Below are 288,358 nucleotides of genomic sequence, written 5' to 3'. Positions count from 1 at the left end.
TGATGGTTAGCGCAAGATTGATGAATCAATCTGTCAGTCTAAATTAGTGACGTTTCAGGATTTCACTCCATTTTCTGCATCCAGGTCTCAGAGTTCTCTCCTGACAGAGAACCAACATCCATCAGCAATAACCAGGACAAAAATGTAACCAATCCTTTAGTATTTTTTTCTTTTCAAATAAATGATGAGAAATTGTTTTATCCTTGTACGCTTTTTCACAACTCAGGCTAATTGCTTCTAGTTTTTACCTAAATAGCGCACATTTAAAGTTCAACTTTGGCTGGAACACTGGCTTCTGTTTTCGAACATTGGCTTCTATTTTTGGTTTCGATCGTAGTTTATTTTTCTAAATATACCTTCATTATGAGAAGATCGTCATTATGAGAGGATCGATCCAGTGGCTGTTGTCGTTTTTTCAGTGTCCCCTAAACTCTCACTAAATCCTTTTTGCTCCGCCTTCCGGGCTTCTCTTTAAGCTATCCCAGCACCCTCTCATCTATCCCATCCAACATTTTCTTAAATTAGGTTTTACTGTTTATTTTTAAGACTTTCTTCGTGATTGGGATTTAAATGCTTATTGTTTTGAGCTAAAGACAAACCGATTAAAAACGATGAAAATTTTAGGAACGGAACGGCAGAACTGACACAGAATACGCACTGTATTTTTCAACAGAACCTACAATGAATTTGGATCTGAACATTATGCTGCTCTTGAAATTGGAGTCCATAAAAGTAAATAGTAATAATATTATTTTGATTGATTTTAGAGGAAACTTATTGATTTTCCTGTCAAGCTATCGCAAAATGTGAAAATCAGAGACGCCAAATCTGAACGAAAAAAAATCAAGTGGCGTTCCACAGGAGTCCATATTGGCACATTGGTGCTCTTGTCTAGGTGCCTAAAAATCTCATAGACATATGCTTTGGACACCCAGATGAGTTTACAATCATATTGAACAACGAGAAAGAAACAGAACACTTAGTCGTTAAAAGAAAAACTTGGAGCAAAAGCAGTAAAATGTCACATCAGATCGGCAAAACAATACGTTCGAAAAATGAACGCGATAAAAAACGAAAACGTAACATTTTAACTAGTAACCAGTTGAAAAGACCTTGGTGTTGGTAAAGCAAAATTATTCGTGGAAGGAATACTCTTACCGTGAAACATTAAGTGCTTGGAGATCATTCTACTTCTTCAATAGAAATTGTTCTCACAAAGCCAGCTTTTCAACCAATCTTAATGGTTACATCGGGTTTGTACCTGTACTGAACTACTCTTTGCAAGTTCGAAGAAAAGAAGGAATCACTCGTCAAAAGCAGCTGGAACTAAGTTCCAACCGGTTAAGAAACACCCATAAAAATTCAGGAACAAGACCATAGACCTGATTAATATAAAACAAAAGTTTTTGAAAACGGAAGTAGCAACAACAAAGCGAATACTATCAAAGATGTACACTGAAACTACAACAAATTTGAACCATGCAGATGGATATTATTCTCCTCTGGAGTTTGTAATGCGTAGCATAAACTATTGCCATTTGTACAATCAAGGGACTGACGCCCCTGGAAATAATTGAACGAAAACCTTTCCCCTTACTACTACTAATACATACGCAGCTGTGATGTTTCATAGTGGGGTTTCACTGTTCCGTCAATTCGATGGATCATACACACTTTTCCCAATATAATCTTATCTGTCATAGTGTAAGAGCGGTGCCTGAGTGTGTTTCTGCACTCGCACAATTTACTTTAATTGCCATTTAAAAAATATATTTTAGATGGAGCGATTGGATGAATTATGCTAGTAAAGAGGTTTTCGAACAGAAGGAAATACAGAAAGAGACCGAAGAGGTTGAGAATGGCGCACAGAATGGACCGAAGTTCATTTCCAAGTACATTTGCTGCGTTGCATTTCCAGTTGAAAAATTAGAAACTGTCAAACGAGCAATTTCACATTATTTAAATGAATATCAGAAAATTACACTGAATTTTTCAACAGAACCTACAACGAACCTAAACCAAGTAACTGGATTTATGCTACTCTGGAAAATTCAGTCCTTATCAGAAACTAATCTCAAGTAATTGAATTGTTCCATTGAAACTACAACAAAGCTGAATCATGTACATGGAAGAGGTGCTCTGCTGGAAAATAAAATCCGGATTAGAAACTACTGCAACTGGTACAATGAACGTACTAACGCCCAACAGCATTAGCTGACCAAAATCCTTTACCACTACTACTACTACTACTAAATACGCTGCTGTGATGTTTCAAAGTGGGCTTTCATTTGGTGGATCATGCCTTTTTTCCACAAAACTATGTTTTGCATAAAAAATCTAAAGGACAATATTTTCGATTTTCATAACAAAAACATTGTGCAACTTGACTCTGAACATCAGTTTTAGGGTGCTTTTCGAAAAAGTTAATTTTAAGCCGATGACATTACATTATCCGTCAGGGTGTCAGAGCGGTATTTGAGTGTGTTTCTGCACTTACGCAATTTATTATAATTGCCATTTAAAATGTTAATTTTAGATAGAGCTATTGGATGGAGAATGCTAGTAAGGAGATTTTGAAACTAAAAGAAAAACAGAATATTATCCAATTTTATATGAGGCCAATATTATCCGCTAATCTAATAATTTTGGCCGCCAAAGAGCAAAATAGTATTCTACCTGCTGTCGTTGGTCAAACCCGCGACCATGTTCACTGACTGAATAATAACGAGAAAACGAAGATGTACGCAGCATTTTTCAACAGAATCTGCAAAGACTTTAAACCAAGTATCTGGATTTATGCTGCTCTGGAGATTTTATTTTGTATAAGAAACTTTTCTCCGGTAGAGGTGACCCATAAAAATTTCATCAGAATAATAATCTTAATTGGAATCAAAAGAAACTTATTGAAACACCTCTCAAGATATTGTGAAGGCAGAAAACAACAGGTAACATTCAGGACCACCAAGTTTGAAACGCAAAACAAATAAACTGGTGCTCCACAAGAACCCTTATTAGCACCTTTGATGCTTTTTGTCTAGGTGAACACTCAGATGATTTTATAATCAATTGAACAGACGGAAACAAACAGAATTTTTAGTCTCTAAGATAATTCTCTGAGCGAAAGCAAGCAAATGTCACACCGGATACGCAAAATAACATTTTTGAAAAGTGAAAACGATAAAAAACAAAATCGTATCATTTTAAAAAGTAACCGGTCAAAGAGACATTAATATCGGTAAGCCGAATATTTCATGGAAGGAATACTCTTACTCTTATCAAATGCATGGAGATCATTCTATATTTTCAAAAGAAAATTTTTTCAAAAAACAAGCTTTTTAACTAATTTTAAAATTTATATTGGGTATCCACTTGTGCTGAGCTAGTCTTCGCAAGTTTAGTCAGCGTTCAAAACAGAAACCAAGTGCCATGCAAAGTTCGAAAAAAGGTTTCGGCGTGGACATACGGCGATGATCATGACCACGTAAACCAATTGGTCAAATTGAAGGTCTTCGCGCTCTCGATGCCTTTCGAACTGCACCAATAAACTTCCTGAAATGATGAGTAAACGGAAACTGCATTTTCGGATCAAAAAAGATTCCTCAAAGAAAAGAGAAATCAATCGTATGAACCAGCAGCTGAAGCAAAAACAAATCTCTTAAAAAACCAATAAAAATTTTAGGAATGGGATGGCAGAACTGATGATACACGAATTCGTGACTACTGATATAGCAATAACAAAGCAAATACTAACAAAGATGTGCACTGTTTTTTTCAACAGAACGTACAATTAACTTGGACCAAATATCTGGATATTATCCTGCTCTGAAAATTGTAATCCGTATTACAAACCAGGAATCTCAAATAAAATTTTCCCAAAGCAACTTCACCAATAAGCACGATTTGAGTTCGAGGAAATTTATTGAAACTTCTGTCAAGCTATCGCAGAGGCAGAAAAAACAGGTGGAAATCACAGACGCCAAAATTGAACAGAAAAAAGTGGCGTTCCACAAAAATTCATATTGGCACCTTTGATGCTCTTTGTCTATAAAGAGGACTTGACTAAATATCTCAAAGACAATACATGCTTTGGATACCTGAAAAATTTTATAATCAATTTGAAAAAGGAGAAAGAAACAAATCTCTTAGTCCCTATGATAAAAACTCGGTGCGAAAGTAAGCGAATATCACATCGGATACGCAAAATACTAATTGTGAAATGTGAAACCGATGATAAGCAAAAACGGAACATTTTTGTCAAAATGACATTGTTGGTGTCAGTAAACCAAAATAATTCAGGGGAAGAATACCGTTACTGTAAGGCAGTGAATGCTTGGAGATCATTCTACTTCTTGAAAGAAACTTCATCTCTCAAAGCCAGTTTTAAAACTAAACTTAACGGTTACATTGGGTATATACCTGTACTGACCTCATCATCGCAAATTTAGTCCCCATTCAAAACGGAAATGAAGTGCCATGAAAAAATTCGAAGAAAGGCTTCGGCGTGGATAAACGGCATTGAAACTGATAATGAAACCATTAGTCAAAATGAATGTCCTCGCGCTCTCGATATATTTTGAACTCTATGACCTATTCGTCCGGAACTCATTTGCAAATGAAAACTACAATCTCTGATTGAACAAGCTGCCTTGAAGAAAAGAAGAATAAATCGAATAAACCAACAACTGGAGCTAAAAACAAATCGATTACAAAAACCATGAACATTTCAGGAAGGGAATGGCAGGACTGATTATACGCTAATTGGTGACTACTGAAATAGCAATAACAACGCAAAATGTGCACGGTATTTTTCCACAGGAAATACAATGAACTCTGACGAGTAATTGGAAGTTATGCTCGTCTTGAAATTGTAATCCGTAAAGTAACTAGTAATCTCAAATAAAATTTCACCACAGCAACTTTATCAGGGCAATTATCTTGATTGGAGGAAATTATTGAATTTTCTGTCAAACTATCGCAGAGGGGGAAAAACAAGTGAAAATCAGAGACGCCAACAACAAGAAAAGAAGGAAAATGTCACATCAGATACGCCAAATAATACGTTTGAAACAACACATGCTTTGTATACCTGAATAATTATATAATCAATTTGAAAAAGGAGAAAAAAACAGTACTCTTAGTTTCTAAGATACAAACTGGGAGCGAAAGCAAGCAAACGTCACATCATATAAACAAAAAACTATGTGCGATGTGTGAACCCGATTAAAAATAAAAACCTAACATTTTAACAATTAACCAGTCAAAAGGACTTTGTTGTTGGTGAGCCAAAAGGTTGAACAAAGGAAAAAATCACTCGTCAAAACTATTAGATAGAACTAAAAACAAACCAGTTCAATACAAACGATGAAAATTCAGGAGTAGGATGACAAAAAGAGTAATACAATCCAAAAATTTGTAAACACTGAGATAGCAATAACAAAGTGAACACTAACAAAGATGTACACTTAATTTTTCCACTGTGATTAAAACAAATTTGAACTTTGTACATGGAAATTATGATAATATGGTGCAACTTTCCTCCAAGCACCAATTATAGGTTGCTATTTGTAAAAGTTCTTCTAGTCTGAGAGCATTATCAGCCATGATGTAAGAGCATTACTTGAGTTTGTTTCTGCACTTCAACAGTTCATTTTAATTGCCATTTAAATTTCATATATTTGATTTAACGATTTTTTGGATAAGGCTTGTGAAGACTGAACTTGAAAAATGAGAGGGACCAATGAGGTTAAGAATGGTGCACGAAGTGATTCAATACTTGTTTCAGAGTACAGTCGTTTCGTTGTATTTTAAATTAGGGAGTTAGAACCAGCCAATCGAGCAGTTTCATAATTATTTAAGTTAATAACGGAAAAGTCGGACACTGAATTTCTCAACAGAACCGACAACGAACCTAAGCCTAGTTCCTGGATTTATGCTACTCTCGAAAAGAATTGCTGCTCTCCTTATCAGAAACTAATCTCAAGTAAAGGTGGCCCACAGCAACATCATCAAAATATTAACCTCAATTGGAATTGGAGGAATCCTATCAAAATTTCAGTCGAGATATCACAAAGGCAGAAAAAAACAAGTGGAAATCAGAGACGCTAAATCTGAATGGAAAAACAATTCAAGAGGCGTTCCGCAAGAAATCATATTGGAACCTTTGATGTTCTTTGTCTATGTGAAAAACTTGACTAATTATCTCAAAGACAACATATGTTTTGGATACACAAAAACTTTTATAATTATTTGAACAAACAGAAACAAACAGAACTCTTTGTCTTTAGGAAAAAAGTTTGAAGCAAAAGCAGGAAAATGTCACATCAGATTCGCAAAAGAATATGTTTGAAACAACATATGCTTTGGATACCTGAATAATTTTATAATCAATTTGAAAAAGGAGAAAGAAACAGAACTCTTAGTCCCTAAGATAAAAACTCGAGCGAAAGTAAGCGAATGTCACATGGGATACTCAAAATACTGTGTTTGAACTGTGAAACCGATGATAAGCAAAAGAGGAACATTTTTACAATTAAACATTCAAAATGACATTGTTGGTGTCAGTAATTCAAAATAATTCATGGGAAGAATACCGTTACCGTAATGCAGCGAATGCTTGAAGATCATTCCGAATCTTGAAAAAACTTCTTCTCTCAAAGGCAGTTTTAAAACTAAACTTAATGGTTACATCGGGCATATACCTGTACTGACCTCATCATCGCAAACTTAGTTCCCATTCAAAACGGAAATGAAGTGCCATGAAAAAATTCGAAGAAAGGCTCCGGCGTGGATAAACGGCATTGAACTTGATAATGAAACCACTGGTCAAAATGAATTTCGTCGCGCTCTAGATATGTTTTGAGCTCTATGACCTATTCTTCCGGAAATCATTTGTAAATGAAAACTACAATCTCTGATTGAACTAGCTGCCTCGAAGAAAAGAAGAATCAACCGAATAAACCAGCAACTGGAGCTAAAACCCAATCGATTACAAAAACCAAGAAAATTTTAGGAAGGGAACGGCAGAACTGATTATACGCTAATTGCTGACTACTGAAATAGCAATAACAACGCAAATACTAACGAAAATGTGCACGGTCTCTTTCAACAGAATATAAAATGAACTCGGACGAGTATTTGGAAAATATGCTGCTCTTGAAATTGTAATCCATAAGAGTAACTAGTAATCTCAAGTAAAATTCCCCACAGCAAATTCATTAGGGCGATTATCTTGATTGAAATTGGAGGAAACTTAATGAACTTTCTGTCAAACTATCGCAGAGTGGAAAAAACATGTGAAAATCAGAGACAAAATGACATTGTTGGTGTCAGTAAACCAAATAATTTATGGGAAGAATACCGTTACCGTAAGGCAGCAAATGCCTGGAGATCATTCTACTTCTTGAAAGAAACTTCTTCTCTCAAAGCCTGTTTCAAAACAAAACTTAATGGTTACATCGGGTATTTACCTGTGCTGACCTCATCATCGCAAGTTTAGCACCCATTCAAAACGGAAATGAAGTGCCTTGAAAAAATTTGAAGAAAGGCTTCGGCGTGGATAAACGGCAATGAACTTGATGATAAAACCATTAGTCAAAATGAATTTCCTCGCGCTCTCGATATATTTTGAACTCCATGACCTATTCGTCCGGAAATTATTTGTAAATGAAAACTACAATCTCTGTTTTAACTAGCTGCTTCGAAGAAAAGAAAAATCAATCGTAAAAACCAGAAGCTGGGGCTAAAACCAAATCGATTACAAAAACCATGAAAAAATTTTAGGAAGGGAACGGCAGAATTGATTATACGCTGATTGGTGAATACTGAAATAGCAATAACAACGCAAATAATAACAAAAATGTGTACGGTCTTCTTCAACAGAACATACAACGAACTCGGACGCGTATTTGGATATTATGCTGTTCCTGAAATTGTAATCCATAAGAGCAACTAGTAATCGCAAGTAAAATTTCCCCACAGCAACTTCATCAGGGCAATTATCTTGATTGAAATTGAAGGAAAATTAATGAACTTTCTGTCAAGCTATCGCAGAGGGGAAAAACAAGTGAAAATCAGAGACACCAAAACCTGAACGGAAAAAAGAATTGAGTGCTGTTCAATAAAAACCATATTGGCAACTTTGATGCTCTTTGTGGGGCGCTAAATATTTTTAAATTTTTTTTAACAACAAGAAGAGAACAGAATTCTTGTTCTCTAGGAAACAAACTCGGAGCGAAAGCAAGCAAACGTCATATCGGATAACCAAAATACTGTGTAAGAAGTTTGAACCCAATTTTAATAGAAAACGTAACATTTTAACAATTAACCAGTCAAAAGGACCTTGGTGTCTGTAAGTCAAAAGGTTGAACAAAGGAAAAAATCAATCGTCAAAACTATTGGCTAGAACTAAAATCAAACCAGTTCAGAAAAACCGATGAAAGTTTAGGAGTAGGACGGCAAAACTGAGTAATACAATCCAAAAATTTGTAAACCATGAAACAGCAAGGACAAAGTGAACACTAACAAAGATGTACATTTAATTTTTCCAATGTTATTAAAACAAATTTGAACAATGTACAAGGAAATTATGATAATTTAATGCAACTCTTCTCTAAGCACTAATTATAGGTTGCTATTTGCAAAAGTTATTTCCAGTCTGAGGGCATTATCGGCCATGGTGAAAGAGCATTACTTGAGTTTGTTTCTGAACTTCAACAGTTCATTTTAATTGCCAATTAAATTTTTATATTAGATATAACGATTTTTTGGGATAAGGCGTGTAAAGACTGAACTGAAAAAAAAGAGAGAGACCAATGAGGTAAAGAATGGTGCACGGATTGAGCCAAAACTTGTTTCAGAGTACAGTCGCTTCGTCGTTATTCAAATTATAGAGTTAGAACCAGTCAATCGAGCAGTTTCATAATTATTTAAATTAATGTCGGAAAAGTCGGACACTGAATTTCTCAACAGAACCTACAACGAACCTAAACCAAGTATTTGAATTTATGCTACTCTGGAAAATTTAGTTCTTATGAGAAACTAATCTCAAGTCGCTAATCCGAAAATTCAGTCGAGCTATCACAAAGGCATACGTGGAAGACGCCAAATCTGAATGGAAACACAAATCGGGCATATACCTGTACTGACCTCATCATCGCAAACTTAGTTCCCATTCAAAACGGAAATGAAGTGCCATGAAAAAATTCGAAGAAAGGCTCCGGCGTGGATAAACGGCATTGAACTTGATAATGAAAGCACTAGTCAAAATGAATTTCGTCGCGCTCTAGATATGTGTTGAGCTCTATGACCTATTCTTCCGGAAATCATTTGTAAATAAAAACTACAATCTCTGATTGAACGAGCTGCCTCGAAGAAAAGAAGAATCAACCGAATAAACCAGCAACTGGAGCTAAAACCCAATCGATTACAAAAACCAAGAAAATTTTAGGAAGGGAACGGCAGAACTGATTATACGCTAATTGCTGACTACTGAAGTAGCAATAACAACGCAAATACTAACGAAAATGTGCACGGTCTCTTTCAACAGAATATAAAATGAACTCGGACGAGTATTTGGAAAATATGCTGCTCTTGAAATTGTAATCCATAAGAGTAACTAGTAATCTCAAGTAAAATTCCCCACAGCAAATTCATTAGGGCGATTATCTTGATTGAAATTGGAGGAAACTTAATGAACTTTCTGTCAAACTATCGCAGAGTGGAAAAACATGTGAAAATCAGAGACAAAATGACATTGTTGGTGTCAGTAAACCAAATAATTTATGGGAAGAATACCGTTACCGTAAGGCAGCAAATGCCTGGAGATCATTCTACTTCTTGAAAGAAACTTCTTCTCTCAAAGCCTGTTTCAAAACAAAACTTAATGGTTACATCGGGTATTTACCTGTACTGACCTCATCATCGCAAGTTTAGCACCCATTCAAAACGGAAATGAAGTGCCTTGAAAAAATTTGAAGAAAGGCTTCGGCGTAGATAAACGGCAATGAACTTGATGATAAAACCATTAGTCAAAATGAATTTCCTCGCGCTCTCGATATATTTTGAACTCCATGACCTAATCGTCCGGAAATTATTTGTAAATGAAAACTACAATCTCTGTTTTAACTAGCTGCTTCGAAGAAAAGAAAAATCAATCGTAAAAACCAGCAGCTGGGGCTAAAACCAAATCGATTACAAAAACCATGAAAGAATTTTAGGAAGGGAACGGCAGAATTGATTATACGCTGATTGGTGAATACTGAAATAGCAATAACAACGCAAATAATAACAAAAATGTGTACGGTCTTCTTCAACAGAACATACAACGAACTCGGACGCGTATTTGGATATTATGCTGTTCCTGAAATTGTAATCCATAAGAGTAACTAATAATCGCAAGTAAAATTTCCCCACAGCAACTTCATCAGGGCAATTATCTTGATTGAAATTGAAGGAAAATTAATGAACTTTCTGTCAAGCTATCGCAGAGGGGAAAAACAAGTGAAAATCAGAGACACCAAAACCTGAACGGAAAAAAGAATTGAGTGCTGTTCAATAAAAACCATATTGGCACCTTTGATGCTCTTTGTGGGGCGCTAAATATTTTTAAATTATTTTTAACAACAAGAAGAGAACAGAATTCTTGTTCTCTAAGAAACAAACTCGGAGCGAAAGCAAGCAAACGTCATATCGGATAACCAAAATACTATGTAAGAAGTTTGAACCCAATTATAATAGAAAACGTAACATTTTAACAATTAACCAGTCAAAAGGACCTTGGTGTCGGTAAGTCAAAAGGTTGAACAAAGGAAAAAATCAATCGTCAAAACTATTGGCTAGAACTAAAATCAAACCAGTTCAGAAAAACCGATGAAAGTTTAGGAGTAGGACGGCAAAACTGAGTAATACAATCCAAAAATTTGTAAACCATGAAACAGCAAGGACAAAGTGAACACTAACAAAGATGTACATTTAATTTTTCCACTGTTATTAAAACAAATTTGAACAATGTACAAGGAAATTATGATAATTTAATGCACTTCTTCTCTAAGCACTAATTATAGGTTGCTATTTGCAAAAGTTATTTCCAGTCTGAGGGCATTATCGGCCATGGTGAAAGAGCATTACTTGAGTTTGTTTCTGAACTTCAACAGTTCATTTTAATTGCCAATTAAATTTTTATATTAGATATAACGATTTTTTGGGATAAGGCGTGTAAAGACTGAACTGAAAAAAAAGAGAGAGACCAATGAGGTAAAGAATGGTGCACGGATTGAGCCAAAACTTGTTTCAGAGTACAGTCGCTTCGTCGTTATTCAAATTATAGAGTTAGAACCAGTCAATCGAGCAGTTTCATAATTATTTAAATTAATGTCGGAAAAGTCGGACACTGAATTTCTCAACAGAACCTACAACGAACCTAAACCAAGTATTTGAATTTATGCTACTCTGGAAAATTTAGTTCATATGAGAAACTAATCTCAAGTCGCTAATCCAAAAATTCAGTCGAGCTATCACAAAGGCATACGTGGAAGACGCCAAATCTGAATGGAAACACAAATAAAGAGGCGCTCCACAAGAAACCTTTTTGGAACCTTTGATGTTCTTTGTCTTTGTAAAAGTTTTGCCTAAATATCTCAAAGACAACATATAATTTGGATGTACAACTGTTTTTTTAATTATTTGAACAAACAGAAAGAAACAGAACTCTTTGTCTCTAAGAAAAAAATTCTGAGCGAAAGCAGGAAAATGTTACATCAGATCCGCAAAATAATAGGTTTGAAATTTGAAACCAATAATAAACGAAAACGTAGCCAGACAAAGAGTCCGTGTTGTCAGCAAGCCGAAATTATTCGTGGAAGGACTCTTACCGTTAGACATCAAAAGCTTTGAGATCATTCTTCTTGTTAAATTGAAATTGTTCTCCACAAAACCAGTTTTCAACTAATCTTAATTATTTCATCAGTTAGTACAGGTACTGAGCTACTCTTCGCATGTTCAAAGAAAGGAATGAATCACTAGTCAAAACCAGCAGCTGAAACCAAAACAAACCAGTTAAGAAGAACCAAAGAAAATTTAAGAATATGACAGAAAAATTTAAAAATACATTCCAAAAATTTGTGAACAATGAAATAGCAATAATAAATCGAATACTAACAAAGATGTTCCCTGAATTAATCCATTGAAACTACAACATATCTGAACCATGTACATGGAATTTATGCTCTGCTGGAAATTGAAATCAGGATCAGAAACTACTGCCATCTGTATTATGAATGTACTGACGCCCTATGGAATTAAATTACCAAAAAAATTTACCACTACTACTGCTACTAATTGCGCTGCTGTGATTTTTTAAAGTGGGGTTTCACTGTTCTGTCCATTCAGTGGACCATGCAAACCTTTCCGAATATTTTTTTGTACAAAGGCAGAAAAGAACAGGTAAGAATCAGAACCGCCAAATTTGAACCGCAAACTTGACCATTGTATCTAGAAATTTTTTACTTTCGAAATTGAAATCTGTATCAGAAAATAGTAATCCCAAGTAAAATCTTGCAACAGAAACTTCATCAGAACAATTATCTTGATTCGAATTGGAGACAGTTCATTGAAACATTTGTCACGCTATCCAAAGGAAGTAAAAAAACAGGTGAAGATATGAGACACCAAATCTGAACGGAAAAACAAATCAAAGGGTGTTCCACAAGAAACCTTAATAGCACTTTTGATGCTCTTTGTCTACATGAAGTACTTGCCTGAAACTCTCACAGAAAACCAATGCTGAGGATACGCAGTTGATTTTGTAATCTCTTTGAACAACGAGAAATGAAAAGATTTGTAGTTCTTAAGGTAAAAATAAGGAATGAAGGCGAGCGAATGTCAGCTCAGAAACGCAGAACACTAATCGGAAAGGTTTACCCGATAAAATACAAAAATGTAATTTTTTAGTCTCTTAGTCTCTAAGTCTCTATTGTAAAAACTCGGAGCAAAAACAAATGAAATTTGCATCGGAAAGGCAAAATAAAATGGTCGAAACATGAACCCAATAATAAAGGAAACCCTAACTTTTCAACAAGTAACCAGTCAAAAATACCTTGGTGTCGCTAAGCCAAAATTAATCATGGAAACAGTAATGTTACCGTAGAATATCGAATGCTTGGAGAATATTCCTTTTTTAAAAAGAAATTGTTCTCAAAATTTCATTCTGTTAACTAATTTTAATTTTACAATTGGGTATCTACATGTACTGAGCTACTTTTCGCAAGTTTAATCAACGTCCAAAACAGAAACGAAGTGACATGAAAAAGTTCGAAGTAAGGCTTTGATGTGGAAATAAGGCAAGGATCATGACTGGTTAAATTGAGGGTCCTAGCGCTCTCGATGCGATTCGAACTCTACCGACTACATTTCATGAAATCAGTTATAAACGGAAAATATAATCTCGGATCGATCAAGCTACCTTAAAGATAAGAGGAATCAACCGTAAAAACCAGCAGCTGGAGTTAAAAACAATTCGATTAAAAAACCATGACAATTTTAGGAACGGAACGGCAGATCTGATTGTACGCTAACTCTTTAGAATTGTAATAGCAATATCAACGCAAATACTAACAAAGATGAACACTACTTTTTTCCACATAACCCACAATGAACTTGACCATTGTATCTAGAAATTTTTCCACTCTGGAAATTGTAATCGGTTTCGGAAACTAGTAATCTCAAGTAATCTCTTTTTAAAAAAACTGTTCTCAAAAAGCCATCCTTTCAACTAATTTTAATAATTACATTGGATATCTACTTGTACTGAGATACTTTTTGCCAGTTTAATCACCGTCCAAAACAGAAATGAAGTGCCATGAAAAAGTTTAAAGTAAGGCCTCGACGTGGAAATACGGCAAAGATAATGACCACGTAAACCGATTGGTTAAATTGAAGATCTTTCTGCTCTCGATGCATTTCGAACTCTGCCGACTAGATTTCCTGAAATCAGTTTTGAACGTAAACTATAATCTCGGATCGACCAAGCTACCTGAAATAAAAGAAGAATCAATCGTAAAAACCAGCAGCTAAAGCTAAAACAAGTCGATCAAAAAAAAACAATGAAAATTTTAGAAATGGGACGGCACAACTGATGATACAAAAATTTGTGACTACTGAAAGAGCAATAACAACGCGAATACTGACAGAGATGTGCACTGTTTTTTCAACAGAATCTACAATGAACTTGGACTAAGTATCTGGAAATTATGCTGTTCTGGAAATCCTAATCCGTATCACAAAACCTGGAATCTAAAAAAGATTATCTCAGAGCAAATTCATTAGAACAATTTTCTTGATTGAAGTTGGAGGAACTTAATTGAAAATTTGTCAAGCTATCGCAGAGGCAGAAAAAAACAGGTGAAAATCAGAGAGGCCAAATTTGAACAGATAAAATCAATTGGCGTTCCACAAGAATTCATATTGGCACCTTTGATGGTCTCTGTCTATAAAGAATACTTGCCTAAATAGCTCAAAGACAACACCTGCTTTGATTTTATAATCAATTTGACAGAAGGACAAAGAAACAGAACTCTTAGTCCTTAAGACAAAAATTCGGGGCAAAAGTAAGCGAATATCACATCGGATACGCAAAATACTATGTGTGAAATCAGAAAACGATAATAAGAAAAAACGAAATATTTTAACAAGTAACCGGTCAAAAAAACCTTGTTGGTGTCGCTAAGCCAAAACTTTTCATGGAAAGAATACCGTTACCGTAAAGCAGCGAAAGCTTGGAGGTCATTCTACTTCTTGAAAGAAGGTTGTTCTCTCAAAGCCAGTTTTATAACTAAACTTAATGAATACATCGGGTATGTTCTTGTACTGAGAAACTCCTCGCAAGTTCGAATAAAAGAAGGAATCACTCGTCAAAATCAGTTTGAAATAAAAACAGACCGGTTAAGAAAAACCGATAAAAATTCAGGAATAGGACCATAGAACTGAGTAATATAATTCAGAAAATGAAATAGCAACAACAAAGTGAATACTAACAAAGATGTAATCTGAAGCTACAACAAACTTGAAGCATGTAGATGGCAATTATGCTCTTCTGGAATTTTTAATACCGAGCAGAAACTATTGCCATTTGTACAATCAAGGGACTGACGCCCCTGGAAATCACTGACCAAAACCCTTTCTCACTACTAATACTACTACTACTACTACTACTACTACTACTACTACTACTACTACTCCTACTACTACTACTACTACTACTACTACTACTACTACTACTACTACTACTACTACTACTACTACTACTACTACTACTACTACTACTACTACTACTACTACTACTACTACTACTCAATACGCAGCTGTGATGTTTCATAGTAGGTTTTCACTATCCGTCCTCTTGGTGGATCGTATCCAACCTTCCCAATATATTGTGGTATAAAAAATCCAAAAGAAAATGGTTTCGATTTTCATAACGATAATATAGTGCAACTTGCCTCTGAACACCAATTATAGGGTGCTGTTGGAAAAAGTTATTTCATAGCTGATGGCCTGATCTGCCATGGTGTAAGAGAAGTACTTGAATGTGTTTCTGCACTTGCACAAATTTAGTTAAATAATTTGAGCAAGCCATTAAAGTAATATGTTTTAGATAGAGCGATTGGATGGACCACGCTAGATATACAGAAAGAGACTGAAGATGTTGAGAATGGTGCAAAGAGAGGTTCGAAGTATATTTCAAAGTGCAGTCGCTGCTTTGTAACTCCGGTTGAAGAGTTAGAACCAGCCAAACGAGCAATTTCACATTTTTTAAATGAATGTCGAAAAAGTAGAGACCATCTTTTTCTGTTTCACTCCGTTCACTTAGATCCCTGTACTAATATTGGGGGAATATCCGGGTTTTTTCCTTCCGAGCAGGTGTGACGACAAATATTGCGGAAATCGGATTTTATAGAATAACTTGGAGAAGTTTTTGACCGAAAATGATGTTTCTGCCACGTTTTATGCCAGAAAAGGTGAACGTATGGGGGCCAGAATTGTCCGCTTTGCCAAAAAGTAAGGGTTCAATCTGATAATTACGGCCGCCAATGAGCAAAGTCGTATTATACATGCTGTTGTTTGTCAAACCAGCGACTTCATTCACTAACTGAATACAAACGAAGATGTACAGTGAATTTTTCCACAGAACCTACAACAAACATAAACCAAGTATCTGGATTTTTGTTACTATGGAATTTTACTCCGTATCGTAGACTAATCGCAACTAATTGCGACCCACAGCAACTTCATCAGAATAATGATCTCGATTGGAATATCAGGAAACTTATTGAAACACCTTGCAATATATCGCGCAAGCAGAAAACAACAGGTAAGAATCAGAACCGCCAAATTTGAACCCCAAACCTGACCAATGTATCTGGAAATTTTTCACTCTGGAAATTGAAATCCGTATCAGAAACTAGTAATCTCAAGTAAAATCTTCACACAGAAACTTCATCAGAACAATTATCTTGACTCGAATTGGAGACAGTTCATTCAAACCTTTGTCAAGCTATCGCAAAGGAAAAAAACAAGTGAAAATCAGAGACAACAAATCTGAACGGAAAAACAAATCAATTGGTGTTCCACAAAAAACTATATTAGCACCTTTGATGCTCTTTGTCTACGTCAAGTACTTGCCTGAATCACTCAAAGACAACCAATGCTGTGGATATGCAGATGTTTTTTTAATCGCTGTGAACAAAGAGAAATGAAGAGACTCATAGTTCCTAAGGTTACAATAAGGAGCGAAGGCGAGCGAAAGTCATCCCGGAAACGCAGAACACTAATTGGAAATGTTAACCCGATAAAAAACGAAAATGTAATTTTTTAATTCTTAGTCTCTAAGATAAAAACTCGGAGCAAAAGCAAATGAATGTCTCATTGCATACGCACAATAATATGTTCAAAATATGCACCCAATAACTAACAAAAACGTAACATTTCAAAAAGTAACCAGTCAAAAGTACCTTGGTGTCGCTTAGCTAAAATTAATCATGGAAGCAATAATGTTACCGTAGAATATCGAATGATTGGAGAATATTCCTTTTTTAAAAAGAAATTGTTCTCAAAATTTCATTCTGTTAACTAATTTTAATTTTACAATTGGGTATCTACATGTACTGAGCTACTTTTCGCAAGTTTAATCAACGTCCAAAACAGAAACGAAGTGACATGAAAAAGTTCGAAGTAAGGCTGCTACTACTACTACTACTACTACTACTACTACTACTACTACTACTACTACTACTACTACTACTACTACTACTACTACTACTACTACTACTACTACTACTACTACTACTACTACTACTACTACTACTACTACTACTCAATACGCAGCTGTGATGTTTCATAGTAGGTTTTCACTATCCGTCCTCTTGGTGGATCGTATCCAACCTTCCCAATATATTGTGGTATAAAAAATCCAAAAGAAAATGGTTTCGATTTTCATAACGATAATATAGTGCAACTTGCCTCTGAACACCAATTATAGGGTGCTGTTGGTAAAAGTTATTTCATAGCTGATGGCCTGATCTGCCATGGTGTAAGAGAAGTAATTGAATGTGTTTCTGCACTTGCACAAATTTAGTTAAATAATTTGAGCAAGCCATTAAAGTAATATGTTTTAGATAGAGCGATTGGATGGACCACGCTAGATATACAGAAAGAGACTGAAGATGTTGAGAATGGTGCAAAGAGAGGATCGAAGTATATTTCAAAGTGCAGTCGCTGCTTTGTAACTCCGGTTGAAGAGTTAGAACCAGCCAAACGAGCAATTTCACATTTTTTAAGTGAATGTCGAAAAAGTAGAGACCATCTTTTTCTGTTTCACTCCGTCCACTTAGATCCCTGTACTAATATTGGGGGAATATCCGGGTTTTTTCCTTCCGAGCAGGTGAGACGACAAATATTGCGGAAATCGGATTTTATAGGATAACTTGGAGAAGTTTTTGACCGAAAATGATGTCTCTGCCACGTTTTATGCCAGAAAAGGTGAACGTATGGGGGCCAGAATTGTCCGCTTTGCCAAAAAGTAAGGTCCAATCTGATAATTACGGCCGCCAATGAGCAAAGTCGTATAATACATGCTGTTGTTTGTCAAACCAGCGACTTCATTCACTAACTGAATACAAACGAAGATGTACAGTGAATTTTTCCACAGAACCTACAACAAACATAAACCAAGTATCTGGATTTTTGTTACTATGGAATTTTACTCCGTATTGTAAACTAATCGCAACTAATTGCGACCCACAGCAACTTCATCAAAATAATGATCTCGATTGGAATATCAGGAAACTTATTGAAACACCTTGCAATATATCGCGCAAGCAGAAAACAACAGGTAAGAATCAGAACCGCCAAATTTGAACCACAAACCTGACCAATGTATCTGGAAATTTTTCACTCTGGAAATTGAAATCCGTATCAGAAACTAGTAATCTCAAGTAAAATCTTCACACAGAAACTTCATCAGAACAATTATCTTGACTCGAATTGGAGACAGTTCATTCAAACCTTTGTCAAGCTATCGCAAAGGAAAAAAACAAGTGAAAATCAGAGACAACAAATCTGAACGGAAAAACAAATCAACTGGTGTTCCACAAAAAACCATATTAGCACCTTTGATGCTCTTTGTCTACGTCAAGTACTTGCCTGAATCACTCAAAGACAACCAATGCTGTGGATATGCAGATGTTTTTTTAATCGCTGTGAACAAAGAGAAATGAAGAGACTCATAGTTCCTAAGGTTACAATAAGGAACGAAGGCGAGCGAAAGTCATCCCGGAAACGCAGAACACTAATTGGAAATGTTAACCCGATAAAAAACGAAAATGTAATTTTTTAATTCTTAGTCTCTAAGATAAAAACTCGGAGCAAAAGCAAATGAATGTCTCATTGCATACGCACAATAATATGTTCAAAATATGCACCCAATAACTAACAAAAACGTAACATTTCAAAAAGTAACCAGTCAAAAGTACCTTGGTGTCGCTTAGCTAAAATTAATCATGGAAGCAATAATGTTACCGTAGAATATCGAATGATTGGAGAATATTCCTTTTTTAAAAAGAAATTGTTCTCAAAATTTCATTCTGTTAACTAATTTTAATTTCACAATTGGGTATCTACATGTACTGAGCTACTTATCGCAAGATTAATCAACGTCCAAAACAGAAACGAAGTGACATGAAAAAGTTCGAAGTAAGGCTGCTACTACTACTACTACTACTACTACTACTACTACTACTACTACTACTACTACTACTACTACTACTACTACTACTACTACTACTACTACTACTACTACTACTACTACTACTACTACTACTACTACTACTACTACTACTACTACTACTACTCAATACGCAGCTGTGATGTTTCATAGTAGGTTTTCACTATCCGTCCTCTTGGTGGATCGTATCCAACCTTCCCAATATATTGTGGTATAAAAAATCCAAAAGAAAATGGTTTCGATTTTCATAACGATAATATAGTGCAACTTGCCTCTGAACACCAATTATAGGGTGCTGTTGGTAAAAGTTATTTCATAGCTGATGGCCTGATCTGCCATGGTGTAAGAGAAGTACTTGAATGTGTTTCTGCACTTGCACAAATTTAGTTAAATAATTTGAGCAAGCCATTAAAGTAATATGTTTTAGATAGAGCGATTGGATGGACCACGCTAGATATACAGAAAGAGACTGAAGATGTTGAGAATGGTGCAAAGAGAGGATCGAAGTATATTTCAAAGTGCAGTCGCTGCTTTGTAACTCCGGTTGAAGAGTTAGAACCAGCCAAACGAGCAATTTCACATTTTTTAAGTGAATGTCGAAAAAGTAGAGACCATCTTTTTCTGTTTCACTCCGTTCACTTAGATCCCTGTACTAATATTGGGGGAATATCCGGGTTTTTTCCTTCCGAGCAGGTGAGACGACAAATATTGCGGAAATCGGATTTTATAGGATAACTTGGAGAAGTTTTTGACCGAAAATGATGTTTCTGCCACGTTTTATGCCAGAAAAGGTGAACGTATGGGGGCCAGAATTGTCCGCTTTGCCAAAAAGTAAGGGTCCAATCTGATAATTACGGCCGCCAATGAGCAAAGTCGTATTATACATGCTGTTGTTTGTCAAACCAGCGACTTCATTCACTAACTGAATACAAACGAAGATGTACAGTGAATTTTTCCACAGAACCTACAACAAACATAAACCAAGTATCTGGATTTTTGTTACTATGGAATTTTACTCCGTATCGTAAACTAATCGCAACTAATTGCGACCCACAGCAACTTCATCAGAATAATGATCTCGATTGGAATATCAGGAAACTTATTGAAACACCTTGCAATATATCGCGCAAGCAGAAAACAACAGGTAAGAATCAGAACCACCAAATTTGAACCCCAAACCTGACCAATGTATCTGGAAATTTTTCACTCTGGAAATTGAAATCCGTATCAGAAACTAGTAATCTCAAGTAAAATCTTCACACAGAAACTTCATCAGAACAATTATCTTGACTCGAATTGGAGACAGTTCATTCAAACCTTTGTCAAGCTATCGCAAAGGAAAAAAACAAGTGAAAATCAGAGACAACAATTCTGAACGGAAAAACAAATCAACTGGTGTTCCACAAAAAACCATATTAGCACCTTTGATGCTCTTTGTCTACGTCAAGTACTTGCCTGAATCACTCAAAGACAACCAATGCTGTGGATATGCAGATGTTTTTTTAATCGCTGTGAACAAAGAGAAATGAAGAGAGTCATAGTTCCTAAGGTTACAATAAGGAACGAAGGCGAGCGAAAGTCATCCCGGAAACGCAGAACACTAATTGGAAATGTTAACCCGATAAAAAACGAAAATGTAATTTTTTAATTCTTAGTCTCTAAGATAAAAACTCGGAGCAAAAGCAAATGAATGTCTCATTGCATACGCACAATAATATGTTCAAAATATGCACCCAATAACTAACAAAAACGTAACATTTCAAAAAGTAACCAGTCAAAAGTACCTTGGTGTCGCTTAGCTAAAATTAATCATGGAAGCAATAATGTTACCGTAGAATATCGAATGATTGGAGAATATTCCTTTTTTAAAAAGAAATTGTTCTCAAAATTTCATTCTGTTAACTAATTTTAATTTTACAATTGGGTATCTACATGTACTGAGCTACTTTTCGCAAGTTTAATCAACGTCCAAAACAGAAACGAAGTGACATGAAAAAGTTCGAAGTAAGGCTTTGATGTGGAAATAAGGCAAGGATCATGACTGGTTAAATTGAGGGTCCTAGCGCTCTCGATGCGATTCGAACTCTACCGACTACATTTCATGAAATCAGTTATAAACGGAAAATATAATCTCGGATCGATCAAGCTACCTTAAAGATAAGAGGAATCAACCGTAAAAACCAGCAGCTGGAGTTAAAAACAATTCGATTAAAAAACCATGACAATTTTAGGAACGGAACGGCAGATCTGATTGTACGCTAACTCTTTAGAATTGTAATAGCAATATCAACGCAAATACTAACAAAGATGAACACTACTTTTTTCCACATAACCCACAATGAACTTGACCATTGTATCTAGAAATTTTTCCACTCTGGAAATTGTAATCGGTTTCGGAAACTAGTAATCTCAAGTAAAACTTTCCCACAGCAACCTCATCGGAACTGTTATCGTGATTGGAACTGGATGAAATTTATTGCAATTTCTGTCGAGCTATTGCAGAGGCAGAAAAAAACAGGTGAAAATCAGAGACGCCAAATTTGAACAGATAAACGGAAAACCAAATCAAGTCAGGTTCCGCAAGAATTCATATGGGGACCTTTGATGCTCTTTGTCTATAAAGAGGACGTGCCTAAATATCTCAAAGACAACACATGCTTTGGACACCTGGATGATTTTATAATCAATTTTATCAAGGACAAATAAACAGAACTCTTAGTCCCTAAGATAGAAACTCGGAGCAAAAGTAAGCGAATGTCACAACAGTTACGCTCTCGATGCATTTCGAACTCTGCCGAATACATTTCTGGAAATCAGCTTTAAACGTAAACTATAATCTCGGATCGACCAAGCTACCTGAAACAAAAGAAGAATCAATCGTAAAAACCAGCAGCTGGAGCTAAGACAAATCGATTAAAAAGACAATGAACATTTTAGAAATGGGACGGCACAACTGATGATACACGAATTCGTGACTACTGAAAGAGCAATAACAACGCGAATACTGACAGTGATGTGCACTGTTTTTTCAACAGAATCTACAATGAACATGGACTAAGTATCTGGAAATTATGCTGTTCTGGAAATCCTAATCCGTATCACAAAACCAGGAATCTAAAAAAAATTATCTCAGAGCAAATTCATTAGAACAATTTTCTTGATTGAAGTTGGAGGAACTTAATTGAAAATTTGTCAAGCTATCGCAGAGGCAGAAAAAAACAGGTGAAAATCAGAGAGGCCAAATTTGAACCGATAAAATCAATTGGCGTTCCACAAGAATTCATATTGGCACCTTTGATGGTCTCTGTCTATAAAGAGTACTTGCCTAAATAGCTCAAAGACAACCCCTGCTTTGATTTTATAATCAATTTGACACAAGGACAAAGAAACAGAACTCTTAGTCCTTAAGACAAAAATTCGGGGCAAAAGTAAGCGAATATCACATCGGATACGCAAAATACTACGTGTGAAATGTGAAACCAATAATAAGGAAAAACGGATCATCTTAACAAGCATCCAGTCAAAAAGACCTTGTTGATGTCGGTATGCCAAACATATTCAAGGAAAGAATACAGTTACCGTAAGGCAGCGAATGCTTGGAGATCATTTTACTTCTGGTAAAAAGGTTGTCCTCTCAAAGCCAGTCTTTTAACTAAACTTAAATGGCTACATGGGGTGTGTACTTCATCATCGCAAATTTAGTACCCATCCAAAATTGAAATGGCGTACCATGAGCCATTTAGTCAAAATTAATGTCCTCCCGCTCTTGATATATTTTGAACTCTATGACCTATTCTTCCTGAATCAGTTGTAAATGAAAACTACAATATTGGATTGAAAAAGCTGCCTCGAAGAAAAGAGGAATCAATTGTATAAATCAGCAGCTGGAGCTAAGAAAAAATCGGTTACAAAAACAAAGAAAACTTCAGGAACTGAACGGAACGGAAGAATTGATTATACGCTAATTCGTGACTATTGAAATAGCAAAAAAGGGAAATACTAGCAAAGATGAACACTACATTCTCCAATAGAAAACACAATGAACTTGAGCAATGTATCTTGAAACTTTTTTCTCTCGAATTTGTAATCCGTATCAGAAACTAGTAGTCTCAAGTAAAATCTTCCCACAGCCACTTCATCAGAACATTTATCTTAATTCGAATTGGAGGAAACTTATTGAAATTTTTGTCAAGTTATCGCAAAGGCAGAAAAAAACAGAAGACAATCAGAGACGTTAAATCTGAACGGAAAAACAAATCAATTGGCGTTCCAAAAGAATCCATATTGGCACCTTGGCGCTCTTGTCTATGTGGAGGACTTGCCTAAATATCTCAAAAACAACATTCTTTGGATACCCAGATGATTTTGTAATCATCTTCAACAACGAGAAAGAAACAGAACTCTTAGTCCCTAAGACAAAAATTCGGAGCAAAGTGCAGGAAAAAGTCAAATAATATGTTTGAAAAATGAACCCGATAACAAACAAAAACGTAACCTTTACAAGTAACCATTTGAAAAGATCTTGGTGTCAGTGAGGCGAATTTATTCGAGGAAGGAATACTCTTACCGTAAGACATCAAAAGCTTGGAGATCATTCTACTTCTTAAATAGAAATTGTTCTAACAAAGCCAGCTTTTCAACTAATCTTAATGGCTCCATCGGGTATATACCTGTACTGAGCTCCTCGTCGCAAATTTGGTACGCCTCCTAACAGAAATGAAGTGCAATGGAAAAAAATTGAACAAAATGCAATGATCTTGCAATGAACAACGGCAATGAAACAACAATGAGACAATGACAATGAAACAACGGCAATGACTTTGACCACACAAACCGATTGGAAAAAAAAATTCCTCGCGCTCTCGATGCATTTCAAACTGTAAGACTTGTTCTTGCGGAGATCAGTTGTAAATGGAAACTACAATCTCAGAATGAAGAAGCTGGCTCGAAAAAAAGAAGAATCAATCGTATAAACCAGCCGCTTGAGCTAATAACAAATCAATTGAAAGAACGATGAAAGTTTCAGGAGCGGAACGGCAGAACTCATTTTAAAATAATTCCTGACTACTGAAATAGCAATAATAACGCAAATACTAACAAAGATGAACACTACTTTTTTCCGCAGAACCCACAATGAACTTGTCCAATGTATCAGGAAATTTTATTCTCTCGACTTTGTAATCCGTATCAGAAACTAGTAGTCTAAAGTAAAATCTTCCCAGAGCAACTTCACCAGAACAATTATCTTAATTTGAATTCGAGGAAACTTATTGAAATTTTTGTCAAGCTATCGCAAAGGCAGAAAAAAAACAGAAGAAAATCAGAGACGCCAAATCTGAACGGAAGAACAAATCAAATGGCGTTCCAAAAGAATCCATAATGGCACCCTGGTGCTCTTGTGTATGTGGAGGACTTGCCTAAATATCTCAAAAACAACAATCTTTGGATACCCAGATGATTCTATAACCATCTTCAACAACGAGAAAGAAACAGAACTCTTAGTCCCTAAGACAAAAATTCGGAGCAAAATGCAGGAAAATGTCAAATAATATGTTTGAAATATGAACCCGATAACAAACAAAAACGTAACATTTAACATGTAACCATTCGAAACGATCTTGGTGTCAGTGAGGCGAATTTATTCGAGGAAGGATTACTCTTACCGTAAGACAACAAATGCTTTGAGATCATTCTACTTCTTAAATAGAAATTGTTCTCACAAAGCCAGCTTTTCAACTAATCTTAATGGCTACAACGGGTATATACTTGTACTGAGCTCCTCGTCGCAAATTTGGTACCCCTCCAAAACAGAAATGAAGTGCAATGGAAAAAAATTGAACAAAAAGCAATGATCTTGCAATGAACAACGGCAATGAAACAACAATGAGACAATGACAATGAAACAACGGCAATGACTTTGACCACACAAACCGATTGGAAAAAAAAAATTCCTCGCGCTCTCGATGCATTTCAAACTGTAAGACTTGTTCTTGCGGAGATCAGTTGTAAATGGAAACTACAATCTCAGAATGAAGAAGCTGGCTCGAAAAAAAGAAGAATCAATCGTATAAACCAGCCGCTTGAGCTAATAACAAATCAATTGAAAGAACGATGAAAGTTTCAGGAGCGGAACGGCAGAACTCATTTTAAAATAATTCCTGACTACTGAAATAGCAATAATAACGCAAATACTAACAAAGATGAACACTACTTTTTTCCGCAGAACCCACAATGAACTTGTCCAATGTATCAGGAAATTTTATTCTCTCGACTTTGTAATCCGTATCAGAAACTAGTAGTCTAAAGTAAAATCTTCCCAGAGCAACTTCACCAGAACAATTATCTTAATTTGAATTCGAGGAAACTTATTGAAATTTTTGTCAAGCTATCGCAAAGGCAGAAAAAAAACAGAAGAAAATCAGAGACGCCAAATCTGAACGGAAGAACAAATCAAATGACGTTCCAAAAGAATCCATAATGGCACCCTGGTGCTCTTGTGTATGTGGAGGACTTGCCTAAATATCTCAAAAACAACAATCTTTGGATACCCAGATGATTCTACAACCATCTTCAACAACGAGAAAGAAACAGAACTCTTAGTCCCTAAGACAAAAATTCGGAGCAAAATGCAGGAAAATGTCAAATAATATGTTTGAAATATGAACCCGATAACAAACAAAAACGTAACATTTAACATGTAACCATTCGAAACGATCTTGGTGTCAGTGAGGCGAATTTATTCGAGGAAGGAATACTCTTACCGTAAGACATCAAAAGCTTGGAGATCATTCTACTTCTTAAATAGAAATTGTTCTAACAAAGCCAGCTTTTCAACTAATCTTAATGGCTACAACGGGTATATACCTGTACTGAGCTCCTCGTCGCAAATTTGGTACCCCTCCTAACAGAAATGAAGTGCAATGGAAAAAAATTGAACAAAATGCAATGATCTTGCAATGAACAACGGCAATGAAACAACAATGAGACAATGACAATGAAACAACGGCAATGACTTTGACCACACAAACCGATTGGAAAAAAAAAATTCCTCGCGCTCTCGATGCATTTCAAACTGTAAGACTTGTTCTTACTGAGATCAGTTGTAAATGGAAACTACAATCTCGGAATGAACAAGCCGGCTCGAAAAAAAAGAAGAATCAATCGTATAAACCAGCCGCTGGAGCTAATAACAAATCGATTAAAAGAACGATGAAAATTTCAGAAGCGGAGCGGCAGAACTGAATAGAAAATAATTCGTGACTACTGAAATATCAATAACAACGCAAATGCTAACAAAGATGAACACTACTTTTTTCCCGAGAACCCACAATGAACTTGTGGAATGTATCCGGAAATTTTATTCTCTCGACTTTGTAATCCGTATCGGAAACTAGTAGTCTCAAGCAAAATCTTCCCACAGCAATTTCATCAGAACAATTATCTTAATTTGAATTGGAGGAAACTTATTAAAACTTTTGTCAAGCTATCAAAAGGCAGAAAATCAGAGACGCAAAATCTGAACGGAAAAACAAATTGATTGGCTTTCCACAGGATTCCATATTGAACCTTGGTGATCTTGTCTACGTGTAGGACTTGCCTAAATATCTCAAGGACAACATGCTTTGGATACCCAGATGATTTTATAACCATCTTGAACAACGAGAAAAAAACTTAACTCTTACTCCCTAATATAAAAACTCGGAGAAAAATGCAGGAAAATTTCACATCGAATACGCAAAGTTATATGTTTGAAATAAAAACCCGATAACAAACGAAATTGTAACATTTAACAAGTAACCTTTTGAAAAAATCTTGGTGTCGGTGAGGCAAAATTATTCGTGGAAGGATTACTCTTACCGTAAGACAACAAATGCTTTGAGATCATTCTACTTCTTAAATAGAAATTGTTCTCACAAAGCCAGCTTTTCAACTAATCTTAATGGCTACAACGGGTATATACTTGTACTGAGCTCCTCGTCGCAAATTTTGTACCCCTCCAAAACAGAAATGAAGTGCAATGGAAAAAAATTGAACAAAAAGCAATGATCTTGCAATGAACAACGGCAACGAAACAACAATGAAACAATGACAATGAAACAACGGCAGTGACTTTGACCACACAAACCGGGTGGAAAAAACAAATGTCCTTGCGTTCTCAATGCATTTCGAACTCTATGACCTGTTCTTACTGAAATCAGTTGTAAATGGAAACTACAATCTCGGATTGAACAAGCTGGCTCGAAGAAAAGAAGAATCAATCGTATAAACCAGCAGTGGAGCTAAAAACAAATCGATTAAAAGAAAGATGAAAGTTTCAGAAGTGGAGTGGCAGAACTGAATATAAAATAACTCGTGACTACTGAAATATCAATAACAACGCAAATACTAACAAAGATGAACACTACTTTTTTCCACAGAACCCACAACGAACTTGTCCAATGTATCCGGAAATTTTATTCTCTCGACTTTGTAATCCGTATCGGAAACTAGTAGTCTCAAGTAAAATCTTCCCACCGCAACTTCATCAGAACAATTATCTTAATTTGAATTGGAGGAAACTTATTAAAACCTTTGTCAAGCTATCAAAAGGCAGAAAAAAACAGAAGAAATTCAGAGACGCCAAATCTGAACGGAAAAACAAATTAATTGGCGTTCCACAAGATTCCATATTGAACCTTGGTGCTCTTGTCTACGTGGAGGACTTGCCCAAATATCTCAAATACAACAAGCTTTGGATGCCCCGATGATTTTATAACCATCTTGAACAACGAGAAAAAAACAGAACTCGGAGAAACTCGGAGAAAAATGCAGGAATATTTCACATCGGATACGCAATGTTACATGTTTGAAATAAGAACCCGATAACAAACGAAAACGTAACATTTAACAAGTAACCATTTGAAAAGATTTTGGTGTCGGTGAGGCGAATTTATTCGTGGAAGGAATACTCTTATCGTAAGACATCAAAAGCTTGAAAATCTTTCTACTTCTTATAAAGAAATGGTTCTCACAAAGCCAGCTTTTCAACCAATCTTAATGGCTACATCGGGTATATATCTGTACTGAGCTCCTCGTCGCAAATTCGGTACCCGTCCAAAACAGAAATGAAGTGCAATGGAAAAATTTGAACAAAATGCAATGATCTTGCAATAAACAGAGGCAACGAAACAACAATGAAAAAATGGCAATGAATCAACAGCAATGATCTTGACCACACAAACTGATTGGACAAATTCAATGTCTTTGCGCTCTTGATGCATTTCGAACTCTATGAGCTATTCTTCCTGAAATCAGTTGTAAATGGAAACTACAATCTCGGATTGAACAAGCTGGCTCGAAGAAAAGAAGAATCAATCGTATAAACCAGCAGTGGAGCTAAAAACAAATCGATTAAAAGAAAGATGAAAGTTTCAGAAGTGGAGCGGCAGAACTGAATATAAAATAACCCGTGACTACTGAAATATCAATAACAACGCAAATACTAACAAAGATGAACACTACTTTTTTCCACAGAACCCACAACGAACTTGTCCAATGTATCCGGAAATTTTATTCTCTCGACTTTGTAATCCGTATCGGAAACTAATAGTCTCAAGTAAAATCTTCCCACCGCAACTTCATCAGAACAATTATCTTAATTTGAATTGGAGGAAACTTATTAAAACCTTTGTCAAGCTATCAAAAGGCAGAAAAAAACAGAAGAAATTCAGAGACGCCAAATCTGAACGGAAAAACAAATTAATTGGCGTTCCACAAGAATCCATATTGAACCTTGGTGATCTTGTCTACGTGTAGGATTTGCCTAAATATCTCAAGGACAACATGCTTTGGATACCCAGATGATTTTATAACCATCTTGAACAACGAGAAAAAAACTGAACTCTTACTCCCTAATATAAAGACTCGGAGAAAAATGCAGGAAAATTTCACATCGAATACGCAAAGTTATATGTTTGAAATAAAAACCCGATAACAAACGAAATTGTAACATTTAACAAGTAACCTTTTGAAAAGATCTTGGTGTCGGTGAGGCAAAATTATTCGTGGAAGGATTACTCTTACCGTAAGACAACAAATGCTTTGAGATCATTCTACTTCTTAAATAGAAATTGTTCTCACAAAGCCAGCTTTTCAACTAATCTTAATGGCTACAACGGGTATATACTTGTACTGAGCTCCTCGTCGCAAATTTTGTACCCCTCCAAAACAGAAATGAAGTGCAATGGAAAAAAATTGAACAAAAAGCAATGATCTTGCAATGAACAACGGCAACGAAACAACAATGAAACAATGACAATGAAACAACGGCAGTGACTTTGACCACACAAACCGGGTGGAAAAAACAAATGTCCTTGCGCTCTCAATGCATTTCGAACTCTATGACCTGTTCTTACTGAAATCAGTTGTAAATGGAAACTACAATCTCGGATTGAACAAGCTGGCTCGAAGAAAAGAAGAATCAATCGTATAAACCAGCAGAGGAGCTAAAAACAAATCGATTAAAAGAAAGATGAAAGTTTCAGAAGTGGAGCGGCAGAACTGAATATAAAATAACTCGTGACTACTGAAATATCAATAACAACGCAAATACTAACAAAGATGAACACTACTTTTTTCCACAGAACCCACAACGAACTTGTCCAATGTATCCGGAAATTTCATTCTCTCAACTTTGTAATCTGTATCGGAAACTAGTAGTCTCAAGTAAAATCTTCCCACCGCAACTTCATCAGAACAATTATCTTAATTTGAATTGGAGGAAACTTATTAAAACCTTTGTCAAGCTATCAAAAGGCAGAAAAAAACAGAAGAAATTCAGAGACGCCAAATTTGAACGGAAAAACAAATTAATTGGCGTTCCACAAGAATCCATATTGAACCTTGGTGCTCTTGTCTACGTGGAGGACTTGCCCAAATATCTCAAATACAACAAGCTTTGGATGCCCCGATGATTTTATAACCATCTTGAACAACGAGAAAAAAACAGAACTCGGAGAAACTCGGAGAAAAATGCAGGAATATTTCACATCGGATACGCAATGTTACATGTTTGAAATAAGAACCCGATAACAAACGAAAACGTAACATTTAACAAGTAACCATTTGAAAAGATTTTGGTGTCGGTGAGGCGAATTTATTCGTGGAAGGAATACTCTTATCGTAAGACATCAAAAGCTTGAAAATCTTTCTACTTCTTATAAAGAAATGGTTCTCACAAAGCCAGCTTTTCAACCAATCTTAATGGCTACATCGGGTATATATCTGTACTGAGCTCCTCTTCGCAAATTCGGTACCCGTCCAAAACAGAAATGAAGTGCAATGGAAAAATTTGAACAAAATGCAATGATCTTGCAATAAACAGAGGCAACGAAACAACAATGAAAAAATGGCAATGAATCAACAGCAATGATCTTGACCACACAAACTGATTGGACAAAATCAATGTCTTTGCGCTCTTGATGCATTTCGAACTCTATGACCTACTCTTCCTGAAATCAGTTGTAAAAGGAAACTACGATCTCGGATTGAACAAGCTGGCCCGAAGAAAAGAAGAATCAATCGTATAAACCAGCAGCTGGAGCTTAAAAAGAAATCGAATAAAAGAACGATGAAAATTTCAGAAGCGGAGCGGCAGAACTGAATATACAATAATTTGTGACTACTGAAATTGCAATAACAACGCAAATACTAACAAAGATGAACACTAATTTTTCCACAGAACCACAAGGAATTTTTCCAATTTATCTTAAAACTTTTTTCTCTTAAAATTGTAATCCAAATCAGAAACTAGTAATCGCAAGTAAAATTTTCTCACAGCAAATTCTTCAGAACAATCATCCTAATTCGAATGGGAGGAAACTTATCGAAGTTTTGTCTCGGATACGCGATACGCAAAGTTATATGTTTGAAATAGGAACCCGATAATAAACGAAAACGTAACATTTAACAAGTAACCATTTGAAAAGATTTTGGTGTCGTTGAAGAAAAATGATTCGTGGAAGGAATACTCTTACCGTAAGACAACAAATGCTTGGAGATCATTCTACCTCTTACATAGAAATTTTTCTCACAAAGCCAGTTTTCAACTAATCTTAATGATTGCATCAGTTATATACCTGTACTGAGCTCCTCATAGCAAATTTGGTACCCGACCAAAACTGAAATAAAGTGCAATAGAAAAATTTGAACAAAAGGCAATGATCTTGCAATGAACAGAGGCAATGAAACAACAATGAAACAATTGCAATGAATCAACAGCAATGATCTTGACCACACAAACTGATTGGACCAAATGAATGTCCTTGCGCTCTCGATGCATTTCGAACTCTATGACCTATTCTTCCTGAAATCAGTTGTAAAAGGAAACTACGATCTCGGATTGAACAAGCTGGCCCGAAGAAAAGAAGAATCAATCGTATAAACCAGCAGCTGGAGCTTAAAAACAAATCCATTAAGAGAACGATGAAAATTTCAGAAGCGGAGCGGAAGAACTGAATATACAATAATTCGTGACCACTGAAATAGCAAAAACAACGCAAATACTAACAAAGATGAACACTAATTTTTCCACAGAACCACAATGAATTTTTCCAATTTATCTTGAAATTTTTTTCTCTTAAAATTGTAATCCGAATCAGAAACTAGTAATCTCAAGTAAAATTTTCCCACAGCAAATTCATCAGAACAATCATCCTAATTCGAATGGGAGTTATATGTTTGAAATAGGAACCCGATAGTAAACGAAAACGTAATCATCCTAATTCGAATGGGAGTTATATGTTTGAAATAGGAACCCGATAATAAACGAAAACGTAACATTTAACAAGTAACCATTTGAAAAGATCTTGGTGTCGTTGAGGAAAAATTATTCGTGGAAGGAATACTCTTACCGTAAGACAACAAATGCTTGGAGATCATTGTACTTCTTGATTAGAAATTGTTCTCACAAAGCCAGCTTTTCAACTAATCCTAATGATTACATCGGGTTTTACATGTACTGAGCTACCCTTCGCAAGTTCGAAGAAAAGAAGGAATCACTGATCAAAATCAGCTGGAACTAAAAACGAACCGGTTAATAAAAACCGGTGAAAATTCAAGAACAAGTCGATAGAACTGAGTAATGTAGTCCGATAGTTTTTGAAAACTGAATTAGCGACAACAAAGCGCATACTAACAAAGATGTACACTGAAGCTACAACAAAATTGAACCATGTAGATGGCAATTATGCTCCTCTGGATTTTGTATTACGTAGCAGAAACTACTGCAATATGTACAATCAAGGGACTGACGCCTCTGGAAATAACTGACCAAAATCCTTTCCGACTCCTAATACTACTACTGCTACTGACGCAGCTGTGATGTTTGATAGTGGGTTTTCACTATTCCGCCCATTTGGTGGATCATACCCACTTTTTCCAATATATTTTTTAACAAAAAATCTAAAAGAAAATGGTTTCGATTTTCATTACGATAATATAGTGCAACTTGCCTCTAAACACCAACTATAGGGTGCTGTTGGTAAAAAAAATTCCTAGCTTATGGCCTTATCTGTCATGTTGTAAGACCTCATTAAATAGGTCGGAGACTGCCCCCCGGCCTATTCTATTTTAGTGCCTGATTGCTTGACAAACCCTGTGTGGAACACCTTCTAAACGTAGAAGGGTTTTATAGACAGGTGTTTTTTGTATGAAACGAGATACCACTTAACGATAACGTCAGATAGTGATACAATAATTATTGGTGACTCACTGCTGAAACATCTTGACTTCCCCAACGTAAACATTCTATCGCTCCCGGCTGCAGGTATCAAGGACGTCGTCAATTTTATCCCAGAACCAGTTAATTTTGAAACATTGTTCTATTTATTGCTGGCAGCGATCTTTTTGACGGATACATTCCCTCCTCCACACCTATAGAAGAAGTTGCTGTGGAACTCAGCCGCCCAGCAGACAGCCTATTCGACGTTGCAAGTAGAGTATTTTTAATCGGCATACCACCACGCATACCCCGGAATCGGAGCTTGAACGTCTTAAAGAGACTTTGGAGGACCACGAGTTGACCAGAGAACTCGCAGTGAACAGAGCTTTACAAAGACGGTCGCTTGAACCCTTGTGGGGTTATCGGGAACTGTCGGAAAAAACTGTTGCATGGGCACACTTACCAGATCAAGACAGTGTTCACCTAAACGATTTTGGTCTCAGCCAAGTTAAACTTATCTTGCGAACAAAAGTCCTGTATTAAAATTACTCAGCTGTACGAAATGTACACCCGAACGTTTACGAGTGCACAAGGCAAAGCGGCTGTGTTTGTGGTCTGTTTAGAGGGTATAGATAAACCATAGGTTCCTTTCATCAGGATCCACGGTTTTTTATCTATTCCTATTTTAAATTCTAGTGAGTAATTCCGGTCTTAAGTATTGACCATTGGTTCCTTACGTAAGGATCCACGGTCTTGAAACACTGAAAATTTAAAACGATCTATCTTTCTATCACAACAATCTCTTGTCTAAGTTAACTCAAAAAGTAAAAAAGCAAAATCATGAGTGGCAATCAAGAACTAACTATCAAACGCTGTAAAACTTGCTCAACAAATATTGAAGCAAAGTCTGGTATTGCGTAGCATGTGGTGAATGCATGCGCCTTACAAAGAACTGTACTGGCATGTCCCAAGAGGCTATTATTGGCATCAGTAGTAGCATGCAAACTGTTCTCTTAATATGCGAAAAGTGCCTAGAGCTAAAAAAAAAAAGAAGGACCAGATACTTGATGTAATTGTTAGCTCGACGACTGACGAAACCATCAAAGAGCTAAAACAGGACGTTGTAGAATTAAGAGGGGAAGCAAAATTAATTGGGAACGAACTTACGGAGATTAAAAGTGTTACTGAAATTAAAAGTGTACAACCCTCACCAGCAGAACCAAAACCTATAGATGCTCCACAAACACAAAGAAAAATTCTGAAAAAGGAATACTATGACGTTGTCCGATTAGAAGGCATTCCTGCACTAGTCTCCACCAATAGTAGAGACAGATAGGAACACGATTTAAAAGAGGTGAAAGCTATCGCAAAACATCTCAGAGTCACATGCAATGTCCCAGATCTAAAGAGATTAAGCAAATATCAGGAAGGGAAACGTCGAACGTTGGTCGCTAAAATAGACAGTGGCTATGCAAAAATGCTTATTCTACTCTCGCTTGCAAAAATGAAAGATTACGGCAAACCAGTTTTTATAAGTAAATAACTCAACCCAAGTGAACGAGCTATCGAAAACGAGATTCTCCAAACAAGGAGAGAATTGATCAAAGCAGGAACAAATCCTAAAGAACGTAGAATTCGAAATCTCGTACTGGAGATTGAAGACAACAGAAAAAGGACAAATATTCAAATAAATGAAAACTTCACATATTCAAACGAATGACTTTTGCACTCAGAATTGAAAATATTAACCAATAATTTACGAAGCCTAATTGATCTGAAACGGCGAAGTAACTTTGAAAACTGTGTGTCAATTGAAAAAGATCTAGACATTATACGCTTAACAGAAACTTGGCTCATTAGTGGTATCACGGACGAAACCATTTTACTTGAAGACTATACGATTCATTGGAGAGACAGAAAAGGTGGAGTCCTCATTGCCTTACGTAACATACCTCATGAGAGGGTTACTTTGAATTCTGAAAATGAATACGTTGTTATCAATGTTAAGCCAAAAGATGTCTTAATGCTGATTTCCTGCTTATACAACCCTCCAACGAAAGTTCAATACAGATGGTAATCAGAATCATTGATCTCTTTAATGAATGGAATCAATATGCTAAAACGGAAAACTGTGACTCCATAATTATCACAGGAGATTATTATTTTGACAACACAATCTGGGAAACTTTACATTATAACAATGAGTATGAAGACACAGTACTCGAGGACCTGGGTAAACGTCATTTCAAGGAAATCTTGAGTCAAAAAGAAAAAAATCAACTAGATATTTTCCTCGTTATTATTTCCAGCAACGTAATTAACCGTTCAGAATTAAATGAAATTAACAGATCATTCAACTCAGATCATAAAGCTGGTAAAATAATTCAAAAACTGACACACGAAAACATTCTTAGAAGTAAAAGGCAAAACTATGCATTCAATGAACTTGACTGGAACAAACCAAACGCAATCATAGCTGAAAATCCCTTTAACCGTTACTGTTAGAGTAACGTAGACGCGCTTGTAAAGCAATGTAAGAAATGACTGGAAAATACTTTGGCAAAAACCGTTCCAAGAACAACTAAACACATGGCAAGTGTCCCGCCCTGGGTTAAAAAAAAACATCACAATTAAAGAAATATATCGCTACATTGAAAAGAAAAAATTTGAAAAAGTCAAGTCTGGCGAAACTTCTAGAACTGAAGATAAAAGAAAATCATTTACGAAAAATTTTAGTCGAAGACCGAGCTGGGTTTGAAGAAAAACATTTTCAGATCTACAAAAATATTCGCGATCCATCCATAAAAGTAGTAGGTTTCTCGAGACAATGAAATACAAAGATGAAAAGTGGAATGACGATGCAGAGAAAAGTATGTTTTTCAGCAACATTTATGCAATTGTTTTTCTAAAAATTAATCAAATTGATCAAAACCGAACCTTAGCAAAAAAGACTTATAACCTTGTGAATATAACTGAAACAGCAATCTTAGAAATCCTATCAAAACTTGAAACTAGTAAAGCATGTGGCCCGGACAACATAGCTAATCTTGTGCTCAAAAAACTGCCTGCTCTCTCAAAATCCTTACTGATAGTGTTTAATGCTGCGCTATCACAAGTTTATTTTCCGTCATTTTGGAAAGTAAGTGAAGTTTTTTCCCGTCTTTAAAGACGAAGACAGAGCAGACGTGAAGCAATACAGACCTATACGCCTTCTCCGCAACACATCAAACATTTTCGAAAAAGTTATATTTAACTATCTGTATGACATTGTAACAACGACACTACACTATGCACAGCATGGTTTTCGAACACACAGGTAGGTGGTAACGCAGATAATGTTGTTCCTAAATCATCATTACAACAAATTTGATGGTAATGAAGAAGAACTTTTGGTTCTGTATCTGGATTTCAAAAAAGCCTTCGATAGCGTTCCACATGACATCTTGCTACAGAAAATTGAAATGCTAGGTATTGGCGGTAACTTCTTGAAAATTTTTTCCAGCTACTTAAGTAAAAGAAAACCAAAATAAAAAGCTCAATGATTTTAGCTCTGAAACAGTGCAGGTGACAAGTGGTGTTCCACAAGGATCACTACTATGTCCACTTCTATTCATCATTTTTTTAATGATCTTCCTCTACAAGTAACTAAGTCTGAACCTTTGGTTATGCAGACGATTTCAAGCTTGTTGCAACGAATAGTGAAAACGTGCAATACGATATAAAACAAATAGATCAATGGTGTTTAAACAATAAAATGACATTAAATGAAAATAAGTGTTATATCCTGCTAATCAAAGATCAAGACAAACCCTAGTTATGTTCAAACAACAACATTTTCTTTTACCAGAACGAGCAAAAAGATCTAGGCATTACAATTACGCCAAAGCTGAACAGGAGACCTAATGTCGAAAAAAGGTGCTCAAAGGCACTGAAAGCGTTCTTCTTCTTAAAAAGAAACACTTCAACGTCCAGAATCTAAGCGCAAAACAATGCGTACGCAGGATATGTCGTACCCATTGTTACATATGCAACTCAAGCCTGGTTTGCTAACAAAACAGTGACGAAAGATATTGAGCGCGTTCAAAGGCAAGCTACCAGTTGGATCCTAAACAACTGGGGACTGAATTACAAGAAAAGGCTTGGAAAACTCAATTTACTTCATCTCTCCTTATATGTAGGACTACACGGTCTACTCTTAATTGCTTTTCTCTCAAGAAATTACAATGTCAATATTCCGATCACTAGAAATCAAAACTGTGGTGATCAACCAAATACCAGACAATTTGAGCTAATAAACAAAAATCAAACAAGAACAAAAAAGGCAGATGCAAATTTCTGGAGGCGTTCTGGTCAACTTTTAAATATTATCTGTAAAATCACAAATCTGGCTATTGAAAGCGTAAACAAAAAACCGAATTATACTTGAATTTTTTCTCTAGACATTACCCTGAAACCAATTCTTGTACGTGGACCTTTTTGTGCAACTGCAACAACTGCAATCCAGCACAGTAGTCAAATTATTATTATTATTATTATTTTTATTATTATGGCTTCCACAAACGTGAGGGACTGCTCCCGCAAAAATTATATAAATAGATGAATCATACCAGTTTAAGTTTGTTTGTTAAGTTTATTTCGTTTGAGGACCGTCATTTTTCGCAGAGACAGATAAATGTTATGGAACACGAATTTTCGATGCTGAAATAAATATTATAGTACTTCCACATCAAGTTTAAGATTCGATTTTTGAGTCCGACTGGTTGAAAGAAATTAACAATTGAATCAATGATATTTGCTCTATATGTGGTTCGATAGAAAAAATTTGACCGCTGAAATTCTTTTTTGATTTCAGGCAACACAAACCGAAAACTTGACCGTCTTTGCACAATATTAATGTGCTCGCTGATGTTGAACGCATAATAATTGTTCACCAATTTCGATAGCAAGAGAAGATCTGTTAGCACAATGTAATAGTTGAGAGGTAATAAGTTCAGGGATCTCAGTCGTTCGCAATAATCAAGGTTCGGTAGGATCCATTTCGAAACTTTTTCTTGAGATTTTTCAAGGAGTCGCATGTCAGATTTTGAAGGCATATAACAGTTAGATCCATAGATTAAGATTGGAATAAGCGTACTCTTATAAAGATTTAGTTTTGCAGTAGCCGTCAGGAGATATGATGTTTCTTTTAATTTGGTGGAAGAATTTGTTGGCTTTACCAGTCCGAAATTCTACATGTTCCTTCCAAGTGAGGCTGTCGTTCATAGTGATACCAAGGTCCTCCACAGTTCTCGATTGTTCCAGCGACCATTGACCCAAAACCGGACTTAATTTCGACTTGATATTGAAATTTATGTACTGACATTTCGATAAATAGAAGCTGATGTTATTTTCGTAACTCCAACGCAATATTGAATCTAGATCTTGTTTGATTCCGTGTGCGTTTCCAAGATTTTCATTATATAATAATTTGAGATCGTCAGCAAAAAGAAAGACTTTGGAGTTGAAAACAGTTTCAGGTAAGTCATTGATGAAAATAAGAAAAATAAGAAAATTAGCCAACCAATAAAGGGATGTCAACCCTAGTGCCACGACGCTGAAGCCTAAACTACTACTACTAGTACTTGAGTGTGTTTCTGCACTTGCATAAATTTAATTAAGTAATTTGAGTGAGCCATTTAATTAATTTATTTTAGATAGAGCGATTGGATGGATAATGCTAGTAAAGAGGTTTTCGAACTGAAAGAAATACAGAAAGAGACTGAAGAGGTTGAGAATGGTGCACAGAGTGGACCGAAGTTTATTTCAAAGTACAGTCGCTGCGTTGTAATTCCAGTTGAAGAGTTAGAACCAGCCAAACGAGCAATTTCACATTATTTAAGTGAATGTCGGAAAAGTAGAGACCATCTGTATCTCTTTCACTCCGTTCACTTAGATCCCAGTACTAATATTGGGGGAACATCCGGGCTTTTTCATTCCGAGCAGATGAGACGACAAGTATTGCGGAAACAGAGTGAAATAAAGATTTTACAAGATAACTTGGAGAAGTTTTTGACAGAAAATGATGTTACCGCCACGTTTTATGCCAGAGACGGTGAACGTGCTGGGGCCAATATTATCCGCTTTGCCAAAGAGAAAGGGGCCAATCTAATAATTATGGCCGCGAAAGAGCAAAGTCGTATTCTACATGCTGTTGTTGGTCAAACCAGCGACTATGTTCTGAAACATGCTTATGGTATAACGGTAACAGTTGTTCCACCTGCACCCATTACGAGAGCGCGTCTTCAACGGCATGATTCTGACACAAGTTGCCCCGGAGATCTTACTTTTGGACATCGAAGACGTGGACTAAATTTCTTGAAGCCATCCAGGCGACGATTGCATTCGGAACCATCGGCATTGCAAGTTAACGACCTTATTGAAGAACCAGAAAACGAAATTACAGCGGACAACGCGTGAAGTTGACGAAAAGTGGAGTAATGCAATAGCGTTTTAACTTAAGTGAGCAATGATGGTACTTAATTTTTTGAGGTCACAATGATTCGCTTCAAACGCCCGACGATTGGAGTCTCAGGAAGGCGGTACATTTTAGCAGTAGCTTTAATATAGTAATAATTCCTTTGTTCGCACCTTGCTATTACCATTAATTTAAAGTAGAAACAATTGCCACTTTTTTAAGCGTGTATACTCTATTTGCAGCTAATGTTTAAAGGGTTCTATATGGTTATTTTTGCGGCTTTTCATTTAAAAAATTTTCAGATGTTTGAAGGTTAGCGCAGGTGCAAGAGAGGTGAATCATAAGCTGTCAATCTAAATTACAGACGCTCATAAATCTCACTCAATTTTCTGCATCCGGGTCCCAGAGTGCTCTCCCGACAGAGAACTAACATCCATCAGCAATAATCAGGAAAGGAAATGGAACCAATCCTGTAGTATTTAATTACTCTCAAATAAATGATGAGAAATTGTTTAAGGCATGTTGGCATTTTAACGACTCAGGCTAATTGCTTCTAGTTTTTATTTAGATAGCGCACATTTAAAATTCAACTTTGGCTTGAACACTGGCTTCTGTTTTTGAACATTGGCTTCTATTTCTGGTTTCGATCATTGCTTACTTTTCTAAATATACCTTTTAAGTGTTAGGTGGAACAAGTATTTCTCAAGGTGAAAACGTCATTATGAGAAGATCGATCCATTGGCGGTTGTCCTTTTTTCAATGTCCCCTAAACTCCGACTAATTCCTTCTTCCTCCAACTTCCACACTTCTCTTTAACCTATCCCAGCACCCTCTCATCTATTCCATCCAACACATTCTTAAAATAGGTTTTTTGACACAGTTTATTCTTAAAACCTTCTTCGTGATTGGGATTTAAATTATTAATATTTCTACTGTTTATAGTTTTTATGCTATCAAATTTATGCTGGAAGTACTGGAAAGCTAAATTGTGACCTTGTTTTCTATTGGAGAAGGTTGCTCTTACTTGAGTTTTTTGGAAACTGACAACAAAACCGTGGCCTGATTGCAATTGCATCATGCCAAATTGAATCAGAGCCTTAAATATTCGTTTTCACTTACGCATGTCGTGAACAAGGAGCACATAAGGTTCCGACCCCGCTCATCCACAATTTCGGCATAATTGTCTACCAAATGAGGAACAGATAGAAAACCCCAAAAATTCAAGTATTTTTCAAAAAAAAAAGGTGTATGTTGATGTATGAACGAAAAGATAGCCTCCAAAGCAAATAATTCAGTGGAGTAAAAATGATGCATTAGATTCATGAGATATGGCAATATTAAGAAAGCGAGTCAAGACGAACAGCAAAATCAAACAACAACAACAAACATAAATTACATAAAAAAATTTGTCTGTTTTAAAAAACAAAAATTAATAAAGTCAAAATAGCGTCAGATAAAAATGAAATTAAACAAAATAACTTGTAATTCACCAGAAAATATATGGAACCAGTCCATAATAAGGCTTGGTAACAATTAGACAATAAAGAACAATAACAGTAAATTTGAAAAATCGCTTATTTTTTAAAAACAATCGCAAAGTAATGAAAACCATTCGAAATCAACGAACATATCCCATAGGTTTACAATTACCATTGTTTCTAAAGATGGGAATTAAGAACTGTCGCTAATCAATTTTTTGCGGTTACAAAAAGAACGACAAATAGACAACAAACAAAAAATCAGTTAAATTTTGACAGAAAACGCTTTCGAAGCCGTAAAACCATACTGTTACGCACTGATTTTTAAAGTGTTCCTCATGTTGTTTTCTGAGGTTAATATTAGCAGTAAATAATGTGAATAATTGTCATTTTTCAAGGACTTATTTAGATGTTTCACAGTGCAATTTTTAGTAGATATATTTTGAATAAATTTAGCTAGTAATAGCCTTTTATTGAGCTGTTCGGATGCGTGATATACCTACTAGTTGTCTTGGGTTTTAGAGCTTTATTTAGTCACAATATGACACTAAAAAAGTCTGTTCTAACTTAGTTATTTTAGGAAGAATTTCTAGTTCGATCTTTAATTATTATATCAGAAATAAGACAAAGTTTCAATGATAGAATACGTTTTTTTAAGTTTTTGCTGAGTTTGATTAGCAACTTATCACTAGGCTGGTTCTCCGGTATTCTGGTGATCGTGGGTTCCTCAGGGCTGTACCTTGAGTTGTATTGGTCCTTCGTAAATATTTACTGATCTACAAGTTGGGCAATTTCCCACTTTTGTACGTCTCTTGATGTTTGTTAAGTATACAATTTCCGTATTAGCACCTACTTTATCAGAATAATTATTTCACCAATACATAGTTTCTCATGAAGTTATTTACCATTTATGCGAATGCATCGTCAGGGAACTCAAAAAGGTAAATACTGAGGCTTTTAGGCACTTGATATGTTTATCAGTAAACTCAGTCTGCGGTTGTTTTTAATAAGCATAAACAAATTAGGGGTTACAGGCCTAGATGGAAATACTAGCTATATATGGCCTTGAGATCTATCTGAATATGAACTGAATTATAGCACTTATTTATGGGTATTTAAAGGAAAATCATCACGTAACTATGAGAGACGAAATAGGGGCGTGACACATACTTTATCATATACTTGATATAGAACATTAATTTAAGGTGTAAAACCGCACTAAAGATTGAATTTGATTTCAGTAGAAAGAAGAAGTATACTTTTTTTGGTGCCACTCAGCTCCAAGTTGACCAAATTATGAGAAAAATAGAGGCAAAGTTTAATAAGCCATTATTTATTTTAAAATCAAATATTTTAAAGTCAACGACTATAAGCTTTTATGTAATAAACTAGATGCAATAATTTTCGAGCTAATTAGGAAGCGAATTGGATCTATCAGTAGTGAGCTTTGATTTGATAAGTTTTGTTATTTAATTAATATATAAAAGAGATCGATTTTTTTTAATAAAAAGAGACCGACTGATTACAATCCGAATTCTTTTTTGGGTTGTAACAGTCCATGATTCGTCCAAAACTAGCTCTGCTAATGCATTTCGTTCATTAAAAACACTTAATTTTTCAAGTGTTTTAGATAGAGATATTTTGTTAGTTAAAAAATCAAATATAAATGCTGCCTTTTTGATAATCAACGAGTGAAGTTAGAAAAAAACGGCAAAATTTAAATTACGGAGCACTAGCAACGGAAACTGAAGTAGAAATAGCTCCATTTTGAGTCTACGAAGATTGTTTTAGTGGTGTTTGAGTGTGTACTTCCTGAAAGTTTAATCAAAGTGGACTAAAGAAACTTTTTTTGTGCTTTTTTGATGAAAAATTCTGATTTTTGAAATATTTAGCCAGAATTTTTGACCAAAAAATTAAATAAAAATGGCCTACAATATTTTTGTCTTTAAAAACAAAATTAACAGCACTCTCTCAAAAAATTTAGCAAATTTTAGCAAAATTAGCAAATTTTTAGTAAAAATTTCCGGAAAATGTGATTAAAATAAACGGAAACGGAATTCTCTATTTTCTCAAAAGTTTAAACCTCGATAACTCCCTGTAAAAAACGAAAATAAAAAAAATCTTTTTAATTCCATATTCTACGCTGAACAAGCTTTCTTATGATACCAGTCTCAACTCTCTACGATGAATATATCGATCGGCCGAAATTGTCTGAACAAAAAAAACCATTTAATTATATAGTTCCCCCCCCCTCAAGAGGGGTCGGAACATTAACTCTAATTTTATCAAAAGCCGAAGTTAAGTCTCAATTAGCTACTGAGCTGAATTGTTTCCAATAGGACCACTGAATTGCTCGAACGTCAGTTCTCTTCATGCATCACTAGTGTTTCAGAATCTCAAAGCGCAAATGCGTAACGTCAATCTTTTTTAAAAATGTTTGCTTGAAATTAAAAACTTTAAATTATTAATTTTTCAACCGAGTTGTTTCATGCTAAAAAGTAAAAAAATTTATGTTCAATTCTTCCTTTTAAGGTTTATGGTTTCTGGCTAAACGAATATGTTCAGCAACTACTTCAATGTTTATGCATTGACGGAAATTTGAGTTCATATCAAACCTTGTTTTGATTCCTTTGTCTAATTTTGAACTATTCGATATTTTTCAAAATTATTTAAATAACCGTGAAATTTTTTAACTATCTGAAACAGATTAATAAGTTTTTGATATTGGCTAGTGACATCTTTGATATGAAATGCTCAGCTGGTAATTGTTTTTGTCTCGATTAGAAGATATCGACCTATCGTACTTGCTTTGAAGAAACCATTTCGTAACGTTGCTTTTTTTCCAATGAACTTTGGAGAAAAATGACAGGAAAGACAAAATCGATAGCAGTAAAAATGTGCAACCAAAATTCTTGTTTTAAGGAATTTGGTTTCTACAAATATTTGACCAAGTGGCGGAAGCCAAGTGTTTCAGTGCGTTTTTTAGCTGAATATCAAAAACTAGGTTTTCATCAATTTGTAAACCCGGATATATACTGCTTCTCTGGCCGTTTGATATCTCCTGTTTGTATACAGGAACTGCATAATTGTTTCAAGAAAATTAATTAACTTCTTATCTATCAGATTTCCAAACAAGGCTGTTTTCATTTAGTTTTCTGATTTATTTTAAGTAAAGCAACTTTTTCTGACGGAATGGTTATTGAAGAACAGCTATCCATGACTAAAATGTGACTTTTTACAGCAAATTTCAATTAATTGGTTTCTTTTCTTCGAGGTTGATTTTTGTATTGACGCCGTCATTTGCCTTTTTGGTAGCGATCAATGGTTTTTTTCGTTAGGCTGGGCCAAGTTTTATGCAAGGTTGAATGAGTTTTTAGGCCCAGATTTGTAAACAATTTGTCATGAGAATGTGTGTTTCTGAAACCTTCTGAAAAGTCATGTGCGATTCAGTTAATGAGAATATAATCTCAAGAAAATAAATTACCTGTAGTAAATTATTTCTATAAATTTATTGCCACAGAATTTGATCAATAGGTTTAAATTTTTCAAGTCTTTATTTAGCGTGGAGATCATTTGAACAAGTTCAAAAAGTGGCCGGAAGAACTAAAATTACTTTTAGTAGTTCGAATATATTTTCGGTCTGTCTTACGGTGGGTTTATGGGTCATATTGTTGCACACATTCTATTAGTCGTTGGGGAATTTGACAGCTGCAGGGAAATTGGTCCTGGAAATTTGTCGCAGACCTCGTTTTATTGACAACATTCGAGGACTAGTTAGATTTGCTTGAATTGAATTGAACCAACTACTGTAAGTTGTTCAAAAATGGTTACCATAGCCTTTTGAAATGGCCCGAATTTGCCATGAAGTTCGAAATAGATTTTTAGTCAAGCTATTCCGCAAACAATGGTATGCTTCATGACCGACTGTTACGGAACTGTGCAAGCAATGCCGAAATAATTTCGAGAAAAAGAAAAATTGTGTATTTTATGCTCATTTCTTTATTGGAAAATTATTTCTGGGAGTCCATTCATAGGGCCTATGCTATGAAAAGTCGAAGTGTTCAATTTCAAGGCGACCTTCAAGTTCTGTTTAGAGGGTTAATTGAGAGCTAAGAAGCCTGCACCTCTCACGTGAAAGTTGTGGAAATTATATTAGTCCTGTGTTCTTTTTTATACGATTCACGCCCTCCTCCCCTCCCCTCCCTCCCTCCCCCCCCCCCCCCCCCCCCCAAATCCCCACCCTGCTCATCGTTCCACTCGTAACTAAGCGCGCCTCGTCGTAACCCCCCGCAGCGCTCACCGCACGATCTTTCAACTAAGCTAAAGCTAGCCTCCCTGAACCGTAGCCAGCTACTGACGGAGCCAACCGCTCGCCTGTCGAATTCGCTCGACTTTAGTCGGTTATGTTTGTTTTAGTTGTTGTAATTTGGCCGCAGCAGCCTGAGTTAGTCTTGATAAGCCTATGTTTGCTACCAGATGTCGACATTGAAACAGTTAAGACAGTCCTTACTTACACAAAATCCTTCAAGAATCCGTTACAGTTTAATTTGCGTGTCTGCTTCTCATTAAGTTCTTCAACCCGTTAAAGTATAAAACTGTAGCTGCTGAGTTTTATCAACAAGGTTTTAACGACGTCTTCTTAAGATCTGTTTCAGGAGGTCATTTCTTCTCTTTGTTAGTAAGAGAAGATTATTTATTCGTCGAGATTTTATGCTTAGTTATGCCAAGAACGAACTTGTATGTTACTCTCAATAACCGTTTACTCGACCTTCTTAAATTCACAAATTGCGTCACATGAAGTCATTTCTGTGTTAAGTTTGAGGATGTATGTGTTCAAGCTCAGTTCTACCATCTCTTTGTTTATCTATGCGTTTCAGCGGCTAAGCTTGTTTAGAATTCAAAGGCCTTGCGTGAGTTTTGCTTTAAGCCTGCTCTGTTAGATTGCTGCCTTTCAGTTTATGCTAAAATAATCAGATAGAAACAGCTTTTCTCTCTCAGATTTTGAAGCATTTCAGAATTCTGAATGAGTTGCTCAAATTTTTGAAATTGATGTCAATTTTTCATGAATTTCTGACTAGACTTCGCTTTCGTTTTTTGTGGGTAATACGGCAAATCTAACGCCGTTCAATTGTTCAATACGATAAATAATAATAAATTATGTATATATTGAGCGTTTGATAACTGTGCTTGGTTTTAGCACAGAGAATAATGACGTTACATTGTTATATTTGATCAGTTAAAGCTAATACAGAAAAAAATCGCTGTTTTATTTAGACGTGACTGTTTTGGTGGCATAAAACATGCCGGCCGGTTGGTTGTATTGTTCTCTGTCTGTAATGCGAGTGATTTTGATAAAATGTTTCCATAAAAATTTATGGCTTGGATCAGGTTTGAAGGTTATATGAGTTAATTTGGTGGCTTTCCTGTATGATGAATGAAATCATAAAATGCCAGGATGAAATTTCGAGAAACTTGCGATTGAAGAGATGGTATATTCGTCGCTATTACTATTTAGTATGTTATTCATTTTAAAAAAATTATTTGAGGGTGAATTTATTCAAGTCTCAAATCAGTAGGCTTGAATATGTACCTAACCAGTAAAAAAAATAACTCGTAGAATAACTTTAAAATGTCTGAAAAACAGCGTCGTATATGGTTTGATCAAACCGTATAACTTTGCTTGAGATCCAACAAATTCTGTAGCTGCGTTAGTAGGTTGAGACGAATCCTTGAAGAGTACGAAAGAGCAAAAGCGTGGGTTATTAGAGATACCCAAGTTCGAGAGGCTAACGCCAGATTATGTAATTATTAGCAGACTGGGCTGGTAAAATAAGATAGACGGATACAAATACTGTACTGGTCCATTTTCCCCGTAGTTGCGACTGATTAGACCACCCTAACGATTTAACATTTGACCGAAGCAAAGATGCGGAGAGCTATAGGTATATTTATAATGCGGCTTGTCAAATCCAAACCTTAGTGGGCGTTATATTGTCTTTGGGGAATTTTTTTCTGGTGTGCATTATTCTGATTTTTGGTTTATATTTAAGATATCAAATAGTTTAAGTTGATAATTTTAACCAGTAAAATCTGTTCTAATTTTTGTCTGTGGTTATGAACAGTAATTGATCTGCTCAAAAAAATCTGTTCGTGGACTTGTAGTTGAGTTAGTCAAAGTGTGTCTTTTCAGATCATAGAACATGTCTGACAACCCGGACGCTATAAACGTCGACAGCATCATCACCCGTCTGCTCGAAGTGAGAGGTGCTAGACCAGGCAAGCAAGTCCAGCTCTCAGAAGCCGAGATCCGAGGTCTATGTCTCAAGTCCAGGGAAATCTTTCTGAGCCAACCGATTCTTCTGGAACTGGAAGCACCCCTCAAGATCTGTGGAGATATCCACGGACAATACACTGACCTTTTGAGGTTGTTTGAGTACGGAGGGTACCCACCAGAGTCCAATTACCTCTTCCTCGGGGACTACGTGGACAGAGGAAAGCAATCCCTTGAGACTATCTGTTTGCTCCTGGCCTATAAGATCAAGTACCCTGAAAACTTCTTCATGTTGAGAGGGAACCACGAGTGTGCCAGTATCAACAGAATCTATGGCTTCTATGACGAGTGCAAAAGACGGTCAGTATTATGACCCAACTATTTTATTTGAGAAATTCGGCAAGTGCCTAATATCTTGATCCCTTCGACTCAGCCACCCCCTCCCAGTCAACGCACCCCCATCGAACTGTCTAGGCTTAAGTTAAGGGTGTGTGAAGGAAAATTAAAATTTGGTGGTTTTGGATACCACCTCCATTTTCTATTGTCCCTGCCGTTTTTGCCCACTAATTCTTCTTGCTAAGAATTTGTCTGATCAACAATACCGGTTTTTTGCCTTGAGATACGCATTGTCCCTACCGTTTTTGCCCACTAATTCTTCTTGCTAAGAATTTGTCTGATCAACAATACCGGTTTTTTGCCTTGAGATACGCGACAAACTGGTGAAGCGCAAGGGCATTAAATTGCTGAGCAGTTTTGTAAGAGCCTTTTTAGTCTATTTATGCAATTAGCAAAAACTGCTTTGTAGATATTAAATCATGTTTTGAAGAGCAATTCAAAGTTTTGGACCCCAGCAGCCCTCCCCCACCCCTAGCAGCTCCCCGCCACCAAAATGTGCGGTTTTGACGTAAAAATTTGGGTTGTAAAGGTAATTTTGTAATATTAATATTTTGCCGCCACTTTTGCCCCTCACCCTTGTTTGCACGCTCACATTCCCTTCACCCAATGCACCTTAAGTTGAATCTGCTGACTACGAAAGTGAACCCTTGACCAGTTGTCTGTGAACAATTCGTGCGACGCTAGTCGACAATGACAGTTTTTATTTGCTCAGAAGCAGGCTGCAATAGATTAGAACTCCCACTAGTCGTTCGAGAGCAATTCTTCCGACGTTAGTCAGTTATGTTTTAGTAGCTGGAAGAGGTGAGCAAGCTAGCATCTACCTCCTCTTGGTTTGTTTTTGTAGTGTCGCCAAGATTTTTTGACAATAGTTTTTTCACGCTCTATTTTCCCTCTTAGAAGTCATCTTCCACTCTCACTGGAGTTAGGTTTTTTGTGATTCCTGTGAAAATGTTTTGTTTTATGGCCTACCGCACTACCAAATTCTTGCTTTTGGACGGAGGTGTTAAGGTCAACTGAGGATATTTCACTCTATTTTGAATATTATTTATTGGCAGGTTTTTAAAGCAGTTCCTAACTTAGACAAATTCTTTTCCATCGACATAAGACATTGCAATGAATACAACTTTTTTTATTCTCGCAGTTTTCTTGAGTCCTCTTTTTTCTTTGTTATTTTCGTTGTTATCGTTGTTAAGACAGGTCTACGAAGCAATCGCCGTTGTTTTCTGAAAATCTTCCGGCTATGCTTAGAAAGTTCTAATATTATTTTTCTTTTGTGAAGTTGCTTTTATTGCTGAATGATTCTTAGTTATTTGTTTCTGTTTTAAGGTGACATAGATTTTGTTTTCAGAGCAATTTATTGGATGTTTTGGTTGATTCAATTTTTGCGACTGCTGTTTTTATTAGTAAGCTTTCTTTTCGGAAAAGTGAGTATCATTACTTGCATTTAGGAAAAAATAATTTTGCAGTTTAATGTCTCAGTTTTCTTACGTACATTTTTCAGACACTGCTGCCAGAGACTGCCTGTTTTTTTTTTAAAAAACTTTGCGCTTGTTTTTGCAAAAAGATATCCCTTAACCTTTGAATGAAATTCTGGAAGTGCATTCAGCGGACATGCTATACTGAAACAGCTTTATTTTAGTGATGTTCATTTAATTGATGTTATATTTTGGTTGTGGTTCCAGCTACAACATCAAGCTGTGGAAGACGTTTACAGATTGCTTCAACTGTCTGCCTATCGCAGCCATCATTGACGAGAAAATCTTCTGCTGCCACGGGGGCCTATCGCCCGACCTACAGTCTATGGAACAGATCCGCAGAATCATGAGACCCACCGATGTCCCAGACACCGGTCTCCTATGCGACCTCCTCTGGAGCGATCCGGACAAAGACGTGCAGGGTTGGGGCGAGAACGATCGAGGTGTCTCATTTACGTTCGGGGCAGACGTCGTGTCCAAGTTCCTGAACAAACACGACTTGGATCTAATATGTCGGGCACATCAGGTCGTAGAGGATGGTTACGAGTTCTTTGCGAAACGACAACTTGTCACCCTATTCAGCGCGCCCAATTACTGCGGGGAATTTGACAACGCGGGAGGCATGATGTCCGTGGATGAGACACTAATGTGCTCGTTCCAAATCCTGAAACCCTCCGAGAGGAAAGCCAAGTACAGCTACGGAGGAATGAACTCAGGCAGACCTGTCACGCCACCCAGGAACCCCCAGAAAAAGAAGTAAACAACAATAAGGGTATCAACAAAATAAACAACATCAAACAAGCAAAGAAAATGAATAACACAAAAAGAACAATTTGAGAACTTAGAGAAAAGAAAGAACATGAAATGAATTAGCGTAGTTGTCACATGAAAGAGCAAAAAACTCAGTTCATATGTAGAGTTAAAAGTACGAAACAGAAGCCAGCCGCAACTTGTAACTGAGACAAAACAGCTATATTTACTGCATTAGTATGTGTGTGTTTTAAATTGAACCCAAATGACATCTCATTTTCTCTTAACTATGAAAACGCCGAACCCTTTCCCCTTACATTTGCAGAGCCCGTTTTTTTGTTTTCTAGTTCGTTCTCTAAGGTAAATTGACTACACGACCTGTACCACAACTACAATTACCTGTTTTCTCTTGATAATATTAATCACCTAATTACAAATAGTACAACTACTATTATCACTGACTACCAATTTAGTTTACAGTTGTTTGACGAAGCAAGCTCCGCCCATTTTTAGCTCTATCCATACTCCTCTCTGATCAATTCCTCTCTTTCCTTAGGGACTGAAAAGTGTCCTAATTAGCAACCCAATATTTCTTTGAAACGGGTTTGGAGCTCGCTTATTATTGTTAATTTGATAATCCATGATGCGTTTTCTATAGCTTCAGACCAAGGTGTTATAAATTCCCAGTTATATGTTTGTTCAATGTGATATCGATGACATGCTTTAAAGTTGCGTCAAACGAAAGAGAAAACTAGTAACCACTGCTGTAAAATTATTTAAAAAGTGTCCCTTCTAAAGGTCGTATAGTTTTTGTGGTCGGTTATTACTACGCATCTAGTAAAGCTTTACAATTAGCAACCTGCATTTAAAAAAATTGGGATTGGGTATGCGACAAATTGTTTTTAAGCTATTCAATGATTTTAAACTACTGAAAATATTTGCAAGTTGCTTTTTGTGAAATACGCGCTTAATCATAGGAAAGCTGTACAGCAGAATTGCCATTTAAAAAGTGTTATTGGTAATATTGAGAGTGAAACTCGCCCAGTTTTAGTTTTTCTTGGTGAGGGTTGTTTCTGCTGTACTTAATGTCTAAGTGCTGTATGTCGAGTTCATGTATGAATTGATAGCGGGGTCGTCGTAATGACTGATGATAAAATGTGATAACCAAGTTATTACAACCACCACCTACAACAATTAAACCAGTTCAATAAGTCTATTGTCGCTTTCACTTCAGAAACTCTTTTCAATTTTCTCTCTTTCTTATTCCCCCATTTCGCCTTCTTTGCCCATAATCCCCTCCTCACTATGTGGGGTTATTTTGCATGCTACTATTTCGAGGGCCCAGTTGAGTAATAGAGTTGGTTGCAGAAATTGGGTGGGTAGGCGTTGGAATGTGAAAGTAAGAAGGAAAAGGAAGAAAGGGGAGACCGAGAAGTGAATTTTTAGTAAGAGAGGAAAAAATGGGAATGGGAATTTATCTGTCTAGCTGTCTCTATTTCTATCCCTTGGCTCCAATTTAATTGCTTAACAGTACCGCATGGAATTTGTAAAAGGCATACGAACTATGATGAGAAAAGGAAAGAGAAAGAAAGAAAAGATAACTGAAAAAAATTAGCAGCGGGTTTTAAGAGACGTTAAAAAGTTGAAAAGTCTTGAAAATTGAGCTAATGATGGTGATAATGATTGTGTTGAAACGATGTTAAGAATTTTTAGATTGTTTGTTTGTTTGTAGAGCAAGATTGTGCGTGCACTTGAACAGCATAACATTTCGTGAGATAAGCATACGTGCATACATACAAACTTACCTTACAGTGATATAGAGTACTATAACTACTACCCTTACATAGTGCGCAATTCATTCATTTTTTGTTCAACTGACACCATGGCGTTTGAATTCAATTTTTTATCTATGGCTCTTTTCTCCAGCACGCAATGTGAACAAAGTTCACGATCATTATTGGTGTCGAATTTAGGAATCGAATTGAAGTTGGACATTTGCTTCATTACAGGTCAAGTTGAAAATTAACAAGGAGACACACTGATGTTGGTTTGCACAATATTTGGACTTGCTCATCCATTTTCTTTGAACCAAAGAAAAACTAATTCAGTTTGAATAAAAAAAATTTTGATAACTTTTTTTTTACCATGAGAGTATAAACTGGGAAGTTTCGAAATGTTCAAAAAATGAACGTTGTGTCTGATGCATAGCAATATCAGCGGCCTTTGGCACCCAATTGCCATTTTTAGATGCTTACCTACCTAAAATTTTTATTTTTTGTAATTAATGGTAAGATAATTAGAAGTGAAGAGTGGTTGTCTCTCCACAGATCTGCATTTAGTGAGGCAGATTTCTGTGCAATATAGTCGTGTTGGAATCGATGATTGTAGGTCCTGTATATTAGCTGCCTATAATAGTTATTCCAACAGTACAGTTATCGTGAGATTCGTTGGATTCTTAATGCATTTAATTGGTGCTTCTTCCGATTTTGAAAAACGGTTTTGACTATCATGAAGTTTTGTTAGTTTTCCTTTGGCGCCTTTTGCATTGCGTGATTTTTGAATTTGAGAATTTTATTTCATCGTATGGATCGTAAATCTGGCAAGAAATTTTTGAGAGCGAATACAGAAATGACAGATTTATCCAGGATGGTAGGGAGTGCGGTTTAATTGATGATTCAAACTGAACCGATATTAATAACAATCATCTGTCGTGAATCAAGATTTTCCCTGTGGATCAATATGCGCTTTAAAATAATTGTTAAGATTGCTGTCAAAAATGAAATCAAGTGTTTTTTTCTTCAATGATGTTGCTGAGTTTTAGAAGTGAGATTTGTTATAAGTCTTGCTCTAGATTGCAAAACAAAACGCTAACTGCTGACTCTTCATTTCTGGGCTGCCAATGTGCGTTCTCTTGATGCCAGCGAATCGGTGCGTCTCTTGATAAGGCGATGTTTTGAACGTAGATTTTTTCTGTCTGCGAGCTAGAAGTTAAGGTAACTTTAACAGCTTAGAATGTGTTTCATTCAATTTCAGGAGGTCAATTATCTGGAGTACTTCGATAAAAAGTCAAATTTGTATATTTTTGACTCAAATTTATAAATCTATTTGTGAAAATTCTTAGATAGTTTTCACTTTTTTGTAACTACAAAAATAATTATTTTTTACTCTAAATAGCAACGCCCTGAACAGGTCTTGATATGAAGAAAGTGCACCAAAAAATTCTGCTACTTATAAACTTCTCAACTTATTAAACCATGTTTTGGCTCTGATTCTTTTTAGGTATAGATGAGATCGGTTATATATCTCAATCTTGTTGAAATATGGGATTAAAAAATTGACCTGCTACGAAAAAACATTCCAATTTTTGTAATCAGTTATCTCTCCCAAATTATACTGCTGTTCCTAGTCGCTGCAGTGTTGAAAAGCGAATACGAAAACCATTAGAAAGCAATCTGTTGAAGGGAAAGATATCAGGATGTTAGGCTATCGTGTAGGAAGTGTTCGGAGTCACTAAACAAAAATTTTATCAAGGAGTGTCATTAAGCTTTAGTGCTTGCCCTAAGAAATCGAGAAATGGAAACTGAAGCCAATCGTTGTTCCTCTTTCGGAGATTATCGTATTTAATGATGCATTAGCAATGACCTTCCTCAGTTACACAAACAAATTTCTCAATTCATTTCAAAACAAACAATTTTACAAAAAGGATTTCTCCGAAACTCTTCAAAATTATCAATGATGAACAAACAAGACGGATGACAGCACGCAGAGGACTATTTGAACTAATAATTGCCAAAATGAACGGAACAGGATTTTATTTATGACGGCATATTCAGTTGAAACTAGCAAGGAGGTTGCCAAAATTTAGGAACTAAGAAACAGGATCAAAGAGACGTTGTTGAGCTACTTTTGGCTTCTGGATATCTTTTACGAAGGGATAAACTTTTGGTACGATTTGAAAACCCTATGAAATTGAATTGATTGATGAAAAAATTACTCTCTGTTTCTCAAAAGATTTTTTGAGGCTGAGAGTCGACAAATTCCCGCACTTCATCTCAATTGTTTAAAAAATTATATCATAGCAATATGTTAAAAGCGCTCCCGACCAAGCAATAAAAATGGTTTTTTTTATATCTGCACTTTCTTAAGTAACCCAGCGTAGTTCTATTGTTTTTCTTTTGATTATTGATTTATTATCAGAATCTAATAGTTTTAAAGACTGAAAACTCCGACGTAACTTGAGTTCTGTTTAAGGTTCTTCAAAAATCAATTTTGTTGCGGTACTGTATAACCTCATTCATTAGAAGTAGCAAAATTATCGAAGAGAAGAAAGCCAAATTTAGCTTGGTCAAGCACTCTGATATAGATCATCATCAAAGGCTTTAAGTTGTCTAAAATTGATTATCTTAACTTCAAACCTAAGTGCTTTTCCTCCCACAGATAGATGCTTCCATTAATTCTGTTTATCAACCCATATTTTTTTCAGCTATAGAACCTTTATAATTCATAGTGCTAATAATAAATTTTTATCTTGGTTCTGCTCAGTTTTGATTCTCTGGTGCTGAGAAGTTTTTTAATAGAAATCAGCTAAAAACAATTCGATCTGCCTGCCGAGATATAAATCCACAAAATTTATAGCCCAGTTTTTCATAGGTGTTCCTGAAGCCAAATTGGGTCCAGAGACACTGAATATTGTGGTTCACTTGTGACGTTTATCATCACAAGAACGTCACAATTTTTTTCCGACCAGGAGTAAGAGGCATGGCTGTGGTGCAGACTGAGGGCATCTAGAAATCACTCTGGGGCACAGAGGAACAGCCGGATTAATTTGAGTCCCAGCCAACGAACAGAAGAAGGCCCACAAAGTGCAGAAGGAAGGAAGCTGTTTAGAAAAAGCTGCAGAAATCAGGGAGCCGAGAACTATATATGGTGCCGTTGGGCATTGACTTGAGAAGCAACAGCCGATATGCTGATCAGAGGTGACTGTGTCGGCGATGATGGATCAAAGGTTTTCAGTCTTTTGCATGAGATTGCAGAGTTTGTAGACTCCGATAATTGTCCATTTGTTGCACAGCTGTTTCAGGCGCAGCTTGTGCAACTTGAGATTTTGGACTCTTTTCAGAGAACAAGCTGCTTACAAGGATAGCAGGAGAGAGACAGTCACAGTCGCTCTTTGAATGTCTGTTATTGGGGATCGAATGATCGAAAGCTTTGCCATACAGTGGAAGTTCAGCCAGGTAACAGACTAATCAGATCTGAAGAAGAAGTTGCAGAACTCCCATGGGTGTGAAACGTTCAGAACCAAGCCTTTGTGTGATTCAGTGGTACCAACAGTGAAGCGCAACTTAAATAGGGGACCAGCGAAAGGCAACTGATGAGTATGTTGGATTCCTGGGCATTTTGCCAAGGGCATCAGAAAAGAGACAGCGCAATAAGCACGTGCGGTAAGAAAGGACATCTATACAAGGCATGCAGGAGACGGAAGGTGACAAATATGAGTCAATGGGAATAGGTCCAATTTGGGCTCCAACGTACAAGGAGTACCTGGAGATTCTTAGCCATTGGGAAACTTTGGGCATGCTAACAGACAGTATTTGAACAGATCACGCAATGACTACTGTTGGATTGTTCTTGAATTTTCGTCTCTTTCAATCAGTTGTAATAAATGAGAATGCCTCTAAAGAGGTGGGCAGGGATTGCGTGAGGATGTGCAATCCCTCCAGCAGAGGGAGTTCCTAAGAGAATACAGATATGTTATGTGTAAGATACTGTAAATTTTCGGCTTCCACATAAATGGCTTGAGTTTGAGCAAACTTAGTTCTGACTTCTCCGTAAAATTTTTTATCTAACTAGTCATGATGCGCAGAGGTTCGCATTTGAGAAGAGAAACAACTGCCTGGAAACCCAAAAAGAAGAGTTTACTTTAATTTGACTGCTATGTTGTGAAGTTCAAGACAATCTCCCACAATGTGAGGCTTTTGGACTGGAAGAGTTCCAACTTGAAGTGCTATAGACAACTGTATCACTCAACTGTACCAAGAGGACACTGGAATAGCTGGAAAATTTATATGGAAAAATATAACTGAATATGAATAATAGCAAACTGCTCTCAATGTATTATTCGAGTTGAAACATTCAGTTATTTTGAAATCTTCTCTGATCCTACAATTGATTTCTAAGTTGACATGTCAATGAAATGATCTTTAAGTTAATCTGAAATGTATCAAAAATATTTCGGTTATGCCAGCCCTCTGGTAAACCTTTACTTATGTTTCTACATTAATTTATATTAATGGCAAGAAATCAAGAAGCTAAGAATTTGTGGCAGTTGTTTTTGACCTATCATATAGGTTGTCTGTTGGGGTTCCAATCCCCAACTTCTAACAAATGACCCATAACTATAAACTTTTTGCTTGATTTTTGAAATGACGAAACTCTGTAGCTCTATAAAATCTGAAATTTTAAATCCGATTCATAACATCTGATACTTTGCAAAATTTTGATTATTTAATGCGCTTTCAATACTTGAGTCTAATGAATGTTGGAGAAAAAATAGTCGTTTTGGGAATTTACCGAGAAAAATGTAGTGCAATTATAAATCACTATCAATCAGTCTTTCTGCAGATGATGACTACCGTGATTAGAGAAATTTATTTGTCTCTATACTTTGTTTTTCCCAATTATCATACAGTAGCCAGATGCAAGAGCTGAAACGAAAACAATTATCAGAAAGTTGTGATTTACCTCTTTTGGTAAAGTAACAAAATCTCTCTCCATCATAAATTTTACTGTAAATGTCGCGAAAATTCAATTTCAATCTGAGGTTTTGAGATGTAAGTTTGTCAATTAATTTAGCTGTTTTTTTTAAAAACATCTTTGGATTGTTTAGACAAAAATTGTCCATTGCAACTGCTTAAAGTACGGATTTTAGATTTCGCAACAATTAAGAAAAAAAATTGATTTAAATTGCTTTACGTCTTCTTTGTTTTCCACAAAATTAACACTTTAACTGCTCAACGAATGAACAAACGTTGAAGTTACTTTATTATGAGATAATATGTTTTAGTGTTCATTCAAAAATTATTGAATTAAAGTAACAAAGTTTCTATTTGTCTGCGCCTTTGAACTCTCAGAATTGAACTTAAAATGACTTCAGTGTCGAGACGGGATATTAAAGAAAAAATTTCATTGAGCAAAGTTCTCAAGGATCAAACTAAAAAACCTCGTGCCCTGAACAAATTTGCACCCAAAACGGATTCTATGTTAATTGGTTAGCCCGCAAACGCATGCATATTAAAATTATTTTGAAATTACGTCTCTACATATGGTATGTATCCAGGATATTTTAAGTTTTCCAAGCTTTGACAAAATTTAAACGTGAATGCTTTTTACTGAAAGTTTTCGTTTTTATAGCCAGCTGGCGGACAATATGATTTGGCTGTTTGCAGCAAAATAATCCAACGTATTTGGATTGAATTGGTGTGCTGCCTTGTTTTTAAGATCTGTTCAAATATTCTTTTTTGCATTTTTCTAGTCAGTGAGAAGTCAAAATCAACTTCATCACGTTGTAGCAAAGGGAGCGAGAGCAGCGAATATGTTCAAAGCGTGATTTTTTCCAAGTACCTTTGAATTGTTTTTGAACAAAATTTTGGTTTTGGAAGCAAATGTTTTCTCTACGTGCGACAGTCTGACTGCTGTTTTCAGCGTTTCTGATCTTGAGTGCTTTTTATAAGATACATACATTTTCTAACGGTGCAAATGGATGAACTTCTGATACTCAGTGAGTGTAATTGAGTATTGTAATTGCAATTGAGTTTGAAATGCTAAGAAGTGGATTCGTGCCGCAAATACAGTCTCAAATAGCAATTGAGAAGTTACCACTTTATGAGAATGTAGAGAGAGAGAGGACAGACACACACACACACACACAGAGAGAGAGAGGGAGAGAGAGAGAAAGAGAGGATAGAGAGAGAGAGAGAAAAGAGAGAACGAGACAGAGAGAGAGAGAGAGAGAGAGAGAGAGGGAGAGGGAGAGGGAGAGAGAGAGAGAGAGAGAGAGAGAGAGAGAGAGAGAGGATAGAGAGAGAGAGAGAGAAAAGAGAGAAAGAGACAGAGAGAAAGATTGGAAAGGTAATTGAATTTTAAGATTAAGAGTTTCAAGAATAAAATTATGACTAAAAAACGGGTTGAGTGAAGTGGTGACTTCCTCTCTAGACAAGAGGTAATTTTTTTTTCAATATGAACAGCAAATTGTATCAGATGTAAGGGCACATCAGGAATATAACTTAGTACAGAATTCCCATCTGTACCACATATACGCCTCTTCAATAAATAATTGATTGCATCAATAACTGGAAAAAAACAGAGAGTTTTCAATACCAGACATAAACAGAGGATAAGATTAGCATGAGTAGAAAATAATGAAGGTAATAATTATACTGATAAACAAAGTAACGATATTTGCTGGTTATCCTAGCTAAAAGAAATTATAATTACTGGTTATCACAAGTAGTGATAGTAATAATTTACAAATGTACTTCGTATCGTATCAGAGAATAGCTATAATTATTACTCAGATAAACCAGATGGAAGATACGGGTAACAGCATTGAGTGAAATGTTTAATATAATTGATTTGTATAACCGTTCCACAGTAATTATAACATCATGGTAAGTTACGGTGAAAGTTCGATTTTGAGAGAAATGAAAGCTAAATTTATTGCACAATGCGAACATATGCGTGTTTGGAGAAGGGGAAAATAAAACGACTTTATTTGAATTGTAATCAGAAACAAGTAATGTCAATGAGTTCTATTAGTTTTGAATTTTAAATCTGATGCTCCGCATAAAAAACCGACATGCTGATTTCCCGTTTACAGTCGTCATAATTATAAATTTGTGGAAAAGTTTGGAGAATTCTAAATCGGTGGTCTGGGGGACTGACTATGGTCAGACTGAAATCAGTTTCTTCTTAAATTGCCCGGGCACTCTCTTCTTGTATCACAGTCAAAATAAATGAGTTTTTGGGTCTTTGGACGTTTATGGTTCAGTATTGTGACATTGTCGTTCAAATCATTAGTACGCAGAAGCAAGTCTTTTGAAATTACCTGACGAAGTTGAGTGAGTGGACTGTGTTGCTGATGTGATTGGATTTGAGGTGGTTTTGCGGCGATGTGATAGAAGTTGCAGTCTTACAGCTTTGAGTTTGGCGATGATACCCCCATGTATTGTCTGCCTGTCTATGGTAGTTTCTTCATGTGCTGGCCTTTTTTCCACTCTGTTTATTTTTTGTAAGGGAGCGGATCCCTTTGGGCGTACTGCCAAAGCTCTGGATTTCACTCGGTTTTGCTGCCAAATTCAGAAAAATTGCTTTTACGTACGCGCACATCTGATAAACCGGGCTCCTTTATTACTGAAGCAATTGGAGACTTTCTAGAAACTACATATCTTGGAGCCAAAGTTTCATATAGTCCTCTTAGGTCACGTTTGGATCGCTTGATCTTTTTCCTGACAAGCACTTTTCTGCTGCTATCGACATCCTGCATCTACTTAGGTTTTGGCCAAGGCCGCCTCCCTCCGAAGATCACTTCTATCTGTAGTCAGCCAGCCGTTGTCGTCCAAGTAACCAGCTACTGGTACCGTATCGTTTTCTAAATAATGACTTAAAAATCTTTCATGAGTTAATGTTGTACATTTAATTCTGTGTTTTTATTGCTAAGTGGTGTATTTGATGATCTACCGAAATGTGCTTGGAAAGGTGATACAATTGTTGTGTTTCGTTTACAAATTCGTAGTTTTTATGCTGTTGATTGAATTGAGACCAATTACTTTTTCCGAAAACTTCTTTTGACGGGTACTTCGGGGAGCGACGAATACATTCGAGGAAGTGCATATCATGACTTTTTTCATTTTCTAATGTACCACCAAAACCTAGTTGAATCTCCTCTTTTGGTTCGGATCAATTTTTAAGACGTTTCCTCTTTGACGCTGAATTTACAGGCGTAAGATTGTCATCAATATTTGTGAAGGGTTTGCGCTTCGCAGTATTGTTTAGGATCTTTCTAAGCAAATAGGAACAAAATGCTTTCTCTCAAAGAGATATCAACGTCATGGGTCAAGTGGAGGGATTCCAATACGGCTTCTTGGATAGATTTTGGTGTTGCAACCCTTTCAACTACAGATAGGCGACAAGAGCGTAAGTGACAGTCGCACCCGAATGGCTGTAGGTAAGGGTTCACGTCCTTAGATCGTCGTCGGTCATTTTCAGGAACTTAGTGGCGTACTTATTTAAGTACAGAGTATTTCGTTGTCAGCACGGCAAGAATAAATTTTCTGAATAATTGATTCAAATTTTTCTCGAAGACTTGGTGTTGATTGGAATGTCAATCGTCCCGGGTTTGTTGGTGGGGTTGATGAAGATTAAGTTGTGTTACTCTTGTTTGCTACTGGATTGCGTATGCAAGGCAGGAATTTGGCAACTGATTTGTTCGGCATTTAAGGGAAAAAAGCAATCTGGAGTTTGCTACTTTTCGAGTTTTAGTGGCGCCAATGGAGTGTTTGGTTTTTACTGCGTATTGTGTTTGCCAATAAGAAAATCGTATAAATTTTTGCAATAGGGTCACCAAGTTGGCTAAAAGTAGCAACCGCAAATTCTTCGTCATATTTGTTAGTGACATTTGCTTGCTGATTTGGTTGGCTCGAAACCTAGTAAACTAGTAAAATTTGACCAATGTTTTTTCACGATGAATAATTATGCCGTACGATCAGTAATAACAGTAAATGGTTTTCCAAAAATGTATTGGAACTATTCTACCAGTCAAGTTACTCCCAGGAGTTCCAGTTCGTTGACACCAGATCATTCCTCATTGCTTTTAAAGAAACGCCAAGGAAAAGCTACTGCTTGCCAACTTGTAGTTGAACGCTGTTCTAAATGCAACCCCGTCCTGAGAAACGTGCTTGGTATTTGATCTGGGTTTTCAATTTAAGAATTTTAAAGTGTTTCCTGGTGCCTTTTCAATTTGGTTCGTAATGTGTTAGAAAAGTGCTTATAATTTATCATTCCATTCAAATGAACGATGTGTTTTCATGATAGATAACGAGATAACGTAGTGGTCAATGATCTATAATGACGGTGAAAAGTTTATCAAAAAGATTTGAAGTATTTTGAAGTATTTTACAGACTGGACTCTTAAACGTTCTAATTCGTTAAAACTATATCACTCTTCATCACTATTATTAAGGAAACGTGACGCGAATTTTGCTGTTTGCCAACCAATATGTTTCTCCTTTTTGTTCCGATGTAGCTCCTAGTCCCGGGCCTTGCTTTCGATATGAAACTCCAAAAGAGGATTTTCATTTGTATTTTTGGTTGCTTTTGCTTCTTAATTTTCTCCTTCCATTCTGATTTAGTGTGTATTTTAGTAGACGACGTAAAGTTGACACAATTGTAATAGATTTGGATTGATTTTTCCTAAAGGTTGTACTGAATCTAAAAATGATTTTAACTGCATAAGGTTTTTAGTTGCGGAAGGATTTAGGACTGCTGATGTTTTTTCTAGCGGCGATTTTCCAGGCGGACTAAATATGAAGCCCAGCCATTCGTTTCCTGTTTTTGCCAAGTGACTTTTTGGAAGATTAATTCAAAGGTTTTCATCATCTAGTTTTGTGACGATATTCATAGATTAACATAAGTATTCTTCTTATTAACCTCGACCAACAATTATTTTGTCATCTACGTCACTGTGTTCTCTAATCCAATTAAGTAGTGGTCCATTTGATTAAATGCTGCCGTCAAATCTGTTAGAAAGTAAAAACCTGATATGAAACGTTGAGTACCAGTATGTTCGCCTCTTACCTTATTCTTTTTCATAAGATTGTCATCAATATTTGTGAAGGGTTTGCGCTTCGCGGTATTGCTTAGGATCTTTCTATGCAAATAGGAACAAAATGCTTTCTCTCAAAGAGATATCAACTTCATGGGTCAAGTGGAGGGATTCCAATACGGCTTCTTGGATAGATTTTGGTGTTGCAACCCTTTCAACTACAGATAGGCGACAAGAGCGTAAGTGACAGTCGCACCCGAATGGGTGTAGGTAAGGGTTCACGTCCTTAGATCGTCGTCGGTCATTTTCAGGAACTTAGTGGCGTACTTATTTAAGTACAGAGTATTTCGTTGTCAGCACGGCAAGAATAAATTTTCTGAATAATTGATTCAAATTTTTCTCGAAGACTTGGTGTTGATTGGAATGTCAATCGTCGCGGGTTTGTTGGTGGGGTTGATGAAGATTAAGTTGTGTTACTCTTGTTTGCTACTGGATTGCGTATGCAAGGCAGGAATTTGGCAACTGATTTGTTCGGCATTTAAGGGAAAAAAGCAATCTGGAGTTTGCTACTTTTCGAGTTTTAGTGGCGCCAATGGAGTGTTTGGTTTTTACTGCGTATTGTGTTTGCCAATAAGAAAATCGTATAAATTTTTGCAATAGGGTCACCAAGTTGGCTAAAAGTAGCAACCGCAAATTCTTCGTCATATTTGTTAGTGACATTTGCTTGCTGATTTGGTTGGCTCGAAACCTAGTCAACTAGTAAAATTTGACCAATGTTTTTTCACGATGAATAATTATGCCGTACGATCAGTAATAACAGTAAATGGTTTTCCAAAAATGTATTTGAACTATTCTACCAGTCAAGTTACTCCCAGGAGTTCCAGTTTGTTGACACCAGATCATTCCTCATTGCTTTTAAAGAAACGCCAAGGAAAAGCTACTGCTTGCCAACTTGTAGTTGAACGCTGTTCTAAATGCAACTCCGTCCTGTGAAACGTGCTTGGTATTTGATCTGGGTTTTCAATTTAAGAATTATAAAGTGTTTCCTGGTGCCTTTTCAATTTGGTTCGTAATGTGTTAGAAAAGTGCTTATAATTTATCATTCCATTCAAATGAACGATGTGTTTTCATGATAGATAACGAGATAACGTAGTGGTCAATGATCTATAATGACGGTGAAAAGTTTATCAAAAAGATTTGAAGTATTTTGAAGTATTTTACAGACTGGACTCTTAAACGTTCTAATTCGTTAAAACTATATCACTCTTCATCACTATTATTAAGGAAACGTGACGCGAATTTTGCTGTTTGCCAACCAATATGTTTCTCCTTTTTGTTCCGATGTAGCTCCTAGTCCCGGGCCTTGCTTTCGATATGAAACTCCAAAAGAGGATTTTCATTTGTATTTTTGGTTGCTTTTGCTTCTAAATTTTCTCTTTCCATTCTGATTTAGTGTGCATTTTAGTAGACGACGTAAAGTTGACACAATTGTAATTTGGATTGATTTTTCCTAAAGGTTGTACTGAATCTAAAAATGATTTTAACTGCATAAGGTTTTTAGTTGCGGAAGGATTTAAGACTGCTGATGTTTTTTAACGGCGATTTTCCAGGCGGACTAAATATGAAGCCCAGCCATTCGTTTCCTGTTTTTGCCAAGTGACTTTTTGGAAGATTAATTCAAAGGTTTTCATCATCAAGTTTTGTGACGATATTCATAGATTAACATAAGTATTCCTCTTATTAACCTCGACCAACATTTATTATGTCATCTACGTCACTATGTGTTCCTTAATCCAACTAAGTAGTGGTCCATTTTTTTTGAACGCTGCCGTCAAATCTGTTAGAAAGTAAAAACCTGATATGAAACGTTAAGTACCAGTATGTTCGCCTCTTACCATATTCTTTTTCATAAGATTGTCATCAATATTTGTGAAGGGTTTGCGCTTCGCGGTATTGCTTAGGATCTTTCTATGCAAATAGGAACAAAATGCTTTCTCTCAAAGAGATATCAACTTCATGGGTCAAGTGGAGGGATTCGAATACGGCTTCTTGGATAGATTTTGGTGTTGCAACCCTTTCAACTACAGATAGGCGACAAGAGCGTAAGTGACAGTCGCACCCGAATGGGTGTAGGTAAGGGTTCACGTCCTTAGATCGTCGTCGGTCATTTTCAGGAACTTAGTGGCGTACTTATTTAAGTACAGAGTATTTCGTTGTCAGCACGGCAAGAATAAATTTTCTGAATAATTGATTCAAATTTTTCTCGAAGACTTGGTGTTGATTGGAATGTCAATCGTCGCGGGTTTGTTGGTGGGGTTGATGAAGATTAAGTTGTGTTACTCTTGTTTGCTACTGGATTGCGTATGCAAGGCAGGAATTTGGCAACTGATTTGTTCGGCATTTAAGGGAAAAAAACAATCTGGAGTTTGCTACTTTTCGAGTTTTAGTGGCGCCAATGGAGTGTTTGGTTTTTACTGCGTATTGTGTTTGCCAATAAGAAAATCGTATAAATTTTTGCAATAGGGTCACCAAGTTGGCTAAAAGTAGCAACCGCAAATTCTTCGTCATATTTGTTAGTGACATTTGCTTGCTGATTTGGTTGGCTCGAAACCTAGTAAACTAGTAAAATTTGACCAATGTTTTTTCACGATGAATAATTATGCCGTACGATCAGAATTATAAAGTGCTTCCTGGTGCATTTTCAACTTGATTCGTTATGTGTTAGAAATGTGCGTCTAATGTATCATTCAAGTCAAATGGACAATGTGTTTTCATGATAGATAACGAGATAACGTAGTGGTCAATGATCTCTAATGACGGTGAAAAGTTTATCAAAAAGATTTGAAGTTTTTTGAAGTATTCTACAGACTGAACTCTTTAACGTTCTAATTCGTTAAAACTATATCACTCTTCATCATTATTATTAAGGAAACGTGACGCGAATTTTGCTGTTTGACAACCAATATGTTGCTCCTTTTTGTTCCAATGTAGCTCCTAGTCCCGGGCCTTGCTTTCGATATGAAACTCCAAAAGAGGATTTTGATTTGTATTTTTGGTTGCTTTTGCTTCTTAATTTTATCCTTCCATTCTGATTTAGTGTGCATTTTAGTAGACGACGTAAAGTTGACACAATTGTAATAGATTTGGGTTGATTTTTCCTAAAGGTTGTACTGAATCTAAAAATGATTTTAACTGCATAAGGTTTTTAGTTGCGGAAGGATTTAAGACTGCTGATGTTTTTTCTAGCGGCGATTTTCCAGGCGGACTAAATATGAAGCACAGCCATTTGTTTCCTGTTTTTGCCAAGTGACTTTTTGGAAGATTAATTCAAAGGTTTTCATCATCTAGTTTTGTGACGATATTCATAGATTAACATAAGTATTCTTCTTATTAACCTCGACCAACAATTATTTTGTCATCTACGTCACTGTGTTCTTTAATCCAATTAAGTAGTGGTCCATTTTATTAAATGCTGCCGTCAAATCTGTTAGAAGGTGAAAACCTGATATGAAACGTTAAGCAGCAGTATGTTCGCCTCTTACCATATTGTTTTTCATAAGATTGTCATCAATATTTGTGAAGCGTTTGCGCTTCGCGGTTTTGTTTAGGATCTTTCTATGCATATAGGAACAAAATGCTTTTTCTCAAAGAGATATCAACCTCATGGGTCGAGTGGAGGAATTCCAATACGGCTTCTGGTATAGATTTTGGTGTTGCAACTTTTTCAATTACAGATAGGCAACAAGAGCGTAATGACAGTCCCGCCCGAATGGGTGTAGGTAAGGGTTCACGTCCTTAGATCGCCGTCGGTCATTTTTAGGAACGCAGTGGCGTACTTATTTAAGTACAGGGTATTTCGTTGTCAGCACGGCAAGAATAAATTTTCTGAATAATTGAGTCAAATTTTTCTTGAATATTCGGTGTGGATTGGAATGTCAATCGTCCCGGGTTTGATGGTGGGGTTGATGAAGATTAAGTTGTGTTACTCTTGTTTGCTACTGGATTGCGTATGCAAGGCAGGAATTTAGCAACTGATTTGTTCGGCAGTTAGGGGAAAAAAGCAATCTGGAGTTTGCAACTTTTCGAGTTTTAGTGGCGCCAATGGAGTGTTTGGTTTTTACTGCCTATTGTATTTGCCAATAAGAAAATCGTATAATTTTTGCAATAGGGTCACCAAGTTGGCTAAAAGTAGCAACCGCAAATCCTTCGTCATCTTTGTTAGTGACATTTGCTTGCTGATTTGGTTGGCTCGAAACCTAGTAAACTAGTACAATTTGACCAATGTTTTTTCATGATGAATAATTATGCCTTACGATCAGTAATAACAGTAAATGGTTTTCCAAAAATGTATTTGAACTATTCTACTAGTCAAATTACTCCCAAGAGTTCCAGTTTGTTGACACCAGATCATTCCTCATTGCTTTTAAAGAAACGCCAAGCAAATGCTACTGCTGGCCAACTTGTAGTTGAACGCTGTTCCAAATGCAACCCCGTCCTGAGAAACGTGCTTGGTATTTGATCTGAGTTTTCAAGTTAGGAATTATAAAGTGTTTCCTGGTGCCTTTTCAACTTGATTCGTAATGTGTTAGAAGTTTGCGTCTAATGTATCAATCAATTCAGATAAACAATTTGTTTTCATGATAGATAACCAGATAACGTAGTGGTCAATGATCTCTAATGACGGTGAAAAATTTATCAAAGATTTGAAGTTTTTGAAGAATTCTACAGACTGGACTCTTAAACGTTCCAATTCGTTAAAACTATATCACTCTTCATTATTATTATTAAGGAAACGTGACGCGAATGTTGCTGTTTGCCAACCATTATGTTGCTCCTTTTTGTTCCAATGTAGCTCCTGGTCCCGGGTCTTGCTTTCGATATGAAATTCCAAAAGAGGATTTTGATTTGTATTTTTGGTTGCTTTTGCTTCTAAATTTTCTCTTTCCATTCTGATTTAGTGTGCATTTTAGTAGACGACGTAAAGTTGACACAATTGTAATTTGGATTGATTTTTCCTAAAGGTTGTACTGAATCTAAAAATGATTTTAACTGCATAAGGTTTTTAGTTGCGGAAGGATTTAAGACTGCTGATGTTTTTTAACGGCGATTTTCCAGGCGGACTAAATATGAAGCCCAGCCATTCGTTTCCTGTTTTTGCCAAGTGACTTTTTGGAAGATTAATTCAAAGGTTTTCATCATCAAGTTTTGTGACGATATTCATAGATTAACATAAGTATTCCTCTTATTAACCTCGACCAACATTTATTATGTCATCTACGTCACTATGTGTTCTTTAATCCAACTAAGTAGTGGTCCATTTTTTTTGAACGCTGCCGTCAAATCTGTTAGAAAGTAAAAACGTGATATGAAACGTTAAGTAGCAGTATGTTCACCTCTTGCCATATTCTTGTTCATCAGATTGTCATCAGTATTTGTGCAGGGTTTGCGCTTCGTGCTATTGTTTAGGAAGTTTCTATGCATATAGGAACAAAAAGCTTTCTCTCAAAGAGATATCAACGTCATGGGTCGAGTGGAAGGATTCCAATACGGCTTCTTGGATAGATTTTGGTGTTGCAACCCTTTCAACTACAGATAGGCAACAAGAACGTAAGTGACAGTCGCGCCCGAATGGGTGTAGGTAAGGGTTCACGTCCTTAGATCGTCGTCGGTCATTTTTAGGAACGCAATGGCGTACTTATTTAAGTACAGAGTATTTCGTTGTCAGCACGGCAAGAATAAATTTTCTGAATAATTGAGTCAAATTTTTCTTGAATATTCGGTGTGGATTGGAATGTCAATCGTCCCGGGTTTGATGGTGGGGTTGATGAAGATTAAGTTGTGTTACTCTTGTTTGCTACTGGATTGCGTATGCAAGGCAGGAATTTGGCAACTGATTTGTTCGGCATTTAAGGGAAAAAAGCAATTTGGAGTTTGCTACTTTTCGAGTTTTAGTGGCGCCAATGGAGTGTTTGGTTTTTACTGCGTATTGTGTTTGCCAATAAGAAAATCGTATAAATTTTTGCAATAGGGTCACCAAGTTGGCTAAAAGTAGCAACCGCAAATTCTTCGTCATATTTGTTAGTGACATTTGCTTGCTGATTTGGTTGGCTCGAAACCTAGTAAACTAGTAAAATTTGACCAATGTTTTTTCATGATGAATAATTATGACCTACGATCAGTAATGACAGTAAATGGTTTTCCAAAAATGTATTTGAACTATTCTACCAGTCAAATTACTCCCAAGAGTTCCAGTTCGTTGACACCAAATCATTCCTCATTGCTTTTAAAGAAACGCCAAGCAAATGCTACTGCTTGCCAACTTGTAGTTGAACGCTGTTCTAAATGCAACCCCGTCCTGAGAAACGTGCTTGGTATTTGATCTGGGTTTTCAAGTTAAGAATTACAAAGTGCTTCCTGGTGCCTTTTCAACTTGATTCGTAATGTGTTAGAAATGTGCTTCTAATGTATCATTCAATTCAAATGAACAATGTGTTTTCATGATAGATAACGAGATAACGTAGTGGTCAATGATCTCTAATGACGGTGAATAATTTATCAAAAAGATTTGAAGTTTTTGAAGAATTCTACAGACTGGACTCTTAAACGTTCTAATTCGTTAAAACTATATCACTCTTCATTATTATTATTAAAGAAACGTGACGCGAATGTTGCTGTTTGCCAACCATTATGTTGCTCCTTTTTGTTCCAATGTAGCTCCTGGTCCCGGGTCTTGCTTTCGATATGAAATTCCAAAAGAGGATTTTGATTTGTATTTTTGGTTGCTTTTGCTTCTAAATTTTCTCTTTCCATTCTGATTTAGTGTGCATTTTAGTAGACTACGTAAAGTTGACACAATTGTAATTTGGATTGATTTTTCCTAAAGGTTGTACTGAATCTAAAAATGATTTTAACTGCATAAGGTTTTTAGTTGCGGAAGGATTTAAGACTGCTGATGTTTTTTTAACGGCGATTTTCCCGGCGGACTAAATATGAAGCCCAGCCATTCGTTTCCTGTTTTTGCCAAGTGATTTTTTGGAAGATTAATTCAAAGGTTTTCATCATCAAGTTTTGTGACGATATTCATAGATTAACATAAGTATTCTTCTTATTAACCTCGACCAATAATTATTATGTCATCTACGTCACTATGTGTTTTTTAATCCAACTAAGTAGTGGTCCATTTTTTTTGGTCGCTGCCGTGAAATCTGTTAGAAAGTAAAAACGTGATATGAAACGTTAAGTAGCAGTATGTTCGCCTCTTGCCATGTTCTTGTTCATCAGATTGTCATCAGTATTTGTGAAGGGTTTGCGCTTCGCGCTATTGTTTAGGAAGTTTCTATGCATATAGGAACAAAAAGCTTTCTCTCAAAGAGATATCAACGTCATGGGTCGAGTGGAAGGATTCCAATACGGCTTCTTGGATAGATTTTGGTGTTGCAACCCTTTCAACTACAGATAGGCAAAAAGAACGTAAGTAACAGTCGCGCCCGAATGGGTGTAGGTAAGGGTTCACGTCCTTAGATCGTCGTCGGTCATTTTTAGGAACGCAATGGCGTACTTATTTAAGTACAGAGTATTTCGTTGTCAGCACGGCAAGAATAAATTTTCTGAATAATTGAATAATTGAGTCAAACTTTTCTTGAATACTTGGTGTGGATTGGAATGTCAATCGTCCCGGTTTTTTTGGTGGGGTTGATGTTGATGAAGTTGTGTTACTCTTGTTCGCTACTGGATTGCGTATGCAAGGCAGGAATTTAGCAACTGATTTGTTCGTCAGTTAAGGGAAAAAAGCAATCTGCAGTTTGCAACTTTTCGAGTTTTAGTGGCGCCAATGGAGTGTTTGGTTTTTACTGCCTATTGTATTTGCCAATAAGAAAAACGTATAAATTTTTGCAATAGGGTCACCAAGTTGGCTCAAAGTAGCAAGCGCAAATTCTTCGTCGTATTTGTTAGTGACTTTTGCTTGCTGATTTTGTTGGTTCGAACCCTAGTAAACTGGTACAATTTGACCAATGTTTTTTCATGATGAATAATTATGCCCTACGATCAGTAATGACAATAAATGGTTTTCCAAAAATGTATTTGAACTATTCTACCAGTCAAATTACTCCCAAGAGTTCCAGTTCGTTGACACCAAATCATTCCTCATTGCTTTTAAAGAAACGCCAAGCAAATGCTACTGCTTGCCAACTTGTAGTTGAACGCTGTTCTAAATGCAACCCCTTCCTGAGAAACGTGCTTGGTATTTGATCTGGGTTTTCAAGTTAAGAATTACAAAGTGCTTCCTGGTGCCTTTTCAACTTGATTCGTAATGTGTTAGAAATGTGCTTCTAATGTATCATTCAATTCAAATGAACAATGTGTTTTCATGATAGATAACGAGATAACGTAGTGGTCAATGATCTCTAATGACGGTGAATAATTTATCAAAAAGATTTGAAGTTTTTGAAGAATTCTACAGACTGGACTCTTAAACGTTCTAATTCGTTAAAACTATATCACTCTTCATTATTATTATTAAAGAAACGTGACGCGAATGTTGCTGTTTGCCAACCATTATGTTGCTCCTTTTTGTTCCAATGTAGCTCCTGGTCCCGGGTCTTGCTTTCGATATGAAATTCCAAAAGAGGATTTTGATTTGTATTTTTGGTTGCTTTTGCTTCTAAATTTTCTCTTTCCATTCTGATTTAGTGTGCATTTTAGTAGACGACGTAAAGTTGACACAATTGTAATTTGGATTGATTTTTCCTACAGGTTGTACTGAATCTAAAAATGATTTTAACTGCATAAGGTTTTTAGTTGCGGAAGGATTTAAGACTGCTGATGTTTTTTTAACGGCGATTTTCCCGGGACTAAATATGAAGCACAGCCATTCGTTTCCTGTTTTTGCCAAATGATTTTTTGGAAGATTAATTCAAAGGTTTTCATCATCAAGTTTTGTGACAATATTCATAGATTAACATAAGTATTCTTCTTATTAACCTCGACCAACAATTATTATGTCATCTACGTCACTATGTGTTCTTTAATCCAACTAAGTAGTGGTCCATTTTTTTTGAACGCTGCCGTCAAATCTGTTAGAAAGTAAAAACGTGATATGAAACGTTAAGTAGCAGTATGTTTGCCTCTTGCCATATTCTTGTTCATCAGATTGTCATCAGTATTTGTGAAGGGTTTGTGCTTCGCGCTTTTGTTTAGGAATTTTCTATGCATATAGGAACAAAAAGCTTTCTCTCAAAGAGATATCAACGTCATGGGTCGAGTGAAAGGATTCCAATACGGCTTCTTGGATAGATTTTGGTGTTGCAACCCTTTCAACTACAGATAGGCAAAAAGAACGTAAGTGACAGTCGCGCCCGAATGGGTGTAGGTAAGGGTTCACGTCCTTAGATCGTCGTCGGTCATTTTTAGGAACGCAATGGCGTACTTATTTAAGTACAGAGTATTTCGTTGTCAGCACGGCAAGAATAAATTTTCTGAATAATTGAATAATTGAGTCAAACTTTTCTTGAATACTTGGTGTGGATTGGAATGTCAATCGTCCCGGTTTTTTTGGTGGGGTTGATGTTGATGAAGTTGTGTTACTCTTGTTCGCTACTGGATTGCGTATGCAAGGCAGGAATTTAGCAACTGATTTGTTCGTCAGTTAAGGGAAAAAAAGCAATCTGCAGTTTGCAACTTTTCGAGTTTTAGTGGCGCCAATGGAGTGTTTGGTTTTTACTGCCTATTGTATTTGCCAATAAGAAAAACGTATAAATTTTTGCAATAGGGTCACCAAGTTGGCTCAAAGTAGCAAGCGCAAATTCTTCGTCGTATTTGTTAGTGACTTTTGCTTGCTGATTTTGTTGGTTCGAACCCTAGTAAACTGGTACAATTTGACCAATGTTTTTTCATGATGAATAATTATGCCCTACGATCAGTAATGACAATAAATGGTTTTCCAAAAATGTATTTGAACTATTCTACCAGTCAAATTACTCCCAAGAGTTCCAGTTCGTTGACACCAAATCATTCCTCATTGCTTTTAAAGAAACGCCAAGCAAATGCTACTGCTTGCCAACTTGTAGTTGAACGCTGTTCTAAATGCAACCCCGTCCTGGGAAACGTGCTTGGTATTTGATCTGGGATTTCAAGTTAAGAATTATAAAGTGCTTCCTGGTGCCTTTTCAATTTGATTCGTAATGTGTTAGAAATGTGCGTCTAATGTATCATTCAATTCAAATGAACAATGTGTTTTCATGATACATTGCGAGATAACGTAGTGGTCAATGATCTCTAATGACGGTGAATAATTTATCAAAAAGATTTGAAGTTTTTGAAGAATTCTACAGACTGGACTCTTAAACGTTCTAATTCGTTAAAACTATATCACTCTTCATTATTATTATTAAGGAAACGTGACGCGAATGTTGCTGTTTGCCAACCATTATGTTGCTCCTTTTTGTTCCATTGTAGCTCCTAGTCCCGGGCCTTGCTTTTGATATGAAATTCCAAAAGAGGATTTTGATTTGTATTTTGGTTGATTTTGCTTCTAAATTTTCTCTTTCCATTCTGATTTAGTGTGCATTTTAGTAGACGACGTAAAGTTGACACAATTGTAATAGATTTGGATTGATTTTTCCTAAAGGTTGTACTGAATCTAAAAATGATTTTAACTGCATAAGGTTTTTAGTTGCGGAAGGATTTAAGACTGCTGATGTTTTTCCTAGCGGCGATTTTCCAGGCGGACTAATATGAAGCCCAGCCATTCGTTTCCTGTTTTTGCCAAGTGACTTTGTGGAAGATTAATTCAAAGGTTTTCATCATCAAGTTTTGTGACGATCTTCATGGAGTAAAATAAGTATTCCTCTTATTAACCTCGACCAACAATTATTATGCCATCTACGTCACTATGTGTTCTTTAATCCAATTATGTAGTGGTCCATTTTTTTAAACGCTGCCGTCAAATCTGTTAGAAAGTAAAACCTGATATGAAACGTTAAGTAGCAGTATGTTCGCCTCTTACCATTTTGAAGTTGCAATGATGGAAGTTTTCCGGGTGTAAATCAAGTTGAATGTATGGGTATTTCAAATCCAGTTTCGTGGAAAATGCTGTTTCATTTGTTGCTTGAGAATTTGTATATTGCTCTATCGTGTCTTTTGAATTATGAATGTTCGGCATTCGACATTTAAATAGATTTAAATAACTTTTTAGAGTCGAGATCAGGTTTAACTGTTTTATCTTCTTTTACCGCAATGACAATAGGAGAGATGAGTGTTTTCGTTTAAGCAGCTATACAATTTAGTAATTTAGTTGTTGTCAATGAATTTTTGATGGACTGTCAACTATTTTTTGGAGGTTAATTGGAGCACGGTGACCTTTTGATGAGTAGGTATACAAAAATGGTTAAATGTTGATTTTACTTTGTGTTCGCGTGACTTAACGACGCGTGAGCTAAGTTCAAGGAAAGCATGAGCTACTTGTAGTTTGATTGGACATTAATTTTTATTAACTTTAAATATTTATGCTGACTGATTATTAGAGATGCCTAATTATTGCAACAGATCTCTTCCAATTATTATTCAATGTGCATCTTCCACAACTGTTTTTTAAAAATCTTGTTCAGCTTTCCAAAAATTGCATTTAACTGTAGTGACGATTAAACACACACACAATCTGATTGTTTCAATAGAAAATGTGTTTAGATTGTGCGTCGCTGGAATTCTAATCCATTAGCTGTGTTCGTCTCCGTTTGTTAGCGCACTTGGAAGACTTTTGTTGATTATAGTAAAAAAACACCAAGTTTTTGTTTCAATTTTTTAAAATTGGAACTGACAATTGAGTGGTTTCACCATGCGTAAAGTTTAATAGCTAGAGTTGAGCGCTACAAAATTATCCTCCGTTTTCTCGTAGTCCGAAGCTTAATTTGCATCATAAATGTTTTCTTTCATTAGATTATGGTCTTGTTTGGGCCTAATCATCAGCTGAAATCTCGACACTTGAAATCTCAGAAGTATTGTCCTAATTACTAATTTTTCTCTGTATAGTTTTCCAGTTTTTTTAGGTTTACTACAGACCTTAGCAAAATGGTTTTGATAACACAATTTTTGCTGGTTTTTCCTTATGCATGACAAATTAGGCGATGATTTGAAGACCAAGGGTTTCTACTGTTCGGGCAATTAGTTGCTTTTTTTCAAAAAATTTCCCAGGTGGTGTACGATTAATGCTTAATGGGGCTTTTTAATGTCTTTGAACAATATTCACTGTTGTTGGTGGACGTACAATATTCACCGCTCACAGTGTAGGTGGATGTAACAAAAAGTTTTAATTGATTTTGAATGCCCATTTCTATTTTGAGGGCCAATTCTATTGCCTTTCAACCCTGCGTTCTCCAACAGCTCAATTCTTATTTGGAAACCGCATTCACTTTGAGTTGTACTGTAATTAACATTTTCGTCATAGGCAGATTCAGGGGTTAGTGCAATTTCGTGCTTGAGGTCTTCTCTCAGAAGCTCATCGAAAATCTTTTTTTGGCAAGAGTTGCCAACGTCAGTGTCACACGCCAATTGTCCTATCGCACAGTAGGTTCCAAATTGGCTTTGTCTTAGAAGGGTTCGACTCCGAAGAGAGCATGTTTATTCGATGCTGACAGTGCGTTCGGATACTCGATGAGTGTAATTGAGTATTCGAGTTGTAATTGAAGTTGAATTTCAAAGAAGTTGACTCATCCTGCAAATACAGTCTCAAATAGCAATTGAGAAGTTACCAATTGGTAAGGCTCTAAAAATCCCCCGATGAATTTTTTAATTGGAAAGATGATGAGTTCCCACTCAGTGGCTTCAAAAGAGACAGGATGAAAAATAACTGAATTATAAGATTAAGAGTAACTGTGCGGCGTGAAGTCGTGACTTTCTCTCTCGATAGGAGTTAAAATTGTTTAATGTGAACAACAAAATGTATCAAATGGAGGGGTATATCGTGTCTATAATTTAGTACCAACTTCTCATCTTTACCACAGAAATCACCGAGGGCAGCTAATGATTTTTATTGGACTTTGCCACTGTTTGTTGTCAAAAAACATTATTATTGATAATTTGATTCTCCATTTTTTTGTTATTTTAACTTTTTTTTCTGTTATATTTTCACCTAGTTTCAAGAATGAAAGCATCATTAGTTGAAAATGAGGCATAAATAAATCTAAGTAATTGTTTGAGTATGCGGCCAGTGTTTGAGTTTTTTCTTGATTTGAAACTAATTGTTCTCGAAATTTGATAGTTTTTTGTCGAGTTTTTTTGTATTTTTGTCTTATCACTTTACCCCATTAGAGACAGAAGACAGAAATTATCGTTCTTAATAGATTGTTTTTTATTTCAAAGTTCCAGTTCGAAGCCAAATCCTTTTCAAAATATTTTATCGAAGTTTTGAGTCTTACGCGTTTATATCGCTCAGTTTGTTGTCATATTTCTTCTCCCAAATGCAAGAGCCGTCTGTTCTAAGGATGTCTTAATTAATTGAATTATTTTTTCAGTTTTTCGTTGTTATTTCTTTGACTTTTCATTTTGAAAAAAAGTTGACTGGTTATTTGAGTTCTTGTATTTGTTCTACTTAATGATGTTTGCTGTTTTATTATTTAATGTCATTATTGTCAGTTTTTGAAATTTGCTTTTAAAAAGCTAATTTTTGGGCCTAAGTTGTTCGGTCTTTCTTGTTGTCTGATCGCTTTTTCTCGGAAACCATAATAAAATCTTTTTTGCCTTTTATTCCAGCGTAATTTTAGCCAATTTTTGGCTTCAATTTTTGCTAACGATTTCTTTCAATGAGATATCATTTGTTTATGAAACTTTTAAAAATTTTGATGAACCTTGCATTCATTTTCTCTTCTGCTTTTTTCGGTCACTAGAACTGCAGCAAAAAAAAACCAAGTAAAAAGCGGATGTGATCTTTTATATAAAATTGGCTCTGATCCTAAAAAATCCAATTGAACAGATGTATAGCTGATTAGTTACATTACCTTCAGAGATTGGACACATTGCTGTGGGTTGTGGCACTTCTTGCTACATCTCAACTTCCTAGATGTTTCTAATCGCCCGGATAGCTTTCCAAAGTAACTACATTATGATACCAAAAAGATAGGTACAGCTTAATTGTCCTCTATAAGTTCTATTTCAGCTCAAGCATTACAAAAAGGCACGAAAAAAGTTAAAGCTTTAAAGTATTCACTGATAATTGATATTCGTTTTTTCAGTTTACAACTTTCATGAACAGAAGACAAAAGCAACACAGCTTAAAAATAAGATCCACTACCAAACATGCATACAAATGTTTTCGAAAAAAAACAAGTTAAAGGCATCTTCAGCAATAGAATTGTGCAATTCCTCCTAGTAAATTTTTAGCAGAATATGTCGACAAAATAAACTAAGAATTCAATAATTCGAGTTCAGACAAGCGGAAACTTTCTTTAGGGCACGATGCAATCATATGGTAGGAAACTATTTGTTAGTCTTTCAAACAGTGTTGTTCCAATTTACATGAAAACTGTGATTAAATACCAAAAAAAGAATGCAGTTTCAAAAGATGATGTTGACGAAGATAAAATTGTTGCTGTTCATCTGGATTGGAAGGTGTATAGCGCCTGTTTCCATTTAATTGAGATTTTTAGAGCTTTCTTGCTTACATATATTTGGAATTTTTGGAGTTGGCAGAAGACACTCCAGATGTGTTGCCACCCTGCTTGCATCTAATTACTATTCCGCCTATGAACTTTTTCTTCGGATCATTAATGCCTCGGCTGATTTTTTTTCAATCAATTTTTTATATGGGAGAGGACTCGTTTGAGCATGCACACACAAGTTAGTGTTGTTTTTTTTGGGTGCCAAGTTTCCCTATCTCACTATTGCTAACCGTAACTTCGGTACACCTAGTTTTTTTTACTACTGATGTTGTTGGGGATGTACAAGTAGCGACAGATTCCAGAGCCAGTGCTTTCTACAAACAATGAAGATAGTTTTTTGACGTGTTGAAGATTTTCCTTGACAATTTAAGCTAGGCTTTAGTATTTCCGTTTTTGGGATTGGGTTCAATTTGGGATCGAAAATGAATCTTTAGAAATTGTTCTGGCCGTTTTATCGTCTTCAAGCGTCCAGCTGAGCACGATACATGACTTCCTCCACATCCCTTTGCTCGGTTGTCAACCATCCAATGTCATCCCAGTAATCCGCTACAGGGAAAGGATCGCTGTCTAAATAGTACTTAAAAACTATTCCATAAAATAATTTTACATTTTGGTTCTGTGCTTATGTTGCAAAGTGGTGTATTTGATGGTGTACCAAAATGTGCCTGAAATGGTGATAAGTTTTTCGTCTGTTGTCTGCAGATGCCTAATTGATATACTAGTGATCTGAATGACATTTGTATTGAGAACGTTTAGATTAATTTCCCATTTTAAAGCAACCTAAGCGTCTTTTAATTGTTTGTATTAATCTGTCAACTAGTCCACTAGCTCTATGATCATTAGCCGGTCCGGTCATTATACTGGTATTATTGTGTTTACATGAACTGTCAACTTAAACTCCTATCAAACATCTTGCTTGATCTAAAAGTATTTGTCTAGGGATTTCATGATTCCTTGTATGTAGTTCTGTAGGAACTTCTCCGAATTTGTACTGTTTGCTTTTTCAAAAATTTCTATGGTCGGATATCTGGATAATCTATCAATCCAGAAATATATATATATATATATATATATATATATATATATATATATATAAATATATATATTGTATATATATAATTATATATATATATATATATATATATATATATATACAATATATATATATATATATATAAACATATAAATATATATATTTAATATTAATATTAATATATACATATATATATGTATATATATATATATATATATATATATATATGTATAATTATATATATATATATAAATATTTATATATATATATATATATATATATAATTGTATATATATATATATATATATATATATATATATATATATATATACATATATACATATATATATATATATATATATATATATATATATATGTACATATATACATATATACTTAAATATATATATATATATATATATATGTATATATATATATATATAAATAAATATATATATATATATATATATATATATATATATATATATATACCTAATCGTCAACTCACTCACATCCGGAGCGTACCTGTAAGTCACGCTAATAAAAATTGAGGTACGAGTTAATTGTTTTGCACCGTTGTCTGCTGTCTTTAACTATGCAAGACCTCACCTCTTTCAGAACTTCATGTTTGTCACGAGGACTGCTGGAAAACTTTTTCTGAACAACTGATTGAGAATGAGGTTGTTCTCAAAATTTTCTTTGCGAGATGCCTCTTTTGCTGGTGAATACGGTCTATCATCAGTAGGCACTCGTTCTTAGTTAGAAAGTGTTGCTGTTGGTGGTTCGGTTGTATTGCTCATGTTGACATTAGAAATATATCGAAAGGTGTTGTATTTGCAGAGTTTCTTTGCATCAACTGAATCATTCAACGGCTGCGCGCAGAAAGCAAATGAGAATTGTTTGCGTTGTTTGCAAGCAATACTGGTGCCAGTGGAACGTTTTTTATTCACCTCGTTGATGTGCTTTGAGATACAATTTGACGATCCAGAATTTGTTTGAATTGCTACAATGGCGTCACGAATGCGGCTAATTTTTGCTACCGCAAATTCGTCGTCATAATTTGTACTGACTTTTACTTGTGGATTTGGTTGGCCCAAAAAGTAGTGAACCAGCCCTAATTTAGCCGCTAGAATGTGTTCAACGTCAAAGTCAAAGTTGTTACCTGTTCACCCAACGTTTTGATCTAATTTTGGAGGATTTTTTGAACGATATTCTTTCATGAGAGATAGTAGTGTTCTATGATCTGTAATGACGGTGAACGATGTTCCAAAAAGATAGTATTTGAAGTAATCTGCGGACCGGACCCTTTTTAGAAAATCGTAATATGTATCTCTGGTTGCTTTTGCAACCTGAGTTTTAAAGTTTTGCAAATTTGATTTCAAACTTTCTGTCCATTCTAATTTTTCGTGCCTTTTTATTAAGAAAAAATCAAGAATGAGCTCTCTTAAATTTTGTATTTAACCAAAAAACGATCTTGATTTAGGTGACTTGAAGTTTTGAATTGCTGGTTTTCTCATTTCTAGTTGATATGTACCAGATTGAGTAAAGTTTTAGCCACGTCACTCTGTTTCCGGCTTTGACAAATCACGTCTGTTGAGCAAAGGTGGAAACAATTTTACGATTAGGAATTCGTATGAATTGCTATAATGGCGTCACGAATACGGCTAATTGTTGCTACCGCAAATTCGTCTTCATATTTCTTAGTGAATTTTACTTGTTAATTTTGTTGGCGCGAAATGTAATGAACCAGTCCTAATTTCTTAACTGAAATGTGTTCAACGTCAAAATCAAATGGTAGTTACCGGTCCACCCAAAGTGTTAATATACTATTACAGCCTGGGTTTTAATCTGCATAATAAAACCCTGGGTTTTGAATCTGCACATTAAAACCCTGGGTTTTAATGTGTTGCAAATATGATTCTAATATTCTTTTCTATTTTAATTTTTCGTGTTTTTTCTTTAGAGGACGCAATTGGTGACACCATTGTGAAGCGACAAGGAATGAACTGGCTTAGGTATTGTCTTTAACCTAAAAATTATCTTGTTCTGGTGCTTTTAAAATTAGAATTGCTGGTTTTTTCAATCTTTGTGGAGATGGGCCTGATTGAGTAAAGTTTTAGCCACGTCACTCTGTTTCCGGCTTTGCCAAATCACGTCTGTTGAGACTTTGCAAAGGTGGAAACAATTTTACTATTAGGAATTCGTATGAATTGCTATAAGGGCGGCACGAATACGGCTAATTGTTGCTACCGCAAATTCGTCTTCATATTTCTTAGTGAATTTTACTTGTTAATTTTGTTGGCGCGAAATGTAATGAACCAGTCCTAATTTTTTAACTGAAATGTGTTCAATGTCAAAATCAAATGGTAGTTACCGGTCCACCCAAAGTGTTAATATACTATTATAGCCTGGGTTTTAATCTGCACAATAAAACCCTGGGTTTTGAATCTGCACATTAAAACCCTGGGTTTTAATGTGTTGCAAATGTGATTCTAATATTCTTTTCTATTTTAATTTTTCGTGTTTTTTCCTTAGAGGACGCAATTGGTGACACCATTGTGAAGCGACAAGGAATGAACTGGCTTAAGTATTGTCTTTAACCTAAAAATTATCTTGTTCTGGTGCTTTTAAAATTAGAATTGCTGGTTTTTTCAATCTTTGTGGAGATGAGCTTGGTTGAGTAAAGTTGTAGCCACGCCACTTTGTTTCCGCATTTGCAAAGTCAAGTATGGCGAGACGTTGCAAATGCGGAATTAATTTTACGATAAGGAATTCGTATGAATTGCTACCATGGCGTCGCGAATTTGAATAATTGTTGCTACCACAAATTCGTCGTCATAATTGTTCGTGACTTTTACTTGTTGATTTGGTTGGCGCAAAATGTAGTGAACCAGTCCTAATTAAGCAACTGGAATGTGTTCAACGTCAAAATCAAATTGTAGTTACTGGTTCACCCAACGTATTAATCTGCTTTTAGAGGCTGGGTTTTAATCTCTCGCAAGTCCTTTTCGGAATACAGTTATTTAAATTTTTTTGCAGCCTAATCAATAACTTCACTCTAGTGACGATTACACCAATTCTCTAGATTAGATCGTTCGAAAAAGTTGTTCAACACAGGAGCCTTTAGCCAATCAATAAATATGCTCGTCGACATTAGTATTGAATGTGGTAGGCATTTATGGAAGATTCAGCAAACGCTGTCCGAAGCCATCAAAGCATTATTTTGTATGTTAACCAGCCAAAACTGCAGATTTAATGGTTATACTTCTCTCAATTTTTGATTGTTTGAAACGAGAGATACAGAATAATCTTTGTATTCTCATAGTTTGAGCCATAACTTGCATCGTAAATATTGGTTTGTCGTAACATGGTGTCTGTTTATCTTCGTTATCATTTGTAGTTCCGGCAGTTGCAGCCTTTACGTTATCTACCCTGGGATCAGATTTACAATGGTCTCATTTGGGTTTTCTCCAGACTTTGGCGAAGTAATTCCTAATGCCGCAATTCCTCGTGCAGGAAAAATATATCTATGGGTTGGATACTACTTGTTTCCACAGTTAGGACCATAACTTGGTCTCCTAGAATTCGTTTGTTGAGACGAAAGGTAACTGTTTTCTTCCTATTTGTCCAGTTATATATTCTTAACTGAAGGGATCGTAGCAGAACCGCTCACTTTGTATGAAGAGGTATCAGCAATTTTTAGTAGATTTTGGATTCTCATTTCTATGTTTATTGCCAATTCTTGTGCTTATTTTGGGGTGACGGTCTCCTTCAATAGTTCCCGTTGAACTTTTGTATCAACCAGTTTGATTATAAGTACATCCTGATCTACCGATTCCTCTTGACTTCCAAGGTCGCAATTATAGTAGCCACCCGTGCGCAATACTCTATGTCTTTGGCTAATTGAGCGTTAAAATGCAAGGTTAGAATTTAAATTGTTAGGTAGATTAAGGTGAAGAAAAGTCTTTAAAAGTTAAATAGGTTTTGATTTAATAAAGTATTTATTTCTGATGGTAAGTTTGGTAATTTGTCTGAAGCTTTGTCTAGTCACAGGTCTATTTTCGTTTCTGACACCTATCAACCTTTTGTCATCCATAAATCAGGTAATAAATTATGTTTTAAACTAATTGTTTAATCATAAAACCCAATGTTTTTAGTACACTTTTTTTATACGTGTGACACTCACACTGCCCCCCTCTTAACAAGAATAAAGTTCACCACTAACTCAAAATCAAACAATATTTCTGTTCACAGATCTTGTTATATCAACGTCTAACTATACAAAAAGCTTGTAGATTCATATGGACTGTTTATTTGTCAGTTTTGGTTGTTCATAACTTTTTCTGCCTCGTCAAAATATGTTGTACGCTTCCCGTGCCGTATCATTTGTCAGAATTTGACATATCCTGTTGAGGGTCTTGAAGAATTCTTCGTCTCCACCAATATCAGGCTGCGTCTACAGGCTCAATTTGTGGTCGTGTTTCTTGATCAGATCTTTTGAAGCAAAACTTTTCGCCAACAAATTCTCGTATAGCGTTGCAGGCTGGTTCATAATGTTTTTGTTTCGAATCTCGGATAAATATTTCTCCGTGGCCTTTTTTTGGCTTTTTCGTTTCTAAAAGTACTCTTTTGTCGATCAATGAGAGAAGGTTTTTTCGGCATTCGTTGGCCAAATATTGGTTGTAGTGTTCCACCTGCTCAAGCTCTGACCTCAATTGGTCATTCATTTTCTCCATATTTTCGATGGCTTCGTCCTTCTTAGCAGCTTTGACTTTAAAATCGGCCAACTCTTGCTTAAATATTTCAATGGATGTCTCCTGTTCAGCATTTCTGGCTGCTGCTGCCTTTAAATTATCTCGTAATGCCTCACACTTGGCGCGCCATTTGCCCACAACTTCTTTTGTTGCCTCTTTGGTCTTATTGCAATAGTTATCCAGTTCCTGTCGAAGCTCGACGAGGTCTTTTTGAAGTGAAGAGTTAGTACTCTTCAACTTCTCTAACTGTAAGCACTGGTTTTGCAGTTCCACTTCAGTCTGCAGATCACGCGATTGAGTATTGGCTGATGCCAGATGTACTGGCGTATATACTTTCCGAGTCCACGACAGAGGCTTCTAAAGTTTCTCGGTTTTTTGAACCTTGATTTCAAGATCTTTCCTTTTTTTCTTTCTTTTTTTTGGTCTCGAACTCCAGACGTTCCCGTTTTTTTTGGTATCGAACTCAATACATTTTTTTTGGTCTTTGGTCTTAAACTGAAGACAATTTTTTTTGGTCTAGAACTCAAGACATTTTTTGGTCTCGAACTCGAGACGTTGCCCTTTCTTTTTTTAGTCTTGAACTCAAGACAACTTTTTTTGGTCTCGAGCTCGAGACATTCCTCCCTTTTTTGGTGTCTCGGAAGTTTTCTTTTAGTCTCGAACTGGAGACGTTGTTCCTTCTTCATTTTTTAGTTTTGAACTCAAGACAACTTTTTTTAGTCTCGAACTAGAGACGTTTCTTTTTTTTAATTGTGGTTAAAATGTGGTTAAAGCGTGGTTAAAACAACGCTTGAAATAAACATTTCCATGATTATTTTAAGAATACCAGTTTTCAGTTCTGAACTTTCCTTGGAGTAAAAAGCACCTGAAACCCTTTTCACCTGCTGTCCACACAAACTAATTTCTTTTTTCTCTAGATTTCTAATGCAAAATCTTCATATTTGTTGTGCCAAATGTTACTACATACTCTTTCACTTAAACTGTATTTTGATTTTGGTAGCCTTGAATTTTCCGTGAGAAAAACGACATCGCATCGTTGTATACGTTGCTTTTTTTAAGTGCCGACACTGTATATGCCTAATCATACATGCAAAATTTTAGTTTTATCTAAGGTTGAACCTCAGCATATATTGAACTACCTTCTTCTTTAATAGAGTGGTTAGCTCTCATGGTAAGTTTGGTGTTCAACAAACGAATTTAATTCTTGCTTTGGTCGGTACCCAAAATGGGTTCTATCATTAACGCAAAATAATGCGGCCGTTCATCAATTTCGGTTTCGGTGCCGTTTACTGTTTATTTTCTTTACCACTTCTGAAGTTGTGACAGGAGCTCAAAGTGTTTAACATAATTTTCAAAATAATTCGAACCAGTGAAAGGCTCCGGTAACAGCGTTTTTGAGGAGTGCGGCGCCATCAGTGTTTTTTTTAAAAGCTGCTGTTTTTCAAATTATTTTAATAATTATGTTCGAAACCCGAACTACTTTAACCGACACTCTAACGCAGCATTTTTTGAAATTTATTGACACTGTACTTTTTTCTTGAAAAAATTCAAAAAACGCGAGGTTCAATGGTGTAATTTAAGTCAAGTTATGTGGAACTCAAATTCGCTTGATTTTGAACGCTATTTTATAATCGAAAAAAACATGTACAAACCGATTTACGATTTTCGAAATTTTAGGTAGTACTCACCTGAAAGTTCGAAGATGGCAGTGTTTCCTGTCGAATCCCGACACCAGTTCAAAATTCCTCTTTCGGGTCGTGATGTTGAGGCGTCAGACTCGTGTCGAAAGTTGATTTTCAAACAAAACAAATAGATTTTTTTTAGAAATCAGTACTGCGCTCAATAGTATAGGGTGGTGGTTTTTTATTTACTTTTAATCTCTGTCGGCACTATAGTAGCTGCGCGTGCGCAAAAGTCTATGTCTTTGGCTAATTGAGCGTGGTACTGGGTTAAAAAGCAATTTTAGACGTTAAATTGTTAAGTAGATTAAGGTGAAGAAAATTTGGTTGAAATAGATTAAGATTCAATAGATTGGTTAGCTCGGATTGTGAGTTTGGTGTTCAATGAATGAATTTAGTCCTCGCTTTTGGTCGGTACCCAATATCGGTTCAATCATTGCGGTAAATTAACCAAATCAACAAAGATATGTCAGTTTCGTTGATTTCGCTCGAAGCCCGAGCATTGCCTAATCACATGTCTATCTTCGTTTCTGACACCTGTCAACCTTGTGTCAGCCGTAAATCAGGTAATAAATTAAGTTTAAAGCTAATTCTTTAACCTTGAAACCCAAGGTTTTTAGTTAATTTTTTTTATATACGTGTGACACTCACACAAGTAAGTGATAATTTACGCAAAAATCCTCAGAAAGTTTCAATAGGCTCGCCAGTAAAACGTTTGTGATTGAGAAAGATATATCTGTCGAATGTGATTTTGCGCTGTTTTGTGAAAATGTTCTCCGTACTATTCCAAAATTCCGTTGTTGTCATTATGTCAAGTTTGCATTTAAAATAATGGGAAAAAAATATTTAAGGTCCCGCCTATCCAATTCTCAAATAGGAGGGCGAAACCGAGTTCATATTGTACAGTTTCCAAATGCAATCTGTGCATAGAGTTCCAGCAGCCTCAATCTTCTGACATTTGTTCAAACATGCAATCTCTAATCGTTGGTTCCGTATGCTTAAATGGTCTTCACTTCGTCCAGTGCTATTTTCCATATTCTCTTCCCATACTTGTTTGGGAGGCAAGATTACTTTTTCCGGAGGAGCTTCTCGTAGGAGCTACTCTAACCGCACGTGCAGACCTCGCCTGTAACTGTGGAGGTATGTGTTTATCAGAACACTCATTTATTTTGTCTCTAAGCAGTTTATTAGTCTATTGACACCGCTCTTCATCTACGCTAACAGCCAAAAGACACATCATCGAGAACGGCATCTTTTAAAAAAAGGCTGGCAATGAGGCGTTCTGTAAAATTTTGACAACAGAAAGTTAAATGTGTCAGCATATAAGTCAGAGGAATTGTTGGGTGTTGAAGCATGTTATTTGTAGCTGCTGTGATGGGGGTATCAGGCGTCTGGTTAGTTTGGATAAGGAAATGGTCTTCCACTGGCACAAAAATAGAGTGGATATTAGCCGTCTAGTTTTTAGAGAGTAAAAATTACTGGGATGAAATTGTTTCCTGCTTTTGACATGAACATTCATTCCGTGATGCAAATTTGATGAATCTAGATTCGAGCCAGGATTTTGATTGGTTTGAACATTTAAAATAGCTTCATTTTGCAGCTCTAATGTAGCTTGTAAATCTGCTACATATTGAACCGGGATTCTTCATTGAATATAGATGTATTGGAGGTGCCAATTGAGTGCAGTGGTTTCTCTGCAGCAAGAAAGGTTTCGCCGAGTTTTTAATGATCCAAGTTGAGCAACTAAATATTGGTCGTAATAATTAGAAAAATATGACAAAATTTTGATGTTTTTTAGAGGAAATATATTCAACGAGGCCCATTTGTGTGCCTGGCAAATGTTCGATTTCAAAGCCAAATGGTAAAAAATTAGAGATATTTAGGTAAAAGACCACCACAGAAGTTCCGGTTGCTTATTTGACCAGTTTTCTTTGATTATTAATAGCAAGGCCATGTGATATGTGATCACCTTAAATTTTCAACCGTACAAATATTATGTTTAGAGTAGTCCTCTAATCACTGAATCACCCCTAAAAGATCTTATTCGTTCACGCTATATAGTATTAAAATTGTTTAAACTTGAACATTAGCAATGGTTTTTCATTCTTCCTGGTCAAGTGTGACACCTAGTCCTAAGATGCGACGTTTCCAACTCAGGCTCATATTGTTTATTTTCAATTGTATTTGCTGTATTTGCGGTGTGTCTGTTAATTTATTCCTTGTATTCCTCATTTTTATCTGTCCACAGCACTTTAGCTCATTCCCGAGTCGGAATCGGATGTTAATCTTGCAAGAATCTTGCAAGAATCTTACAAGATCTTGCAAGATTAACATTGGCTTGCAAGAATCTTGCAAGAATAACATCCGTCTTGCAAGAATCTTGCAAGATTAACAACCAAAACTTGCAAGATTCTTGCAAGATTAACATCAAAACACCATCTAAAAAAAGCAAAAAAAAACATCTAAAATTTTTTTTAAAAAATCGTTAAAAAAACGCTAAATAATAGCTCTTGAGACTCCAAAAACCGCAATAGAGCCTAGAAGCCTATCTTATAAAGCCTAGATACCTATCTTATGCAATAAAAAAAGGCTCGAAAATTTTGAATATACAAAAACTAAAAGAGCATCACAAGAAGAGCAATAAAAAGGCATCAATTTATCAATCTAGTGCATCAAAAATTTTTAAGAAGGGTTTTCACAGGGTTTAAAAACTATCCTAAGAAAGACCGGAGCTTTCTCAATTAATTGATGATTTTGGAATTAAAATGGCGCGCTTTTTCTTTCTAGGGTTTTTGATTCCACTTTTAGTAAATTTAAGCCCTAGCCATTCAGTCTCTTTTTGCAGTTTATATAGATGCTATTGCGTGTGACATTTATATTGATTGTTTCTCAGAGTTTTGTTGTCTATTTCTGTTAGGCACTTTCTGAGTAGATTTGGCACGTTTTGAATGCAATGAGTTCGTTAAGCCTATTACAGTACTATCTATTGGTTTCTGGAGATCGGCGGATATGTTTGTCACTCCGCAAAATTTGTTTTGAACTGGTCAATGCTAGTCATATCACAGCTTATTATACAAAAATTATGGTTTTGTGTATAGTTTCGTCTGGCTGTATTTTACGATTTTATGTTTTCCCTTGCGAAGCGGTTTGATCTCCAATTTTGAGATGTTTGTGCAATTAAGCTATGTTTGGAATTTGAGAACTGTTTTGTGCTTTGATTTAATCAGTATTTTGGAATCAAGGGCTAGTTTAAGTGACCCACCTTTCTTCGCAGTGATGACAATTAGTGAAAAAAAAATTTTGTCTGAAAATTATGACACTTTTTCAAGATGTTAATTCAGAATCTTGAATATTGATTGAGAATCTACGGCGTTTTTGATGAAGTATTTGGTAATTCTTTTGAATGGTTAATTTCACTGTATGATTTTTTGACTTGTTAAAACTGAAAATGAGGTCTGGCGATTCTTATGCTATTTGTTGTTTCACAGGGCATGGCAAATTTTTGATTTCACTACTTCTCGGTTGTTGTGCCACGCAGATTCCAATTGCGTGTAAGCCCGTTTCCAACCACGCCAAATTGAGCCTCAACCGCAGATAAGTTGTTGCTTTTGATAGGAGCTTTGATTGGTCCCGATGCTTTTAGAGGTTTGTTGGAAAACGTTTACAGGGGAATCCTGCTCTACAGGACAGTCTAGCCTCTGTCGGGCAGCTCTTCAGGTGTGTCTGTTTCCATACAAAAAAACAGCCTATTTGTGTTCATCCGAATTTTGTTCTAGCCCGGATTGAATACATTCAGACTCTCAATTGTGATAACGTCTTCGGTTTGACAATAAATCCCAGGATGAAGTCCGCGGCCCAAGTCAGGTATTGGCCAGACCGACTTGGGTCGCGGACAGGGAGTCCGGTGTGACCGTCCACAATGGTCTGGAAAAAATTTGGGTCGCGCCTTCCGTCTGGCCGATGGCAATTTTAGTCTGTTCGGTCTGGCGAATACCCATATTTCGGTCTGTTCGGTCTGGCCAATACCCATATATATTAATTTGATTTAAAAAAAACGGACGCTTTCGAAAAATGCGTTCATCGTCAAGTTTAAGAATCAAATTACTTACAAATAATTCGATTTTAGAATCAAATTATTTACAAAGGATATAAATTGTCTTTGACTCTACCTTTTAAATTCTACTAGTTACTAGTTAAATTAACAAATTTTTCAAAATATTTACAGTTAAAATCACCTTTACAATTTTATTTACATTTTTTACACCAAAATTCATTTAACATTTTTTCCCGAGCTTTTGAAATTCCCGGGAATACTGTTTTTTATTCTTGAGAAGAAGTTTTTACTATCATTCCCATTTTGTGTTATCTTTTACTTCTTGGGGTTTGACAAAATTTCGAATTAACATGTACCGAATAATTTTTGAATGTCACAACTCAAATGTTTGCATTTGAACTAAAAATTCAATGTCAATTCCCTCCCCCCCGGTACTCGCCGCTCGTAATTTGTTGCGGTTTCAGCTTTTTGAAGTAGACCGCTTCTATTGCCATTAGTTTTCAACCTCACGACAAGCATCCAGAATTTCCCATTCAATATTATGCGCTCTATCACAGCATTAGACGAGGTGATGTCTCACAGGGAATCTTTCCGTTGATGATCCAAAAGTCGGCTGCTAACATTTCGGCTGGTTTGGCTTTTTTAGATTGAACTGCATCCATAACCTGTATTTTTGTGTACCAAATGTAATTTCACCTTTTTATCAAACGATGATTTCAAGTTGGGCAAGCAAGTCCCTAGTCTTCTCGTGGTGAAAACGATTTGAATATCATATTTTCAGTCTACTTGTAAAGTTTGATTCCTCTGTATTGAGTGATGATTCCTCTGTAGTGAACAAAAAACAACGGTTTAAGCCCATTTGTGTTGAGGATTTTAACAGTTTTTCGCTGTTGTTCATTTTTAGTGGATTTTGCTGTAACCTTTCCTTTCGTGAATATTTTATTCAACGTCTCATTAACAACATTGGATGACCACTCAGTTGGATACTGATGTTCAGGCCAGATTTGATTTTATCAAGAGCTACATCAATTGATTGCCAATCTCTGGTCGCATTGCAAATCGTATGTACAGTTCCTTGAATCACATTATTCTCATTTTGTAATTTTGCACAGTTACAGAAATTTAAGATAATGCCGGTATCAATCAATTTTTTATACGAAAGACAGGTAAATTTTCTATCATCGTTTAAGGTAATTTTCAGATCTAGGAAATTCTGGTCTCCTACCTTTGGGTGTCTCAAAAGTGAATTGTAAATTTTTGTGAGAATTTGCATACTCAAGGTCATCTAGAGGGTTCCTGTCGTACACTTCTTAAATTCGACGGTCACTTGCGATGCGCGTTAGCTTACCTCTTTCAGAAGTGTGATTCGCGGACCGAGATCCGGATTCAATTTGCTTTTGCTTAGTTGAAGTGCGAGTAACAAAGAGAGAAGAACAAATAATTTTGAATTAACAAAAAAAGTATGAACTCAAGTGCTTGTAAGCAAATCAGAAAAGTGTGATCAGAAGTTTCTGATCACGAAGAAGTAAACCAATGAAGGATGTGCTGAAATACTCTAGACAAGAAAATGAGCGAATTTGAAATGTTAATCAAGGGCAAATAAACTGAACTAAAACAAATACATCATATGAAATTTTAATGCATCAAATGAATAAATGAATTATGAGATATGCACGGGTATCACATACCCCTTTTTGCAAATTACATTTTTTTCTTGTAGATGGTAATAGTAACAATATTTACAAAATAATACTTGGTCCCCGGTTAAATAGATAACATCAATATATGTACTGGTAGAAATAATTATTCTGACATTTCTTGATTTTCAGCTTCCAGAACTGTGTTTGATCGCACTAATGTTGGGATGTCCTGTTTAATTATCGATTGTACTCGCGGGGCAGGTGGCAAAACGTCTCCATTAACCGTAGAAATGTTTTTTTTTCCTCGGGCTGTTGAACTGCAATGTTCTGTACAGTCTCTACCACCAATGCAGGTGGGGGCTAGAAATTCTCAACGTCTCCCGCTCGGCGTGGGCGTTTCGGAGGAGCTGTTATAGTTGAGTGCGAAAATGAAATGTGGAAACAGTAGTATGAAGGATTACGATGATTCCTGTTTTATGTTCTTTTGCCTTGCGTAGTGGAGGTTGCTGGTAGAATTTGCTGCAAAGCGAACGATAAAGCTGACTGTGGCGGAAGTGTCAGTCCGCTAGTTGAGACCGTAGGTTCTTCTTGTCGTTGGTTTTGAAAAGTGGGAAGTTCGGTATCTTTGGTATGCGCCCTTGCATCGCGCGTGAAGTATTTGCTTGAGAAGATAAAACCCTACTACCAGGTTCCCGCCTGCGGTGTTTCATCTTTTTATCACCCTTGAGTTTTCGGGTGAATTGTTTAATATGGCTTTGGATTTTTTCCTCCACCAGCTTCTCAAAAGTTCGTGGTCCCCGTCAATCAGCATAGACCTTTAACTGGGTCTGTCTTTTCTGGAGTGTTCCAAATTTTGCTATTTCACTATTGCGCACATTGACAATGGATTTCCCAGGTTATTTTATAGTTGAAGTTGTAGGACTTACTTTCAAAATATTGGAGCTTGGAGCAAGAACCTCGTGCAAGCCCTCCAGATTCTTCTTCGAGCGTCGTTTGCTAAAATCTTTCTGGCCAATTTGAGCTATGCAGCTCGTTCCGTGAGCGGGATTGGCCGGCATGCACCCGAGCGAAGAAAGCGAGACTCGCCGTCCGTGTTCTCTTGTTCTCTTTCGTGGGCCTTCCGCGTAGCCCGAGTCATTCCTATTTTTACTTCTATACCGCTTGTGTAACCATTTACCCACTTAACGTCCGATAGAATTTCCTCTGGGTCTTCATCTAAAAAGTGGTTTGCAATATTTTCATATGAGAGATTAGACAATTTAGGTTTAGTGGAAATTACGCTCAGCGGGGTATTCGATTTTCGGTCAAAATGTGCTTTGAAAGGCGAGATCTTTTTTGTTTTTTGCTTACATATTGGCAATTTGTGAATAAAAATGTATACTTTACATGAAATGTGCTATCTTTGATACAGGCCATTCTACTCTTAATCGTTTGAATTAGTCTTTCTACCAAACCAATAGCACGATGGTCGTTTACTGGAGGTTCAATAATTTCAGTATCATTTTAATTGCAAAAGTTCTTTATTTGATTTCCAACCAAACATTTTGCTTGATCCAGTCGACTAGATCAGGGGATTCCGTGATTTTCAATGTACATGTCCAAAAAATTTAAAATATTTGGTTCATTAGCTTTTTCATAAATACATGCAGTGGGATATTTAGAGAAGCGATCTATAGCAGCTAGGAAATATATTCCTCATTAGCCTTTTAGTCGAAAATTGGTCTTCCAAAATCAATTTGAATTTCTTGATTTGGATCGACGAACAATACATGAGGTCGAAATTGTTTAGCAGGAATTACAGGTTAAGGTTTTTACCAATTGCTGTGCAAGGTTTGCCTTCCGTCGCTTTGACTATAAGTTCACGATTCATGTATTACCACCAGCAGCGCATGGCCATGCAAATCATCCCACAGGTACCTGGGTGGCTAGCGCGTATATCGTCGACTAGGGCTTCGCGGAGGACATTCGGTGTAGCAACTTTCTCATCTATGCACACACGAGTTCTTTTAGACGACTTTCGTTTTTGTTGAGTATGCAATCGCGCACCTCTTTGAGAACGGCGTCTTTGCTAGTAAGTGTTGCGAGCAGTGATTCGCTAAAGATCTTATTTACTAGGTTGTCAAAATTAGGAATTTGGGGACTAGGTGTGAGGGGGAGTACTAATATTCGACGACAGTGCTGGTGAAGTTGGGGTTTGAGTTGGCGAGTGCGAGTTGCACTTGGGGAATTTAGGGGCCGATTTGCGGCGCAGGATGAGCTTGGGGAAGTAGGTAGTGGGTTTACGGGGCGCGAGGCGTCAGTGAAATGAACTCTTTTAATCGTTTTTTTGAAGGCATGTTATCCTTATTTGAAATGATATGAATAATATCAGAGTAGTTTGTGATAATGTGATTCAAAATTTGATGTAGATTTATGCAAATTAACTCGAGAGTGATTTTGGGCAAAATAAAATGATTCCTTTTTGGGTAATGACTTTTAGAAATTTTTTTGGAATGTCTCCTAATAGGCGGGGAAATTAGATTTATTGAATTGAGTTTCGCGCTTTGAGAAATATTTTTCATCTCAATTGTGGAAGGGTTGTTTAAATTGAGTTGAATTTCTTCGCTTAGCGAGTGAAGGGTTAAGGGGTGTTTGTGACGCGGGGTATGCAAATTTTAAATTGTTTAAATTTTAGTTTGTAATTGCGGCTCGATTTCGCGGCCTGTTTGATAAATAATAATCATGCTTATATACACGGGTAGCGAGTGTGCTAATTAAATTAGTCGCTTTAGATGTAGATTTATTTTTAGGTGTGATTTGAGGTGCGGGATCATGTGCTTGTATTAAATTGTGTAAATGAGGTTCGAGTTCAATAGGTTTTATTTTTAATGAAATGACTGATGCTGAGATAAAATTCAATTTGGCCACAATAAATTCATCATATGCAGACACTTTTTTAGCTTTTTGATTTGGGTGTCGTGAAATATAATTCATCAATCCTTTTTTGTCCGTGGCAAATGTTCAATCTCAAATTGGAACGAAACTAGCCTACCAATCCAACGAGATAGACAACTGTTATAAGTTTTCTAGATCAATTTTCCTTCAAAATGGAAAGAAGAGCTCAGTGATCGGTAATTACTGTGAAATGTTTGCCCTACAAATAATTTTCAAAATATTCGATTAACCAAACTACCCCTCGAAGTTTGAGTTCATTGACGCTATTGCGTTCTTCACATGATTTTAAAAATTGGGATTTAAACGCAATCTGTTTCCACCCATCCACTGTTGTTGTTCAAGCGCTGCCCGAGACCTAAGCAGAAACCGTCAAATTTTACGCGCGTCTTGAGTTGTGGGTTGTAGTGGCTATTTTCCGTAGCGTTCGCGATGCCGTTCCTTAATTCAATAAAGCATTTCTAATACACATCGGTCCAGATAAATTCAGATGATTTTTTCAACATCGGACAACGGCCGGAGTGGATGACTAATTTGGGCTAGGTTTGTAATAAATTTACTGATATAGTGCACTGAGCCGAGAAAAGAACGGAGTTTCTTTAAAGTCTTTGGGGCTTTGAGAGCCAAAATAGTGGAGGTTTTGCTCTCGATAGGCGAGATACCCGATTGTGAAATGTCATATTTGAGCCAATCAATTTCTATATTAGAGAAAGGACATTTTGGGACGTTTATTTTAAAATTTTTGTCATCTAGCTGTTTAAGACAATTCAGAATGTAATGCTTATGTTCTTCCTCCGATCCTTCACTTACAATCAAAATATCGTCAGGAAAACAATAAGTATAATCACTGCTTTTCGAAATTCCGCCGGCATGTCTGTTAACCCATTAAATCTCCTTTGAAATCTGTACGTGCCTATCATATCGCTCGCCGCTAATTAGATTAAAGTTTCAGTGGTTTGCTGTAAAGAGTTCAGGTTTAGTTAGCTGTACGCATACTTCAAGTCTGAAAAATACGTTGTCTTTTGCGATGAGGGAGCACTAATTTGTGGAGAAATAGATTCAATATGTGTATCAATATTGGGCTTTTGATATTTGTTTTTATGATTGGCTTTATTTAAGATTTTCGGTTCTAGTGCAAGTTTAATTGTTTAGTCTTTCTTTACGGTGACTACAATTGGGGATGTAAAATACTTATCGGGGAAACTAGAACGTTTTATTTTTTATTTTTCATCTAATAGTTTTCTGAGTTCAATACTGACCTTATCTTTAAGGTTAATGGGTATGCGTTTAATTTTTTGGTGTCTAGGTTGGAAATCTTTCTGAAAGTTAGATTTAGCCGCGTGATTTTTGGATCTTCCAATGCCTGAGATTAGATTAGGAAAGTTTTTTGCGATATGTTCTTTGAATTCTGACAACGGGGAAATGTTGTTGACAAGATTACCTTGAAGCGATTAAGATTTTGTCACAGCTAGGCCTAATTGATCGAACAGGTCTCTGCCAATTAGGAAAGTGGCTGAATATGAGTTCCAGTCGTTGCTTGTAATTGGGGACTGTATTTTTACTTCAATGTGAATTGGGTCATTCGAGAATGTTCTGAGTTGTGGGTTCACTTTCTCGTGGATTCAGAAGGTGTGTGGACTGCTTTTTACCACTTGCGACGCGAGTGATCAATTGAGATTACTGCATGGTCTCCCGGAGTTCAAAAGTAGTGTAGTAGAAATATTACCAACTTTGCTGGGCAGGTTGAGAAATTCTGTCTTTGCTAAGTCATTTTCGATGAGAGCAACCTTATTGTCCTCCCCGCTGCTGTAGTCAGATTCGTAGAGTTTGGCCGACTGAAGCAATTTCACCAGATCTTCCGGGTGCGGCTCTTCATCCACAGTATTCACGGTCCTTTTTTGGCGTTTTGGAGCTTCGTGTAGTGGGAGCCAGTTCCCAACACAATTTGAACAATATAGTGAGGACCGATTGTTCGGTTTCTGGAAATTGTTTGGGAATGACCGATTTGATTATTGGGGTTTGTTTGCAAATTGAATTGCATTCACGCTGGCCGGGATGAGGGTCTTATTGTGTTGTTGAATCTCATGTTGGTTTCGCATCCCGAGTTCCATGCTAATTGCCAGATCTAGCGCCTGACGCGGTTCTACTGTTTGTTTAAGGAGTTCTTCTGGATCTCAGGGTCAATCAAATAAGTGATGAATACATCCTGTATTAGATTTTCCTCCTTATTTTCAAAATCGCAACTTTCAGCTGATTCTTTTAGATTACCGTTGAAGTGCTTAACAGTCTTCCCACAAAGTTGTTTTGTTATCATGAAAACGGGACAATGAAAGGTGATGTTCCAGAGTCGTATGAAAGCCGCCTCCACATTTTTCCAAAATTCCGCAGTCGAAAATGTATCGATCATTATATGCGGGTTTTTTGCAGTTTAGGATCCGTCATCTTTCCACCCTGACACTCAACTAGAGAAATGAGTTCACCAAGTGGTCATGGTTTGTCTCCACACATTATGCCAATTTCGATAAGTCGTTGACACTTTTTTGTCAATTCATATTTTGCTGAGCGTTGCGTGTATTTCTTCCTCCTTCCGATTGTGCCGATGAGCCAACTTTTGTCTCCTCATAAATAGGTTCCAACGGGAGATCACCATCTCAGGTTTTGGTCCAAGTTGAGTGTCGAAAACGATATTCTTCTTTGCAATTATTGCCAGTTTGTATTGCACCCTCCAATTCTCCCAACGAAGATGAGGTTTGGGTGTCGACTTTTCTCAAAAGGCATCTATACCGAGCGGTGTACGCTTGTTTGCTGACTGCGCCTTGTCGTACACTTCTTGAATTCGGCGGTCTTTTGCGACGCGGGTTAGCTTACTTCTTTCAGAAGTGTGATTCGCGGACCGAGATCCGGATTCAATTTGCTTTTGCTTAGTTGAAGTGCGAGTAACAAAGAGAGAAGAACAACTGATTTTGAATTAACAAAAAAGTATGAACTCAAGTGCTTGTAAGCAAATCAGAAAAGTGTGATCAGAAGTGTCTGATCACGAAGACGTAAACCAATGAAGGATGTGCTGAAATACTCTAGACAAGAAAATGAACAAATGTGAAATGTTAATGAAGGGCGAATAAACTGTACTGAAATAAAAACATCATATGAAAATTAACTGCACCAAATGAATAAACGAAATATGAGATATCCACGGGTATCACATACCCCTTCTTGCAAAGAATAATTTCAATTCCTGAGGGTCCTCTATTGTACCTTTTTCCGCGCAATGGGAAAAGAGTATAACAATTTTCTGCATGTTATTTTCTGTCACGGTGATACATTGGCATTTTGCAAAAAACGAATTTTTGCAGATTAACACCCGACTCATTTCTCTCGGAAACTGACGCGTCGCTTACAATCGATCCAATTTCCTTTCATGCCAGTAGTTTTTTTTACCTTCCCTCGTTTGGTATCTGCAACAATTTTTCAAAAGATTTTATCCCCAAATTTTCCGCCAGCAAAGCTCCAATGCCTTCAACCCCCAATTGCATTCTCATCCGGCAGGCAAACCCCTTTGCTAAACCGTCCGATTGAGGATACCACATTTTACTACACTTAAACTGAACATTCGTTACGGCTAGTCTCAAGAGGCTCTTCATAGCTGTCTTCGGAGTTTCAGGAGCTTCCTCACTGGAGTACATTTCTTTAAGCGCAATCTCAATCGCATTCTCATCCGGTACATTAGTGTACAAGCTCTTAACGTCGAGAAAATATACTAGCTCTTCGTAAAAGAAGAACATGGGTAATTGCCTCTGATACAGATAAAAAATAAAAGGCAAATTGTAAAAGAGGCAATGTAAAGTTAAGAATACAGCATTATATAAAACTATGAAATCATAGTGATATAATTATAATTATAATCTTGTAATTATAATTGTAATATTATAATCATTATAAAACCATTAAATTAGTTAACTAAAAATTTGACCTTAAATTAGTAAAAAAGGGCTTAAAATTCGAGCAAAAAATGTCCTCTCAGTTTTTATGTACATCATGAAGATTAGAAATAAAAATTAAAATCTAATGCTCTCAATGTCATCTTTCATATCAATTACTTTTGGGTCCTTCAAAAATTCTTTCGAAAATATTCTCTCAGTTCATTTTTTAAGGAGGCTTTTGATGTTGTTTTCAGTCTAATATTAGAAGGCAGACTATTATAAATTGGAATGGCTTGTGCAATAAAAGAATCAGTTAAAAACTTATTGTTCCTTCTTATATCGAACGTCATTTTCATTTACCTGTAATTGTTTTACTCTTATAGTATAGAGAGGTTCAATTTTATGTGCTGGAAGGTCTTTGTTGAATAAGCGAGTAAAATAATTTGCGCAATGTTATTTCAAGGGAAAAGAGACTGGTAATATTTTGTTGCGAAGTTTGAGATCTGTGGACCAATTTTCTCCTTTTAAAAATGGTTTTCATTCCCCAGTTCAATCGTTTTTCTAAAGTTGAGAGTAATGACTTTTGCAGCCCTATCAAAATTAAAGCGGAAAAATGTAGATGACTTATTACTATTGCATTAAGAAATAAGATTTTCGTTTTCTCAGGTAAAATTTTACTAAGTGTATTCAAAACTTTTGTTCCAAAAGCCATTTTCTGAAAAATGTTCTTCACTTTTCCATCAAATTTTAGATTGCCATCAATAATTACCCCGAAATACTTTACACTATTTGACTCTGCTATTTTTTATTGTCAACATTCAGAACAGTATTTGTTAACTTCTTCCTGGTGCTGTACACAATATATTCTTTTTTTTGTTTGTTTGCCATTAAACGGGACTTTGCCAAAAAATATCGATAATTTTTCGAGATATGAAAAAATATCGAGATATGTTCAGGTTTTGTTTTTGTCGGTATTACATCAGTGTCGGATGTAAAAGAAAAGTTTTTTCTGCACACTCGACGACCGCGCAATCATTTTCTACAATCTTTGCTAAATCGTTGACGTAAATGTTAAATAACAGAGGTACTAAGATAGTACCTGGTGGAACTCCTTTATGAAATGTATCCAAATTCATTCAAATCCAATTAGGACAACTCTTTGCTTTCTGTAACTCAAATAATATTTTATTAAATTGGTATCATGTTCGTCAAAACCTATATTTGCAAGTCTCCGTAACAGTATTGTGTAATTTACAGTCAAAAGCCTTTCAAAGACTTAAAAACGCACCTCATTAGAAGCGTACAACAACAGCAGACTGATCCCACTCGACAAATATTCAGATGTACGACCGATTGGGATAGGAGAAATTCTTCGCCGAATTATTGGGCGATGCATCTCAAGCTGTCTAGGCGCAGATACGCAGAGAATTGGAGACAATTTTCAGCTCTGCCTCTGGCAGAATGCAGGAATCGGACATGCAATCCATGATCTGCACAGAGAATTCAAAAACGAGAACTGTGAAGCTATTTTACTGATAGATGACACTAATGCCTTCAATCTACTAAACATAGCAACCGCCCTAGAAAAAACCGCAGAATGTGCTCTTCTCACCACAAACCTCTTACAAACTCCTACCAGACACCAAGCCAACATTTTGTTGAAAAAAAGCCATCTTATCTCGCGAAGGTTGCACTCAAGGAGACCCACTAGCTATGCTAAAGTACGGAATTGCAATAAAGCCTCTAATCCTGAAACTGCAGACGTCAAAAACTGTACAAAAAGGGTACGTTCACAACGGCAACGCAGCCGGGACACTGCGGCTACTGCACGAACTCTTCAAGAATCTTTCCAATCAGGGGCCTAGCTTTGGCTATCACGTAAACGCGCCAAAATGCCAGCTAATCGTCAAACCTTCAACAAAACAAAAGGCCGAAAAACTTTTGCAAGCACCAATGTCCCAATTCTCAATGGTGCGAGAGTTCTCGGATCAGTTTTTGGCAGTGACGAGGATATGCAGGAGTTTTTGAAACAAAAATCAACGACTACATAAAACTGATTCAAAAACTCTCAAGTTTTGGCAAGTCATCACCCCACGCAGACTACCACTGCTACGTCAAAGGACTTCAGAATAAAATGACGTTTCTTTCCAGAACAACACCTAAAACAACAGATTTTTTTTCGCCATAGTGAAGAAATCAGCAACAAGCTCATCCCATCCTTGACGAACGGAGATAGTCCAGACGAGACGGTGGGCTGGCAAACAATCAACCAGATGATTACAGTAGAAACTATTCAGAATCCCAGAATTTTTCAGCACAACCTGACGACCCATGTTTGACCTCATAATTCTGGAGCAAGACAGAATGAAGAAAGAGATTCACAAAGAGCGCCTGAAGACAGCTACACAAAAGCAAAACAAAATTGATGCGACGAATCCCGACCTTTCAGACGCCCTGAAAATTGCAAGGAAGAGTGGAGACTCCTCCTGGCTAAACGCCTTTCATATCGAAAAGCACACACTGGCTCACCAAATCGGAATTCCGCGACACCCTTTGTATCCGCTCCGGATGGGATTTCAAAAATGTGGCATTAACATGTGCCTGTGGTTCACCTTTTGTAGTCTCCCACGCCCTTCACTGCCTCAAAGGAGGAAACCTGATTATCAAGCACAATGAAATACGTCATCTCTTCGCTAATTCGATGAAGAAAGTTGGTCACCAAGTCGAAGTCGAACCACATCTGCAGCTTCTCGACAACAAGACTTTCACAAACTCTTCCAGCACCGAAGATGAGGCAAGATTCGATATCTTCGCCAAAGGAATCTGTGATAGTCGTTTTAAGCGCTCCTTTTATGATGTAGAGATCTTCAACCCCTATGCTCCAACAAACAGAATTAAAGACACCAAAGATTCATATTAACTGCATGAAAGTTAAAAACGCCCTAAAGGTCAAGACAGAATTGTGGACATCGAACATGGATCTTTTCACCTTTGATATTTTCCACCACATGTGGAGCCAGCCTCATTACACACAAACTCATCAGACTCATTGCTTCCCTCATAGCCCAAAAATCAAGCGAACAATACCCGGAAGTCATTAACTTTATCCGCAACCATGTCAGCTTCAGTTTTTTTAGAGCACTATTTTATGCATTCGTGGACGTTGAAGTCAAAAGTCCCAAAGCGCCAGAAAACATCAGCATAGAAATTTTCAACGTAGAATCAGATCCTAGTTATCTCAACTTTTTGAATAGTTGCAACCATATGACCTCTAATGACAGACACAGTCTTCGCATTCAATGCCAAAACGACCTCTAAATGACCTGATGTTGACGTCCAAAGACTTAAGCTAAGCTGCATGTTCCAAAACCATGTCATAGATAACTTATTCTTTTCATGGCTGGTGCTGCTGCGCACACATTACAATTCTTTTCAAGATTTAAAAAAGGATTGTTAATTTAAAATTTTCTAACGAACGTTTTCGAACTCTGAGTTCGTCGTCAGGTTATAAACAATACAAAATTCTAAAATGAAAAGCCAGAAAATAAAATGCAAGTCACTAAAATCAGTCATTCAAGGAAATATCAAACGAATTTTTACAATTCTACAATCGTATCTACAAAACATTTACATCTGAGTAAAAATACCTTTTTGACTTGATGTAGCGGATGCATATGGACATGTTTTTTATTAAAAAACCTACATATATTGCTTTAAAGTTACTTTGGTTTATTCAATTGTAATGTTGAAATTTTCGTTTCTTGACGTGTCTTTCAAGTTGAGTTTTTATCTCCAAACTATGCTTTCAGTGTCAATTCTCATGTTCCGTATTCGTCGGTCGTGTTGATGGCTGGTTTCAATGTTCTTATATAGAGCGCCTCTAGTGTCATTAACTTAGATTGGTTGCTGCATTGGTCTAATATCTTTCACTGGAAAACTGTTTTATCACCGTTGCACTTGATTGCATGTACTCCCATCGGTGAGTCCGCCTTGGCCTGCTCTGCAACCCTTGTGGTAATATGTCGGCATGTCTGCCCTACATAGATGGATTTGCATCAATTACAAGTGAGTTCATAAACCACGTGGGATTTGAGATCCTTATCAAAGCTAGACTTGAGGCTAGGTAAACAGCTCTTAAGTTTCGTAGTTGTGAAAATTGTCTGTACAGGATGAATTTTGTTCAACTTCTTTTCAAATTCATTAGAGATGTTGCATCTATACTGTAATACAAATTGTTGTTTCTCAGTATTTTCCTGTTGTTTTACGGCTACAACCGCGTTATATCTAAGATTTTTTCTTTGTTCTTTCATTCGCAGCTGGTTAATTGTATCCTTGACGATATTTCCTACCCAATGCCTAGGATATTGATTACGTTCCCAAATTTCTTCATTTTTTGTCAATACTTCATGGAACGCTTCCCAATTGCTGGTGGCTCGGAACAAGCGGTGTATTGTTCCCTGTATTTTGCTTTTCTTATGTTGCAGGGGTACACAGCTACGATAGTTCAGAATTGTTCCAGTATCTGATGGTTTTTGATACCATGTGCAAACAAAGTTCTCCTCCGTTTGTACGTTAATTGACATGTCCAGAAACGGCAAACTGTTTTTATCATCTGTTGTTTCTAATGTACTTGGAGAATTGGATGGAGGTTATTGACCGCATCTAACAACTCTTTCGTGTCACCTCTAACTGTTCTCACAATATCGTTGACATATCTTAGAAAAACTTTGATTTCGGACGAATGGTTAATGTCTGTCTGATCATTTTCACGACAGAGTGAGCACATCCAGAACTGGTTTTCCATGCTATCACATTCTGTGTTACTGATTTGCTGGTATTTTGCGTGGAACCATCTATTACAAATTTCACACTCAACACAACCCCCTGGAACGTGCTGTCACACGGTGTTCGCAATTGCGACAAGTGCTAGATTGTGTGTTGGTTTTACATTTCATCCAAAGGTTTGCCAAAATCACCGCCGAGGATGCACCCATTGCCAATCCGTCTTTCTGACAGTACCAACTTTCATTGCATTTGAAATGGACGTTGGTGACGGCTAATTCAAGCAGACATTTCATTGTTGTTCTAGGTATGTCTGGTTTATCGTCCCTAGCATAAAGCGATCGCAGGGCAATGTTAATGGCTTCCACTACGGGAACGTTGGTGTATAAACTTTTAACATCTAATGATAGGATTTGTTCGTCTTTTTCAAGTTTTTTTTGTTCCAGAGTTAGGAATGAAAGTAAAATGAAAGTAAAAATGAAAGTAATAAAACAGATAGGAATGAAAGTAAAAATCCCTTTCAGGAATAGAAAGCATTATACCCGGAATTTTCAAGAAATCCGGAATATAAGATGAATTGATTTTAGTGTAATAAGTGAAAATAAAATGTTGTAAATGTGATTTTAACTGTAAATAATTTCAAAAATTCGATGTTATTTTAACTCATTTCTTAGAATTATAGTCAAAGACAAGTTTATATACTTTGTAAATGATTTCATTTAATTTTTAAACCTGACGATGAACGCAATATTCGAAAACGTTCGTTAAGTTAATCAATTTAAGTTTTAATTTACAATTATTTCTCTGCATCTTGCTCCAGAGTCTTTCGTGCCTCATTGGTGTTAGTTTCTGTTTGCTCCTTCAATCTTTTGGAATAAGGGTGTTAGAAACTTGTTAAGTTTATAGTAACAACTTCCCGGGATAGAGAGAACAGGTCTCAGAGGGGTTTCTTTGTGTACTTTAGCTAATCCATACAACCTTGCTGGTTGCGCTCCAGTGGACCTTAAAGCTTCGTAAACCTTAACCGGTATCTTGCCTTTTTAGTTCTTTTCATTTGCGAATAAAATTCTTTTCATTTGCTGAAATTCTTTTCATTTGCTTTCGCCTCAACCGTCTCGCATTCAGTGCCAATCAGTTTGCCCTTTCTTTTTCTGTTATGTTATTTTGAAATTTGTTAGCCATACGACATTAATATTATTTTAATACAATATAATTTATAATTCAAGTCTTTTCTCCAAATGCCTGAAGCCTCCACTACTGTTACTAGTAATTCTACTACAAATTAGTATTTCTGATTCGGACCATGTACTCTGACTTTAACTTCTCCCCGAACCCTGACTTCTATTTTCGAACAATCGGATTTAGAAATACTAACTGTCTATAATGTTCAAAAGTTATTAACCTTTTATAATATTTAAGGTGAAGTGGGTGTTTTGACTTTTTAAAGTTTTATGTCATAATTTTCTAACGATGTGATTATCGTCTACAATATTTTTGACTCGTCAGTTTAAAGATTGAACTGCCTGCCTTAGTATTTGAAAGTCGCAACCGAACCTCTATATTCAAGGATTGATGAGGCACACGTTTGTGCCTCAGCGTAACCAAAGATTATGCCCCTCGCTATTTTCTGTTGACCATGACTGCTATAATAAATGAGAACTACTTTTCGCTATAATAGGAATAAATTAGCGGTAAAGCTGAAATCTAATAACTATCAACTATGACATCAATTGAGCGTTTAGATGCGGATATTGTGAGTGCTTTGTTAACGTGGCTGTATCAGTTGGAGGTGAATATGTCGTGTGGTGTATCTTCCTGACCAGGTATGTTATTGCTATTATCATAATCCATACTTTTTACGAGCCCTTTGTTGCACATATTTATGATGTGATTTGTTTTTAGTTGATGCTTTTTGAGACGAGCAAGTTTTTCCAGATGCCCTGCAACTTTTGCCAGACTTGCACATTTTGCTGTTTTTGCGCTTCCAGTGAACGAAGTTTTCGCCCTACCAAGAACTGATTTTCGCTGCAAATTTTTATAATGAAGATTCGGCTGTTTGTTTTACCAGAGGAAGAGGTTTTCATCGCAACCAAGGAGCAATCATTTTCGAAATCAGTTTTTGATGCGAAGATCCAACTATTGCTGTAGAGCTAAATATTTGCGCAATTTTGAGTGATGGGTCACGTCAACAAAGTTCTGTTATGTTTTCTGATCATTTGTTTTGTTTTTACTGTATTTATTTACTGAATCATTTTTGTTTATAGTTGGTTTAGATTTTATTTTCAGCTTAAACCGATCAAAATACAGCTAAATTTTTATTGATGCCTACCTTTTCGATATTTTTCATTGTCAAAGAAAAATGACAATTGTTTTGATTGTATTTTGATCTGTTTTTGGTAGCTCATTTTATGCATTTGAAATCAATTTTTAAAGAACTGAGTTTTTGGACAACACATTTTAAAGTCTCTTTTGTAATCTTTGTGTTCTATTTGTTTATGAATACTTTTGAATTTTAGTGTCTCATCAAGTCTTTAAATTCTAGTTCGAAATTATGGGTACATCAGGAACTGGTGCGTACGAAAGGCTGCTTAGCCTCGGCCTTGAGAGATACGTTGCTCAACAACTAGATGATCTCATCGCTGAAGGGTATTATCCACCTGAAGGGTTCGTCAAAGATGTCGCACTGTTCTTCAAAGGGATTAATCCTAATGTACTCTCGGAAATCATTGTACAGTATAAGTCAAGTGATTTCAACGGAGTGACCGACTATGGAGCGCTCTTGATCAGCGTAGCTCGACCAATCATGGGTCCACCCGACAATCGACCATTCAAGCAAACGCATCATCATCAACCACAGCACCATGGTGGAAGTGGTGGTGGTAGTGGAGGTGGAGGACGCCAGATGCACCAATCCTCAAAATCTGAGTCTGGACCCAGATATCAGCGTGGCAGTGAGAACTTAGCAGCGGAGTCCCGAGCTTCGGCTAGCGAGAGGATGCAGCGAATTCTGGACCGAACCCAATACAAGTACGAAGTGACGTCTGGCCAAAGATCTTACGGCCCCGGACCAGGTCAAGAGGACTTCAAAGCTCCAAGGAACTCTCAATGCTACTTTGGAAAGATCCCGATGGAGTATTTAGTGGAAGATTTGGTGGAGAAATTCGAACAGTGTGGACAAATCTGGCATCTGCGGTTGATGATGAATCCTGAGACTGGTAGGAACCAGACATACGGATTCGTGACTTTCTTTGACGCAGATACTGCAAGACGATGTGTAGAAATGTGGGATGGTCACGAGTGTCAAATGTCAGGTAGGTTAAGGGCCTTGCTTTCAATTTGTGCACTTTTTGGTATTGCTTGGGTCAAAAAAGCATAGTCTGTTTTTACAATTCGGATTTTTTTAAATGTGCCCAAAAATAGGTATAAATTCCTTAGATTTTGAGCACTTTCATTCAGAAATTAAACGAAGGCATTCACAATGCCACATCTGAACTTTTTGGAATGGCCTTTTTTGTAGTTGTGTTCCGAAAAAACAATGCATTAGATCTCCATCGTTTTAATTGTTAATTGCTCTCAAACGAAGTTGTAGCAATTGTATTAGTCATGCTGGTCTTTTTGTGCCATTTTTCGTATTACCAACTCCTGGTTGTTTTTTTTTTCGTGTGACCATTTGATTTTTCATCCCCAAAAACGGGATAAATAAGTAGAGCCCGAAGGGATCAACTTCTCTTAGAGCCCTACGGCTCACTAGACTTTAAATATGCGATTCACCGAAACTATTCAAGAAACATTGTGAGAAGAGCGGCTTTAAGATTTGACCGTCGTTGGAGACTCGCCAGGCGTTTCAGAGCAAATCGTTCAACGTTACTCGGCTATGTTCATCTTCATTGTTTATTTTATGTAGGTAAACTTTAGCCTTCCTGGTATCGGTTTTTATTATTTTAGGTGGTCGCAATCGATCAATCCGAATGAATGTGAAAATCAACGAGCCAAATAAACGACTGTTTGTTGGTCCAATTCTGAAGCAGAAGGGCGAAGAGGAGATCAGAGATGCTTTCAGTGCAGTAGTTGACGGAATCGTGAACGTCGAGGTCCAGGAGCCGGCTGACCCGCACTCTAATGCTAAGAATAAGGGCTTCTGTTTCCTTGACTTCGTGGACCATAAAACGGCTGCTCATGTAAGTGAAAGTGTACTAATGATTAATTGCTCAAACGAAGTTTGTAGCAATTATATTAGTCCTGTCGGTCTTTTTTATGCGATTTTTCGCTTGACCGATTTATCGTCTGACGCTTATGACTTTTCGTCCTCAAAAACGGGATAACAGGTGGAGCGAAGCGGGCATAAAGTGCTCTTAGAGCCTTTCAGCTCAAAATGTTTTGCAGACTTATACTTATGATGTGAAGGGCGGTTCTTAGAGGTTGACCCCCCACTATTACCCCAACAACCCCCCTCCACCGCGCTGTTGCCCCCACCCCCACGGTTGCCCCCTTCCCATCAGCCCCCGGTGAACCCCCCCCCCCCCCGCTGTATACGTTCGAACAACCGGTCGCTAAAAACGCGCAATTTTATACTTATTTGCGCAATTTTTTTGAGCTTTTTGAAATTTTTGTCATTTTTGGAGTTCTTTCTGCCCTAAGTTTCAAGGAATCTCATCTAGGGTTTTATAATAGGTTACTGCATAGTTTCTAATAGTAGTGGAATTATCTCAACATTTTAACATTACCAATTTTTAGTTTTTGACAAAACGTTTAATTTTTTTCAATTTTTTTGACATCTATTTTCCATTTAGGTCTTTCCAGACGCAGGGGCCAGAAAACGTCCTTAAGGGGTTGATAAAAAGTTACTAAAAATTTGTTATTTGCCATGGAATAGCTTTCATTTTTTAATATGTCCAATTTTAACGATTTTTTAGATAAAACTTGCTTTTTTTCAAGGTTTTTGAAAAATTTTATCGGTTTTTAGGTTTGTCCAGCCTCAAGAGCCGAGGAACCTCCTCTACGGTTTGACAATAGGTTACTCTTTAGTTTCTTAATGTAATGGAATGTTATTCAAGATTTCAACACCACGAATTTTGAGCATTTTTATTTTACAAAACTTGTAATTTTTTTTTCAATTTTTTTAAAAATTTTTTGTCATTATTCAGGTGTTTCAGCATAACAGAAGATCTCCGTTGGGGTTTGATCATAAGTTACAGGAAAATGTTTTTTCTGACCATGGATTAGGTCTCAACTTTTATTATCACTAATTTTAGCAGTTTTTTTAATGCAACTTGCAAGTTTTTTTGTCTTTTTTTTACGTTGCTCCAGCCTCAAGAGCCACATAACCTCCTCTAGGGTTTGATTTTAGGTTACTGCATAGCTTATAGATGTAATGTAGTGTTTTTAAAGATTTTAATATCAGTAACTTTTAAAAATTATTTGCAATTTTTAAAAGTTTTCTGAATCTTTTTAATTTTTAATTTTTTTCCGGCACCAGGATCCTAGGGACCTCCTGCAAGGTTCGATGATAAGTTGTCTCATAGTTTTAAGAGTCAATGAATTGGTTATCAATATTTTGATGACTCCAGCTTTAGCAATTTTTTGATAGTTTAATTTTTCACTTTTTAGAAAATTATTATGTTCCAAGTGTATGGATCTTTATGAGCCAGTGAAACAATTTAAAGATTGAGATAGAGATACTGGATAGTCTCTTGAGACAATGAGGTGGCTTTGAAGATTTTAATATCTTGATTTTTAGCAAGATTTTGTTAAAATTTGCGATTGTTTTCAAAATTTTTGAATATTTTTGTCCTTTTCTGAGTTTAACGATCATTACTGGCCAACAAAGCTTTTCAAGTCTTGCAGATGGTTACTTGACATAACTCCAGCGACAAAAAAAATGTTTTGAACATTATCACTGCGAAATCTGAAAGCTTTTCTTTTAAATTTTGCAATATTAGAAAGGCTAGAAAACTAAAAGTTGCAGAGTTGAATCAAGCTAAAGATAGCCTCAAAAAGCCGTGGCTAGCTACTGACGAAGCCAACCGCTTGTCGGTCGTTTGAGAGCAATTCGCTCGACGTTAGTCGGTTATGTTTCATTTCTTTTGTTATGAAAGTTGGTTGAAATGAGACCGTTTCCCGTTTCTATTAAAACAGAATCTGCCAAATTTCGACAGGGAAGTTTTGTTGAAATTTCGCTAGAAATTAGTCATGATATGCTCATGATAACAGTGGCTGTCAATTTTTTAATACTTGTTATATTTGGCATGTACGTATGTGGTATGCATGTTTTTCTTGTTTTCTTGTGAGATTTCTTTGGCTTCTATACGTCACATTGTTTGCTCATTTTCTTTTACTGTAAAGCACAAATAGACCTTTGTTATTACAAATTAGCTGAGAGCATTGACATTCATTAATATGGTTTTGAAATGTGGGTTTTTCAAACAGGCTAAAAAGAGGCTGGATGCTGGCAATATTCCCCTGAAGGCCTGGAGCAATTTCACTGGGTACGGGTGTGCCTGGTCTGATCCTCTAGACGACCCTGATGAGGAGGTGTTGGCTAAGATCAAGAACGTCTACATCACAAAGCTAACTGACAGTGTCACCGAGACTGACTTGGAGGAGAGATTCAGCAGACATGGTATTGTGGAGCGTGTAAAAAAGGTGATTTAGTTCTTAAATTGAGAGAAAGCGTTCAAACCTTTCAGACGCTTCAAGATTTTGGTATCTTTTCCGTTTGTGCTAACACCCCCCCCCCCCCCGTATGTTATGCGCCCCCCAATTACAGAGAATGAACCATAACATGGCTAGTAATTATGCAAAAATATGGCACGTGCCCCCCGGTGGGGGGTGGGTGCAAATAATTTGAACCCATTAAGCTAAGCTGGAGGCTCAAACAGAAAAGATCGATCGAGATTTTGAATTGCTCGTGAACAAAATTTGAAGCGATCAATGTAGTCGTGTAATTGGGTGGTAACCTTTTCTCCCCGTTATTCAGAGTTTGTTTTGCTGTAATAATATTTTTAATTCCATTCTAGTTTATCTGTTCTGTTCAGACCTGGATTGGCTATTTTTGAAAGCATGATTTGCTGTAGATAAACATTCGTTGCTTTGTGTGAGATATGTAGATCAACATTTTTCGTATTTTCCAGGCAAAGAATTATGCCTTTATCGACTTTGCGGAGAGAGACGACTGTATGCGTGCAATTGAGGCTGAAGACGGAACCCAGATCAGAGATGCAACCATGAAATGTGCCCTGGCCAGACCAGTGCCCCCAGATAGCAAGACCAGGTTGCAGCAGATCAGGTCTGTAAATCCAAGATCATAAATACTTCGTCTTTGTGGTATCAACGACGTAAAAACTTAGTTTAGCGACGAAATTTTTAAAACATTAGGCAAGATTTGTGCTATAGTCGAAGAATTTCTGGTATGTTTCCTGTTGTAGGTTTTAAAATGTTTGTTTGTGAAAGATTAAAAAAGATCACAAACTTTTTTGTATGATAAAGGTCTGCGATAATGAGCTTATTCCGATTGGCAAAAGTGGGTTTAAAAATATTTGCAAAAGTGTGGAGATATTTAATAGGCAGTTTTGATTGTGTTGCTATATGAACAGATGCACAAATAAAATACGTAAATTTGTAAATTTAAAAAGATGTTTATGAATTGTTTTTGTAGAGAGAAGCAACAACTGAGCGCAGCTGATGGTAGCAGTGCATTTGTGAGTGGAATGAGAAGCGGAGGCGGAGGACAGCGAGGTGGAAGGAGGAGTGAGGGAAGAGAAGGAAGCGGTGGTGGAAGTATGTTTGATTTTGTGATCTTTTTGGCTAGTTTGTAGAAAACAGATTTATTGAACGTGAATGAGATTTCGAATTAATTGAAATTTTGAATTGATGTTCAAATTCTATGATTCTAAAGTTCAGAATCTCAACAAATTATCTATAATTCAGAATCTCCGTAAGATATAGTTTGTTTTTGTTTTTTAATATAAAATTCAGAATCTCAACAAATTATCTATAATTCAGAATCTCCGTATGATATAGATAATTTGTTTTTGTTTTTATTAATAGCCGCACAGCGATAGCTGGGGCTATTATTGGCCTTCTCTTGGTTTTTTACAATTCAAAGAATTTGAATTGTATTGGGGCGCTGTCTTTTTTTTTAAGATCTGTTCACACATTTTCATGATTTTTGAAGTCAAATTGGAGTAGTGATTTTGGTCACGCCGAAACAGGAAATGGAGCGAAAAGCAAGTGGTTTTGCGGCGTGAATTTCGTTTGCTCTAATTTTAAAGTAGAGTGAGAAAACGGTGTTTGAACAAAAATTCGGTTTCTCGGTAGTGGTTTTTTGTTCACATGCGGCAATTTCACTCTGATTTTTACTGTTTTTTTCGATTTTCTGCATCGGATTTTTTCTAAATGGTTTTCCCAATCCATTCACAGCTCATTCTAGGCCTAGTTTTTTCGTTTGAATTAAATTTTCCTGTCTCGCTAGGTGTTTTTTTGTTCACATGCGGCATTTTGACATTGTTTTTTTGTTTTCTTATTTTTTATCTGATTTTTAAAAGATTTTTTTCTCAATTCACTCATAGTCCATTCTAGGTCTATTTTTTCTGTTTAGTCAATGAAAATTCTTTGATTTGTACGTCAGGACTTGTCCTGCTATGTTTTTTTATTTCGTTGTCATGATTTTTGTTACGACCATATGACGTCACAGCCACTTTTTGTTCATTCGTTCATGCAATTTCAACTGAAGTGCGTGCGTGACGTCATTTTTCGCTGTTAGTGGAGCGAGTTCTTTGTTTATTCGCGTGAATAATTTTTTGGTCACACTTGACTTACCTCACTCTCAAAAATGACTTCCTCACTTTTAAGTTCACTTTTATTTACTTTAATTCAAAGAGATAAGGTCAAATGGGTGTGTGTCACTCTAAATGAAGGTTAATATAGAGCAGCTAATAGAGGCAGCAATAACTTATACAGATTTTTAATCAAAATATAACAGATCAGCCTTCAATGAAAAGAGGAATTTTTTGGTCTGTCTTTTTTACTGTTTTTTTTAGACTGCAGATCTACGAAGCTATTGCGGCTATTTTCTGGCAATCTGCCAGCTATGTTTTTTTAATATAAAATTTAGTATATCCACTTTTCATCCGCTTTAGAAATCCATTTTTTCATTTCGGTTACCGTGTTGGATAGTTCTTAAACGAGGCAAACCTGAGTTCAAACGAAGCCCTAAAATAGCCGATAAAGCGCTGTTGAAGCAAATATTCCAATTGACAAAAGAACCTCGAATTTCTCTGATTCGATGACTGCAAACGCAAATATGGGATGTAGCCTACTGAGTTCTGTTTCAAATAAAAGAATTTTGCTGTTGCAGGATATTCAGGTGGTGGTGGTGACTTCGGCACGCCAAAGGGAGCCTTTGGAGGAAGTGCATATGGCAGTGACCCCTATGGCGCCGGAGCAGGGGCTGGAGCATATGAAAGGTACCCACCGGCATATCCTGAATACCCAGCATATGGGCCACCCCGTGGCGGAGATCCCTACGGTCGGTCACCGTACGGTCGAGATCCTTACGATCCATATGGAGCCCCGGAACCCTATGGACGAATGCCACCAGCGGGTGGTTTTCCGAGAGGAGCGCCCCCACCGCCAGGATACGGAGCTTACGATAGATACGGAGCACCACCCCCAGCTGCGGGTTACGGAGCTGAATACGGGAGACCCCCTTTTGGTGGACCCCCTCCCCCGAAACGAGGCAGGGGAGGTTTTTAAGGGGAGGCGCCAAAGCTAAACTGGACTCGCGAAGAGGCCACTACCATCCACGGATGCAATACTATGTGCACTCTTTGCGTTTAAAGCAAAGCATGAAATGATTTTGATGTGAATTTGTCAAACAAAACTCAATTGTTGTTTTTTAACATGTGATCTGATGAAAGCTGTTGTTAGTTTTAAGATGATCTATACATCAAAGCAATCAAGCATGGCAGTTGTCATTAGCAGTGGCTTAACATAATCCATTGCTCCAAATTACACCAGCAATTTACAACATCTTTTTGTTCTCTACATATTTGTCGTGTTCTTCTCGTAATTAAACGTTTCGTTAAACAGCATTTTTTATTCGACTAGCTCATCGCTACCTCGAAAAGCAGTATTGAAATATCTACTACTGCTTTTCGACGTATCAAATTAAGAATGGATTGAAACGAGGTCCAATTAAGTCAGAAATAAAGGGTGTCGAATGCAGTAGTCTAAGTATATGTTAGGATATAATTCTACTATGCCTTAGGCAACTAGCCGTTCTTTTATTTCAAGAAAAATTTTTTAAACTTATTTCGATTTTGCTGCTTCAAGTCATTTAGGTGATTGATTGCTCTTGGACGAAGTTTCAAGCAATTATTGTAAACGCGTGTCTGTTTAATGCAAAATTTTTGATGCTGTTTTTTGGCTCTAGAACATACTTTCAATTTCACCTCTCGAGTAACTTTTTCACTCTTCGCTTCTTGATTTTTGCGTCTTGTAAATTGTTCTTATCCAGAAATTATGACTGTTGCAAAATTAAAAGTGATTGTTAGATTAGCAGGCACAAGGCCCTGATAGCCGAATTATAAATGCTTTAGTCTCTTGCACTGGAGTTTGGTTGTTTGAACCCGTCATTGGTCGACAAATTTTTTGCGCTCGCAATTTTTACAGGCCCCTCTGAATTGAATTGCCCCTCCTGTTGTCCGAGAGCAATTTGTCCGACGTTGGTCGGTTTATGTTTCGTTTATTAATAGCCACCGTCAGCCTCTCAACGGCTATTATTTAGCCTCTCAACGGCTATTATTTAGCCTCTCAACGGCTATTATTTAGCCTCTCAACGGCTATTATTTAGCCTCTCAACGGCTATTATTTAGCCTCTCAACGGCAAAAATGAAGACTCTCTCCTTTTAAAAATTCAAAGAATTTGAATTGTGTTGGGGCGCTGTCTTTTGTAACAACTGTTAGTACATTTTAATGATTTTTGAAATGATGATTTTGGTCACGCCGAAACTGGAAGCAGAATGAAAAAGGGAGTGATTTTGCGGAGTGAATTTAAATCGAATATTAAAATAAAGTGAGACAACGGTGTTTGGGCAAATTTGTTTTCTCGCTAGTGGTTTTTGTTCACATGTGGCCATTTGACCTCGACTTTTTAATTGCTCTCAAACGAAATTTGTAGCAATTATATTAGTCCTGTCCGTCTTTTTTATGCGATTTTTCGCTTGACCGATTTTTCGTCTGACGCTTTTGACTTTTCGTCATGAAAAACGGTATGAACAGGTGCCGCCCAGCGGGCATTAAGTGCTCTTAGAGCCTTTCAGCTCTGTTACAGCTCAAACGGTTTTGGAGACTTATACTTATGGTGTGAAGGGCGGTTCTTAGAGGTTGGTTCTAAGACACCCCAATTGTTGAACCCCCTGTTGCCCCCACCCCCCACCGCGCTAATTCCCCCACGCCAGTGATGCCCCCAATCAACCCCCGGTGACCCCCTCCCCCTCCTGTGGCTAGCTACAGACGAACAACCGCTTGCTAAAAACGCACAAAGTTTTACAATTTTGCAATTATTTTTTTCAAGCTTTTTAAATTTTTGATATTTTTTGATTTTTATCAGCCCTAGGTGTCAAAGAAACTACTCTGGGGTTGGGGGGACTTGGTTGCACAATGCTACGAGGAAAGCTTTCTGAGGAAGGGCCTGATCCGTAGGGTGTAACCTTGGTCAGTAACCTCCACGTGGTGCCCCCTGGGTAACAACCACTAGCTCAGTTAGTGGAAGTTAGCTAAGCTGACAGTCTGAGGATTGAGCCCTGAACAAGCCACCTACGGACTTAAAACAATTTGTTCTAAATAGAATTCCTTGCCAGTCCGATTCACATCAGCGCAGGCAAGAGCCTGAGATGCGAGGTGTTGAGGCAGAGCATCGAATAGCGCCCTTGAAAGAAGGGAGAAAAAGTGGTTGTCGGCGGGACCCTGTGAACGAAAAGTTCCCGCTGACTTCAACTGTTGGAAATGTCTCCAATAAGCGAAAGATGGTCAAAGTTAACTGATTCGAAAGTCAACAAAGTAACGAAAGTGAAATCGAGACTAGTAGATGACGTTTTGATCGTTTAGTAGCGAATTGGCTAGACTCCAATTAAAGTCTCTTGCGAACTCTAATCGACCAGAAACCCCTGTTAGTAGGCAACGAACGCAGGGCTAGTAAGGTTGAGATGTGAGGGAGCTTGAGATGAATGCTACACTGTATCCACTGAAAGTTGATTAGTAGTGGAAGAGAAAACTGTGTGTGATCCCTGCGCACAATTAGTATCTGAAATGAAAGTCTTCTAGTAAGAGGTACTGTGTAAGGTCCAGACAAGACAGATGTAGTGATAGTCACAGAAATAACATCACAGAGTAGTGTTGCAACTGTGATCGCAGAGCTAAAAGATAAAGAGTGGCTACACTACATGTTTGGTCCAGACAACACTTGCTCTGCTTGTCCCGAAAGATGGTTGAGATACAGAGAGACTTGAGGCTCTGGGACACAACACCTCAATGAGCTGGACCCCAGATGGTCTTCGCACCGAAGCTCAAGTTTACTCTGGCTTGGAATTCATTCCTCTAAAGGTCAGTAGACTATATACCTACGGCTCCGGCCAAAGGGGAGGTGCACTCTGGGGTTAGATAATAGGTTACTGCATTGTTTCTAGTTGTAATGGAATGGTTTCAACATTTTAACATCGCGAATTTTAAATTTTAGCAATGTTTTGACAAAACGTGCATTTTTTGTCCTTATTCAGGTTTTTCCAGACCCAGGAAACATCCTAAGTGGTCCGATAATAAGCTACTGACAAATTTTTGAAGGCCATGGAATAGCTTTTGATGTCAAAAATTTTAGAAATTTTTTGATAAAACTTTCTTTTTTTTTCAAGTTTTGGAATTTTTTTATCGGTTTTTAGGTGACTTCAGCCCCAAGAGCCAAGGAACCTCCTCTAGCGTTTGAAAATGGGTTCTGTATAATTTCTAGATGTAATGGAATGTTTTGCAAGATTTTAACATCACGAGTTTTAGCATTTTTTGACAATTATTGTCATTCTTTTCAACTTTTCGACGTTTTTTGTCATTATTCAGGTTTTTTGAGCCTGAAGGGACAGAGATCCCCCTTTTGGGGTTTGATAATAAGTTACTGAAAAATAGTTTTGGTCATGGATTATTTGTCAGCTTTTTAATATCACAAGTTTTAGTAATTTTTTTTTTCAACTTGTATTTTTTTTAAGTTTGTCATTTTTTAGGTTTCGTTAGCCTCAAGAGCCACGGAACTTCCTCTGGAGTCTGATAATATGTTACTGCATAGTTTATAGATGTGATGGAACATTTTTCAAGATTTTAATATCACGAAGTTAAGCAATTTCTTAAAATATTGGCAATTCATGTTTTTGAGTTTTTTCGGCACCAGGGGCACTGTAACCTCTCCAAAATTTGATAACAAGCTGCTGCGTAGTTTCTAGAGTTAATGAGATGGTGATCAACATTTTTATGACTCCAATTTCAGTATTTTTTGAATAAAATTTAAACTAAAATTTTGTTTCAAGTGTATGGATCTTTATGAGCCTGTGAAACTATTTCAGGCTTGAAACAGGGATACCGGATAGTCTCCTAAGACAATGAATTGGCTCTTAAGATATTAATGTCTTGAAGTTTAGCAAGATTTTGTTAATTTGCAAATTTTTCCAAAATTTTTCAATTTTTTTGTCCTTTTCTGAGTTTAACGACCATTACTGGCCAACAAACTTTTTCAAGTCTCGCAGATGGGTTACTTGACAGAACTTTCGAGACAAAAATTGGTTTTGAATTTATTTATTGCGAAGTTGAAAAGGTTTTTTTTAATTTTGCCTTTTTCAGTTGTTTTCTATATGATCTATTTATAAACAAGGTTAAAAAACTAGAAGTTGCAGTGTCGAATCCAATCATGGAAGATATTCCTGTCTCTTGCTCTCTCTTTGGGTTAGGGTTCTTTCCTTCTCTTTCTCGTTCACGTTTCATCTCTCTCTCTCTCTCACCCACTCTCTCTCACTCTCTCTCTCTCTCTCTCTTCGTTGATGCCGCTCTTCAGCTGCTGTTATGTAGCGTAATGTCATCATCTCTGATTCTCATTATCAATGAAGTATAGTTGAAATATTTTGTATCATAAATGATCTAACAGGCACTTTTTAGGAAACCATTGTTAATTGCTCTCAAAAGCAATTTGTAGCAAATATATTAATCCTGTTTGTCTTTCATGCAATTTTTCGCGTGGCCGATTTTTCGTCTGAACCATTTGACTTTCGTCTTCAGAAACGGGATAAAGAGGTAGTGCCCTGAGGTCACTAAACCGTGGCTAGCTGTTGACAAAGCCAACCGCTCGCCGGCCGTTTCAGAGCAAATCGCCCGACGTTTGTCAGTTATGTTTTCTATTTTTTGCTATTCGGATTTTGTTCTGAATGCTTTTCCCTTTCCACTCTTGTCCATTCTAGGTCTAGCTTTTTTAATTAGTCAATGAAAATTCTGTGAATTGTAGGTCAGGACTTGTCGTGCTATGTTTTTTTTAAATCCACATTACCGTTTGATGTTTCTCCATATTAATGGCTGTTCATTCGTGCTGACACAAAAATCACGCACTTCTGTAAACTGGCATCATTTTCTAAACTATTTTGAGAGGGTTAAAATAGTATTAATTTGTTTTGAAGAACCCTGAATTGTAAAATTTTCCTCAAATGAAAAGCAACCTAAATAGTTTTGATATTTGATCTACGTTATTTTTGTAATATTGGTTTAAGATGATTTATAATATTGGTTTAAGGTGCGGTTGCTCATTTAATATTTGGAAAGTTTTCATTATTTGTACCTTTGAAATAGTTATCATAACTAAAACAGTTGATTAACTGAAAGAGTTGAATATGAATCTGGATCTTTCCTGTATTGAAACCCCTTTGAAAACCGTTTTTCAAGGATTAGAATGAAAGCGGTTGGAAAGAATAAAAAAGGATATCTGATTAATTGCTCTCAAACGAAGTTTGTAGCAATTATATTGGTCCTGTTGGTTGTTTAATGCAATTTTTCGTGATAAACTGGTTGCGCCCAGCGGGCATTAAGTTTAATTAGAGGCCCGTAGCCGCGTTTAGTAGTCCTTCAAGTGCTTAGTGCGATGAAGCTACCGGGAAGGCCGTAGTTGAAGGTTAAAAGGTCATTTTTAGGAGTTTTTGAGCCCAGTGATGCAATTTTTCGTTTTTTCCTCATTCATGGAGTTTTTTGTTGGACCAGTCTAAAATTGAGGCTGGTTAAAGTTGATGAAGGTCATTTGCAAGACATAAGTACTTTTTATGACCACTTTAAGAGCTTTATGTTTTGGTAATCCAAACCGAAACACGCAAATTTATACTAATTTTCACAATTTTTCAAGCTTTTTGAAAATTTTCATTTTTTGAGTTTTTTCAGCCTTAAGTGTCAATGAACCTCTTCTAGAGTTTGATGATAAATTACTGCATATTTTATTGTGGTAATTGAATGGTTTTCAACATTTAAAAGCACGAATTGACAAAACTTGAAATTTTTTTGTCCTTATTCAGGTTTTTCCAGACCCAGGGGCCAGCAAACCTCCTTAAGGTTTTGATAAGTTGCTGATAATTTTTTATTGGCCATAGAAAAATTTTCAGCTTTTTAATCGCAAATGTTAGCAATTTTATGATAAAACTTGCAATTTTTGAGATTTATTGTCATTATTCAGGTTTTTCCAGCGTCAGGTATCAGAAAACCTCCTTGAGGATTTGATTATAAGTTAATGAAAAATTTTTATGGGCCTTGGAATAGTTTTAAACTTTTTTATCGCAAATTTTTGATGGAACTTGAAATTTTGTTAATTTTTTTGTCATTTTTTAGGTTTCTCTAGCCTCAAGAGCCAAGGAAACTTTTTGGACAAGACTTGTATTTTTGCAATTTTTTCGCGATTTTTTGTCATTATTCAAGTTTTTTTCAGCGTTTAGAGATCAGAAAAGCTCCTTGAGCGTTTGATTTTAAGTTACTGAAATTTTGTGGACCATGGAATAGTTTTAAACTTTTCAATATCACAAATTTTTGATAGAACTTAAAATTTTTATAGTTTTTTGAAAATGTTTGTCATTTTTAGGTTTCTCCAGCCTCAAGGGCCAAGGAACATCCTCCAGGGTTTGATAATTGCTTGCTGCATAATTTCTATTTTCTAATATTTTTGATTTTTTTAATAGGGGGCCCCGGGACCTCGTCCGAGATTTGATAATAAGCTGCTGGATAGGTTCTAGTTAAGGGAATGGTTATCAATATTTTAATGACTCGAGTTTTCGCTATTTTTTGATAAAATTTGATTCTTCATTTTCGGAAAATCACATGTTCCAAGTGTATGGATATTTATGAGACAGTGAAGCTATTTAAGGCTTGAAATAGCGATACTGGATAGTCTCTTGAGACAATGAGGTGGATTGAAGATTTTAATATCTTGAGTTTTAGCAAGATTTTGTAAAATTTGCAATTGTTTTTAAAATTTTCGATCATCTTTCATCCTGTTCTGAGTTCAATGATCACTACTTTCCAACGAAAATTTCTAAGTCTTGTAGATGGGTTACATGACAGAACTCCCGAGACAAAAATGGTTGTGAACATTTTTTACTGGGAAATGTCGAAACTTTTTGAATTTTGCACTTTCAGTTTTTTCTTTATGATTTAATTACTAACAAGGCTAGTAAACTAGAAGTTGCAGAGGCGGATCTCATCATGGAAAATGTTCCTAAATCTCTCTATCTCTCTATCGGTTGGGGTTTCTTTCCTGCTCTTTCTCGTTCACGTTTTATCTCTCGCACACTCGATCTCTTTCCCTAACTTATTTGTTGATGCCGCACTTCAGCTGCTGTTGTGGCATCATGTCATCTTCTATTACCCTCACTTAATGCCCCGTTAATTAAGCTGAAGCTAGGCTCACTAAACCATGGCTGGCTACTGACGAAGCCAACCACTAGCCGGTTGTTTGAGTGCAATTCGCCCGACATTGTTCGGTTATGTTCTTAAGGTTTTTTTTTTACCGTAAGTGCTCTTCGTTCAGACGGCGTTTTGATCTAAAAGCGAAAGAGTAAAATTGCTCAGAAATTTTTTTTTCTGAGCGGGAAAAGATTTTTGATCATGCGCTACGATCAGTGAATGACTTTGACAAAGTGTTTTAAGACTAAATGCCGCATATAGATGACCATTTTTAGCAGTTTTTTGTCCAATTTACTTTTTTGTGGAAATTTTTTTTATAGGAGCTGGATTATTAGGTCAACCTCTGAAATTGATACCGTCGTTTGAGACTCGCCAGTCGTTTAACAGCAATTCGTCCGACGTTAGTCGTTTATGTTATTAAATTTCTTAAACTGTAGGCATATAATAATAGAAATCATGGTTGTAAAGAGTAATTATTAGATAGTTTATTTCCAGATCTGAAATGGCGTTAGAGTACCTCGTTTCAAATGGGAATCCAACATGTGACTCGTCATTCCTGTCGAAGCCTCATTCATTTCTCATGCCCGATCTTGGTCGGGGTGAAGATCTCATCAAAGACGAGCCAGGAGAGATGGTATTACCTGCAGTAGAGCGACCTCTTGAGTTTAGCAAGTCTGTGTGCAAGGACAATCCGGCTATCAAGTTCAACAAAGGTTGGTTTAATCCGTTGAAGTTCTGCGAGGAACTAAGAGGAATGAGGGGGGGGGGGGGGGCGTTATTGCCCCAAATCAATACTCACCCCCAGTTATAGAACACATTGCATCGGATAGCAAATCAATTTGGTAATATTAAACGTTATCTTGGGTGCATGGGTGTTACTATTATGCACCCACTAGCTAGTGGGACACAAAAGGAAACTATACAAAATTTCTTTGGAACTATCCTCAGCTTAGTGGAAATGAAACAGATGTTCCGAAGTATTTGCTCTGAATCATTGTGGCCATTCTACTCAGATAAGCATTTTTTGCGAATAATGGATTACATGCTGATACTGTTTTCAGGACAAAAAAAAACATTTTCGAGTCTCTTTCCAACTATACCCCCCCCCCCCCCAGCTTAGTGGTCAAATAACCTATAGCCCCCCCCCCCCTAAAAATGGTAAATATACCATAATGGGGGGCTATAAAGGGACAGACTCCAGTTTTCCCCATATGCATAACTAGATAATAGCAATGTGCCAAGCAGAGAATGAATTGCAATATGTCATACGTTTTATACCATAATCTTTGATAACCAGAATTGACCGTATAATGGATTGGTAGGAAAATTTTGGGTAACTGCGTCGTATTCCGCCTATACGGGTTGGTTCTTGGCGGGCAAACGTTTTATGTGTTAAAACACGTGCACATTTTAAAATGCCGAAAGTCTGCAGTGCCAGAAGTCAAAATGCCAGAAGTCGCTACTTAGCCAGAAGTTGAATTCCCCTGACTTCGCCATTTTAAAACGTGTGCAATTCGTGTTTTAAGCATAGTTAAGTGATTCTGCAGAAGTCACTTCAAAATTCTGACCTAATATCTCGAACCGATTCGCGGTTCTCGATAATCGCCAGAAGTTATCAGTGACTTCAAGCAGAGTCACTTAACCATTGCTTAAAAATGATAGCAGAAAAAAATGGACCTTTGATCCCCTAAATGGAGTGTAATGAAAAACACTTAATGCCACATTTGAGTTTCGTATAGCAACGTTTAGCAACGTCAGAGCACTTTGTGTCCAGTGAAATTGTTGCAATCTCAGTTTGAGCGGTGATGTATTTTCAGGTACAACAACGTTGGCTTTTAAATTCAAGCACGGTGTCATAGTTGCAACTGATTCCCGTGCTACTGCTGGGCCCTACATAGCTTCCCAAACTGTCAAGAAAGTGATACGAATCAATAAGTAAGTGGGCAATTTTACGGAATATTCTGCTTGTTTAGCAACTGATGTATCATAAAGCTGTTTCTAATTTTTAAGACAAAAAAATTTAGTTTTTGAGCTTTTTGAAATATTTTGACAGAAAGTCTGGTCACATTTTGATGAAATTTTTTAGGCTACTGCGGTTTTAGAAGATAAAATGCTATATTGGAGTTTCGTTAACACCAAAATGTTTGCGTTTTTTGCGAGTTTCTGTTTTTCTGAATCAACTTATGTAGGTAAATTTTGCTAAACTTTATGTTGAGTGCTGTTGTGAACAAGAAAGATATGTGGAAACAATATGTATGATTTTCAATCAAAATTTCTATCAATTTGAATGGATGATTTTACATACTTGTTGTTTTTAATACTTCTGGTTAATGGTGACGTATTCTTCTTTCAACAGTGTGCCAACAGTATCATCTGATTGATACGCCTATTTGCGTTTCCTATTTTACCGCAGGAAAGATTTGAATTGTCTCGCCGACGTGTTTTCCAAAAATATGATCAGTGCATCAAAATTTTTTGAAGTTCGTTATTGCAGACCACTATATCCAAGGCATTACCTAAAGGCTGTACTATTTATGGTTTTAACAAGCTCAAAAAATCACTGCTCAAAGTTACTTGCTCTATTTCTTTGCAGTGTTGCCTTATGCTGTAGAGGCCTCAAGGTCGTTTTAACTGCTCTCGATTGAACTATGTATCAATTATATTCGTCCTGTGGTCTTTTTTGCGTGCACGATTTTTTGTCTTACGTTTTAACTTTTCGTCCTTAGTTGGACAACCAGGTAAAGCCTAGAGGGCAATTATTGGCTGAGTGGCTCTCTTAGAGTTTCACGCTTCGGTCATATCTGTGTGCGATTCGGCAAAATTATTTTGAGGAGACTATATAAACTATATAAATTCATGGTGTGAAGGGCTGTTCCTGTTCTTTAAATAGTTTGACCCCCCTCCCATCAGTCACCCCTGAACTCACTTCACCCCCGCTACTCATTCGTCCCACCTCCTGCACCCGCAGATTTTAACCCCCATTCTTGTCCCATCTAACCCTTAATTCCGCTCACCCCTCCGCCAATGCCCATCTTAATGAAAGCAATCTCTAGGCGATAGGGATCTTTTCAGGATGCATTGTTGTCAATCTTTTACGAAGTTGCTGACTGTTTTTCGATTCAGTTTTACTCCTTGAATTTTTGATATCCGATTGAGTTCATTATTAATTTTAAAGCTCAACATTTATCTTTAAAAGTTTTTAAAATTTCCGAGCTCAATTGGTGGCAGTTTTTCCGGAATCAACTAACTCTCGACAAAGTTGTTTTTAAAAAGATTTGAAATATCCAATTTTGATTTGTTTGGCCTTTTGTATGTGCCTGGATTTTTCTTCTGGATTAATTATAAGAAAATGTTAGACCTAGACTCTCTGTTTTAATTTTTGCTCTGTTTTAATTTTTTTTGTGTCTTGTTTGATCTGAAGAAATATTGTGAAGGGTTTCGGTCACTGCAAGTTGTTGTTTCATTAGGTTAAACGTTTTATACTTTATTTGTTAATATTTGACTTTCAAATTAACTCAACTTCTATGTTGTTGACAACTTGATGTTCAAATTGACTCGACTTCTATTTTGTTGACAACTTGATTCAATTGTTATGAGGCAGAGCCATGCCAATTTTTCATTGTAGTTGAATACCCAATGTTCGAAGGTTGTGCTATTTATTATTAAAACAATAAAGAAGCACTGATCAAAGTTACTTGCTCCATTTCTTTGTTGTGTTGCCTTCAGCTGTAGAGGCCTCCAGGTGGTTTTAATTGCTCTCAGATGAAAGCTGTTGCTATTATATTAGTGCTGTTTTTAAATGCAATTTTTTGCTTGGCCAACTTTGTATCTGACCATTTAACTTCACATCCTCGAAGAAGGGATTAAAAGGTATAGCTTGGAGGTCAGTAATTGGCTGAGCAGCTCTCTTAGAGCCTTACGTTTTACTCGTCTCTAAGTATGTGATTCAGCGAAAATGCTGAGGGCATAAATTCAAGGTGTCAATAGCGGTTTTTGAGTTTGACTCCCTTCCTTTGGTACCCCACCCCTACTCCCTCGTCCAGCTTCCACCTGCATTTCTTGACGCCCCTAACGCTTGACCCCCTCCCGCCTAAATGCACGCCCTAATGCTAGCAGTCTCTAGGCGATAAGGATCTTTCCATGACGCTTTGTTTTTAACCTTATTTTAGCTTACAAGAAGTTGCTGACTTTGTTATTTGACTTTTGTATATCCGACTGATCTCATTAAAATTTTTACAGTTTAATATTTCTACTGAAGTTCTAAAAAAATTTCAGCTCAATTGATGTCAGTTTTTTTTCTGAAATCAATTGAAAGGTTTTCTTTGACCGTGAAATCGTAATATGTGTATAGGATGCAGGACACCCACTTCCCGCATCGTCCTTTGAATCAATCAATTAACAAGAATTGAGTCGCCGGAATTCGTAAACAATTCGGCTGATATTTGTTGGTTAAGCACCACTCTCTACAAATTGGTTTTAAAATAATCAATTTTGTGTTCTCCTATTTTCTCATTTATAGACGTCTTCTGATTAATAGCCGCCTCAGATTCTCAGCCGGCTATTATAGTGCTGCTTTTTTTACTTCGTCAAACTCTAATTTTTTCGCTTTACCTTAGTTCACAGCTTGCTCAACATTTTCCCTAAAATCTTTTTGACTTCTCTGATCTTGTTTTTCTTTTTTTCCTCATTCTGCTTAAGGTGTTTTTAGACAGCAGTTGCGCATCAAGGCAATTCAAAATGAACAGTCAGTATTAGAAAACGAAATCCGAAATAGAAGTGGGATCAACCCATAAAGCCCATTTTTAGATGCCCGTTACTCGAACTTAAGTCTTTGTTACCATCTCTAATGTGTATTAATAGCCGCCCTCATCTTCTCAGCTGGCTATTATAGCGCTCCTATTTTTTTTTTACTTCGTCGAACTTTTTTCGCTTTACCCATTTTGCCGCTTTTTCGACATTTTGCGTGAAATCTTTTTGACTTCTCTAGGCTAGTTTTACTCTTCTGTCATTCTGCTCAAAGTCCTTTTAAACAGCAGCTGCCCAGCCAAGCAATTCAAAATGAAGAGAGAGTCAGTAAAAAAAAAATCAAAGTCAGAAATAGAAACGGGATAAACCCATAAAGCCCATTTTTAGATGCCCGGTACTTGAACTTTGTTCTCATAAGTTTTAGTTACTATCTATAATGCTTATTGGTATTGATACTAGACCCTGTAGCCTCTCACTGAGAGACAGGAGTATGTTCAATTACGAAATGACATCAAAATAAATTGCACTTGAAAATGTTTTTATACAAAAATCAATTTTTGTTGATATTTTTTCTTTCAATCCCAATAGAGTTATGGGAATCAACGGCGGCCATTTTACGGCAATCTGCCGGGTATGTTTGGTATTGATAATAATTCCTGTATTGTATCACTATGAAACAGGTTATGTTCAACTACCAAATGACATCAAAATGGTTCGCACTTTAAAATTATTTTCCTACAAACTTTTTTTATTTTTTTTCTTTCAATCCCAATCGTGGTTATGGGAATCAACGGCGGCTAATTTTCGGCAATCAGCTGGATATATTTTAATTTAAAAATGTTTTGATAGACCATTTTTTTTGCTTTTTCGATTTATCTTTGTGCCTTGCTTGATCTGAGTAAATATTGCGAAGATTTTGGTCAGTACAAGTCGTTGTTCCTTTAAGGTAAACGTTTTAAACCATTTTCAAATTTTTAGCATTGAAATTTCAAATTGTAACTGAACGCCTATGCATTGGTTTTTGCAGCTTTTCGTCTTATCCATTTAGTTAATAATTGAATCAGTTTCGACAATTATATCCAGGTGTTTTAAATTGGCAGCCATGGGACCCTTTTACTGTAGTTGATTATCAAACGTGCAAAGGTCTGAAGGTGCTTCTTTTTGTTTTCCGACTTAGTTTGTTATTATGTGTCATAGAAGCAAGTATTTGATGTTTTGAACCTGAGCAATCGTTGATGTTCTATTACGGTTGGATTTCCTAAAAACATTTTTTTTTCACTTCGTTTTTTTTTGCAAAGGGGTGTCCTGATTTAATCATCTTCTATTTTGAATTTTACCTGAGAATTTTTCACCAGTCTGTTGAGTCTCCATGATCGAACTGTTCTTGTTACGTGAATTCTAATTCAAGCTTTTTGTAGCTGCAGTTGGTTTTGCATTAACTTGTTTTCAGTTAGTGGGTAGTGTGTTTTGCGGACACTGAGATTGAATGTGGTTTTTGCGATGGGTATTGAATTGGGGGTGTGTATTTAATTTTTTGGACGACAGTTACAATCTCGCATAAGGGTTCTCCACTTTTTAGTGCTTAGTATATGCGATAATGCAATTTAGTGATCAGTTTTAGAATTAGGTTGTATGTGATCAATAGCACAGGATTAGAGCACCTTATATGTAGGGTAATTTTGGTCCTAATGCTGTTTTTAGTTGTTCGGCTATATTAGGGGTCTTGTTACCTTTAGTTGCCAATTTTAAAAGCGACGTTTATCTCAACCTAACAATATTATAGAAATCAGATAAAGTATTCCCATGGGCTGCTAATAAATGAAATTTAATAAAATATAATAATTGTTTCAGCCATGTTTTGGTTTTCTACATTTCAGATAGCTCCTTTTGTAAGTCTCGTCGTTATTTTGGTGACTATGACCACTTTTATGCGTGGTAACGCCTTAGCACCCTTGATTGGTCAGCATGTTGTCAATCTAAAGTTGTTTAAGTGGAGGCTTGGTGGCTTATTTTAACATGCATAACTTCAGAGATTTTTAAAATTTTATTGGCAGTAACAGCGAAAAGTGTTGTAACATGCTATCAATTTTCAATTTGAGTGTGATATAGACGTATTTTCCTTGACCTCTGATTAAGGCTGAATTTTAAAGATATGAGAAACCGCTTCTGTTTTCTGAACTTAAATAATTAATATCTTAGGTTTTACTGAACTTAATAATTTTCTGTATAGATTTCTTCTGGGTACAATGGCGGGTGGTGCTGCTGACTGTCAATACTGGGAGAGAGTGTTGTCACAACAGTGCAGACTTTATGAACTGAGAAATGGACACAGGATATCTACAGCTGCTGCTTCGAAAATGCTCTGCAATATTGTGTACCAATACAAAGGTGCGAATAGCCTGCTATTAATCTCGGATGACTTTTTTGATCCCCCTTAAAAAGATGTCAGAAAAGTTCTGAACAAGTAGTTTTTTTGCACTAGTAACTGGCGGGGTTAGCGTTAATTTATTACATCAATTTAAATAATGTCTTTAATAGCTGCAGAGTGATAGCTTGGGCTATTGTTGGCATTCTCTTGGTTTTTCGCGACTCGATGAGTGGTTTGTTTTCTGGATGTTTTTTTAAAGGAAGTACTGTGTTCAGGCGTTGTTTTGACCTAGAATCGAAAGTGAGTAAAATTTAGGTGTGAACTGATTTTTGCTGGTTGAAAGAAGTTTTGTTCATGTGCCGCATTGAATGAATGAATTTTTGTCTTTTGGTTTTAACTTTGGTTTTTTCGACATAATCGAGCATATAGCTAACAGTTTTAGCCATTTTTCCTCGATTTGGCTTGATTTAGCTGCCATATGCCTCTCAACGGCTATTATATCGGCGGTCTCCTTTATAGCGTTCGCTTTACCTTTCTTTCACGTTTTTTATTCACATAAGTATACCTAACTCACTGTTTGGACTGAATGGATTTTTGTTTCATTTAATCAAACAATGTAGCAAAAACGTTAAGTCAAAAGAGCAAGTATCAAAAGAAACGGGAGAAACAGATAAAACCGGTCGTTGAGTCACAGTGCATCAGAGTGATTGCGCTCTAAAATTTGATTAGAGTGATTGCTAGCTGTCATTAATATTAAGCTTAATAAAATTCGTTCTTTTTTTAAATTAAGTGCAACAAAAAAGCACACATTTTAACACTTACAAATAAATATGCACAAATTTAAACTCTTCTTTTTTTCTGTTTCGGTTCCGATGTGCGTCAACGGCGGCTTTTTCCAACAATTTGTCTGCTATTTTTTATAATTTTTGTATCTTTCATTGGACTTTTTTGTTTAACGGTTTTCTAAAATCATTCGTTGAGTTTCTCAGTTTTTAGCCTGAAGTGTTTTGTATGATTTTGGAGAACTGGTTTGGGGGGGGGGTTTCTTCAAGGCAAAAATTTTAAACAAAAAATTCCTATTTGGCAATGTTTTTGATATTATTTGAATCTTTGAATTATTTTTTATTAATGGCCGCACAGCGATAGCTGGGGCTATTATTGGCCTTCTCTTGGTTCATTCGTTCTTGCATTTTCGACTGAAGTGCGTGTGTGATGTCATTTTTCGCTCTTAGTGGAGCGAGTTTTTGTGTTTATTTGCGTGATTAAATTTTTGGTCACACTTGATTTACCTCACTCACAAAAATTTCTTCCTCACTTTGAAATTGACTTTTATTTACTTTAATTCAATGAGATAAGGTCAAATGGGCGTTATTAGATAGCAGCTAATAGAGGCAGCAAAAACTTATACGGATTTTTAATCAAAATATAACATATCAGTCTTCAATGAAAAGACGAATTTTTTTGGTCTGTCTTTTTTTACTGTTTTTTTGAGAATGCAGATCTACGAAGCTATTGCGGCTATTTTCTGGCAATCTGCCAGCTATGTTTTTGTTTGGAAATGAAGATAGTTAAACAAATTCAATGGGAAACCATTGTTTATTATCCTGGTATCTTCTTCATTCATTCTCACTTTTCAAAATTTTGCTGAAGCCTACAATTTTTCACAATACATCTCTGGCATTCTAGCGTTTGGCTCCATTTTCCTCAAATTATCTTTAACGAGTTGTTGCCATAATCTGTAGTTTTGTTTGGTCTGCTCATATAGGTTATAGAGGGTTTAACATTTTAGCCCTTTTTACTAAATTTTTTCTCAGTTTTATTATTTGTCGTAATTCTCATATCAAAATCTGACAATTTGTAGGAGCAGTTGTTGAGATATTCATGAGTAATCTACTATTATTTTTTGAAAGTTTTCTTGGGTGAGGTTTTTTGGTAATAAATGATTTTATGCTGATTGTTAATCTGTTACCTCTGTCTTTTTCCTGATAAATTTTGATTCTAAGACTGACCGATTTCTGTTCCTAATGTCATCGTAAACCACAGGGAAAAACTGCCATGTTTTTGGATGAGTGCTGTGATGTTAAAACCAAAAATTTGTTAAACCTGAATCTGTTCGTATTTTTGAATTCAGTTGATTTTCTAAGAATCTCCATTATGTATTTCCAATATATCAGCTTTGTCAATGTATCTTTTAGGTTGCAGAATTATTTACAGAGTTTCGAATTTTTGAATTTGTTTGCTTCGTGAGAATTATCTGCTCAGTTTATCAGTTTTTGTTCCCCTGAAAATGTTAGATTCTTTCCAACGTTACCAGATATGTTTAATAGTACTAAATTTTTCAAGGTCAAGATTTCACGTGGAGTGGTTCGTCGTAAGATTTTTTCTGATTGTCATGTTGCTACGGTTTCTGAACGGCGTCGTGATTGTTTCTCTTGTTTTTTTTTCTTAGACTGTTGATCTACAAAGCTGTTGCGGCTATTTTCTGGCACTCTGCCGGCTGAGTTCATTTTACATCGTCTAACTTGAGGGAAAAAATTGTTCTGATTCTTTTTGATCCAAAGTACTTGCATGTGAACAACTTCTTGAGATTTGCGAAAATGCAACGGCAAAGATGCTAAGATTTTTTGGTGTCCAGCTTGGTTTAAGAGTTATTTCGTTTAACATGAAATTACAATGGAAATTTAATTTTAATACTCGTTTGTTTAGAGCGTATAATTCGTCCGTTTCTTGTGTAACATAGAATACATGATTTATTTTCAATACAGGCTATGGACTTTCTATGGGCACAATGATAGCTGGATGGGATGCATCTGGACCTGGTCTGTTCTACGTTGACGATGACGGAACCAGGCTGGACCATCACATCTTCAGCGTCGGATCGGGGTCCCCCTTCGCATACGGAGTTTTGGATGCTGGCTACCGGTGGGATCTATCGGTAAAAGAGGCGTACGATCTGGCAAGCAATGCTATTTACGTGGCCGGGTTCCGTGACTCGATGAGTGGAGGATTTTTGAACTTGTGGCATATGAAGGAAACTGGATGTGAGCAAATTGCTTGGAGGGATCACAAAGATTTGCACGCCGAGTATGAAGCTCGTGAAAGCACCGCTTAATCGCTCTCTGATTGGTGTGTACAATTGGTGAAAATTGACTGTGGCTTACTTATGATTTTTAGCTGATATTATATCTTATGACCTTAATTGATGTTATTTGAACACTATCTTTCACGAGGTACGGATTGTCATAATCGGATCGTTACTTTTTCTATCCTCAAAATAATTTTGTGGCAAAAAGACAAAGTGCCGTCGAAAGTTTGATATTTTGAAGCTGGAAAAGTGCGTATGCATTGAGTGAGTTATGGTGAGTTAGCGGAGGGCTAATAATCATTTGTCTGAACCATTATTGAGGTCCCAGGTAAAGAATTCTCAGAATCGAATTCAGCATCAGAAGTTTCAACCGATGAAGTTACCCATAATTTACTGTAACATTCAGATGTTGAAATGAAAATGCCCTCCGCCGATGTGAACGAAACTTACAACACAAAGCTGTCTCAATTAAAGAAGAGGCGAGCAGCTGTTGGGATCTCATCAGGGAGGTCCAACGGCTCCTCTTACTCTGCCGATTCTCTGAATCTGAATGAACCCCCGGATTCTGCAGCTTCATCTTCAACTGTAACCACCCTGAGATCTGAAATGGGCGATGACATGGGACTTTCTTTGGCTCCTCGTCAAGTCTCAACTGAAGGTAGGCAGGAAAATTTATGGGCCTGTAGTTTTTTTTTATATGAAAGCAAAATCCTGATAATTTTGTCATGTGGACTCCCAATTGAACGATGGGAATTATTTATTAATAGCCGCACAGCGATAGCTGAGGCTATTATCGGCCTTCTCTTGGTTTTTAATTGCACTTGAAAGAAGTTCATAGCAATTATTGTAAACGTGTGGGTCTTTTTATGCAAAATTTTTGCTTGACAATTTTGACTTCTCGAGTGACTTTTACGCCCTTGACTTTTTGCGTTTCGCGTGATCTAAAATTCCCTCTCAATCAAAATTTCAAGCAGCTGAACTTAATTGGCGGCAATTTAATACTAAAAGTCAAATGAAAAGTGCGCCGAACCTGGTGCCATTTTTTATAGTGGTATATGTTAACCTCTAATGTGGTTATTTGAAGCCCTCTATTGAACTTCTTAGTCCCATTTAGGCTCCCTCCCCCCGAACTGAAGCAGGCTGCAGTTCATTAGAGCTCCCACTAATCGTTCCAGAGCAATTCTTCCGACGTTTAGTCGGTTATGTTTTTTACAATTCAAAGAATTTGAATTGCATTGGGGCGCTTTCTTTTTTTTTGATCTTCACACATTTTCATGATTTTTTGAAGTCAAATTAGAGTAGGTCACGCCGAAACAGGAAGTGGAGCGAAAAAGCGAGTGGTGTTGCAGCGTGAATTTTTTTCGCTCTTATTTTAAATTAGAGAGAAAACGGTGTTTGAACAAAAGTTCGCTTTCTCGCTAGTGGTTTTTTGTTTACATGCGGCAATTTCACTTTGATTTTTACTGTTTTTTCAAATTTTTGGATCGAAATTTTTCCGAATGGTTTTCTCAATCCATTCATAGTTCATTCTAGGCCTAGTTTTTTTGTTTGAACCAACTTGCAATTTCTCGCTAGTGGTTTTTTTTTCACATGCAGTATTTTGATTGATTCTGTTTTTTTTTAATTTTTATCTGATTTTTTTAGAGATGGTTTTCGTAATTCACTCATACTCCGTTCTAGGTCTAGTTTTTGTTTAGTCAATGAAATTTTTTTGAATTGTACGTCAGGACTTGTCCTGTTATGTTTAATTTCGTCGTCAAGATTTTTTAACGACCATATGACGTCACAACCACTTCAAATCTGTTTTTTTTTTATTCGTTCATGCATTTTTTACTGAAGTTTGTTCGTGACGTCATTTTTCGCTCTTTGTGGAGCGAAATTTTTTGGTCACATTCATTCGCCATTCGCGTGATTAGTTTTTTGGTCACACTTGAATTACCTCACTCTCAACAATGACTTCCTGACTTTGAAATTGACTTTTACTTACTTCAATTCAAAGGGATAAGGTCAAATGGGTTTGGCACTCTAATTGACGGGTATTTGAGAGCAGCTAATAGAGGTAGCAAAAACTTATCCAGATTTTTAATCGAAATATGACATATCAGCCTTAAAAAAAACAAATTTTTTTGGTCTGTCTTTTTTTACTGTTTTTTAGACTGAATATCTAGGAAGCTATTGCGGATTTTTTTGGCAATCTGCCAGCTACGTTTATGCAATTTATCGCTTGACCGATTTTTTGTCTGATGCATTTGACTTTCCGTCCGCAAAAACGGGATAAACAGATAACGCTCGGAGGGTATGAAGTTCTCTGACATTCTTACGCCTAAGCAGTCGCTAAGAATGCGATTCACCAAAACTATTTTGAGGCGGCAATTTTATGGTGTGAAGGGCGGTTCTTAATCTTCAGAGTTTGACCCCCATTCAATCACCCCCCCCCCCCCCCCCCCCCCCCGCCTCCCCCTGAACTCAACCACTCCCGCCCGCCCCCTCAACTCAACCACTCCCCCTCCACTCACACCCCCGTTCACCCCCAGTCCACTTTGCGCCAGGTGTGGACCCCCTTCTCGTCCAGCCCCCACAACGCTACACCCCCCTCAATAAATCAGTGACCCCCCTCCCAATGCTTGCATCTCTGAGCCCCATCTGGGTACTATCGAAGCCAACCACTCCCCGGTCATTTGGGAGAAATTCGCCCGACGTTAGTCGGTTATGTAGTAATTTCAAATGTCTAAAAAACTGGAGAAGGAAAATATTTCAAGAATAATAAGATCTGTGACATAAGTGTCGCACTGGTGGAAAGTTCCTACCCCTAATGAAATTTAAAACAATAATGGAGTTTCATACAATTAAAAGACCCTTTTTGCTTGTTTTTAGGACTGATCCGCGCCCCATTGTTTTGATATCTGACCTACCGTTATAATGCTTACCTCTTCATTATTTCTGGTGAAACTATTCTTTAATATGGAAATTTGCTGCTCACTTTTACCAGGATTGGATAAGTTGTTATATTTTGGATCACCAAAAACTCAAAAAAGACGGGATTGGTAATCAAACAACTCCTAATTGGTTCAGAATTGGTTGGAGAAAAGTTAGTGAAAATCGAATGATCGAATATTTGTGCTACAAGTGTTTAAAGATGGCTTTTTTTGTCCGAATCTTCTTTGGAAATCGTGAAATCATTGATTAATTTCTGCGAGTGTGGTAAAGGAAGCTCAATACTATTTTTAGTACAAGTGTGCTTTTTCTTAGTGCTTTTACTGTAAAGAAAATTTTTAGCGCAAGAAGGGGATGTCCGGAATTTCTCCAGTTGTTTGAATTTATCCAGCTGTTTGAATCCAGATGTCTTCTGACATGATATTTGAATTGTTATTTAGGTGAAGTGAAGTTCCCTAAATACTGCCTATCCATAGATTGGTACATCATTTTGTACACGTGTACTTTTTGATAAATAAATGAATCTCAATTCGTACGAAAACCCGCGTTAGATCTAGAATTCTCGTATGCTTCTCTTGGATTTCAGACGAGAGCTCAGTTCTACAAATGGCCGCAGTTGAAGAACAGTTACGCTCCATAGCTGATGAAAATGGTCGACTTATGAAGCTGTTGGCTGAGAAAGACTACGAGATCAAGAAACTGAAAAAGAAATCAACCGCTGCTGTTACTCCAGGAGGTTATGGCGATGCAGGTTAGTTTGAAGTTAACTTGTTTGCCTAATGAGGTTTTTTATATTTTTCATTACATAACTCTTGGTACTATTTTTTTTCGTGATATTACTCATTTTGATTACTCTTTGTTAACGTCGAGGTTTTCAAATTGCGCATACTATTTGGCAACCCAAAATTTTAAAGAAGTGGGCATGAATTTGTTCTCGAAAGAAGAAATAGGGACAACACATTTGAGAAAATGCGCTATAATCATACTTGGACAACAAAGCTTATGTCACACGATTAAGTTTTTGACAAGACCTTGTTCAGGAATGCCAAAGATTTCAGCTCAAACTTCCTTTCTCGTGTGAACAGTGAACATGTTGTTAGCATCTTCATTAAAGTATTGTTAGAGCAATAAATTTAAATTGGGGAGGGGGCAAAGACTGTTGATGAAGTTATCGAAATATGTCAAAGTGAAATGGTGTTCACAATAGGAGTGTTTGTAGACTCGAGATCGGAGCTTAATAACCATGGCAGTGGCGGTGGTGGTTCCGTGTCGGGTGACGTTGCGGCTGCCAAAATAATCGAGTTGTCCAAAAAGATCAGAGAAATGACGGCTGAGCTGCACAAAGAACAGAACAAGAGCAAACAATATGCCAAACAGGTAAAACTCATTTTACAACAAAAACACTACGTTAATTAGTATTACTGTTTGGAATGTTGATGCTTCATTTAAAAGCCACCTGTTTAATGTTTTAAGAACGCGAAAATAAACTTACATGTTTAGCTCACTGGATCTTGATTTTTATCGATGTGCAGAAACTCCTAGATCGTTTGTGGTGGCCTAATTTTGGGTTGGGCTTGAACCAGAAATTGACTTGTCCGTCACTATTTTATTATTAGCTAACATTTTTTGATATCCATAATTCTTAGACGTGATATATGTCTAGTATTACTTTGTGTCTTGCGAGTTTTGAATGATAATTTTTAGATTCTGAATTTCAATTAAACTCCCCGTGAACAATTTCTTATTATTTGTGAATAGTTTTGCACTGATAATAAATCGTATCAGGTGATATTGGCCATAATAGTTAATGGTTAGCCTCAAAGGCTATTTTTATGCGCTATTTTTTACAATCCAAAAGATTTGGATTGTTTTACAATCCAAATGATTTTAGTCGCACTAGAGCAGTGAAGGAGCGAATAAAGTGTAGTTTTAAACCTGAAGTATTTTCAAATGCCACGGGGTAGCTAATGGCTTTTAATTGCTCTCACACAAAACTTTAAACAATTAAATTAGTACTGTGGCCCTTTAATGTGATTTTGCGCTTGACCGTTTTTCGTTTGACGCGTCCTTAGAACGGGATAACTAGGTAAAGCCCCGAGGTAATTAAGGGGATCAGAGCAATTCTCTAAGAGCCTTGAGCCTTACTATTTCCTTAAGTATGCGATTCACGGAATCTTGAGGAGACAAATTCATTGTGCCATGCAAAATTTTCACTTTAGACTTTTCGAGTGACGTTTACGCCCTTGACTTTCTTGGTTTTGCGTACTCTTAAGTTCTCTCTCATTCACAATTTCAAGCAGCTGAACTCAATTGGCTGCAATTAAATACTAAATGTCAAATGATAAGTGCGCCGAAACTGTTACCATTTCTTAACTTGTCTTAATCTTAATTGTGGTCTATATTGACCTCCAATGAGCCTATTTGAAGCCCCCTAATAAATTTTCAGTCCCATGCAAGCTCCCCCCCCCCCGCAATTGAATCTGGCTGCAATTGATTAGAGCTCCCACTAGTCGTTCGAGAGGAATTCTTCCGACGGTATTCGGATATGTTTTCAAGTCTGTTGGTCTGGTTTGTTTTTCGCCATTTGTCTTTTCACTTTGTATCATAAATGTCAAGTGTCATTGGTTTTCACTTCAAAACTACTTGTTTTTTTTATAAAAAAGAAAACATGTAATTTCTGAGCTTTTTCTGAAGTTGATTTTTTTTAACGGTGATAACGGTTTTTATTTTGCTAAATTGTTTGCAGCTAACGGTTGTTTTAACTTTTGTTTATGAAAATTATCAGTGAAGTTTTGAATCCGGCCTGCATTTTTTCTTTTTTCAGTCACTTGGTGGTATTCACAATAGATTGGTTATGCATTTAATGGGGCTCATAGCCAGTTCTATTATTTATATTTTTGGGATTGTAGTTCAGGTTTTTTAAATTTCTTTTAGCCTCTTTTTGTTTTTACATAATTCACCACTTTCACGTTTGACTTCTGACTAACCTGACTCTCTGTTTCAGCTGAATGGAATTTAGCATTCATTCAACAAATTTGCGCAAATACAGTCATCATCAAAAATGAAATGAAAAGAAACTTGATAAACCAATAAAGACCGAGCGGCGCGAAGGTTTAAAGACTTAGTGCATTAAGTTATCAAGTTCTTTATAGTGAACGTCTATTTTTTTTCTTTTTCAGCAACGTCTGTCAATGCAGACTACGGCGGCTTTTTTCTGACAATCTGCGGGCTATGGTTAATATCTACCATTAATAAATTGAAAGTATCCTCTGAAACTTGAAATCGTTCAAATATGTAGTTTAAAAAGTTATCGACAATGTTCAATTATTTATGATGACGTTATAGGTGTCAGAGAAGGATGATGAGATAAGAGTGTTGCACAGTGAGCTGTCCAGTGTCTCTACTCTCAAGATGGCCGCTACTGTGGGCAGTGGAAAGAAGAGAGCAGTGGCTGGTGGGGGTGGAGGGATTGGAGGAAAACAGGGAAAAAATAATCAGCTGACAGAAGACGAAATTTCACAGGTATCTTGTGAAAGTTTTTCCGTTATGGCATAGGAATGCTAAATTTAGCTTTTATGATGATTGAGAGTAAATGCTGGGTGGTTTGTTAAACTGTGAAAGTCTTTTTTAACTCTGAGAAAACTATACAATTTTGCAAAGATAGTTTTTAAAAACATTTTGCCTGGAAATTAACCATCTGTTAGTAAAGAAATATGCTCGTCGTATTTAAAACATCTAATTTATAATATCTGGATGGAGCAATGTGTTGAAGAAGTGAAAATAAGGATAACCGTTTTCCTTGATCTTTCACTTAATAATGTGACCAAAAGTTTGGAGCAGGAGCTATTTGTGTTGTATGAAATGAAAAAGATTTGGATCGGTAATGGTCGCTAAGCTGAAGAGCCGTTTGTTTGAAGGTCATGTCATCATTTGGTCTTCAGATTATGTTTACAGTTGAGTACCGCTGAATAATTAGGTTTTTAATCTCTTAGATGAGAGACAAGTTGGAGTCCACGACCGCCAAGATGCTAGAGTATCGGGCGCAGATGGAGACTTGTAAACTGGAGCTGAAGAAGACCCAGAAGGCCTTGCAGAGTGAAGTGGGGGAGCAGTACTCTGTTCATGACATCATCAGTGGGAAAGGGGCGGCTAACTGGAGAGGCAGGCAACAGAAGATCATAGAGCTGCAGCAGAAGTTACAGGTCAGGGCTAATTTTTCGGGAGGGACTTCGGGAGTTGATTTTTCAGACGAACTGGATCAAATCTGTGTCAGATTGTTTTTAGATAGGTTCAAACTAATAGAAGTTCATTAGTAGAGGATGCAATTACGCGCATGTATTGAGAAAGTGGACCAGTACTGAATTAGAACTGGTTCTCCAATTTACTGCAAGTTACATCACGGCTGCATCCCTTACATAAGGGCTCTATTTAAGCTCTTTGGCCTAAGTCTTGCATACCAAGACGACATTTAAATCTCAACAATATTTTAATTTTTGAGAGTCGCACTCATGGTAGCAAATCAAGCTCTATATATATATATATATATATATATATATATATATATATATATATATATATATATATATAATTCACATTACAATTCGCGCCATGGGGACACAAGTTCTGGTCAAAAATAGGAAATCCCTTGCTATAAATAATATTGGAGGTGAAGGTCAACCACTTCTGACTTCTTCAATAAATTCAAATTCAATCTGGAAATTTAGTTCTGATTTACCAAATTTAAAGGGGTTTGGGGGACGGAAAAGTATAAAGGAACTGGGTTCCTTTACAGGCTCTTAAGTTCTCGGATTTGGGTATCTCCTATGTTCAGTTCTTTCATTCTTTCTTGTCCAAGGCTTCATATTTCTTGGCGAGTACAGAAGTAGTACTAGGTGGTGACGTTAACCACAATAAGGGGGCAATTTTTACAGTGACACCCTCAATCCGCATCATAATGGTGTACAACGCTTTCGTAAATGTCCTACAGATTTTATTCAAGCTCATTGTATGCTTAAAGCTTCTAACAACATTAAAATAAGTGTTTTTTGGAAACGTGATAGCTGCTCCAAGTTGATTTGGTAACATGTCGGATAATTTTTATCAGCAATCTTATAATTAACGCTTATGTTATAGTAAGAATCATATCTTTATAGTAATGGTACTGGCCATCGCTAGACTAGGACCTCTTGGACCTATTGATGACCTGTCGAGTAGATTTGTTATTATGGTACATAATTTATACCATGTGTTGCAAACAAGTGTACATACTACTCGAGAACAATTTATTATTATTATTATATTAATCATATCTTAACTCGCAGGAAGCTTATGACATTGACGTTTCAGGAGTACAAAGAATTTGCGGCAAACAGTGGCCTTGTCTCCCTATCCAACACTAGCGGCAGTATTGCCAGTCAGCACCTCTCAAATCTGACCTCGAGAACCACAGATACCCTAGAGGACGAAATGATGATGATGTTGATGGGTAACACCTCTTCGAATGTTGGTCTGAACAACTCAAACAGCAACGTGAACACAAAGGACGAACGCAACAAAGCTCATATAAAAGCGATTGAGAAGAAACGACAAGAAGAAATGGACGATCTGAAAACGCAAGTAAAGAATCTTGAATCGGCGAATACAAGACTTCAGCAGAACTCAGAAAGTAGCAAAGCTCGGAACAAAACTCTCTCAACCGAAGCGAAGAGTCTAAAAAACCAAGTTGCGCTTCTCAAAGAGAAAAGTCAACACGATGACGAACTTGTAGCCGCACTTATGGGTCAAATTGATATTTTAAAAGAAGATTTAAAACGGGCGATTGACGCTGAAAAAGAAGCGTCTGGTTTTGCCCCAAGCACAAAAATGACTGCAGCACAAGAGCAGGTCGAAAAAGCGATAGTTGACCAATTGAAACAATTGGTTACCGAAAAGGAATCTAGAATACAAGAGCTGGAAATGCGGTTGCTAACCATAAATGCTAGCGGCTCTCAAACTCAGAGCTTTGCGAGTAATTTTGATAACGATAGTTTGAATTCACGTAATGCTAGTGCGAGGTCAGAAGTTAGCAATATTCCGGTACAGATCTCAAAGGTCGCCAGCTTGGCGTCTATTGGGAACCCAATGCGACCGGGTTCAAGCAATCAAAGACGTCCTGAAAGTGCCTCGAATGTTGTTGAAGTTGAGCTCAGATTGCAAGAAGTGTCTACTCTGTTATCAGCGGCAAGTGTCGAGAAAGAAAAGCTTCGGGAATTTTGTGCTTTATTGCAAAAGCGAGTTGATGAATCGATTGATTACAAAGTAAAGTTGGAGAAAGAGCTATCTCACCATAAGAAACGCAGCGTGATGTTGGAAAAACAGCTGGGAGCTGCGAGCGTTTCCACAAATACAAGCGTCAATGTTTCGACCCAGGGTTTACCACCGACCGGGGTAGCTTCAAAATCAAGAACTTTCGTGGGTACAAGTTCAAATTTGACCTCAAGCTCTGTTTCTTTACGCGACAGTCAAATAATTGGCACAGGTGCAGTTTCTAGCAACGAAGAGTTATCGTCCAAATGTGAGTTACTTCAAGAAGAAATTGTCAGTTTGAAATTTAATTTGCAGAGTATTATGAAAGCGAGGGATGAGGATTTCATGTTGTATAAAAATATGATTGAGGAGACAAAAAATGTCTTTTTAACAGCCTTGAGACAAATCAAACAGCAAAACCACTTACAGTCCAATGATGATCCTGCAATTGTCAACATTTCATAGGAGTTTGGAATTATAAGGTGCAAGTTAAGAATCAAATTCACTGCTTATTAGTTAAAATTAGTTGCATAATTTTCTATCATTGTAGTTATTGTGTACATAGTGTTCAGATATGTAAATAGTAGTCGTGAAAATATATTTGTTGTATGTTCATTTCAAAATCTTCGAATTTAGTATTTTCAGGATGTTTTGTACAATAGTTGGCAACGATGGCTTAAGGGTCTATAATTTGGCACTATAAGGCAATAAGAGAGTTCTCAATAGCTGACACACAAAATTTGCTTATAATTTTGGATGTTTTTTTAGTCAATTAAGTTTTTAATTGCTCCCGAATTAAAATTAGGGAAACAAAATTCGATGTAATTATTGTAAACGTGTTAGTATTTTTGCGACTTGAAGAGGAGTAATGGTATTCTACAGGTTTTTACGACTCGAAGACGAGTATTGGTGTTATGCGGCTTTTTACAATCCAAAGTATTTGGATTGTATTGTTGTGCTGTCTTATGAGATCTGTTCACATTTTTTTTCTGTTTTCACGTCAGCAAGAAGTCAAATCGGAGTGGTGATTTTAATTAGGTTGAAGTAGTAAGCGGAGTAGAACAACGAGTAGGTTTGAAGCGTAATTAATAGCCGCCGTCAGCCTCTCAACTGCTATTATTTCGGCGCTCTCCTTTAATTCGCTTTACCTTTTGATCACGGTTTTCGTTTTACATAAGTCATGATTTTCACGCTTGACTTCTGACTTACTTCACTCCCTGTTTCAAATGAATGGATTTTGGATTGAATTACGTATTGCAGTGAATACGGTCAAAGTCAAAAGAGCAAAATCAAAAGAAACGTGATAAACATAAAGCCCGGTCATTAAGTCAGTGCATTAGGTTATCAAAGTTCATTAAAGCGATTGCTAGCTGGCATTAGTAATATGCTTAAGAGTTTTCTGTTTAGAAGCTGAATTAAGTGATATTGTAGAATCTAACCGAATATGAATAATCACACCATATACTTTTACTTGTAGAAAGCTTTTGTCAATTTCTGTGTGTCCATTTTTCTGTTTCAATCACAATATGCGTCAAGTGGGTCAATGGCGGCTATTTGACAGCTCTGTTTTTGTTTCAAATTACCTCTGTAATGGCGTGAGAAATTATTATTTGGAAGTTATTATTTGGAATTAACAAGTTTTTGGAGATCGGTTTTTGGAAGCTAATTTTCGTGTGGCAATTTGTATTGTTTTTAGTGTTTCTTGTCTTCAGTTATTAATATGATAAATATGTGTTCTAGCTTCAGCTATTCGCAATTGCTTGAACTCATCAACGGATAGCTAACGCTTTTTATGTCTTCGACACTATGTTGTCGACACTATTGTTAATGAGTATTGGATTTTCGCGCATTTGTTATTTATTGTATCTTTTAACTTAGTATCATTAATGACAGGTCTCATTGGATGCTTATTGGGCTTAAATGCGTCTAAATAATGATGCGAGTTCATGGATAGTGTTTTTTTTACTTTAACACTACGTGTTCTCAAATATTTATTTTTTTTCATATTGTTGTTAAATTTGTTGATTCTCAACACTAAATATTGAGATCTTTTTCGTTCTTTTCGCCTATAAATGGTGATTCACGGGTTTTCTATTGTCTTACTTTTTTTGTTGCTATAAAAATGTCAATTGTGGTCATTAAGGTTTACAGTCCTTTGGATTGTATTTCGGGACTTGTCCTGCTGTTTTTTTTTAGCTGAAGCAAGTTCGTTCATGACTTGAGTTTTGACTTCTTTTTATTCGACCATATTCTGTGTTTGAACATTGGACTTTTGCAGTAGCTTAGTTTGTAACGCTTACTAATTAGGAACTGTTGGTGATATTTAAGGTGATGTCACTTTGAGGTGTTTTGTTCCCATATAAGTCACTCTTTCTTATCTAAACTACAGACTCCCATCTGTCTACCAAACCCTCTACCTACCCTTAACCTCTCCCCTACCTACCTACCCCCCTTCGAGGGGCACCTTCCTACCCCTGCCTATACACCCCCACTTACCTTACCACGCCGCACTTCCTGCCTAACCCCCAGCCCACCTATGTAGTCTCCCTCTACTACGACCCCCCGTACCTGCTCACATTAACAGCTAAAACTGTGTTTAACAGTTTTAACTTTTTGATTGTTTTTATATCGTTTTTTGATATTTTGAATTTGGTAAGGTTAGTTGGAGATTGTTTTGCGTGACTCTTGGAGTCATTTCGGGTATTCTATCAGCTATGTTTTTTTTTGCTGAAGCAAGCTTGTTCATGAATTGAGTTTTCACTTTCTATTTGACCATTTACGTCCGCTTTTGAACTTTGACTTCTTTTTTCGAACATTGGCAGTTAGCAGTAGCTTAATTTGTAATGTATAGTAATTAACTGTCGGCGATATTCACGGTGAAGAGGAGAATTTTTTTGTTTCCATATAAGCCCCCCTTCTTATCTAAAATACAGACCCCCCTTCCCTAGCTACCCCCCCCCCCCCACGGGACACCTACCTATCTCTGCCGTCTGCAAACATACCTCACCTACAGCCACTAACTAACTCACCCCCAACCCACCCTACCTACCCCCACCTCTCTCCTGCCAACATAACCTCCTCCTCCTACCTGCCCCCTCCATCAGGGGGGGTATTCACCTACCTAATGTTAGAGTTTTCATTACACGACTCTTCAAGTTCTGGTATTCTACTGGCTTTGTTTTTATGCAAAATTTTTGCTTGACAGGTCTAAATTTTCGCGTGACTTTTACGCCCTTGGCTTTTTCGTTTTGCGTGTCTTTGACAAGTTTCAGCACCTGAGCTCAAGTGGCGACAGTTCACTACTTAAGGTCAATGAAACGTGCTCCGAAAATGGTGTAATTTTGTACTTTAAAATTTATTAGTGGTTATAGTGGTATATAATAACCTCTAATGGCATCATTTGAAGCCAGCCCCCTTAGTAAGTTTGGTTACCCACCCCTGACTGAAGCAGGCTGTAATAGATTCGAGCTCTGAGTGTCGTTCGAGAGTAAATCGTCCGACATTAACCGGTTATGTTTTTTTTGCTGCGGAAATTCTTGTTTTGTAAATTTTTTTCTTTTCTGCTTATTTAGGTTACTATTCGAAATGGTTTTCTTTGAAATTCGAATCGCTCGATTGTGCGATAGTTGCTGCCACGCCAACGCAGTAAACGGCAAGAGCTTGATTGTATTAATTCTTGTATGGTATAATGAGAGAAAAATATCCGACTGCTTTAATTGCTCTCGAATGAAGTTTTGAAGCTATTATTGTAAACGTGTGTCTTTTCTATGCAAAATTGTTGCTTGATCGTTTTTTCTATTTTTGTTCTAGAACATTCTTTCTCTACATGAATGACTTTTCCATTCTGTCTGGAAATTTATCTCAGTCTGAAATAGTTTGTTGCTATTATAGAAGCGATTGTGTGCGAAAAAGAATCAAAGCCATTGTAGCTTAGTGGTTAAGATGTTGGACTTACATCCTGGGGGTCTGGGGTTCAAACTCTTGAGGGGGTCGGCGTTTTTGCTCCCATAAAAGATTTGGAAGCTACACCCCCTCTAAATTAAATTGCCCCCGACTAGTCAACTTATGTTTGGTATTCGAAAATGCTTTTCAAGTGCATCACTTTGAGTATAGTCCGGGTTTTTATTTATTTTAACCGCTTTTTGCCACTAATATTCTGTGGCTTGTAGCTATCAGTAGGGTAGCTATCAGTGGGTCGTTTCAATATTAGATAAGTAAAATTGTTAAGCAAAACAATTTATTCTGAAAGATTTGTCAATTTTTTGAATTATATGCCTGATTTTCTTTCTTGGTTTTCTTATAAGCATACAAGTTGTTAGATTTTTGTTTTTCTAAACTTTTCGGTTAGTATATTTAATGTTTGAAACTTGATCACCAAGATAGATTACATCACTTAAAGTGATAACTCCACTACTTTTATCAATAACTTGAAAGCAATAGCTAGGGATATTGGCCTTCTCTAAAGAATTTGATTTATATTGTTGCGCTGTTTTTACAGAAAATTAAGTTGTTCACATATTTGAAATGAAATATGATAAGGGATTTGATTTTGGTCATGCTGAAGCAGAAAGTAGAAAAAATTGAGTGGTCTTGCTTATTCAAATATTGTACTTGAATTTTAAGTTAAAGTGTAAGAACGGCGTTGATAAAAAAACGTAAAAACCGTTTTATGGATTTGCGACAAGTTGATTTTTTTTCATTTGATTTTCGAGTTTTTGGAACTGGTTTGTTTTTCAATGGTGTTCCAGATACAAGTTTATGCGCATATTTTAGTTTTGCGCATTTTTTTTATCTGTTTGCTATCTAAAAATTCTCATCGGCTATACACGGAGGCGTAATAGAAGCTTTTAAACGTTTTCATTTAATTTTTTCATGTTTTCAACAACTTTTTCGCAATGGTTTTGATAAACATTTTTGTTTTTTTTTTTGGTTTTTTTGGTTGCCCTGTTACTTAGTGTGATTAATGACAGGTCTAGCTGTCACCCTAATAAGGCAAAAAGGAGCTTTTTTGGGTTAAATCTTATAAAGCGTTTTTCGAGTTTGAACTACTTGTATTCAAAATATCATGTTTGCTACGTCAATCATGTCAAATCCGTTTTTTTCATGTAATTTCGACTTTCAAATTATTTTTCTTTAATTCGAGGAGATAAGTTGAAATGGGTGTTTGTCACGTTAATTCAAGATTATTTAAGAGCCACTAATAGAAGCAGCAATAAGTTATACTGATTCTTAATCAGAACATAATATCTCAGGAAGAATGTAAAAAATTTCAGTTTTGTGACTGCAGCTCTTCGAAGCTACTGCGGCTATTTCCTGCCTGGCGACCTGTTAGCTTTGTTTTTTTATGTTTAGTGTCTCTTTTGTTTCTTTTTGCTTTTAGGATTAAACGAAACTTTTGTAACCTAAAGTTTCTTCCTTCAAAGTTTACGGCTGTATGTTTTTGTGCCTGAAGATCTTAACGCAGACATTATAAAAAAGCAGCGAGTTCAGAAAGTTTGCGCATTTCTTTTGTTTATTGCTATTGGTCTATGGCGGTCCCCCTTTCCCATAATGACAGATCAGAATATTTCATATTTCACTAATTGGAGAGTTGTTATTGAGCAATTCTCAAAGTGAATATGAGTTTTACCAGTATGAGTAATTCTTTGGTAAAGATGAGTGGATCAATTACCTTTCGACTCCAAAACAAACGGGGGAGGGCAAAACAGATCCAATTTTTGCGTAATATATATTCCCGACCAAGATATTGGAATTTTGAGTTTTAATTAAATCTTTTCTTTTTCCGATGGGGAGAGAAGTTTGATTTCATTGCAATTAATTTTTAATATCTTTGCAATGATAGCCATAATAACTTTACTGATGAAATTTTCCTCGGATCTTCCGTTTTGCTGCCGGCTTCACCGCGCTCTAAGTCAGTTTTTACCATTGCATAATAAATCATTGTTTTAATATTATACCTGTATAATACTTGTATTCAAAATATCGGTCGTTTTTTTGTAATTCAGGCGTTTTATTGTTTCTTGTTTGATGTCACGTTGTGTCGATAGATTTTCTTGTCACTGCTTTTAAGCGTTTCGTAGGCTAATAAATAGAGGTTTAATTGATATTTAAAGTTAATAACTTTTTTCGCAATCAGTGGTTTTTTTGTGAGTCTTTCGCAGTTTTGTAGTTGTTCCGCCTTTCAAACTTTAACTGCAGACGGGGTTATTGTTGTGTAATATTCTGGATCATATCTTGTTTATGGTTTTAATATTTTTGTCACCATTTTACTTTTCAAAAAATGCTAAATGAGCTGTTTGCATTTTTCGGTTTAATTTCGGGTTTTTATTAAATGCTAGTGACAAGGTTGACTGTTAAAAATTATTTTCTACGAGGACTGGCTGTCAGTTGTTGAGGTTGTTTAATTCTTTTAAAGTGTTTATTGTAGATCAGGACTTGTCATGTTCTGTTTTTCATTTTGTCTTTAATATGTTTGCTACGTCACAATCATGTCAAATCGGCTTTTTCTTCATTCATTCATGTAATTTCGACTTTCAAAATGATTTTTCTTTGATTCGAGGAGATACGTTAAAATGGGTGTTTGTCACGTTAATTTAAGATTATTTGAGAGCCACTAATAGAAGCAGCAATAAGTTATACTGATTCTTAATCAGAACACAATATCTTAGGAAGAATATAAAAAATTTCAGTTTTGTGACTGCAGCTCTTCGAAGCTACTGCGGCTATTTCCTGCCTGGCAACCGGTTAGCTTTGTTATTTTATGTTTAGTGTCTCTTTTGTTTCTTTTTCGCTTTTAGGATTAAAAGAAACTCTTTTGTAACCTAAAGTTTCTTCTTTCAAAGTTTATGGCTGTATGTTTTTGTGCCTGAAGATCTTAACACAGACATTATAAAAAAAGCAGCGAGTTCAGAAAGTTTGCTCATTTCTTTTGTTTATTGCTATTGGTCAAAGGGTTGACGTGGGTTGGCTATTTGATGTTTTGGTTTGGTAGCGTTTGGTTAATAACAATCGATTGTAAAGAAATAGTTCACAAGGGCTCTCAAAAAATAAGTCTGACTTCACGTTTTAGTTTTTATCTTTCTTCTGCTTTCTTGTTCTTTTTGTTGACATCACTTGTCTTCGCGGGATTTAAATAATAACTGTCTCGATGGAGCGTTATCGGTTTTGAAATTTCTTTCGCTTCTTTGGAAATTAATGAAAAGAGCATAGCAGAGTGAACAGACAATTTTCTTGACATTTTTCGATTCACAGTTTTGTTTTGTGAAGTTTTAGATCTGTTTTACGGCAAATGTGATTGAATGATCGGATATACAGTGAGAACTTCCCTGATACCTTCATGATTCTGGAAATTATTATGCAAGTACTATTTTTCTTTCAAGTTTGAGTATGCGTCATAGCGGTTGTTGTGGCTGATATGATGTGAGGATACGGATCTGGTTTTAAGCTGCGTGATTCATCACGAACGAAAAGGCCAACATCTGAATCAAATTCGTAGAACATGGAAAACTGTGTGAACGTTGAGCAACAAACACCTACTCTTTTGAATCTTCCCATTCATATTGTTGAAAACATTTTTGGACATGTTCTATCGCGAGAAGGAGCTAAAAACGAACAGTGGTGCTGCATGCGTGACTTGGCCAATGTTTATGGTGCACGAGGTGGTCAGAAATCATCAATTTTGAGTATTCGGCAAACCTGTCGTCGTATGCGTGATGTGGTTGACCAATGTTCTTTGAAATTTGCACTAAAACATTCCACCTTTGAAGGCCGAAATCAGAAGAATTTGGAGATCATTGCCAAAAATTGCAATTGGAAAGTTGCCGCTTTCAACATTGATTTCGACGGGCCCAAAACCCTGCAGAAAATTGAAAAGAAGCGGTCCTTTATTTCGAGCATCTTACGACCAAGACGGCTTGTCATACAATGGAGAGATGTTTCATATTCATTGTTAAATTTAAGAACATTTGTTGATCGTTTTCTTTCCCTAAATTGCCGAATGACGGTTTCTATATTGATTTCGTTGGTTCCACAAAATTCTATCACTGCTGGTATTCAATTTCCAGAAGTTGATAAATTGACCTTCATTAAGCGTGAAGAATTCAGTCAACATTTTTTGGGTGTACTTATGCAAGCTATGCCTAACATCCAGGAGCTAAAAGCTGAGAATCTGAGGATCGGACTGGACATTTTATCTGATTTGAAATTGCTGGATTATCTGACGTTGCGAAGGCTTCCAATTTCTGGAGGTATTTCACTGCCAACAGTCACTCGTTTGAGCTTGGGCCAGTTGCATGAGAGATCAGATCTATCAATTTTGAAAAAATGTTTTCCCAATTTGAAATCGGTTAATTTTATTCGAAGTTCTGAGCTAACTCAGTACACGAGCAGAATCTCTGAACATCTTCCAGATAGTTGTTTTTCTGCTGGAATTTCTTATCACGATCTTTACATAGTTAAGCACAGCAGAAACATTCAAAACGTGAAGATTAGAGGGTTTAGTTGGAAGAACTTGACCGACTTGCTTCAAATCGAATCTGAGTTGAAATTGCTAATCCTTGATTTTACGTATAATCCATGTGATCGAGAACGAGAACATCTATCGGAAATTCTATCAAGGTTTGAACATTTGGAATATTTGGAACTGTGTGTTTACGACAATCGTGAGAATAATCTGATGTTTATGGTACCGGATTTAGAAGAAAACAGTTTATTTGTTGACCATGTTCAGACTGTTGTGTTGTCGCACACTCTAAAAATCTTGTTGATAAGAAATGTTGATACTAATGACAGAATTGTGTTTACGAAGAAAGACATTTTGAGCTCCCAGCTTCTAGAATATTCTGAGTGGTGTTCTTTATTTCAAGGAAACTTTTACCGGTCCCCCTTTCCCATTATGACAGATCAGAATATTTCACTAATTAGAGAGTTGTTCATGAGCAATTCTCAAAGTGAATATGAATGTTACGAGTATGACTGATTCTTTAGTAAAGTTGTATGGATCTATTACCTTTCGACTGCAAAGCAAATGGGGGGGGGGGGGCAAACAGATCCAATTTTTGCGTAATCTAAATTCCCGACCAAGATATCGGAATTTTGAGTTTTAATTGGGAGTTTTAAATTTTTTGGTTTTTCCGATGGGGAGAGAAGTTTGATTTCATTGCAGTTAATTTCTTCACCGCGCGTTAGGTCACAGTTTTTGCCATTGCATAATAAATCATTGTGTATCAACAAAAACTTGACAAAAACGAAATATGCCATTAATAATACGTGTACTTGGGCTTTGAAATGTAGATACAGTGTTTGCGCACGATAGGCAATATTTTAATGTTTTAGTTCATTATTTTTGTAATTGTTAACCTTATTTACTTTTGACATGAAAACAATGCTGTAATATCCTATCAAAGGTAATAGAAGTCTTTTACTACTAGTACTAATATTATACCTGCGCTTAGGGGCTATAAATGATATGACCCTCATTGCTTGAGGGCACAAACCGGAAATGTACCCGGACTAAATGCTTATTTCGCTTATTTACTCATTTCTACTCTGCTATAAACTTGGTGCTAGAAAGAAGCTTTCCTTTTGTGCCTTCAAATCAGATATATTAATTTTAATCATGCTCTTTTGGATTTTAAATTAACAATTCGTTTAATATGTACACTTTTGCTTTGAATAATTTTGAAAATGATATAATAGTTAGTGCTCTTTCAATTCATAAAAACTTTGCAGCTACTATTCAAAATTTTAAATAGAGTTTTTTATTTTGTTTTTTTAAATGGTGAGATCAAGTTTTACAATGTTTTGTTTGTCATTCGTAATTTTCTGATAAGCAGAGCTTTTTAAAGCAGAACTCCATTAGATAAACTCTTAAAGTTAACCCAAATGTTATTCATTGTTCTATTTTTTTGCTTTATTTTTTTGGGTTGTTCAATTTTACGTGGCATTTCGTGTGCTATTGAGCAGATTTCTCACGAAACACTTGAAAACCGGACTCCGCAGTGACAGCTTGGATGAACCTAAATACGAGCCTCTTCGCCGACGATGTTGCTGTTTAAGCCCAGCACAAGGACACAAAAGATGCCAGTCAGAAAATGCAGAGAGCACTTGACCATATCGATACATGGAGAACAAATGCAAATGAAGTGTGAATGCAATTCCTGTGCGGCTAACACCAAGGAAAGTAAACTCAAACTGGAATTGTATATTAGTGGAACAAGAGTGAAACGAACCAAGAATCCGAAATTCCTTGGCGTTGTATTTGACAGGCAACTGAGTTTCAGCACACACGCTAGAGATGTCAGCAAGAAAGTAATTAACTGAAGCAGAGTTCTCTACATCACAGGAACTGACTGGGGATACGACCAGGCAACCTTACGCCGAAATTACATCGCAACCGAGAGAACAATCATGCAGTACGCCGGACCAGTCTGCCAACTGTAGCTTTCGAAAATCAGCATAGAATTGGAAAGGAGCCAAATATTTGCAGCAAGACTCATAACATGACAGCTGAAGACCACCCCTGCTCGAGAAGTTCTTAACGAAACAGAGCTGACATGAATCCAAACACTGCCACCCAACAAGCTGCAATTGCCCTGACAAGTCACTGCGGCTAACGGAGATGAACCCCAGAGGACGCATCGCTCAAACGCAGGTTCCGCAACGAACGGCAAAGCAAAGTTGGCACAGTAGAGCAAAGGAACCCTGAACTAAAGTCTTCAGAAACAAGGTCGAGGCAACCCCCTTCCCTGGACCAGGGGAACTGTGGAAGAGTGCAACGTGTCGAGTAGAGAGAAGTGACACAACAAAAACTGACCCTCCAAGTCAGACTTCAAGCCCTCGAAAAAATATCAACTCAAAGGTGACAGAGGTCACCGCCTACACCGTTGGATCGGCAGTTGAAAGAATGGTGGTGAGTGTCTTTGTTATAGCAGAAGACGATGGACTGGAAATTGCACAACCAGGGGGCTATTTCACATCGTCCTTCCAGGCAGAATTGGTGGCCTTGAATACAGCCCTGAAGACTTTCTAGAGAAGTTCCCACATCAATCCTTCAAGATCATCACGGACTCGCTTTGTGTTGTCAATAGAATGGAACTTATCTGCAATTCAAAGTACCCGAAGAGCTACCTCGAACACCAAGCACTGTCCTTCGCTAATGAGTATAACGACGGGAAGATCACCCCTATCTGCATCTGGCGCACAAGTTGCTTGGGCGTTGATGGGAACGAAACAGCAGATGAGCTGGCCGACTGAGGAACCAGTATGATACAAAGAGCCGAAAACCCCCACGACACTGCCCAAAAACCATTAAGAGGTACTGGGGTGACGACAACTTCATCCGGAAAGAGCAGGTGGAGATCAGTAGACTGAAGTCGAAGGAACCCTGAACTCTGATACTGCAGATAGAAAATAGGCAAACGCGGGACAGACCAGTGCAGAGGATGCGAAGGAAGACCAGAGACATTTGAACGCATCGTTCTAAACTGTCCTGTCCTAGGCGTCAGACAATAAATACCTAAACAACATGTGGAGGAACCCAAAATTGGCATTCGACCTTTGAGACGTTTGGATCGGGAAGCCCCGGCCCCGATTAACACCCACGCGCACACGCACAAGTACTGGCGAGTTTTGAGAGTATTTTTTGTAATTTGTCTCATTGTTTTATCTCATTAGGGACAGGTGTCTTAGGTCGCTAATATGAATTATTTTATTGGGTTTAATTGTTTCGGATCAAAACTTGTTCCTTTTTACGACTTTGACTTCCATTCTTTTCAGGAAATATTCTACAATTTTTATTGTTTTCGAAATCTTTTGTTGCTGAATTTATTGTCTTCTCTTATTCTCCCTAAATCGAATGCTAAAGAGCTTAACTTAATTAAATTCGTTGTTTCAGTGTTTAGTTTTAGCTGCTCCGTTTAGTCTGCTAGTTTTATTTGAACCTCTTAATCTCATTAATGGCAGATGTTATCGGTTGCTTTTTAGTTATCGGTGAATCTATTTTGTTGTTTGAGTTCACAGCAATGGTTTTGCTTGAGTTCACAGCAATTTTGACACTTTCTTTTTGAAAATAAGAGGTTCAATTCTTGTCCTAATCGTTTTGGTTTTTCTTGTGGTTTTTTCGCTTAGTCACAGAAATAGCAATAGTTTTTTAATGACTTTCTGGTGCAGCGTTGTTTTAGGCAATTTATTGGCTTCAACATTTAGCTGATGTTTTTTTGTCATTCATTGATACTATTTGTTTTTGAAAGTGTTAGTGAATTTGCGAATCTTGCGTTCTTTCGTAGTTCTTTTTTTCCTTTTGCTGGCATTAGGACTAATCAAAAGTTGTTAATAACTTTTAAAGTTCTTTGAGATGCTGTTGATAAGGGTCTTGGAAGTTATCAGCTTCTTTTGTTTTGGCGCCACTCGTTTTCAAGATTTCTTATTTTGCCAATTTATCTTAGTTGCCTCTGTCATTGATTTCTTTAAGATTGTGGTATTATGTAATCGTTGTAAGGATAAATGGAGTAACTTTTTTCAGAAAATTTTTTATAGAGATTCATTAAACAGTAAATCTGTGGAAATTTTTTAAATTGTTTATTGATTTTTCTGTTCACATTGCTCATACTGTTGCACATTTTTTCAAGACAAAAACATGCAATTAAACTGCTTATTTATTGAGTTTTAAAATTTTTGCTCTCACATTCTGCTGTTTTTTTTTTTAAAATATTTTTGCCAGTCCCTTCTTGGTCTATTTTAATAAGTCAATAAAATTTTTCTTTTCGTGACGCTCCTGTTTCGCTTTTTGTTTAGTCACACAGCGAAGCTGAAAAGCTAAATGTTTAGAATTGACTTCTTTTTGTTAACGGATTTTGCGCTCGTGACATCTCACTCTCTCTAACAAAGGTTTTCAAGCCATTTGCATGATTACAGATCGAACGTAGTTGACTTACATTAATAAATAAAAATGACTTTTGCACTTCAAATTTTAAGTTTAATTTGGATCAGTTTTATGTCAAAGGAGTTCATCTGTGTGATAAAGATAAAGGTGCCTAATGAAAAAGCTTCCGTGAAGTATTTTTCAACGAGCCTTTTTTAATCGCTGGAGATTGTTTTACATAGCTTTTTGGGCGGTGTCAATCACTTTTCCAATTTCTATCTCTGTTTACACAAGTCTATTTGGCTGCCGGCTAGATTTTTTCAATTCTCGGAGAATTGTTCCCTTAATTTGTTCCCTGGCTGAAATCCTTCATGATTTGCGATTCCTGTTATAATTCATAGTATCAACGGAGAGTTAACACAAAAGTGTATTAATGGACCGCAGTTTGGCGACTTACAAATTTTTGTAAATTAGTTATAACAATTTTTCAGATAGAGTTGGTTGAAACTTTGATCATGTCTCAGCGTTTAAAGGCTGCTCTGCTAAAGGAGCCAGTGTATGTGATGTTGGCTGCTGCTTTTGGAACCACTGTTGCCATCATGGGACCAATCAGATACTACTACCAGCATTATAAACGAGACAAGTAAGACACACATATTGTTGCACATTATTTCAAGACAAAAAACGGGCTATTATACGGCTCAGTTATTAAGTTCTAAAATTTTTGCTCTACCATTATAGCCCCCTAACGAAAATGTGACCTGTCCATAATAAAAATTTAATATAGATTCCAAGTTGTTTGCGTTGCCAGGGAAAAGGTCGTAATTTTCGGTAACCTAAAGTGTTCACGATGATAGTTGAAAGATGAACCCATCGAAAGTTTGTTGGTGATAATTCCTTAAAGTGCTCTTCAAAACAATTCTGTGAGCGGTTTCCTTCAGTTCAGATTATTTAAACAGTTCCCATTTCAACATTTTTTCATTTTTTACATTTCCCCCCAATTGTTTCTGCCCCTCATCCCGAGTGTTTGAGGTATTTCCTTTTTCCAGAAAGTCGTATCAATAAATTTGTTCGGTGGTCTAAGTTGGCTAATAGCTGTTGCAAATTGTCACGCACCTATTTCGTTCCTTATAGTTTCGTGATGATATTCCTTAAAATATCCTTAAAATAGTGCTTTATATTAATTAATATTCATTTAGTTTCAAGGCCATTTATAGCTAATATTTCCATCTAGGCCTGTTGCCCTTAATTTGTTTATGTTTACAAAAAACAACCGCAGAGTGACAGTTTATCAGCAAACATATCAAGTGCCTAAAAGCCTCAATATTTACTTTTTTGAGTTTCTTGAAGATAAATTCACATAATCAGTAAATAACTTCATGAGAGATTATGTACTTGGTGATGTAATTATTCTGATAAAGTAGGTGCTAATACGGAATTGTAAATGTACTGAACAAACACCAAGAGACATACAAAAGCCGGAAATCGCCCTACTTGAAAATCAGTAAATATTTGCGAAGGACCAATACAACTCAAGGCACAATCTTGCGGAACCCACTATCGGCAGAACACCAGCGAACCGACTCAGAAACCAGTTGATAAAAACTAAAACTTTCTTTCAATTATTGTAACTTTTGCTTTATTTTAACAGAGAAAATAATAAAAGATTGAACTGGCAATTCTTTTGGAATTTCTTTTAAGTCAGAGACTACTCGTTAGAAACAAATGTTGGGATCACAAATACTTCTAAACCAAGGCAACTAGTGGATATATCGCACATCCGAACCGCTCAATAAAAGGCTATCACTAGCTAGCTTTAAAAATATATCTGCTAAAAACCGCACTGTGAAACATCAAAATAAGTCCTTGAAAAAAATGGCAATAATTACTTCAGATTATCTCCATAATTTACATCAATAACACCACGGATAAGAACTTAATAAATCAGTGCGTAACATGGTGACAGGAGTTATTAACTGCTTTCCAGTTTAACGAACCAAAACTTTGATTAATTTCTTGATAATTTCGATATTTCCTTCCTTTATTTTGTTGTTTTCTTTCTTCTCTTCTTCTTCATTACCTTAAGAGCCTCCAATCATCCAGAATCACATCCAGCACTTCCGTCTCGACCAAAATGATAACGCACAAAGCAGTAAAAAAGGAAAGAATGGGTGGAAACTGTGTTTGTGTCTCTGTGGACTAAGTGTAACAACAATTCAAAAGTGCTTGAGTGGACACTAACTGGAACAAACTCAACCACAGCCGCCACAAGGGAGAAAAACAACACAGGGTATTTGCAAACGAGGATATTGTGAGTAAATGAATTTGTAAAATTAATTTTGGTGCTTTATTTATGTCAATTTATAAAGAACAAATTCTCCCCGCTATTAATAATTGTCGCTCTTCCCCCAATTTTGTTGAACATATTGAAGGAAACCACATTAATTATACCCAAAACAACAATAAAACGCAAGCTCAGATAGTAACAGCTTTTTCCTCTTCATTTTATAAGTCTATCGTTATTTATGTGCTAGATAAAGATGACAAACGTGTTCCATTTTTTTTGGTCAGCAAAAAGTTTAAATCAGAAATCTCGTAAATTTGGACTTATCCGTCACAAACTTCAATCTGATAAAGAAATTAACCTTGATAACATCATCACTGATTATCAGATAACATCAGAATAATAAATTACTGAAACCATAACTTAATTATTAACTAAAAAAGAGGGCAAAACAAAAGTTTAAACAAAAATAAAAAACAATTATATTTTATTTCCCCGCCCAGCTCCGGAGGTTAATGAATCAAACAGTGACTTCGGTCATTATGCTGTTGACTATTTGAGTGCAGCTTCCATAAGGCCTGTGCGGTCGTGGTCCCCACGAATTTTCATAGACTAAGGGGCACTCTTTAGAGGTGAGACTTCGGCGGCCCATACGGCTTCAACGATATAAGTCTGACGATTCGACCGGAGCTTTAGGAATAGGTTTATAAGCAGCCCATCTTTATTATTTTCTGAACGAATGGTTTCATTAGTTTCTTTTCTGATATTCTTGTGCTATTCATTTAACTGTTTTCATCTCTTAAAACCCCTTAATCTCTCCATTAAGTTAAGTGTGCTATTTAATACTTTAGAACGAAAATAAGACTGATTGAACGAAAAGTATATAATCTAAACGGGTAAAAAGCGAAATGGCACACGCGCAGATCAACATCACGCCCTTTTCCGGATCCGAAACGGACAATTTTAACGAGTTTGAACAACTAATAACAGGTGCAATCGGAGTCGCAGCAAACGCACAACAAGCGAACTTTTTGCAATTACGTTTAAAAGGAGATGCCTTGCGATACTTCTTGACCTTGCCAGAGGCTACCCGACTAGTCTTTGAAGACAGTATAACAGCTCTAAGGAACAGATTCACGCAGGATGACTTGAGAGAAATTAGAATCATAAAGTTAGAAAACCAAAAGTTCAATCCAACAACAGACACAGTTAAGAATTTCTTAGTAAAGTTAAGAACAGAGGCCAATAAAGCATATCCAGCACCTGAAATAGTAGTAGCGGCAGCAGGAGGAGGTGATGCTGAAGCCCGTAGATTCGAAAGAGAGACAGCAGCAAGAGAATCTGCCATTGAAATGTCAGAAAATCGAAAAAACGAGCAAATAAAGCGTTTTTTCATTAAGTCTATGCCAAACTGGCTCAAGCCTAAGCTCTTAGAAAGGCCAGACACAGATACAATAGATCAGTCATGCAACTTAGCTAGCCAACAAATTGCAATAAGGGAGATGTGTAATAGAGAAGAGTATTTTGACGACGGATTTAATGAAATAACGGAAACAAACACTGATAAAACGTTGAAAGCAATAACCACTATTTCAAATAATCAAAAAGAACTTGAGCAAAAACTTGAGCAGAGAATAGCACCTAAAAATGAGCCACCAGAACAAGGCCCAGTTAATATTTTTACACCACATTATCCACAGCAAGTTTATAAACAAAGTTATAGACAAAATTTCCGCCCCCAAAACCAAAATTATCGACCAAATTATCCCCAATATCAGTCTAGTTATCGCCAATTTCAGCCAAATTATCGGCCCCAGAAACAGTACGCCCCCCGTGTTGATAATTACCAAGAGTTTAAACCACAATTTAATACCCCTAGACCGTTTTATTATAATGAACAGCCACAAACTCGGAATTATTGGACCGAACCTTCAGATAGTCCCCCATTTACTCACCCATCTTATGTTAATAGACCTGTTTATCGGTTTCCAACAAAAAATACCCCTCAAAACTTTCTGAGACAGGGTATAGTTTATGATAGTCCAGCACCAGTACACAACCGATATAGCACTCAACAATCAAATCAGTTTAATCGTGCAAGTAACCCTCAAAATAGAAATATGAGAGGTATGAATTTCCCATTTAATCAACAAAACTAATAAAGCCACCCAACTTTAAAAATAAAAATTATAAAAACTCAGTTAACTATTATAACGAAAGCACGTCTAGTCCTAGTTTAGATAAAGTAATAGAACCAGTTTATAACAAAAATAATAAAAAGCGTACAAAACGCAAAAGTAATAATAATAAAAGTAAAGTTAATAATTCTGTGCAACTCCCAACACAAGTACCTCAACCAGTACCAAAGCCAATACCATATGTTCAGCAATTATTCAGCATTGTCCCACTTTTAGGCAGAACATTGTCCTATGTTAAAGTTAAATTTAATGGAGAATTAGAAAGACGCGCACTAATCGATACGGGAGCATTTGCCAACGTGATAAGTCGTGAGTTTTACAAGGAGCTAATTAATACAAATACCAATTCAATAACAGAAATAGAAAAGCCTGATCTAGATAAAGTTAAAATGGCAAACGGAAATATAGTTAAAATTGACAAAGCAATTAAAGTTACATTTAAATTGGGCACACAAACATTTACAGAAGATTTCCTTGTATTAATTGTCACAACTCCTGTAATCTTAGGCAACCCATTCTTCGTTAAACATAAAGTAAGCATCTGCCCAGGACAAAGCTACATTAAATTCCCTGATCAAACACTACAAATAAACGAAATAAAGCCAGAAAAGCAACCTAGAAGAGTGGTAAAACGTAAAAAATTTGGAGTTTATACACAGAAAAAGCAAGTCTTACAGCCAAATCAACAAGCAGTATTAGAATGCAAGCTTTATGATAAACTAGAATCGTTCACTGACCTCTGTGGGGTAATAATTCCAAACGAAATATTTGAAAAAGACAGTGAAGTAATATTAACATCCTCTTTAAGTAAAGTTGCTGAAAATAACATTCTGTACATCTATGTCCTGAACATTACCGATCACCCAATTACTATAAATAAAGGCGAAGAAATAGCCAAATTTTCATTCTTAACATCAGACCAAGCTGAAAAGTTGTTAGAAGTAGATCCTCAATTAATTAATGTGGCAAAAATGAGCGAAAATTATTTAACAGAAATAAATCAATTAATTCAAGTTACAGACACCCCAAAAAGAAAGGCTCAACCAGCGAAACCAGCACCAGAATATGAAAAACTATGGTTCCCAACGCCTGAAACGTGCCCAGATCCGACAAACTTGTCGCCCTTGCAGAGAGATATCTATGAGCAACTGCTAAAACTGCAAGAAATGGAGAAATTAGATCCTAAGGGTAACCATCAGGATAAAATAACATTTTTGAGCAAGTTTCCGTGGGAAAAATCAGCCCTCAATGATGAGCAAAAAGCAGTAGTAGGTGAACTACTAGTTGAATTCAGTGATATCTTTGCGAAACACAGATTTGACGTCGGATATAATACAGATTTAAAAATAAAGTTAACTCCAGAAAGAAGTATACCAATTTATGAACAAGGTCCTCCAACACCTGTGCATTTGAGAAATGAGTTACAAGTAGAACTAGCACTAATGCATTACTACGGTCTGATAACAACTTTGTCTCAATCAAGATATAGTAGTCCACTTTTCGCTCAAAGAAAGAATTCAGGAAGACTTAGACTATTAATTGACTTGAGAAAAGTAAACCACTTGCTGAAAAATGACTACGTAAATATGAATTTCCCGATTTCAAACATGAGCGACGCAATAAATTACTTTGCTGGAAAAAATTGTTCACAAAACTTGACTGTTCTCAAGCATATCATTGCGTGCAAATGGCAGACGATTTATCAGTGCAACTGCTAGCATTTAACTTTGCTTCGAGAACTTATGCATATAAATGTCTCGCACAAGGATTGAATAAGTCAGTAACTGGATTTAGCTCCTTCATTAGACATTATTTGGACCCATGCCTAGCTTCAGGAAATTGTACCCAGTTTATGGATGATATTGGAAACGCAGTAACAAACTTTGAACAATTGGTACCCTCTTTACGAGAAATCTTTACATGTATACGTCAATCCGGACTGAAACTGTCGCCCGAAAAGTTTGAAATAGCAACAGATACGATGAAATTCCTTGGAAATGACATCAGTGCAGAAGGAATATCACCAGAAAAATCAAAAATAACGAAATTTCTTGATAAATTCAAAATGCCGAAAACAACAAAACAAGTAAAACGATTAATCGGCTTCACGCAATTCTTCCGAAATTACATTCCTAACTTAGGTGAGAAACTAATGTCCTTTTACAGGCTCCTGAAGAAGGATGCAGTAATAGAAACCACAGAAGAACATGTAAAAGCATTAGAAGTAATAAAGAAGGATCTAATGGAAGCAACTAATGTAACTTTGCGATTGCCAAAACCAGGGCTACAGTATGTAATTCTTTGTGACGCTAGTTACCACGGTGCAGGTTTTGTACTAATGGTGGAAGACTACGTAAATGAAACAGGAAAGAAAGAAAAGAAAACATACGCTCCCGTTTCGTTTGGATCGCATTTGTTTAATGCTACACAATTAAAGTTCTCAATTTACTATAAAGAGTTCCTAGCTTTGTACTATGCGCTGGACTACTTTCCACACTAAATCTGGGGATCAAGTAAACAAGTAATTATACTCACTGACAACAAAAGCCTCACATAATTCTTCCAGTCAAAAGTAATACCGCCATCTCTTTGGAATTGTTTAGACAGAATACTCGCATTTAATATAGTAATTGCTCACATTCCTGGACGCGCTAATTACGCTGCAGATTTCCTCTCTCGAATGGAGAACCACAAAACAGCAACAATGTCTTTAAAATTAACAGATAGAATTCCAGTCAGAGAAATAGAAATTGATACGGAAGCACAAAATCCTGATGTTGAATTGAACGTATTTTTTGATATTGACAATTTTGATGACGAAGCTAACAACACTGAACTAGAAGTCCTTAAAAAACTCGGAGTTTACGAACATCATAAAAAACAACAAAATATTTCACCAATCACAGAAATTCAAGGGCTATTTAAACTTAAAAGAAAACAAGAAATAAATTCAATTGAGTACCCAAATCCATTAGATGAGTTCCCAGATCTTACAGACAACTTAATTAGCCTCAATTTAGCAGATGAGCAGCAAAAAGACACAGACATTAGAACAGTAATAAGCTGGATACAACAAAATAATCAACAACCAGATTTAAAGTATGCCTCAACCAATTTAAAAAAGTACCACAAACACTTCAACAGATTAATTCTTGAAGGGAATGTCTTATACCGGAATTTCTATGATGATACTGGAAAAGTACTTCATAAACAATTCTGTGTACCTAAGCATTTGTGGAAAGAGACTATATATAGACTCCATAATTCACAAACAGCAGGTCACTTAGGCATTAAAGCAACAATTCAAGAATTCAGAAAGCGATTCTATTATCCAGGCTTCACCGAACACTTTATTAGTTTCATCAAAAACTGCCTTACTTGTCTCCAATTAAACAGAGTTCCAAAAAGCCATATTACACCAAAGTTAAAGCCAGTCAGTTCACTACAATCATATCCAGGAGATATGCTACAAATCGATTTAGTAGGCCCCCTAAAGTCATCACAATATAAGTATGTTCTGAGTGGAATAGATGTTTCACAAAGTGCCTATTCGCAGTTCCATTAACAAATGGATACGCTGACACAGTAGCCCGAGAAATAGTAAAGGTGTTCTTCCAGCACAGCTACATTCCTCGAACGATACTTAGTGACTTAGGAACCAACTTTACTTCTGAATTAATGTCAGAATTAGCAAGTTTATTAGAAGTAAAACTGAAGCACGCCTCACTAAAGCACCCTCAAACTATTGTAGCAGTAGAACGATCTCACGGACCACTTAAACGAATATTAAAGATCAATACTGAAGAACAATGGAAAGATTGGCATAAATATGTACCATTAGCAACATTCATTCACAATACTTCTTATCATTCAGCGACAAATTGTTGTCCTTCAACTTTATTCCATGGCAGAGAACCCATAAAGCCCCTCGACATTAGGTTCTCTAGAAAAGTAATGGATGCAGTAGCAGTAAACTCGGACTTTGTAAATGAACTGCAAGATGCCATGATGCAAAAGTTTGGAGAAAACAAAGAAAAACTGACAACTGCATACTTGAAGTACAAAAAGTATTATGATCAAAAAGCATCAGCAAAACCGATTCTGGAGAAATCATTCTGTTTGTTTTTGAATCTTAAGCTACTAGAACAATCAACAGTAATAGCTTCCCAAGTACAGAAATGGCTCCCGCTATATAAAGTGGAAAAAGCCCTTACTGATTCTAATTACATCATTCGAAAAGTAAATACGAACTACACCCAATGTGTTCATCGCATCAGACTGAAGCCAATTAAACCAAGTGAAACTCCTGAAGATCTCGAAGTCATCAATCCTGTAAACTTTCAACCTGATCCGTCGAGAAGACAACACATGGAACCTGATCTATTTGATAAACATATCCCAGAATTAATCAATGAGCAAGAAACAGAGATACAACAATCCAAGAAAGTGAAACAAGGTCCAGTCAGAGTGACCAATGTTCCCCTAGGTGGACCATTAGCAGGACCAGCAGTAGCAGCACCTCCAGCAGCACCACCGGCCCCACCAAGGGTAGTAGCACCAGCAGTTAGACCACGAACTGCCCCAGTTAATCTTCCAGTAATTGATTCCTCAAGCTCAGATGAAGCAATTCCAAACTTATTTAATGAAAATAGCAGTTCAGACGAAAATTTAGCTGACCTAAACCTGGACGCAGAACAAATTGCTCGAATACCAGTTAATCCGTTAATTGCTGACGAAATTAGACATCAAGAACCAGAAGTTCGTGTTCCTCTTGTATCATATTCATCAGATGATGAAATGTTCCTACCAGCTCAACAGCCTCGCCCGTCAATAGAACCATTCGATAGTGACTTGCCTCCAGAAACACGTGAAGAACAATTTGCGTTAACTGATAGAGAATTAAGAGCCCGACCTTATCACCCTAAACGACAACCAGAAAAAAGTGCTTTCAAATCACCAAAATACCAACAGAAGAAAAATGTCCAAGGATTTAAAATAACTAGACAAATATGGTTACACGACGAAGATAGAACAAACCGTTACCTAACCAACCAAGTTAGAAGATCAGGCAGTCCTAGACCAAAAAACGCACGTGCCAGACTGGAACAAGAAGGAAAACGTGAAGCAATAAAAGCATCAGCACAAGCAGCACAACAGTCCAATACACCAAGTAGAGAGACAAAACTAGATCAAGTTAGAGCAAGTATAGCAAAATATTCAATGAAAAAGCCCAGCAGTTCAGCAAACAAACCAGTAACTAGATCTCAATCAAAAAAATCTTCACCAGGCTCATCTAATCAAAATTTAAACCACTTTAGTCAAGAAATAAATGCAACATATCTAAGTTCTCCAACAGATATCTTATATTCACCATACTCTTTTGCACACTGTATATCAGCAGACCTTGCAATGGCAAAGGGATTAGCCCGACAAGTCAAAAGCTGGTACCCAGCAGCCCCAAGTGCAATTAGACTTAGATATCCACCTGATATTGGCTCAGTTTTAATTTACTTCGACCCCATTTCTGAACGTTATATCTTCAGTTTAGTTACAAAATTTAGATACTACCACAAACCTACATACGAATCAGTATTAGCAAGTCTCTATGAACTGAGAGAAATAGTAATGGATGCAGGAATTACACACTTAAGTCTTCCAAAACTCGCTAGTGGCTATGATAAATTGGATTTTAACATCATTTTTGAGCTTATATGTCAAGTCTTCGACCCTCTACCCATAACCATCTATATCCATTAGCATGTACAGACCCAGTACAGTCTATCAGTACCCTTCATTTGCCCAAAAAGCCCAACAAGTCTGAGCAACTTAGCCCTAAAGTCCAAAAATCGCCAAAAATTCGAAGAATTTTGACCTCAAATCCTAGTTATTTTGTTATATCTCCAGAACTACTTGTCTGAACCTGGATTAACCTATTGTTCTGAAAAGCCCTTATCCAGTAGAAGCGATTCCAGCTATTATTGACCCCATTCGACCCGTTCTAAGTACCAAAAACTTAGCCTAAAACTGGCCCTTCCGAAAATCCTAGGTCCACTTCAGAAAAATAGTCATAAAATTGTGAAAAATGCCCTGATCATCCCAAATGTTTGCGCTGCAGCATTTTTCAAGCCGAGGAACCGACCTGCAAATTTTGAAGCGATTTGGAGAACTTTAAAAATTGAGTGACGCTGGAGCCCTCAATTTTTGACACTTTTCGAATCCGCTCGAATTCAATGATAACTCCCACAAAAAACCCCAATTGACCCATTTTATAGCCCTAGACCATCCTACTGCTCACGTTTGACATCCCAGTACCCATAAATCCTGTCAAAAATTAATAAAAGTTGAGTTATGACAAAAATACCGAACCCTACCAAAATGCGTTAAAATTGATTAAAATGTAGTGTAAATTATACCCCAAAAATATGCCAAAAACTGTCCCAAATGCCTCCAGCAGCTACCCCCAGCTGCCACTCACATGGTACAACCTCAAACAACCGTCAAAACCCAATATTTCCAAGTATATGTTGAAAAATGATGAAAAAACGAAAATTGCGCTTCTGCTTCAACTCACTGCTTCAAAAATTTTGTCATTTTATCTCCCACATGACCGGATTGAAGCCACCTATACCCCCTACAACCCTAGTGCAACCCCCCACTAGCCTTGTAGTATCATAACTTAACTTCTGACAAAAATTAACCATACTATCAGCACTCCCACATCTATATCTCTCAGAATATGCACTCCCAGCCCCCTAGTGCCAATACAATCTGAGAAAAGACTGCCAAAGTAACGAAAATCACACAAAATCGAGTGTAATTTCAAGAAAAAGTGATCAAAAATGAATCTTAATACCTGAACATTCCCAATTTTATTGTTAATTCAGTTAGCCCTACTCATGAGCAGTCCAACCATAGCAATATCAATCATTTTGAACAAGTTTTTCATAGCCTCATAGCCAATTACCTATCCCCTATCTGAGCCTTTTCAAAAAACCCAGGTTCACTGCAGCAAAAACGTTATAACTCGTAAAAAAATTGTTGAAACTGCCCAAATTTTTGCGCTGCAGAGTTTTATGAGCCGATAAAGCGATTCACCAATTTTGAGCTCAATCGAAGCATTTTAAAAATTAGTGACGCTGGGCCCCTCAATTTTGGAGACTTTTTGAAAAATTACGAACAAGTTCATAGAATCCGAAATATTGATAGAAAACCTGATATTATTAGTTTAAAACATCTGCATGCTCAAGTTCTACACGCCCATATCAAAAATATTGAAAATTGTTAAGTAAAATGTTGAAATAATAGTAAAAAACTGAAGCCTACCAAACTCTTCCCAAATCCGCCAAAATAGAGCCAGATTTAGACCAGAAAAATAGTATGAAATTGCCGATTTATGAGCCCATATCCAATATTAAGTCTCCCTAGTAGTTGCCTAAGCCTAATAAACCCATACAATTGCATAGAAATTCATAAATGTTGCAGAAAGTGAAAAAATCAAAAATTGCACTTATATGATCAAATTTAGCCCAAAATTCTAAAGTGAAAAACTCCACATAGTAAAGTCAAATCATGCACCAATAGCTGCTACCAACATAGTATTCACTAGTATGCCCCACAATTACTGTCAAAAATCAATTATCTCCAATCTATGTCAACTTATGCACAAAACACGATGCTTCACAAGTAAAAATCTAGTAAATTTCACAGATAAACCGGCACAAAACACAAGTTATTCAACTTCAAATCTACCAAAATGCTACCTCTGATACCCATAGATATCAGCACTAACAGTTAGCACCTGATTTAGGCCACTATAGAATCACCAGACTGACACATGTCTCGACGAAGCTCAATTAGTGGAAAAATCATGCCTGAAAATTAGCATTTTGGACGAAAAAATCAATGTTCTGACCCGATAAATAGCTTCAAACCCTATAATTCAGTAAACTACATTAGTACCAAGCACAGACAGTACCATTTTAATCATTCAAAACCGATAATGTATGAACAGTGACGACTTATGCAACTCGAAATTTCATGATTCAAAAATAGCCAGGTTCAGATCACGAAAACAATCATAACTTTGCGAAAAATGCTTAAATTGCGCCAAATTTTTGCGCTACAGGGTTTTTTAAGCCACTGAAACGACCTACCAATTTTGAGCCCGACTGGAGCAATTTAAAAATTGAGTGACGCTGGAGCCCTCAATTTTTCGCATTTTTCGGTTTTTCATACATTAGTGACAAAGTTGACCAAAAAGTGCCGAAACACCTGAATTTATTGCATACTTATTCCCCACCGATGTCTACTGAGTGGGCCAAGCCAAAAAATTTGCCCAAAGTTTAATAAAAATTGAAAAATTCACATATTTGCCACACTAGCCCTGATGCGGAAAAATGACCAAAATTACGAAAAAATTACATGTGAAAATTAGTACCAAATACTCTTCCAAACTAGTCCAAATTACACACAAGTGCTGCTAACAACCAAATTAAGTATCTAGAACCATTAGAACCAGTCTATGATCAATAATTCACAAGTAAATTAAAGTTAATGCCCAAAATTCAAAAAAGTCGTGATGTCACAAAAATTTCACTTTCACAAATATGTCATATAAAGTCACACACTGCAATTAAAATGTTACCACATGCTCACACACTTCACAGCTGCTAGTTCCAACATTCTAATCCAATTAACAAAGCTACAATTGACAAATAATAAGTAAAAACTCACCTATAAATGAAAATAATCTACATGATGAATATAATTGCACCGACACTAGTCATTTCTCATCGGCGCTATCCTCAGCTACGGTACCACGACCACTAGTACACTGACCGGACTGGCCCCTTGTCCTAGTAAAACGAGTCACGTACCGCTCAGCATCGTCCAACCTGTTTAAATGTCAATATAATGAACAAAAAGCCCGAAAATTACATAGAAAATACAATAAATCTGCACAAAAACAGCTAAATACTCACTTTGGAAAGTCCACAATTGGCTCACAATGGTACCGATACTCATTGTCGATGAATTTTCCGATGCACTGGATCAGTACAGCAGGAGCGGTGGTTCTAGCATTGATTGAATGCCTGTAACACACCCAGCCGCGCCCCATTTCCTCAGTATACTGCCGATAGATGTTGACGTTGCATCCGAGGAAATAAGCCATACCGACAAACTAAACAGCAAAACATTAAATAGTATCTACCTACACATGCGCGTACTAGAATCACCAAGTATTGAAAGAAACTTTACCCAGAACTCGGCCAACGACCCATTATCTTCACTCTCAGCAATCTCATACTCCGACACAAAGTAACCTAACTGGTCCTTTACAAGTTCAGAGAACCCAGGCGAACGCATCTTGGCCACAATAGCCAAGCGTAGAGCGCGAACATTATGCTTGGGAACTTTCTTGCCTTTAACACACCGAACAAATGTGAATTACAGTCATAAACTTACTGAAAATCGCGACAAAACACAATAAATACCTGACTTCCGACCAGTTAAAGTGTAGTACAGAGCACTGAGAGCACACAGACCACCAACTTCGGCCCTCACACCAGCCGCACCAAGCAACTTTGGAGTTTTAAATGACACTACGTCTACATACTCAGCATAAATGTCATTGTAAAACTCGTACCCCAATTCGGCACACACATTTGCACGAAGATTTGCACGGAAAAAAGTGCAATGCACCTCCTTGCCGTGCATCTTCTTCACGAAACATGGCACACACTCACGACTAGCTCTAAACAATAAGCATACACCACTCCACAAGTAATAATACATGTAACAAACTAAATAACACCAAATAAAAATATAAATAAATATTATAAACATATGCAATTACCTCTCAACAGCGGCCTGCAATCCCCCCATCGACCGTGGAAAGAAGAACCCAGCAGCTTTCAAGCGATCGACTTGTGACCTCACACGAGTAATGTGCTTTGCGGAAGCACTGAACCCGACATGAAGAGAAGCCAACTCCTGAGACACCATCTGCTGAGTTGGAATTTCCTTCTCCTGAACTTGCATCTCGCTGCCCACCTTCACTTCCACTTTGTACATCAACACCTCCCGATTTACAGCCAACTCTGAAGTTCCCACATTCTTTGTCCCCAGTACCATATGCTCCGCTTTGTCCCGATAAGCTCGTCGCTCCTCAGATGTTCGAACAAATGATGGATACATCCATTCAGACTGAGACAACGACTTGCTTCGCAAGAAAGTCAGAAAATCCTCATACTGGGCAACATCCATGTTTCACAATAACTATCTGAAAGTTTAAAAATTGAGTCAAACTAGTTATTAAGCAAGCAGAAAACTAAAGTGTTAAGTCAAAAATGAACAATCACAGGAATGAAAACACACAAACAGAACAAATTATGCGATAAATGTCAAGGACGTTTAAATACCATGCCACAGCGACCTCTAATTGCTAATAACACATGCCGCAAAACACACAACGCCGCTCTGAACACACAATTACACTCTTCACTAACATTTACTTATTCTTTTACCTCCAAATTCTTCCTTTTATCCCCTATTTACTCCCTGAAAACTTCGAAAAAACATGTAAAGACTGCAAAATTCGACCCCCCCAACCACTATCCCCATCATCACACATCCATCATTCAACCAAATAACCACACTTCAACATGTTTAAACGCCATATTTAGTAGTAATATCAATAAACATACACATCAACACACATGATCACAAACTAAAGTACACCTGAAATGAACAAACATCACATAAACAAGTGCCATATTGAGAAAACTCGAACTAGAAGCCTGAGGACAGTAAATAAATGAACAAATAAACACCGGAAGACCAAAGAGAACCAGTTGAAACACTCAGAAGAGCCACATCAGTAGAAGATTGTCCTGAAACATCGTTGATATTATTGAAATACGAAAATGTTACTTACAATTGTGTTAAATCTCGTACTTTTCGGCCCCACTTTTGAGAATCCGATTAACACAGAAGCAGCTCTGGATAAGGGAATCATCTTCCATAAGGAATGAAAGATCCTAATTACCGAAAAGTTCATTAACGTGGAATTTTTAGTACCGTTTCCTCGTTATAATTTCACAATCAGACAACAAGTAGAGACTCTACTTAATGAACTCTCCAAAAAGTGGATCACGCAATCAGAGTTTTGCAACCTGACAGACAGCACTACATATCGGAATCAAACAGACGCCTTCAATGTTGATTGGCTTTACACAAAGATACTCAATGAAACAATAGAAGCCGAAATTGAAGTCCTTAAATTACGCAACGAGACTGAAAAACTCCTTACCAGAGTCGAAGAAGACCCTCACAATCGACAAAAACGAGCCGCCCCGCTTGCAATTGCAGCCGCAGTCGCTGGAATTGGACTTTTCGGTCCAGGAATAGCAATGAGCAGCGGAGGATGCGGTGGAATCACAGGAATTTTCGGATCTTGTCAGCGAACGTCTCAAAACGCTGAAAATATCGATTGATTAGCTAACAGTTTCAATAGCCTCAACGACTATGTCAAGGAAATCGGAGCACAAACCGACGAGAAATTTTTCCTAGTTGCTGACGAACTTGCAAAGGTTTACAAAGTCCAAAACGAAATGCAAGAAAACCAGAACAGAAACTGGAAAATAGTAGAGGAACAGTTTGCAGTTATAGATCATAATCTAAATGCACTAGCCTCCTGTATGGAAATTCAATTATCACAACAACAATTGAACTTTAACTTTGACACAGCAGCATCTTTACTTCTTACTCTTTACGCAGATATCAAAAGTTATAGAGCAGCCTTATATTCCTTTCGAATTAATGTTATAAATGCAATTCCTACTTTACTTGACAAACGTCTTCCAATCTCATTAGTACCTCGTAAATCTTTGATAAAGATCCTTGATGCAGTCCATGATAGCCAAAAGAACGCCCCAGATCGTCTAACTTTGGCAATACCCATGACTGACATACTATCGTACTACGATGCGAAATTAGTACAAGAGATTTCGACAGTTGAAGACGGACTTTTACTGACACTAGCCATTCCCCTAGCCTCTAGCCAGACAGTGTTCGAAGTTTATCGTGCAGTAGTAATCCCTATGCCTCAGAAGGACTCCGTAGATGCCTTACGATATGTGATAGAGGGAGAATACTTAGCAATATCAGGACAGATGGAAACTACAGTACTGACCAAAGCTCAGTATGACAACTGTCTTGGATCGCCACGATACCGAATCTGTCATGAGACAATGGAAACCCACCTTGGATTCTCCTCGTGTCTAGCAACCCTCAAGTTTCACCACACAATCTCAGCATTGAAAGTATGTGACACAGAGAAGGTTGTGTTACCCAACCCTGAACGAGCACAGAACCTTGGATACGGAATTTGGCTCCTAACATCAGCTTCAAGTGATTATACCCTTAGTGAGATTGGTACGGATGAAAATGGCCGACACATCAATGTTCCCCATAAAGGTTGTAACATCTGTTTAATCCCATTAAAATGTGGACATACAATGTTCAGTGACCACATTAAAATCAGAGCTGATTTACAAAGCTGTCAGTACCTTCCAGCAACGAGAATTAATGTAAAATTACCAGATCCACTTGCACACTTAATTGACTCAGTACTTAACATAAACGACCTTCCGAAATATGACTCCAGTACTGAAGCAAACCTCGATTTATTGAAGAAAGTTAAAACCGAATTTATTTACTCGAATAGAATGTTATCAACAGAGTCACTAGATGCTATAGCAAAGCCAATTACCACTGAAATGAAGTCATCTAAACCAGCACTAATCGACAAACTTGAATCCTACGTTCCAATCAAACTTTCTCTCTCGTTAACAGTCATAGTCTTTATCGGAAATCTAGCCCTACATATTCTCTTCATGTTCTTATACCATAAAGTAGCCTTTGTACTACAAATGGTACCAAATTTCATGAAGCTTAACGGAACCAATGTACCGCTAAGCCCAGTAGTTTCCGTACCCAAACATCTGAAAGCAGATGTAGTCACAACTCTAGCCAAACAACTAAAGCAACCGCCAACAGTCATTTCCCCAGAAGAACTTGGAACCCTCAAGCGACAACGGCGAAATTCCATGCCTGCAACTTCTACCATGTCACTCAACACCATGGACCGATTCAACACAGACGACGAACTGGACAACCAAGCCCAACCCCGAGAGGAAAGTATGCTTTGAGTTCTTGAAAGTCTTATATAAGTTTGATAAGTATTATTCCTTTAACACATTAAGTACCCCTTCACTCAATAAGCTTAATTAATCAGTGCTTTATATACTCGAAATAACTGTTCACTTCCAGAAATTAACCAGTGCTTTAAACTAGTCATTCAACCAGTATCCTTCTCCTACTCGTTCTCAAAGTTTAGAGACATTATTTAACGAAATAAACGTGATTATTTTCAGTGCTAATTCAATGTCTTCTCTTAAACTTAACTTTAAACTTATGTCTTCACTCTTTACTCTGAAATTAGCGCAACTTCACACCTTTAATGTTCCTTCAAAGCTCTTAATCTTGTCTTAACTTTCCTCACTTTAACCTTTATCTCCATTTGTCTTCACCTAAACTTTATTTCTCTTAACTTCATTAATTGTCTTTAACTTAAATGCTTTCGTTCCAAAACTCTTTTCTAAGAAAACATAAATTGGGTGGCTCCAACAAAAATATGTGTATAACCTCATATTCGTGCAGATTATATGTTTTATAGAAAAATTGTAAACCCCAGTTCTTTCACTAAAATTTTCATGGAAAATTTTCATAAAGTCGGGTAGTGTCACGCACCTATTTCGTTCCTTAGTTTCGTGATGATATTCCTTAAAATATCCTTAAAATAGTGCTTTATATTAATTAATATTCATTTAGTTTCAAGGCCATTTATAGCTAATATTTCCATCTAGGCCTGTTGCCCTTAATTTGTTTATGTTTACAAAAAACAACCGCAGAGTGACAGTTTATCAGCAAACATATCAAGTGCCTAAAAGCCTCAATATTTACTTTTTTGAGTTTCTTGAAGATAAATTCACATAATCAGTAAATAACTTCATGAGAGATTATGTACTTGGTGATGTAATTATTCTGATAAAGTAGGTGCTAATACGGAATTGTAAATGTACTGAACAAACACCAAGAGACATACAAAAGCCGGAAATCGCCCTACTTGAAAATCAGTAAATATTTGCGAAGGACCAATACAACTCAAGGCACAATCTTGCGGAACCCACTATCGGCAGAACACCAGCGAACCGACTCAGAAACCAGTTGATAAAAACTAAAACTTTCTTTCAATTATTGTAACTTTTGCTTTATTTTAACAGAGAAAATAATAAAAGATTGAACTGGCAATTCTTTTGGAATTTCTTTTAAGTCAGAGACTACTCGTTAGAAACAAATGTTGGGATCACAAATACTTCTAAACCAAGGCAACTAGTGGATATATCGCACATCCGAACCGCTCAATAAAAGGCTATCACTAGCTAGCTTTAAAAATATATCTGCTAAAAACCGCACTGTGAAACATCAAAATAAGTCCTTGAAAAAAATGGCAATAATTACTTCAGATTATCTCCATAATTTACATCAATAACACCACGGATAAGAACTTTATAAATCAGTGCGTAACACAAATGTAAAATCAAGTTGTGAAGAAATTTGCTGTTGAAACTTAGAATAAATTGCGAGATAATCATTGTTGTGAAAAAGGAGACACTGCATTTCATCATGAAATGTTAGTCGAGACAACAGTTAAAAGCACTGTATATGTTTTATATGATTATGATCAGGCAAAAGTGAATTACGCTTTTTAGTTTTTCTTCGATCACTCTAACGGGCCTACTAGCCCATTTTAATTACCAGTGGGAGTTTAAAGAAGAATTTTTGGTGTTAACAAGTTATTAATAAATGTTGGGGGTATTTCCTGACAATTTTGCAATCTTGTTAATTTATCGCGAACGAAATTTGAAGCAATTATTGTAATTGTCTTTGTCTTTTATTCAAAATTTTATCTTGATTAATCTTTACTACTGAATTGACTTCTTTGTGCATGACTTTTTGAGTTGTGCGAAATCTGCCATGCACGGCTATCGAGCCTCCTGTCAGTAGAGCGAGAACAATTTTTCCGAAATTCGTCGGTATTGTTTGTTTACAGAGAAGTTTCTTCTGTTTAGATATGCATGGCAATTCGTGTACCACTACCCTTATCCCATGAGAACAGAGGATTATGAATTGATGAAGAGTAGAAGAGATTTATTCCCTCGATTCGATGAAGGCAACTTTAGATTCCTCCACACAAAAACCTCCCCTGAGAAATGTATCACAAACCACCACGAAGGACTCAGGCCCAAGATTGAATACTAGTTTTCTACATTAAAACTATGAATTTTCACCACAATTTAGGCGTATGATTGATAACCCTGTAACAGTTTTTACTCTTTGGAGTATTATTTTGCTCAATAGATTATAACAAATAATGTTTTCGCTGAACCAGATTGGCCAACATTAGTTCTATACCCGTGAAAAAGTTTTGCTGCTCGGATGTTGAAAAAAAAATTTATTGCAAAATTTTGATTGGGAGGACATCTTATCTATTCATTTCATGTCGACCTGAAAGAGTTTTAATACTGGAACAGTGCTTTAATCTTTTGCTCGTGTTTCGACTTGAAGAGCCGTTTGAGGCGGGCGTGAATTGGGCTCATTTTATATTTTTAAAATTATGCTACAAAAAAGATACTTCTTTCTACCACCAAAGTAGACTCAACTATTTACCTTATTCAGCACTGAACTACATTCAGGCCGACGAAAGAGGAGACATGATCACTTACAATGTACATCTAGATTAATAGCATAAATTTTCAAATGGCGGTGAGAATTTTGTTTGTAAGGAAGTGGTCTTTAATTTCTGTATTTTCAAATGACTGTATTGAATACAAATTCCTCTTTTGCCTAAACAGTTATGCCTCTACATATAGTATCTACAATTGTTCCGGACATACTTTGTTCGAGTGATATATGCTCAACTCAATCTGTGTGTGTTTTTGTTCAGTGAGCTTTGGCCTATCGATATATTTGTTCCGACCCCTCTTGAGGGGGGAGGAACTGTATACTCAGCTGGGTTTTTTTTTTGTTCAGTAAATTTTGGCCCATCGATATATTCATCGTAGAGAGTTGAGACTGGTATCATTAGAAAGCTTGTCCAGCGTAGAATATAGAATTGAAAGGATTTTTTGATTTTCGTTTTTGACAGGGAGATATCGCGGTTTAAACTTTCGAGAAAATAGAGTGAATTCCGTTGATTTCATTCACCTTTTTTCGGAATTTTTGACTAAAATTTCGCCAATTTTGAAAAAATTTTAAAAAAATTTTCATGAAAGTGTTGTTGATTTTACGTTTAAAGACAAAATACATTGTCGGCTATTTTCATTGAATTTTTTTGTCACAAATTCCGGCTAAAAATTTCCCAAAATTCAGACTTCGTCAAAAACAGCACGAAATAAGTTTCTGTAGTCCACTCTGATTAAATTTGCAGGAAGTGCACACCCAAACACCACTAACACAATCTTTGTAGACTGAAAAAGGGGCTAATTCCACTTCAACTTCCGTTCAGAGTGCTCTGTAAATAAAACTTTGCCGTTTTTTTTGCTAACTTTATTCGTTGAATATCAAAAACGGAGCATTTAATTTTGATTTTTTAACAAACAAAATATCTATATCAATGACATTTCAAAAATAAAATAATCCTAATGAACAATCAACATTAGCAGGACTAGTTCTGTACCAATCTTGGACCGTTTCAGTCCAAAAATAATTCGGATTGTCATCAGTCGGTTTTTTATAAAAAAAAATTCGATCTTTTTTATATTAATTAAATAACAGAACATTTCAAATCAGAGCTCAATAGTGATAGGTCCTATTGGCTTCCTAATTAGCTCGAAATAATTTATCTAGTTGATTGCTTGAAAGCTAATGGTCGTTTTGACTTTTAAAGTATTTGATTTTTAAATAAAAAATGGCTTAGTGAACTTGCCTCCATTTTTCTCTTACTTTGGTCAACTTGTAGCTTAGTGTCAGCAATCAAAGAGTGCTCCTTCTTTCTGCTGAATTAAAATTTTGTCTTTATTGCGGTTTTTTGTCTTAAGTTATGGTGTTCTGGCTTTGATACTACTAGATTTCAATTTTTTTTTTAATTTTAGTTATTTGCCCATTTTTCATGTTTTCTAATTTTGTCAAATTATCACGTCATTGTCAGTTCATATATCACTTTTTTCGCGTTCAAATAACGCAAAATTGATAATATTTAAATCATTAAAGACATAGATTGTGGTTCTTTACCGCTTCGACAATACTTTCTCGACGAATTTAATTGAGTTTTTTAATTTTGTCTTTAACTGTCGATTTTACTTTGTCTTTTTAGTCGTATTTAAATTCCTGTACAATGACCCGGTTTGATTGGTTTTTCCTGGAAGAGTAGATGAGCCGACGTTCTGATATTAGAAGATAGATAATGGCTTTCATGACTTTGAAAACAATTGTTTTTCAAAATGAAAAAAAAAAGCATTTCATTTCGCAATTTTGTTACTTTTTTATCTGTTTGTTACCTGGTCTCGTTAATTAAAGGTTAGAGATGACATTATTTTTGTCATGGGAAGGTGTCAAAAGGGATTGGTGTCACAAAATCTAATGTTTTTGAAGAATTCGTTATGAATTTACTGGCTTCGACACGGGTTTTTCACAAAAAAAAGTAAATTACTTTTTGATTTTGGCCATATTTGACGTTCTTTCTGTAGACGTAAGACATGTTCTAGATAATTGCAGGTCTCGAGGGCTTCCTCTGGAAGAATAAACGAACCTATTCAACTTTTTCATTTTTTAAGTAATGGCTTTCATGTCTTTGGAAATAAATTTTTTTCGATAAAAATAATTACATAATCTTGCTTTTTTCTTTTTTGGTCTAATTGTTGCCTAGTTACATTAATGAGAGGTCACATAATACATTTCAAGGGAAGGTGTCAAAAGGGAATGGTGTCACAAAATCTAATGTTTTAAGAGAATTCGTTATGGCTTCCACACTGGTTTTTCACAAAGAAAAGTAAATGAGATTTTGATTTTTGTCATATTTGACGTTCTTTTTGTAGACGTAAGACATATTCTGGATAATTGTAGGTCTCAAGGGCTTCCTTTGGAAGAATGGACGAACATATTTGACTTTTTCATTTTGTAATTAATGGTTTTCATGTTTTTGGAAATAAATTTTTTTCGAAAGAAAACAAGTATTACGTAATTTTGCATTTTTTTCTTTTTTGTATTATTGTTGCTTATTTTCATTAATGAGCGGCCACACAATACAGTATCGGTGTTCAACGAAGGTGCCATCGAACATATATTGGGGGCCAAAGTATGGCTTTACGGCTTTCAAAGCATTTTCTGGCAAGTTTTATTTGATTTTTAGTTTGTTGTCTATTTGTTGTTCTTTTTGTAACTGCATTAAAAATTGAATACCAAGAGTTCTTAATTGCCTTCTATAGAAGCATTGGTAATTGTAAACCTATGGGATATTTTAGTTGATTCCTAATGGTTTTCATTACTTTGAAATTAATTGTTTTTTGTTTAAATTCAGCGAATTTTCTAACTTTAAAGTTTCTGTTCTTTTTTGTCTAATTGTTACCAAGCTTTATTATGAACTGGTGAATAATCATTATTTTTGTGGTGAATTAAGGGTTATTTTGTTCATCTTCAGTTTTATCTGACGCTATTTTGACTTTGATATTAAGTTTTGTTTTTTAAAACGGAAATATATTTTTTGATGTAATTAATGTTTGTTGCTGTTGTTTGATTTTGCCGTTCGTCTTCCCTCGCTTTCTTAATATCGGCATATCTCATCAATCTAATGCATTATTTTTTACTACACTGAGTTATTTGCTTTGGAGGCTACATTTTGTTCATATATTTTTTTTGAAAAATACCTGCTTTTTCGTGTTTTTTTTTTACTGTTCCTCATTTGGTAGACAATTATGCCAAAATTGTGGATGAGCGGGGTCGGAACCTTATGTGCGATCGCACATTACCGAGCCGCCTTGTTATTGTTAGATCGTTTTAAGTGGCATCGCTAGAAAGCACGTAAAGCAGAGAACCATATCATTTTGGACCATCGTTTCGCTAATTTAGCCCGCAAATTTGGTCTTTTTCCTAGAACGTTCTTCGTCTTCAAGTGACTTTTTTACGTTTAGCTCGATAAGTTTTATCGCAATGGTTGTAATTCCGATATAAAGTTTGTTACTAAAATAAAAGCGGTAGTGCGCGAAATAGAATCAAAACCATTGTAGCGTAGTTGTTAAGATGTGGGATTGACAACCTGGGGTGTGGGTTTTAAACCCATGTGGGGTCGATTTTTTTGCACACAGAATAATTAACAAAGCTACACCTCATAAATTAAATTGCCCCGCCTGCCGTTTGAGAGTAATTCATCCGACGTTAATTGGATTTTGTTTTAACTATTTTTGTACCGTTATGTACCGCAAAATGCCTGTGAGAGTTGACTCAAAAGTGATATATTGGACTTCATAATCAATGTTGAGTTTCCAAAAGTTCCTTTTTTAGGTTTTTAGTCTGAAATCATTTTGACTAATTTTACTTTTTTCTGTTTTTGTTTAATTGCTCTCAAACGAAGTTTGTAGCAATTATATTAGTCCTGTCGGTCTTTTTTATGCGATTTTTCGCTTGGCCAATTTTTTGTCAGACGCATTTGACTTTTTGTCCTCAAAAACGGGATAAACAGGTAGCGCCGAGCGGGCATTAAATGCTCTTATAGCCTTTCAGCTCACTAGTATTGAAGTATGCGATTCACAAAATCTGTTTTGGAGACGTATACTTATGGTGCAAAGGTTGGTTCTTCGAGATTGTCACCCCCCCCCACTGTTGCGACCCCATCAGCCCACCGGTGCACACACACCCTCCCGCTGCGCTCCCTTACGCCCCTTCAATTAAAAATAAGCTAGCCTCACTAAACGGTGCCTAGCTATTGACATAGCCATCCGCTCGCCGGTCGTTTGAGAGCAATTCGCCCGACTTTAGTCAGTTATGTTTATACTTTTTTGAAAATTCTATCATCTTTGTATCAAATTTAAAATTTTAAGTTTATCATCGAACGTTAGGTGCCTTCAATTCTTTCTTCAACAACGAGATTTCATTTCAACAGCGTTTGAACAGAGTCCAATCAGTGGACAAAAAGATTTTTTTAATTATCTGTAGCTACGTTTGTTATGTTTTTGATCCAAGAATTTTTCCAATAAAATCCCAAGTTTAAAAAAATCGCCATTTCCTTGGATTTCTCTGCAAATTCACTTCTTCAGTTAATCGTCGCTCTCATTCGCTGAACAAAGCAACATTTTATGGCATTGTTTTGTTTTTCTAAAACACAGATCAATTGCAGCGTTTGCAAATAAGTTTCGGAGAAGCTCTAACTATATTTCGCCATACTATTGGTTTTTGAAGTGATATCAAATGATTTTTGAGGCAATTATTGTTTCTAATGAAATTTCTGCTTGACAGTTTAGAATTTTCGAGTGACTTTTACGCTTGTGGCTTTTTGCGTTCTGAGTGATCTAATTTTTTTTCATCCACAACTTTAAATATCTAAACTCAATTGGCGTCAGTTTACTGCTAAAATTCAAACGAAAAGTGCGCTGTAATTGGTGTCATTTTATAAACCTGAAATCCTAATAGTAGAGTTTAATAACCGCTAATGTCCTCTTCGGAATTTCTTTAGTAAATTTCTTTGTCCCACTACTGCAGTTTACGAGCGACTTTTACGCTTGTGACTTTTTGCCTTCTGAGTGATCTAATTTTCTTTTTCATCCACAACTTTTAATATCTGAACTAAATTGGCGGCAGTTTACTGCTAAAATTCAAACGAAAAGTGCGCTGTAATCGGTGTCATTTTATAAACTTGAAATCCTATTAGTAGAGTTTAATAACCGCTAATGTCCTCTTCTGAATGTCTTTAGTAAATTTCTTTGTCCAACTATTGCAGTTGACCTCCGCCGACCGTCCCTCGACTGAAGCAGCAGCCTTTATTTATTCTAAGATGAACTATGTTGTTATCACGGGCTAAGGAAAACGTATTTAGAGCAATAGTGTTTTTACTAGATGAGAACTGCTTTTTATTAGGAATAAGAGACAAAACAAGTACGGGCGAAGCACTTATAAAGCTTTAGAAGGCCAGGACTTCTCATTATTGACACTAAGAGACGAGACAATAAAAACAACAAATATGGGCAAACCTTGAAAACTGAAATATTTTTAGAGTTTATGCCGTTACAACCAGAACCTATCAACTAAAAACATTAAATAGGATTTATTAAATACCAGCAGACAGCTAATTGGACACAATCTTAATGAGACTAAGAGGTAAGCCCCCTAGCAAGTACCGGAAAACACCAATATTTTGAACGAAATGATGAATCATTAGCGGTGAATTATAAGAATAATTAGCTGTTCGTTGACGGATTCAAAGAAATTTATCGATTCATGTACCTGCCGTACATGAATGCTCGTTGGCGGATTCATGTACTGCCGTACATGAAAACAATTCTCGCGATTTTCGTGAAGGCATCACTTGTTCAGACATTGGCTTTAATTTAATTTACTTGTTCTTTTGCTTTCCTTGCTGCACCCCGTTCCTGAAATTCCCACTCCAGTTTGACTTATATTCGGCCAGAAAAAGTCGAAAAGTTGTGAAAAGATTATTAAGAAAAGACAGTGCCCCAAAGCAATCCAAATCCTTTGCATTGTTAAAAAACCACAATGAGCCAATAATAGCCACGCTATTGCTTCTCTGCTATCGAAAGTTAACTTACTTCATTTGCAACTTAGGGGTTTATCATTTTACTAACTTTGAAGTGATGCTTCGTTTTCTTCGAAAGATCAACATGTGTGTTCTAAAGCGCGCAAGATTGACAGGTCTAAAGTAATTGCCACAGGCCTTGTTTTAGAGCAACTGAAAACTCAATCGGTCGATACCTCGTTTTCTTGTAACCAATATTTGCAAATAAATGTACTTCAAATAATTATTCAGAATTAAAAATGAAACATGGAGGCGCGGTGACGTGCGTGTACAATTTTTTTCCGACATCATCTCAAAACTTTTTGTCAAAATGTGTACAAGAGCATCACTGAGCCTCCTTTTTCCTTTTAAAATCTGAATAAATAATTGTTTTACATTTACTTTGCAAATATAGGTTGCAAAAAACGACGTACCGACTGACTGGGTGTTTAACTGTTCTAAAACAAGTTTTGGGACAATTATTTCAGTCCTGTCGATTTTGTGCGTTTTTTCGGACTCTCGATTTTTGTCTGACCCCTTTGCTACTGACTTTTGTATGCTTGACTTCTTGATTTTTGCGTATTAATTCGCTCTCATTCAGATACAGCATTGAAAATTTACTCTAATAAAAACAGTTGAGACGCCTCAAACACCCTCCCGTCTGATTCAGTTGTTATTTTATCACCACCGAATATTCACTAGTTCTGGGAAAAATACTGTTATACCGTTCTTTCTTAAATGAAAAACCAGATAATAATTATTAACAGTTTGTTGAAACATTCTCAGCGCAAGAAACTGAAACAGTCAAAAATTAGCTATGAAAAAGATGGCAATACGATAGGATGAGAAATGACGACAGGATGAGAAATAATGAAGTAGCATTAAACTCATTGCGACATTCGTTAAGTATCTTTTTATTTTTGTTTTGGTTTGTCTCGCCGCAGAAGCCCTTTGTTTTGGAATCAGATGAATGAGTGACTTGTCTGAAAAAAAAATAGTAGTAATATTTGCAATCTGCATTGTTAAAATTCAGTTTTGTTCCATCTGTAGAAGAATTTTGAGCAATCTGCATTGTTAAAATTCAGTTTTGTTCCATCTGTAGAAGAACCATTTTGAGTGATCTGTGGAAAATATCGGAATGCTTTATCTCTGCTTTCAACGAGTCTCATTATAGAACAGTTAAATTTTAGAGTGTTGAGAACTCATTTGTGATTCGAAGGTGAGCAAAGGTTCCAATTTTTTGCGTCGGCATGAGCGAGGTAAAATTAATTTTTTAATTGAGTGCTTTTCAGTTACATGAGTTGCAAAATCTGGAGGAAAAAGTGTCATATATTTCTGTGGTTATTTCAAATCTTTCCATAAAAATTTGTCAACCTCTTATCACAGTGTTTGAGTTTTTCAGGTTTTTGGTTTCAATGGCGAACTTTTTTGTGTATTAAGTCACATTTGTAAATGTTTAAAATCAAACAGGGCTTGACTTACCTCATTGAAAATGTAATTTTTAAATCTAATATTTAAAACCGGAACTTGATTTTATGCCGTACATGCTGTTTTTCGTTTGTTCTTAATGTTTTAGTCTACTCGTATGCAGTCTGTTTTGTTGCCACATTTAGTAATTTGCCTTCTGTGTGTATTTTTTAAGGCATGTTTGAGATATATTTTACTTATATTATTTGTCGCAAGATTATTTAATACAAGATATTTAAACGCCAATTTAAAGCTACTGGATTTTAACTACCTGAAAATTTTTTTGATGTAGAGATTCTAAATGATCATATGCAGTTCGATTTTTTCAAGTGATACCTCTCCACCAATTTGGATATTTTTGAACTGTCTACTTTTCCTTCATAATGATTATATAGAAAATTTTTGCTGCAAATAAAATTATGATTATGCGTCATCTGTTCTCTTTTTCTTTTCAATTGCCGGCTACGGTTGAATTATGAAAAAAATCGTTTTAGTCGTAAATTGCTGTCACTATAAATGATAATTCTTTAGAGGATTGATTTGCATCCCCTGTCAGACTTGAAAACGCAAAAATATAAGAGATCCTCGCGCCTTCGAGACTTTCGCAAAGGCAATGAATGTGAGTCCAAACCTTGAAGCAAAGAAAATTCAAAATATTACTTTTTCGGAAGCTGCTTTACTCACCCTCTGCTCCTCGAAGTACTAGAAATGTCATTTCAGCGTGCGGTTATCTGGATAATTAGAATCATAAATATTTATATTATTGCAACTGTGGCCTCATTATTGACCATTTAAATTAATAAATTTATTGCCTGATTTGAGTGGCCAGGTATTTTGCTTCAGATAACTTTGCTAAAAATTTTGCCTCAATGAAGTGCTACCAGTCTTCCAATGACAAAAGACGAGAGAGAAGTTACGAAACAACCCAGGAATCCAGACCCTACCAAACATTCCCTCACACCTGATGAGAGTAAACAAGATGACTATTTATGGCATTACTTCCGTTCCTTGTCAAACCGATTCCCATCAACTAGTGTCAAATTCCACATATCGAAGCTAGCGGACATCTCGTTCGTTGAGCTGAGAAGTATAACAGAGTACTTAACATTGCACGCCGCCACCGACCTACTTTTCAAGGTACTAAACTAATATGTCGACTAATTAATTGATCTTAAGCAAACGAAGTTGGTAACAATTTTAAGGCCGTTTTCATGAGATTTTTCATATGACCGTTTTGGGTGTGCTGGATTTGACCTTTCGTCTTCGGAAACGGAATAAACTGGAGCTATTCGTCCGACGTTAGTCGTTTTGGCAAATTGTGTTTTCGTGTAATTGTCTCTGAAAAGAGTATCGGATAACGTAGTTGACAATTCTGATAGGACTAGTTATTGTGAGCGGGATGTATAGTTTACGTCACTCTGCTTGAAGTTACTTTGAACTTTTGGCTTCTATCGAGAATCGCCTAGTGGTTCCAGATTTTCAGCTACAATTTCGAAGTGATTTCTGCTGTTTCAAGTAACCTTGCTTAAATCTCGCATATAGAATGCCGAAATTTCTTAGCATTTTAACGAATTGTTTCTTGACGAATTAATTGATCTTAAACAAAAAAAAAGTTTACGCATTTTTTAGGCCCTGGTTGTCGTTTTTATTGTTCGCTCGATTGATTTTGGTGTATTTGATTTTTTTGTCCCTGGAAACTTTATATACTGAAAAAGCCCGAGGGCACGCCAATCGCTGGGAGACGTTTCTCTTATTCTTCCGACGTAGTCGTTTTGGCAAATTGTCTTGACGTGTAATTTTCTGTGGAGCGCAAACTCGAACAAATAATTTTTCGCGTAAAGTGTTTGTTCTAAACCATATTTATAAGTAATTGATTGTTTGAGATGTTTTTTACCATATCAATCATAAATTAGATTTTATATGCAATCTTGAGCTATTTTTGTAATTTCGCCGTCTTGGACGCTTTTTTGGCTGTTTTTGTACTGTTTTTCAAGTTTTTAGTTCCCGGAGTAGTTTTTCTGGTTGAAATCAGTATTCATGTGGATTTGCATGCTATTTTAATTTTGTTGTTATCACTTGTAGTTTGTTTCAGTTGAACGATACAGTCTAAGTTTTTTGTATAGTCAAAGTTTTTTGATAAATTTCACGTTTTTCAAGTTGAATACAGTCGAAATTTTTTGAATACAGTCAAATTTTTTTGATGAATTTTATGTTTTTCAATTTTTTCCTCATTACCGTTTTTTCTGCCTTTTAGGGTTTTTTTCATATATAGTTGTTCAACTCGGGTCGGTCGTGGATTATTGTTACTAAGTGAACATTTTTATTATTCTAAGTGTTCATATTTTTATGAAATTGATAAATATTTTCTTTAATTTCTCTTTTTTTATTGCTTTCTCAATTTTAAAGTGCTTTCCTGTGTTTTTGGGTGTCGGGTAGTTGATCAGAGAATAAGCAGAAACTGCTTCTCAAAGTGCGTTGAAAACATCCGTGGAGACTCTACAAGTTTCAGTGAATTTGCGTGAAATCTTCACTTCTATAGGAGAGAAGAGTGAACACTTCGTGTTCACTCTTCTATCATTCTGTTCAAAGTGCTTCTGAGCAGCAGCTGCTCAGACAAACAATTTAGAGTCAACAGAGTCAGTATTGGAAAACCAAATCAAAAATAGAAACAAGATAAACCCATAAAACTTAATTTTGGATGCGCGCTATTTGAACTTCGTTTGTTATAAATTTTAGTTAATGACTCAAATGCTTTTTGTTATTGATATCACTCGCTGTGTCCCCTCATTAGGGCACACTTTCTGTATCCCCTCAATATGGCACAGATACATGTTTAACTACGGAATGACATCAACATATTTTATACTTTGTATTCTGTACAAAAAATATTTTTCGTTTTTGTAATGCCAATCGGGTTTATGGTAATCAATGGCTGCTATTTTCCAGCAATGTGCCTGTTATGATTTCTATCATATGCCATTATTTGAACAGAAATTAAATATAGTAGACAATCTGCCATCAAAAATTTTTATTGGAATTGTAACTTGCGGAAAATTGCGAATAATTTTTCACAAATTTTCTTTTCCTCTTTAATTTGTTTCCTCTGTTTGTTTTCCTTTTAAAATTGAGTTGTTCAGTGAAGTAATAGTTTTGCTTGTTTAGTTAATGGTTGGTTATGGCATAAGTTAAGTTCTACTTCGGGTCGATTCTGGAGTCCCCTGGCTATGATCTTTTAATTCGCTTTATCTTTGATCACGTTTTTTCTAAACATCACGATTCTCACGTTTGACTTGTGACTTACCTCACTCACTGTTTCAACTGATTGGCTTTTAAATTCTTTTACGCATTGAATTCCGCTATGCAGTGAATATGGTCGTTGTCAAAAGCGCAAAGTCAAAAGAAACGGGATAAACCTATAGAGCCCGGTCGTTAGGTTATAGTGCATTAGGTTATCGAAGTTTACTAGAGCGATTGCTAGCTGACATTAGTATTAAACTTAATAGCTTTCAGTTTAGAAGCTGAATTAAGTGTAGGTTTAGAATGCAACTGAAACGCAACGCATTAGATCACTTTTTCAAACTTAGAGAAAAAGTGAATTTTTATCTCTTCTTTTCTCTTTTTCTGTTTCACTCCCGATGTGCACCAACGGCGGCTGTTTTCCGGCAATTTGCCGGCTATCTTTTGAAATTTAAGTCTGGTAATTCTGTTTTGGCTATCATTTGTATAATTAAGTACTGCAAAGCTATATGACTGTTGCTATTGAAGATTTCGTCAGTTTTTTTGATTTGTGCTCTCAATCAAATTTTGATACTTAACCAAATTTCAGAAATCTGAAAACAGCAATACTATCTAATACTTTGGCTGCTCAGCTGCATTGGATTGCTTGAAGTTATTTTTTATTGTTCTCAACGCTATTTTTTGTTATTTGTGTACTTATCTAATGTAACGTGCCGTACTCAGGACAATAGTTTCTGAAGTCAGATCTGGAATTTAATTTAGATTATATCCGACATTCAGATATTTAGATTATATCAGACATATAGAGTGCAACATAGTTGTAGCTCTGAAGTATAACGGGGCTCTAATTGAGATAAGTTGCACTTTTGCATTGTTCATAATGTCAAGATCACAACGTTGGTTGGAATATTTTAGTTTTTAGCGAGTTCCTCAGTGGCTTCATATTTTCATGGTTTTTAATTGCTCTCAAACGAAGTTTGTAGCAATTATTTTATTAATGTGGTCTTTCTAATGCTATTTTTTGCTTGAACGACTTTTTCGCCTGATCCTTTTGACTTTTCATCCTCAACAAGGAGGCTCGGTAATGTGCGTTCGCACATTAAGTTCCGACCCCGCTAATCTACATTTTTCACTTTTTTTCACAATTGTATACCAAATGAGGAAGAGATAAATAAAATTAATATATCAACATATCGCTCAACAAACTACTGAATGAATAAAACAATCAACTCTTGAGGGCCTATGAGACCTGTGGCTACCATAATATGACTACCAGAAAAGACGGCAATAAAAATAGTTACAAATATTAATTACGACCAAAACTCCTTGTCCATTTTTTGAAAACCACTAATAACCTAATCAAAGTGGCATCAGATAAAATATACTAAGAAGATTAACCGGTACTTTCTGGAACAAAATATGGGACGTTTCCTCAATGCGACTTCGCACCAAGTCGGTTAGAAATGAGCAAAAGCGGCAAAAGTATATTAAAACATTGTTTTTTTAAAAAATTAAATTCGAACTGATTAGAAACATTACTCATCAAATGAAACCATTGAAAGAGTCTTTTATACCTCAAAAGAGAGCGACTCAGGCCTTTCATTATCCAGGATATGTCATACGACTACAAAAAGAACGACAAATACAGGCAAAAACGAAAAATTTGCACGAAAACGATGTCCTCCCAATCATTTAAATATTAAGCTGATCACTAAAAACAATCAAAATCTTCGTTTGCATTTTTGCAGGTGACAACAATTGTAAGTCAAATGACGCCCATTATTGTGATACTGTGAAATGAAAACAAACACCTACAAAAAAGGGGCAAATTTGTAAAAATCACGAAAATTGGTTTTTTGAGAACTGGTTGTTCCAAGAAGAAAGACGTTTGAGGAAAATAAAACCGTTATGAAGAGCAAGTTATATTTCAAACGATAAATGATGTGAATTGTATATAGAGATGCCTAGCTACAATTTAACAGAATTAAAATTGGCAGATCTCAAAAACCTATCTTTTTTTTTATTAAAAATAAATTTTTTCAAAGTTCATAGCCAACAAAAGCTTTCGACTAAAAGAGTAGACAGTTTGTCTTGTAACCACTTGCAACTAATTGCGACTGTTATTAATGAGACAAAATCATAAGACTACAAAATAACATTAAATACAAGCTGAACTAATAAGTTTCACAAACAACTTTACGAAACCACAGTTTTGAAGCCATTAAAATTAAGATATTAACTACGAGAATATAACATCTTCATTTGCGTCTCTTTTGACCATCTTGATGTTTTTTTTGTATAACGACCATCACAAAATGACAACAAAAAGAACCACCAAAACTGAAAAGTATCTAAACTTCACACAATTCTTCTGAATCAAATTGTCCCTGAAGACATCTTTTAAAATGTTTAAACAACAGAAAAATTATTGTTTGATTCAACTAAACATTAAGTCTCTAAACAATGAGGCTAATTTGAGAAATTGATACAAAATTGTTATATACGAAATAAAACGCAAACCAGAACCAAAAGGGATAAGTTACTATAACCAAATAAGAATACTATTACTCTTTTTTTTTTAGAAATTTGATTCGAAAGTCAAAAACAGCCATTAGTTACTTACCGATATCAGTTATTTAAGTTCACTTAATTATGTAGAGTTGGCCACTGAGACCTTTATTTACACAATATTTGGCATATGACAATAAAAATTAACAACCAATAAAGGGCAAAAATAGAAAGCTCTACCAATTTCTGCAAGAGAACGGTGTCGCAGCCCTTCGAAAGATATGTTATGAAAACAAAAATTTTTTTCAGTTTCAAATGTTGTGAAGTTAGATTGTTAAATAGTGTGAGAATTTACAAAAAGAAACCAAAACAACAGCAAAAATGGGCAATTAAGCACAAAATCAGAAAATTTTGTATGGAAACTCGTAGTAACAAAAGCAAGAAAACCTTCTGTTAAAACAATCGGCCACAAATTAATTTCTGTTCTATGAGGACGAATGGTTGACCTGTTATACTGAGAATAAGTAAAATGTTGACTAAAATAATATAAAATTGACAATCAAAAAATAACAGAAATTTCCTTGAAACAAATACATTCAATAACATAAGAGACATTAGGTAACAACCAAATGAATAGAAAAGGTTTGCTTTTACCTCTTGAGGAAGAAATTTCGGTCTTTGAGTGGTTTAACTTAAAAATCAGACTGCCAAAAAAATAACAATTGAAGACAAAAGACAAGAATTCAGTTAAACTTTACTAAAATTCTTCCTCAAAGCCATAAAAACCTGTTGGTTCTCTGAAAACGAACTGTATATACATTTGGCCTCAAATTTGCGTAAATTGGAGCTATCATTAACGGAGCCGTGAATAAAAAATATTGTCAGTAATTAACATTAAAATAACAAAAGCAAATTATTTTAAAAAAGGCAGCATCAAAAAAAAACCAAGAAGTCTCTGATTCTAAAGGTCCATGACGTTATCAAACCTCTCCCTGATTTTGTCGCGCTCCGAGCAAACCGACCAAGTGTTCCAGTTATTTGCGAATTAAACCAATTGTTGAGTGGAATTCTTCAAATGTTGAAAAAAAGCATTTTGTATAATTATCGAGTTAAATGCAAAAAACGGCAAAGTTTTAACTCAAGACTTTCATACGGCGCCTAATTGCAACTAGCGCTCTTTCTGAGATTAGGGAGTCTGTGTTAAGGTTTCTAGGTCACTAAGTCTGGCAAAGTTCAACAAAGTGGACCAAGAAAGCATATTTTGTTCCATTTTTGATGAAAAAAGTGTGAATTTTGAAAGTTTTATCAAAAATTTTAGCCAAAAAAAACTTCAATCAAACAATTCAGCAACGTTCTCCTATCTCTAATGGTAACAACAACACTCTGCCGTTAATAATTTTAACTTATTTTGAATTAGATTAGCGAAATTGTGCCAAATTTTAGCAAAAATTACTGAAAATGTGAACAAAAACAGTCGATTGTTCACAAAACTTTAAACCTCGATAACTCCCTGTAAACTACGAAAATCGAAAAAATCTTTTTGATTCCGTATTCTACGCTAGACGGGCTTTTTAATGATACCACTCACAATTCTCTACGATGAATATATCGGTTGGCCAAAATTGACTGAACAAAAAAAACCCAGTTGAGTATATAGTTCCTCCCTCCCCACTAAAGTGGGGGTCGGAACAAAAAGTGGATTAACAAGTCAACCCCAGATGGCATTAATTTCTTCTAGAGCCTTTCGGCTTACTAGACTCAAGTATGTGATTCACCGAAACTGTATGGTACGGCGGTTCCTAGAGTTCCACCCCCATTTTGCCCCACGGTTATTTGCTTTTGAAGTTTGATGCAGTTTTTTTAGTGATGTGGGTATTTTTTATGCAAGATTTTTGCCATTATTTTTTCACTCCTCAGCGATTTTTCTAGGGCCTGTTCCACGCTGGAGTTTAGCGTGATCTAAATATCTCATTCGCAGTTTTGCAGCTGAACTCAATTGGCGGCAGTTTAATGCGAAAATCAAATGGAAAGCGCTGAAGTTCGTTTCATTTTGAATCATTGTAGGTATCTATAAAAAGGTATAATGACAGTTTTAAGCTCATTAGTAAAGTTATCCAGGCGACTTACACCACCCCTCTTGAAGCAGGCTACAAAAATTGTGCATAATATACGAGAATTTTATCCTACTTTAGTCGGCTCATGTTTTCATTCGGCTCCTTCATTAAATACTCCATTACGCTACATCTATTTTGCAATCTGTAGGCTGTGCTTCTATATTGTATAGGCTCTTTTAAGTCCTGTGTTTTCTGAAATAGCTCACTTGGCTGCTATGCCAACGTTTTGAACTACTTTGTCACTATTCAGTGAAACTTGCGTACAATCTGTGACATCTCTGAAGAGGTACTTTGAGTGCGGATACCCAGCTATGAAATGCGATCGGATTTTACTGTCTCTCAATAAGTCTTTCGCTCTATCTCAGGATTCAAACACGGTTGTTTTTGAAAATTTTAGCTGTGAGCAATTAATGTCACCCAACACTTAATACCTCAATCTTAAAATTATATCTCAGATTATTAATCAGTTAAGTTATTTACATTGATAGATGCCCCAAAATGTAATATCTGGAGCTTATAACTATTTTTTGAAAACTTTGAGTAAGTTTTAAAATCAACTGTGGCGGCGACTACAATAGTTGCACAACTTATGGTTTAATGTACATTAAAAGTGATGCAACTATGAAGTTGTGCTACTTTTTTTCTTAACACTGTTGCTATATGAAGAGTGGCAGAACTTCGATATCTAATCAGCTACACAGTCGTGTAAGTTATGCAACTTTGGTAATTGCAAAAACAGTTGAAGTATAAGATCACACATGGTTATTCATACCCTCCCAAAGTTATTCAACATCTCGGTATCGCCTCACAGTTTGATATCTCGTCGATGGCGATAACAACCCTGTAATAATAGTCATTCGCATGTGAATAGGAGATCAAAATATAGAGTTTCCTCAGACCACAGGCACAATTTTTCTTCACATGTAGATACAAAGCTAAAGTACATACAATATTTTGTTTCTTGTCTGGCTGGGAAACTTAAACCATATAATTAATTAAAATTTATATTTAATTGTATTTGAAGCATGCCTGCCTCGGCTTCTAGAGGAGCAAAAGCTGCTTCAATTCCACCCTCAACATCTACTACCAGTTCTGCTAATAAACTCACTTCCCTATCTACCAACATAATATTAGCCACACCTGCTGGTGAGAACTTAGATCTCCGCCAGCTGTTTGACCGGCTGGATTCGGACAGTAATGGGCGACTGACCTTCTCGGAACTAGAGAAAGGTGGTGAGATACTTGGTTTCTCACTATCACAATCAGAAGTCAAGGTAGATTTAAAGTCACCCTAGGAAAAATGAGATCTATTATCCAATGCGTAATGCGAGCTATTTGTGGGGCAGAGGCCCGGTGGTGGGGGGGGGGGGGGGGGTTTGCTCAGTAAATAAAAAGACTAATGGGTCTTTCGCATTATACCCCCCCCCCCCCCCCCAAGCTTAGTGGGCAGATAACCTATAGCGGCCCGCCCAATCATGGGAAATATACCATAATGGGGGGGTATAATTTGATGGGACGGGGCTTTAATGGGAAAGACCCGACTAATCTTACGCTTGAATTTAAAAATTGGCGACTGATTGACTGCGTGGTGGTGAAATAGTCTTGAGCATGGTGAGAACAGATGTGATTGAATGGCCGAGGTATTAATTCTGATCAACTTCATTTTTGCTTCAACTGACGTCATAATCTTGCTGTAGATCCTAATCATCGCGGCAGCTTGACAAAATTAAATTTAGTTAAATACTTACACAAACCCTTGACAACCCGCACATAATAGTTGGAAGTCGTCTGAAACCAGATCATTTTCCATTTTGTTCTATAAGAGTTGATAAGGAGTGGAGTTTTCTTTTTGTGTTTTTAATTAAAATGTTGAAATGCGAGTCGGGTCGTCTATACAGTAATAATGAATACCATCTATATTGCTTCGTTTCTGCTTAAGTCTTACAGCTTGCACTGTGTGAGCAGAATGTAGTCTTATTCTTTCCATTATTTGACCCTAATCTGTGACTTAAATGTCCCCCCCCCCCCCCCACAATTGGGTTTCACTGTGTTGGATGTTCATCTTCATCTAAACAAGATTTCCGCCAGAAAATTTTGGAATTGTGTCATCATTTCGTGCGTGGAGTGTTGAGTAAGGTTTGGATAAATTTAACTGTCCTGCTAATATCTGCTTTTTCATTTGTTTGGTATTTTGCTTGATTAATCATATCAATTTGGAATCCCATTAATAAATAGGTTAAGCTGTAATGACATCAATGGTATTATTGTAGTGTGGTTTTTTTTCTTGGTTTTCGCCTACGTCAAAACAAAAAAATCTTAAAATTGTGAGTGATCCTAAGACTTCTGAACTCTGTACGTATTATAAGCTTGGCTGTATTGCATATGTACATCTATGCAATCGTTATATCTCATCTTTATATATATTTACTAAATTAGCGGTACGTTCAGCAAAATTTCTGATTTACCGAAGCCAAGTACAACTAAGTTGAAATCTGAAAAGCCCACAAATTGTTTAGGCTGCAACTTGAAAATCGCTTTCCATCAGTACTTAGGATTTTGGGGTTGTCCCTTTCTTGACCATTTCACTTCTTTGTGTCTCCGTAACAAAAGCTTCAATTTAAAGCTTGTCAACTACATAACCTTCTACCGAATTATCCTTACTATACCATAATGTGCCTATTGTAAGAAAATAGTTTGAATTTCTTATTGTGATAAAATTCGGAGTTTGCTGGTTTCAGAAATTTATCCAATCGGCTGATTTAAATAAGGACAACGAGATTGACTTCGCCGAATTCCTGAAGTATGTCTGCGAGCACCAGAAGAAACTGCGCCTTGTGTTCCAACACCTGGACTCAAATCAAGATGGTATGTATGTATTGTATTCATAAAAAGCAGGATGTAGGTGTGAAAAAATTTTCACTGGGCGAGAGAATTTTTTCGATCATGTGCGGCTTTTTGAAAGCTGTTTTTTTTGTTAACTCCCAAATTTTTACAGTCAAAGTTGTTTTGCTCAATTATCTAAACTGATATTAGTGCGTTTGGAAGCTTTTTTGACCATGTGAAGTGAATTTTTTACTTTCGGTGTCAATTTTTAGCTATTTTTTTTTTACAGTTTTGCATTGTTTTAATATTTTTCTGCAGTTTTTGTGTTTTTCTTCAATTTTTGATAGAAATGGGGAGTTTTGTGGTTAAAATCAGTTGTTCTAGCAGTTTTTGGTTGTCTCTCAATCCGATAAGCACGTTTTTGTCAATTTTTGTCTGCTTTTTAGAAAGTTTTTTTGCCTACTTCTTCCACTCTTGTTGTTCTCGCTGTCGTTTTTCTTGATCAAATCTTAATTGAGAGCAATGTTACAGGTGTTTTAGATTAAAGTAACACATGGAATCCAAACAGGCACTTTTTACTGAAATAAATATAAATTTCGAATTTTCTTCTCAGGTTTTTTTCTCAATTGATTTCTTTCACTTCTTTCAATTGATCTGTTATGTTGTTTCGAACTACCTGTATTTCTGTGTTACCAGGTCTTACCTGTACTTTTGGAGTTGCAACTTGATGTTGCAAAAAAATTTTATCGGATGCTTTCTGTTTTGGTCATTTTGTGTTTTCATGGACAATTTCCTGTTATGGTTTCATAAAGTTTTGTGTCATCAACTCGGCAGTTCATCAATTCAATGAGGATGGTCAGTTTTCCGCCTCGAGATTATCCGGACCTCTTCCGGTTGTTTTTAAGATCTGTTCAAACATTCTCATGATTTTTGCATTCAAATTCGAGAAGTGTTTTTCGTCTCGCTGAAACAGGAAATGGAGGGAAAAGTGAGTGGCTCTGCGACCTTAAATTTTTCCAATGAAGTTTTAAAGTAGTGGAGCAAAAAAGCGTTTTTTTGAGCAAATATTTTAATCGATTTTGGTTTTTTGCTCACATGCGGCAATTTCACCTTGAAGTTTGCTCATTTTTTTAAAAAAAATTTGAAGCAGCTGATAAAAGCTGCAATAAGTTAAAAAGATTCCTATTCAAAATAAAACATCTCAGCTTTAATAACAGTAGTTTATCTGTTTTTTTATCTGTTTGCTTTACTTATCTTTTTGAGAATGCAGATCTAAGAAGCTATTGTGACTTTTTTTCTGGCAATCTGCCAGCTGTTATTTTTTTAAATAGTATTTTGATAAACTAGCTTACAATGATCTTCTCAATAATTTTTGACTCTCTAAGAATTTTTAGTTTTGCCCATTTCACGCGTATTCATCAATTAGCAATCACTTTTCATTGAGTTTTGGGAGCTTTTTGTCATTGCAGAACTTCAACCTTTGATGCACCAACTGTTTTGCACAACGGTTGAACTCATTTCTTCAACTTTTCTTTAGATAGCTGAAATGCTCACAATTCAGTAACGCTACAATATTGGGAAACATAACTTTGATAAATTTTTTGACTTCTGTAGGTGTTCCGAGCTTACCTGTGGGAGAGAGGAACTATTTGGTAACTGGTTTTTTGTTCAGTCAATTTTGGGCGATTGATATATCGTACAGAGTTGTGATTGGTATCACTAGAAGCACTTCCAGCGTAGTGCGTGAGTTTCAAAAGCTTTTTCGAAATTTCGTCTTTTTTAAGGAGTTAGCGAGATTTTTGCTCGTGATTTTTTTTGTGATTATTTTACTTTTCACATTAATTTTTTTTTCCACTTTTTCGACTTTTTAAAAAATATTTGTGTTAATTCGTGCTCAATTATGTCAACTTATTCAATATTTACAGGTTTTAGTAAGATTTCAGCAAAACGAGGCTCTTTGTGTCACATTGTGGCTTTTTGGAATAAAACAGGTTTGCATTCAGATCTCGATTTTCCGTTTTTAGAGCCATTTTTTGTTGTAATTTTTGCTGCCATTTAATTTTTGTTTTGTTTTTTTTTCTCGTGATTTTCTGGCAAAGTGTATTAAATCCGATGCATCAATTTTAACGGCGAACATGCTGTGTTAATTGATCTGCGGAAACTAATAATTTTGACTTTGATACTAATTTTCCATTAAAGTATGTTTTGTTTTTTGTATTGTTACTGAGTCCTAATACTGACAGCTCTGACTGAATTTTTCACAAAATTTGAACGAACTGAAATAAACTTCACAGTCTATAGTTTGTTGGATGATTACTTTAAATTTTTTGTGCAAGTGAAAGTTTGCTAAAGTTTTGACTATATTTGTTTTTTTTATTGTGTAGTGTGTCACTGTCCGAGTAGTGAACTGCTTACCTGATTTTATTTGTGGATTGAATGGAGCTTATGAATGTTCAGAGTTCATAGCTTGTGATCCTAATGACTGGACATTGAATTTTTGGAGTTCTTTAATTTTTTGATGGCTTTTCCTTCATTCTCGTGTATTAAAGTCTTCATAATTCAAAAACTAGGCATATATAAACCTGATTGTCCCTTCAATTGGTATTCACTCATTGATATAAAACTTAAAATGACCCCATTTGTTAGAGTTTCGTCTATATTTCGTTGTGAACACTTTGTTTTTCATAGCTTGAATTTGGTTGTTTTTAATAGGACCTACTAATTATTCTGATTCTTTACAACACCAATTGTCTAGAGTGCAGTACTGAAATTATTGAATGTCATTTAATAGCGAATGGTTTTAAAATGGTTAAATTGGTTTTCAAAATTTATAACAGATTATGATTAAAAAATCTCCCCTCAATATTGATAAGTCGACTTCTAAATTGTGCAGAAGGGGTGCTAGCTGTTTCATACTCAATCTTACGGGCTTTTTCTGAGAAAATTTAGTTTTGGAAAACGGGCTTCGTTGACTTTGAAACTACGTGATTTCATTAAATTTTGTCCGTTATTTATATTGTCCAAATACTGAGAGTTCTCTGATGTTCTAACCATTTCTAATATGTCTACATAATGTCAATCATTTATAGTTAAAGGACTTGATTTGTTTGAACACATTTATTTCTTTAAAAATTTTTTGAGTTATCCTTTTAGATGGTTTTTTAGGTTTGCTACTGTCTGAGTTATAAAAGATCTCAGTGATTGCAGTTCTGACATATTGGAAACTGATAAATGGCCGGAATCATAGCCTAATAGTTATGTCTGACGCTTATTCAAAAATGTGAATTTGAGATCTTTGGGCTTCAATTGTTATTGTTGTTGTCCTGCCCTTCAATCCTATTTAACTTTCATAAGTCATTAATGAGCATATCTGATATAAAGTAGTTCCCCTTTAATTGTTGGCTAATCCTTGGTTTGAAATTGACGCCATTTAAATATTTTCATTGATTTCAGATTGACGCCTTTTAATTGTTTTCATTTGTATTTGTTTTTTATCAATTTTGTTTTTGTTACTATTATTTCTTTACATTTGGATTTGTCAATTGAAACATCTGAATGTGTTCATTCTGCAACGAATGGTTAAAATAGTTTTTAATTTTTTAAAAAAAATAACGGATATAGGAATAGTTTTGTCCTTCAATTTTGTATTGTCGACCCGTAGTTTCTTGTCCTTACAAGATCTAAGTGTTTCTTGCGCAATCCTACGTGCTTGTGCTCCAAAGTTTCAGTTTTTGGTGTTTACTCTAAGGTTGTGCTTGATTTGCACGACAATTTTTCATGAAATTGGAATTTTAATCAGAGGGCAAACATGAATTACTTCATTCGCTAGTTACCATAGCTTCGGTAAGCTCTATCTGAATTTGATCCGATCCTCAACTTTGATTTCTAAGTGAGTGCATAGGGCATTGATCATTTATTCTTACTTATGTGCTCACTTTTGGACTCATTTTTTGCTTTGTTTGTAAAGTTAAATGTTCAATTGATAATCTGTTTTTTTTTCTACTTGAGAAATTGCATTGGAGTTGAGTTCATGTCTGTCTTGTCTTTTGTTTGATTGTTAGTATCTCACTGGTATGATTTTTTTTGTGTATACGTTAGTCCTTTTTTAATAGTCTATCAATGTTCAAATGGCCAATTTTGAGCTACTTCTTTAGAGGCAGTCTATCTCTGCTTCAATTGGTAAACAATTGCGATTATATAACGGATGAGCGGGACGGGAACATTTTGTGCCATCGTGCATTAGCGAGCCTCTTTGTTTTTGTTGCTTATGGATATTCCAGTCTTGCATTTGTAGAACACTTAAGTTTAACTTTGTCTTAAATTTAACTGTGAAGTATAAGAACTGGTTACTGCCTAGAGTTTTTCTTGTAGCTACCATTGGCCTCACTTTACCTTAAGTACAGCTGATAATAAAACTTTAATGCTCAATATTTTCTCGAAGTATAACTTTTCTATATCGCGGCTCAAGGTTGTCACAGTTGATAAAATTATTGTCGTTTTGTCAGAAGAAAATTGAATATCAATAAAAAGGCAGTTGTGGTTCTGTCTGCCTAAATATGACTGTACTACTTTTTATCAATTGATTGTAAGCGTTTCTGATGTAAAAAGAGCAGAATTTATCTGAAAACTCAATCGAAGGGTGACCATTTTCCAACTAGTGTATTCAAAAATACGCTCTTGGAGCAAAAAAGCGCAGTATTGGTATAGAAAAAATTGCAGAAACATTAAAACATTTTTAAAAATTTTTTCTCTGTTCTTCCTTGAATATCACGCTTTTTCATTTTCACTGCTATATATGCTGAATTTGTGCTTGTTCAAAATTGAGTTTTAAACTCTTTTCGAGGTGGAAAATGCAAAAACTAATACTTTAATAGAAATTTTGGTCAATTTTTTTTCCTAATTTCCAGTTGCTTTTTGCAACCAAATAAGCTTTTTTTTCTTAACTTGACTACCTATTTGTGGATTTTACGCTTACGGCTTCTCCGGAGTGAAAATAGCAAGCAGTTGCCTTTTTGATACTTCTGATGACATTTTTGCCTTTCGCTTGGTTGATATCACAATAGCTAATTCCTGGTGCCTTTTTGTACTAAAATGTTTCAAAATACAATTGATATTACTTCGCATAAACATTTTAGCTGACCGTTCTGTGTTCATGCAGCTGTATTTGTACTGTTCCGTTTGCTATTGTCATTTAATACTTGCACTACTAAAAATTCTTAGAGGCAAGCATTAATTAATCAATACTCTGCGTTGGAATACAACTGTACGGCCTAAAATTCTTTGATTTGAGTACTTTCATAAAGTTTTTAAATATGTACCCACAAAGTTTAAAAACTATTTTTTAATTTTTCAATCATTGTGAAAGCGATGAATCTAGTTCTCATTTTTTTCGTCAATTTTTTTGAGATCAGTGAAAGTTTGCGGGACTAGTTGAATGTACTTCTCTATATGACGATTCGGGGTCTGAGCATTATCTGCGAATTCACATTATCGAACCTCTTAGCTTTGTTATATTCCATGAATGTTCGATGATGCTCTCGAACTTCTACGGGCGGTCAAATTCGCTTGAGTACTGATATGAAAAAGTGATGTATAATGTTCATTTATCCCCTAGTGTGTGGATACTATCTTTATTTTTGATTACATTTGACGTCCAGTCTTGTCCCGTTTTTTTAAAATGGCAGGAGTAGATATTGTGTTGTAGGTAGAATAAACATCAATGAGATCCGAAATGGTCTCGCGGATCTGGGCATTGACATTTCGCAGTCGGAAGCTGAAAACCTTCTAGACAAGTGAGTTCTTGTATGCGGAACTTCTTTGTAAGCTCCCGGGCAAATATCTTCATGAGTATACTTCGTGTAAAGAGCCGGGAAGTTCTAGTTCACGAGATCATTAGTAAATAAGGAAACACTGAAATTCCTGAAATGCTGGTAATGATACTAATAGTTAGAGGCAGAGTAAGAACTTTGATTTTTAATCGATGTCAAGCACGTTACCTATAGTTAAATTAATTATGCAAACAGAAGCTGAAGTTTTTTTACAAACAAGACGACGTAAATACATAACAAAAATAACTCAGAATGGAGAAAGTTACATCATTACATCAGATAATTCAACAGAACTTAAAGTTCTTAGGGGCTGGACTTAAAGTCTGTTGGGAGATTAGTACGATATGAAGCTGAACCAAGCGAAGCGTTAATAAATGTTCGATCAACTGATTTACTTTGAGACAGTGAACCTGTAATTTGGTTCTCTGTTGAAGTGAACTTGAAACAATTGACAGTTGATTCAAACACTCGTGTACAAGTTTTAAAATGCCGGATCTGCGCAGTGTCAGATTTTAAATCTTTTAAAGATCGTGTTTCAAGCAAGGTTACGTAACTCTGTTTTAGTCACTTATATCTGGCTTAATCTTGAACGGCTGCGCGGTCAGCGACGAATTCCATATCTTTTCGGTGACTTTATCAGAGTGTTGTAACCTTTTTTGCCTATCGGCTGTAATGGATTCTGTTTAGAATTCACCGACAGCAGACTACGAGCAATTCTCTGTCTAAAAATGAGAGTAAGAGTGAGAACGAGGATGGAGGGAGAGGAGGGGGGAGTGAGTTGGCGAGTATAGAATGGGAACAGTGGAGAGACTACCACCTGTTGCACCCCACAGATAATGTCGAGGACATAATCAGCTACTGGAGACACGGATCGGTACTTTCGTTTATATTAAAACACGTTCACATTTTATAATGGCGAAAGTCTGCCCTCATCTTCTCAGAAATAGCCGCCCTCATCTTTTCAGACGGCTATTATAGCGCTCCTATTTTTTACAATTCAAAGAATTTCAATTGTATTGGGGCGCTGTCTTTTTTACAATTCAAAGAAAAAAGATTAAAAAATCAACGATTTTTTAACAAAAAAGTGAGTGGTTTTGCGGCGAGTGGTAAATTTGTCACTCTAAGTTGAAAGTAGATTGAAAAAATTCGCCTTCTTGGTAGTGGTTTTTTGTTCACTTGCGGCAATTTCACTTTAATTTTTTTTACTGTTTTTTCGATTTTTTGGATCGGATCTTCTGACTAAATGATTTTCCAATCCATTCACAGTTCATTGTAGGCCTAGTTTCTTGTTTAAACCAAATTTCTATTTCTGGCTATTGGTTTTTTCGTTCCTATTTTGACATCGAATTTCTGTTTCTTTTGTATGAATTTTTTAGAAATCGTTTCCCCAATTCACTCATAGTCCGTTCTAGGTCTAATTTTTTGTTTAGTCAATGAAAGTTCTTTGATTTGTACGTCAGGACTTTTCCTGCTAAGATTTTTTACATTTCAATGAATTTGAATTGTATTGGGGCGCTGTCTTTTTACGACTCGAAGAGGAGTATTGGAGAAGTCCTTTTTATAATCAATTTTATCGGAGTGATTTTTGAAGCGGGAAATGAAACGCGTGAAAAAATTTGGAGTGATTTCGTTGCTGAACAAAAGTGCAGAGTGGAGCTAAAAGAGAGTGGTTTTTGTTCATACCGCTGTTTTTGAGAGGGCGAGAAATTGATGTGTGAAAAAATTTTCTCTAAGCAAAATTTCACGTGCGGCTTTTAAATGCAGTTTTTTCCAATTTTTGATGGTTATGAAGTTTGATTATGATAGTGTATTAGTTTTAGGCTTGTTTTGATAGGAATTGAAGTGTTCGAGTAGTTAATTTGAGTTTACTGCTAATTTGGAGGATTTTGATCAGTTTTGCTGATTTTTAAACGAAATGTAATGCTTTTTTGCCTTTTTCTGTTTTAATGCTTTAAGTGGGAATCGAATTGAAGCGTGTTACTTAAGATATTTTTGGTTACCAATTGACCAAAGTTCTCTTAGTATCAATTATTTTTTTCTTGGGAAATTTTGGAGAAAAATTGAGAATTTTCAAACCAATTTTCTTATTTTTTGGAGTGATTCGCTTTTTTTTAAGTCTGAGAAGTCTCCTAGCCTATTATGACTTGCCCATTGTTTTGCGAACTTTTCATTGCTCTAAGTGCAAAGGAACTTTATTCGGTTTTATGCTTCCTTTTACTATTAAAAAAATTCATTAAGTTTTTCTAGTTTTTTTGTTCAATTTGTGTTCGAATGCCGTTTCTATTCTTCCTTATTTTTATGATATTTGTGGAGGTTCAGGGTTCACAATAGTGGTTCTATTTATTAAGTCATAAGTCTGGGCAATTTTATCCTTTGAGTCGTTTCCGGAATTCTTCCGGCTATGTTTTTTTTAAGATCTGTTCACACATTTTCATGATTTTTGAAGTTGAAAAGGAGTAGTGATTTTGGTCACGCCGAAACAGGAATTGGAGCGAAATAGCGAGTGGTTTTGCAGCGTGAAGTTTTTTTGCTCTAATTTTAAATCAGAGTGAGAAAACGGTGTTTGGACAAAAATTCGCTTTCTCGCTAGGGGTTTTTTGTTCACATGCGGCAATTTCACTCTGATTTTTACTGTTTTTTGGATTTTTTGGATAGGATTTTTTTTCTAAATGGTTTTCCCAATCCATTCATAGTTTATTCCAGCTCTAGTTTTTTGTTTAGTCAATGAAAATTCTTTGATTTGTACGTCAGGACTTGTCCTGCTGTTTTTAAAATCTGTTCACACATTTTCATGATTTTTGAAGTCAAATTGGAGTAGTGATTTTGGTCACGAATTTTTTTCGCTCTATTTTTAAAGTTGAGTGAGAAAACGGCGTTTGAACAAAAATTCTCTTTCTCGCTAGAAGTTTTTTGTTCACATGCGGCAATTCCATTCTGATTTTTACTGTTTTTTTTCCGAATTTTTAGATCGGATTTTTTTCTAATGGTTTTTCCAATCCATTCATAGTCCGTTTTAGGTCTAGTTTTTTTAGTCAATGAAAATCCTTTGAATTGTACGTCAGGACTTGTCCTGTTATGTTTTTTACAATTCAAAGAATTTGAATTGTATTGGGGCGCTGTCTTTTTTTTAAGATCTGTTCACACATTTTCATGATTTTTGAAGTCAAATTGGAGTGGTGATTTTGGTCACGCCGAAACAGGAAATGGAGCGAAAAAGCGAGTGGTTTTGCGGCGTGAATTTTTTTCGCTCTAATTTAAAGTAGAGTGAGAAAACGGTGTTTGAACAAAAATTCGGTTTCTCGGTAGTGGTTTTTTGTTCACATGCGGCAATTTCACTCTGATTTTTACTGTTTTTTTGATTTTTTGGATCGGATTTTTTTCTAACTGGTTTTCCCAATCCATTCACAGGTCAATCTAGGCCTAGTTTTTGGTTGAATTAAATTTTCATTTCTCGCTAGTGGTTTTTTGTTCACATGCGGTATTTTGACATTGATTTTCTGTTTTTTTTTCTTATTTTTTTATCTGATTTTTTAAAAAATGGTTTTCTCAATTCACTCATAGTCCATTCTAGGTCTAGTTTTTGTGTTTAGTCAATGAAAATTCTTTGAATTGTACGTCAGGACTTGTCCTGCTATGTTTTTTACTTCGTCGAACTTTTTTTTCACTTTACCCATTTTGCCGCTTTTTCGACATTTTCTGTGAAATCTTTTTGACTTCTCTAGGCTAGTTTCACTCTTCTGTCATTCTGCTCAAAGTCCTTTTAAACAGCAGCTGCTCAGCAAAGCAATTCACAATGAAGGGAGTCAGTATGAAAAAATCAAAGTCAGACATAGAAACGGGATAAACCCATACAGACCGTTTTTAGATGCCCGGTACTTTTTGTTCTCATAAGTTTTAGGTACTATCTATAATGCTTATTGGTATTGATACTAGACCCTGTAGCCTCTCAATGAGAGACAAGAGTATGTTCAATTACGAAATGACATCAAAATAAATTGCACTTGAAAATATTTTTATACAAAAATCAATTTTTGTTGATATTTTCTTTTCTTTCAATCCCAATAGAGTTATGGGAATCAACGGTAGCTTTTTTCCGGCAATCTGCCGGGTATGTTACTTATGGTGTGAAGGGCGGTTCTTAGATGTTGAAGACACCCCCATTGTTGACCCCCCCCGTTGCCCCAAACCCCCCCCCCCCCCCCCACCGTGCTGTTGCCCCCCCACCGTGCTGTTGCCCCCCCCCCCCACCGCGCTGTACCTCCCCCCACCCGTGTTGCCCCCCCCCGCCCAATCTACCCTCGTGCCATTTGATGTTTGACATTTTTTGATTTTTCTCAGCCCTATATGTCAAAGAACCTGCTCAAGGGTTTGATAATAGGTTATTGCATTGTTTCTAGTGGTAATGGAATGGTTTCAACATTTTAACATCACGCATTTTAGCAATTTTTGACAAACTTGCAATTTTCAAATTTTTTGACATTTTTTTCCTTATTCAGGTCTTTCCAGACCCAGGAGCCAGAAAACATCCTAAGGGGGTTGATAATAAGTTACTGACAAATTTTTAATGGCCATGGAATAGTTTTTAAACTTTTTAATGTCACAAATTATAGCAACTTTTTTGATAGAACTTGCTTTTTTCAAGTTTTTTGAAATTTTTTGTAGTTTTTTAAATTTTTTCAGCCTCAAGAGCCAAGGAACCTCCTCTAGGGTTTGAAAATAGGTTACTGAATAGTTTTTTGGTTAAATGGAGTTTCTTGCAAGATTTTAACATCAAGGGCGGCGGAACTTCCTCTAAGGTTTGATAATATATTACTGCATGGTTCAGAGATGTAATGGAATGTTCTTCAAGATTTAAATATCACGAATTTAAGCAATTTTTTGAAATGTTTGCAATTTTTCATGTTGTTGATTTTTTTCCGGCAACAGAGGCGCTCGAACCTCCTCCAAATTTTGATAATAAGCTGCTGCATAGTTTCTAGAGTTAATGGGATTGTCATCAACTTTTGTTATGACTCCAGTTTTAGAAATTTTAGGATAAAGTTTCAACTTTTCAAATTTTTGGAAAATTTGTGTGTTCGAAATGTATGGATCTTTGAGCCTGTGAAACCATTTCTGGCTGAAAACAGGGATACCGGATAGTCTCTTGAGACAATTAATTGGTTCTTAAGATATTGATGTCTTTCGTAATGTCATCTTCTTTGCGTAGTGTCATCTCTGATCCTCATTATCAATGAGTTATAGTTGAAATGTTTTTTATCGTAACTCATCTAACAGGCACTTTTTAGGAAACCATTGTTAATTGCTGTCAAAGGCAATTTGTAGCAAATTTATTAATCCTTTTTTTCTTTTATGCAATTTTTCGCTTGGCCGATTTTTCGTCTGACCCATTTGACTTTCGTCTTCAGAAACGGGATAAAGATGTAGTGCCCCGAGGTCACTATACCGTGGCTAGCTGTTGACGAAGACAACCGGTTGTTTGAGAGCAATTCGCCCGACGTCAGTCGGTTATGTTTAGTAATTAATAGCCGCGAAGCGATAGCGCCTATTATTGGATACATCGTTGTTTTTACGATTTAAAGAATTTGAATTGTATTGTGGCGCTGTTTTTTTAAAGATCTGTTCACACATTTTCATGATTTTTGAAGCCAAATCGGAGTATTGATCTTGGTCACGCCGAAACCAGAAGGGGAACAAAAAAGCGAGTGGCTTTGCGGCGAGTGGTAATTTTGTCACTCTAAGTTGAAAGCAGATTGAGAAAACGGTGTTTGAACAAAAATTCGCTTTCTTGGTAGTGGTTTTTTGTTAACTTGCGGCAATTTCACTTTAATTTTTTTACTGTTTTTTCGATATTTTGGATCGGATCTTCTGTCTAAATGATTTTCCAATCCATTCACAGTTCATTGTAGGCCTAATTTCTTGTTTAAACCAAATTTCTATTTTTGGCTATTGGTTTTTTTGTTCCTACATTGACTTTGAATTTCTCTTTTTTTGTATTAATTTTTTAGTCCTTCGAGAGCAATTCTTCCGAGGTTTTGTCGGTTATGTTTTATTTTTTCGATATAATTTTTTTAGAAATGGTTTCCCCAATTCACTCATAGTACGTTCTAGGTCTAGTTTTTTGTTTAGTCAATGAAAGTTATTTGATTTGTACGTCAGGATTTTTCCTGCTAAGATTTTTTTAAATTTCAATGAATTTGAATTGTATTGGGGCGCTGTCTTTTTACGACTCGAAGAGGAGTATTGGAGAGAAGTCCTTTTTTAATCAATTTTATTGTAGTGATTTTTGAAGCGGGAAATGAAACGCGTGAAAATTTGGAGTGATTTTGTTGCTGAACAAAAGTGAAGAGCGGAGCGAAAAGAGAGTGGTTTTTGTGCATACCGCTGTTCTTGAGAGAGCGAGAAATTAATGTGTAAAAAAAATTTCTCTTAGCGAGCGAAATTTTTTTGTTCACTTGCGGCTTTTAAAAGCAGTTTTTTGCAACTTTTGATAATTATGGGTTTGATTATGATATTGTATGTATTAGTTTTAGGCTTGTTTCGATAGGAATTGAACGTTTCAAAATGGGAATTTGAGTTAAATGCTAATTTAGATGTTTTTGATCAGTTTTGCTGATTTTTAGACAAAATTTAATGATTTTTTGCCTGTTTTTTGTTTTAATGCTTTAAGTGGGAATCGAATTGAAGCTTGTTACTTAAGATATTTTTGGTTACCAATTGACCAAAGTTCTCTTAGTATCAATTATTTTTTTCTTGGGAAATTTTGGAGAAAAATTGAGAATTTTCAAACCAGTTTTCTTATTTTTTGGAGTGGGAAAAATCTTCAAGTGGGATTTGAATAGAAGCTTGTTATTTAAGGACTATTTAGATACCAAAGAATAAGATGGACTAAATTTTTCTAGGTATTTATCATTTTTTTAAGGAAAATTGACAGAAAAATTGAGAAATTTTGAATCATTTTTCTTATTTTTTTGCAGTTTGTCTTTTTTTGTAAATCTTAGATAAGTTTCTTAGCCTATTATGACTTGCCCATTGTTTTTTAAGCTTTTCATTGCTTTAATTGCAAAGAAACTTTGTTCGGCTTTATGTTTTCTTGTACTATTAAAAAAAACTCAAGTTAAAAAAATTAAGTTTATAGTTTTTTGTTCAATTTGTTTTTGAATGCCGTTTCTATTCTTCCTTGACTTTTTATGTTATTTGTGGAGATTCACGGTTCACAATAGTTGCTCTAGTTGTTTAGTCATAACTGTAGGCTATTTTCTCCTTCGAGTCGTTTCCGGAATTCTTCCGGTTATGTTTTTTTAAGATCTGTTCACACATTTTCATGATTTTTGAAGTTGAAAAGGAGTAGTGATTTTGGTCGCGCCGAAACAGGAATTGGAGCAAAATAGCGAGTGGTTTTGCAGCGTGAAGTTTTTTTGCTCTAATTTTAAATCAGAGTGAGAAAACGGTGTTTGAACAAAAATTCGCTTTCTCGCTAGGGGTTTTTTGTTCACATGCGGCAATTTCATTTTGATTTTTACTGTTTTATCAATTTTTTATTGAATTCTTTTCTTAACCATCATAGTCCGTTCTAGGTCTAGTTGTTTGTTTTGTCATTGAAAATTCTTTGAATTGTACTTCAGGACTTGTCCTGCTATGTTTTTTAATTCGTCATCTCCATCGATTATTCTTGCGATCACTGACTTTTTCAATTCCAGTGACTTTACTGCTTTGCAGTTAAAATTTGTGTGCGTGAAGTCATTTATTCTGCTTTAAGGTCAATTGCGTGACTTACCTCACTCAAAAAATGACCTGAACTCACTTACACAAATTTTATGAAAATTACTAGTTAAAGATCAGTACTGTGCATCTAAGTAGTGCCAAACTTATATACCCTAGTTCTTGAGTGTTAGTCTTGAGTTTTGGATTTCAAATATTATTTTGGAAAAAGCTCTATTGCGGCTTGTTCCTTATAGAGCGTATGTGTCTCATAAAATTGACAGTCCGAATCTAACCCAAAAAGTCTAGTGGTCTATTAAAGGACTGGTGGTCAATCTGTCTATCATATTTCTTTAGTTGTTTCAATTCCATGGAAGGCCACAAGCGTCTATCGCGGCTATTTTCAGGCGACGGCTATGTTCGATTTAGTAAACTTATATTTTTAGTCATCATTGAGTTCAGGGAAGTTAACTTGATGAGATTTTTTTCCGTTCAGAATCTGGACGTTGGAGATGATTTGCGAGTGCCAGACGAGCTGCCGGAGCAGGAGAAGGCTGGTTTGAGACTGGTGAACACTCTTATATCTGGAGGGGCAGCTGGTGCAGTATCTAGGACATGCACAGCACCTATAGACAGACTGAAAGTCCTTTTACAAGTGAGTTTTATCCTTGTCATTGGAGAAAAAAGAATGTTAGATATTTAAAGATGGCTTTATGTACTGTATGCAACATAGACCATATATGTTGAAAGATGGCGATTGTTTGGTTTTAAAGCATAGCTGATATCAGGGTTTGCAAAAAGTTGATTTTCAAGTATTGCAAAAAGTTGATTTTTAAGTGTTGCAAAATTTTGATTTGTTCAAAAACGTGACTATAAGAATGAATTATGATATTCTTGTTGTCTCAAACGGAAGAAATGAATGAACATTTGTACATACCGTGGCCACAAGTATGATAAATTGAGTTCCGATCGAAAAAACGGACTATTATTGGTGGACAACATGGATGTCGTCCATCTAATCAGAACATCCCGGTCGACGCTGATCGCATAGATCTACAATTATCACAAAATTACCATTTAAAATGGCCTTGCGCTCATAACTTTTATAAACCAGCTTTCATTTTTAACCAACATAACAGAAAAGCCCTAATTCAATTCTCGTTTCACACAAACGTCTTCATGTGAAATTTTAAGCTTATTGCTCCAACCCTCTGATTTATTTGGGGCTAGGAACTTTATGCTACTTTGGCTTTTTTTAGTTCTGATTTTTTCGCCGATCGATGTTTTGAGGACTTCTGTTTCTTATTTGAGGACTTCTGTTTCTTATTTCTTACCTTTTCACGCTTGTGCTTACATTTCGTTTACGCTTATGACCTTAAATAACTTTAAGATATATTGGACAAAGGATGTACCAAAATTGGTAAATGAACGCTATACTTTTTAGAGCAGATTTAAAAAGGAACCGATCCAAAATGACAGGCTAAAACATTAAATTTTACAAATTTTCCCTCTCCCGTTCATTTAGTTATGTAATGAGTTAGAATGATACTTGATACCCTATAGATGATACTTGTTCATGTTCCAGGTGCATTCCTCCTCCAAAAACCCCTTGGGAGTTTTCTCAGGACTGCGCCAGTTGTTGTCTGAGGGCGGATTAAGTGGACTGTGGCGTGGTAATGGACTGAATGTCCTCAAAATAGCCCCGGAGTCTGCCATCAAATTCCTCACTTATGAAAAGGTTCATCGTTTTGTAATGCAGCTGTCGTTTATAGTGATAAAAGTTTTTGGTCAATAGTAAGATGAAGTGATACAGCTAGTAAATAGATTGCATTGAACAATCTTAGAAACAAAGTTCCATACAATTCTGTGCATTTAGAATTGGAAGTAGTTTGTGTTCATGGTTATGCTTCTTTTTAAATTATGGGCAAATTTCTAGTGGGTCACTCTCTGTGTTTATTGTTATGAAATTAGAAATGTCTACTTTGATTTTAGTTGAAGGAGAAATTAATTCTTTCTTTGTTTCCTTTCTATAAATGGCAGGTTGTTGATATGATCTTCTGCGCATACTATTAAAAGCCAAATGTTAGAATAGTTTCAGAATAAAAATGAGTGCTGGGTTCAGACATAACATACTGGATAGGAAAGGAACTGATGAAAAATGTATATCGGAAACTTGAAATTTATGTAAAATTGCGAAAGAATGGTGGTTATAGGTTGATTGTTTGAACAATACTCAGTATAATTTCATTGCTCTCAAAGAAATTTTGTAGCAATGATTTAGTCCCCTTGGTATTTTCCTACTCGAATATGCTCGAATCTTAGTCGCTCAAGAGAATCTGTTCGACGTATTTCGGCCGGTTATGTTTTGGCTATTGTTGAAAGCAAGTTGCGAGCTACATATCTACAGGATATTAATTGTGTTCTGTGTGTTTGCAGATGAAGCATTTGATCAAGGGAGACAAGAGTGACATCACAGCTCAGCAGAGATTTGTGGCTGGATCAATTGCAGGACTCAGCGCCCAAACCACAATATACCCATTAGAGGTACTAAATTATTGCCCTAATTTTGGTCTCAGAAAAAAACCACACGGAATTAAACCCCGCACTTGATTGTGAAAGATCTGCGCATCATTTGTGATGAACCAACTTTTCACCCTTTCTTTTTTACCCCCCTATCATTTCACCCCTTTTTTAATCCTCGATATTTGGTTCTATTAACTTTGATATGATAATCACTTGACCGTGCCTCGTGGCCACTGTCCATGCCTTAGCGGCCCGTGGAACTTCTATGAAACTACCACAACCAAAATAATCACGACCGAATTTCATTGTTTACAGAGGGTTTATTAATAGCAGTCGTCAGTGTCTCAAATGCTTATTATTTTCATGGGGGATTTACTATTAACATCAATTGTTTTTTCTTCCGTGGGGGGTTCCTAGACCGGATATTTTGCTCTCCCTTTTCCAAGCCGGCCAAAAATTTTTCCGCGAATCGCAAGCAACTGTTTCAGTTATTAATTATACGATGTCTACCTAGTCTATTCGATTTTTCTCAACACTGAATCTTTGTTTCTTAACAAAATTGGGGTGACTTGAACATCTAGGCTAGCAGACTTCGTGTAATTGAAGTGTAATTTTTAATGCCGAAATAGTTTCAAAAAGGCCATAGAAATTTGCGATTATTCTGGAAGAGTAATTATAATGATAGTTCTTTGAATATCTGATTGTGAATTTTTAAACAGGTTCTGAAGACTAAAATGGTTCTACGGAAGACGGGTGAATATTCAAGTATAGTTGACTGTGCAAGTAAAGTGTACAGGGAAGGAGGACTGAGGGTGTTCTACAGGGGGTACATACCAAATGCACTTGGTATCATACCCTACGCTGGAATTGACCTCATGGTCTACGAGGTAAATTTATATGAAACCAACTACCAATATATCAATCAATAACCAGAAGCTCATTAGTATATTCATGTATGATTTTGATTATTAATTGCTCTTGAACGAAGTTCATAGCAATTATTGTAAACGTGTGTCTTTTTTTATGATGCAAATTTTTCGCTTAACAATTTTGTGAACTTTAATCTTTCGGTTTTATTGTTATTAATTTACATGTTTGGAAGGGAAAAATATGATCAACCTTTTCAATCGCTCTCGAGTGACTTTTGCGTGATTGAGATTTTGAGTGATCTACTAAGTTTCACTTTCATTCATATCGAATTCACTCTCTCAGATGAGCTCAATTGGCGATAATTTGCAGCTAAAATTCAACTGAAAAGTGCGCCGAAATCGGTATCATTTTCTGATTTTAAATGCTAATAGGTCTATTATAAGCTCTAATAACATCGCAGCCTTAGTCTTAGTAAAGTTATTGCCCCAAACGGCTAAAGCCAGCTACAATTATCCCGCCCTCCTGCTGAAGCAGGCACTATGAAATAGTGTCTCCGCTGGTCATTCGAGAGGAAAAAGTCCGACGTCAGTCTTTTATGTACCTTTAAGTCTAATAAAACTTCTGCAGTTGTACTGGACAGTTTCGGCATCGAAAGACGTATTCACGATAGCTTGATCGTTCCGACAATCGCGTGGTGAAAAGCTAAGTCTCCACTGGAACACACATTTTGTATTACTTTAAACTGATATGAAAGTCGTTTGATTGCAGTTTGTGGAAAAGTTCTTTCGTACTGTAAGTTATTGATTTCATCGGGTATTGTCACTGAGCAGCTTTCTCGGAGAGTTATTGGGCTCTAAGTGTACGGTTCTGTAAAGTTTACTCAGGAACGCCCAGGAAATGATGTTATGTTTTGGCAAGTTTGGTCGACCTCCCCTTATGGCTCGCTTAGCCCCCTTGCGAAGCTTCTATCTTGATCCTCTGAGGCTAGCCTCCCCTTTATATCTAGCTACAGTCGAAGCCAACCCCTCGCGTGTCGAAAGCATATCGTCCGGCGTACTAATGTTTGGAGCTCCGAGAATTTATCTACAAGAGAGTTTTTAGTGCTATTAATAGCCTGTCATTAAGTCATAGTGCATTAAGTTATCAAAGTTCATTAGAGCGATTGCTAGCTGTTATTAGTATTAAGCTAAATAGGTTTCGGTTTAGAAGCTGAATTAAGTATAGTTTAGGATTCTAACTGATACTGCGCCCCATATTAGAACACTTTTTGACAGTGAAAGAACGGAAAAATTCAGTAAATTTCTATCTTCTTTTTTAATAGCCGCACAGCGATAGCTGTGGCTATTTTTGGCTTTCTCTTAGTTTTTTTTTATTTCATCAAAATTTTTGTGATGGCCATATGACATCACAGCCACTTCAAATCTGTTTTTTGTTCATTCGTTCATGCAATTTCAACTGAAATGCGTGTGTAACGTCATTTCTGACTCTTAGTGGAGTGATTTTTTTTTCATTTGCGTAATAAAGTTTTTGGCCACATATGACTTACCTCACTCTCAAAAATGAATTCCTCACTTTGAAATTGACTTTTCGTTACTTTAATTCAAAGAGATAAAGGTCAAGTGAATGTGTGTCCCTCTAAATGAAGGTTATTTGAGAGCAGCTAATAGAGGCAGCAATAACTTATACAGATTTTTAATCAAAATATAACATATCAGTCTTCAATGAAAAGACGATTTTTTTTGTCTGTCTTTTTTACTGTTTTTTTGAGACTGCAGATCTACGAAGCTATTGCGGCTAATTTCTGGCAATCGACCAGCTGTTTTTTGTTTCAATCACAATGTGCGTCATCGGTGGTTTTTTCCGACAATTTGCCGGCTATGTTATCTACTGGTATTTGATGTTATATTGTTGATGTCAAGAAAATTCTAGTCAAAACGTTTGTTTATAATTTTGCCTCATTATTTGCACTTGTTATGTCCATATTTACCGAGAAGTATCCCTATCGTTGCACTTTCTTTGTCACCTACACTTACACGTCTTTGTAGCCTGAATTATTGAATAATTGGATAGTTAATTTGTCATTAACTAAAACAGATATTATTTAGGCGCTCTTCTCTTTAGTTTTTTGTTTCAGGAATTCCTTTTTAATTAAATCTGCATGGTCTCCATTATCTAATAATCTTGGTATATATTGATCTAAAATTTAAATGTTTGCTGATTATTTCTTTTTGCCAATCTTAAGGTTATCTCCGATCTCTGACATTTCTTCCTCTCTCCCTCAGCCTTTTAACTCTCGTTTTTTAATTTCCTCGCGTTAATGAACTGCGCTCAAGTACCCTCCTGTTGATTTACATTGCTTACGAAAATACTCCCCTCTCATTGGGTGAGTACAATAAGAATTCGGGCTTGTTTCTAATTCATCAAGAGATTGATTCAGCTCAACACAAGCGTCTAGGAAAAGTTATCTTCACATTGCGTCCCACACAATCGGGTCGCTGATTATCAGACAGTTCAACTAATTGCTGCGTTCAACTACCGAGCTCGCGACAACAGCATACTAGCTGATCCTCGTATGATGACAACAGAAAGTGACTGAATTGCTCTGTCGAAGGCAATGGATTGTCCCACTGACTGATAATTTCTGCTATCAGCTAACAACGACATGCGCAATAAGGCCTTCTTCAGAGTCCTCGACAGACCGCCCAAAACTTCAATTGCCAGCGGGACGAACATAATTCCTTGTTGAGCACAACTGTTTTCATACTGAGCATATTTTCGATCTTCGGCAGCTTCAATTGCATAGCCTGACTTCTCTGCCGCATGAGAAATAATGTTCGGTTGCAGAGAGGAAGTCACGGTTATGTCTAGAGCAGCAGATTGGCCAGATTTCCAACAAGGCAGATAGACGTCTCTTGGGCGTGAGTTGTTTTCCGCAATGAGATTGCGTTTTTCAATTACTGGAGACAAATTAGCTGCTGAACAGGCAGAAGCTATGCGATCGCGAATTCTATCGTGCCTTGAAATCGCATCTCCCCTTCCATGGCAGGCGACTGCATGGTCACCAAACGTGTCCAATGTACCTGACTTACAATAAGGACATTTTCTTTCTTGATCATAAACCGCGATGCCGAGCCTGTACTTGACACTGACTTGAAATTCCTTAGCCGAAAGGTGTAGACCTAGAGTGGGAATTGGAGGCGCAGCAAGCCATGCTCATGAATGAGGCAGGCATAGTGATTGGAGTCTTGCTTTTTCCCTAGTTGACGATTGATTTCTTATTAGGTCAGCAAGTTTTTCTTTATCAAGTGCTTCTTGGATCTTCTTTTGCGTGTGCGAAAGTAGATTGAACTGTTCCAGACTCTGTTGTAACTCTTTGAAAGTGTCACTTTCTGAGGGACGCCTACTTGTTATTTTGTTCACCAGCTCGTCTGAGGCTAAAATTGAGCCCACAAATACACTTTTGTATTGCTCTTGTGACTGTCTGACGCCTAGTCCCGTCAAACTGATAGGTAAGGAAGACTGTTGCCATGCGTCATCATCAATAATTGAGCCAATAATTTGATCCAACACTTCTCTTTGGCCGTCATCGAAACTTTTCAATACTTCGAGCATCTCGTTTGATGGAGTGTTAGTTCGTAATGAGTATACTAGTTTCGGAGTTCCCAAACAGTAGCGAAGGATACCCAATGCACATTGAGGATCGTTGAGGTGATGTAAATTATCCAGCATAGATAAAATTTTTTGAACTCTCCTCTTCAAACAAGAAGCGACAAACTCTTTTGAACCAACTGCAGCACCCAGAATTTCAAAGCCGTTTCCCAAATTCCTTTTTACTGCCTGATCAATGGAGGGTAAATCTTTAATTGACCACAGCTCACATTTGTCTTTTCTCAAGATTAGGCCTCTCTCGGGGCCTTCATTGGCTAGGATTTCAAGCGTTTGTTTGATCTGATCTTCAGAACCAGCAATAAACCCATCATCTAAGTACCAAGTGTGCTGTACCAAATCCGGAACTGAAGTCTTGATCTTCTGTATGATCGGCCGTAACGTCAAGGAGAACAATAACGGTCCCACCGGATCACCCTGCTGAACACCCGATTCACTTTGAATGATTGCATTGTTTTAAAAGAGTGGTGTGTGCTGGGAGTAGCAAAAATTGGTGAAGGCGGCAATTCCTGGAATAAATTCATAAGTTGCTTTTAATAAGTGTGATCGCTTGACTGAGTTATAGTCGCTAGTTTCATGTTTGACTTCTTACTTACCCCACTCGCTGTTTCAACTGAGGGGAATTTAGTATGCCATCAGCAAGTTTGCGCAAATGTGTGGTAGGTCAAAAAGTGATACATTATCAAATGGAATAAACAGATACATATATTATACGGAGACTAATATACGCAGACAAAATATAAAGACTGAGTGTATCAAGTCATCAAAGTTCCTTGGGGTATACCACTAACTGGTATTAGTATGAAGCTTATTTTCGTCAAACATAGAAGCAGAGTTTACCATTTTTAGCGAAACTAATTAAACTACGGCCCATTATTGCAACACTGTGGGACAGTGGGACACTTACAAAAAATGAGGTTGTCTATTTTTTATCATTATTTACTCAATCCGAACGCGGGTGAAGTTACAACGTTCGATTTTTTGCGGCTATCTGCCAGCTGTTTTAAATTGGACTTAAAATAAAGTTGCGTAGAGATTTCAAACCGGCATCTGCGTAGAGATTTCAAACATCTGTGCGTGCTCCTAAATAAGAAGTGTTTTCTAAATTACTGATCTCCAATTTGTTGCAGACGCTTAAATACCGCTACCTCTCTCACAACGCCTCCGCTACTAAACCAGAGCAGGAATCCAGTAGCAATAACAGCAATACCAACCCTGGAGTCTGTGTACTTCTATTCTGTGGAGCCGTGTCCTCGTCCTGTGGTCAATTGGCAAGCTACCCTTTCGCTCTTCTCAGAACTAAGATGCAAGACCAGAGTAAGTCCAGTGAAATTGTATCCAATTGAACGTGGACAGATTTGCTTCAGTTTTCTCTTGCTTCAAAGCAAATTATGTCAGAAGTTATTTTGCATTTTTCTGCAAATTTTGTTTCTGTTAGACTTAACTCGATCATACCTATGTGCGCAATCGGCCTCGTGGCTGCTGAAAATGAAGAACAGAAAATGAACACCATTGTTGTTTTTCTGTTTTTTACCATTGTTTAAAAGCCAGTTTTATAATAATAATCATTCTGCCAGAATTTCGTATGAAAAGCGAGAATCTTAAGTTTTTCAAATTTTTGCTTCTTTCGTGTTTTAGCGGCATCGCAAAAACGTCAGCCGAGCATGCGTCAGTTGGCAATGCACATTGTGAAGACAGAAGGATTACAAGGACTGTACAGAGGCATCATTCCTAACTTCATAAAAGTTATCCCAGCTGTCTCTATCTCATACGTCGTATACGAGCACACTAAACGAGCTCTCAATCTGTAAAAAAAACGATGTCGTCAGGACTATTGCGTGTTCGTCGCATATCCTTTAACAATTGGAGCTAAAACAACTGGAAGAAATCCTAACAACTCGACGGAACAAGGGTTGCATAAACCAGTGGAAAACCCAAATTGTTAACTGCCACTGCTACTACTGTGCTGTCGATTTGCGAAACTGTCAAAAAAATTTCACCAACGAGAGCACCCTATTCAAAACCCTAGTTTAACATCGGAAGAGTTTGGAGCAAATTAGTTACGGCGTTTGAAACTGTTTCGGTCTCCCCACGGTTGACTATGACCAGCTAAAACTGATTGTTTGTACCTGATTGATCGTTGCATAGATATATTAGAAAGGTTACCATGAAAAGTCGCCTCTCTTATTAAGCCATGTAAACCATCTTCAATCTCATAGAATCTCATCCGACCACGAAATAATAGCCCTCATTATGGTATTTTAAAAATCTGGGGGTGTGTTTTAAGGTATAGGGAGTAGTTTGAAGTTGTTTTTTTTTTTGGGGGGGGGGGGGGGGTGGGTAGGAGTAGGGGGCTATAAGTTATACGCCAGCTGGGCAACTAAGCTGGGGCTTTGTAAGCTACTCAAAGCGCTGCTTTTGAATTTATGCATCCAAAGAAAAATCGGTGCAGACTTTGTCAGAAAAAAGCTGTCATGTTACAGAAACGAGTCCTCTTTCTGTCTGTTTTTTTTGGCCTATTAATTAGCAAATCAATGCGATCTCAACACAAAGATTGTAGGGCTGTTGTCCATCTAGTTAATAAATAAATTTTTAGAACTTTGAAGAATAACCAGTTAACTAATTCATTACTAAAGTGTGTGCAGTTAGTTCCCAAACTATTTTCCATTACACAGATTTATTTATTGCAATTCCTTCTTTTGTTGATGTAAATTAACTCTCTCCCACTTAGCAGAAAGACTGTCATCAAAATTACTACTAAACAGTTGGGGCAATACTTAATATTAATTGCTGAAATATTAATTGCTCCTTTGGGGTTCGCTTTGGGACGATGTCGGATTAATTTATCCAATGGCAAGCTACTCAAAGTTTCAAGAACCAAATTTGTTATACTACCACAAAAATTATACAATGATTTTAAATTTGTCGGACTCCAGCTATAATTTTATAATAATTGGGTATTCAGTACTCTGCGTTTTACTTTGGGTATTTTTGCAGATTGCGAATTTTGACTTTGGGTAAAATTATATGTAATTTTCAGGTGCAAACCGAATATATTATTCGCCATAAATTAAGTGTTCGAGTCTACCTCGGGACCTAATGAACCAAATGGTGATTATAATTACCATTATTATTGTTACTTCTCATTGCAAAGCAATTTCCTTTTTAGGAGCAATTAAAAAAATTTTTTTGAGTGATATTTCGTTAAAATGTTGCTGAGCAACTTGAAAACTTAAGAATTTGCATATTTTTGCTCATGCCTTATCCAATATTTTTCTCCAGAGGTTTTCACATTAATGCTATTTTGCTGTTGTTATTGTTGATGATAACGATGAAGTTGATAAATTATGAATTAGACTAATTGTAGAGAATTCTGAAAGATTCGCAATACACTCTTACACAGTCTGAATTTGTTTTTGTTTGCTTTGGAGTTTTGTTTCTATGAGAGTGAAATGATTCTCCCATCACAAAAGGCAGGTGAACAAACTATCCATAATTTTGGCAAAGCAACCATCTCTGTGTTGTTGTTACCAATTCTGTTAATTAATAATGAGCACAGAATTTCTGGTCTCTTTGAAATATTTATACGCTGGATTTGCTACAGTTATCCAAAGTTCAATTTTTCCAGTTTTTGGAGATATTGGAATGGAAAAATTATTGCACGCAAAGTAATCAAAACTACCAATGTAACGTTTATAGCACTCAAAAGTAAGTGAATTGAGAAAATTCCAGTTGAAATGAAGAAAATTAGTATTTTCGAGTTTGTGTTTAATGGGTGTCATAAAAATCGTCTAAATTATTAAAGAAACTGGTAAAATGTCAGGAAAAATATGTTTAGAGATTGCTTTTGGAAACATATGACAATGTTGTGGTTATGTTACAAATTGTTCAAAGTATATGTATCTTACGCGACACGTGAAAAGAATTGAAAACGTGCTTGAATGGTCATCGCTTAGCAATAATGGAAAGTACTTCCGGTTCTGATTAAATAATGAGCCATCATAGCCAAAAATACGCATTTAATCATTTTTACATAATTTAAGAGAAGCTTAAGTAGCTTTTAGTTCGACAAAATCAGATCTAAATCTATGGTCAAAATAGTAACCATAGCAGAACCCTCTCAAAGGGAGAGGGGGCAAAAAATGAGAACATTTTCAGCGAGGAGTCTTCTGCAGTGGGCGCCAGTTTTGTTGGTTCTGAGCGCTGGATCTGTCCAGGCTGGGAGCACCCCCTCAGCTTGCTACGATTGCATCACGTGCAGCAATGGCACAGCAGCGTCGGCTATTTTCAATGATGCTTTCAGTAAGTAAAATCTGGCGAGAAAAAATCTGACATCCTAGATCTCAAAAAGTTATCATTCAGGAATCTTGAATTTCTTGCCGACACTGACTGACAAAAATTTCTACTAAAAATAATTTAATGATAGAGGATATCAGCGATTTGAACAATAAATTGCTGATGAAAACAGTATAGCTTCTTAGAAACTCTTGAGCAAATTGTGATTGCCACCTGTAAACAACTATAATGGAAATACTTGATCCGTTTTTTTTGTCGGAAAACAGGTATGTCTTTTGCTAAAACCGTATCAGAAGAGATTTTTTGCAAGTTAAAAAACCATTTTTGGCCATTATTCTTGCTTTCTGTAAAGGTGGACAGTAGTACTTTTGTTAAAAAGCGTAGCGGAAGAAAGTTTTTCGGCAACGCTTGCCCAAAATTGCCATTTTTAACTAACATTTCTAACATCTTTAACTGATTAAGTTTAAAAATGTAATCTTAATTTACACTAAGGATATTAACGAAACAGATTTACTGATGTGATCGCTCGGAAAAAATGAGCCGTCGTAAGACTATTAACTGTTTTATACAGACTACCTGCGCAGGAGGTAAAATGTTGCTGCCAAATTTGATTAAAATATCAAAGACGAGTAAAAAGATTAGCTAGGATTGATATAAAATGTTCAGAATCCGTTAATAGTATGTGTCTGATGTCTTTGCTATGTGACTGATAATGCAATGCAAACGCGATCAGAGAGATGAAGCCCTGAGAAACGAGAAAAATAACAAGAAAAAGTTACAAGAGATACCCACGTTCGTTAGCTTATCTCCAGTTGCGTAATGATTAGCACAATGTGTTTGCAAGTAAAATTCTGGTTCAAACAAACTGGTTGGTTTCTCAAAATTTGAATAAAAATATCGGTATCCGATTTTGAAAGCATTTTTTCATTGCCTAATAAGTATGTAAGGGAAGACATGAAAATTACCTAACGTTTAGAAAAACGTTGCATTTCAAAGAAGATTTTAGTATCAAACTCAATTTAGGCAAACGCAATGTTACTAATTATGGAAAAATTAGTTTTTATTACGTATCAGTGAGTCTGTTGTGCGTATTTTTTGTTTTTAATTTTGTCCAGCTGTTTTATGTTGAGTTAAGACTCTTTCGCGGGTGGAATGGAAGCGGTTTTTACTCAAATAGAAAAATGTTTGTCTCAAGATTTGATTGAATAGCAAAGTAATTTTCACAGGAGATTTACCAGAGATCTGATTCATAGATCAAGATAGTAATTTGGTGACTCGGGAGTAGGGGGTTCCGGTACAGACTAAAACACAAATTACTTTTGAAAACGAAAGTGGGTATTTTTTGTGAGTTCTGTTGTGTTCAGGCAACTTGCTGGATACGAACGATTTGAATTCGTGGTTGGATGCTCCCGATTTCCCAATGATGGTGGACGCCTGTCCGACTTCGGGTAACCCACCTTCTGAGACACTATCGTACCCGGGAACCCCTTGCACGGCCATGTACTTCAATGCCTTCGGTCCAGACACCTCTGCGGGTCTGAAGGACGTGAAACTATCGTGCCTTGCTCTAACTGGAGTGGAGAACTTTTTCAAACCACTCAGTGAACTAAATTCTACTACAGCAGCTGCGTATGCGTTGGGTATGTGTAATTTGATATGTTAATTGTATTTAGATGAAATTTTTACACCTTTTCGGTAAGTGCACCCTTTCTCCAGCTTAGTGGGTTTATATTTTTGCACCTCCCCCTCCCCCCAATCGGACGTGCAATGATATTATCATAATGATTTATTATGTAATGGCATACGTGCTATAATTGGGAGTGCATAACGTAATTGGGGGGGGGGGGGACGGTTAGTACGGGAACATAAAAATGGAACGGTTAGTTTTTTGGCTTCATCAAAAGTGCAATAATTAGACTCTTATTTTTGAAATCAAACTGGGTTGGTAACTGTATTTCTATATTTGGTTCAAATTTTCATTCCAAGCCATGGAAAATATAGAGTTGATTTTTTTCTAAGAAGTCCCAACTAAATAGATTTGCTTTAATATGTGCATTTCTCAAAAAATATTCAAACTGTTTGATTTATGGAGGTGAGTCATCCTCTCGGTTAGATTATATATTTTTCTATCAACTCAGAGTTTTTATTATAGTATCGCCCAATTTAAAATGGTTGTTTAGTGCCAGCAATGTTAGTTCACCTCAAAGGCCCCTAAATTTCTGGGTCCTTCATATTATATCCGCAATTATGGTAAAAAAATAACGTTTAGGGGGTATACGTTACATACCCATTAAGTGGGAGGATATTATCGGAAACACCTAAATTTCTTTTCAGATATCTCTGTTTTGGCAAAACCTTTCATAGTTTTAGTAGAGGGAGGTAATTTCTTTAGACTATCTACACACATTTATGGGATTATGGATACTCTAAGAAACAGTGTATAGATTTAATTGCTCTCTAAAGATTTTGCCTTCCTCTAAGAGGACAACTCTAGAAGAGTACCATCGGGGTATAAAATTTTCACATTAAAACTTTAGTTTCTTTAGTTAAGAGAAAAAAAATCATTCGTATGTGAATTCAACTTCGTATAGCGTGAAGTTGTCAACTTGCGCAGTTTAAATTAGGATTTCGTATTTTTTTTTTTGCTTCCGAACTATTTTTCTGCTTCAGCCGACAGAGCAACACGGCAAAAGATCTGAACAATTTCGGCATTTATAATTTGTCATATATTTGGACAGCAATGAATTAGCTATGTATTTGGCTGCTCCAGTTAGCTTAGCAGGTGCCTGCACTTGAGTCTCAGAGCATGTCAACGTTGAAACAGCACATTTCAAGATAAAAACTTAATTCAGCTCTAAAATATTGCATCTCCAGAATATTTTAAGTTTTTTTATATGTAGTTGATCTTCTTTATGATTATATTGAGTTCACAGGGTTCGGTCAGGATAAATTTATCCTGTATTGTCTGAAAACTGCTCTTATCCCAAAATTAAGTCTGGGCGTAATAATGTCATACTTTTGTAGCTTATAACTGGTAATTACTAAAGTAGTATACAGACTTTTTATTAATTGCTCTCAAACGAAGTTTGTAGCAATTATATTAGTCCTGTCGGTCTTTTTTATGCAATTTTTCTCTTGACCAATTTTTGGTCTGACGAATTTGACTTTTCGTCCTCAAAAACGGGATAAACAGGTAGCGCCCAGCGGGCATTAAGTGCTCTTAGAGCCTTTCAGTTCACTAGTCTTCGAGGATGTGATTCATAGAATCTGTTTTGGAGACTTATACTTATCGTGCGAAGGGCGGTTCTTGGAGATTGACACCCCCCTCTTTCCACCCCATCAGCCCCCGTTGCACTGCCCCCCCCCCCGCTGTGCTCACTTACGCCCCTTCAAATAAGGTAAGGCTAGCCTCACTAAACCGTGCCTAGCTACTGACGAAGCCAACCGCTCACCGGTCGTTCGAGAGCATTTCGCCCGGTTATGTTTCTTAAACTAGTTTGTAGGCTACTACCACAAAGCTCATGTGGCTTAATGGTTACAACTTGCTACGCAAATTAAATGTTACAATTACCCACGCGAAAGTTCGAATCGCATATAAAGCAAACTTTGTTTGCGGGAGTTAAGCGCTACATATTATTTTTCACCCAGTAATTATTACTCAAGATCCAAGACTAGCCTGTGTAAACTGTGACAAGCATAGTACTGGATATCCACAAAAACAGAATGTCTATAGGCTGAATCAGCACTGATTTGCCCCGCCAGCAACCTCCGGGTTGAAGTTGTGCACTAAACGTACCTTTGTTGACGGAGTATAATACCATTGACCAAACAAATTGTAAAGTTGAGTTATAGTTTTACCGACAATAGTAGACTAAAAGTTTTCGTTTTGAAGTTAAATTATAATTTATGTGTCTCTGTTCGTGAACAATCAGTTTTGTGACAATAAGTTTAGAATTTTTTAATTTTAACAAAAGCTAAAAACAGTGTTGATGAAAGTTTTTCTTGTCTTTTTAACCAACTATTTAATTGACTGTTTGTTGCTCACAATTATCTCTTCGCCTCTGATGACAACATACATTTTTCAATATTTTTTATTAACGAATTGAGTTCGCTTCTCGGAAAAACTTTTCCTTTAGCAGAGCTTTTCACTCCAACATTACACCAGATGTGGCCAATTTCAAAATTGTTTTTACACAATAGATATACTACACTAGTGATGTTGCCTAACCATGAACGTATGAACGTGAGTTGATGCGTTGACTGCGAAATTGATTTAATACTAGCTGACCATATACCCAAATTCAAATGCACAGTTGGTAAAATCCATCAAAATTTCTCAGTAAACAGAAAAAACCAATAGCGTAGAGGATCAATGGTGTTAAAATCTTTTCCAAATTATGATTACAAGTTAGTGTAATATCAATTTAAATCGAGTTTTTGTGCTTCATAGAACTAGATATTACTTTTTTGACCTTCAGTGCGTATAATTATGTTTTTCATTGTTTCAGCTTTGGCCTCCGTAACTGGTGCTGCTCTCCAAACCGACTTGAAAATGGTGACCTCGAGCGATGCAGTTTCGGTTACCTCAGTTACCGTCGGGTTCACCCTATGTTCAGATTCGAACAACTGTAACATGCCACCCGCTAACGACAAGTTCACTATCTCGTTCGTGATTGGAACTTACAGTGCTGACATGAATGACATGGACTCTGCAGCTTATAACAACAGTCGAGGAGCGCTCGAGATGCTATGTGAGGCTATGGTCGAGCGACTACCGGGTGCCTTAACGTGCAACTTTGTCGACATAGTCTCGGTAGCTGCATCGAGCAAGAGGTCCCGACGCCAGACGATGTCAGCGAGGGCATCAGTTGCCACGGAGACAATTCAGGGAACTAGCTATAACACTGCAGATCTGGTCGCTGTTTATGTCCTTGCCTTGGCTGCGGTCATTTTGGACGGAACTTACGATTTCAGCGGGTTCGATGCCGAGCCCACGGTCGCAATTGAGAGAGGAGCTTCGGGGGCCAATGAAATTGCAGCAACCTACACTCTCGCTGTTTTGGTTCTCTATCTGTTTGTCGCACGACAATTTAACTGAAAAAAAAGAGCTTAATTCACAAACAAAAACGAAACACCACAAACCGTTTTGATCGCCTTATATTTGAGTAGAAATTTTCTTTATAATAAATTGCTAGCAATTGCTTTCTATGAAGATTATGGGCTTGATTTAGCGCAGTAAAAAATAAAAATGAAGACAATTATGATTCAAATTGAAGCTGATATATTCACTGTAGCCTGACTTGTGCATTTTATAACTTTTAATGTGCTAAAATTGGCATTTATTTGTCTATAATGACGGCTACTAATTAATGAAGCTCTTTTTGAATTCAAAGCTTGACAAATATCCGTTTTAACTTTGGTTTTTTTAAATACACTTTTTAAACGCAAGCCCTGAAGTTTTAATTTTGAGCCTTTAATTATCTGCTAAACAGCGCGTTTTTCTATTATATATAACTCTGATTGAAAATGAACTGTTATAAGAAAGCAGTTTTTAAAATATCAGTTTTAAAACGTATTTCTGCATTTGCTTTTACAACATCAATTGTAAAAAATGAACTTGAAAAATAACATTTTCCGGCTGCTTCAAATGTTTTCTCTTTTCCTCATTCAGCTAATGAATTTCTTCGCTCAATGAGCTCTTATGACCTGTACCAAGTTTTGAATTTTAGCACCTCAGGTCAGTACTTTAATAAATTCAGATTTTCTTTTTAATCGGTAAATTTTTCTTTTTTTTGTTTCTCGCTAAGCACGATTTTTTGTGTGCGGTTTGCAAACAGCGGCGATGAATATTCTGAAACATTCTCGAACATTTTAAAAAATTTGGAACATTTAAACAACATGGAACATTTTAAAAATTTCGACAAGGTTTGAAACTCTATAGACCCTTTGACCACGCGGGCGAAATTGTTCAAACCTTGAGTAGCATTTATATTTCATGAAACTGTGGATCTGTTCAAATAATAGCCACAGAAAAAAAGTATTTTGAGCAATGTTTACTTTTGGTGAGTGTGTTGGTAACCAAAAGTGCAATCAACAGAGTTTACACCTGTTTGATAACAACAATTGTTTATCTATTTACTATCTCAGAGGTACCAATATTGACCATTGTTGCGGTTGCTAAGTGCTATCCAGATGTTCACAATGGCAATACTGAAAATGTATGAATTTTTTGGGATTTGGAAACGAGAGGAAAAATTGAAAATGGAATTTGGTATTAATTATGGATGCCCCTTCAAGCTATGATGGAACTTTTGCTTCCTCGCTTTCGTGCACTGGCAAATTTTGGTTAATAATTGAACAAGTGTTGAACAAATACCTGTTCATGCGCTTAGATGGACCAAATTGAGGGGAAAATGAAGGAAATCGGAGGCTAAAACTATGGAAGTTTTATGGTAAGAAAAAATAAACTGGAAAGTGTGGTAAAATACTATGTCCAGCTGGCTGCTAGGCAACAATGCACTCCCTGTGTTCATAATTGGTAAATAATTAAACAACCCAATTTCCATTTAAAATTTAGTTTCTTTCTTTTGCGTTTATTTTCCCAATTACGTTCTTTGCGTTCCAATTTTGACCACATTTTTAGCCATAATTTTGTGAACAAAGACGGGAAACGGTGATCGCATTCTCGCTCTACTTCTAACGAGTCCTTATTTATTGCTATACATTTTCTATAATATCCAAAACTTAATAAGTAAAATTTTCACTTTGTGTCCAATACTTTGATGGGAATAAGCGTGACTGGTGAGAATGGAAATTTGGGGGCTGGCTGTGGATTGGTCCAATGGGGCAAACAGGTGCTAAGGAGCCAATCAGCGAAGCGAATGAAGTCGTGGGTTTTGGTTGTGGTGCTCGTTGTCGGGTTGCTGAGTTGTGTACCCCAAGTGAATGCTCAGACGCCGACATCCTGTATCTCATGCATGAATTGCAGCTCAATTGCAACTTGGCAGCAAACGGCACTGAGTGTGCTACTTGGTTAGTGACAACCCCCCCCCCCCCCCCACGCACCATAACAGCTAGATACACCCTTATCTTACCCATTCTCTTCAAGTTCCAATCCGGGCAGTGTAAAAGTAATACATGATACACAAATTCATCAACTTAAAATGACTTTCGACAAATTCTTTGAAAGGTAACGAAAACGTAAACATTTAAATACAAAACTTAAGAACGGAAAAGGCAACAAGAAGTCGAAAAATCATAAAACTTAACGATTTGATTAAAGAAGTTATTCTGTTCACCCAACCGTACGGACATTGTGTCTCTTGGGTTCAGAAAGAAGAACCAAATGTAAATTGTGCATGAGATAAGCTTGATAAAAAGCTGTGCTTGTTTAAAGTATAATTGGATATTGATATGAAAACTGGAGCATCAAAAAAGAACGAGAGAATGCGTTATAAGATATGACCAAACTTGAGACTTTAAGACAAGTTGTAGAGGTTAGCTCACAAAGCTTGCGTGTTAGAGACTCTGATTAAAAATTAAATTGGATTTTGTCAAATGGAAAATCTTTTTTGAAGGCAACGGGAAAATCTGTATAAAGGGTTATAACTAAAAGCATTCGAATTTGAGAGTTTGCCTGAAATAATATTTCGTTCTAGGACAACAGATCGAAAAGACCTGCAGATCGAAGCAATTATTGGGACAATGGATCGAAATTTAATTTATCGAATTCGCTCTTTGCCCCATCAGGTTTGAGTGCTCACCTATATTACAGCGAATTACATGTTCGGTCGTGATATTTTGCTTTGTTGTAATAGTTTGATATTAAGTCCTAGAAGCCCCTAAGGAATAGCCATATAGTTTGCAAAACATGATCAAATACGGCAAAATTACGTCAGCTTCCAATTAGCACATATCAGCCAGTGAGAATAAAGAACAATTTTCGATCTACTCTCACTTATTCATGCTTTCCGATCTATTTTACTTCCGTTCTGTTGGCCCGTCACCGCAACGTTTGCATACTTAGAATTGATCGCTCCTTTGAAACTGCAGCTGTTGGGTTATGGATTTTTCTCGAGCGGAATAAAAAGCGTTTTTACCTAAGTAGAAAAATAGTTTCTCAAAAATGAGAGAATGACAAAAATGATATTTTACACTAGAATTCAGAGATTTACAGGAGAGATCTGATTATTAGATCAAGGTGGTGATTTGATTTTGGGGATGAAAAAAGGCTAAAAAATTAGCTGCTCAAAAATGACCCATTATCAGTGCAAGAAAGTCAAGATACAAAACTAATCTTAGCACCATGATTTTTAGCAGTGGTCGCAACGGTTACGCAATATGGTTTGCTTCTGCAAATTTCCTAGAAATTAGTTGCGAGGGATACCATAGATAGTATGCATTGACACCCAAGAGTTCATTCACATTTCCGGTAGTATCATAAGCATTCAATACACGCTGGGAAAATTTTACATCCAATAATCTCTCTAATAATAGTAATCTAGATTCATCAGTTTGAACCGAAAATTGATTCTAAGCACCATTTATTGACGATTCGTTCATAAAAGTTTTGTGACTAGAATCAGTTTGCTCATGTCTTATTAATCTGGTAAGTTAAACTTTCTTTTTAATAAATCTAACTAAGTTCAAGACTATAGTTTGATCGAAATTCTAACAGCAGTCATGATCAATGACGGAGAAAAGTTGAATATACTTGAGTAAAAATTTAGCTGCTGCCCAGTTAGTTGGTGCCCTGAGTTAAATTCACCAATGTCTGTGGCAGCTTTTATTTATATTCTTTTTTGTTTTCGGATATTAGATTGTAATGCAGGTTTCTTAAAGGTTCACACTTTTGGGAAAACAAATGGCCTTTTGCTTAAGATATTTTGAGAAATGTGGATAGCATGAATCAGAAATTTGGAACAATTTGTACAGAGATAGTATACCTTTAACCTTCGATTTTTTTCCGCTTCTCTAATAGCAAATCAATTCAAGGCCAAATTAAGCAGTGAAGTTAGAATAGCATGACAAGCAGTATTTAATGATACATAGTTCATATCAAGTGCCACGAGCAGTTTTATGTCAAAATAGTCATTCTGGTAATTTTAACGACAGGGTAAAACAAAGTTAACATTGGCAAAATGGCATTGGGTAATACGGCAGCCAGGTTGGGCATATTGACACTCGGTATAATGGCATTGGGTAAAGTCGGGAAATTGGGTAAATTGTCCTGACGCCAAATGATGACCCAAGGAATTTATGATTTTAGGCAAGTTGGGAATGAGTGCCAACTTGAGCATGTACATGTACCAATTTGACGACTCGGCAGCATTCATGGACAGATTAGGAATGAGTTCATGCACTGCTGAGGCCGTAACAGCTGGGCAGGGAATGGATTTGACGGTGCCCGGAACCCCCTGCTTCTCAATGTATTTCACACTGAGACAGGACGACCCGCAAGTACAGACCCACGATGCAGAATACCTGGCCTGCACTGTGTTGGGGGGCGTCGAGAAGTTCTTCCAAGATCCGGATGGCAACATGACAGCCGCGGAACTTGAGCCTAGTTAGTTTTTACTGGATGTTTTTCCTAAAATTGCAGTAATAAAACTTGCAAAACTAACATTAAAAAAACATAAAAACTTATAACTTATTAAAATTTTTAAAAAAGCTAGACAGCCAAAGTCGACAGTTTTGAAAATAGCGACTTTTTGTGTCTAGTTTTATTTAAAAATTGGGCCATCTTTTTATGAGAACTTTTAGTTGGTCACTTGATTCCTGGCAAGAAATAGTCCTTTTTTGAATTCTACAGCCAGCGCAATGTAATTTGTTTCTATAAGATATTTCCTAGAAAACTGTACAAAGAATTTGATTGTCTAACGAAAATTGGTCCCAATAAATTCTGGTCTGATCCGCCTGAAAAATATGTATGCTTAGCTTAAAACTTGCCATTAAATGCTATTGGAAACTCGTTTGAATTTTATTGATTTCTTGAATAAATATAATGACTTCCTCGTGATCCAAACTATCATTGGGTGCCAATCAGCAATTAGGGCTTAATTAGAACCGCAAAACAATTTCAGGGAGATTTATGCAATTATTTACCAGTACAGTTGTGTTTCATTTCTGCCTAATGTACACGTTGACATGTATCATTGGAACAGCAAACAGAAAACAATGCCCAACCGGAGAAATTCATGTAATTGCCATTTTTTCGCGTGTCCGGACAATTCGAAAACTTGAATGCCAAAAAGCGATTTTTTATGTGATCTCACACAACAAAGTTTTAAAGTTTATTACACAGCGAGTACTGATGATGAGGGTGATTATTTCAGTCGGCACCATTCATGGCATGGAATCAAATAATAAATTTTGAATTAATTTAGTAGAACTATCTTTTGTTATAGTTTAATTGTAGCTATTAATAGTGTTGTCATCTCTCACCAAATTCTTAATTCTAAAAATTAATGCAAGCACGGGTAACTTTTTTGTTTTCCTGTTTTCTACGAGCTACTTTTTGAAGGAAACTTTTTGATAATTAGGACTAATAAAATCGTTTGTAGCCAGACTGAATGTATCTCAAAAATTCACTCTTTCTCTGTTCAGTTTTATTCGAAACAAATTATTAGTATACTAAAATGCGTATTGTCACAGGGGAAGTGACCCGTGAACAATCGACCAAAACATTTTGTCGCGGGTGGGGACGTACCACACCGTTACGATTCGTGCGGTGCATTTTTTGGGTGTCAAAAAATTTGTCCCTCGATTTTGCCGGAGGGACAAAAACTTGTAAAAGTTTTCTCGATTTGTGCCGGGAGGACAAAAACTTTACAAATTTTCTCAAATTTATGGGGGACAAAAACTAAAATATTTCCAAATTTTGTGCGTTGAGAAAAACTTGTGAAATTTATGCCAAATTTTTTTGGTGGGCAAAACTTATGATCTGTCCAGCTATTTTGTGCGGGGGATAAAAACTTGTTAAAAAGTCACATTTTTGTGAAATTGTTAAAAAATTTGTAAAAACTTAAAAATTTCTGGCGGTCCATAATATTGATTTCAAAGTTTAAATTTTCTTAAACACTTTCTTTGTCAAAAAAAAACTATTCATGGTTTTATAAAAAGCATGTAACTGACTTGCCTTTTCTTTATCTCAATCTCTTGATAACTTAATGTAATATATCGTAAATAAAACGAAAATCAAAATTTGGTGGTTTTAAGCCGACATCTGGTTTTATTTGATGATTGAATTGACCATTTGTAATGCCAGAGCAGTGAGTGTGGGCAGATAAAAAACTAATAAAACTTGAGTGCCAGGGCACCACATTGAGAGATATTGTGTCTGGTATGAAATTTGCAGCGTCAGGCGTAAAAAGAAAGCAGAAACTAAGGATGAAATATTCATATGAAAAGGACAAAATAAATGCTGAAAACAATATGAATTGTTCCAAAAAAGTACTGAAAGAGTGTTTGAAAGCGTTCAGTAAAGCGATTCATACAACCAGTTTAAATGACGGGAGAATGAACATTGAGGAAACACTTGTGTTTTTTTAGAGTAAAAATGGTTATTTTTGGACAATTTTGTGCAGTTTCGCAGACATTAAAACTATAAGGTTCTCACTAAAATTTTTAAAAAGACTTTTTTTTCATCTCTTTTCACAATTGGAGATGTCCTTAAAGCAATAATTTGAACAATTTGAAGTTAACAATCTCAAATATATGTAAACCTTAAAAAATAACAAAACTTTTAAGAATTGTCGCAGTAAGAAGGCCAAGAAACTATTAGTTGAATAGAAATCTTCTTGAAGAGGAGTTCCAATTCACTTGGAATAAATGTTGCCCTGTATGGATTGAGACTAGGCTATATGTGGTCACAACTAAGCGGACATTTTTTAAAAATACAAATAGATTCAAAGTCAAAAGAGGACTTACTTAACATCTGAAAGCATTGTTAGGTTCACATATAGCTCTTGAAAAAACAAATTGTATCACTGATTAATAAGTCAAAGTCATGAGGCTGCATGAAGTATGGCAAAAGAAGGCAAAATAAAATAAACAAAAAGTTTATGAAACATATAGGCAAAGCCATATAAAATACGAGTTTTACTCTGAAGACAGAATGGTTTTTGGCCTCATTTGGAAGAAAATAGGATCTTTTTTATTTGGGCCCGGGTTTTAAATCATTCTTGTGAGTAATCAATAGAAAAATAATTTTTTTTTGAAAAGGACCAGCCCCCCCCCCCCCCCAAATAAAAACCGAGTATTTATTGATGGGAAGAATCCAAGATGAGTCCAAACCTAGCCCTGATTTGCTGCTTGTCCAGCAAAACTTATTATTATTCCATATGTTTGCAAATTAGATCAAATTGTAAAGGAAGTAACTCAAAAACAAAAATAATTGATGTATTTTGCATAAATTTTAAGTTAATTGTTTGGAAAGCCCGCCAAGTTTTAAATCCAGAGGACTCCCAGAGCAATTAAAACCACAAATATTTTTTGAAGAGTTATTGAAGATATTGGCAGCAGGTATTTGATCTTTACTTTTGAATATTTAAACAAAGTGACACTGAGAAAGGCGTATTTGGAGACATTTTTGTTTAAAAAACATTGAAATTCGAAAATTATAGCCGAAGTTTTCACCAAAAGACAAAGGTAAAACCAACCCACAAGCCTCCTTTATCCCCAGTAGTAACACCAATAACGTTGTTGTTAACAATTTCATCAGTTTGTAGCAAAAAGAAAAAAAAACTTTGGTCAAGAAATACGAAAAGTGTGAATGAAAACAACGGAATTCCGTCTATTATTCACAAAAAGCAAAAAATTGAACCTCGATAATTCCCTGTAAGAAAAAAAATCTTTTTGGTTTTCTTTTCTACACTTGACGGGGTTTTCTAATTATACCAGTTTTAACTCTCTGCGATGAAAACATTGATCGGCCAAAGTTTTCCGAACAAAAAAATGTGAGTATAGAGTCGATCCCCCCCAAGTGGGTCGGTACATTAAACATAGAATGATATCACTATCATGAAATCAAATGTAGTCTAAAGCTCCACTACACGGGCTATTGGTTTTAATTGTACACAAGTCACGCTAAATGAAGGTTGAAATGACTAAGGCTTCCATTGCAAACTATTTTACTTATCATTGATGGAAACAACTGCTGGTATTTTTGAAAAAGTTTAATCTTTATAAATTAAAACACTTTCCTTTAAAAAATCTGATTAGCTAGTCTTTCATTGTTTAGAGAATGGGTTAAAGGTTAAGCTTGATTAGTTTTGTCTTTTTATCAATCAATTAAATTACGTCGATAAACAGAGTAGCACCTAACTGAAAAAAAGTGGGGTCAAAGAGTGGCTGAAAACATTTTTTGTTTTAACCTCAACATAGCACGTATATTTCTTGATCCTCCAAAATACCAAACAAAAGGGAGCTGATAAATTTGAGTAGTGTTCTAAAATGCACTTATTGTCTTGGGTGGGCAAAACTTATGATCTTTCCAGCTATTTTGTGCGGGGGATAAAAACTTGTTAAAAAGTCACATTTTTGTGAAATTGTTAAAAAATTTGTAAAAACTTAAAAATTTCTGGCGGTCCATAATATTCATTTCAAAGTTTAAATTTTCTTAAACACTTTCTTTGTCAAAAAAAAATATTTATGGTTTTATAAAAAGCATGTATTTGACTTGCCTTTTCTTTATCTCAATCTCTTGATAACTTAATGTAATATATCGTAAATAAAACGAAAATCAAAATTTGGTGGTTTTAAGCCGACATCTGGTTTTATTTGATGATTGAATTGACCATTTGTAATGCCAGAGCAGTGAGTGTGGGCAGATAAAAAACTAATAAAACTTGAGTGCCAGGGCACCACATTGAGAGATATTGTGTCTGGTATGAAATTTGCAGCGTCAGGCGTAAAAAGAAAGCAGAAACTAAGGATGAAATATTCATATGAAAAGGACAAAATAAATGCTGAAAACAATATGAATTGTTCCAAAAAAGTACTGAAAGAGTGTTTGAAAGCGTTCAGTAAAGCGATTCATACAACCAGTTTAAATGACGGGAGAATGAACACTTGTGTTTTTTTTAGAGTAAAAATGGTTATTTTTGGACAATTTTGTGCAACAGATTTCCACAATAACAATTCCATTATGCAAATATTGTTTTGCATTGAAAATGACAACAAATGTAGGCTGTTAAATTGCGTAACACAAGATGTTTGAGTTAGAATGCAAATGTGAACACGTAACATAGTGTAAAACTTGGGGAAAATTATAAAAAATGACAAAATTGTAACCTGAGAAACTGATGTCCGACTGAACCCTACTGCGCAACTTTGGCAAAATGATAGAATGAGCAGACTTTTTCCCTCACATATTCTAAATTAAGTTTTTTATGAAGTAAATTGTGTTTTTCCTACTTTAATAAACAATTTTCCTCTTCTGTTTTTGTTCTCCTATTGTTTTGATAGCACTAAAAATAACTATCGCTGTATGTCTACAGTGTGCTTCTATTTTTATCGAACCTGGATTTATTTTGCCTACCATTGATTGGTTGAAAACTGGCTGAAGATTAATTTTTTACTGTTACATGTGACAATATATGTTTTTGATTTTTTGTTCAAAAGTTTTGGTCTCGGCGTTTGTGATTGGCTGGCCGAGTTTTAGGAACTATTGTCTACTACATGCGCCAAAAATGTTTCTTTCATTAGCATTAAAAATTCAGTGTGGTCGTATCCGCTTTCTTGATTGGTCAATCGAGTTCAAGCTTTATTGCCGTCTTGCACCTGTTTAAACACGTGTCTTTTATTATCAAAGACAATGTGTAGTCACAAGTTTGAGTTCGTGTTTAAAAAGTGTTATGTCGTCCTCTCACGATTCCTTTGATTTTTATCACAATATCGCATGTTCAATGGAATGTGTATATTGTTTACTGTGCATAAATTAAAACTACAGTGAAAGCAACAATTTAATTTCAAGTGGAATAGGTTGCGTTGAGACTAAAAAAGAATGAAATGTTAGGCTCTATAAAGCGAACAAAAGACACAAACAAAATAATTTCCAATCTAGAAGATCCAAGAAACAAAAGAAACAATGTCTTTAATTGAGCTTAAGAAGTCGATATCAAGTGTTCGTTTCTTTGGAGCAAAGCAAAGGCTCAATGGTGGCGTCTCAAGACTGCTGCTGGCAATTAGGGAAACTTCCGCTACCTCGGGAATTGAGGGAGCTGACGTTGAATCTGGTAGAGGCGAAGTTGCCTGAGTTGTAATGCCTGGACATTCGGGGCTGGTTGGCATCCGCCAAAAAGTCTCAATAGTTTCTAGTTGCCTCCAATAGCCCTCCTGATTTTCGATTAGAGGTACCTCTTTGATTTCATAGTCATATAGAATTTTCCTTACATTTTCATCTATCGTGTCTGGACTGAAAACAATTTCTCATACGTAGCCGGTAACATGATTGATCGTGTACTGTGCTCCTTTAATCAGTCCCTTCTGAAATCTGCATGATTGGATGTAGTCAAAAATTACAATTGGTAGCGCCATGTGGTTAATTGTAATCCACTCATTGTCCTGCAGCTCTTGTTTAACAATAACGACTTTCTTTTTTTGTTCCATTTTAGTTCCATTTTAAGTTTCATTTGCTATTTTTCTCAAATCGGGATTGGCCCCTTATTTCAGAAAAATTGCCGCCGAAGACATGTTCAAACTTGGAAGAAAAGGTTGCTGTTAAAGAATTGTTGTGGTAGGTTATCAAATCGTGGAAACTTTTGGTAAAATTTTTCTTTATAATCAAAAGATAAAACAATTTGTTCTTAAACAAACAAATTTAGTATCAATCTATATAAACTGTGCTCTGCTAGTTTTTGCCACTTTGTGGATGCGAATTGAAGTCAAGTTTTGAAAATAATTATCTTGTAAACAATAGAGAAGAAAGAGAAAAAGAAATGATGAAAGACTGTGAAAAGACTTTGGAAACAATTTAAAGTTTCAGTTGTCGAGCAAAGATTTGGATTTTGTGAGTAATCAAACAGTATGCAAGAAATGAAGGTTAAGATAATTTGTGTTGGATTGTTTTTTCTACATGTTTAGCTGTGTTGCTCCTAACAATAGCTCAAAACTACACTTGTCATATAAGCCTTAATGGTTGGATATATTTGGTTTTTATCTTAGCCAGTCAGAAAACAACAAATTTTGAAGTTTAACTTTTTGTATAGTAAGCTGAAAAGAGAATGCAATTAGCATCGCAGTTATTGTTTGATAGTATTTAAAATTTAAAAAATCAGAACTTGATAAGTTAGTCTGTCGCTATTATTAGAATGACAAAATCTTATTCCCTCGTTGTTCAAGGATTGTTAATAGTAAATGGTTTTGATAATAGATTGTTCAGAGAAAACCATTAAAAAGTTCTTTAGGTTGCTTTTTGATAAGTAAAAAAGACTCGGCATTCATTTTGATCTATCAATTGTTTGTAGAAACTGTTTGAAAAACATTCACCAGAGGTCCTGATCCATTTCAATGTCTTATTCTGAAAAGTCAGTAAGATTCAACTTTTTCCTGCAGCAAGAGAACACTTTAGCGAGTTGGACTGCTCTGATCATGATATTGCTCTAAAGTTGCGTCCGTGTGGAATTCTAATTGCAATAGTGAACCTCAAATTGATTCACATTTTACCAGAAAAACTGTGCATACAGCCAACACCGAAATAAACATCATTGCAATATACTACATTTTCATAACCATGTCATTGCTGCTGTGGAGCAACTACCACAGTCGTTCAAGGATACTTCTAAACCATATACAATACCGTGTCTCTTCACTTGTTTTCAACTGCAAATTCTCGGGTCTTCTCGCACAGTGCGTTATTGCAAAAGCCTCGAAAAACTTCAGTCAGTTACAACGACCAGCCCAATCTAAATTGTTAAAATTCTAAAAAAACTTAACAAATGTCAAAAGGATAAAGACAGTGGATGTTTAAACTCAAACTAACTTTTTTAGAACTTGTACGATTGATAATTTTTATATTATATATAATGTTGGTCTGTAGGGTGAGCTTTCCAAAGTACTTTATATATTGAATAGTGGCTATGAATGTTTGCATGCTGACAGTAGTTTGATTTTAAAAAATTTAATATGGAATTGAAATCTTTTATTTAAAGTCGTGTTCTTTTGTTGTCTTTGAAGAAAGAATTGAGCAAAAGAGTTAATTAAAATTGTCAGAGCATATAATTAGCGAAGCGTAGCAAATAATTATCGTTCATATTCATTATCGAAGGAAATTCGTAACCAAACATCACTTGCGCGATACAAATTCAAAAACCGACACTGAATTTTGAGTTCTGGTTTTGAGTTGGCTTAATTTTGAGTATTTGACTCATGTGGATAAATTAGCACAAAAGAACAAAGTTGTAGAGTACTTGTTGGTTGCGGTTGACTGTCTCTCACGTTATCTACTGGTCAGATCATTGAAATCAAAGTACGCCAGAACATCAGCCGATGCTTTCATGAAAATGGTAAAAATAAGAAACCTAAATTTGTGGGTAGATACTGGTAAACAACTTAAGGGCGTTTTCAATACTCTGAAATCGATATTGAAAATTATAAGACAGCAAGAATAAATCGGCATTTGTGGAATCAAATATTTAATCGCTCCTGAATTTGATATACAAGTACTTAGAGGAAAAATTGATATTTTCGTATATCAGTCAATTGCAGAGCTTTGCTTTGTACAAACAATTAATTCTTGAGTTCTTTTATATAAATTGATATCAATTTTATATTCCTTCAACAATTTTTCATATTATTTTGAGATGGATGGAGTAACAATTGATGCTGTCGTAGAAATTTTTTTGAAAAAGTAAGTAGTAGCAGATCGTCTGGGAAATTTTGTAACCAAACAACTTTGCCATCGTCAAATTTTGCATTTGTTTGTACAAATGTTTGATATATTACTGCTAATATCAATTTGCATTGTTGAATTAACAGGGTCAAAACCAAATTGGGAAGAAACTTCAGTTTGGATATCCATATTGTCAATTTTAATTCGACGCATTTCACCCAACCAAAGACTATGCATAAATTTATATCTACTCAAGATAGGTTTTCATGGCCGTTGTAGGGCCTTCAGGATGTGGCAAAGCAGAGTCAGTTTTCAAAATGTTGAATTGAATTAATTTTTACCCAAAATTTAAACACAATAAATTTTTATACAGGGCAATGCTACAAATATACATCAAAATGAGGAAAAAATTGGAGTTGTTTTCAAAAAGTATGCCAACTTAGAATTTTTGAAAAGCCTTGTAAACTTTCTTTTGATAATCGATGACTTGTGCGATGAAATTTATAATGACAAAGAATTTGCCGAAAGCATAAGAAAAATTGGAAAAAATCCAGCACTGAAAGTTATTGCGTACCACATAAACAAAAATTTTGTCGCTAAACTTGACTCAATTGGATAAATTAGCACAAAAGAACAAAGATGTAGAGTATTTGTTGATTGCGGTTGACTGTCTCTCACGTTATCTACCGGTCAAATTGTTGAAAATAAAGTACGCCAGATCAACAGGCGATGCCTTCATGAAACAAGGGTGAAAAATAAGAAACCTAAATTTGTGGGTAGATACTGGTAAAGAACTTAAGGGCTTTTTCAATACTCTGAAATCGATATTGAAAATTATAAGACAGCAAGAATAAATCGGCATTTGTGGAATGAAATATTTAATCGCTCTTGAATTTGATATACAAGTACTTAGAGGAAAAATTAATTTTTTTCGTATATCAGTCAACTGCAGAGCTTTGCATTGTACAAACAATTAATTCTTGAGTTCTTTTATATAAATTGATATCAATTTTATATTCCTTCGACAATTTTTCATATTATTTTGAGATGGTTGGAGTAACAATTGATGTTGTTGTAGAAATTTTTTTGAAAAAGTAAGTAGTAGCAGATCGTCTGGGAAATTTTGGAACCAAACAACTTTGCCATCGTCAAATTTTGTATTTTTTTGTGCAAATGTTTGATATATTACTGCTAATATCAATTTGCATTGTTGAATTAACAGGGTCAAAACTAAATTGGGAAGAAACTTCAGTTTGGATATCCATATTGTCAATTTTAATTGGACGCATTTCACCCAACCAAAGACTATGCATAAATTTATATCTACTCAAGATAGGTTTTCATGGCTGTTGTAGGGCCTTCAGGATGTGGCAAAGCAGAGTCAGTTTTCAAAATGTTGAATTGAATTAATTTTTACCCAAAATTTAAACACAATAAATTTTTATACAGGGCAATGCAACAAATATACATCAAAATGAGGAAAAAATTGGAGTTGTTTTCAAAAATTATGCCAACTTAGAATTTTTGAATAGCCTTGTAAACTTTCTTTTGATAATCGATGACATGTGCGACGAAATTTATAATGACAAAGAATTTGCCGAAAGCATAAGAAAAATTGGAAGAAATCCAGCACTGAAAGTTATTGCGTACCACATAAACAAAAATTTTGTCGCTATACTTTACTCAATTGGATAAATTAGCACAAAAGAACAGAGATGTAGAGTATTTGTTGATTGCGGTTGACTGTCTCTCACGTTATCTACCGGTCAAATTGTTAAAAATAAAGTTCGCCAGATCAACAGGCGATGCCTTCATGAAACAAGGGTGAAAAATAAGAAACCTAAATTTGTGGGTAGATGCTGGTACAGAACTTAAGGGCTTTTTCAATACTCTGAAATTGATATTGAAAATTATAAGACAGCAAGAATAAATCGGCATTTGCGGAATGAAATATATAATCGCTCATGAATTTCATATACAAGTACTTAGAGGAAATATTGAGTTTTTCGTATGTCAATCAATTGCAGAGCTTTGTACAAACAATTAATTCTTGAGTTCTTTTATTTAAACTGATATCATTTTTATATTATTTCAACAAATTTTCGTATTTTTATGAGATAGAGGGAGTAACAATTGATGCTGTCGTAGAAGAATTTTTTTTTTGAAAAAGTAAGTAGTAGCAGATTTTCTGGGGAAACTTTGTAATTAAACAACTTTGCCATCGTCAAAACATGTATTTTTTGTGCAAATGTTTGATATATGACTGCTAATATCAATTTGCATTGTTGAATTAACAGGGTCAAAATCAAATTGGGAAGAAACTTCAGTTTGGATACCCATATTGTCAATTTTAATTGGACGTATTTCACCCAACCAAAGACTATGCATAAATTTATATCTACTCAAGATAGGTTTTCATGGCCGTTGTAGGGCCATCAGAATGTGGCAAAGCAGAGTCAGTTTTCAAAATGTTGAGTTGAATTAATTTTTACCAAAAATTTAAACACATTAATTTTTTATACCGGGCAATGCAACAAGTATACATCAAAATGAGGAAAAAATTGGAGTTGTTTTCAAAAAGTATGCTAACTTAGAATTTTTGAATAGCCTTGCAAACTTTCTTTTGATAATCGATGAATCCTGCGAAGAAATTTATAATGACAAAGAATTTGTTAAGTTGGCCACTGCAGGGTGTCAGAAAAACAATAATGGTATTTATATAAAGCAGAGTTTTGTCAACAGAGCAACTGGTCTCTTACAATAGACTTGAACGCAACACAACATTTTGTCCAAATCAGCCGGCAATATTTGACCAGTCGAATTTTTAGGCAAGCTGTTAAAACTTGTTATATTTTTAAAGCATTGCTATCAATTGGCAACGAACGAACGGTTTGGGCATTTGCTTATCGATATTGATCCAAAAAATTCTAATTGTTCACGATACTGTTGAAATGTTACTAAGCCAGGTCCTACATTGTTCTATCTTCAATTTGATAAAGCAGAATTAACCCATCTGAACAATGATAGAGAAAAAATTGTCTGTAGCTAAGCAAATGGGGTATTTACAACCAAAACAGTTAAGGAATTATATACGTAGTTGTGATTGTGATGTTATACTGGTTTTATGTGAATGCCGTCACAGAATTTTACTGAGTCATGTTAGAGTGAAACCAAGAGGTTTAGAAAAATACAGACACATATTTGAAGGTATTATCAAGAAAACTTCTTCAATGGATAAACGACAAGCGCTTTTACTAGAAACAACCGGTTCCGAACTAATTCAACTCATTATTAAGTTTTGTTTCATCCATTTGAGTTAAACCATGTCTACTGCTGAAAAATTTAATTTGATACCGAAAAATCAGTTCATGAAAGAGCAACCATATTCCTTACAAACTGTAAATGATCCCAGAAATCATCATACAGCTGCTCAATTTTCTTTTTTGAGTCGTATGCGACCATATGAAAACACTAACAATGAAAAAATGAATACCTGGAACCTTTGGATACAAGGGAAACAACTCATCCCACTGAGTTAAAAATAGGAGCCAAATTTTCAAAATCTTAACCTGCTAGCGCCACGACGGAAAAATTATTTAACCTCATTAAAGAGTCAGAAAAATTGTTAGAGACGAAACCAAAAAGCTCATTGTTGACGGAGCAGCAACAGGAATAAATGATCCCATTTTTCCCTGTGATTTGCAGTAACCAACTGAAAAACAAAGGAATTCAGATTATTTCAAGATTCCAGAGGCTTCAAACATTAAAAAAAAGCTTCGTGATCAACAGTAACGCTAAAATTGCGATCTAGAAAGGAATTCATAGAATTACCAAACGAAAAACTAAAAAGAGAACTATTTCGCCAAAAAGAATCAAGCACAAAATATCAGCCAATTACTTATAGAGCAATCCGTAGATGCCTGAAGTGGTTTCCGAACTTCAAAGGAAAACAGAACTTAGGAGGAGGAGGAGAAAAACTGGGTCTCTTTTGATGAATGGAAAAAAACTACTCGAGATAATATATACAAAAGGTCCTGCAGCATACGGAAGCGTAGGAAAACTACAAAAAAGCACAAATTTGAAGTAGAGTGAATTTGTTTCTGGAGAGCAGAAATGCCCACACAAAGCATACGAAGTATAGAACAAAAATCCAACACTGAAAATTATTGCCTACGTAGACGAATTTGGTTGCTAGACTTAGCTATTGTGGATAAGCTAGCAAAAGAGAACAAAGATGTAGAATACTTGTTGCTTGCGGTTGACTGTCTCTCACGTTATCTACGGGTCCAATCATTTAAATTAAAGTACGCAGCAACAACAGTCGATGCCTTCAAGAAAATGATTAAAAAAAATAAGCGAACTAAAAGGCTGTTGTTAGATGCTGGTACAGAAGTTAAGGGCTCTTTCGGGACTCTGTGTCAATGAAGAGATTAATCTAGATGCGCATTAATGAGTTACACTAGGTGAAACTCCGGTCAAAAATAAATCAACGAACATAATTGATTTGAAGAGATTTCCTTCTGAAGGCCTTAAGTTTTATGAGAAAAATATTCTTTTAGAAGCTGTCTCCAGAACATACGGAGAACAAGGTATCATTGGAATTGGTTACTATGGAAGTCATGACCATTTTTTGAGATCCTTAAAAACAGCTACCGGAATACCTAATTTTGACTATCAATTCAACAAAATCAATGGAGTTTTTCTCCTAATTTTCGGTTAAAACGGAAAAATTACTTTTCCGGATAACAAAATTTCATGCATACTAGGTTTCAATATTTTTAAGGATGGGTCTCGTTATCATATTGAAGAAAACATGTTAGACACTTTGAAAGTCTGACCATGGCAGATGACGAAGAAAAAACTTTCATTGGTGATTATCCTTTTTATTTGTCTGCAGGGAAGCAAGTGATTTTTGTTTACGTTAACATAATTGAGTATTAATACGTAGATGATACTAACGCTCCTCCTATCCGAGTCATGGATTCAAAACAACCCCTGAAAAACTGTAGCCCCTGCGAAATCGAGCCAACACACAGAATTGTTGATATACAAAAAGTTATTGTCAAAAAAATTTCACTCAATTCAAATTCAATTGCGTACAGAAACCGGATAATTAGTTCCATTCGCTGGAACAGAAAAGCTTATTTTGACTTTGAATGTTAAAAAGATCGACTAGACAGAAGCCTACTATCAACAGCAATCAGTGTCACCATACATTTCCGGACACTGTCGCTAATGAGGTATTGAATTTGGGGCTTTAGCTGCAGGTATTGGCAAAGCCGCGTTGCCAATTGCAAGAAGAATTTTTTGGCTTGTAGTAAAAAAGATTGGACGTGAACTAATTGTTCAAGCAGTTGTTGAGCTGGCAGAGGTAGTTACAAAGAAAAATATCCAAAACAGGCAATAAAATCAACTGTTCAAAAAAACCGTACGGACACAAGTGGGCGAATCAAAAACATGAAGAATACTTAAATTGAAAACCAACGTTGATAAACCAAACCAAGGAGTTAGTAAGAAGTTGCTTTGACGAGCAGTTGCTCAAATTTTCTTTCTAATGTTCAAAATGGTTTTTAATTTTACTGCCAGCAGAGGCAACAGAAACCACACCTGATTTCCTTGAAAAAGAGCTTCCTGCTGATTATTCTTGACAATGCTTTTACTTTAAAAGTTTGACAATCATATTCCTTGTCCATGGACGGTCCACAGCTTGAGCTTGAAGTTTTGGGCGACAGAAACTTTTTCATCTGTTTACATAAACTTCTGTTTGAAATTAAATAAAAAATCTCCCGAAACAATGACGGCGATTGCAGGACAGTCACTAACGCTGCAAACACAGACGCGCCATACTTAAGCAACAACGCTCTACATTGTTTTTTTACAGAACGCACTGTATCTGCGTTAAAATAGTGTTAAAAGTTCTTACACAAAAGGAAACAAGGCAAACAAAGCTTTCAATTAAATTGAAGTGTTGTCTAGAAAAACTGCAAGAAACAAATAACTAGTTTTTCAGGATTTTTTTTATGAGGACGAACCAGCTAAAATTGACGGAACGGATGGTTGCGCGATTGACGTTGCGGCCAGAAAAACTCGTTTAGCTAACTCTCAGGAAAACTATTTTTTTAGAAAGCTGACGAGTTATGTTTGTGATAACTTGTGATGAAGATTTTCTTTGTGTTGTCACTTTGTGAATTTCTTTTAGGTCTACAAAATATTTGTACAGTATTTTCCCATTTGAACAAACATTACAAAAATAAAGTAATTGAAGCTAATCGGTACGTTAGAAAAATAACAGTAGCGGATCATGTTTTGACGGAAATTGAAAAAACTCTACTAAAAACACCTGCCGTGTTTCAATAGCATTATCCACCTGTGGCAATATCCAGAAGTATTGCCACGAAGGTTTTTTTTAGCTACAACTGGAATAATAAGTTGGAGCTATTAGGACATTTTTTGCCAGTGCGTTGTATGATAATTGCAATGGAAGCAAATCAAGCATACCTTGGAATTAATAGCACTAGTCCTTTTCACTACCAGAAAATCAATTTGAGCCAATTTTTTTGTAAAAAAAACTGTTAATCTTTTGTTGGAACTGCGGTTTCAGCTAGATTTAACCACCGCATTTACTTCAATGCTCTTGAAGCTTTGGATTTTCTTGACAAAGGTGGGCAGCGCATAATTTTGAGCAATTGTGCCAACCAGTTTGTTTTAGTTTTTGACTTAACTTCAATGCAATAGGCTTCTCATAATTTTTTCATCCAGAACTTATGAATTGCTCAAAATCCTTTCAACTAACATTTGACGGAGTTTTGGCACTCAACGTAGAAACTTTATTTCTGAGCGAAAAAGCTCAACTTTTTATGTTAATCCGGAAGAAAAGTGACAAAGAACTACATTATCACCTACCCCACCAGTGGATAAAGATGAAATACGCTTTTTGTTTTGAAATTGTATTCATTGGAATTATTTTTTAAAGAGTTTTTGCAGCAAACAATTTCCAAAAAGCTAACAAGTGAGGGAGTCATAGTCTTATTATAGTCAGTGCTTCAGCGTTGCAACATGCCGGAAGTCATTGAATGGTTCTTTTGCTGCACAGAGAAAAGTTTAGGTGGCAGATCAGCTTGGAATCTCAATACAAAACTACCGAATATTGTTTTGCCGTTTGATACGATTTTAAAAGGAAGAAACTCAAATACTCAAACTTAAGCCAACTCAAAACCTTCGATAATGAATTTGAACGATAATTATTTGCTACGCCTCGCTAATCATATGCTCTGACAATTTTATTTAACTCTTTTGGTCAATTCTTTCTTCAACGACAAAAGAACACGACTTTAAATAAAAGATTTCAATTCCATATTAAATTTTTTAAAGTCTAACTACTGTCAGCATGCAAACATTCATAGCCACTATTCAATATATAAAGTACTTTGGAAAGCTCACCTTACAGACCAACATTATAAATGATATAGAAATTATCAATCGTACAAGTTCTTAAAAAGTTAGTTTGAGTTTAAACATCCACTGTCTTTATCCTTTTGACATTTGTTAAATTTTTTTTAGAATTTGAACAATTTAGGTTGGGCTGGTCGTTGTAACTGACTGAAGTTTTTCCAGGCTTTTGCCATAACGCACTGTTCGAGAAGACCCGAGAATTTGCAGTTGAAAACAAGTGAAGAGACACGGTATTGTATATGGTTTAGAAGTATCCTTGAACGACTGTGGTAGTTGCTCCACAGCAGCAATGACATGGTTATGAAAATGTAGTATATTGCAATGATGTTTATTTCTGTGTTGGCTGTATGCACAGTTTTTCTGGTAAAATGTGAATCAATTAGAGGTTCACTATTGCAATTAGAATTCCACACGGACGCAACTTTAGAGCAATATCATGATCAGAGCAGTCCAACTCGCTAAAGTGTTCTCTTGCTGGCAGGAAATAGTTGAATCTTACTGACTTTTCAGAATAAGATGTTGAAATGGATTAGTACTTCTAGTGAATGTTTTTCAAACAGTTTCTACAAACAATTGATAGATCAAAATGAATGCCAAGTCTTTTTTACTTATCAAAATGCAACCAAAAGAACTTTTTAATGGTTTTCTCTGAACAATCTATTATGAAAACCATTCATTATTAACAATCCTTAAACAACGAGGGAATAAGATTTTGTCATTCTAATAATAGTGACAGACTAACTTAACAAGTTTTGATTTTTTAAATTTTAATTACTATCAAACAATAAAAGTCTTTTCACAGTCTTTCATCATTTCTTTTTCTCTTTCTTCTCTATTGTTAACAAGTTAATTATTTTTAAAACTTGACTTCAATTCGCATGCACAAAGTGGCAAAAACTAGCAGAGCACAGTTTATATAGATTGATACTAAATTTGTTTGTTTTAGAACAAATTGTTTTATATTTTGATTATATAGAAAAATTTTACCAAAAGTTTCTACGATTTGATAACCTACCACAACAATTCTTTAACAGCAACCTTGTCTTCCAAGTTTGAACATGTCTTCGGCGGCAATTTTTCTGAAATAAGGGGCCAATCCCGATTTGAGAAAAATAGCAAATGAATTTTACAAAAAAAAGAAAGTCGTTATTGTTAAACAAGAGCTGCAGGACAATGAGTGGATTACAATTAACCACATGGCGCTACCAAATGTAATTTTTGACTACATCCAATCATGCAGATTTCAGAAGGGACTGATTAAAGGAGCACAGTACACGATCAATCATGTTACCGGCTACGTAAGAGAAATTGTTTTCAGTCCAGAGACGATAGATGAAAATGTAAGGAAATTTCTATATGTCTATGAAATCAAAGAGGGACCTCTAATCGAAAATCAGGAGGGCTATTGGAGGCAACTAGAAACTATCGAGACTTTTTGGCGGATGCCAACCAGCCCCGAATGTCCAGGCATTATGACTCAGGCAACTTCGCCTCTACCAGATTCAACGTCAGCTCCCTCAATTCCCGAGGTAGCGGAAGTTTCCCTAATTGCCAGAAGCAGTCTTGAGACGCCACCATTGAGCCTTTGCTTTGCTCCAAAGAAACGAACACTTGATATCGACTTCTAAAGCTCAATTAAAGACATTGTTTCTTTTGTTTCTTGGATCTTCTAGATTGGAAATTATTTTGTTTGTGTCTTTTGTTCGCTTTATGTAGCCTAACATTTCATTCGTTTTTAGTCTCAACGCAACCTATTCCACTTGAAATTAAATTGTTGCTTTCACTGTAGTTTTAATTTATGCATAGTAAACAATATACACATTCCATTGAACATGCGATATTGTGATAAAAATCAAAGTGATCGTGAGAGGACGACATAACACTTTTTAAACACGAACTCAAACTTGTGACTACACCTTGTCATTGATAATAAAAAACACTTGTTTAAACAGGTGCAAGACGGCAATAAAGCTTGAACTCGATTGACCAATCAAGAAAGCGGATACGACCACACTGAATTTTTAATGCTAATGAAAGAAACATTTTTGGCGCATGTAGTAGACAATAGTTCCTAAAACTCGGCCAGCCAATCACAAACGCCGAGACCAAAACTTTTGAACAAAAAATCAAAAACATATATTGTCACATGTAACAGTAAAAAATTAATCTTCAGCCAGTTTTCAACCAATCAATGGTAGGCAAAATAAATCCAGGTTCGATAAAAATAGAAGCACACTGTAGACATACAGCGATAGTTATTTTTAGTGCTATCAAAACAATAGGAGAACAAAAACAGAAGAGGAAAATTGTTTATTAAAGTAGGAAAAACACAATTTACTTCATAAAAAACTTAGTTTAGAATATGTGAGGGAAAAAGTCTGCTCATTCTATCATTTTGCCAAAGTTGCGCAGTAGGGTTCAGTCGGACATCAGTTTCTCAGGTTACAATTTTGTCATTTTCTATAATTTTCCCCAAGTTTTACACTATGTTACGTGTTCACATTTGCATTCTAACTCAAACATCTTGTGTTACGCAATTTAACAGCCTACATTTGTTGTCATTTTCAATGCAAAACAATATTTGCATAATGGAATTGTTTTTGTGGAAATCTGTTGCACAAAATTGTCCAAAAATAACCATTTTTACTCTAAAAAAACACAAGTGTTCATTCTCCCGTCATTTAAACTGGTTGTATGAATCGCTTTACTGAACGCTTTCAAACACTTTTCCAGCACTTTTATGGAACAATTCATATTGTTTTCAGCATTTATTTTGTCCTTTTCATACGAATATTTCATCCTTAATCTCTGCAAAGTTGCTTCCTTTTTACCTCTGACGCTGCAAATTCCATACCAGACACAATATTTCTCAATGTGGAGCCCTGGCACTCAATTTTTATTAGTTTTTTATCTACCCACACTCACTGCTCTGGCATTACAAATGGTCAATTAAATCATCAAATAAAATCAGATGTCGGCTTAAAACCACCAAATTTTGACTTTCGTTTTATTTACGATATATTACATTAAGTTATCAAGAGATTGAAATAAGGAAAAGGCAACTCAGTTACATACTTTTTAAAAAACCATGAATAGTTTTTTTGACTAAGTAAGTGTTTAAGAAAAATTAAACTTTGAAATGAATATTATGGACCGCCAGAAATTTTTAAGTTTTTACAAATTTTTTAACAATTTCACAAAAATGTGACTTTTTAACAAGTTTTTATCCCCCGCACAAAATAGCTGGAAAGATCATAAGTTTTGCCCACCCAAGACAATAAGTGCATTTTAGAACACTACTCAAATTTATCAGCTCCCTTTTGTTTGGTATTTTGGAGGATCAAGAAATATACGTGCTATGTTGAGGTTAAAACAAAAAATGTTTTCAGCCACTCTTTGACCCCACTTTTTTTCAGTTAGGTGCTACTCTGTTTATCGACGTAATTTAATTGATTGATAAAAAGACAAAACTAATCAAGCTTAACCTTTAACCCATTCTCTAAACAATGAAAGACTAGCTAATCAGATTTTTTAAAGGAAAGTGTTTTAATAAAGATTAAACTTTTTCAAAAATACCAGCAGTTGTTTGCATCAATGATAAGTAAAATAGTTTGCAATGGAAGCCTTAGTCATTTCAACCTTCATTTAGCGTGACTTGTGTACAATTAAAACCAATAGCCCGTGTAGTGGAGCTTTAGACTACATTTGATTTCATGATAGTGATATCATTCTATGTTTAATGTACCGACCCACTTGGGGGGGATCGACTCTATACTCACATTTTTTTGTTCGGAAAACTTTGGCCGATCAATGTTTTCATCGCAGAGAGTTAAAACTGGTATAATTAGAAAACCCCGTCAAGTGTAGAAAAGAAAACCAAAAAGATTTTTTTTTCTTACAGGGAATTATCGAGGTTCAATTTTTTGCTTTTTGTGAATAATAGACGGAATTCCGTTGTTTTCATTAACACTTTTCGTTTTTCTTGACCAAAGTTTTTTTTCTTTTTGCTACGAACTGATGAAATTGTTAACAACAACGTTATTGGTGTTACTACTGGGGTCGAAGGAGGCTTGTGGGTTGGTTTTACCTTTGTCTTTTGGTGAAAACTTCGGCTATAATTTTCGAATTTCAATGTTTTTTAAACAAAAATGTCTCCAAATACGCCTTTCTCAGTGTCACTTTGTTTAAATATGCAAAAGTAAAGATCAAATACCTGCTGCCAATATCTTCAATAACTCTTCAAAAAATATTTGTAGTTTTAATTGCTCTGGGAGTCCTCTGGATTTAAAACTTGGCGGGCTTTCCAAACAATTAACTTAAAATTTATGCAAAATACATCAATTATTTTTGTTTTTGAGTTACTTCCTTTACAATTTGATCTAATTTGCAAACATATGGAATAATAATAAGTTTTGCTGGACAAGCAGCAAATCAGGGCTAGGTTTGGACTCATCTTGGATTCTTCCCATCAATAAATACTCGGTTTTTATTTGGGGGGGGGGTGGTCCTTTTCAAAAAAAAATTATTTTTTTATTGATTACTCACAAGAATGATTTAAAACCCGGGCCCAAATAAAAAAGATCCTTTTTTCTTCCAAGTGAGGCCAAAAACCATTCTGTCTTCAGAGTAAAACTCGTATTTTATATGGCTTTGCCTATATGTTTCATAAACTTTTTGTTTATTTTATTTTGCCTTCTTTTGCCATACTTCATGCAGCCTCATGACTTTGACTTATTAATCAGTGATACAATTGGTTTTTTCAAGAGCTATATGTGAACCTAACAATGCTTTCAGATGTTAAGTAAGTCCTCTTTTGACTTTGAATCTATTTGTTTTTTAAAAAAATGTCCGCTTAGTTGTGACCACATATAGCCTAGTCTCAATCCATACAGGGCAACATTTATTCCAAGTGAATTGGAACTCCTCTTCAAGAAGATTTCTATTCAACTAATAGTTTCTTGGCCTTCTTACTGCGACAATTCCTAAAAGTTTTGTTATTTTTTAAGGTTTACATATATTTGAGATTGTTAACTTTTAAATTGTTCAAATTATTGCTTTAAGGACATCTCCAATTGTGAAAAGAGGAAAAAAAAGTCTTTTTAAAAATTTTAGTGAGAACCTTATAGTTTTAATGTCTGCAAAATTTCGTTTTCTCCCAAAAGTTCTCGCACTTTTTTTCTTTTTCCATTGATTGTTGCTTTTTGTTATCACACGGCGCATTTTATGGCGCATATATGACCTTTATTGCTTCTATGAAAAATTTGTTTATTTTTTACTGATTCTAGTCTATAATTAACAGTTTTGAAGACGTTAAGAGTAATTTTTAATGAAATTATTTTTGTACTTCAATTTTTTTCTCGTTGTCGTCAGCAACTAACTAAACCTGGGCTCATCATTATTGACAGGGCTCATCATTTTCCTTTTGCTCCAAATACAGTTTCTGGTGTTGATTATAATTTTGACTTATGTCTGTAAAGCCTTAGGAATTAGTTTTGTGTAGAGCCTTAAGAGTCTTAAAAGAAGCTTGTGAGTTCTCGATATAATTTCTGATTCTTTTTGTTGACTTTTCAACAAAGACCCTTTACAAAGAAGACCCAGTTAAAATCGAGGAATATCAAAGCACCAAAAATTTTGAACCCATGTTAGTTTTAATTTATTAGTGGTTTTCAATGTCTTATAGTTCTAGTGGATTCAAAACTGTGGGTTCGATAAACTTTTTGAAATTTTGAGTTCTGTCGTTATTTATTGTCTTTTTGTCGTCTTATGATTCAGTCTCAATATTAAGAAGCACAACTTGCTTTCTGAGAGGCTCAAGTTAATCTGGTTTTGTTTCATTTTGAAATGTTTCATTTTGACGGGTAGCATCCTTTTTTTAGTGAAGCAAGGTCTTATCGTCTTTCTTCTAATCTAGTCTTTTTAATGGTTTTTATATTCAACTGATTGTTTCTTGACTTTGGAGCTACGCATTTTTGCAAAAATACTCTAATTTTTGAGTGTTTGTCCATTTCTGATTTTTTTTTGTCTGCCGTCACATCTTTAAGCTAATGTAGTGGCACAATTGGCGTCGAAAAGATGCACAATTCACGACAACTAGGGTTATTCATGAACGACAACGGTTTCGTTTTTAAAATTTTAAATGGTTTTTTTGTTTCTTCCGTTCTTTTTGTAGCCATCTGACATATTATTGATTGAGACAGGTCTTAGTTGCTTACCATGAAGATTAAATTAACATTCCGAATGAGTCGAGTTGATACTTATTGGTTTTAGTCAAAGTGAAATTTGTTGTTTTCAAAAATAGAAACTTATATTTGAACTTTGCCCGTTTCGCTTTTTGTCGACCTCTTACTGAGTCCCATTATTGAGAGGTCTCATATATTATCTGCTGAAGTACACATTAATTTGTTGAATTCAGGTTTTATCTGATTCCGTATTCTTTTTTGTTATTAAGTTTTCTTTTATAATTCAGACATCGAATTTTGGTCGCCATTAACGTTTCCTAGTATTCGATTTTTACGTTTGTCTTGTCGAGTACTCTCATTAATGGCATGTATCATCGGCCCTCTAAACCAGCACTTTTTTCACTCAGTTGTTTGTTAGACGATATGTGATTTTTTCGGAGGTTTTCTATTTATTCCTGATTTGTCAATTAAATAACGTGGATGAGCGGGGTCGGAACATTATGTAAGAACGCACATTACCGAGCGTCTTTGTTGAACCCAAGAGCGTTAAATGGTAACATATCAAGCAATTAGCCAAAGAGTAGATGCTAAATCGCTTTTAATATAGTACAATTCAAACAATTCAAAAACGAATCAATTTAAAATAATCTTGGTGAAACTAGTGAAATAAGGTACGAAGTTTCAGTGAAGGCGTTTTTGAGTGTTCACAGAACTTTGTAGCCAGGGATTAAATTTTTTAAATTTAAAAGTTGGGTTTGTTTTCAAATTTCCGGATGCGGGAAATTTGATTGTGAGGTACTTACTTCGAGAAATAGAAAGTTTTTTTTGGACAAAGTTTTTTTTAGGCTCTGTGGAGCGGTCGCGGTTTACCCCCCGTGGGCGTCCCAAGTCGGTCTGATCAGGGTCGGTTTTGGTCGCGCACGTCATCCTGGGTTGCCCAAAAAGTTTGCTGTAGTTCACCATTTCTTTTTCACTCGCTATATTTTCCTACATAAATCTGACAAGAGAATTGTGTGATTAGAAATCGACATGTATACCCAAATGTACTTTGGAGCCGATGTGGAGGACTTTGCCGAAATGTCCGGCTACAACGCATCAGGTGACATGATTCTGTGCGAGACAGACGACTGCAATGGGCTTCTCTCTGGAGACGTTGCGACTGTGGAAGATGCATTCGCCGAATACAAGGCCGAATATGACAACGAAACGAGTCCAGAGAGACAAAATGTCAACAGTGTTATGGACGCAATTTGCGCTAAATTTGAGGACAGGGGGAAATGTCTTAGCACTCTCCGGAAGAGCAGCGGCTCGTCTAGACGAGCCAAGCGGAACACAGAGATGGCCGTGATGGTGTTCACCATTACCTATCCCCCTGGATTTGGTTTCAGTAACGCTGATGTCCAGAACGCATACCTGAGCCATGTAGCCGCTTTGCCACCCACTATTGCAGCTATTGCCACAAGTCTTGGCGTTGGAGATCCGGCCAATCTCATGGTGACAGTGCAGGTAGGTGGTACCGTTGGGGGGACTACACAAGGAAGTCCTGCCGTCAAACCCTCCGTGGACACTTTTCCAGTAATTCTTTCCACCGTTTTTGCCCTGTTCAGTATCACTGCCTCTCGATGGATCTGAACGATGATAGCAGAACATATCCAGAAGGGATAAACTATTTACTGCACTAAAAGCTTGAAAAACTAATTTCCTAACTGTCCTCGCCCCCTCTGGTGAACAATATTTGGGTTCATAAACCTGTGAGAACAAACGAATGCTTGTATGACCTACTACTACAATCAATAATTAGCGTGTACCATCATAAAATATTTCACACAAATTATCAATTATAATTAGTCATATTCCACTGGGGCGGGGTGGGGGCAGTTTGAAATAACAACCTTGTAACCCCCTTCACTGATGTTGAACTTTAAAATCTTTTCCCCATATAAACTTGTCGGATCTATTCTGTTTCCCCTTCCCCCCAGTGATTTTTACGCCCCCCAGTTACAAATTTTATGTTGTTATATAGCACTTTACTATGTAAAAAGATAGCGCGTGCGCCTGCTGGGGGGGGGGGGGGGGCATAAAACATAAAAGCCCACTGAGCTGGTCGGGGGGGGGGGGGGGGAGCAAAACAGAATAGATCCAACTTGTCTATAGCTATCCTGAATAAACTGTTAATTTTGTTCTGTACAAACTTAAGGCAAGTAATTTTACTGATTACTGATCAAAAAATGATATCTCGCCAATGACGCACTGTTCAGTGCTGAAAATAGAGATATATAGCTCATAGCTCATAATTGACCGATTGCCCATTCAGAAGTATCAAAATTCTACTTTTGTCGAGGACTCGACTCTATGCGAAGACCTACAAAGTCAAACGAGGGGGGGGGGGGGGGGTTCATTTTCAAGCCAAAATCGAAGACAACGTTTTTAGGACAACTTTTGAATTAATGGTCTTTGAAATTAATGGTTGAGGATGGTCTTTTTATAAGTTGAGGCCTCGACAAAGGTAACTCATCTCTCACCATTTAGCGGCTTTAGACGTGCTAACTCAAAGTTAGTGAGCGTGCCAGAAATAAATCAACCACGGGCATCTCTGACAAAATTGATACTAAAGTAGGCTGACGACTCAAACGCTTAGCTTGATTGTTAAAGTCAACGTTTTAAAATTGAAATAGTTGATATTTTATCAATCTGTGCTCAGTCACAAAATCTGTTATCAGTGCTAATTTGTTGTAACTGAGATTTGGTTCGATGAAGTTATGCTTTTACGCTGTTAATTTTGTTGTGATTTGAGTGAATGATAGCTTTTGCATAATGACGCCTTTTTAGTGTGTAACGTGCCTTACTGAATTTAACATCTAACTCAGACTTTTTAACCACTTTCCAAAGAGGATCACTCGAAAGGAAAAACTACACCTCATTTCATAGCCAGATGGTTACATGGTTCGAATATAAAAACTTCTGCGAATTTAGCAAAAAGCCAAAATGATAAAATCTCTTATTAAATAAATTCATCGATAAACCCATTACCAATTTTATTGAAAGAGTTCACAGCTTTTCATTCACCGCATTTTTCAAAAATCCACCGCATTTTTCAATATTATTTTGGCTAAAATCTAAAAAAATTTTTGACTAACACTTCATGGCTAAAGACGCCATATTTCTTATTCAAGATTCATAGATAAAACTATCAAAGTTATCACAAAATTTTTTGGAATTTATGTTTAAAACCCCAACAACTCTCACAAAAAAATAGCTGAACCCGCTACAACTCCTCAAAATAATACATAGCTAAATCTGTAATAATATTCCTAATAATTCGAAGGTTCAACTAATTAGACTAATAATTCCTTTCTCTGTTTTTGCCCTGATCAGTATCGTCGCCTTCAAATGGATCTGAATAATGTCACCAGACCATACCTAGAATGATGGTACCAGAGAATACAAACTATATTCTCCACAAAAGTTTGCAAAAATAACCCGAATGCCCCCGACCCCCGTGAACAAAATTTTTCGGATCGTAAACCTGTGAAGTGAGAACAAACAAATGCTTGTTTTTTCGCTGTTTTTTTTTGTAGATTCCAATTCGAAACGAGGCAAACTGAATAATACAGTCAACAATTACTATGTACCATCAAAAAAATTATATACTCAAAATATCAATTATAACTGGTCATATAACACCTGGCCGGGTAGGGGGCATTTCTAACTAATCATCTTCTAACTCCTTTCACTGGCGTTGAATTTAAAATTCTTCAATATCTCCATTGCGCATATATAAACTTGTTTGAATTTATCCTGAATAAACTGTCACTAATTTTGTTATGTACAAACTTTTGTTGAATGACCAAAAAATGATATCTCGCCAATGACGTACTATATTCAGTGCTGAAAAAAGAGATATCGCTCATAGCTCATATTTGATCGATTTTTGTTCGAAAGAATCGAAATGATTTAGTCGAGGCCTGGACTCAAAGTGATCACAAACGAGGAGGGGGGGTTGAGTGTAATTTTAATTATTTGATTACACGATCCAAGACATCGTTTATTTTCGAGACAAAATCGAAAACAACAGTTTTAGTTTAAGCCCAACTTATTAAGTTAGTGGACAACTTAATAAGTCAAGCTAATTTTTTATCAAGGCTGCTATCAGTCAAAGATGTTTTTTTAATAGGCCGAGGCCTCGACCAGGGTATTTATATATCACCCTTCGGCGGCTTTAGAAGTTCTAACTCAAAGTTAGCAAGCGTGCTGAATAAACTAACCAAGGGCATCTGTGACAAAAATGATACTAAATTAGGCTGACAACTCAAACGCTTAGCTTGATTGATTGTTAAAGTCAATGTTTTACAACTGAAATAGTTGATATTTTATCAGTCTATGCTCGGTTACAAAATCTGCCGTACCTAACTCAAAAGAAAATTCAGTACTGAGTCAGAGTCTAATTCAGGTCACATTTCAAATGAATTTGACATATTCAGAGATTAATAACTGATCACTTCCGATTTATCTTCTGATTCAGAATACTGAATATTCTCTCTAAATTTTGCTCTAATTCTGAGAAATTCAGAAATCACTTCTTAGTTGGTTCTGAAATTCTTCTGAATCAGTACTGAAACTTGAATTTTCTCTGGAAGTGTTCTGAATCAGTACTGATTTTCACTGAGCCTTAGGTTCGGGCTGCCATCAGTGCTAACTTGTAACTGAGATTTAGTTCTATGAAGTTATGTTTTTGCGCTGTAAAGTTTCATAGTGATTTGAGCGAATGATAGCTTTGCCTAATGACGCTTTTTTAGTGTGTAGCCTGCCTTACTGAATTTAACATCAAGCACAAACTTTTTAAACACTTAGTTACGAAGATCCCTGAAAATAAAAAAAATACCGCATTTAATAGAAACGGTTTTTGGGTCAAAAAAGATGTAAAGTTTGCCCAAAACTGCCTAGCAGGCGCTGGAGGAAAACACAATTCAATGCAATTTATCACAAGTGTTGTAAAAAAATACAGCTAAACCAACCACAATACTTACTTAAAAAAAGTGCTATGTGAACAGCCATTCTTACAATAAAATCATAGCTCAACATACCACAGTTTTTACGAATTAAAATTTGTAAATTTGTCGCATTTTTCATAGTTTAAAAGTTACAATAAAAAAAATTTGTTTGACCCAATTTTATGAGCAAGCTGGACAAAACTCTTGCCGAAAGTGCGAAGCATTATCTTCGAGACCCATTTTTTGCGAACATGTGTCCGCATTTTGCTTTAGGACAGCCTATTGCTATGAATTTGGTTTTTTCGTTGTTCAAATCGGCGACTATCAGTACAACCTCTCGCAGTGATCGGTCAACCGATATTTTGGGATTCTGTGGGATCCGTATTGTTGTGACAATATTTGTAACATTTTGAGTTTCTCTAGATTGCGAAAAAAAATGTTTTCACTGTTTGCAGTTTTATAATAGCCAGTGACATGAACCAACCGTAAGTCCTGTTTCTTTTCCTCAAAAGCATTGCAATAAAGTGAGTTGAGTTTCTTAGGTCAGACGATACAAATGTCAACACGACAGAATCTGCTAACCAATGTTTGATTTTTACATAAAATATTAATCAATGAGTTGAATATCACGACTAAAGATTGTTGGAGACTTGGACTGAACTCTTGTAAACACTGCAAGTGCATGTATATATATATATATATATATATATATATATATATATATATATATATACATATAAATATGTACGAGCTAAGTGAGTGATTCATTCTGACTTGTCTTCCGATTCAGGAGAACACCAAATGTTGTCTGAATTTTGTTCTGATTCCGAGAAATTCAAATTCAGAAATCACTCTACAGTTGGTTCTGAAATCCTTCTGAATCAGTACTGAATCTTAAAAATTCTGTGAAATCGTTAGGAATCAAAACTGATTGTCACTGAGTTTTAGGTTCGGGCTGCTATCAGTGCTAACTTGTAACGGAGATTTAGTTTTATGAAGTTATGTTTTTGCGCTGTAAAGCTTCATAGTGATTTGAGCAAAAGATAGCTTTGCCTAATGACGCATTTTTAGTGTGTAACGTGCCTTACTTAATCTAACATCTAGCACAAAATCTTTAACAACCTTCAAACGAAGATCCCTGAATTAAAAAAATTTACGGCATTCTATAGAGACGATGTTTGCGTCAAAAAAGATGTGATTTTTGCCAACAACTAGGTAGCATTGGCTAGAGGAAAACCAAGTTCATGCCAAAATCACAAGTTTCATAAAAAAGGTACAGCTAAGCCAATCTTTTTACTTATCAAAAAAGAATTACTATATGCACAGCCATTCTAATTTTGTCGCAATTTTCTTCAAATTCAAAGCTAAATTCAACTATTATGACCAAAATTTGTGAGTAGGTTGAGCAATACTCATGCCGAAAGTGCGAAGCAACATCTGCGAGACTCATTTTCTGCAAAAAATAATGCCGCAAAAATTGAGTCTCAAAGATGTACCTGTTTACAAGATTCTTGATTTTCAGTGGAAATTCTCCTTACTCTCTCTCTCTCTCTCTCTCTCTCTCTCTCTCTCTCTCTCTTCTTACCATTTCTACAATAGTTTGAAAAGACAATGGTTTTACTAGCCTTGCAGGCAAATGCATCTCGGCAAATGAAGGCAAAAAGCAGGACAATTATCTCCATGCACATGCAGCGTGGAAACAACTTTGCACTTTACCGAAAAAAATTTTGTTGATGATCATTTGATGCGAGCGACAGAGTGCAGAATGAAATCGAAAATTAATTGTTTTGCGCACATGTTCCAAAACAAGCTAATGAATAAATGCAGAGCAAAGGAACGCTAATCAATTGCTCATTGAAAGATGGGTTAGTGAGAACTACCAAACAAACAACCTATTTTCTTGAAGCTAAGAGGAGGATTAATGAATGGACGAAATACCGAAAACGTTTTTGGATAAGCTATCTGCAAACATAAGGCGTGAAGAGGTGAGTAGCTATAGGGATATCAAATTCAAAAGAACACTGCGAATCAAACAGGCACGGTCTGAGAGAAAGGCGCAAGAGCTAGAAATCGAAAAGAACGTACTCGAAATAGAACATCAACCATCGGAATGAAAACGGCGTGAGCAAGATCGCAAATTAGAAGTAACGGCAATAGAAATTGATTATCCTATTTCTCGGTTAACTAGTGGGAAGAAATGGTGGCACAATTTTCTTTTCCATTCTATTCAAAGAATAAAAATGTTTCAAATTGGGCTTATAAATTCAACAACTTTCTAGCACTATGTAGATCATGAGCTCGCTTCGAAGCCTTCATTTAATAAACCGACATAGTCAATTCTCGAGGTTTCAAATTCAGGCGACCGATCATCAAGTGTCGAAATTTGGAGCACTTCCCGCAAAACTGGTAACTAAATAATCAATTGATAATCGAGTATCAGTGCACTATCGAAGCTGAAATTAAAGAACCTCAATGGAAACCTCTTGTTCGGCCAAAATGGTCTGCTTCGTTAATTGTAGCTGTATCCAAAAATTTGGAAATTGTGTCTTTGACCTGCTTTTAGTTTATGAATAGTTTTTAGATTATGCTGCGGCATGAAACAGAGAAACGAAGGAAAAACATCAGATTAGCCTAATTGTTGTGATAAACTTATTAAATAGATAACTATTATTATGGAAAATTCGTTTGACCAATTACTGAACATTGTTCTGGACGATAGCTGGCTTGTGAGAGGAAATAGATAGTGAGGTCATTTTTATTGTTAGTATTGTTCTAAAAAGTATTCAGAACAACAGTTGCGCTTTTCAAGAACAGTTGCGCTTTCTTTCTTTCAAGTTGGCCTTCAATAGCACATTAAACGTGCATCTTTATGAACAAAAACTTGAACGTTTAGAACCAACTCAACACTAGCATATCTAAATCTAATAACGTGTTTGCATAATCATTTCTATATTAAAACACTAGTTTTCTACTATGTACCCAGCTCGTGTGTAAGAACTGGGAACGGCCATTGTCTAATAATTAACAGTTAATTTGCGGATTTTTGTTCCTCTTTCTCTTTTTTATTCGTATTCTTTACAAGTTTGTATTTATCCTTGTTACAATTAACTTTTGACCCGACTCACAGCTGGATGGAAATGGAGGGTGAATCAAGTCAACTGAAGAAGCAGGTGGATCAATTGCAGAATTCGGTCACAGGTTTGATCGCAAAAAACAAAGAACAGGAAAGTAAAATAAAAAATCTTGAAAAAATGCAATTTGATATGAATGAGCGCCTCAGAGCACAAGAGAGGGACACGAGCAAAGACTGCCTAATTATCTTCAATCCGCCTTTCGATCCAAGAGATAGCAAAAATGTACTGAAAAATACCTTGAGATTTTTTAGCGATTTTCTGAAAATAAATCTCACTGAGAACAGAATAAAAGCATGCCATATTTTACCGGGAACTGCTAATGGAGATCAATATGACTCGGTGTTTTGCAAGTTTGTCTATTTCGACGAGAAAGACAGAGTGTTTGGTGCAAGACGAAAGTTAAAAACTGCAAAAAACAGCCTGAATAAAAAACCTATTTTCTTGAATGAACGACTACCAAAGTTTGAAGCTGAACTTAGGGCTGAGGCAAATAGACAGGGTTTCAATACTTCGACAAAAAATTGTTCCGTATCTGTATTGGTGAAGCGAAACAACAATGATACTGGCTATCACAACATCAATCAAATTAGCGATCTTGAAAATGTCAAAAACCCGATCAAACGAGAAAACCAAAAAGGAAATACTGCCTTGACGATGACGACAAAATTGATGATGACAGAGAGAAGTCGCCTGACTTCAAAAAAATCTTTAAGTGCTGACTGAACAAAAAAACAAAGACGTTTAGTGAACAAATTAAAAAATATTTTTGTTTTGTGCTAATGTTATTCTAATCCTATTGGCATTTTTGGGAAGCAGTTCCTATTTTGAGGCCCCGTAAAAGAAAAGTATTCAATTAGATACGTCAAAATTTCTAGATTTTTCTTCTTTTTTTTAAATTGATTTAGATTAATTCTGATTTACTGTAAAACAAAAAAATGTGACTGCGATTACGCGTCACATATAAATATAAATATATAAAGATAATTGTATAAATATTTAAATGTGAAATATAGTAGCTGACTGCGATTACGCGTCATTACGACCAAAAATCAATGAAAAAAGAAATTGTTCGCACATCGGATTTGATGGCTGCGATAAAACGCCTATTTAAATTCGAAGATGTCGTTTCTTTTTATTTCTCTCAATGTGAAAACAGGATCACCCAAGATAAATCAAGTATATCAACTGATTGCTGCGATTACGCGCTTGAAGTTGTTAAACTTGTAAACTTTCTCCAAATACATGATTTTAGCAGAAAATTTTTTTTATTTTTTTCTCATCGTTTTCTTGTTTTTTTTCTCCTTTTAGGCTATATATTTTTAAATATTTTAACAAAAAAAAATACATTATGTCTACGATTTAGCTATTTTTTCGAAAAAACAGTTTTTTACTCTGGTAACCAGAGTTGTTTTAACTCTAACGTCATATCCGCTAACACTTTAAATTTTGCTGCTACAATCCATTGAAGACAATGGTCGTCCCACTTTTCTTCCACTTGTACATATCATTTTAGTACAACAAAATGCAAAAGCTCTTCATGCTTCAAAATATAAGATCTATATACAAAAATTTAAATCAGCTTCAAATTCTAGTAAACAGTTTAGATAGTTTACCCTTAGCCGTCTGCTTAACAGAAACATGGATAAATGAAGAGTATGACACTCTTTGTTGGCAACTGGATGGTTATCAAAAAATCGTCACAGTCAGTAGGGGTGTAAAGCGAAATCGAGGTGGAGGAGTTGGTATTTTTCTGAAAAATAAAATAAAGTTTGAAACAGTGAACAAAAACACCAGCAATGAGTGCCAAATTTTGACACTGAAATTTTGCTATAATAATTTAAAAGTTTTTTAACTACAATATACGTCAAACCAAACACGTCCAACGAAAAACTAAGGACAAGCTTAGGAAACCATTTTGAGAAAGTTTTTATTCCGGAAGACTGTATGTCAGTTATATGTGGTGACTTCAATATAAATCATCACACCGTTTCTTCAAAGTTAAAAACATTGCAAGAGGCCTTGCTGTCTTTTGACCTGCATTATGCAGAAAATGCGAACTGCACTAGAGAAACAAAGACTAGTAATTCTTGTTTTGATGCCGTGTATTCCAACGTAAAAATTGATCTGAAAGTGTCACAAACTACGCTAACAGATCATTAAACGCTCTTTTTTGGATTCTCGGGACACAAATTGAATCATTCAGAAAAAGAAAATGATGATGATTGTATGATTAAAATGTGGACAAAACTTAATGATTCAAACGTAATTATTAATCTTCAGTTTTATATGCAACATGAATTACAGAAGTTTGAACTAACACTTGATCAATTAAGTTCTGAAGAAGCCATGAAAATTTTTCAGTTTCTCTTGAATAAATGTGTTGAAAAATTTGTTCCTACAAAAATTTGTAAAGGTACAAAAAATAAAAAATTGTGGATTGACAACGAAAAAGACATCTAAATACCAAGAAGCGACAACAATACCAAAATTTTATGAGAACGAAAGACAAAAACGATCAACTCAAATTCAATGCACTACGTAACAAGCTGCAAAAACTGATCAGAAGAAAAAAGGAAATGTATTATCAGCGGTTAATGAATGCAGATGGTCAGAAAAACTCTAAATCTTTCTTTGACTGCATTAGCAGATTAAAAGGCAAAGTTGCATCGCAAGATAGGCTCAATAAAGAGACAGCTGATAAATTCATAGACTATTTCTCTACAGTTGGTAAAACCTTAGCATCAAATTTTGAGTTTAAAAGTGAGAATATTTCTAAAAGCAGTAGTATTAGTGTACAATCAATGCGTCTAACCAGGGCCACTTCGCTGGAAGTACGGGAAATAATAAATAAAATGCGAACCAAATATAGCACAGATTGCTTTGAACTTAACAACTTTTTTTTGAAGAAACTCGAATTGGTAATTGTGCCAATACTATCAAAATTAATCAACAAATGTATCGATGAAAGAAGTTTTCCACCTTGCCTGAAAGAAGCTATTATAGTAGCAGTACATAAAAGTGGTGATGTCCAGGAACCATCTAACTTCAGACCAATTTCTCTACTTCCAACTGTTGCAAAAGTATTTGAAACATTTCTGTACAACAAAATATCTAATTTTTTGGAAATTTTTGAACTCCTGGATGCAAATCAATATGGTTTCCGACGACAAAGAGGAACAATTGATGCATTAGCGCATTTTGTTGAAAACGCTAGGGACACTTTAGAAAACCAGCCAAAGTGCTCGATAGGTTTGTTTCTAGATTTGAAAAAGGCATTTGACACGGTTGATCATAATTTACTACTTAAAAAAATTGCTAACATAGGTTTGAGAGGCCCAATACTTGAAATTATGAAATCTTACTTATCTGACAGAAAACAAGTTCTTAGATATGGTGCTGCAAGAACGAGTCCAAGAACTGTTACGTCTGGCGTGCCGCAAGGTTCAGTTTTAGGACCACTACTTTTCATCATATACGTCAATGACATCAGACAACAATGCAGCTGCTCTACAATAACGCTCTATGCCGACGATACTGCTCTGCAGTCAAAAAAAAGTGCAAATGAAGTTCTTTTTCAAAGTGATATTGACAACATCGGCCTATACTTAAGCGATAACAAACTGACGCTCAATTTTGAAAAAACGATTAATCTAATCTTAGGTTTTAAAACTATGCTGAATGTTCTAAGACTGAGCAATGCAACCCTTAAAAAGAGCAACGAAGTAAAGTATCTAGGCGTTTTGCTGGACAACAAATTGGATTTCAAAAAACACATAAATAGCGTCGCTGCAAAATTGACCAAATTTACGGGATTGTTCTACAAACTGAGGTTTATATTGAGCATTAAACAATTAGTTTTAGTTTATAAGTCTTTTGTTCAACCGGTTATACAATATGGAGTGCTTATTTACGGAACTGCAAGCAAGACAAGCCTGAAGTTTATCGAAGTGAAAATTAAACAAAATTCGCGAATTATTTTCAGGAAACAAAGTCATCAATCAACAGCGAACGAACGGGAAAAATATGGAATCTTCCTGGTGAAAGAACTACATATTTATGAGCTTTTAAAATTTTTAACCAAAATGATTAGGCGGAAACATAAAAATGAAGTTTTTAACAGGTTTATTGAGGATTCAGAGCTTGTGAGGCTAGATGAGAAAAGAACAACAAGTAAGAAACTAAAACCTAGCAATCAATTTACTGGTATCAACCCAAAGAGAATTGGAATAAGAATAAGGAAATTGCTAAATTATATACTTAATTTCGACTCAAAATATGTTCACTTTATAAAGAGTTGCTACAAATCTGGAATTAATATACACCACCATACTTTTCTTGAAAATTTTATACAAGTAAATGATATCATAGAACTTTTTTATTAGTTTTTTTGAGCAATTGTCTAAAACAATATTTTTTTTCTATTTTTATCCTTTTACAAAAACTCAACTGTTTCCTCACGTGTACTTGCTGTCACTCAATCTATTTAAACATTAAAAACAAACCAATATCAACACCCTACCCCCACCCCTATTTGCTAACAAACTGCTTCCCAAAGGCATCACACGACTAGGTTTTTTTGCCTTTTGATGACCTTTTGAGTATGTATATGTAAACCTCATTGAACAATGTTGTTTGTTTATACATACTTGAGAACAATTTATTGTTATTATTATTAGATTTTAAACAGGGAATGAAATTGAAGTCCAACCCACTTGCCACCTTGTGTGAATTATGTGTTTTGAAGTTCTAAGAAAACGACGTATGCAGTTTTTGGGGGACAGATCAGCCACGGAGAAAGTTTTTCCAATATCAAAAACATTTTGGTGTGCAAACTTTAACGCAAGAAAGTTGACACCAGGCAGTACAGACCTCAATGACTTATTAGCAATAACACGCAATCACTTATCGCTTGAAAAAAAAAAAACGCTGACCGTAACGCCATGCGCAGAAAAAAAGTTGTCGATCAAAGAAAACTTTTTCGCTAACCTCGGTGCTGATCTCAATGTGAATAGTTTTCTTACAGAGTATTTATTAGCCGAATTTGAAAAATCGGCAGCAAACCAAATTGCTGAAAAAGGCAACATCGTTTAGTTGGTCAAAAACAGCAAAAAAGCAAATATGTCTTGTGTCAAGCTATAGAGACAAAAATGCCAATCGGTAAAGTGCGATTGCACATAAGGTTCCGAACCCACTCATCCACAATTTTGGCATGATTGTCTGCCAAATGAGGAACATAGAGAAACCCAAAAATTCAGGTATTTTTAAAAAAAAAAATTGGTGTAAGAACGAAAAGATAGCCCTCAAAGCAAAAAACTTAGCGATGGAGTAAAAATGGTGCATTCGATTGATGAGATTTGCAAATATTGAGAAAGCGAGTCAAAATGAACAGCAAAATCAAACAAGAACAACAAAAATTAACTACATCAAAAACTTCATGTCCGTTTTAAAAAACAAAACTTAATAACAAAGTCAAAATTGCGTCGGATGAAACTGATATTAAACAAAAAAACTTGTAATTAACCAGAAAAGATATGCGACTGGTCATGGAAAATTATTGGTAACAGTTAGACAATAAAGAACAAAAACAGTAAGCTTGAAAAATTCGCTTATTTTTTTAAAAACAATTAGTTTCAAAGTGATTAAAATCAGTAGAAACCAACAAAAATCCCATAGATGTACGGTTACAATGCTTTTATGCAAGGAATTAAGAACTGCTGGTTTTAGTTTTTAATGCGGTTACAAAAAGAACAACAATTAGAGAACAAGCAAAAAATCGAATAAAGCTTGACAGAAAACGCTTTCGAAACCGTAAAGCCATACTATGGCCATCAAAATATTTTTGATTGCACTCTTTGATTATGTGACCTCTCATGAACGAAGATAGTTAACAGGAAGAAAAAAAACTGAAAAAATTGCAAAATAAAGTAACACTTCAATTTTTTTCGAAAAAAAAAATTCCAAATACATGAACGCCAATAAATACAGAATGAAATAATTAAATCGGTTCGTTTATTCTTCCGAAGCCCCGGATAATCACAATTATCCCGAATATGTCTTATGTCTACAAAAACGTCGAATATGACAAAATCATAAATTAATTTACTTTCTCTTCTGAAGAACCTGTGTCGAAGCCACTAAATTCATAACGAATTCTCCAAAAACCTTAGATTGTGTGACACCAGTACCCTTTGGTACCCTTCTTTTGGCAACAATAATGTCATATTTGGCCTGTAATTAACGAGACTAGATAACGAACAGACAGTAAAAGGAACAAGATTGCGAATTTAAAAAGTGTTTTTTTTTAATTGGAAATTAATTGTTTTCAGAGTTATGAAAGCCATCAGCTATCTACTAATATCAGAATGTCGGCTCATCTATTCGTCCATGAAAAACCAATGAAACCGGGTCATTGTACCGGAAATTTCATACGGCTAAAAAGAGAATGTAAAAACGACAGTTAAAGACAAAATTTAAAAATTTCAAATCAATTCTTGGAGAAAGTAGTGACGAAGCCGATAAAATCATAATCTATATCTTCAAAGATTTAAGTTTTATCAATTGTAATTTTTTTAAAGGCACATATTGTGATAAATGAACTGTCAATAACGTGATAATATGATAAAACTAGAAAAAGTGAAAAATTGGAAAATTCCGAAAAACTTTAAAAAAAATGTGAAATCTAGTAGTATCATATCCAGAGAACCATAACTTAAGGCGTTAAACCACAAAATTGATTAAATTTGATTTCAATAGAAGCATTCTTTCACTGCTGACTATAAGCTACAAGTTGACCAAAGTAAGAGAAAAATAGAGGCAACTTTAATAAAACCTTGTTTATTTAAAAATCAAATACTTTTAAAAGTCAAAATGAGCATAAGCTTTCAAGTAAGCAACTAGATACAATAATGTGGAGCTAATTAGGAAGCCAACTGAAACTGTCCTTAGTGAGCTTTGGTTTTAAATGTTCTGTTACTTAATTAATGTAGAAATGATCGAGTTTTTTTTACAAAGAAGACCGACTGATTAATAACCGAAGTTTTTTTTTGAAATATACCAGTCCAAGATTGGACCAAAACTAGTCTCGCTAATTTTGTTTGTCCATTAGGAACACTTAATTATTCAAATGTTATAGATATCGTTAATTTATTTTGAATAAATTTAGCAAAAAACGGTGAAGTTTTAGTTACAGAGCACTCTCAACGGAATTTGAAATAGAAAAAGCCTCCCTTTGAGTCTACAAAGATTGTTTTAGTGCTGATTGGGTCTGTACTTCCTGTAAATTTAATCAATCTGGACTAAAGAAACTTATTTCGTGCTGTTTTTACTGAAAAAGTCTTAGTTTTGAAATATTTAGCCAACTTTTTTGACAAAAAATTAATAAAAATATCGTACAATTTTTTTTGTCTTTACAAATAAAAATCAACAACACTTTCTAAAACAAAAAACAAATTTTATTAAAATTGGCGAAGTTTTAGTCAAAAATTCCAAAAAATGTGAATAAAATCTCACCTGTATTTTCTCAAAATTTAATCCTCGATAACTCCCTGTAGAAAACGAAAATTAAAAAAATCTTTTTATTTCCATATTCTACGCTGGACAAGCTTTCTAATGATACCAGTCTCAACTCTCTACGATGAATATATCGATCCGCCAAAATTGACTGAACAAAAAAAACCCATTTGAGTATATAGTTCCTTCCCGCTCAAGAGGGACCGGAACAATTAAAAGGCTTGACGGGCAGAGTCTGCAGGAGACCAGCAGTGAAACTCACCAGACGAAAATAATAACCGGCTTAGTAATTGAACGGTGCATTTAGGGGCAATTTAAACAGTAGAATCGGAATAGCATGACCAGCAAAATTTATTGCTACTGTCACTGATCGCCTTTTTCTCAACTTTTTTTAAATCGTTTTGTGAGAATAATTTTAGCACGTAAACCACGTGACGAGCAGGATGATTAAAGCCTGAAAAATTATTCAAAATTAATTAAGACACAGACAGACATTTGGTCAGGTAAAACTCTGCTTTATAAAGCAAAATTCATTCTTCAGCGTTAAAACTACTTGCTATCTTGTCTTGTTTCTGTAAATGAACGTAGTAATTTATTAGTTTAACTAAAGCGTCTTTGAAAATAAAATTCATTTTGATATTCTCTATCTTTTTTGCAGAGGACGAATTTCTTAAGTGATAGAAATTTTGTACAAAAAACAGAGTTAGTTTCTCAAAGCCTATTTTCACTAATTGAGGAATTGAGCAATCTAGTGTACGGTAGAAACACGCAAATCCGGGTTAAAATTTAAAAAAATTACAAATGGATTGTCGGCAAAAACTCAACAAACATTTTTACAAATCGGAGAAATAAATTAATTATCCTGTACACTAACTAAAACAATTTTCTAGAACTGAGGCTAGAGTTTGTTTAGGTCAAGTTCATCATTCTAAGCAGTCTGACAACTTCATAAAAATAGTTTAAATCGTAGAATCGGAGTATCTGATGTGTAGGTTTTTCATAATACTTGCAGTGTTTTCCTTGCCTGAAAATCCTTTCTCCAAAAGTAGAAACTTATCTAGATATAATCAAATCTGATTGGTGGAAACCCTGCAGGTACAGAATAATGATAAAGAGACCCAACCTTTTTTGCAGCTTAACTTGGCCTAATTGAAACAAAATTACGATTTATTTTGCCAAACCATCCGCGTGATTGAAGTAATTATATTTTGTGGGAGGAAGCAATTAACGTATCGCAAAATATGAAGTAATAGGCAGGCAGTTACGAGTGTCAAAGTCGTCAGCAAATGTTATTCTCGATGACTTCCGATTGAAAAATGTAAATTCAAACAAACCGACACTTCTCGATTGACAGTTGAAGAAAGTATTTGTGAAAGATGTCACCTTTAATTGGTAAAATCGAATTCAAAATCTCCATGTTTGATAGAATTGAAATGTTTGATCGAACTAAAGTATTCAATTAAATGTGTCATATACGATTAAAATGTTGATTTTAATTTGTAATTGATGACAAGTGAATACTTTTTAATTAACATTCACGAGAGGAGCTATTTGTTGGCAAAATTTAATTCTAAAAAATAATTGCTTCCTCTCAGCGAATAAAAAAATATAACTTAAGTTAATCTTGTGCATTTGAATTGGAAAAGACCAATAGCAATTTTTGTTCACAGTTATTGGTTTTTCTAATATTTATTTTTCAAAATTTGGTTTTCAAAAATGGGAAACAATCCTTCGACAACCACAAAAACGTGGGATGAAATGTTTGAAATAGCATTGGCTAAACTGTTTGCAGAAACTTTTCAGGTATGTCAGTTTTGCGTTGGCAAATGTTTCAGACAACCCCAACAACAAATACAGACAAAAAACAAAAATTCAAATAAAAGTTTGCGAGAAAATGGTGTCGAAATCGTTCGAACCATAATATGCTCCGTAAAAAATAAGAAAAAATCAATTTTACTTTTGTTGAACACCGATAACGTGATCTGTAACCTCTGAATATCGAGACTAGGTAACACGTAGACAGAAACGAACAAAATGGGCAATGTTGAAAAGTGTGTCTATGTTTTTCTTTAAAAAATTGAGCTTGAAAGTCATTTAAAATCACAATCCAGATTTTTTTTGTACAATTACACTAAGAACAACAAACAAAGACAAAAGAAAAATTTGATTTCTGACCTGACAGTAATGTGATAAAAGTAAGTAAGACAAAAAAATGCCTAAAATTATGGAGAATGTGAACAAAACAACGAAAATCAGAGAATTAATCACAAAAGTTTAAACATTGATAACTTCGTGGAAAAAACGACACTCAAAAAATTTTTTGAATTACATAATCTAAGTGGGACGGGCCTTTCAAGGATGTTACCCACAGTCCTCAATAATGATTATATCGAGCGGTTAAGAGTGACTGAACAAAAGAAACTCATTTGATGTGATATTTCCTCCCCCACTAATGTGGTTCTGAACAATTATATTCAAGGTTTTAACATTGGAAAGCATATATGAGGAATTTCAAAATTTAAGTTGTTAAAAAATTTTGAAATCTTTTTGATTTGATATTTTGATGAAATTTAAAACCAGAACAGTATTTGGTTCAGTAAAATAAAAAAGCAACAAAATACTACTAATTTCATAGCAAGGAATGCCAATTAAATTGTTTCTATGTTTTAAATTGAAGATGCAATAAATAACGGTAATTTTAATTCGAGCTTTATTTTGACGGCTCACATCAAAATGTACACACGCATACAAAAAATTCGAGCCAGCAAAATTTTTTGATCAAAACAGTTCTAATAGAAAACGATGGAAACATTTTCTCTATGTTCTTTGGGAGCGTAATAGTTCAGAAGGGAGGGGCGCAAAATTGATTGTATTTTTTCATTAGAAGTACCAAACAGATGTTGAGCGGGTTAACAGTTTTGCATGAATCTCGTGGTCAATCTTGAGTTTTTTCGCCTGACGTAAACAAGCCAAGTGGAGACTTCAACTTTTTAGTTGGTGTGATACAGAGCTCATATTTACTCAGAGGAAAAGGATAGCTTTCATTAAGGTGAACTATTAGATCCACCCATTTAGTGATGTCTGAAAATCAGTAATGTTTGTTTTTCAGACAGAAAAAACAAAAAATTTGAGGTTCAATCAGATATAAAAGGGGCTAAGAGGAAATTGTTGCCCAGTCAAAGCTTTCAATTTTTCCACATTTTCTTGATAAATGATTTCATTCAAAAATTGACATCTTTTGCTCATTTTTCACCAAATTTGGTTGAAAGTTAATGTTATGCAAACTATCATTTGAGCAAGCGATGAAAACAGTCGTGCCATAATAGTTCGTATTGCGTTTTTTAAAAATATTCCAAAAGAATGGAAGCTTAATCGGTGGTTAAAAGTTCTCACCAGAAACTCAATAAAGTATCGACTTCAGTAAGGCAGAATCAAAGAGAGAAAAAATAAAAGCCGTTGCTCTACGAAAAATAATAATGAAAAACTGTCCAATAAATAAGTTAAGGAGATTTTATCAAAAAAGTGCGGAGTCACATTTGGAAAGAGTTTGCTGGACATTCACAATTAAATGCAGACTTTTCAATTCCATGTTTATGGCAGTGGTTCAAAACCGATTGCATAACCGGATGATTACCCTAGGGGAGACCTGGAATTTTTGAAAAGACCTATTAATTCCAGGTGGTGGGGGGGGGGGGTAAATATTGAATTAAATTACGCGGTCGAGGACCCTAGTAAAAATACACGGTCGAGGACCCTAGTAAAAATACACGGTCGAGGACCCCATAGATGTTCAAAAACGTGATGTATGCATAAAAATATATTTCAGATCGCGTTGAATTTTGGAACTATTCTAATAAATCTATACTGCTTATTTCGCATCTTCGCTTCGAAAGATCTTCGGAAGCGGGACTACTTCCTAGTTGGTTTGCAAACAGTCAACGATCTCATATTCAGTGGTCTGGTTGGAACATTACAAAGCAGTGTCGAAGTCAAAATTCTGGTGACTGAATTTTGCGCTGACATAAACGGTTATCTTGCGTCCGCGTAAGTATATTTTAACCGAAGAACTGGGAAGAACAATTATTGTTTTTTTTTGCTATTCCTTTATCTTTTACATCCCTCCCCTCGCCGCCGTCTGCGCGACGACCAATACAAATTACAAAAAATATTCGTTTTAACGACTATTTACTGCATATCCTACTTACTTTATCTGTAAAAGGAAAAACCTTGTCGTGGTCGATAACACGGGTCAAAACAATTCAATAAGTTGAAATTTAAACTAAAATTGGAAATGAAAATATACAAAATTTAGCTCGTATTTATAGTAGTTATCAATGCGAAAATATAAAGAGAAAATTTAGATTAGCCAATAAAATATATTTTACTTGTTTGACATGTGAATTGATCTTAGTTCCGAATCCCGGATATGATTTTTCTTTTTTCATCAAAATTTCATGAGAATCATGTATGGCCTAGAGAAAATTGAGTTCATTAGTTGGAGGTCGGTGGATGTTAGAATCAGGTTTCTGTGGGTGGGAGAATTTACTTCTGACATCTGATTGATAGGTCAATAAGATAATGATAACGCCAAAACAAAATTAGAATCGAGTTTAGTTTTGTGGCCATAACTTTTTGACATAGCAACTAAGTTCGTCACGTAAGTTTTTCTTTTGTTCATTGAAACTTTAATAAAGAACACTTCTAATTTTCTTGATGCTTCTTTGAAACTATCACAAACCTCGAACTGGGGTGTCTCAGTTGAAAATGTGATTTGTAGCATAGCAGGTCCTTTTGTGCTAATATAGGATTTATTAGGATGGTTGCTAATAAGATTCATCCTCGTTTTTTATTCATATTTTTTTCGGGGGGGGGGGGGGGAGGGGAGGGGAGAGAAGATAGAAAATGGATGTGATCTTTTCCCGAATCTGAGCGTAATTTAAAATCAGTACTGAATCAGAGTAATTTCATTATGATTTTAAAACTTGGCCAGAGTTTTGACCATGACACCTATTAGCCATGTCATGATAAATTTCAGAGCCCTATTCTTGGCTTACACTCGACATAATGAACCCTAATTCTCTTTTTTCTATCAACCTTATAACATTTTGTCTGATTTTAGGCTCAATGGCATGAAAGTTGATAATCAGTTGGGAACTGGAGAAAAACACTCAGAAGCTTTAGAAAAAAAATGTTCCGAAAATGCTAAAAATTAATCCAAAATTTTACTAAACAAAAAGTCTATTCAAAACAATTTCCTTTAGACAACATTTGCGTGTGTTTGATCTTATTGAAGGCTATACATTCCAACTGCTAAGACCTGGCAGCGTTAAGGGAGAAATTAACTAAAAATCAACTACAATTTTGGTCAAAAGTATGTTTACACAAAGCCATGCCAAAAAACTCAAATGAAAATAAATTCAGACAATTTGGTACACGTCACACTTTTGAACTTCGTGGGAATGAAACACAATTGTATACGCGAATTGACAATGAGGAGTTTCAACATCCACAATTTTATTTATGTTGCCACGTGACATCAACGGAAATTGAACACAAAACATATGAAAGCTTCAAGCGATTAAGGATAAACAGATAATAACCAGATGATCAAAATGACGCTTTGGTTGCGCATTAATAATCATTCATTAAACGACTTGGTTTAAACTTTCAGGCGTCTTGTCCAGACTTTCGTGCGTTCATGTTCAGACTTTTGTGGGTTTTACCATGTTTCCAGACTATATAATTTGGTCTGGACAAAATTGCTTCCGTCTGGGACATCAACCTGTGTTGATTCACGACACCATCATCGACCTTGTTGAACTTTCCGGTCTGCTTGAAATAAAAAATGGTTTAAACTGATAAAATTTTGACCAATGTGTATTGGGTAGGTATCTCTACTCGATACTTAATTTCTCTTGACGATTCTACTTATTTTAAGACCTTCCTCTTCGTTGACGTAATTCGCTCTTTCTTTGTATGTCTCACTACTATCTGAAGCACTAGATATCGCATGGTACAGTCACCAGCTTAACAAAAACAATAAAAAGGCCGTTGATAACTTCAGCCTTTTGGTCATCGACCTACCCTAGTCGATTCAATATGTTAATCTTGCAAGAATGTTGCAAGATCTTGCAAGATTATGCATAATTTTGCATGATTTTCCAGCAAGATTTTGCAAGATTAACAAAAATTTGCAAGACTTTCTTACAAGATTAACATCCTCTTGCAAGATCTGACGTATGCAATATTAAGTAAATAAAAACAGTTACTGAGTCACTTTTCTGGAAACCAGTCTTTTAAATACGCTATCACCAGTAGTGTACATATGAAACTTTCTGTCTAACTACTACTAATAGTGCCAGTACTACTACTTCAGCTACACTGCAGAGTTTCTGATAGTGAGGGTAAGAAACGTTTGAGAGTGCTTGTTTTAAGACGCCTTCCTAGCAACACCAAGGAACGATTCAATAAAACAGGTTCTCCGATGTTAATCTTGCAAGATCTAGCAAGAGGATTTGCAAGAGGATGTTAATCTTGAAAGCATCTTGCAAGATCTTGCAAGATTAACATAATTTTGCAAGAATCTTGCAAGATCTTGCAATATGCTTTCAAGATTAACATCCTCCTGCAAATCCTCTTGCAAGATCTTGCAGGATTAACATTCTGTCTCGACTAGAATCCTAAGATTGACTTTTATCGAATCTTGATTTTGGAATACTTGAAATTGTTCGAGAAGACATAGGCTGTGAAAGAAGTTCGTTAGCCGAAAAAAAACTCGATTACACGCAAACGTAAATTTAAAAAAATTGCACCGAGCAGGAGCGAAAATTGGAATTGATTTCATACTAAAATTTTTTTCAATGAAGTCTTCACCAGAACACACAATATGTTGCATTATAGCAAATATCGATTTTTATTACCTAAACAAAGGGCGGTAGATATATTGGAGCATTTCACTGGGCATTGACATACTGAAAGCTACTTCGTAGCATTTGAAAGAAGACAACCGGCCCAATAATGCGTTGTCTAAAATTTAAGTAAAATCAGCAGCAAGATTAAAAAAACGGCGTCATGTTCATGGACATCAAGCAGAGGCCAACAGCGAGGAAGTGGAAATATTAGAGGAAAAGAAATGTAGCGTCTATATATGTATCAACATTACCACATAGCGTGACGTCAAAATGAATCGTGTACGTCAAAATTCAGGCAAAATATGATAATGCTTGTAAATTGTTGCAAACCATTGTTGCTGGTAGAGCAATTTTAAGCATGTAAATGCTCATTCCTTTCATCTTTTTTATTTTTTTATTTTCTCAATTTTTGTTTTGATTTTTTCCGCAGTCAAACGTAAAATTAATTCTGATGGTCGCCGTTTTACCGTTGGCAATTGAAACTATCTTCATCGGAGGTATGACAAGTTGCTTACAATTGTTGTCCTTCCTGCCATATATAGTAACTTGCTGTCGGGAAAAATGTACAATCAAAAAATTTAATTCGTTTTATAAAAATAGGTGCGAAACAAATATTTGGGAGGTGGATGTTTAGCAAAGACTTTTTTTTTATTTTTTAACCTAAAGATAATCCAAAACCGAATTTATCAAGTACCCAATTTCATTTGGAACCTTTTTTTATTTTGGGAATTTTCTAATAGTCAAACGCATATCTTTATTTTTAATACAATTAATGCCCTGTTTTTCAAAAATGAAGCTGAACTTTTAGAACCAATGGATGAAACCTCCGTTATCAAATCTTTGTTTTATGTCAAAATGAAACGAAAAAATTCATACTTTAGAAAACATATCGCCCCATCAGAAAAAAAAACGCAGAAAATAGTCTGGTTTAGTTTGAGTTTTGAGCAAAAACAATTTTGAGAATAGCTGTGAAATGTTTGATTTGAGTTTGCATCTTTCACTGATTCAGTAAAAAAAAAATAATAATATAGTTTTTGAAAAGATCTATCTATTTTATCTATGTAGCCTTGTACCTTGCTTGAAAAGTAACTTAATTTCTTCATTCATGTTAGACAGCTTAAAAATAGATTTCACAGTTGCCAATTTGATATGGCTAAATTGAGTTGACTTTTGCCGAGTATAGATCGGACCTGGAGACAGAATCGATTCAGTTGTTCGCATCAACTTATACTCTTTGCAAATTGTGAAATCTGATACTAGTTTTAATTTTGACCTTTCTAGATGTTTCATGTGTTTTGTTTCAGCAATGGTAATCAAGATCACAAACAATCTCTTCAATTTCTCTCATTAGCTAGAAAAGTTTGTTTTCAATTAAGTTTGCTGTACATAAAAAATAATTTCAGCCATTACCCGGGTCGAGATTTTGTTGAAACAAAAATAGGATCTTTTCCGTTTGTGCACCCCTCACTAAGCTGCGGGGGGCACAAACGGAAAAGATCCCAAAAATAATTAACTATTCGCAGTGAAAGGCGGGGAAAACTTCGCTGCAAAGCACCCGCGTCTTGTGGCGGTGGATACCAGATTGAGGTGTTTGCTCGAAATCCTCTTGATCAGACTATTTGGAGCGCACACCTGACCATTTTGCGCTCGAAATTACAGGGCAATTGTGAGCGCATTTGAGTCCCATCAAAGGTGGATTTCAGCAAACTCAAGTCTTATCATAACCGATTTCGTGCGCCTTGATTCTGATGCTAAACATTTCGTGCTCACTTGATTCTGATCATAACCGTTTTCTAGCGCGCTTGAGTTTGATCATAAATGGCTCCAAGCGCAACAGGGTCTGCTCAGTTACGATTTCTAATGCAAATGGGTCTGATCAGAGACCATTTCGAGTTCATTATTTTTTGTTTCTTTTTCTACTGAGAGGTGTTGGCTCTACCAAGAGGCAACAATAAAGCAGCGTTCTGATCAGAGATTCATCTAAAGTTGGATGGCTATGATCAGAACCAAGAGGTCCAGCTGACAGCATATGCCGGTCCCTTTTTAATCAACTGTAGATCGAGACGCTTGGTGTAAAAAGCTGTATAAGCTACTCCATAGAGTCAGAAATGTGTACTAACATTATAACAGTTTTTTTCATCTCTTACTGGTTAGTGGTATTTTTTTTATCGCAGTCTGAGTGTGCGCTTCAAATCATCGTGGTCAGACGCATCGACCACTATGAACCGAAGATCTTATATTCATCAGCGTTGACACCTCGAAAAGCCAACCAACAGAAAATTGGTGCAACTCCTTTAGTGGCCAATACTCAGTATTTTGCGATTTTTTGTCGTATTAGATCTTAAAAAGTCTTAGATCGAATTTCAAATTTTCCAAACATCACATTTTAGAAATTGCATTGCTCAGCTAAAAATGTCATACAACCAGCTGTTACATTTTGCATTGATCCACAAAGAATTGGTGAGACAATTGGTAAGAGTGAATCAGATCGTGTATGCAATTACAATTAAACAAAAAAATCTGCCATAACCCTAGTCAACTAATTTGTTCTAAGACTACAATGCTATAGTTTATAGCATCTGACACTTGACACATTTTGCAAATTTTTGTTTTTTTAACTAATTGAGGTAATAAGTTGTCGTTTAGTGGTTAAACCATCATCAAATGCGAGCTAGCACTGAAATCCAGTGATTGAAAAAAAAAACAAAAACAAATATTAAAAACTGTCTTCGATTGCAAAATGGTTTAAAATTATCAAAAATAAAACTTCCTAGAAATTAAAACTGAAGTATCCAATAGGTTAGATCGAAATAAAATCATCGCATCTTTAGTGTTTGGCATAATAAATACAACTTTTGAAAGCAACCTCTATTGTAAAATACACTTCTCGTGACTTTTAATCAAGCAGAAGTTTAATTGTTTTTCATAAAAAAATATGAAGATGAACTTCTCATACTTTAGCATGCCAGATTTTGGAAGAAAAACTTTGTGAGGTTTAGATCCAAAGAGTTATTGTCTTAGACAAAACAAATTCAAAAATTTTTAAATAATTTTTTCATTAAAAATAACTAAGTCTCAATTACTAATGAGTAATCACAGATCAGATGCTATATGTGGAAAAAATAATTGTGAGTGTCTTATCAGAACTTATAGGTTCGGAATCAGGCTTTTTGTTTGTTTTCCACTGAACCAAAAAATTGGAACACTTTTAAAGCGTTATCAAAAGATGCGGCGGAGAAAAATGCTTAAATCAGTGATAAAAAATTAAAATGCATACATCAACATCAAAGGCAGAAAAATAATGATAAGTAAAACTATTGTCTTATTTCAAGTTGTTCTTCCATTTGTTTCTCCAAGAGAAATACTGTGATATAATCGTGGTTTATGGTACCTTTAAAATTACTATAGTTTTTGCTCAAATAGTCAAATCATTTTTTTACAGGATATAAATTTACTTGCAAAATTAGATTACCGATGCTATGAAAGAGGAGCAAAAAAAAAATTATCTGCGCAAAATTTGCCTTGATCTTTGAAATACAAATTTTCCTGAGCCTACCATAATGCTATAGTTGACAAAGTCTGATAGGTTTTGCGTATTCGTAAGATTTTTGAAATAATTAATTTAGTAGGCTTTTAGTGGTTTAAACATCATCTAGAATCAACCAGTGCTCTCACTATCTAAGAGTATAACAAAAATTGATTGAAATTGGTTTCTGATTGCAAAATGATTCTCAAATACATAACTGCTCAAAGCTTATATATTTTTGTGAAAAAGTTTGCACGCAAAATGTCATTTATATTGATCAATATACTGTTTTCAACAATAAACTAAACATTAGCTGTCAAAACCTGTGGCTATTTCTGTTAACTGTTACCAAAATTATGAGATGTTGTGCTTGCTAGGTTAATTTAATTTGCTTAGTAAAACAAAAGAAGATGATGCAGGTTGTATAATGTCACCTGGAAAAAAACGACAAGAAATCAAAAAAATTAAAAATAGCGCTAAAAAGGAAGAAACATACGCTTTTATTTGTTTCAAACTTTGTTTCAAAATCTCATCATAACAAGCGAACGGAGTTTTGACACTGAACAGCTAGTTGTGCTGTTCATTGGACATTTTAGTCTATTTGGATTTTAAAAAAGCCAAAAATATGAAAAGAAAGATTAAACTAATCAGTTTGCGCGGCTAAGCAAATTAAATTAAAATTTGGCTATGGTTTTTATTTTTTTCTTATTTGGTTCTGCATTTGTTCAGTTTAATACTCCCGGACCCAACGGTCCATCAATATCAGTAATAGGCACGTCTAAATGCATGTTTTATATCAGAACTTTATCAGAGCTATGATCATGTCACTTTCTTACACTTGGCAGTTTATATGCACATCTTAGCCAAGAGGTGCCAGTCTAAGTGAGAGTCTTGGCAGAGATTTGCAGGGTTAAATCCAAGTCCTGGCGCTGGCGAAAAGTTGCAAGTCTAAATGCAAGTCTTGGCTAAGACTTGCACGTCTATATCCAGGTCTTGGCCAAGACTTGCAAGTCTAAATTTAAGTCTTGGCTAAGACATTTAAGTCTAAATTCAAATCTTGGCTAAGAATTGCAAGCCTGAACTCAAGTCTTGGCTAAGACCTGCAAGTCTAAATCCAGGTCTTGGCAGGTCAAAATTAAGTCCAGAAAACGCTAAACTTAGCCAAAAATGTCAAAAATTCGTCCGGAAAACGCTAAAATTAGCCGCAAAAATGTCGAAAATAAGTCTGGAAAACGCTTATTTTATTTTTTTCCCCTTCAGAACGATGTTTATTATGTAGAGCAATCTAAAGGGCAATGCAAAGCAAGCCGAAGCGAAGTTTAACATTAGAAAAAAAACAACTTGAGTTTTTTTTATAACAATAGTGCAAGTTTTCTAAGAAGAGATTGTTTGTTCGAGTTGAACGAGCGGGTGGAAAGATGGTGAAGATTAGAGACTTTTGTGTACCTCATGCTCGACCATGGGGGGAAGTTTCATTATGATATATACCTATTTTGGTAAAGATACATGGCCCTGTATGCAGGAAGTGATTATTTGGTTGCACGCACTTTTCTCCGAACTCATTCGCTCCATTTTGTTCTTCGTAAATAAGGGTTGTAATCTCCGATTTTTGAACGACCTGTAACCCGGGTTACAGGTCGTTCAAAAATTCCCAGAGTAGAATTATGAGTTATGAAAAACAAAAAGAGAGTGCATGAGTGCTTACAAACAAAAGTGCTTACAATCGAATAATCAAATCGTGCGTCACAAACGAGCATAAAGTTGACATGAAATCGTTTTTACCTAATTCATTATATCACGAACCTTGAAATGCACAAACCAGATGTAAAATTGAGTGACAGAGAGCATCAAATAAATCTAATTAAGTTTTTCAAACTGGGTTTCAGGCTATACGATGTTGATTTATTTAGTTTTCTCCAATTTACTATGAGTTATTTATGGGATTCAATTGACTAGCACTTTGAAAAAAAATACGTAGTGAATTTGTGAACATAAAATACATGTGAACAAAACGCCGTGAACGTCGGAATTATAAACGATTGCTGGTCGTCAATCCATGGGCATTAATAATACAGATGTAGATTTGTTAATCAAAATAGCAATGAATATTGATCAAACAAGGAGGTTTTCGATCGATTTTTCAATATTTTTAAATAAAAATCCAGTGATTTTGAAGTAATCCAAGTAAAAAGCAAATTTTTTTCATCTATTTGGACAACGGGTCCACAAAAAATGAACACAGACAAACTTGCCAGATGAAGAATAAGTACAAAAATCGAAGAACAACAGATAAACAACATATAATTGTCAAACTTCGAAATTTTCTGTTCCCTGATCACAAATAGAGACAAAGTTTTTTAAGGCTTGTACTCCATAGACCAAAGTAGATAAAGCAAAGAAATTTTGAATAGTCTCAGCAAGGATACGACCTGATAAAAACAACAACAAACGCCAGCTACAAACTATGATTCGATTACAGTTTTGAAAAAATATTTTTTAGGCAAAATACCGTTAGCTACGAATTGCAAACGTTACATGAACTAAAAAACTGGAAATCAAAAAGATTAACAAGCGAAATCTGGTACTTTTTCTCGAGACAAAATTTTTTTTAATAAATAAGTTTTTAACTAGTTGTTAATAAATAACTAATTTTTAACTGAATCTTATTTTGAGTTACCAAGTAAACTAATGTAACTTTTTCTACTGAGTATATAAGTACCAATTGCAAAATGGGAAAACCAATCACCCATGTTATACTCGTACACAATGAGTATAGTCAATTGAATTGCAAATGGCCTCGCACAAATTGAGATAGGCACTTGCGCCGCGAATGGCAGGTTTAGTTGTTGCTTTCAACTAGATACTTTCTAGATTGGGCAATCGCGGTGCGATTGACTCTAACTGAACTAATAAGCTCAAATGAGAAGCGTTTGCAAGAATTAAATTAGACTGAGCGTTAGCGCTGCAAATTGGTGAATGAAAGTTAATGATGATACAAGTTATGAAAGAAAGTTTGTTCAGGTTCTAATCATACATAAAGGAAGCAAAGTTTGATTCGTTTACAACGTGAATGAATATATATCCGGTACAGACGGAATGAACAGACTAAACTGCTAAAAATGGGAGGAAGTATATAGCAACTGAACTTAAATGGCATTCGCCCTTCAAATGGAACTTACAACAATGAATTAATTTAAAATACGGATATGGATACATGAGGGTATCCATTGCCGTATGACATTTCCCCCTCTTGGAGAAAAATAAATTACTAATTAAAATCAGAAAATCAATAAATATTCACCAGTTACTAAGTAATAAAATATTAAAAAATAGGTAAAATAAAAGTTTATGAAAGTTTGCTTTATCTAAGTTCATTCGCTATCGCTATTTTCAGCATTTTCAGCCTGGAGAACTGTCATCTCCCTCGGTTGGTCTTCCGAATACTCAGCTCCTTCATTTGACTCTCCCACAACTCCAGCATCCTGATAATCAGTGTAGCCTTCTGTGTTACGAACTTTTTCGACAATTGTTTGTGATTTTTGGGACTTCTTCTTCAATGTCCTCTTGCTTTTCCGAATAGAAGACGTGTCGGAATCCGATGTATCACTGACCGTGAGTTGGCGTTTTGAAGTTTTCCGCAAGATGGGTGTAGGCTGTTTTTGTACTGATGAGGCTATTTTTGCCCCGGATGGTCCTGCTGTATCGGACGATGCCACTTGCGGCGCGATTGGACTGAAATTTAGTGTTTGTGTGAGATCGGGTCGATTTTGGAATGCCTCGTCGTATTTTGGGTTTCTTTTTGGCACTCTCATCTTCAATGATCTTGCAATATTGCTAGCTGTAGATATGCAGGATCGTCCCGAAGAAACGACACTCACATCATCTGTTTGTTTCCTATTGCGCTTTATCTTTTTCTCGCCAGTATTTTTTCGAAAAAGATCTCGTTTGTGTTGCTGAACTTTTTGTTCGAGAGTTTTTTTGTTTATTTTCTTTGGGCGTCGTTCTATGTATTGTGCTAGCTCCGTTTCACGTTCAGCCCGCGTCCCAAATGTGGCGATGTCAGAGTTCCTAACCCGTACTTCTTGTTTGTAGGGTTCTTTGATGACACTCGTCGTAGGACTTATTTTGCACACTGTGCTGCCAGGTGCTAATACCTCATAGAAGCCATCCAAGTTCTTCTTTTGGCGTTGGTTCTCGTGTATCTTGCGGGCCAACTTCACCTGCACGCTACGTTCTGAGCAGGGAATTGCGCGGTAAACGACATCTGGCTTTATGAAACGATCTTCCCGTCGTTTCGTTTCTCTTGTTCTGTTCTAGCGCGGGTACTTGCGGCGCAAATGACTCACTCAATTTCCGTGTCAGAACAAAGAGCTGTATCCGCCCACTGTTCTTCTGTAAGGTAGGAGCGGCCCGGGGTTGTATCTTCGTCTAAATAATAATTAATTATTGCATTATAGTTGAGATTTTTGCTATCAGATTTAGTTGTAATATTTGATATAGGTGTGTTACATTTTCTAACGAAGTATGCCTCAAATGGTGTGATTGTTATTGTTTTTTGTTTTGATATTCTTAGTCGTTGTATTATTGCTTTCAGAGAATTTTCTAAGTTAAATTTTTTATTTAATTGTGATTTCATGCAAGATAATTGTCGTTCAATTGTTTGAATGATACGTTCTACTAATCCGATTGCTCTATGGTCATTTGCTGGTGCATATATAGGTGTAATATTATTTTCTGTACAAAATGTCTCAAACTTTGTTCCTGTAAAACATCTAGCTTGATCTAATCTAATAGTTCTAGGTACTCCGTGTTGATATATATAATTTAAGAATTTGATTACATTTGGACCTGATGCATTATTTACTATTTCTGCTGTGGGGTATTTAGAATATCTATCTATACTTGTAATAAAATATTGTTCTATGCCTTTCTCATTTAAAATTGGACCACCAAAATCTAATTGTATTTCGTCATTTGTTTCACTACATCTAGGTAGAGGTGTCCATTTGCGGTGCGGAATCACTGATTTGAGGTTCTTACCAATTTCCGTGCAAGCTTTGCACTCACTGGCCTTTGCCAGTATGTCTCTGTGGATGTAGGGCCACCAGATATTTTGGGCTAAAGAGAGCATAGCGAAACTGCCTGGATGTGTGGAATGAATATCTTCCAACACCGCATCCTTAATTGATTTTGGAATCGCAATTCTCTCATCTAAGCAGACACACCCGTGTTTCACGCTTAGATCTCTCCAATATGAAGAGATAAGGACTGATCTCTTGCAATCGTTCCGCATCATTTCTAATCACACAGTCCCTCACTTCTTTCAGTATCGCGTCGTTTCCAGTCAGTATTGCCAGAAACTTCATACTGAACACTTTATTGAGTGTCTCAGTAAACATCATGTCGTCGGCCTCGTCTATCATACTACCAGTTGGGGTTTCTGTATGAGTTGTTGCATTGGATTCGAGTGTTGAAGGTGTCGTGTCGGAGAAAGTTACTCTCGCCTTAGTAGGGGTCGATTTAGAGCGGGTTGCTTAGGCCTTTGACATCGTTTTGATACTATTTACTGAATTATTTGATATGAGAGGTTTTTTTGTGTTTATTCACAAAGTAGTGTTTCGCAGGCAGAGTTCGGGCAAAAAGCGAGTGATTTTTGTGTAAGTGGTATTTATACTTGGGGATTTGTGTTTTCGCGCTTCATTTAGTGTTATTAGGTGTATTACTTGACTTATTACCATTAATGGGCTGCATTGGGGATAATTGTTCAGATTGTTCACATTCTTTACTGTCTAATATTTGCACCTCTTTTGCAGCGAATTTGTTAATGGAATGTGAATTATTTACTTTACGGTGATTTGGTACAAATTGTAATTTTGTAACTTTAGGTGGCATTTGCGACGCAATTGGATGTACAGAATACGGATTAATTTTAGAATTAGCATGTGTTAATTGCGAAGCGAATGGAGTTTTTAATGGTGAAACAGTTAATTGTGATGCAAATGCTTTCTTGCAATTAGGTGAATTATCACTTTGTGATATGGTTAATCGCGATGCGAATGGTCGTGTTACTTTTAGTGAAGGTAAATTTGACTTTAAAATGTTTTTAAATTTTTTAGTTGCTGTTTGTCTATTTATAATTAGGTGTTTCATTGAATCACGGATTTTTGAAATTGTTGATACAACAAAATGTTCGTCGTATGAAGATATCTTTTTAGCTCTGGCGAATGGGTTTCTGGAAATGTAGTCAACGAGTCCCATCTTTGCACCTGGCATATGCTCGATTGTGAAATTGTACGGTAGCAATCTATCTGCGTCCATTTGATCCACGTCAGAGGAGGTGTTGCTGTCGGTTTCTCCCAAAATGCTTCTATATGAAGTGGTGTTTTCTTTGAGTCCGCTGCTGACTGCGCCATGTTATACTCGTACACAATGAGTATAGTCAATTGAATTGCAAATGGCCTCGCACAAGCTGAGATAGGCACTTGCGCCGCGAATGGCAGGTTCAGTTGTTACTTTCAACTAGATACTTTCTAGATTGGGCAATCGCGGTGCGATTGACTCTAACTGAACTAATAAGCTCAAATGAGAAGCGTTTGCAAGAATTAAATTAGACTGAGCGTTAGCGCTGCAAATTGGTGAATGAAAGTTAATGATGATACAAATTATGAAAGAAAGTTTGTTCAGGTTTTAATCATACATAAAGGAAGCAAAGTTTGATTTGTTTACAACGTGAATGAATATATATCCGGTACAGACGGAATGAACAGACCAAACTGCTAAAAATGGGAGGAAGTATATAGCAACTGAACTTAAATGGCATTCGCCCTTCAAATGGAACTGACAACAATGAATTAATTTAAAATACGGATATGGATACATGAAGGGTATTCATTGCCGTATGACAACCCACTTTTTAAACAGTTGTTGCGCAGGAAAAAAACGCAATCTTTGAAATTGTGTCTCTGGTGCAAATCACGTGTCTACATTGCTATGAATAAATTCAGGTTGCACTCTCGAGGCACACAAAAAACTATCGGACAATAGCAAGGTAAAAATGAAGCCTCAGAAAAAACTTGAACAAACATGAGAGACATATCAAGCGACATATAATTGTTCGCAAACTCCAGATTCGCAGTCAAGGAATGAGAGCTTATTCAGCAAAGAGTGCAATCATTTGCAGCACCTTTTTTTGGTCAAATCGGTCTAATCTTAAATTTTGCTTTCAAAGCCAGATGCCAAGGCAGATCAATAAAAACGGCAGAAACCCTGATCAACCATTTGCTGGAGGATATCAGCAAGATATTGAACCCTGGGTTTAAGAATTTGACAATTTGCCCATAAGTTGCAAAATGTTGAGCTGAAATTGCTCATTTTTGTCTAAAGGCAACATGCTTTGTGTCGACAACTCGGGAGAATTGGAAAATTTTTGAAGGCAATCACGCATGTTTCTTTGTTCAGATGTCACAGCTGCGACTGCAAGGAGATTATAGGTACATCGATCAAGGCAAGGCCCCTACTGCAAACTAAAAGGCAAAACAACATTCAACAACCATTCTCCATTCTCAATTGGGAAGAGTTTCACTATAGAATGTCAAGCTCCACAAACTACCTGATCAAAATGTCTCAGCAGGTTTTCTTTACACTGAAAAAAATTCATCATTATTCGAAGACAGATCAATGGAAAAAGAAGACGACAAGCTTGCTTCATTCTTCTTTCTAATATTTTACGTCGGACATCTAAGAAACGACTGTCATTTAAACAAAACATCACTTTCTCTCTGCTAATCTCTACTGAAAACTTCTTCTCAATTTGCGTAGGAAATGCAAAATCGCAACATATTCTCGAAAAACGGATCACTGTGACTGCGGACATCAAAGAGTTAAACATGTGAAATTTAATTTAAAATCATTTGTTTAATGATTTAATTTAAAATCATTTGTTTAAGGAAAGAACTGAGGAATCTTGGAAAATACTGCTTTGATTGCAGTGAACGGCAAGTGGATAATGTTAAACAAAAGAAGACAGATCAGCCATACTAAAAGACTGTTCCTGTTTCCAGATGCATCTAAGCAAAACTTTTTTTACAAACACAGTAATGAACATACTTGGACATTCATCTACTGACTGTAAAAAATATGAGACCGAGGTGAATTTCATATGCTTGTTTAACTGGTTGGCTAACAGTGAAGATTATCTAGAAAGTGCCTCGATTTCTCAAAAGATGTGCTTTCGATGGCCATGATGTATCAAGACCTGGATGTCAGGACTTGATTTTGAGCGAAAATGGAAATAATTCAGTTTGTGCTAACCGGACAATGAAGCTCAATTACCGGAAAGACTTTTAACCAGACAAGGACCATAGCAGACTCCCTCTTGATTCAACAAAACGTACGGTGGACCTTCTACTCAGCGCTTCTATAACACATCGAAGGAGTGGCACAAAAGATCGCTACAGACCGCAAAGACATGTCTCTGAATTACTTTTGGATAAAGAAACTCATCTTTCCCTTGCTTCAGGTAATGGTTACTGAGGAGTTTAAGTCCCCCAAAACTTGGATGTAGCAAATTTCTTCGGAAAAGGTCTCATATTTGGTGGAAATTTGTAGTCAGTCTGAACCAGGGGTTCACCACAAGAGACTTCGAATTGATGCAGTCACTCCTGGTCCACTTTTGGAGCCCATTTTCTATGGAGTATGAAACGGACCTAGACAGAAGATCAAAATAGCTCAGATAATGTGAGAAGATATGGGAGAACGACCCTTTTTTGAAGATAAATATACAATACTAGAAACTTACACTACAAAAAATGAATTTTAAATTTCATTTACGCAACTAGGAAAACAGCCTCTTTGAAATTTAGCAAATGCTCATAGAGGATCGGACAAAAGAGCTAGCAGTTTTGACATTCGGACGGCAACTGGTGTGATCAACTGATTAGTAGTCATTTTGAGCCATACGCATCCACAACCTTCATGTAGTTCTCCATAGGGTCAATGATTTAGTTTCAGAGAGTTATTAAGAACAGCTTGAAGCCAACAGCTGAACTTTATCAATTACTTTTAAGTTCTGCATATGGTAGCAATGATAATATAAAGGACCTTAAATTTTTTTCAAGAAGCAATTAGATTTTTTATCATAAGCAATCTAAAGTTTGAGTTCGTTGCTCCCAGATTACATACAGTTTGGTTTTTCTCGTTTCAAATCACAATTTGTATATAAATTTCGCGAAGGTTTTACGATTTGTTATACAATTGTAAGTATATTAGCGCAAATGAAATGGTATAAAACTTGATTAATATGCGATTCTAATTCAGAAAACTGTGAAAACTGAAGAGTTCAACAGAACTAAATAATATTTGAATGATCTTCAAAAATGACAGACGTCAAAAAAAGTTCTGAACAAAAGTTGATTTTTGAATCAGAGACAAATGTACTCAAACATTCTCACAACTTTCTCAGAAGAGAATACGTATAACCAGACTGGGTCTGAGAACTTTCACTACCCAGGTCGAGGTGTGCGTTAATGATCAGACCCATCCAGACTAAAATTGGTCATGATCAGACCCATCCAGACAATAATCTGCCATGATCAGACTTTAGCTCGTTTTTCATACCTGCTCGTTTTTGACTAGTTTTTATTGTTGCCATGATCAGACCCATCCAGACCATAGTCAGCCATGAACAGACTTAGCTCGTTTTTAGAAATTGTGCTCAATAATGGAGTTCTTTTGGTTTGTGTGGAGAAAATATCCTAGAAAGACTACGTTGTAGCAAGGCTATGCTCTACAAATTTTGAGCCAAAATATAATACTAGTGTTACAATAAACCCAAAAGTTCTGTTGTAATAAAAAACAATTTTTCTAAACTTTTTGCTTAAAAAGATGATTTTGACAAATTTTGTTTTGCAAAAGAGATAAGATTCCACTATCAAGGCTTTTGTAGCGGCAAGATCTGATTTGCTAAAGAATATGCAAAACCCAACCCCGTGCATCTTTTCAGAAAAATTTTACAATATCCCATTTTTTTTTCAATTTATTTTCTACCGGGGGAAAAGATTGGAAAACCGAGTAATTTTTGCGGAGAATGTAATTATTATCAACCCAGTGCAACTATTCCTCCAAAACTCCTAAGATTCCTGATTATCTTTCTAAAGCCCGCATTTCCCTATTTTATATTTTCCTGCTAGGAAAAGTGATTTCACCGGCATTTCCCATTAAAATGTGGCTTTTTCTCAAGTTGATTTGAGAAATTCAATTATTCTGGCGGCAAGTGTGCGAAAACTAAAATAGAAACATTAATTGACAAATTTTTACAGAGTTTCTAAAAAAATGCTTTTTCCAAGTTATAGCGTGAAACTTCCCCAAAAATAGAGTTTATGGTGAGTTCGGAGGTTTTGAAAACAGTCATTACGAACTTCGGTCATACACTGGGTTGATGCGTCGTATCTGGGAATACTATCCTTACTGGAGCCAAGTGTTTGTGTCGGCGGCCATTGCTATTGAGCGATACATTCTAATATGCAAAGGACAGAAAATAAACATGAACAAAATTGTCAAAGGCATTTTTTTAGTAGACTTACATCTCAAGTGGAGTTATTGTGTATGGGATAGAGTTTTACTACTTTATTCTCAATAATTGCACTTTTCAGGTTTGCAGAGGACAGACGAAAAACGACATAAAATATTATCAATATATCAATTCCAAATTTTCATGAGGTTTTGACATTTATTCCAATCTCCAACAAAATCGTTGAAATTGTCGGAAATTGTCGGAAATGGTCGGAAATTGTCAGAAATTGTCGGAAATCGTCAAATTGTCGTCGGAAATTGCCAGCGATTCTTTGATTCGGTTCATAAAATTGTGCATCAACCAGAAAATATATTTTTTGGCGCGGGATATCCAAAAGTAGTTTTATGAAGTAAGATTCGCTAATTTATTTCACCTTTTAATACCTGCCAAGAACTTTACCTTGTAGGGCACATCATGAAAACGTTTTGTCTGGCCATGTTTGATGACAAAAATGTCAGATTAGTTTCGCTCAAAAGTGTTTTTTTTTCTACGGATTTTCATATTAACCCACGCATTTGTGATCAGCTTACCTTGTGGTCAAATATGATACCCACTGGCAATTCTCGCAATAAATGAAAACAGCTATTGCAATCGCATAAGCAAATTCATACTTAATTCATTTTTATTCATGATTATTTCTATTCTTATTCAATTCGAAAAGTGACGCAAAGAAAACAGACTAATTCTGAAGAACCAATTTTGATCCACAGATTTCGGATCTTTGCTCCACCTTTTTGCTCCACGCAAATCTGTAGATTGAAATAAAAATTTGGAAATACTTTTTACCCGGGTCGAGGTGTTACCGCCATTCAACGCAAAATTTTGTGAGATAAGCGGTGAATGCGGGAAATTTTGTAAGATAAGCGGTGAATGCGGGAAATTTCGTAAGATAAGCGGTGAAGCCGTTGAAATCAGGCGGTGAATGCGGTGAAAGAAAACTTTATCGCCTGGTAGCAGTAAAATTACATAACTTCATCGCTTAATTTAGCTGTGAATTTGCATACATTCACCGCTCTGAAAAAAAAATGTCCAAATTATGTGAGATAAGCGGTGATTGCGATCAAGTTACATAAATTCACCGCTTAGAAAAAAAATTGTTAATATTGTGTGAGCTTAGCAGTGAATGCGGTTAAAATAATGGGGAGTAAGGCAGGAATTGTTAGATTTAGCCCCCCCCCCCTTAAAACTGCCCTTTAATATTACATCTTTTTGAAAATTTTTTCCAAGTGTTGAATTTATGTTATTTCACCACTGGAGGAAGCGATGAAATTACAAAATATCACATTTCACCGCTAAAACATGTAATTTCATTGCTAATAATTGTAAATCTTTCAACGCTCATGTTTTACAGAAAGTAGAGTGAATTTGATTTATATTTAAAACAAAAATACTCGAAGTTAGTGAAAGATGGTGCAGTGGAAGAAGACGTGTATGACATACAGGAGGTGGGAGGTTCGAACTTTTGTAAGGGGGTGACATGCGGTGATTTTTTTGTAAGTTCATCGCTTACTATAGCGGTGAAATTACATAATTTCACTGCATTTCACCGCAAAAATATGTACAAAGTTTGTGTTGAAAACAACCAACTTTTCACAGCTTATCTTACATAACAGCTATTCTACCGCTTCATCAGATAACAACGATACTACCGCTTCATCAATCTGAAAAAAATTGAGGCTGGTTAATATAGCAGTTAGTTGGTTGAAACAAAGAAGTTAACTTTATCAGATCGCTTGTTTTTTTTACAAAACAAATGAAGAAAACACCCATTGGTACATTTTCTGACTACTTACTTTACAACAAGGGGAAAATGTTTGATTTTCATTGTGCTTGGTAAAACTTCGCAAGTTAGACACGTAAAAAATTCTTGAAGTTTCAAAGTTTCACAATAAAATGTTTCAAAAAATTCGTAACTGTGTTTTGAACTTGGGATTAAACCAGCAACAAAAGGGCTCACAGAGTGCAATGCATGAAAAATTCTATTATTAACTTTGACCGGTAAAGTTAGATCAAATTTTGATATTAACCCATCAGATATTCATTTAATTTGATTATAAGACATTCATGTTGTGATATTAAATTTTTAATGATACTATGCAGGAACAACTGAAATGAATGATTTAAAAAACTGTTAAGCAATCAGCAAATCAGAAAACAGTATTTGAAGTTTCTCAGTTCTCATTGGCCATCAATAAAATTTCAATATTTTGGTGCGTTTACCATTTTCACTAGCGTCTTTGGCGACATCTCAAGCGGATTCATTGTGCATGTGACAGAGGAGTTTTACTACTTCCTGTTTAAATTTTCTTTGCCGAGGACAGACAAAAAAACGACAAAAAATCAATACAAAAAATTATCGATATATCATATTGAAATATTTTCTACGGCGTTTCTAAGTTTTATTCAAACATCTCAAGTTGAATTGTCGTAAAAATAGCCAGAAATGCTTTGATTCTTGTTATAAATTTACTGGTTTCATTCAAAGTTTCAAAGTTTTTCTAAGAAATTTTGCAAATGCGTTTTGAACTTGGGATTAAACCAGCAACAAAAAGGCTCACATAGTGCATTGCATGAAAAGTTTCATTATTAACTTTCACCGGTAACATTAGACCAAATATTGATATTAATTTATTAGATATTCATTTAATTTGATTGCAAACCATTCATCTTGTTAAATTCTGTTTTTACTGATACTATGTAAAAACAACTGGAATTAATGATTTTAAAAAAAATAATCGATCCTGAAACGTTATTCGTTATTTTTTCCGATTTCTATTCTTTCCTGATTCCAAACATCAAAAACTTTTTTTCATCTCACAAAATCAAAAACTGCAGTTTCTATGCATATACACATCACACAAAAGCAGAAAATAGAGACTCTTCAAAAGCATTAGTTTTCAAAAATATTTGAAGATTTTGTAGACAAATTTCTATAATTATTTGTTCAGTTGCGAGTTATTACTCTTGAACAGCCCAAACAAACAAAGAGCCCAATTATGAACAACCTAAAAAAAAAGTTGAAAAATGAGAACTCTTCTTGAGGACTAAGTTCTGACGTTTAATGGCAGTTTTCATTGATGGCGGTTGCTAAAGCTTAACGGCTGTTTCCAACTCAATTCCTATATGTTCCACTTCAATGGAAATATGTTAATGCAGCCAGACAAGTACAGAAAAATGATGAAACTTAAAAATGATTGAGTTTTTTTTTAAAAATAATAATCAGCTTAACGCTCAAAAATGAATGAATTTTTCTTGTGGCACCAATTTGAAAAAAATACCTGTGCAGATTTGCTAATGGAAGATTGGTAAGTTTCAGCCAGAAAATAAAGAGGCACATAGAGACAAAATTGATTTCAAAAATTTTTCTGGACAATTGTGTAATTTCTTCAATTAAACCGGAGAGATGACATAAAATTAGCTGGGATAATAATTTGCTGTTGAATAATTAGCTGGCATAATAATTTGCTGTTGAAGCAAACAGTAAGGACGCTAAATTCATTATGAAAATTATAAACACAGTTGAAAGATATAAAGATCAAAATTTTAAAAAATTTCCACAGAATTTTTCCAACTGGCTACTATTTCTTGGTTGAACAAAGTTTTTATATTTTAATGAGCTGGAGAAAGGGTCTAAAAAATTGCAATACCAATGAAGCATAAAGTATCTTAACGCATAAAAAAACAAAATATAGAATCTTTATAGGTTTATTGAACTCTGCGTAATAATATTTTTACTGCGGAGTAATATATAATTGTTTCTTGAAAACAAATTTTCAAATCTTTTGATGAAAACTGAGCACAAAACAAAATTTAAAATTTAGTAACAATGACTGAGCGGAGCTTAAAAACTGGAATTGGGACTAAGATCTTGGGACTAAAACAAAAATGGTGATTTGTTGTTTTCTGTTTTTTTAGTCTATAGGTTTTTTTCAATGGTACACACATCCCTGTGATTGTTAATCCCCATGAAACTAAAAAATGTTTTGCTTGATTCACAACGTTTCAAATCAGCGTCAAATGATAATTTCGTGTGACCTTTCACATGATCGTGCGTTCAATTTTTTGCATAATATATATTCTCCTAACTTATTTTCTTTTGTCATGTTCTAATAGGCATGTTTTTTAAAATGAAAGGCTTACTTTCAAAAACTAAATGAAATTTTTAATTAAAACATTGACCTCAATTATTCTTTTTTGTTTTCTATTTCAACTGAATGATGCATCTGGCTTAGTGGGAAAATGTTTTTTGAACGCCATTGTTTAGAAAAAGAAACTGAAATTAATAAACCAATTTGTTTACCCCAAGCAGTGGTATCAGTATCGTCATTAATTTTTTGAAAATTTCAGGCGTCTAATTTTCTGAACAAAACAATTCAATGTTAGGTCGTTGAAACTAGAGTTTCAATAGATTTCATATACTACCTGTTTTCTAGGATTTCTATAAAATTTTGCAATTTAGTCTGGAGAAAGAAGGTCAGCCTCACATAAATATTCCGTCTATTCTAAAGAAAATGGAACAACTACTTTTTGCCTAAATCTTAACCCTGATTTGCAAGTCTTTCAAAACTTGTTTTTGGACTCACAGAGTACTGATATATGTATATTAGTTTGCAAATAGACATGCCCGGTACTAAACTATAATTCATTTTGGTCAAAGTACCATTAAAAACAGAAAAAAGGCCTTAATTTTGAGATAAATGTCGAAAATTTTGTCTATATTTATTGATTGACAGACAGTTTTGAGAATTAAATTAGAGATAAATAAGATTTTAAGAAATAAGGAAAACTCAAATAAAGTTTAAGTTTATTTTCAAAAAAACCTTATTTGATAAAATTGTCGGCGTAGTTGATCTCTTAAATATTAAAATGTTGCATGTGACGGGATTGTCATTGGAAGAAAACATGTTTTCATAAGTTTATCTCGATAAATTTAAATTGCTTAATAAATTGTTTGTGGTCGATAAAGTTTTTAACAGTTTATTACAAGATTGAACTTTTATAATCAGTTTTTTTTCTATCCTACAGGAGCTCTTATTTTTTTTCATTAAAAAGCCCCCACATCCTCTTCTCCGGCAAAAAAGGAACAGTGGATTTTTTAATCTTTTTCCTTTATGCCCCCATAGTGGGGATATTGTTCGCAGGAAGTAATTACTTTATTAATACCTAATGTTATATAATAGGTGATATGGTTTTGTTCCGGGCCGGAGTTTCACCCTTAGTCCACTCCTAATTAGGGGCGCTAACGGTGTAAATCGTTACTCCTATTTAGCGGTGAAAAGAGTAGCAGAGTGTAGAAAAATACACTGTATTTGAACTATTTTCTTCATCGTCTTTACAATATTTGCAAAGAGCGTACATTTGGGTAGAAAAATTTTACTATTTTTTCCACCATTATGCTTAGTATCAATTTTTCGCATTCATACACCGTTGTTAATTACAGAGTGTAATTTAGAGTGGACTGGTAAAAAATCACACTCTCTTTTCCACCGTTATGACTCTCTAATGTTGGTTTTTTAACAAGACTTTGAGATGTGTCCGACAGTTAATTACTGCTTTTTTCATCGGTTTTTATCAAGGGAAAGAAGGTAAAAATAAGAAAATTTCCATCTTCATTCCGTTGTTTAAATAAAAAAATTTCTTCCCTATTTGTCCTCTCAATTAAGGGTGGAATAGTGCAGTTTATAAAAGTGTAATTTCAAAATTGAGAGTAGAAGACTGTAAAAAAAATATTTAAAATATTTAAAAAAGTAGTGATAAGAGAGAAAAAGTGTAGTAAAAAAGAGTAAAAGAAGTGTAATTAATAGGAGTGTTTTTAACACTCTTCCAATCTTATTCATTAAAATTACATTCTTATAACTACACTCTTCCATCATTGTCGACAGATATGATCAAGGGGTCTGCCTCAATGATTTTGACACGCTCTTTATGGCCAGATTTAACAAATTCAGAATCAGAAGAGTCGAGATTGGTCCTTTAATGATAAGCCGCCAAAACGATTGCAACAAAAGGGAGACTTATCAATGTGCAGTTCTAGTATTTTTTATTCTTACCTGACCAAAGTGGGGAGAATAAAAACATACATTTTACATGTGAAAAATAAAAAAAATGCCGACGAAATGCGATTCATAAACTGTTGATCTGTTTTATTGACAATCACTGTTTTGTTAACCAAGTTAATTATTTTTGGTTTCTAGTGTTTTAATTTAACCAAAGCGGAAAAAATAGGTGTTTTTTTTTTCAATTTTTACACTCTTTGCACTCTTTTCTCCGTTGTTTTTTGGGGAAAATCTTTGACCCGGGGTATTGCCGGTGGGCGCACGACGTACTTTGTGTGAAAGGGGAAGGTGGGGGGGGGGGTAAAAAAAGCAGAAATTGTCCCCATATTCTCCTAAAAATATCCACGTAGAGTATACTCTGTTAGAGTTTGAGTTGTTCATGTCCGCAAATGATTTGGATTGGACGATTTAATTAGGAGCTCAAGCACAAATAATTCTGAGTGAAAGGAATCGTCGGATATTCTACTCAGTTGTCACTTCTCTGTCGATGTTGATCCCAACTCTGTATTTGACCGAATTTGTTTATGCTCGTATCTACCGACCGGATGATGGA

General features: G+C 35.8%; 10 protein-coding genes across 11 annotated transcripts in view; all 10 read left to right on the top strand.

Annotated features, from left to right (window-relative positions):
• The first annotated feature begins 47,071 nt into the window (after window positions 1-47,071).
• Window positions 47,072-51,703, top strand: LOC142345610 (serine/threonine-protein phosphatase PP1-beta catalytic subunit). Its single transcript, XM_075397747.1, has 2 exons — window positions 47,072-47,532; window positions 49,251-51,703. The coding sequence occupies exons 1-2, from the start codon at window positions 47,102-47,104 to the stop codon at window positions 49,801-49,803; spliced, it is 984 nt and encodes a 327-aa protein (XP_075253862.1). The 5' UTR covers window positions 47,072-47,101; the 3' UTR covers window positions 49,804-51,703.
• A 50,128-nt stretch (window positions 51,704-101,831) lies between these two features.
• On the top strand, window positions 101,832-111,141 carry LOC142345609 (heterogeneous nuclear ribonucleoprotein Q-like). The gene is made up of 7 exons (XM_075397746.1): window positions 101,832-102,878; window positions 103,598-104,366; window positions 105,001-105,233; window positions 107,482-107,697; window positions 108,186-108,340; window positions 108,710-108,831; window positions 110,411-111,141. The coding sequence occupies exons 2-7, from the start codon at window positions 103,607-103,609 to the stop codon at window positions 110,806-110,808; spliced, it is 1,884 nt and encodes a 627-aa protein (XP_075253861.1). The 5' UTR covers window positions 101,832-102,878; window positions 103,598-103,606; the 3' UTR covers window positions 110,809-111,141.
• A 7,352-nt stretch (window positions 111,142-118,493) lies between these two features.
• LOC142345608 (proteasome subunit beta type-5-like) lies at window positions 118,494-128,344 on the top strand. The gene is made up of 4 exons (XM_075397745.1): window positions 118,494-118,727; window positions 119,832-119,949; window positions 124,991-125,148; window positions 127,894-128,344. Exons 1-4 carry the CDS (start codon window positions 118,517-118,519, stop codon window positions 128,238-128,240), a joined length of 834 nt encoding a protein of 277 aa, XP_075253860.1. The 5' UTR covers window positions 118,494-118,516; the 3' UTR covers window positions 128,241-128,344.
• A 216-nt stretch (window positions 128,345-128,560) lies between these two features.
• On the top strand, window positions 128,561-138,079 carry LOC142345607 (coiled-coil domain-containing protein 13-like). Its single transcript, XM_075397744.1, has 6 exons — window positions 128,561-128,871; window positions 131,734-131,898; window positions 132,367-132,524; window positions 134,493-134,669; window positions 135,140-135,349; window positions 136,494-138,079. Exons 1-6 carry the CDS (start codon window positions 128,628-128,630, stop codon window positions 137,895-137,897), a joined length of 2,358 nt encoding a protein of 785 aa, XP_075253859.1. The 5' UTR covers window positions 128,561-128,627; the 3' UTR covers window positions 137,898-138,079.
• A 12,699-nt stretch (window positions 138,080-150,778) lies between these two features.
• LOC142346042 (uncharacterized) lies at window positions 150,779-170,270 on the top strand. Its single transcript, XM_075398526.1, has 2 exons — window positions 150,779-150,934; window positions 169,968-170,270. Exons 1-2 carry the CDS (start codon window positions 150,807-150,809, stop codon window positions 170,155-170,157), a joined length of 318 nt encoding a protein of 105 aa, XP_075254641.1. The 5' UTR covers window positions 150,779-150,806; the 3' UTR covers window positions 170,158-170,270.
• An 8,631-nt stretch (window positions 170,271-178,901) lies between these two features.
• On the top strand, window positions 178,902-211,623 carry LOC142345606 (mitochondrial adenyl nucleotide antiporter SLC25A24-like). 2 transcript variants are annotated; one of them, XM_075397741.1, is made up of 11 exons: window positions 179,084-179,221; window positions 186,968-187,217; window positions 188,682-188,808; window positions 194,471-194,558; window positions 195,282-195,468; window positions 202,789-202,947; window positions 203,878-204,030; window positions 204,729-204,836; window positions 205,535-205,702; window positions 210,482-210,668; window positions 210,990-211,623. In XM_075397741.1, the coding sequence occupies exons 2-11, from the start codon at window positions 186,969-186,971 to the stop codon at window positions 211,160-211,162; spliced, it is 1,599 nt and encodes a 532-aa protein (XP_075253856.1). In that variant the 5' UTR covers window positions 179,084-179,221; window position 186,968; the 3' UTR covers window positions 211,163-211,623. The 2 variants fall into 2 exon arrangements, with proteins under 2 accessions (XP_075253857.1, XP_075253856.1); XM_075397742.1 differs by lacking the exon at window positions 186,968-187,217 and having other exon boundaries at window positions 178,902-179,221; window positions 210,990-211,622.
• A 1,750-nt stretch (window positions 211,624-213,373) lies between these two features.
• On the top strand, window positions 213,374-219,051 carry LOC142346041 (uncharacterized). The gene is made up of 3 exons (XM_075398525.1): window positions 213,374-213,653; window positions 215,012-215,287; window positions 218,156-219,051. Exons 1-3 carry the CDS (start codon window positions 213,440-213,442, stop codon window positions 218,743-218,745), a joined length of 1,080 nt encoding a protein of 359 aa, XP_075254640.1. The 5' UTR covers window positions 213,374-213,439; the 3' UTR covers window positions 218,746-219,051.
• A 1,171-nt stretch (window positions 219,052-220,222) lies between these two features.
• LOC142345605 (uncharacterized) lies at window positions 220,223-247,121 on the top strand. The gene is made up of 3 exons (XM_075397740.1): window positions 220,223-220,679; window positions 222,916-223,212; window positions 246,130-247,121. The coding sequence occupies exons 1-3, from the start codon at window positions 220,430-220,432 to the stop codon at window positions 246,738-246,740; spliced, it is 1,158 nt and encodes a 385-aa protein (XP_075253855.1). The 5' UTR covers window positions 220,223-220,429; the 3' UTR covers window positions 246,741-247,121.
• A 5,608-nt stretch (window positions 247,122-252,729) lies between these two features.
• The window catches only part of LOC142345603 (transmembrane emp24 domain-containing protein 2-like), a 106,045-nt gene continuing 70,416 nt past the window's right edge, over window positions 252,730-288,358 (top strand). The window contains exon 1 of the mRNA XM_075397738.1: window positions 252,730-252,760. The gene's annotated coding sequence lies outside the window, so the exon portion shown is untranslated. The remainder of the gene's footprint in view (window positions 252,761-288,358) is intronic.
• On the top strand, window positions 262,400-264,851 carry LOC142346040 (uncharacterized). The gene is made up of 2 exons (XM_075398524.1): window positions 262,400-262,545; window positions 264,569-264,851. Exons 1-2 carry the CDS (start codon window positions 262,459-262,461, stop codon window positions 264,788-264,790), a joined length of 309 nt encoding a protein of 102 aa, XP_075254639.1. The 5' UTR covers window positions 262,400-262,458; the 3' UTR covers window positions 264,791-264,851.

Source organism: Convolutriloba macropyga, chromosome 9 (assembly GCF_964194025.1).
Source record: "Convolutriloba macropyga chromosome 9, txConMacr16.3, whole genome shotgun sequence".
In the NCBI taxonomy this organism is placed as follows: Eukaryota; Metazoa; Xenacoelomorpha; order Acoela; family Convolutidae; genus Convolutriloba; species Convolutriloba macropyga.
This window is presented reverse-complemented; position numbering and strand designations above follow the sequence as displayed.

What these genes read in the sequence shown, in the direction of transcription:
- LOC142345610 (XM_075397747.1), top strand. Translation starts at nt 47,102, where the DNA reads ATGTCTGACAACCCGGACGCTATAAACGTCGACAGCATCATCACCCGT. An exon ending in TATGACGAGTGCAAAAGACG is followed by an intron (nt 47,533 to 49,250) that starts GTCAGTATTATG and finishes TTGTGGTTCCAG; the next exon opens with CTACAACATCAAGCTGTGGA.
- LOC142345609 (XM_075397746.1), top strand. Translation starts at nt 103,607, where the DNA reads ATGGGTACATCAGGAACTGGTGCGTACGAAAGGCTGCTTAGCCTCGGC. An exon ending in ACCATAAAACGGCTGCTCAT is followed by an intron (nt 105,234 to 107,481) that starts GTAAGTGAAAGT and finishes TTTTTCAAACAG; the next exon opens with GCTAAAAAGAGGCTGGATGC. An exon ending in ACCAGGTTGCAGCAGATCAG is followed by an intron (nt 108,341 to 108,709) that starts GTCTGTAAATCC and finishes TTGTTTTTGTAG; the next exon opens with AGAGAAGCAACAACTGAGCG.
- LOC142345608 (XM_075397745.1), top strand. Translation starts at nt 118,517, where the DNA reads ATGGCGTTAGAGTACCTCGTTTCAAATGGGAATCCAACATGTGACTCG. An exon ending in GGCTATCAAGTTCAACAAAG is followed by an intron (nt 118,728 to 119,831) that starts GTTGGTTTAATC and finishes ATGTATTTTCAG; the next exon opens with GTACAACAACGTTGGCTTTT. An exon ending in AAAGTGATACGAATCAATAA is followed by an intron (nt 119,950 to 124,990) that starts GTAAGTGGGCAA and finishes TTTTCTGTATAG; the next exon opens with ATTTCTTCTGGGTACAATGG.
- LOC142345607 (XM_075397744.1), top strand. Translation starts at nt 128,628, where the DNA reads ATGAAAATGCCCTCCGCCGATGTGAACGAAACTTACAACACAAAGCTG. An exon ending in TCGTCAAGTCTCAACTGAAG is followed by an intron (nt 128,872 to 131,733) that starts GTAGGCAGGAAA and finishes CTTGGATTTCAG; the next exon opens with ACGAGAGCTCAGTTCTACAA. An exon ending in GCAAACAATATGCCAAACAG is followed by an intron (nt 132,525 to 134,492) that starts GTAAAACTCATT and finishes ATGACGTTATAG; the next exon opens with GTGTCAGAGAAGGATGATGA.
- LOC142346042 (XM_075398526.1), top strand. Translation starts at nt 150,807, where the DNA reads ATGTCTCAGCGTTTAAAGGCTGCTCTGCTAAAGGAGCCAGTGTATGTG. An exon ending in CAGCATTATAAACGAGACAA is followed by an intron (nt 150,935 to 169,967) that starts GTAAGACACACA and finishes TCTTCTGTTTAG; the next exon opens with ATATGCATGGCAATTCGTGT.
- LOC142345606 (XM_075397741.1), top strand. Translation starts at nt 186,969, where the DNA reads ATGCCTGCCTCGGCTTCTAGAGGAGCAAAAGCTGCTTCAATTCCACCC. An exon ending in GCTACTGGAGACACGGATCG is followed by an intron (nt 195,469 to 202,788) that starts GTACTTTCGTTT and finishes TTTTCCGTTCAG; the next exon opens with AATCTGGACGTTGGAGATGA. An exon ending in AACTAAGATGCAAGACCAGA is followed by an intron (nt 210,669 to 210,989) that starts GTAAGTCCAGTG and finishes TTCGTGTTTTAG; the next exon opens with CGGCATCGCAAAAACGTCAG.
- LOC142346041 (XM_075398525.1), top strand. Translation starts at nt 213,440, where the DNA reads ATGGTCAAAATAGTAACCATAGCAGAACCCTCTCAAAGGGAGAGGGGG. An exon ending in TATTTTCAATGATGCTTTCA is followed by an intron (nt 213,654 to 215,011) that starts GTAAGTAAAATC and finishes TGTTGTGTTCAG; the next exon opens with GCAACTTGCTGGATACGAAC. An exon ending in AGCAGCTGCGTATGCGTTGG is followed by an intron (nt 215,288 to 218,155) that starts GTATGTGTAATT and finishes TCATTGTTTCAG; the next exon opens with CTTTGGCCTCCGTAACTGGT.
- LOC142345605 (XM_075397740.1), top strand. Translation starts at nt 220,430, where the DNA reads ATGGGAATAAGCGTGACTGGTGAGAATGGAAATTTGGGGGCTGGCTGT. An exon ending in GGCACTGAGTGTGCTACTTG is followed by an intron (nt 220,680 to 222,915) that starts GTTAGTGACAAC and finishes TTATGATTTTAG; the next exon opens with GCAAGTTGGGAATGAGTGCC. An exon ending in AGCCGCGGAACTTGAGCCTA is followed by an intron (nt 223,213 to 246,129) that starts GTTAGTTTTTAC and finishes TTGTGTGATTAG; the next exon opens with AAATCGACATGTATACCCAA.
- LOC142346040 (XM_075398524.1), top strand. Translation starts at nt 262,459, where the DNA reads ATGGGAAACAATCCTTCGACAACCACAAAAACGTGGGATGAAATGTTT. An exon ending in TGTTTGCAGAAACTTTTCAG is followed by an intron (nt 262,546 to 264,568) that starts GTATGTCAGTTT and finishes AATATATTTCAG; the next exon opens with ATCGCGTTGAATTTTGGAAC.